Source organism: Dendrobates tinctorius, unplaced genomic scaffold, assembly GCF_039654945.1.
Source record: "Dendrobates tinctorius isolate UK_male_01 unplaced genomic scaffold, ASM3965494v1 ptg000103l, whole genome shotgun sequence".
NCBI lineage: Eukaryota > Metazoa > Chordata > Amphibia > Anura > Dendrobatidae > Dendrobates > Dendrobates tinctorius.
The window spans coordinates 574,431-818,223 of NW_027361771.1; the positions used below are offsets into that span (position 1 = coordinate 574,431).

General features: G+C 44.6%; 2 protein-coding genes across 4 annotated transcripts; one reads left to right on the plus strand and one right to left on the minus strand.

Annotated features, from left to right (window-relative positions):
- Positions 1-115,756: 115,756 nt before the first annotated feature.
- Positions 115,757-165,669, minus strand: GALR2 (galanin receptor 2). Of its 3 annotated transcripts, none has more exons than XR_012234554.1 (3): positions 165,536-165,669; positions 139,092-139,193; positions 117,260-117,301 (listed from the first exon to the last, which is right to left on the minus strand). XR_012234554.1 is itself a non-coding variant. In XM_073587903.1 (2 exons), exons 1-2 carry the CDS (start codon positions 127,990-127,992, stop codon positions 116,524-116,526), a joined length of 1,122 nt encoding a protein of 373 aa, XP_073444004.1. In that variant the 5' UTR covers positions 127,993-128,625; the 3' UTR covers positions 115,757-116,523. The 3 variants fall into 3 exon arrangements, 1 of the variants encoding a protein (XP_073444004.1); XR_012234553.1 differs by lacking the exon at positions 165,536-165,669 and adding an exon at positions 165,412-165,535; XM_073587903.1 differs by lacking the exons at positions 139,092-139,193; positions 165,536-165,669 and adding an exon at positions 127,649-128,625 and having other exon boundaries at positions 115,757-117,301.
- Positions 165,512-234,928, plus strand: SRP68 (signal recognition particle 68). Its single transcript, XM_073587902.1, has 16 exons — positions 165,512-165,769; positions 180,810-180,876; positions 183,513-183,626; positions 184,141-184,336; positions 200,591-200,673; positions 200,754-200,863; positions 200,958-201,040; positions 203,630-203,770; positions 230,064-230,162; positions 230,268-230,332; positions 231,743-231,902; positions 232,296-232,390; positions 232,503-232,632; positions 232,829-232,904; positions 233,653-233,705; positions 234,385-234,928. The coding sequence occupies exons 1-16, from the start codon at positions 165,520-165,522 to the stop codon at positions 234,610-234,612; spliced, it is 1,950 nt and encodes a 649-aa protein (XP_073444003.1). The 5' UTR covers positions 165,512-165,519; the 3' UTR covers positions 234,613-234,928.
- Positions 234,929-243,793: the final 8,865 nt, after the last annotated feature.

Sequence of the window (243,793 nt, forward strand, 5' to 3'; positions counted from 1 at the left end):
TGGATTTGACCAGATAGTACAAAGTTGAGAAAGGGTACATTATCACTGGATAACATATATATGTAGCATAGTTTAAACATTTAAAATCTCCGTGTTCTCAGTATGGATTAGACAACAATCTAAAAAGTAGGAAAAAGGAAATGTATTTGAAGCGTACACCAGTATACACTTTTAGTGGTATTTTTAAATCTTCATATATATTTCTGTCTCAGTAAGACAGTCCAGACTCTCCGCAATAGGAAAATGAGATGCATAAAAGTGCAGACATAAAGTCTAGTGATTGCAGAAATGTAGGAATTACTAATCACGGGAAAAACTTCCGGGAGAATTCTCAGAGGCGATGCTGACCCTCAATTACTTTTTGTGTGTGGAGACAGCGAAAACAGTTCTTTGTGAAGAAAGGGTTGCTGTATCGCAGTACCGTTGATCCCATCACCGTTACTCATCTCCATCAAATTTTGATCACAGGGAGAGATGTAGACATGGTGCTCACTGCCTATCATGATCTGTCACGTAACTTTGGAGTGCAAAAGACAGAAGCCACAGGCCGTAGGCGATTCTAGTGGATTGGCATGAGAGGGCACATTTAAAAATATGCACAGGAATGTCACACGTCTGTGAGTAGGAAAACTGTGAAAGCTGATGATAAACCACCACTGCATCTCATTGTGAGTCAACGTCCATAAGAAATGGAAGTCATTGATCATCTGAAGCTAGAGCCCGGCCAGCAGGACAGGGCATAGCTACGTCTTAACCATCATGTATCAGTTCACCAAATTTGTAGTGGCAGTCCCAGTGAAGGATTTGACAGGCCAGACTACACAGTGGAGGAGCAGGGAGAGGTAAACATTGCAAATGCTGGGGCCCTGCCCAAGCAAGGGGGGCCCACTCGTGGGCATCGGTACTGGCACTGGGCCCCTCATAGTACGGCGGTGTGTCCGACGGCGGGTGTGCACCCCCACCGTCAGAGACACTTGATTGCACTATGAGGGACACTGTGCCAGTGCCCGTGCCCAAGAGTCGGCCCACCCACCTGTCCAGGGCAACGGCACTCGCACGGTTGGGTGTGCTAGGTGGTGACCCCGGCCATGGGGGGGAGGCAGCCCAGTTAGGGAGGTTTACAAAATGGCATATGTTGATGTTGGATATTCAGCTGCTACAAAAGGCGAAATTGGGCAAGTACGAGAAAGAGGAGGACCAAAGCAAGTCATTTTTCTGGCAACCTAGGTGTCATCAGCGGAAGGTGGGACAAAATCCTTGGAAACCCATGCATGGTTCATTTTAATGTAGGTTAGATCATCCACATTTTGGGTCGACAGATGGGTTCTTTTTTCTGTCAGGATTGATCCAGCAGCACTGTGAAGACTCTTTCCGATAGCACACTTGCAGCTGGGCAAGCAAGCTCCTGTAAGGCATATTGTGCCAATTCAGGCCAGGTGTCCAGTTTAGCGGCCCAATAGTCAAAGGGGAATGACCTGTGGGGGAGAACATCGATATGGGAGGAAAAGTAGTTTGTAACCATAGTTGACAACTGCTGTCTCCTGTCACTTTCAATTGATGCAGTATTACCAGTCGTGTGAGCGGGACTTGAAAAATCAGTCCACAACATGGTCATGAAACCCCTGTCTCCAACACCACTTCTGATGTGTGCACCACGAACACCCCGGCCCCTATTGCCCGTGTGAGAACCATCACCGCTGCTGTGTGCTGGGAATGCCTCAACCAACCGGTTTACCAGAGTTGCTTGTTTGTTAGCCAATATTAGGTCAAGGTTCTCCTGTGGCATGATGTTTTGGAATATGCCTTTATAGCGTGAATCCAGGATGCTGGCCAACCAGTAGTCGTCATCATTCATCATTTTGGCAATGCGGGGGTCACTTTTTAGGATCTGCAAGGCATAATCTGACATGTGGGCCAATGTTCCCGGTGTCAATGATGCACTGCGAGTGCTGGGTGGAAGAGCACTTTCTGGCAAATCCACATCCCTCCAGTCACGCACAAAGACTGTACCAGACCTTGCCATGCCAACATTTTCTCTTGCCCCACGAGAAGCATCCTCTCCCCCTAAATAATCATCCCCATCATCATCCTCCTCGTCTTCCTCTTCTTCCTCCACCTCGTCCAGGAGAGGTCCCGGAGCAGACAATGGCTGACTGTCATCAAGGCTTCCCTCCTCCTCTTCCTCATCATCCTCGGCTGCAGATGCCTGCTCCTTAATGTGCGTCAAAGTTTGCATGAGCAGACGCATAAGTGGGATGCTCATGCTTAGGATGGCGTCGTCTGCGCTTACCAGCCGTGTGCATTCCTCAAAACACTGAAGACCTTTACAGAGGTCTTTCAGCTTCGACCACTGCACACCTGACAACTCCATGTCTGCCCTCAAACTGCCTGCCCGTGTATCCTCCAACAAATGCATTACAGCCTGCCTCTGTTCGCACAGCCGCTCAACCATGTGCAGGGTGTAGTTCCACCTTGTTGCAACATCGATAATTAGGCGATGTTTGGGAAGGTGGAGCAATCACTGCAGCTTCTGAATACGATTGGAGTGTACGGGCGACCAGCGGATGTGCGAGCACAGTCTTCGAACCTTCTGGAGCAGCCCTGTTAACTCCAGATAATTATTGAGGAAGCACTTCACCACCAGGTTCAAGGTGTGAGCCAAGCAAGGTATGTGTCTGAGTTTTGAAAGGGCTATGGCTTCCACAAAATTCCGGCCGATATCACTAACTACCTTGCCTGCCTCAAGATGTAGACTGCCCAGCCATGACTCAGTTTGTCGCTGAAAGTAGTCGGCCAGTACCTCCGCGGTGTGTCTGTCACCCAAACACATCATCTTCTACACAGCCTGACGCTTTCCACTAGCTGATCGATAGTGGGACACCTCGTGTGCAACACTGGCAGGTGCGGATGGAGTGCTCATGCAACTGCGCACTGTGGACGAGCTTTCGCTTCTGGAGGAGGAGGAGGGTCGAACGCCTACAGCCAACTGTTTCCTATACCGTGGGATAGGCAGCACTGTCCCTCCACCGCTGTCCCCTGTGGACCCTGCATCCACCACATTAACCCAGTGCGCAGTGATGGACACGTAACGGCCCTGGCCATGCCTACTGGACCATGCATCTGTGGTGAGGTGCACCTTTCCACTCACTGATTGCTTGAGTGTATGGACAATGCGGTCTTTCACATGAAGGTGGAGGGCTGGGATGGCTTTGCGAGAAAAGAAGTGCCGACTGGGTAGGTCATAGCGTGGTACTGCGTAGGCCATGAGTTCGTGGAAAGCTGCGCTTTCAACCAACCGGTAGGGCATCATCTCTAATGAGATTAGTTTGGCAATGTGGGCGTTCAAACCCAGTGTACGCGGATGAGAGGATGAGTACTTTCTTGTCCAACTCATAGTCTCTGGTAGGGTGAGCTGGACTTGAGAGCTGCATATGGTGGAACTAGCGGTGGACATGGCGGACAGAGAGAGGGTTGATGATGGTGATGGAGTTGGTGTTCTTTCGGATGGCCTAGATTCAGTCTTTCGTAGCAATAACATTGTGATACCCTGACTGCTTTGGCCTTGCGAAGACACCTCAAGATTTGCTGCTGGTGGTGTGCTAACTGGTGGGCTTACAGTGTGGGAAACAATGTAGCGTTGCTGACTGCCTTCATTGGGAGCAGTTGCACATGTGGTACGTGAGGTTTGGAAGTCCGTCCACGCTTGCAAGTGCATGGTGGTTAAATGTCTAAGCATGCAACTGGTATTCAAATTTCTCAGATTTTTCCCTAAAGGTCTTTGCGCACTTCTTACAGATAACCTTTGCCTGATCATTAGGATTTTGTTCAAAAAAGTGCCACACTGCACTCTTCCTACTAGGGAAGACATTTTGAGGCCTTGCACGCTGTGCTAATTTGACCATCTGGCCAAGCTGTCCTGCAACTCTTTTGGTTTTTGTAACCAGTTTTTGGACTGCTCTGGGCCTGCCAAATAACAGCTGTTGCGATGTCGATGCCTGCTGCGGATGCTCCTCCTCCTCTTCTGAGCTATTGGCAGCGGCACCCACTTCCCCCAATGGATGCCAATCTGGGTCAACAACTGGGTCATCCATCACCTCCTCTTCAATGTCATGTGCACCTTCCTCTGTGTCACCGTGTATGGTGGTATAGTATGTGGGAAGGGGCACCTGAGTTTCATCTGGGTCAGATTCTGGCTCAGTACACCGCGAGGACAATGTAGTGCTCTGAGTGAATATACCAGCAGAATCATCTAGCAGTGGCTGTGCATCAGAGCACTCCATGTCAGATTAATCTTGGCCTGGGTAATTCACAATTTGACTTGGTAACACAGGCATGGTATGTGAAAACAGCTCCATGGAGTAATCTGTAGTGTGGCCTGCCGCATCCTTCAATTTTGGTACGGGTGAAGGACACAAGGAAAGGTGTGGTTCATGACCATGAGCCTCCAATGACGACTCAGTGCTTTTATTTTTTAAAACTTCATAAGAGGAGACGATAGAGCTGGAGGCTGAGTCAGCAATGTAAGCCAAAACTTGTTCCTGAAGCTCCGGCTTTAAAAGCGGTTTACCTACCCCCAGAAAAGGGAGCCTTCGAGGCCTTGTGGAGCCAGACGATGATGCAGGCTCAACACCTCCTGCCAGTAGCGTAGCTACCGGGGGGGCAGAGGGGGCGGTCGCCCCAGGCCCCGAGCTCTGAGGGGCCCACTGAGCTACGCTACTGTAACTGTATCGGCGTGCACAGCGCGCCCATACAGTTACATTCTGCGGCAGAGCAGGGAGAATCGATCTCCCTACTCTGCCACCCAGCCGCTATGGGCCCCTGAGAAGGCGGTGGGGGGCCCCGGAGCCAGCAGTGCGCCCCCCACCTCACAGCCAGCAATGTCGTCCTGGGCAATTCTGCGCACACAGGACCTGTGATGAGGTCACGGGAGGGGCGGAGTCAGGGGGGTCACATGATCAGGGGCTTCAGCGGCTGCAGGGCTCTGCTGTGCTGGTTGTCATGGTGCTGGATGAGGTAAGTATGTGTGGGGTCAGGATTGGTTTACAGGGTGGATGTAGCAGAGCTGTGTGTATATGAGGTGTACAGAGCGGAGCCATGTGTGTAGAAGGTGTACGGAGCAGAGATATGCATGTATGAGGTGTACAGAGGAGCGGAGCCGCGTGTGTATGGGGTGAGCGGAGCCGTTTGTGTACGGAGCGGAGCCGTGTATGTACGGGGTGTATGGAGCAGAGCCGTGTGTACGGGGTGTACAGAGCAGAGCCGTGTGTGTGCGGCGTGTACGGAGAGATATGCATGTATGAGGTGTACAGAGGAGCGGAGCCGCGTGTGTATGGGGTGAGCGGAGCCGTTTGTGTACGGAGCGGAGCCGTATGTGTACGAGGTGTATGGTGCTGAGCCGCGTGTGTACGGGGTGTACAGAGCGGAGCCAGGTGTGTACAAGGTGTACGGAGCGGAGCCGCATGTGTACAGCGTGTACAGAGCAGAGCCGTGTGTGTAAAGGGGGTGTGGAGCAGAGCCGTGTGTGTATAGAGGGTATCAGGTGCAGTAATAGGGACACATATGGCAGCAGCGGCTCAGTATTGGGGTATCAGGTGCAGTAATAGGGACACATATGGCAGCAGAGGCTCAGTATTGGGGTATCAGGTGCAGTAATAGGGACACATACGGCAGCAGCGGCTCAGCATTGAGGCATCAGGTGCAGTAATAGGGACACATATGGCAGCAGTGGCTCAGCATTGGGTTATCATGTGCAGTAATAGGGGCCCATACAGCAGAGGCTCAGTATTGGGGTATCAGGTGCAGTAATAGGGACACATACGTCAGCAGTGGCTCAGCATTGGGGTATCAGGTGCAGTAATAGGGACACATACGGCAGCAGCGGCTCAGCATTGGGGCATCAGGTGCAGTAATAGGGACACATACGGCAGCAGCGGCTCAGTATTGGGGTATCAGGTGCAGTAATAGGGACACATATGGCAGCAGCGGCTCAGCATTGGGGTATCAGCAGGATGATGGGTTTGTGCAGGTTGGGGATACATGGTGATGGGGCTGGAATATGAGAAGTGAAAGGTGTCGTTGTTGTATTCTCTGTAGCCGAGTCCTGGGTGGAGGAGTTGTCATGTTGGTCTGGGCCAGATGGAAAAGACGTGAAAAGTGACCGATTCCATCAGAAAGAACGTCAGCGGTAAGACACCAACTATACCTGTGCAGTAATCACATATGTTTTGTAGGACTGGTATTTACCACTGACCATATTGCGGTAATATCCATGTTGGTCTTTATATAGGGATTATTTTCAGTAACAGCACAGTCATCTCCTACATCCACTATTAGGGTGCACCACCGAGTTGTAATCAAAGTTACCTAGTTAGGGGCCCACTCAGAAGTTTCGCCCCCTCTGAACCGAAACCCTAGCTACGCCTCTGCCTCCTGCATTAGGTGCTATTTTGCTTTTGCCACTACCAGCAGATCCACCACCACCAACACCATCATTACCAGCTGGCAACCCCCACCCACTTCCACGGCCTCTTCCACCACACTTCCTCATTTTTGGGGAAAATGTACCCAAAATTCCATCAACTATATGGTATTGTAAAACAAGGTACAAGGTGTATATAGTAGTGGGGAGAATTTGAATCTCCTTACACACTTCAGGATACTGAAGTTTTCTCTCAGGCCCAGTGTATATTACACCACAATGTAACAGGCTGATTTTGGATGGTGTAAAAAATGTGTATAGAGGACTGGGGAGAATTTGAATCTCCTTACTCACTTCTGGATACTGAAGGATTCTCTCAGGCCCTGTGTATGTTACAACTCAATGTAACAGGCTGATTTTGGATGGTGTAAAAAATGTGTATAGAGGACTGGGGAGATTTGGAATCTCTCTACAGACTTGAGGACACTGAAGGATTCTCTCATGCCCAGTGTATATTACACCGCAATGTAACAGGCTGATTTTGGTTGGTGTAAAAAATGTGTATAGAGGACTGGGGAGAATTTGAATCTCCTTACACACTTCTGGATACTGAAGGATTCTCTCAGGCCCTGTGTATGTTACACCTCAATGTAACAGGCTGATTTTGGATGGTGTAAAAAATGTCTATAGAGGACTGGGGAGATTTGGAATCTCTCTACAGACGTGAGGACACTGTTGTATTCTCTCAGGCCCTGTGTATATTACACCACAATGTAACAGGCTGATTTTGGATGGTGTAAAAAATATGTATAGCGGACTGGGGAGAATTTGAATCTCCTTACACACTTCTGGATATTGAAGGATTCTCTCAGGCCCTGTGTATGTTACACCTCAATGTAACAGGCTGATTTTGGATGGTGTAAAAAATGTCTATAGAGGACTGGGGAGATTTGGAATCTCTCTACAGACGTGAGGACACTGTTGTATTCTCTCAGGCCCTGTGTATATTACACCACAATGTAACAGGCTGATTTTGGATGGTGTAATAAATGTGTATAGAGGACTGGGGAGATTTGGAATCTCTCTACAGACTTGAGGACACTGAAGGATTCTCTCAGGCCCAGTGTATATTACACCGCAATGTAACAGGCTGATTTTGGATGGTGTAAAAAATGTGTATAGAGGAATGGGGAGAATTTGAATCTCCTTACACACTTCTGGATACTGAAGGATTCTCTCAGGCCCTGTGTATGTTACACCTCAATGTAACAGGCTGATTTTGGATGGTGTAAAAAATGTCTATAGAGGACTGGGGAGATTTGGAATCTCTCTACAGTTTTGAGGACACTGAAGGATTCTCTCAGGCCCTGTGTATATTACACCACAATGTAACAGGCTGATTTTGGATGGTGTAAAAAATGTGTATAGAGGACTGGGGAGAATTTGAATCTCCTTACACACTTCTGGATACTGAAGGATTCTCTCAGGCCCTGTGTATGTTACACCTCAATGTAACAGGCTGATTTTGGATGGTGTAAAAAATGTGTATAGAGGACTGGGGAGAATTTGAATCTCCTTACACACTTCTGGATACTGAAGGATTCTCTCAGGTCCTGTGTATATTACACCGCAATGTAACAGGCAGAAATTGCCTAGTGTATGACAAACTACAAGGTGTATATAGAATTGGGCAGAATTGGAATCTCCCTAGAGTGTAGGTCTGTAAGAACGGACAAACTCCTCGGCTTTTTCTTACAGAGTCACACCCAGATAGCTTCAATTTGGCCATGATACCAGCCGGTACACGGTACTGTGTGAGGAGCGTACACGTATACCGCTGTATGGTGTGTGTATGTAAAATTGTCAAGCTCTGTGTTTTTGTATATGGACTGACACTCACTGTCTCTCTCTAGTTTTGAATGTAATCAAACAGCAGATATACGGAACTGTTTGAAAAACGGACAAAACTCTAAGGTGTAGGTCTATAAGAACGGACAAACTCCTCAGCTTTTCCTTACAGAGTCACACACAGATAGCTTCAATTTGGCCGTGATAACAGCCGGTACACGGTACTGTGTGAGGAGCGTACACCGTTGTATGGTGTGTGAAAAAATGAACGCTCAGTACCTCACCAGGACAAAACAATAAAATTTGGATTGCTTTTAAAAAAGCAGTTTGAACACCATTGTGCACACAGCAATGCAGGTAGCCTTAAAAGGCAGCCTAATCACCACCAGCGCTGCTGCACAAAAGCAAAAATCTTCACCTTTCACTGCACACTAACTACAGTGAAAAGCACTATCAGCAGAAGCATTTTTTTTTTTCTTTTGGCCTTCCTAACGCTCTCCCTACAGAATCAGCAGCAGCAGCTCTCCCTACTGTGAGATCAGCATAAGTAACATGGCGGTCGGTGTGCACGCCCTTTTATAGCCCCTGTGACACCACACAAAGCAAGCTAATCACTTATATGCCCTTCTCAAAGATGGTGGTGACCGCTGCCTATGTCATCACGTTGCCCACAGTGTCCGTTCTTCCTGATTGGCTGAAAAAGGGCGCTAAAGCATCTTTTGAAACGCGACTTTGGCGCGATGGTCGCCGACCTCTTGCTAAGGTCGGGTTTCGTTTCATGAAATCCGACTTTGGCGAAAGTCGACAACGTTTGAATTTTTTCGACCTGTTTCGCTCATCTCTAATTGCACAGGCAATGTTTCAGTGGGTGTGGCGGAACTAAATAGTCAAGGGCTCTAGGTGATTGGTCAGGGACAGATTAGGCAGATGCACCCTCACTGCATAAGAACCAGAGAGTTCTGGCGCCGCCCCCTATACACACATAGCCAGGAAACATACAGGAGAGCAGAGGTACAGAGCACAGGACTGGCAATAGACAGAATTCACAGCATGACCCGGAGCAGTGAGTAAGTTGATGTGTGGGGGATGGGAGGCCATGCAGTGACGCCAGCAGGGTTGTTACACACCTCACTGTTAGGCGTTATGACTTTCCTGCTGCGTGGGATGGATCCTGAGCCTTATCGGATGCTGTGGTCTCCCATTCAGCCCCAGCCACTGGGACTGCTGCTCAGCATGGATGTCGGTCCCAGCATCTTGCTCAGGCTCGCGACACATGTTTGGTTGCTGCTGGCTCTTCAGTCAAATCTATGGTAATCAGTGGATTGCACACGCCTCATTACGTCCTGGAGACTAAGTCCAGAGATCACCAGACTGAGCATGTCCGTGATGTGGTGTATTCCTATTGGAGGTCAGACATCAGCTGCTCTGGTGATGTGGCAGCTCAGGATTGGTCCACGGGCAAGGTCCTGTCCGTATGGACATGAGTTTAATATATAAAAGGCTCTCATGGATACGCTACCACTCTGTATGCATGTGAGTGTGTTTAGATACCTCCTGAGTTTTAGCCAGTTAGGGCTTTTTGTACCCGCTTGGCTTAGTGTCTGTTTCCCACATGTGTGCGGTTAGCACAGTAGACATACAGGGCAAGATCCAACCAAAGAGCTGTGCTCCCCGGTGAAGTCAACAGGGTTTGTACTTAGCGTCAGGCTTTGTGTTTTTTTTTTGACTCAGCATCTGTGTCGGCCACGTGTGCGATTGGCATGAGTCAGTCACAGAGCAAGCTCAACCCCTTAGCTCTACTTCTCTGTGAAGCTAACAGAGCTTAGTATCGTGCGTTCTGTTCAGATTGTGTAGAGCTAACACAATCTTTTTTGGGAGTTCGCTCACTGTCTTTAGTTCATCATTGTTCACATTAGCAGCAGTTTTACATCTCTGCACAGTGGACCCTGGGTTGTGATCGCACTTTATTATTTATTTTATTTAGAGCGATCCGCCAACCCTACAACTCACTGACTTCTTCCATCTGAATGAGTGCTTGGTTTCTTCCCCTTCAGTCCTGTGGGAAGCTCATAATAATAATAATTGTTAGGGGTCAGATTTCGGCAATTGCTAGGCAGGAATCTAGACCCTCACATGCTGCAGTCTCCTGCTCTTTGTCTAATGCAAAGGAGATTGCAGAGGAGATTGCTTTACAGCAACTCTCTCCGGAGGCTAAGTCCTTCGTCCCTTCTTCTGAGCATGCTCATGGGACAATCGCCAATTGGAGCTCAGGAGTCAGGTGCTCAGGTCCTGCTCCAGACTCCATTGGCTCAGCTCAGAGTTTTGGAAGTCTTTGGAAGGTCCCGTTTGCTATAAAAAGCGCGCAAGGCTGTTCCGCCATGCGCTAGTATAGTCATACTTGCTGCAGTGTGTATGTTGATGGATGCATGATGTGGTGAATGACTCATTTGAAACCCCATTCCTTTGATACTACGAATGTGTGAGGGATTGAGTTAGAGAGCCAGTACCAGCGCCAGGGCGCCATTGCTCCAGGCACACTTGCTAGCTTCTGACATCGCGCCTGCGTTTTCCAGTGGTGTCACCTTGCAGCATTATCCACGCCGTGCTGCAGTAGCAGCTTATTTGTTGCGTTTGCGGTTGCAACGCTCTATATGCTACTAACTACGGTAAGTCTAGACGGACGTAGTCCCGCCAATTGGGGCTACTCCTGTGACTGCAATACTGTGTTAGTTACTCTGAGTACCTGTGACACTAACAGGCTCAGAGTTATTGTGTTTATGCTTTGTGTTATAGCTCTGTGATTTAACAGAGCTTTCCCTGTGCACCTGGGTGACGTCAAACCCCGTGCACACTGCCGCCATTGTGCTCTGTCCTCATCTAGCTGCGGTTTCTCCATCTACCGCACGGTGGACCCCGAGTGGCGAAGGCACATTATTTATATTTTTTATTTAGTGCCTTCCGCCACTCCTAACAATAATAATCTTCATAAGGCTGTCATGAGGGGGTATTGCATTAAGGAATGATCTAGATTAAACAGAAATGCAAAGTTTGAATTCAATAGGTTAACCACTCAATTGATTAAGGAGGAGCGAATATTGGCGGCCTCTCCCTCGGTGAGGACCTTGAATAGGGTAGTAGCGACTAGAAATAAACTTAAAGATCTCTCAGTCTGTAAAATGGAAAAACTATTGCGACAAGGGTCATGCTCTCTTGGCTAACTTACTAAGAGATAGATCCCTGAACCCTTTTCCCCAGGCTCTGTATTTATAGTAAATTGAATCATTTACAATCTACTCTTTCCTTAAACAGAACTGATAGAAATGTGTTATTGAAACAGTTTTTATCCAACTTAAAGCTCCCAGATCTTCCCTCGGAGGCTTTAGAGTCCCTCAATCAACAGATAACGCTTGAGGAGGTGGTGTATTTTTGAAAGATCTCCCCATGAGCAAATCTCTGGGCCCGGATGAGCTGACTTATCAATATTACAAAACTTTCAAGGAAGAGCTCTCTCCCCATGTGGGCAGACTATTTAATTTATTTTTAGAGGGCTCATCCTTCCCAGATTCGATACCACATTCTTATCTAATTCTTATTCCAAAACCGGGGAGGGACCCATTGGATTGTTCAAACTATCCCCCAATCGCGCTATTAAACTTGGATTTAAAGATATTCACTCGCATTCTGGCTAAGAGACTAAACTCCTGGTTTCCCCAACTCATTAATAAGGATCAAGTGGGTTTTGTTCCTAACCGTCAGGGGGAGACAATACTAGAAAGGCAATTAACTTAATAGATGTGGCCAATAGAAATAAAATGCAGGCTATTTTACTGAGCCTGGATGCAGAAAAGGTGTTTGATCATCTTAATTGGTTCTTTCTGTTTGAGACATTGAAAGTCTACGGCTTTGAGGGGCCCTTTCCTAACAGCTATCGGCACTCTGTATAGTTCTCCTTATGCCTCTATTAAGCTGCTTTTCAGCACTTCTCCTCTATTAAAAATATCAAACGGTACACGCCAGGGCTGCCCTTTATCGCCCCTATTATATGTCTCGTATATTGAACCCCTAGCAGCAATGATAAGACAAAATGCAAACATATCAGGAATACAGGTCAGGGGCAAAATGTTTAAGATCTCCTTATTTTCAGATGATGTTCTTTTGACCTTAACTAATCTTCATATAACACTGCCTAACCTGATTGAATACCTTAAAAAATATGGAGACTTATTGGGGTATAAACTAAACACCTCAAAAACTGAAGCCCTAACTCAAAGGCTGCGTTCACACGTTGCGGTTTTGGAAAAAACAGCATCCCATGCAATCCTATGGGATTGCGCAATGCTGTGCTAATGCTGCAGATTTTCCTGCAGCGGAATCGCATTGCGGAAAAATACGCAGCATGCTCATTATTTTGCTGAATCGCGGCGATTCCGCCCACATAGGAATGCATTGTTCTGCTTACTTTCCGCATGTGGCTATGCCCACCATACAAAAAGTAAGCAGAACATTTGCGGATGGTACACACGGTCCGGAGGAGAGGAGACTGTCCTCCGGGCTCTGGGTACCATATCCCTGTAAAAAATAGAATTAAAATAAAAAAATTGTCATATTCTCACCTTCCGATGTCCCGTGCAGGGTCACCAGGCTTCAGCGATGCTGCCTTGCGGTCTTGCGAGTCCACGACGTCATCAAAGGTCATTGGCGCAATGCATCACTGGGAACGGGACCTGCCGGCAGCATTGCGATGATCGGGGACGCTGCGCATGACGTCGGAAGGTGAGAAAAACATGATTTTTTATTTTTTTAATTATTTTTAACATTAGATCTTTTTACAACTGATGCTGCATAGGCAGCCTCAATAGTAAAAAGTTGGTCACACTCGTCAAAAAACACTGTGTTTGACGAGTGTGAGAGTGTGACCAACCTGTCAATTAGTTTTCCAAGCAATGCTACAAATCGCTTGGAAAACGCAAGCATTCTGCAAGCTAATTACGCTTGCAAATCGCTAGTTTTTCCATGGGAAAATCGCGGGAATTTAAAATGCAGTTATTCCCACGGAATGGAATTCGGGAATTCCCGCAGTAACTTCCGCGGGAGCTCCGCAACGTGTGCACTTAGGTTAAATATTCCCCCTGATGTATTAGATCATCTTAAACTTAATTTCAAATTTAGATGGGAGTCTGACACCTGGGGGTTAACCTTTCTTCCTCCTATGGTAATCTATATAGCACTAACTTCCTTCCACTTTTGACTGACCTAAAGAAACTAATGGATAAATGGAACCCTCTCTCTCTTTCACTGATTGGCCGCATTACTTCACTTAAGATGTCCTTCCTTCCTAAGTTACTATATTTTTGTGAGACCCTACCCGTCAAAGTCCCAATGTCTGAACTTAAATCCCTCCAGGCAGCCATGTTAAAGTACATATGGAATGATAAGCGTCACAGGATCTCTAGGCGTGTCCTCGTCTCTCATAGGTCACAAGTGGGCCTATCGGTTCCTGACATTATTAAATACTATTGGGCCATTCATTTACATAGAATTCCCTCCTGCACCTCACTATGGGCATATAATAAATAGACAGAAGTTGAAAAACTATGGTTGGAACCAATGCATCGGAACTCATTATTATGGTCAAATAGGACCATTAGAATTCCAGAGGACCTATTAGGTCGCATGCGATTCATGAGGGAGATATGGCTTTCTTGTGGGAGGAGGTTTGGTTTGGCCTTCCCTAATTTGCCAATGATTTCTTTCATATTTCATCACCTCTTACCAAATAGTATGGATCATGCAATGGCACACCCATGATCCTTCGCAGGCTTGTTTAGGTTTGCAGATTTGGTAGACAGCAACACGCTGGAGTTTCTAACTTTCGATGCTGTCAAGTCCTGGTATCCTATTACTAATAAAGAGTTCTACCAATATCTACAGATATCTACAGAAAAAACATTTTGCTTCTTCACTCTATGGCTCTTCTGGGGCAGCGTCGGACTGGAGCACCTTGGACCCACCAAAGAAAATCATTCTTGGGGACCACTATGTAGCTACATAGAAATAAATACAAAACCACCAATTGTGTGGTAAAACACGCTAATATCAGGGTATAATATAAGGTAGTACAAATCTTAATTATGTAGCAGGGGTTGGGGTAGCCTCCTCCTAGAATATAAAGTAGCCCCCTCATAGGGTACAATATAGCCCACTCATAGTCTATAAATTAGCCCCTATCATAGAATATAATGCAGCCCCCCTCATAGAATATAATGCAGCACCCCACAAAATATAATGCAACCCCCTCATAAGGTATAATGAAGTCCCACCATAGAATATAATGTAGCCCCTTAAAAGTATAATGTAACCCCCCATAAGGTATAATGCTGCCCACCTCATAGGGTATAATGCAGCCCCTCTCCACCTCCATCATTGTTCTCGCCCTCCACCCCCATCATTGTCCTCATCACCACCTCAATCATTGCCTTCTTCCCCACCACCATTGTCCTTTCCCCCACAACCATCATTGCTTTCTCCCCCACAACCCCCATAATTGACCAGTCCACCACACCACCTCAATCATTGCCTTCTCCTCCACCACCATTGTCCTTTCCACCACAACCATCATTGCTTTCTCCCTCAGCTCCCTCATCATTGCCCATTTAAACAACCCCATTATTGCCTCCCCCCACCACCACCATCATCATTGTCCTTTCCACCACAACCATCATTGACTTCTCCCCCATCACCCCAAAATTGCCCATTCCACCACCTCCATCATTGCCTCCTTCCCCACCACTCCATCGTCCTTTCCACCACCCCATCACTGCTCATTTCCAATACACACATCTCTGATAAACACACACAGCACCGCACCACTCTCTCTCACACACATACAAAGTACCGCACTACATATACACACACGCACGCAGGCAGACAGACACACAGCACCACTCACCTTTCCGCAGCCGCAGCACATCCCGACAGAATCTTCCTCGCCAGCAGCTTTCTGTCTGAAGCAGCGCGCTGAATGATGACGTCATCTAGCCGCGCTGTGTCAGACAGGAAGCGCCGGGCAGGAAGCAGGACTCCAGGAAGCAGGTGCTTTTTATAATAACGTTTATAGGACTAGAGGTAACTTCCCTCAGTCACAGCCTGATCAACAAAAGGGGTAACAAGGGTTGCCCTCGCAGGGGCTCTACATTATACAAGCAAACACAAACGGGGTAGAACACGACTACAGTGGGGCAAAAAAGTATTTAGTCAGCCAGCAATAGTGCAAGTTCCACCACTTAAAAAGATGAGAGGCGTCTGTAATTTACATCATAGGTAGACCTCAACTATGGGAGACAAACTGAGAAAAAAAAATCCAGAAAATCACATTGTCTGTTTTTTTTCATTTTATTTGCATATTATGGTGGAAAATAAGTATTTGGTCAGAAACAAAATTTCATCTCAATACTTTGTGATATATCCTTTGTTGGCAATGACAGAGGTCAAACGTTTTCTGTAAGTCTTCACAAGGTTGCCACACACTGTTGTTGGTATGTTGGCCCATTCCTCCATGCAGATCTCCTCAAGAGCAGTGATGTTTTTGGCTTTTCGCTTGGCAACACGGACTTTCAACTCCCTCCAAAGGTTTTCTATAGGGTTGAGATCTGGAGACTGGCTAGGCCACTCCAGGACCTTGAAATGCTTCTTACGAAGCCACTCCTTCTTTGCCCTGGTGGTGTGCTTTGGATCATTGTCATGTTGAAAGACCCAGCCACGTTTCATCTTCAATGCCCTTGCTGATGGAAGGAGGTTTGCACTCAAAATCTCAGGATACATGGCCCCATTCATTCTTTCATGTACCCGGATCAGTCGTCCTGGCCCCTTTGCAGAGAAACAGCCCCAAAGCATGATGTTTCCACCACCATGCTTTACAGTAGGTATGGTGTTTGATGGATGCAACTCAGTATTCTTTTTCCTCCAAACACGACAAGTTGTGTTTCTACCAAACAGTTCCAGTTTGGTTTCATCAGACCATAGGACATTCTCCCAAAACTCCTCTGGATCATCCAAATGCTCTCTAGCAAACTTCAGATGGGCCCGGACATGTACAGGCTTAAGCAGTGGGACACGACTGGCACTGCAGGATCTGAGTCCATGGTGGCGTAGTGTGTTACTTATGGTAGGCCTTGTTACATTGGTCCCAGCTCTCTGCAGTTCATTCACTAGGTCCCCCCGCGTGGTTCTGGGATTTTTGCTCACCGTTCTTGTGATCATTCTGACCCCACGGGGTGGGATTTTGCGTGGAGCACCAGATCGAGGGAGATTATCAGTGGTCTTGTATGTCTTCCATTTTCTAATTATTGCTCCCACAGTTGATTTCTTCACTCCAAGCTGGTTGGCTATTGCAGATTCAGTCTTCCCAGCCTGGTGCAGGGCTACAATTTTGTTTCTGGTGTCCTTTGACAGCTCTTTGGTCTTCACCATAGTGGAGTTTGGAGACAGACTGTTTGAGGGTGTGCACAGGTGTCTTTTTATACTGATAACAAGTTTAAACAGGTGCCATTACTACAGGTAATGAGTGGAGGAAAGAGGAGACTCTTAAAGAAGAAGTTACAGGTCTGTGAGAGCCAGAAATCTTGTTTGCTTGTTTCTGACCAAATACTTATTTTCCACCATAATATGCAAATAAAATGAAAAAAAAACAGACAATGTGATTTTCTGGATTTTTTTTTCTCAGTTTGTCTCCCATAGTTGAGGTCTACCTATGATGTAAATTACAGACGCCTCTCATCTTTTTAAGTGGTGGAACTTGCACTATTGCTGACTGACTAAATACTTTTTTGCCCCACTGTACGTCCGGCAATAGCCGGTCACTATAGGGCCGCAGTATGGCCGGCTACGGGTCCTTAATTATATTGTCAACTAAGCCATCCAGACATCTCTCGCCGTTCGGGATGGTGGTCTTTCGGCGCAGCAGTCGCTGGGCCCAGTTGCTGAAGTGTAGACTAAGTCTTTGAGCGCTCCGGCGCTCTGATGACACGGGAGCACCACAGGCCCCGGCGGAGTCCTTGGATGGATGGGCCGCAGCCCCCGGACTGGGGCAAGCAGCAGCGATGTAGGGTGGCGAAGGCCAGGCCACCTGCTCAGCTAACAGCTGCGACGGGGAATCCGCGGCAAGCAGAGGCTCGGCCCCTGCCGCGGACCGGAGCGGGACAGTGGTGGCCGCCGACGGCACTGTACTTGCCACGGCCACTGGTGAGGGCAGGGCGGCCGTGGGCGACCATGGGTAGGCCGCAGCCGCGGGCCGAGGTGAGACGGCAGCGGCCACGGGCTGGACTGGGGCCTCAGTGGCTGCGGGCTGGAGCGGGGCAACAAGTCCCGGATGAGCGTCTTGGCGCCGTCCCTCTGGAGTCCTCAGTGAGCGACTTCCCTGGCACTGGCAAGTCGCTCTAGCTTTCAGTCGCTCCCACGGTCTCCTGCTGCCTCTGTCCCGGTCTGCTGACTCATCGTCCTGGGGATTTCCCGCCCCCTTTATACTGGTCCCTCCCCCAGCCCATCTGTCTGTCACAATGGTCCGTCCCCGAACTCTGTCCCCCGGGAATCGTTTCCCCCGGAATCTAGATGACAGCTCCCTTGGTTCTGGCCCGGAAACTCGGCGGGGGCCGTTACTCCCACACTCCCCCACCCTGTATGCTCGCCAGTCCTCAGGCGAGGGTTTTCGTAGACTCGGGTTAGTTTTTTGGGACGACAGTCCTTGTCGCCATACGAACTGGTCCTGTTCGTAACGTTCAGGAGGTTTGCCAGCTGTTGACCGCTCGGAGCGTCGAAGCTCGGGTGTAGTGGAGTCTTTTGGGGTGGTGGAGGGTGGTCAAATAGTTGGTTCTGGTGGGATTCCTGGGTCTACTGTAGTGCCACTAATGGGGTGACCTGCAGATGCGACGGGGAAGTCCTCTTCATCATCCAGGTCCCAGACCGTGGGCGGGGGGTCAGGGACCTGAGGGGTTGGTTCGAGCCACGAGGGATCAGTAGACGTACAAGGCCGTAACATGTTACGGTGCACAACCCGAGTTGTTTTCTTCAGATTGAATTTCGTACACAGGCCCGTCGGGGCTTATCCGGCGCAGCACACGGTACGGGTTCACCTCTCACCGTGGTTCTAGCTTGTTTTGGGGACGTTGATCAAGTACGAGTACCCGATCACCAGTCTGAAAGTCAATGGGTGGGGGCAGTGCTCCCCCCGGGTGTTCTAGATCCTGGAGCTTTGTATGGACAATTCGGTGGAGGGTCTGCAGCCGGTGCCGGTGGTTTCGGACCCACGAGGTTACTCCGGTCCAGGGTTGGGGTTCCTCCGGGTTCAACTCCACTTCCGTAATCCCTTTGCCTTCCCGTCCAAACAGCAATGAGTAGGGGGTGTAGCCAGTCACTCAATGCACCTGGATATTATATACCCACACCAGCTCAGGGACATATTCAGGCCAGCGGGTCTTGCAGTCGCTCTCCAGGGTGTGCAGCATTTGGATTAGTGTACAATTGAATCGCTCACAGGCTCCGTTTCCCTGCAGGTGGTATGGCGTTGTCCGAGATTTATGGATGCCGTAGAGATGATGTAGCTCTTCCATGACTTTTCCTAAGAAGCGCGCTCCTTGGTCCGAATATATTCATTGCGGACAGCAGTACACTTGGATAAAGTTTTTACAAATCGCATAGGCGGCCGACTCCGCTGATTGGTCTCAGGTGGGGGTGACCACGGCAAACTTGGTGAAATGGTCCACCATAACGAGACAATGTTCATACCCCTGATAGGCAGGACCTATGGTCAGATAGTCCACCATAAGAAGCTCCAGAGGGGCTGATGTTACAATAGTCTGCACCGGGGCTCGTTGCGCGGGGGGTTTAGCGAGCTCGCACGGGCGGCAGGTTCGGCAAACTTCTTCTACAGCAGCGTGCAAGTGTGGATGGTACACTATCTGCTGCAACCATTGTAAAGTCTTTTGAGCACCAAAATGGGCCCCCTTCTCATGGGCTTCCCGGGCCAGTTGGTTGAGATGGGCTCCGGGCACGATCACCTGCAATGTCGTAGCTGACGTGGTTCGTGACATGGCTTTTCGTTATAAAAGTCCCTTTTTGATGATTAGCTTTTCCCACTGGCGCAACATCAGTAACATATCCTGGGTCAAAGTCTGTCTTTGTGAGCCCATGGACAATTTACCGTTGGCCACCCATCGGCGCAGGAGTCCAACTTCTGTATCTTCCTGTTGCTGTTGAATCCATTTGTTGCGAGGTTGTTCCAGCATCCCTCCTAGGAGTCCCGGATGAGGCGCTTCTTGCGCGTTGACTGTAAGCGCGGCGGTGGTGAGGGCGAACGGCGTCTCTTCTGCTTCTAATTCGTCGTCTTGATTTCTCCCTGGGGTGGTGTGTCGGATTCTGGAGAGCGCGTCGGCGTGCACATTTTCATCTCCCCGTTTGTAGATGATCTTATAGTTGAATTTGGCCATCTGAGCCACCCACCGCTGCTCCAGGGCCCCCAGTTTGGCATTCTCCAAATGGGCTAACGGGTTGTTATCGGTTCGCACTATTACTTCGGAGCCCGCCAGGTACTCTGCGAATCGCTCCGTCATTGCCCACACTACCGCGAGGAGCTCGACCTTATAGGAGCTGTAATTGTCCGGGTTTTGTTCTGAGTCGTGCAGCGACCGGCTACCATAGGCGATCAATTTCTCCTGGCCATCCTGCACCTGTGACAACACAGCTCCTAGTCCCTGGGGGCTCGCATCGGTATGCAAGATGAACGATTGTGAGAAATCCGCATATGCCAATACCGGGGCGTCCGAGAGGGCAGCTTTGAAATCTCGAAACCCATCTTTTTGCAGTTGCTGCCACTGGATCTTCCATCCATTCGCCCCGTTGGGAGCCCCCTTCAGCAGGTCTTGCAGTGCTCGGGCTCGGCGTGCAAAATTCTTCGCGAACCGACGGTAGTAGCCGGCCAACCCCAAGAAGGCCCGCACGTCTTTCATCGTCTCGGGGGTAGGCCACCCCTGGACGGCAGCGACCTTTTCCAGGGATGGCCGGACACCCTCCGCTGAGAAGGTATGCCCCAGATATTCGAACTGGGTGCGGAACAGGTGGCATTTCTGGGGCTTTACCTTTAACCCGTACTTCTGCAGCCGGCCAAGCACCTGCCCCAACCGCATCAGTTGGTCCTCGAACGTGGCGGAATAGATGATAATATCATCCAGGTATATCAACATGGCTTCAAAGTTGAGGTCTCCTAGACACCGCTCCATCAACCGCTGGAAGGTTCCAGGGGCATTGGCCAGCCCAAACGGCAACCGATTGAACTCGAACAGTCCCATGGGAAGGATAAATGCCGTCTTGGCTCTGTCTTCCTCCAACATCGGCACCTGCCAGTACCCACTGGCCAGGTCTAGAGTTGAAAAGTACATTGCGTTCCCCAAGGTGGATAGAGACTCTTCTATGCAGGGCAGTGGATACAAATTCTTGATGGTGCAGGCGTTCAACTTCCGATAATCCACGCAAAAACGCAGAGTGACATCTTTTTTCCGAACCAGGACAATAGGGGCCGCCCAAGGGCTCTGGCTTTCTCGTATAACCCCCTTCCGGAGCATTTGGGCTAATAGGGTTTTCACTTCCTGGTATAGCTGCGGTGGTATTTGCCGAAAAACGCTACCGGATGGGGGCCGCTCCTGCCGTGGGGATCCCATGCGTGATGGCCGTGGTACATCCGAAGTCGTCCTCGTGGCTGGCGAAGACACTGTAAAATTGTCCAAGAAGTGTCTCTACCTGGAGAAGCTGGGCTGGCGCTGGCCCGGAAAGTTCGGCCCGCATTCTCTCAGGAGGGCTCGACCTTTCTCTTGGGCCGAGGATGCAGCAGTCTGTTGGGTTCGTACCGTTAATGCCCAGGGATCTTCGGGCTGCACCTTCAACTGGACTGCGGGGTCCGGCAGCATCTCCTCCAAAGGCCTTACTAGTTTGGCCATTTCAGCCCGGGGCTTCAGGGCGATATCTTGATCTTCCAGGTTGACACAACGAACCAAGACGGTCCCTTCCCGCACTGTGGCCAGGGAGCGGGCCACCAGGATGCCAGTGTGCAGACGCTCCGAGTAGCATGGCTCCACCTGCACCTTCACGCCCTCCAGTGGCATCAGGGTGCAGATGACAGAGCCACCACCGCCTGCCCTGGAGGAAGCACGAGCGGGGAGGCCGCCGGCGCGATGACCTTGCCCAGCGCCTCACCCTCCTGACACTCCTGGAGCACTCGCGCCTCCCGCACCAAACGCTGGAAGACGTGCCCCTGGGCCGTGCGAGAAACCCACTGACTTAGGGTTTCCTGCGTGGAATGGTTGAGGAGTAGATTGCCGAACTCCCGCAGTATGTTCATGCCCAAGATGATCGGATGATGGTCGTTAGTCTCTCCTTGGGTTAGGACCACTCCCCGGCGGCCGAGGGATTTACGACACAATGTCATCTGAAGCCACACCACTGCGGCGACAGGTACTGGCAGTTGGTTCGTGGCACTAGTCATATCATGGGCCCCCACTGGGGCCTTGCTGCTTCCAGGAAATGCTACCGGAAGTAAGCTGCCGGCAAGGTCGTTACCTGCGACCCCGCATCCACTAGACACCGCACAGCACGACCCTCGACTTCGGCCCATACTACTGGGCACCTAGCGACCAGTTCTTCAGGACTTCCACCACCCCTTGTTGTGGCTTCTGGCTCCGAGCGGCATCCCCCATGCCCAGAGCCCTCTAGTTTAATGTCCGCCGGGGTGGGTATTTCCCACGCCGCGGACACTCCCATGCGAAGTGGCCCAGTTCTCCACACTCATAACACCGGGGCGGTGAGGCTCAGCCACCCCGGGTATTGCAGGGCCCCCAGGGCCCAGGATTGTAGCCAGGCCGGCCGGGCGCGGGCTCCATTCTCTTCTTCAATTCAGCCAGCTCACCCCGGATACTCTTCAGTTCTTGTCTCATTTCCTCAATCCATTGAGGTTCTTCGACAACGCTTACGGAAGACTCCATGCTCCAGGTCTTTCCCACTGGAGCTGCCATCCCCTGCTCTTGCTCTCATACCCAGGCCTGACTCCACATTGCGGAGAAGGCTATATGTGGGTTCACTCGGACCTGTTCCCGCAGTGCCTGCTTGATTAGCGGGTCCCGGAGTCCGGTCACTAGCAGGTCACGCAGGGTAATGTCGATGGGCCCTACCCCTATTCCGTCCTTCCTTTTTATGGTGGTGTATAGCTCCTGGAGGGCGTTCATATACTGGGTGATGGTCTCTCCCTCCCGCTGCATCTGACTGAACAACCAGGTTCTCAACTCCCCCACGTCTGTTGGATCCCCGTGGGTCTCTTCCAGGATCTGCAAGACCCTGGCAAAGGTGTTGCGGCGTCCCGGGGGACTCAACATTACCGACTTCTGGGCTTCCCCATCTAGCACTGCAAGGGCCACCTCAGCCTCTAAATCGGGGGCCATGGGGTGCATGCGGAAAAGGCCTCGCGTACGTTCTGTCCTGCTCCACAACAGCGTATCGGAGCCAGAAAACTGGGGCAAGTTACTTAGCATAGCCCCCAGGGAGATGCTAGAGCGGGGGCCCCCATCATCAGCAGCGGCCGCGGCCCCACTCTGATCAGGCGCACCGCCGTCTGATCTCGGGGACTGCATCCTGCCGACTACGCCAAATGTGGTACTTGCAGGTACGTAGGATGCAGTGACGAGTCACGAGATGGTTTGGTGCTTTTTATAATAACTTTTATAGGACTAGAGGTAATTTCCCTCAGTCACGGCCTGATCAATAAAAGGGGTAACAAGGGTTGCCCTCGCAGGGGCTCTATACAAGCAAACACAAACGGGGTAGAACACGACTACGTCCGGCAATTGCCGGTCACTATAGGGCTGTGGTATGGCCGACTACGGGTCCTTAATTATATAGTCAACTTAGCCGTCCAGACATCCCTCGCCGTTCGGGACGTTGGTCTTTCGGCGCAGCAGTCGCTGGGCCCATTTGCTGAAGCGTAGACGAAGTCTTCGAGCGCTCCGGCGCTCTGATGACACGGGAGCACCACAGGCCCCGGCGGAGTCCTTGGACGGATGGGCCGCAGCCCCCGGACTGGGGCAAGCGGCAGCGATGTGGGGTGGTGAAGGGCAGACCACCTGCGCAGCTAACAGCAAAACGGTGGTGGCCGCCGACGGGACTGTACTTGCCACGGCCACTGGTGAGGGCAGGCCGGCTGCGGGTGGCGAGGGACAGGCCGCAGCCGCGGGCTGAGGTGAGGTGGCAGCAGCCACGGGCGACCACGGGTAGGCCGCAGCCGCGGGCTGAGGTGAGGCGGCAGTGGCCGCGGGCTGGAGCGGGGCAGCAAGTCCTGGATGAGCGTCTTGGCGCCGTCCCTCTGGAGTCCTCAGTGAGAGTCTTCCCTGGCACTGGCAAGTCGCTCTAGCTCTCAGTCGCTCCCACGGTCTCCTGCTGCCTCTGTCCCAGTCTCCTGACTCATCGTCTCGGAGATTCCCCGCCCCCTTTATACTGGTCCCTCCCCCTGCCCATCTGTCTGTCACAACGGTCCATCCCCGAACTCTGTCCCCCGGGAATCATTTCCCCCGGAACCTAGATGATGGCTCCCTTGGTTCCGGCCCAGAAACTCGACGGGGGCCGTTCCTCCCACACTGGCACTGGAAGGGCCCCCTGAACTCAAGGGCCCCATAGCTGCTGGGTGTACCATTATTAGCGACACGCCACTGACTGGGGGCCCCTGGAGCAGTGGGGGCCCTAGGCAGCTGCTGGCCCATATTCCAGCAGGTGTCAGTGCCTGGAATATATGGAATTCTGGGGGATCAACAGGTTAAACATCCCTATATTTGCAAATGGGAGTCTATCTTAGGAAAGAGGATACCACTCCAGAGTTGGAGCATTATTTGGGAAAAAGCAGCTAAGTCCTCTTTTCGCACTCTGTACAAGGAGAAAAGGTATAAAATACTAATGTTTTGGTATCACACTCCTGATCTCCTTCATAGATTGAATCCTTCAATTTCAGATAGATACTATACTGGAGTATCTGAAGAAGAATAGCCTCATGACCCAATATCAACACGGGTTCACAAGGGACCATTCCTGTCAGACTAATCTGATAAGCTTTTACGAAGAGGTAATTTCCGGGACTGGACCAAGGGAATGCAGTGGACGTGGTGTACATGGACTTTTCAAAAGCTTTTGATACGGTGCCACACAAAAGGTTGATACATAAAATGAGAACAATGGGGATAGGGGAAAATATGTGTAAGTGAGTTAAGAGCTGACTCAGGGATAGGAAACAAAGGGTGGTTATTAATGGAGCACACTCGGACTGGGTCACTGTTAGCAGTGGGGTACCACAGAGGTCAGTATTGGGCCTGCTTCTTTTTAGCATATTTATTAATGACCTTGTAGGGGGCATACAGAGTAGAATTTCAATATTTGTAGATGACACTATACTCTGCAGAATAATCAATACAGAGGAGGACAATTTTATATTACAGGAGAATTTATGTAAACTAGAAGCTTGGGCTGATAAATGGCAAATGAGCTTTAATGGGGATAAATGTAAGGGCATGCACTTGGGTAGAACAAACAAGATGTATAATTATGTGCTTAATTGTAAAACACTGGGCAAAACTGTCACTGAAAAAGACCTGGGTGTATGGGTGGACAACAAACTCACATTTAGTGGCCAGTGTCAGGCAGCTGCTGCAAAGGCAAATAAAATAATGGGATGCATTAAAAGAGGCAAAGATGCTCATGAGGAAAGCATAATTTTACCTCTATATAAGTCACTAGTGCGACCACACTTAGGATACTGCGTACAGTTCTGGTCTCCGGTGTATAAGAAAGACATAGCTGAACTGGAGCGGGTGCAGAGAAGAGCGACCAAGGTTATTAGGGAACTGGGGGGTCTGCAATACCAAGACAGGTTTTTACACTTGGGGTTATTTAGTTTGGAAAATCGAAGGCTTAGGTTTGATCTTATTACAATGTATAAATATATGCAGGGACAGTACAAAGACTTTTCTAATGATCTTTTTACTCTTAGACCTGTGATGGGGACAAGGGGGCATCCTCTACGTCTGGAGGAAAGAAGGTTTAAGCATAATCACAGATGCGGATTCTTTACTGTAAGAGCAGTGAGACTATGGAACTCTCTGCCATATGATGTTGTAATGAGTGATTCCCTACTAAAATTTAAGAAGGGACTGGATGCCTTTCTTGAAAAGTATAATATTACAGGGTATATACACTAGTTTCCTTAATATTGCGTTGATCCAGGGAACTAGTCTGATTGCCGTATGTGGAGTCAGGAAGAAATTTTTTTCCCCAATGTGAAGCTTACTGTTTGCCACATGGGTTTTTTTTCCTTCCTCTGGATCAACCTGTTAGGGCAAGTTAGGATAGGATATGGGTTGAACTAGATGGACTTAAAGTCTTCCTTCAACCTTATTATCTATGTTACTATCAAACTATGTTACTAAGTAAAGTGGATTTTCCTGGGAAATATGTTAAGGAACATCCTTTCCAGGGTAATGACTTGTATATAAGCCAAAATAAATAGCCAAAAACAAAAATGCTCCTCCACACCTTGGGCTATGTTCACATGTAGAGTTTTAATACGTTTTTGAACTTTAGCATTGCTTTCAACCAAGACAAATGCATTCACTGGGAAATGTCATTTTAACATTTTACAACCTTATCTGGCCATGTGTTGTGTGACACATCATCAGACATATATTGTTTCATTTATGAAGGAGGGACTCTGAAAGTCAGAAAGCCTATTTTTATAGGGCCATCCGGAGACCTTTACTATTCTTAAAGGGCCAGCAGTCGGCCCTCACTATTGTTAGAGAGCCACCAGTCGGCTATGCTTTGTTTCTCCCATTATTAAACAGTGGGTCTCCTATACTGTTATTGCGCATGCAGTGAGTGGCAGGGCTGCCCAAAATTTGGACGCACCACAATAACCCTTTGAAGAGACGGCCCCCTGAGGAAGCCAACGCGAAACGCGCGTTGGGGCTGCGTGTTCTGGGATCCTTAGAGAGGAATTATGGGTAAGAACAGTTATTGGTATTTTTGACATCTATTATTTAGATTTCTTTGGTACGGGCAGTCATTGAGGGATGTGGGGAGATGTGTTTGCACAGTGTAGCTGATCTCTGAAAGGCCAGTATCCCCAGTTTACACTAAAGGCACTTGCACTTTAGGCTGCATTGCATGATATTTATCATATTTATCATACTGTCTACCCATCTCTTAATTTTTATTTAAGGCCCAGTTTACATATCTGCTTGCTTGTCTGTTCCCCAAATTGATTTCTGTTTTGTCCTTTGTGCTGTATGGAAATGTGTACTTTATGTGAGGATTTGTTTATATAATAAAATATCAATTTTTTATTAAAAAATTATTTTTGGGTTTGCACTCAGTTTTTGTGTATCCAATGTTTCGGTGAGTGTACCAATTGGGGTACTTCCCTGGTCCTTTTATGGTTTAGTAAAGGACCCTTTGCAATGTGTTGACAATGCATTCTGTTCTAATTTGTATATACCCTTTGAAGAGATGTAGAGGAGGGGCCTCCTGAAAACAATTTCCCAGTATTCGGAAGTGGGTCTCCCATACTGTTTGCCTATGCAGTGAATGCAATGGCTGCCAAAAATTTGGAACTACTCCAATGCCCCTTGGAAGAGACGTAGAGGAGGGCCTCATGAGAAAATGTTCCCATTATTAGGAAGTGGGCCTCCCATATTGTTTGCCTATGCAGTGAATGCAAGGGTTGCCAAAAATTTGGAGGCACTCCAATGCTCCTTTGAAGAAACGTAGAGGAGGGCCTCATGAAAAAATGTTCCCATTATTAGGAAGTGGGTGTGTGGTGCCCCTGAGGCTCAGTTGCCACAGAGGTACTGCACCTTCTCCTAAGGTGTAGTGCCCCACCGTCCAGGTAAGGTGGGAACTCCTTTCCACACTCCAGCACTCGCACCCCACACTACAGGGTAGTTCTGCACAACCACATTGCGGCTCAGTGCTTAGAGAGTGGATGTGCTGGGAGGTGGGTGGAGTTAGGATATATAAAAGAGTGGGAAAGTGTAGGATTAGAGGTCAGTCAGGTCAGTCTGACAGGAGGTGAGCGAGGAAGGAAGCCACTCGGGAGGAGTGGGGATCCCTGGAAGAAGGGATGGAGGAAGGCGTGCTGCAGCTGCCTCAGTTACCTGAGCCAGCTGGCACGGGAAGGGAAAAGAAGGAGAAAGACGTAGAACTGCAATCTAAGCTTCCATAAGAGAGAGAAAGACTAGTATGGAACGAAGGAGTAGGAGAACAGAGAGGACGTGGGTTGGAAGAGGAACCCTGCCTATAGGTTCTCAGCGCAAGGCCGGGGCCTGGTCCCCGAGGTTGTATGGACACTTATGGTTCTGCAGTAGTCACCGGTGGAGTAGTTGGCTGTAAATGCACTACTCCCATCTAAGACTTGGGGCACAACAGCAACTGATTAGAGAGCCGGGGCTCAGGAGAAGGGAGTCCCCGAAGCAGGCTACAGCTGTCTGCCGTACGAGTAGAGTTCTTGGGAACATCTGTAAAGAGGAACTCCAGGGTACCACGGTACTGGAGATCTTCACCCCTTAAGGTGCAATAGAGGAGTCGTTCAGGAAAGGTAAATGTTGGCGGAGTGTTGGAGAGGAGCTTTTCATCTTGCCTGGAGGTTGGCTGAGTCTCAGACCCGGAGGACACGGCCCTGAGGCAGGCACCATTGTGTACCGCAGACTGGGAGTAAAGCTTTGGAACTACAAGCCCCGGTGTCCTCCATTCATTCTTGCGCCAACCCGCTCAGCACCGCTACATCTGGGTACCATCAGTTACACCGCCTGCGCCTCTCCACAACCATTACAGCTACACTGCCCTGGGACATCAGCCCTGCCTGTGGAGGGCTATACCATCACTGCTACACCACACCATCTGTCCCAGCGGAGCTGTCTGCAGCGTCAGCTTAACACCTCCCTTGCCAAACACCACAGGTGGCGTCACGAACTATTCCATTCCACTTAAACTACATATCGCCATTACTTGGGCGCCCAGGGCCGCGGACCGGGTCGCCGCTGCTGTGACACATCCCCCTGACACGGGCCCGGTACCGAGTACCCCACGGCCCTGGGAGGGTGACCCAGGTGTCCCATAGTGTTTACCTATGCAGTGAATGCAAGGGCTGCCAAAAATTTGGAAGCATTCCAATGTCCCTTGGAAGAGACAAGGAGGAGGGCCTCATAAAAGAAAGTTCCCAATAGAAAGGAGCGGGTTTCCTATACTTGAAATGCCCATGCACTAAGTGTATGGGCTGACAAACATTTACCCCTGGGGGGTATACATGAAAATACTGTATAACAATTTTTTTTACTGGCATCATAAACACCCTTTAAAAATTATGTAGATGTTGCATCATGGACGATGGTCACCCTGGGGATATGGTGGAGGAGGACAACAGCAAATAGCCAAAATCAGGAGGCGTATACTCATGTGTGGGTGTGAAGAGGTGAATGGGAATAGACCTCCCAAAAAAAGACTCTGGATTTGAGTTTATGTTACGCTGCCCTTGTTCATTTTTATGAGTCAGCCTTTCAGCATTTTCAGTTGACAGGTGGATGCGCTTATCAGTTATAATTCCATCAGCTGCACTAAAAACCCGCTCTGACAAAACACTAGTGGCTGGGCAGGCCAGGACCTTCAAGGCATAGAGAGCCAGTTCATGCCACATGTCCAGCTTGGATACCCAATAATTATAAGGCACAGAGGAATCACGGAGGACGTTGGTACGGTCAGCATGGTACTCCCTCAGCATCTTCCCAAACTTTGCGCTCCTTGTGAGAGTACCCCGCCCCTCAGGGCTTGTGCAATGGGAGGGTCTGAGAAAAATCTCCCAGAACTTTGACAGTGTTCCCCTGCCTCTGCTCGATTGCAGTTGTGCCTCTCTCGCCAGTACTCCTTGGTTGTCCAATGAACTGTGACCTCTGCCACCAGAGTTTTCAGATGGGAATTTTTTAATAATTCCACAACAAAGGCCTTCTGGTACTGCCCCATTTTAGTAGACTTGCCCTTTCGGGAATAAGAGATAGAAAGTTCTCCTTATAGCAAGGGTCTAGAAGTGCCACCAACCAATAATGACCAAAATTTTGAGAACGTGAGGGTCACGGGAAAGGCAGCGTAACATAAACTCAGCCATGCATGCTAGACTGCAAACAGGCAAGACTTCCGTGTCCTCACCAAGAGGACGACTGACCATGCTCTCCCCCTCCTCCTCCTCCCTGTCCTCAGGCCATCCACGTTGAACAAACTGTATAACAGAAACTAGCTTCTGTTCTTCCTCCTCCTCCCCTTCCTCATTGTCACCCAATCCACGTTGGGATGAGATGAAGCTGGGCTGTGTGTAATCACCCTGTATGTTTCCTTGCTCGATCTCATTGTGCTCCGCCTGCAATGCTTCCTCTTTGATTGTGAGCAGAGAGTATTTCATGCTAATTATGGCGTCATTGCCGCTCACCATCTTGGTGGAGATCTCAAAGTTTTGGAGGATAGTATATATGTATGACATCCACGTCCACTCCAGAGGTGTAGAGTTCCAATGCATGGGGACATCACACACCAGTTAGTGAGCCGGAAGCTGCAAACGCTGCTGAAGCATGGCAAGGGGCGGCGGAAGCTGTAGCTGACTTTGTAAAATGGGCATTCAGGCGGCGTACTTTGACAAGCAGATCTGGCAGCTCCAGGTAGGTTTTGAGAAACGGCTGAACCACGAGGTTAAGCACATGGGCCAGGCATGGTACGCGTGTGAGCTCGCCTCAGAGCCGCCAGCAGCTTCCAGCCATTGTCACATACGACCATTATGCCTGGCTGTAGGTTCAGCGGTTCCAGCCACAGATCTGCCTGCTCTTTCAGAGCCATCCACAACTCTTCAGCATTGTGCGATTTGTCACCTAAGCATACTAGCTTCAGCACAGCCTGTTGCCACTTGGCTGAGGCAGTGCTGCAGTGCTTCCAGCTTGTGACTGATGTGGTCATTTCAGAGATGGAGGCTGAAGAGGAGGAGGAAGAGCAGGTGCCAGAGCTGTAGACTGTGGGGGCAACCCTGCTTCACCTAGAACCCGCATTCCTCAGCGTCGGGAGGATGTGTTCCATCCCAAGGTCTGACTGGGTCCCGAATATGTTAACCCAATGTGCCGTCAGCGAGATATACCGTCCCTGCCCACAAGCACTTGACAACGTGTCCATGGTTGTACCTCAGTGTTGGAAAAATTCCACAATTATCCCTGTCCCCAAGAAAGTGGGATCCTCTGAGTTGAACGACTATAGACCAGTAGCACTCACATCTGTAGCTATGAAAGTCTTCGAAAGAATTATGATGTCCCACCTGATAAAATTCACGCAGAAGCTATGGGACCTGGATCATGCAGATGAACTGCACTCATATGTCCGGATTCTTTTCATGGACTGTAGCTCAGCGTTCAATACCATTGATCCGAATTTACTTCATAAGAAAATGGTAGCTCTTGGAGTCCCTCTCAACTTATGCTTGTGGATTTATAACTTCCTGACAGCCAGGATACAGAGTGTAAAAGTTGGACCATTCACTTCGGACACCTTGGTCACAAACATCGGGGCACCTCAGGGGTATGTTTTCTCCCCGTTACTGTTTTCTCTCTATACGAATGATTGCATCTCTTCAGCAGACTCAGTAAAAATCTTGAAATTTGCCGATGATATGACACTGATTGGTCTCATCAGGGGAAATGCTGAAGACTTGTATCGGAGTGAGGTGGAAAGAATATGTGACTGGTGTAAAGCCAATAATCTTGTACTCAACACTAAAAAAACTGCTGAGATGGTTGTGGATTTTAGGAAAGATCAACATGAGATACTTCCAATCTACATCCATGACGAAGTGGTTCTTAGGGTCACAGAGACCAAATTCCTTGGTGTTATGATCTCTCATGATCTTAAATGGGGGAAAAACATGGATGCTGTTATAAGAAAAGCACAACAGAGGATGTTCTTCCTGCATCAGCTGAAAAGATATGGTTTGTCTAAGAATCTGCTGATCTTATTCTTTAATGCTGTCATCAGATCTGTGATTTGTTCCTCTCTGATAGTCTGGTATGGGGGAGCCACTGCGCATGACAAACTCCGCTTACAAAGGACTTTCAGAACAGCAGAGAGAATTATAGGTTCCCCCCTGCCTAAAATCCGGGATCCTCATTCCAACTACTCCCTTCAGGACGTCGCTTCAGAGTCCCCAAATGCAGCACCAACCGCCATATGAACAGCTTCTATCCACTCTCTGTTCAACAATTAAATCGTCATATGTAGACTATATACTGTACCTGTCTTGTTAGATGTTACTTGTTGTATCTGTTGTTATATATTATGTTGCCTCTTTGCCACAAAGAATTCCTTGTATATATGTAATATGTACTTGGCGATAATAAATTTGATTGATTGATTTGATTGATTGATTGGTTAGGTGGACTTTCCCAGTAACTGTATTGTTGAGGGCACGGCTAATGTTGTGAGACATGTGCTTGTGTAATGCACGGATGGCACACCGGGAGAAATAGTGGAGATTGGGGAAAGAGTACTGAGGGACTGCCGCCGCCATCAGATTGTGGAAAGCTCCCGTCTCCACGAGCCTAAAAGGCAACATTTCGAGCACAAGCAGTCATGAAATGTGTGAATTTTGTGGCCTGTGGGGCGTTGGCTGCGTATTTGCGCTTGCGTTCCAAGGACGGGGGTATGGACAACTGAACGCTGTGCTGGGACAAAGACGTGGACGTACTTGCTGATGGTGTTACCTGAGTGTGTGCAACAACAGGTGCAAGGCAGGAAAAATCTTCACATGCACCATGGACAGGGGATTGGCTTGCATGTACAACAGCTGAAGAAGCAGTGGTGTCACCCGCAGACACTGTTCCTGGAGCCTGGGGTTCGGCCCACAGTCGGGTGCTTTGCTGCCATGTGCCTGATCATGCTGGTGGTGGTCAGGCTGGTAGTTTTGCTACCCCTGCCGATGCTGGCTTGGCAGATGGTGCAAATGGCCATTTTTGGGGGTTATTGACAGAGTCTTTAAAAACAACCAGACTCGAGAAGACCTAACAGTTGTACTGGCAACTTCCGTTGTGTTGGTGTTACGGGGAACGGTCTGTGGCAACCACACTGCTTCTTCCTGCCTGTTGGGGTGCTACACCTCCCTCCCGTGTGCTGCTGTCCTTGCTCTGCATGTCCTCCTGCCAGGTTGGGTCAGTTACTATATCATCCACCACCTCGTCTTCCACTTCCGCACCCTGTCCTCCTGACTTTCTGGCAATTGTGTCTCATCATCGCTCACCTCTTGTAACACCTTCCTATGGTCTTCTTCATGTGACTGTGGCTGCTCAAATATTTGGGCATCGCTACATGCGATCTCCTCTTGCCCCGCTTCAAGTGGACCGGGCGAGAGGCCCGAATCTATGAATGGAAAAGTGAACAGCTCTTCAGAGTGTCCAAGTGTGGGATCAGTTTTTCTCGGGCACTCTGCGTGGTGGGAGGAAGGAGGATCAGGGTGAAGAATATGCAGTCCAGACTCACGGCTACTGAGACTTGACCGTGTGGAAGACAGAATGGTGGTGGTGAAAGCATTATCTGCTATCCAACCAACAGCCTTTTGATACTGCTCTGGGTTCAATAGTGGCGTGCTGTGGTCCCCTAGTAATTCGGACAGGATTGTCAGGCGAGAAGATGTAGGTGTTTGCTGTGGCACAATTTCAGCTTGCCCACGGCCTCGGCTTCTGCATGCACCTACACCATCACCATCACGTCTAGTTCCCTGTCCCTTGCCACGCGCCTTGCCCATTTTAAATGGAGGATGATATTTTCCACGTTCACTTCAAATGGCTGAATTTGGAGCGAATTTATATGTGACCCGTGTGACAGAAAACCACAGTTTTAAATTGCTGGCCTGTAGGTTACTATTTTTACCATTAAACTGGTGTTAATAACTTCGCAAACAGACTGCAACAAAATTTTAGTGGAGGCCATAAATGGCAGGATTTTGAACACAATTATATGTGATCCGTGTGATGGACAAACCACAGTTTTAACCCCTTCATGACCCAGCCTATTTTGACTTAATGTCCTGGCCATTTTTTGCAATTCTGACCAGTGTCCCTTTATGAGGTAATAACTCAGGAATGCTTCAATGGATCCTAGCGATTCTGAGATTGTGCTTTCATGACATATTGGGCTTCATGTTAGTGGTAAATTTAGGTTGATAATTTTTGCGTTTATTTGTGCAAAAAAAAGAAATTTGGCAAAAATTTTGAACATTTCGCAGTTTTCAAACTTTTAATTTTTATTCTCTTAAACCAGAGAGTTATGTGACACAAAAAAGTTAATAAATAATATTTCCCACATGTCTACTTTACATCAGCACAATTTTGGAAACAAAATTTTTTTTTGCTAGGAAGTTATAAGGGTTAAAAGTTGACCAGCGATTTCTCATTTTTACAACAAAATTTACAAAACCATTTTCTTTAGAGACCACCTCACATTTAAGTCACTTTGAGGGGTCTATATGGCAGAAAATACCCAAAAGTGACACCATTCTAAAAACTGCACCCCTCAAGCTACTCAAAACTACATTCAAGAAGATTATTAACCCTTCAGGTGCTTCACAGGAACTAAAGCAACGTGGAAGGAAAAAATGGACATTTTAATTTCTCCAACAAAAATTTTCTTTTCATTTTCACATGGGCAACAGGATAAAATGGATCCTAAAATTTGTTGGGCAATTTCTCCTGAGTGCACCGATACCTCATATGTGGTCTTAAACCACTGTTTGGGCGCATGGCAAGGCCCGGAAGGGAAGGAGCGCCATTTGACTTTTTGAATGGAAATTTAGTTCCAATCGTTAGCGGACACTGTGTCGCGTTTAGAGAGCCCCTGCGTGCCTAAATAGTGAAAAAAACCACAAGTGACACCATTTTGGAAACTAGACCTCTTAAGTAACTTAACTAGATGTGTGGTGAGCACTCTGAACCCCCAACTGCTTCACAGAAGTTTATAAAGCACAGCAGTGAAAATAAAAATATTTTTTTTCCTCAAAAATGATTTTTTAGCTCGCTATTTTTTATTTTCACAAGGCTAACAGGAGAAATTGGACCACAAAAGTTGTTGTGCAATTTGTCCTGAGTACACCGATACCCCATATGTGGGGGGAACCACTGTTTGGGTTTATGGGAGAGCTCAGAAGGGAAGGAGCGCCATTTTGGAACGCAGACTTTGATGGAATGTTCTGCGGGCATCATGTTGTGTTTGCAGAGCCCCTGATGAGCCCCTCCCAAGGAACTTATCTAGATGTCTGGTGAGTACATTGAACCCCCAAGTGCTTCACAGAAGCTTATAACGCAGAGCCGTGAAAATAAAAAATAAAATATTTTTTTAGCCCCCAATTTTTTATTTTCCCAAGGGCAACAGGAGAAATTAGATCCCCAAAGTTGTTGTGCAATTTTTCCTGAGTATGCTGATACCCCATATGTTGGGGTAAACCACTGCTTGGGCACACGTCGGGGCTTGGTAGGGAGGGAGCACCATTTGATTTTTTGAACGCAAAATTGTCTGGAATCAATGGTGGCGCCATATCACGTTTGGAGACCCCCTGATGTGCCTAAACAGTGGAAACCCCTTCTAACTACAACCCTAACCCCAACACACACCTAACCACAATCCTAACTCCAACATACCCCTAACCCTAATCCCAACCCTAACCATAACCCTAACCACAAGCCTAACCCTAATCCCAACCCTAACCCCAACACACCCCTAACCCTAATCTTAACCCTAACCCTAATTCCAACCCTAACCCTAATTCTAACCCTAATTCTAACCCCAACCCTAATAGAAAAATAAAAATAAAAATATTTTATTTATTTTATTATTTGTCTCTACCTATGGGGGTGAAAAGGGGGGGTAATTTACTATTTTTTTTATTTTGATCGCTATGATAGGATCTATCACAGTGATCAAAATGAATGAATGGAATCTGCCATTTGGCAGATTCGACAGGCGCACTGCACATGCGCCTGCCATTTTGGAAGATGGTGGCGCCCATGATTCTGGATGGCGGGACACTGGGAGCCACAGCGGGCCCAAAGGGTACCAGGGGGAGGAGGGTGATCAGAAGGTGGGGGCAGTGGAGGGAAGGGGAGGAGGAGCAGATGCTGATGGCGGTGGCAGATCGCCCCCTTCAGTCGGTTGGGGGGTTGGATCGGTGTCTCCAGCCATGCCCGATGCTTTTGCAGCATGGCTAGATTGCAATATTTCATCAAATTTGATTGATGAAATATTACTATCGCTCTGATTGGCTGTTTCACTTTCAACAGCCAATCAGAGCGATCAGAGCCATGGGGGGGTGAAGCCACCCCCCCTGGGGTGAAGCACAAAGGGTCTTGTATGTGCGGGTCAGGTGACCTTTCAGTGACCCCGGTCACCTGACCCGCAGGTGGGCTATCAATTCATGACGCCACATAGCTGTCATGGGTCGGATTGGCATTGACTTTCATGATGCCTACGTGGCGTCAAAGATCGAGAAGGGGTTAAATAGCTGGCCTGTAGGTAACTATTTTTACCAGCAAACTGGTGTCAATAACTTCGCTAACACACTGCAACAAAATTTAAATGGAGGCCAGAAATGGCAGAATTTTGAGTGCAATTATATGTGATCCGTGTGATGGACAAACCACAGTTTTAAATAGCTGGCCTGTAGGTAACTATGTTTACCAAAAAACTGGTGTCAATAACTTCACTAACACACTGCAACAATATTTAAATGGAGGCCAGAAATGGCAGAATTTTGAGCACAATTATATGTGATCCATGTGACAGAAAAACCACAGTTTTAAATAAATGGATTTTTAGCGCTGTAATATGGAAAAGATCTGGCTGTATTCTGCAGTGCCAACAAGTAAATGGAGCAGAAAAACGGTGTTCTCTGGATTGCTTTTAAAGCAAATAATCAGGATTAAGATCCATAAAAAATTATTCCTGGCCCCTTATACCTTAAGCTATGTCTAGAAATATCTGTCAAAGCAGCAGCAGCAGACAGAACTGTTATGGACCCTCTTGCTATATGCACTGCAGTCTACCACATACACTGCCCGCCTGCCTAGCATTGATATCTATGCAGCTGGATTAGTCCTCAGATGGACTGTTAGCTGACATGTATATGTCTCTAATATATTGTGGTGTACCTATGGAGCACCCATCAGGGCCGTGGGGTACTCAGTACCGGACTGCTTCTTAAAGGGGCAGTTTCACGACGGTGGTGGCCCGGTCTGTGGCCCTGGGCATCCAATAAAAGGGGAGTATTTACAAAGGAATGAAAAATAAAGAGTTTTTGTATTAAGTGTTTGTAACGCCACCTGTGGTATCTGGTCAGGAGTGACCAGCGCTGCAGTGCAGATCCTCTGGGATTGATGGTGTGATGCAGCAGAGTTGGAATAGCTCTCCACAGGCAGAGCTGTTGTCCCAGGGCAGTGGTGGTTAGTTGAAGATGTTATGGTTGCTGATGGTTAGATGTAGCAGTGCTGAGTGAGTGTTGAGGCAAGAATTCAAAGGACACAGTGAGGTGCAGTTCCAAAGTTTTACTCACAGTTCTGGTGCACACAGATGCCCACTTGGTGCCATGTTCTTCAGGTGAGCGGCTCAGTCAACTCCCAGGTAGATGAAGCACACCTTTCCCGCACTTCCTTCAGTATATGCCCTTTCCTGGCCATCTCACTGTGTTGCTTTCTCACCTCTTCCTACATAACACTTCACAGTCAGTGTCCCAGGCCAGCAGCCGCGGACCTTGTCGGATAACGTGCCCAATGCGTTTCCTTGCTCCTTTCTGTCTGCCTTTCCGGCGAAGATAACTGGGGTTAGTGGCTGTGACCCCTAAAGTTGCCACTGCTGTCGGCTTTCTAGCTGAGTCATGTTGTTTACTCTACTAGGCTACGGGCCGAGACCCTTCTGTGACCTGATACCTCCACCTGATGGCCATCAGCGTGGAATGAACCCCATGGGTGGCCTACGTTCTGCCCGTGCCTCTGGGATTCCTTCCCTCTACAGGGAGCTTCCTTCAGTCACTTTCCTTCCCAGCAGCTCCTGCTGACAGGGAGATGCTGAACACACATCCTCTCACTTCTCCCCCTAGGGCGGAATTGATCCTGACTTCCTTTCAGTTCTCCCGCTCTGAAACCAAAAGCTCTACCCACCAACCAACACCGTTTCCTATCCAGCAGGGAAGAGATCCACCTCCCTTAGGCTCCATCCAGGGTGCCCTGCTGTACTAAGTGAGTGCTGGATGCAGGCATAAGAGTGCAGTCAGGTGCCTCCGCCTTACCTGGGTAGTGGGATACTACGCTTCTGGATGAGGTGCAGTACCTCTGTAGCGACTGAACCCTCAGGGGTGCCACATACCCCCCGTTAAACACAGCACATCCAAGGGCTGAAACAAAGTAAGCAGGTGTTAGAGGAACATACAAAATTTTTGAACACACGTGTCAGCAGGTAAAACATTCAAACTCCACTTCCCTTTATGGGAGGCACTTTTTCTTTAACGTTACATCCAATAAAATACCTATATTATTTTCCTATTTAGTACCTAACATTATAAATAATTATTGCTATCATACCATTATACATAACATTCTCCTTCTGTTCATTAAATGTTTTCAAGTCATAATACCATCATTATCCCTCTTTACGGGTTATTGGCAGCAACCGTTATCGCCATCAGGTTTGCCACCACATTTTACAATATCATTCTATCATAATACCTTCTTATATAACAACAATTCTTCATTCCTGTTAAACATTATAGTTTACCCTCATTAAACATTCTTTCTTTCAGTACCAGCTACCTGATATTTTACCTTCAGAAAATACTATTATTTTCTTGTTCCAGACCATTATCCGTCATTATCTATCAATACCTATGAAACATTCATTATAAAAGATCAGCAACATACATTACTCACTTACACATCTTAACAATAGAAACCTATATCCTATATATTACCTAACCCTATCCTGTAAAATACTCAGGACTAGTTACCAGATAAAAATGTAGTGGTTTATTTGGATTCTTCCACCAAAGAAAAGATTATTACAGAAAAATATAAAAATAGGTGAAAGAGAAATTGTCCATTAGTTCATTGCAAAAGCTTCTCACCTTCTTTCTCTGGGATGGCAAATGGTAAAAATGGCGTCTGGCTCTGTTCAGCTTCTCAAATAGCAAGGTTACATACCACCTGTTCAGCTATGTCCGTGAAGAGATGACATCTTGTGTCTGTGTCTCATGATGGTGAGGGAATGATCGAGCGACCTCTACAGTTAGCCATGAATTATATACGTCTCTTGAAGCACGTGATCCTGATGTATATGGAGTTGTCCTGTACCATGAGCCAAGCTTAAAAATAGCCTATGTCGTGTAAGCTAAAGCAATGTACAGAACTGAGTCTTATAAGAAATTAACGGATTATTAATATTTAACAATTCCCCCTTTTGAGGGAGACAGACATTAATTGGAACCCTCAAAATATAATGAGATCTTTTTTTCTTCTTTTCTTCTTCTTTGACAAAATAATTTAATATCAATAATAATAATATTAGATTACTGTTATAAGTACTCAATGACATAATTGATGTGAATTCATGTTATGGTAAGCCGTGAACAATATTCATATAAAATATGTATAATTATACTTCCCTAAGTCTAAATTGAAGCATCTCAGGTCCAGTCATCATCATCTGATGTCATCTGGTCTTCATTTTGATGTCTTCTGTCTTCTTCTTGGTTCTTTTAAAAACACAGTTTTTCTATAGCATATAGATGTTGTAGAAATCGTGTTGTGTGTAAAATCAAAGTCCATACATTGAAATGTTGATAAGAAACAAAGTCTATAGATGAAATGCAGCTTTAATATCTGTGCAGTGTCACCTTTGAAAACCTGGGCTTACATTGGCTCGCCTTGGATATTCTGGAATCCTTCATCGGTACTGGTCTTTGAACAGGTGTGACGTCTTTGGTCAGCAAAGCAAGGGTTAAAATGACTCTTCCTTGCTAAACATAGCACCATAACCAGTCCTTGTCCTAATGCACAGGACACATGTCAGGGTTGTAGCTTCCTGACAATTACCTTATTGTTCACCAGCCTTCATCGAAGCTTTACAGGTGATTGAAAACCTCTGGAACTTGATAAGAATGTGATAATACCGTTCATCTCAGCATCGTAGGAGCTTAGTCCTCTGGTTGTCAGATTAGACACTTTAATTGGGACTGTCAGGGGTGGATACTGCACTTGTGACTGTCAGTGCTGGATACTGCAGTTGTGACTGTCAGTGGTGGATACTGCACTTGTGACTGTCAGTGGAGGATACTGCACTTGTGACTGTCAGTGGTGGATACTGCACTTGTGACTGTCAGTGGTGGATACTGCACTTGTGGCTGTCAGTGGTGGATACTGCACTTGTAATTGACAGTGGTGAATTCTGCATTTGTAAGTAACACAGTCTATTACTCAGTAATCATAGCTTTGTTACCTTCTGGGACTTCTGGATAGCGGCGTTCTTCTTCTTGCAACGGGTAAGAATCAATTTTAATATGAAAAGTCTTTATTAACGTAATTTCAGTATCTTGCTTGAAGTCTTCATTCCCTATTCTATACCAAATCTGGTAATTTTCCTAACCTATATCACAGCGTACCATAGCAATCAGTAATATCCATATAATTATTATCAGTATTTGTACCATATATGGATTTCAATGTTTGAAATAATAAACCAATAATAAGTGATAATACATTATTATCCATATTCTTCATGTGATAGAACATTTTTTTTTTCATAGGTGTAATTACCTTTTTCAACCCATAGGTGTCACTGTGTTTTATGTAACCAGTGTTTTCATCTTTATTAATAAGGAATATATTTATTATACTAATTATATGTAGGAATGTATAGCCATGAACCAAAATAAGAATATATGAGTGAGCGAATGAATGAATAAAAGAATTGTTGCATATAACTCAGAAGTGAAACATTTTCCTTTGTAATAGAACCATATCATCACTATATTTAATGAAGCAATATTCTATAGTAGATATTACTTTACTATTGATGAAAGAAAAAATAAAATTTAAGAATAAAAATAAAAATAGATTAGAAAATTGAAAAGTAAAAATAAGAATAAGAATAAAAATAAAAATAAGAATAAGGACTTTATGTTGATGCAGAGTAGTTATGTCTTCAGTATCATATACCCTTAATATTTCTATGATCTGGATTATTTCATAATTGTCATAAACTTGTGTTACCAAAATATTCAAATTATGCAACTTTGCATATAATATTCCTCTTAGTGTAAAGAAATGACTCTTTATATACTTGTTATTATACCCAATACTTATACCATTGTACCTTATTAATATTTCTTTTTTATTAAAATGTGTGAAGAAGAGGTATTAATCAAATGTGATGATGTAGTCAGGATCAAAAACATATTTCCCCCTTAATACCAAAAAATATTGTTTCATGAAATAATTCATTTATCAAAACCAAAATTAAAATAATTAATTTATAAATTGTGTGAATATTATACTTGCTTATACCATTATTTGTCTGAAGATGTGTGCCCATTAAAATTAATTTGAATATCATAAAATTATCCTTTGGAAAAATTAATTTAAATGTAGATTTTCTTCATAAACCATTTTGATGTGCGATTGCACTTATCCACAATTAACAAAATCAAGAAATAATAATTACTAAAGAAATATAGAAATATATGTTGTGTAGATAATATTTCATTATATATCCTAATATTCTAATAATTTAACTGATCTGCATATTTCTTCTAAAGATAAGCTTTTGGGTTTTTCTCTTTCTCTCTTGCATTCAGATTCCTGAGGCCTCACATACACACGTATCACATCACTCGCTCAGCAGCTGCTCATACACTCAGTCACTGTCACTCAGACTGTGTCACATATTATCCCACATACGAAGGTGTGATGAATACACGTATTTTAACCCAAATTATCAATGCATTGTAAACTATTTAAATTTAGTCTTAATATTTCTTTGAATATTCCCCAAATACACATGACATCAATATATGTTGTATAGCTATACTTGACATTTAGGCCTGAAAAAAAATTCCATTGCTTTGCAAAAGTTGAGACCCCCTTAAAAATTATTTTCCTAAAGAACAGGGACGTAGTATACTGGTATTAGAACAAGGTTCAAATTCCACATGCTGTGGTTGTCATGTCAAGCCATGCAGTAAAGGCACTCACACAGAACACATTTAAAATGCAGTTAATTATTTTTTTTCTAAGTGTTAAATATAAAATCATGCAATTATTGCAACTTCCTGTGTAAATAAAGGCATAAATCCTTGTAAGAGAATTTTTCCGATTAAGTCCTGCTTTGAAATGAAAATTCTAAGGAAAAATAAAAGATAACGTTAATATCATATTCATAATTCTAAATATTACTGGAGTTTCACTAAAAAATACAATTCTACAATCTCTACTTCTACAAACACTATATACTGTATATACTGTATGTATATATATCTATCTACCAAACTATAGAACTACAGATTATACTCTATAAAATAATTACATGTAACTAATACATTGTATAACACTTTTACACAACATATAATTACTTTTTTTTAGCCAATTCCTACACCCATACTTATTTCTCTGCAAAAAATATCCTGAAAGGTTCTTGCCATTTTGAAGCTGATAGATTCTTGGAGCAGAGTATTCAGTTTACAGGCCATGATGTCACTCACCACCTGCTTCTGTCTGTCAAATTCGGCCATCTTTGTTACAGAAAGAAAATCAGAACTTGGAATTTTATAGGGCTTAAACTGTGAAGTTTTTTCGGTGATCCTTTGCATCATTCCATATGGCTTATAACAAACATGTGATTTTCTTCGTTCTTCATAGATTTGATTTTGGGGAAAACTCATTTTAGAAGGCTTTGCTAATACAGGCTTCTGATAAGATTTTACTCTGCCTGTCTTCACAAAATTGGCACAATTTACTTTCCTTTCACGATTCTCGTGTTTTCTGGCAAAATCAAGGGATTGCGCACATTCCAATAAAGAATCTTTTTGTGACGCAATAACACGAGATGCAGGATTTAAAAACCAAAATTTGCTTACAAAACTCCTTATGAGGGACTGTGTTTTGACATTCTCACTCAGCATTTTGTACAGACGTTCATATATGGACATAAACGTAAAAGTGCATTCCTTCCGACCAATCCTTAATTTTTGAAGAATATCAATATCTGGATGATTTTCAATTGATGAACAAAAAATGAGAATTTGTAATCTATCCTTATCAGATAAATTATCATGTTTTTCACCAGATAACTTTAAAGTCAATTTCCTAGCAAAGTTTACAGGGATCCACATTTTGAACAACTGATTCTTCTCCTCGTTAGATAAATCAAATTTGTCAACACAGCTTTCAAAAACCTCAGAGTTTCTACAAACATGGATTTTGTTATCATATGCAGGAACGATTTTGCATATTTTTAGCAAATTTTTTCTTACTTTACTTCGGAGTTGGGCCTGTGAGTCGTCTATTTTTAATGGTACGTCTTTCCCTTGTACGTCATCTACGTCAGTTCTGAAGTCTCCTCCTACTTCTCCATCTTGTTCCACGTCTGCAAGGTCACCTTGAATAGCTGCTGCTACTTGTAACTGTTTCTCCACATTACAGTGAATCTCGGGAACATCACTATTTTCCTTCACACAATCATTTTTGAATTTCTCTGACACAGATCTATGATATATATCTACCATCTGTAGAATATTTTTTAATCTCTCTCTTTCTCTATTGAAAAACTTACAATCTAACTTCTGATTCGCCATTTCGCACTCGGCATATAAGCTGTGCCATAAAACTTCTGGATTAGACTTGTCTACAGACTTAAATTTCAATTTACTCTGCTTAGCATAAGAATTAATGACATCCATTTTATTTCTCTTACCTTGAAATGTCTCAGCTTGTTCCTTTGATGGACAACGCTGGGCTCTGGTATTCACACGTTTGGCTTCAGCACGTCTGGCACTTTGGCACTTGTAGTACTTCTCAATCCATCTGGCAATTCTTAGTCCTCACTTCTAGATTCTGTCTGATTCTTGTGAATAGTGGAGTTCCTGATAACTTGCACATATGACATTAGCAAAGTTCAATCCCCCTTTTGGGCAAGTTGAGGGAAATCCGCAAAAAAAAAACAAAAATTCAGATCTGGCTGGCTCTCCAATGTAAAATAACGCTTATCCTGTAAAATACTCAGGACTAGTTACCAGATAAAAATGTAGTGGTTTATTTGGATTCTTCCATCAAAGAAAAGATTATTACAGAAAAATATAAAAATAGGTGAAAGAGAAATTGTCCATTAGTTCATTGCAAAAGCTTCTCACCTTCTTTCTCTGGGATGGCAAATGGTAAAAATGGCGTCTGGCTTTGTTCAGCTTCTGAAATGGCAAGGTTACATACCAGCTGTTCAGCTATGTCCGTGAAGAGATGACATCTTGTGTCTGTGTCTCATGATGGTGAGGGAATGATCGAGCGACCTCTACAGTTAGCCATGAATTATATACGTCTCTTGAAGCACGTGATCCTGATATATATGGAGTTGTCCTGTACCATGAGCCAAGCTTAAAAATAGCCTATGTCGTGTAAGCTAAAGCAATGTACAGAACTGAGTCTTATAAGAAATTAACGGATTATTAATATTTAACAACTTACTATTTCTGGCTTCCTACTAAGTGCTGCTACTTCTGCAATATTTTCTACAAAAAGGTGCTTTCCAGTCCTACTTAACATTATCACTAACACATATTGAGTCATGCCTACTACAATAAAATATCCTCTATTCCTAGGTCCAATACAGTAATACAAATTCTCTTACTACTATACATTTGCGCAAATGTCAAAACACTATTATTCTTCTCTACTTTCAAGTCCCTATCAAACATTCCTATCTTATAATATACAAATATACATTCTTTGTTATACACAAGCTATACTTTAAGTGCGATTAGACAAGGTAGTGCAAGTATAGTAAGGGTACCGTTACACCTAGCGATGCACCAGCGATCCCGACCAGCGATATGACGCAGTCAGGATCGCTGGTGCATCGCTAGGTGGTTGCTAGTGAGCTGCTACACAGGCAGATCTCACTAGCGACATCGTTGGGGACGGGGGTCGCTACTTACCTGTCACACCAGGCGATCCTGCGTCCTCCCGTCCGGCTCCACGCGTCGCTCGTCTTCACAGCAGGAAGCGCCGCAGGAAGTGACCGACGAGAAATGATCCAGCAGCTTCTCACGCAATCAGCAATAACCAGCGGGGGAGCCGGTCGGAGGTAAGTATCACATGCAGCGATATCGCTAGCAATATCGCTGCAGCGTCACAAAATCGGTGACTTTGCAGCGATATTGCTAGCGATATCGCAGTGTGTAACGGGGGCTTAACACTTTTATTGAATACAATCAAGATTAGTCGAGGTAGTATCCTTGATACTTTCCTACCCGGGGTATCTTCTTGTGTCTTGTAAGCGCAATGTGGAGGACCCGCTCCAAGCCTCCAACGTTGGTCTTGGGTGGGCTGCAAGAAATAGTTGGTCTCCCCCTTGGACCACCTATTTGGCCACACCTAATGGGTTTTTGTTCTGTGGTCATTATTTAAAAGCCAAAGTTTTGTTAGGTTTCTTGTAACACCAAGAAGAAGCACCTTAAGAGATGCTGAACTATTTACAGTGCAGTTTTTGGATCATTCACCGTCCATGATTACATAGTCTTTGTTCCTTATTCCTATTAAAAAGCATAATTAAGTAGAACTTGTAGAAACATTTTCCCCCAAACCCTCCTGGGGTTAACTATGTACAGTCATGCTTGTTCTTTTTACTGCTTCTTTGATGGCTGTGCAAGCACAGGACTATTTCTAGCCACGGGCACATTGCATAGCACCAGGATCATCGATTACACCACTGGTGTCTGTATGGCTGGTGTGTACTGGCTTGGTGGGGGTGTCAGGTGCTCCACCATGGTATCATCGGCTGCAGCAGTGATGTCGTCGCCTGTTACCTGCATTTCTCTGGCACTGGACTCCTTCCATTGCAACACCGCTGTTAGTTGCGTCTGCAGCTCCTCAACCTCTCCTTCCAGGAGTGCCAGATCAGTTGCAGATGACCGGTTGGAGCCTCTATCTTCCTGGCCGAGGAAGCCTTCTGCTTCCACCCCGCATCCAGCAAGCCTCTGCTCACCACTCGCCATGGCTTCTTCCTGCTGCTCTGTCTTCTATTCCGCTCTCTTTCCCGCCGAGTGGCCTTTTTCCACCCCCCGGGGGCGGTGCCTCTTTCCTTTCCCGCCATACCAGGGTAGGATGTGGACCGTTCTGGGTGTCAGCCATGATGCAGTAGCATAGAAATACAGACAGGGGAGGTTCATGCTGCTTTGCACTCTTTCTTGGGTACCGCCCACGATGGTACCCCTCACTATACACCTCGTGGAACCGCCATGGCAGCCATTTTTTACAGTCCAAATCACAATCCAATAAGTTTACTCCTTTACACATGCTGTTAAGTAATTTCTTAGTTCACTCAAATTTTCTGGCACACAGGACCCAGTGATACTGGGCTTCCATATCCTGTTCAGGATGCCAAGTTGGAGCGCCCGCCAGGGCCGTGGGGTACTCAGTGCCAGGCCACTTCTTAAAGGGGCAGTGTTATAACTTTATATACTCTGTGTAATGGAGGTCAGTGACGTGGATCAGAAAAGAGGCCTGCGCTCATAGGTTTTCAGTTCTGTAGTATTTATCAGAATCAAGCAGGTTTACAGATAAGACACAGCAGGGTAAAAGCAGATGAAGATAATAACGCAGTGAGCAAACGTACAGACCGTGGAGACGTATGAAGTCCAAGTTGCCAGATCCAGAGACCTGGAGAGCAGGCCAGGCCTGCTAGCAGGAAACAGTCCTTGAAGTGGAGGTGGGTGCAGAGCTGATCCTGAAGAAACAAGTCTTTACAATGAGACCAAGATTCACAGGCAGGCGGGGTATCCCAAGGTAATGAAGAGACGAGCTAGGTAGCAGTCCTTCCAGCTTGATAACAAGTCCAAGAACAAGTATACTCAAGCAATGAGTAATCATACAGAGCATCCTTATATACAGAGCAGACAGGAACAAGAGAGATCAACACAGGAAATAAGATGGCCCCTGTTGAGGCTCGTGACTCCATCTTGGATGAGGGCAAAAATGAACTAAACTAAGGGCAAAGCAGAAACTGAGCGACAGACATAAGGCAAGGATTTCAGAGAAACGGATATGCAGGCCAAGTCCTTACATTACTCTCCCCTTAAAAGACGTCCTCTGGACGATCTTAAGTCCGGCTTATTGGGATATCTGCTGTGGAACAGTCTGATTAAGTGAGGAGCATAGACATTCTCCACTGGTTCCCAGGAATTCTCTTCAGCCGAATATCCTTGCCATTTTACCAAGTATTGGGGACGTCTCCTATGAACCCGTGAATCCAAGATCCTTTCCACAATGAATTCCTCTTGCCCGTCAACGAGAACTGGGTCAGGAGGAGCAGAGGTGCGTCCGGGAAAAGGGTTAGGCACTGCCGGCTTTAACAAAGAGACATGAAATACAGGATGAATTTTCAATGAGTTAGGCAACTTGAGTCGACAGGCTACAGAATTCAGTATACTGCTGATCTAATATGGGCCGACATATTTTTGCCCCAGTTTAGACGTTGGGATCCTGAGCTTCAAGTTCTTAGTTGAGAGCCAAACCATGTCTCCTACCTTGTACATTGGAGCTGGCTTACGGAATTTGTCTGCTGCCTTCTTGTATCTTTCCTGTGCTGAACCTAAAGTGTCTTTAAGAACTTCCAAATTGCGTTGCAAGGATGAAATGCGGTCAGCTACAGCAGGCACAGACATGTCTATTGGAAGTCGAGGAAGAATACTGGGGTGGTATCCCTTGTTGGCAAAGAATGGAGACAATTTGATGGAAGCATTCTGAGAATTATTATATGTGAATTCAGCCAACGGAAGCAAACTCACCCAATCGTCCTGTAGGTGGCACACATAGCAACGCAGATATTGTTCCAAGGTCTGATTGGTCCGTTCAGTTTGGCCGTTAGACTGTGGATGAAAAGCAGATGACAATTTTACTTTGATGTCCAGAGCAGCACAGAAGCTTTGCCAAAACCGTGAGGTAAATTGAACCCCACGATCCGATATTACTTCATCCGGAGCTCCGTGCAAACGAAAAACATTATGTACAACAAGATCTGCTGTTTGTCTAGCCGTTGGTACACCAGCACAGGGAATGAAATGAGCAGCTTTAGTCAGCCGGTCAACCACTACTAGAATTGTGTTTTTCCCTTGTGACAGAGGCAACTCAACGATAAAGTCCATTGAAATAGGCCCCCAAGGATGAGATGGAACAGGCAGAGGTTGCAAGAGTCCTGTCGGTGAGGAGCGAGGAACTTTTGACCTGGCACATACCTCACATGACGACACATACTGAAGCACATCTTTCCGAAAGGTTGGCCACCAAAAAAAAGAGACAGAAATTCCTGAGTCTTCTGAACTCCCCTATGGCCGGCAAACTTTGAGTCATGCATTAGTTTTAAGACACTCAGTTTTACTGTTTCTGGAACATACAAACGCTGTCCTTGAAACCAAAGTCCATTCTTGAAAGTTAGATTTACCTGGGTGGGGGGTAGCCCCAAAAGCGAATCTGCAGCATAAGCCTCCTTAATCTCCGTTAAAAGATCTTGATTATGTAGGACACTTACAAAGTTCTTCTCAGATAGAATGGTCCTTGGAGGCGAAGCCGGAGTTGCTTCATCTGAATGAATCCTGGACAGTGCATCAGCCTTTCCATTGCGAGAGCCCGGCCTATAGGAGATGACAAAATCAAACTGGTTAAGGAAAAGATTCCACCGAGCCTGTCTGGGTTTTAGACATCTTGCCGACCTCATAAATTCGAGATTCCGGTGATCCGTGAGTATAACTTAGACTTTAATGTGGAAAATGCTGTTTGAGCTTGAGGTGACCAGACAAATGGTGTCTTCTTCCGGGTTAAATGAGTGATGGATTGCTGAAAAATTTTTAATGAATCGTCTGTAGAAATTAGCGAATCCGATGAATCGCTGTACCTCCTTCACTGATTTGGGAGTTGGCCACTCCTGAATGGCTTGCGTCTTGCTTACATCCATGCTGAGACCCTGGGGAGAAATAACATATCCCAAAAATTGAATTTCTGTTTTGTGAAACTCACATTTCTCCAGTTTAATGTATAAATGATTTTGCCGTAGACGATCCAAAACCATTTTCACGTGTCGCTGATGATCCTCGATATTGCTGGAAAAAATTAAAATGTCATCCAAGTAAATCACAACAAAAATATCAAGTATGTCTCTGAAAACATCATTTGCCAAGTGCTGGAACGTAGCTGGTGCATTACGGAGGCCAAAAGACATAACTAGGTACTCAAAATGTCCATACCGTGATCGAAATGCCGTTTTCCACTCGTCGCCAGGACGAATCCGTACTAAATTGTATGCTCCACGAAGATCTAATTTAGTGAAGATTTTGGAGTGTCGAACTCTCTCAAGTAACTCGGGAATTAGTGGAAGTGGGTAAGAGTTCCTGATTGTGATTTTGTTGAGCTCCCGGTAGTCAATGCATGGACGAAGTGAACCATCTTTCTTTTTGACAAAGAAGATTGGGGCACCCGCTGGGGAGGAAGATGGTCGTATAAACCCTTTAGCTAAATTTTCATCAATATACTCTTTAAGAGCTTTTAATTCCGGACCAGACAGTGGATAAATACTCCCGAATGGAATTGCGGCACCAGGCAATAATTCCACGGGGCAATCATATGGCCAATGTGGTGGTAATTTATCCGCATTTTTCTTGTCACACACATCACTAAAATCCCGATACTCTACCGGTAGTGTCGAGTCGACCGCGGCTGCTGTTTTCACTGTAGCCAGCTCTCTGGACGTTGCTGATTCATTTGGAAATTTTAACTCCTTTGTTGTCCAATTGATTGTAGGATTACGCAGCCGTAACCAAGGCAGATCTAAAATAATAGGAAAATTAGGAGAGGAAATCAGTAAAAAAGACATTTTTTCTGAATGATCTGCCCCCATATGGATCTTTAGTGGGACTGTTTCGAGTTTCACAGGCCCAGATATCAATGGAGACCCGTCCACGGTCTCCATAAACAGTGTCCATGAGATTGCTGCAAGCTCCAGAGTCTATCATGGCGGAGCACGTGATCCAGCGGGAATATACCCAGATCTTGATAGAAATGCAACAGAGAGAATCTCTCCTGGCTGTGGTAGAACTTGCAGAAAGTAAGGCGATATCCACAGGTGATGAGGCCTCCGATGAATCATCAGGGAAATCAAAATTTGCAGCCGTTATTTCCTGACTGTGTGAATGAGAACCTACCGAAGAAATATCTGAAAAGTCAAGTTCGGTCACTGCAGCTGCGGACTTGCGATTTTTCCCAGGGCACTCCGATTTATAATGACCCGACTTTCCGCAATAGAAACACAAGTTCTCCTTGAAACGATGTTCCTTACGTGTATCAATGACTTCTCCGTACTGCGTCGACCTGCATAGGTTCAGACTCTGTCTGGGATAAAGTCTTGCTCGACGCCTCCCTGGTGGAGGAAGGGAAAGACATGAGGTTATCACGATTAGCCTCAGCCCATTTTTCCTGTCGACATTCAGTGAGACGAATGTCAATCCGAATACAATGATGTATAAAGTCAGCTAGATTAGTAGGTGATTCTCCTCGAGCCAGTTCGTCCTTAATTGAAGCAGACAAACCTCTCCTGAACACTGCATACTTTGAAGAATCGCACCATGTCGTATCCAGCACCCACCTCCGGAACTCCATTGCATATTCCACCACCGGATGCTTCCCTTGACGAAGTGTCAGTAATGCGGTTTCTGCTGTTAAACTTCGGTTGGGGTCATCAAACATTTGAGACATTGCGGCAGTAAAGTCATTCAAAAAATTCAGGCATACATCATTAGTCTCAATTAATGGATTAGCCCAGGCTAATGCTTTGTTTGTTAGCAACATAATCATAGTCAATACTTTATCTCGATCAGTTAAAAACTGGGCCGCACGTGCAGAGAAATACAGCTGACATTGATTCAAAAATCCCCGAAATTTCTCTCTTTCACCACCAAACCTGAATGGTGGGAGTTTAGGAAAACCCGGACCCGGAGCTGGAATTGGAGCCGGGGCAGCAACCACAGCTGCAGTCTCTACATTTGAAAGTCGAGACGCTAAGGCCTGAATAGACGTATCAGCCACATTCGCGTTATGATTGGTTTGCGATTCTAAGGTCCCCAGCTTTGTTTTAATAGCCTGCAGCTCCCCATGAAGTCCAGAAACAAATGAGCAAAGTTTCTTCATTCGTACCTCCATAGAATCTGACCCAGAGATCTCCATATTTGATGGCTTGAGTATTCTGTTATAACTTTATATACTCTGTGTAATGGAGGTCAGTGACGTGGATCAGAAAAGAGGCCTGAGCTCATAGATTTTCAGTTCTGTAGTATTTATCAGAATCAAGCAGGTTTACAGATAAGACACAGCAGGGTAAAAGCAGATGAAGATAATAACGCAGTGAGCAAACGTACAGACCGTGGAGACGTATGAAGTCCAAGTTGCCAGATCCAGAGACCTGGAGAGCAGGCCAGGCCTGCTAGCAGGAAACAGTCCTTGAAGTGGAGGTGGGTGCAGAGCTGATCCTGAAGAAACAAGTCTTTACAATGAGACCAAGATTCACAGGCAGGCGGGGTATCCCAAGGTAATGAAGAGACGAGCTAGGTAGCAGTCCTTCCAGCTTGATAACAAGTCCAAAAACAAGTATACTCAAGCAATGAGTAATCATACAGAGCATCCTTACATACAGAGCAGACAGGAACAAGAGAGATCAACACAGGAAATAAGATGGCCCCCGTTGAGGCTCGTGACTCCATCTTGGATGAGGGCAAAAATGAACTAAACTAAGGGCAAAGCAGAAACTGAGCGACAGACATAAGGCAAGGATTTCAGAGAAACGGATATGCAGGCCATGTCCTTACAGGCAGTGTCACAATGGCGGTGACCTAGTTTGTGGCCCTGGGCGTCCAATAAAAGGGGAGTATTTACAAGGGAATGAAAAATAAAGAGTTTTCGTATTAAGTGTTCATGACACCACCTGTGGTATTTGGTCAGGAGTGACCAGCGCTGCAGTGCAGATCCTCTGGGATTGATAATGTGAGGTGTTATGAACTCATTTTCTCCTTCACCTTTGATGTCCGATGAACTCCCTCTGCTGGTGAAAGGAGGTAGTGAAATTGATTTGGATGGGAAAAACCTGTCATCTGAACAGGTGGAGTGTGATTGGACATCCGGAATCTCTGAGTGGATATAAAGCCACCGACGCCCTGCTGGGTTGCTGGTGATCCTCTCTGCTCTGAGCTCTGACCTCCAGTTTAGTCCTGTCTACTAAAGCTAAGTTTTTGCTCTGCTATTGTTTCATGAGATTTTGTCTGGTTTACTTAGTGTTTGTGTTCAGCCAGCCCTGGTTGGGACTGGCTGAACTCCATTTTTGTCTCTGATCAGTTGATCTCTTTGCTCTGTTTTCAGAATATACCTGAGTGCTGATATAGTGATTTTGAAGTCTAGTGACTTCAGGGCCTTTTCTATCAGACGTGTTGGACATTATTTTTGGCAGGGTTTTTGCGTGATTGCAGACAGTTGCTTTTCTTTCCTGTCCTATCTAGTTAGTGACGGACCCATCGTTTGCTCAGCCTGTCTTTCTGTCTGTGCTTGTGTTTTCATCTGTTTTCACCGTCAATACATGTTGGGGGCTGTCTATTGCTTTGGGGCAGTTTAGATTTCCCCTTTCTTTCTTTGGGTTTATTTAGTTCTCCGGCTGTGAGCGAGGTGTCTAGGACCACCGTAGGAACACCCCACGGCTACTGTTAGTTGTTGTGAATAGGATCAGGGGTCTGCAATCCGCTAGCTACCAACCTCTCCAGTTTTCTGGACTTAGCTTGTATTTTTGTTTTTTCCTCCTCCGGTGACTCATTCATAACAGAATCACCAGCCATACCGCAGATTCTAGGGTACTCAATAGCAGGAAAGAATTGTGTAAAAAAAAAAAAGTGTCAGAATTTTTTTTTTTTAATGTATATTTTTTCCTCTTTTTCTCTGGGGCCGTAGGAGGAATTTTCTTAATGGAGATTAAGCAATTGTCTGATCGTGTGGAGCAGCTGGCTGCTGAAGTGCAGGGAATTTCCACCTATCTTACTCATTCACACGCTGCTGAACCAAAGATCCCTACTCCTGATGTGTTTTTTTGGATCGGTCTAAATTTCTGAATTTTAAAAATAATTGTAAATTATTTCTTGCCTTGAAACCAAACTCATCGGGGAGCTCTGCGCAGCAGGTTAAAATTGTCATCTCTTTGCTGCGCGGCGATCCCCAGGATTGGGCGTTTTCTTTGACACCTGATGATCCTATTCTAACTAATGTGGATGCATTTTTTCAAGCCTTGTATGATGAACCTAATGATATTGATCAAGCTGAGAAAGCCCTGTTGGCATTGAGCCAGGGTCAGGATTCTGCAGAGTTATGCTGTCAAAAATTCCGAAAGTGGGCGGTCCTTACTACCTGGAATGATGGTGCCTTGGCAACTCTCTTTCGGAAGGGTTTGTCAGAAACCGTAAAAGATACTATGGTGGGATTTCCTGTTCCCTCTGGTCTTGACGATTCTATGTCATTAGCCATTCAGGTTGATCGGCGTTTACGTGAATGTAAAAGTACACAAGAAATGTTGCCACCTGTTGAACAAATGTCTGAACCTATGCAATGTGATAGAGTTTTGTCTAGGGTGCAACGTCAGGAGTTCAGAAGGCGTAATAAGCTGTGTTTTTTCTGTGGAGATGCCTCTCATATGATTTCTGTCTGCCCTAAATGAGAGAAACGTTTTGCACACACATTTGCTGTGGGTGATGTTCAACCTAAGTTTCTTCTGGCAATTACTTTGATCTGCTCCCTGTCCACATTTTCCGCTAAGGCTTTTGTGGATTCGGGAGCGGCTCTGAACCTGATGGACTTGGATTTTGCTAAACGTTGTGGGTTTCCTATGACACCTCTGCGGATGCCTATCCCTTTGAGGGGTATTGATGCTACTCCTTTGAAGAAGAATAAACCTCAGTTTTGGACCCAGGTGGTAATGCGGGTTGCCCCAGACCATCAAGAAAATTGCAGATTTTTGGTGTTGCATAATTTGCATGATACCATTGGTCTGGGATTTCCCTGGTTGCAAATCCATAACCCAGTTTTGGATTGGAAATCTGTGTCTGTGGTGAGTTGGGGTTGTCGGTGTGCTCTTGGTGACGCTCCTGTTTTCTCCACCTCTCCCCAGTCGCATGATGTTCCTGACTATTTGGCTGATTTTTATGATGTATTTAGTGAGAATAAGTCTGCGTCTTTGCCTCTTCATAGGAGTTATGACTGTGCAATTGAGTTGAGCCCTGGGTGTAAATTTCCCAAGGGTCAACTTTTCAATTTATCTGTACCCGAACACGAGGTTATGCGATCTTATATTATGGAGTCGTTTGCTCAGCCTGTCTTTCTGTCTGTGTTTGTGTTTTCATCTGTTTTCACCGTCAATACATGTTGGGGGCTGTCTATTGCTTTGGGGTCTGCTCTGGGGCAGTTTAGATTTCCCCTTTCTTTCTTTGGGTTTATTTAGTTTTCCGGCTGTGAACGAGGTGTCTAGGACCACCGTAGGAACACCCCACGGCTACTGCTAGTTGTTGTGAATAGGATCAGGGGTCTGCAATCCGCTAGCTACCAACCTCTCCGGTTTTCTGGACTTAGCTTGTATTTTTGTTTCTTCCTCCTCCAGTGACTCATTCATAACAGTGAGGCAACAGAGTTGGAATAGCTCTCCACAGGCAGAGCTGTTGTCCCAGGGCAGTGGTGGTTAGTTGAAGATGCTATGGTTGCTGATGGTAGATGTAGCAGTGCTGAGTGAGTGTTGAGGCAAGAATTCAAAGGACACAGTGAGTTGCAGTTCCAAAGCTTTACTCACAGTTCTGGTGCACACAGATGCCAGCTTGGTGCCATGTTCTTCAGGTGAGGGGCTCAGTCAACTCCAAGGCAAATGAAGCACACCTTTCCTGCATTCCCTTCAGTATACGCCCTTTCCTGGCCAACTCACTGTGTTGCTTTCTCGCCTCTTCCTACACAACACCTCACAGTCAGTGTCCCAGGCCAGCAGCCGCGGACCTTGTTGGATAATGTGTTTCCTTGCTCCTTTCTGGCTGCCTTTCCAGCGAAGATAACTTCCTTTCAGTTCTCACGCTCTGAACCCAAAAGCTCCACCCACCAACCAACACCCTTTCCTATCCAGCAGGGATGAGATCCTCCTCCCTTAGAGTCCATCCAGGGTGCCCTGCTGTACTAAGTGAGTGCTGGATGCAGGTGTAAGAGTGTGGTCAGGTGCCTCCGCCTTACCTGGGTAGTGGGATACTACACCTCTGGATGAGGTGCAGTACCTCTGTGGCGACTGAACCCTCAGAGGCGCCACACCTACACTAACTAAGACACAAGCAAATCTCTCAAATAAAAAAATTGTACTAAAAAGGCCCTAGCCAGCTCACCAACCACAGCCACAGCACGGAACCTCGTCTGAACCCAACGATAGTTGATAGTAGACAAAAATATGAGGGGCGTTCCAGCTGATAAAATTTCTTGCTTTATTGAAAAAATTTAAATAGTACAGCAGCTTACTCCTCAAGAGTAGATGGATGTGCTATGAGGCACTGAGATACCAACTACGCGTTTCGACCCTACATGGGTCTTTATCACAGCTAGAGTTAAAGATGACACATTTCAAAGGAATTTTAGGCAAAAAAATATATATAGCCATTTTTTAGTTTAAAAATTGCAAAAATGAAAATGGGCCAATGCTAAAGTTTGAGCACCCTGCTTGGTTACTATCTAGAAGCACCCTCTTTTTGCAAATATCACAGCTTGTAAATGATTTTTTAGAGCCAGACAAGAGTCTTTCAATTCTTTTTTGATGGATTTTCATCCATTCTTGCTTGGAAAATTCGGCCAGTTCTATGAGATTCTGGGGTTTTCTTGCATGTACTGCTATTTTAAGGTCTGGCTACAGTCTTTCAGTGATGTCCAGATCAGGGGACTGTGAGGGCCATTGTAAAACCTTCAGCTTGCGCCCTTTGAGGTAGTCTATTATGGATTTTGACTTGTGTTTAGGATCATTATCCATTTGTAGAAACCGTACTCTTTTCAACTTCAGCTTTTTATTTTACAGATGGTGTTATGTTTTCATCAAGAATTTGTTAAAATTTCATTGAATCCATTCTTCCTTTTACCCTTGAAATGCTCCCCATGACATTGGCTGCACACAGCCTCAAAGCATAATTAATCCACCCCCATGTTTACTGGTTGGTGAGAAGTTCTTTTCCTGAAATTCGGAGCCCTTTTTTCTCCACACAAACCTCTGATCATTGATGCCAAAGAGTTCTATTTTAACTTCTTGTTTCCAAAATGCAGTTGTCTTGTTTGGATGTTCTTTTGCATAATTCAAATGCTAAATTTTATGGTGACTACGCAGGAGAGGTTTTTGTTTGATTACTCTTCCATGAAGGCCATATTTATGCAGGTGTCTCTGAACAGTAGAACAATGCACCACAACTCTAAAGTCTGCTAAATCTCTCTGAGGTCTTTTGTAGTCAAGCGAGGGTTCTGATTTGCTTCTCAAGTTATCCTATGAACAGCTCTCACTGAAATTTTGCTTGATCTTCCAGACCTTATCTTGACCCTCACTGTTCCTGTTAACTGCCATTTCTTAATTACATTTTGAACTCAGGAAATGGCAACTTGAAAACACTTTGCGATCTTCTTATAGCATTCTCCTGCTTTGTGGGCCTCCATCATTTTCAGAGTGCTAGGCAGCTGCTTAGAAGAACCCATGGCTGCTGTTTTTTGGCACAAGGTTAGAGGAGGCTGCGTTTTTATAAAGCTAGGAAATTTGCATCACCTTGCTTTTTCTTACGATAATAGTGAACAAGCAGCAACCCTAACAGCTTAATTAAGTTCTGAAATCTTGGTCAGAGTTATCTGAGCACTCAAATCTCCAAGGGTGTTCAAAGGGTCATTTCCCTTTTTGTAATTTTTACAATTTAAAAATAATATTTTTTTTGTCTAAAATATAATTGAAATGTGTCATCGTTAGCTTTAAGCCTTTTAGAGATATTTCATCTTCAACTTGCTTAACTGGTCACTATGATAGTTATTTTGACCACAGGTGCCCAAACATTTAAACACCACTGTAGCTTCTCCAGGACTGTCCAAAGACTTTAAACATACAGTCACTCCACACTTTCCTATGTACTGGCAATAGAAAACATCAATGCAGTTGATTGATTATGCACAGCAGGAGTGAAGTGCTAACTGTCAGACACAGCCAGACTGTCACGTGGACCTGTCCTGTGTGACACGACCCACAGGCCAGTAAACTAAAACAACAAGACATGGGGAAAGGGGAAACAGTTACAACGATGGGCCCTGCAATAGGGAATGGGGATGTGGAGCCCTCCTGCACTCCCCTGAGTCAGTGTCCCTAACACTCCTAACGTTCCCTATGCCGGTTCCGCACCGGGCGCCGATCAGGATACCTGTCACCCGAGCACACCCTACACCTATCCCTTGCTAGGGAGCTGGGTGGTGCAGCCACTGGCCCCACCGCTGTACTAATACACACCAGGGAAAATACAAACAGGGAAACACCACTTAGCTTTGCTCTGTTGCTCTTGCTCCAGCAACAGAGTCCACCACCAGAATGCAGCTTTCCTCCTGAATAGTTGCCACCAAGCTCTGTCAGAGCTGCAAGGAAATCCCCTCTGACTGTGCTGCAAGGAACGCTCTCCAGCTCCTTCCTCCACCAAGGATGGTTGAAATGAACAATATCACCAACACTGATTGCAACACCTGACACTCGTTTATAGCAGAGCCAGAGCAATCACACCTGCTTTATAATCACATGCACTTAACTTAAGAAACCAGAGTGCAATGACGCTCAACACCATCGGGCGCAAACTAACAAAAGACACCACTGTGTAATAACTGATTGCAACACCTGACACTCTTTTATAGCAGAGCCAGAGCAATCACACCTGCTTTACAATCACATGCACTAAACTAAAGAAACCAGAGTGCAATGACGCTCAGCACCACCGGGGGCAAACTATAACAAAAGACACCACTGTGTAATAATCCTAATGGCCACCGGGGGCAAAACCAAACTTAAGCACATAGCTTAAGGAAAAAAAGGTTACCTGAGCTTTTTATCTGTCATGATCCAGCCTGAATCATGACAGTACCCTTCCCTTAATGAGGGGCCTCTGGACCCTCAATACCACTCCTCATCAGGGACCATCTACAGCGGGGACGCCCAGACCCAGAGTTCACCCCAGCAACTACCTGCACGTCAGGTTGATGACAAACGAGCACCGCTGGTATTGGCAACGTATGTTCTGGAGGCACCACACATCTCCAAAAGCGCTGACCTGGGGAACGAGTAGTGTATGTGTATGTTTGGTATGAGCTGGTAAGACTCCACAACACACTTCCACTGGATGTTTTTTGGTGGTCACCCATACATGCTCGTTCACACACAGGTCCGGACCTGAACGTTTATTGACACTCAATCGTTTGTCACCATTTGGTGAACTCTTTCTGGGATTGACAACAGAGACGTCCCCCTGTGTCATCACACTCACACCTCTGCACTTCACCAAGGGGTACACCAGCCTCCAACCCTTTCCACCACGAGGTCTGCGCCTCCCAAGGTTGGCTAATGGCGAGGGTTGAGCCTTGCCTTTACTCTCCTGCAGCACATTTGCTGCTCTCACTGGAGAGGAAGGGGTCCGTTGAAGAGAGACGGCAGAGACAGTAGTCCCTAGGCAGCAGCCCTCACACGACTGCCCCCAGCTGACCACTTCTCTCGCCCGCCAGTCTATTATCGGGTTGTGTTTTTTCAGCCAAGGGAGGCCCAAAACGATAGGTACTGGCATTCCCTCCAAGACGTAGCATGACAAGGACTCCTCATGATGTCCTATACGTAGATGGATATTTTCTATGACTTGGGTCAAGCTCCCTTGGCTCAGTGGAACAGAGTTTATGGCCTGGACGCTTATAGGTTGGGCTAGCGTCCTACTCCTCAGGCCATGAGTCTGCACAAAGCGAGCATCCACCAGACTGACTCCTGCTCTGCTGTCCACAAGCACCGGTATCACCTCCGGTACCCTGCCAGACAACACCTCTGCTGACATAGTACCTTGGGAGGGCAAAATGGAGGAAATTTACACTCTCTGGTCGCCTCCCTCCAAGCAACCAGGGGAATGCGGCTTCTGAAATGACACAGATGATTTGGCGCGCAATGGGCAAGCCTTAAGAACATGACCAGTCTGCCCACAGTAAAAACATGCCTCCACCACTCCCTGAACCGTAGATAGGCCTGAACACAAACTAGCTCCTCCTACTTGCATAGGTTCGTCTGGAGACTTGGCACGAACTGGGCAGGCTCTCATGAAATGGCCCGGCTTCCCACAGGAAAAGCATACCCCCCACCACAACGAGCCACAGACACCCCCTTTTCTGTATCAACAACACCGGGCTGTCTGGGTTCCTCCGTCCGCACTGGTGGGTCCTCCTCCCTAGCGAGGACATCAGGTGGCACTTTTTGTATATGTCTCTCCCTAAGGCATCTATCCACCCGGATGGCAAGGGACATGGCGGCCTACAGCGACCTGCGGGCTGCGTACTGCACCACAGTATCCTGCAACTTTGGAGACAGACCCTGCACAAATTGACTCCTAAGTGCAGGGTCATTCCACTGAGTGTTAGTTGCCCACCTCCTAAACTCTGAGCAGTACTCCTTATACTCCTTAGCAACCCAGGCTCCCTGTTTACACCTACGGAGTCGGGATTCCGCCAGGGCGATGCCATCAGGATCCCCATACACTAGCGCCAAAGCCGCAAAAAACTCATCTACGGACTCTAATGATGGTGAATCGTCCGGTAGGGAGAAGGCCCAGGATTGGGGGTCCCCTTTAAGAAGGGACATAATGATTCCCACCCGTTGCTCTTCACTGCCTGATGAACGAAGGCGCAGCCTGAAATATAGTTTGCAGGCTTGCTGAAACACCAAGAATTGATCTCTCCCTCCAGAAAATCTGTCAGGGAGGGATATCTAGGGTTCTAGCTGAGCCTGTCTTTGAACCAAGCCCCCAAAGCCTACCAACTGCTGCAGTTGCTGCACCAACTCATCGCGCAGCCCCCTAATCTCATTAGTAAGGAGCTGCAGCATTTGGGAAAAGGGCTGAACTGGGTCCATGGCTCAGCAGAAAAAAAAGTTAGGGTCGGTGATAATGTCACGTGGACCCGTCCTGTGTGACACGACCCTCAGGCCGGTAAACTAAAACAACAAGACACGGGGAAAGGGGAAACAGTTACAATGGTGGGCCCTGCGATAGGGAACGGGGACGTGGAGACCTCCTGCACTCCCCTGAGTCAGTGTCCCTAACACTCCTAATGTTCCCTATGCCGGTTCCGCGCCGGGCACCGATCAGGACACCTGTCACCCTAGCACACCCTACACCTATCCCTTGCTAGGGAGCTGGGTGGTGCAGGCACTGGCCCCACCGCTATACTAATACACACCAGGGAAAATACAAACAGGGAAACACCACTTAGCTTTGCTCTGTTGCTCTTGCTCCAGCAACAGAGTCCACCACCAGAATGCAGCTTTCCTCCTGAACAGCTGCGACCAAGCTCTGTCAGAGCTGCAAAGAAATCCCCTTTGACTGTGCTGCAAGGAACGCTCTCCAGCTCCTTCCTCCACCAAGGATGGTTGAAATGAACAATATCACCAACACTGATTGCAACACCTGACATTCTTTTATAGCAGAGCCAGAGCAATCACACCTGCTTTATAATCACATGCACTTAACTTAAGAAACCAGAGTGCAATGGCGCTCACCACCACCGGGGGCAAACTATAACAAAAGACACCACTGTGTAATAACTGATTGCAACACCTGACACTCTTTTATAGCAGAGCCAAAGCAATCACACCTGCTTTATAATCACATGCACTAACTTAAAGAAACCAGAGTGCAATGACGCTCACCACAACCGGGGGCAAACTATAACAAAAGACACCACTGTGTAATAATCCTAATGGCCACCAGGGGCAAAACCAAACTTAAGCAAACAGCTTAAGGAAAAAAAAGGTTACCTGAGCTTTTTATCTGTCATGATCCAGCCTGGATCATGACACAGATGAAGAGAGAAAGCAGAGAGGGTTTACTACCCACTCTGCCTTCCTAATTGCTGTATTCACAGCATTGAACAACATTGTGTAAACAGTATAGGAAGAGCTGACAGCGCATTCTCCTCTGGACAAGGTGATCATGTGATTGCTGAGTGAAGGGAGAGAGCAGGAGCTGCTGGGTCCTACAACTCAATCAGCTCTGCCATGCAGACAGGAGACTGAATTTCTCCTGTATCTGTGGCTAAAATACCAGCCCCAATTACATGGAAAATCATCAGTAAAAGGAATGTATTAATATGTTAAAATGCCTGCCCAAAATATTTTTTAAGACCTTATGGGGAATATAGTGTGTGAAATAAGTGAAACAAAGAAAAAATTAAATGAAAAGGAAAAAGAAACACTGCAAGAATTTAATTTCGAATGGCTGTTTCTTTTCCCACCCCGTTGGAAAAAAATATGTTTAATATATAATTTCTGGGGATAGTGTAATACAATTTAAAATGTTTTCTGGTGGTCCTTTGTGGTCATAAAATTTTTTTAAAAAATCTGAAAAATAGACATGCATTTCCTTTTTTTCTTTTTTACCCTAATATTAAAAATAAGGAATTCAAATATGACATAAAAATTCAACCCTCTGCAAGAAGAAAAAATTAGGTAAAAATTATTTGAATAACCTAACGAGAATTTTTTTGTGTGCGTTTAGAAAAAAATAAAATGTGCCTTGTCAGGAAGGTGAAAAATTATATGGTTCTGATCTGATAATTTAGAAATTAACACTGTAAGGGCACATTCCGACGTCCGTGCAAATTGGTCCGAGATTGGACTGGAATGCACGGACTGGCTGGTGGGTCTCCCGACCCGAGCGTGATAGTTTCATATAAATATATGAACCTATCACTTGGGTTTGGAGACCCGCAGGCAAGTCAGTGCTTTACAGTCCAATTAGAACAGATGTCTGTGTGCACCCTTAGTGGCATCAACCTAAAAGATGAGATTTACAAAATTAATTTAAATGGTCATGCAGCTGCACAAAAGCCTCAAAGATCTGTATAAACATGGTCAACCATGAGATTTGACATGCCCACATACTTTTGACCCCAAATCAGCATTTTGAAGAATAAATATAGATGTAGATGGAAAGTTGTATTGTGTTCTCTGCTTCTGTTTGCAACATTTGATGTAATGCGCCATGTAGTGTCTGGAAATTAATATATTTTCACGACTGAGTAGGCCATTTACACCAGGAACATAATAAAAAGTGGCAGATTGTAAATCATTATACCCAGTGATAAAACTTGACCACTGTTTTATTGGATATGTTGACAAAGATAGTCCCATCCATATCTGGTGATGTTTGCCTAATGTGGCCCTCAAGGATAACTCTAACAACCCCATTTTATAGCACTGCCACAAATGCCTCACATAGTCACTCACATCATGTGATGGATACCATTATGATTTCAGTAAGTTATTCAATAGTTTAAAATCCTCTGATGCTGGATGGGACCTTGTAGACTTCTCCTGTTTACAGTTGAATCCAATTAAAATTTGACAACTTACACAATCACGGCTTCTCTTGTTTGAGTTAACTTGGGTCGGAGGGAATGGATAAAATTCCAGCTAGGAGTGTAATGACAGGAGAACATTTAAGGGAAGCTTAAAGAGGATTTATGGGTTTGTCTTTTGTGCCATCTAGAACAAGGATTATTCATAAATAAGATCTTCCTGAAGGACCATTCCTTTAACCCCTTACCTACAATTGACATAATATTCCGTCCATGTTACCATGGACCTAATTACCATGGACGGAATATTACGTCATCGCGATCAGCGGCGCCCACGTGGTGAGCGCCGCTGATCGCGGCCGAGTGTCAGCTAATTATCATAGCTGACACCCGGCACAATGTGTCAGGGGCGGTCACGGACCGCCCCCCGACACGTTAACCCCTTGCACACCGCGATCAAACGCGATCGCGGTGTACCGGGGGTTAAAGGGAAGCATCGGCAGGGAGGGGGCTCCCTCCGTGCTTCCCTGAGCCCCCCACGGCAGCGCAATGTGCAGCGCTGCTGCGGGGGGCTCCTTTCCTCCAGGCCCCCGAATCCAAGATGGCGACGGGGCCTTCGGGGGCCTGAGGAAGCTGGCTTCCTCAGTGCCTGCAAAGCGCAGGCATGAGGAAGTCTGCAGCAGTGCCTGTGTCAGATCGCTGATCTGTCACAGTGATCTGTGATGTGACAGATCAGCGATCTGTCACAGGACAGTGATGTCCCACCTGGGACAAGGTAATAAAGTAAAAAAAAAAAAAAAAAAAAGTGTTAAAAATAATAAAAAAAAAAATCGCTAAATAAATTAGTAAAAAAAAAAAAAAAATATTCCCCAATAAATCCATTTTTTCAAAATAAAAAAAAACAAAAACAATAAAAGTACACATATTTGGTATCGCCGTGTCCGTAATGACCTGCCCTATAAAACTGTCCCATTAGTTAACCCCTTTAGCGAACCCCTTAAAAAATAAAAATAAAAAACGAAGCAAAAAATAATGATTTATTATCATACCACCGAACAAAAAGTGCAATAACGCGCGATCAAAAAGATGCATATAAATATGCATGGTACCGCTGAAAACGTCATCTTGTCCCGCAAAAAACGAGCTGCCATACAGCATCATCTGCAAAAAAATAAAAAAGTTATAGCTCGCAGAATAAAGCGATACAAAAATAATTATTTTTTATATAAAATTGTTTTCATTGCAAAAAACCGACAAAAAATAAAAAAAGACCTAAATGAGGTTTCGCTGTAACCGTACTGACCCGAAGAATAAAACCGCTTTATCAATTTTACCGCACGCGGAACGGTGTAAACGCACCCCCCAAAAGAAATTCATGAAACGCTGGTTTTTGTTCATTCTGCGCCCCAAAAATCGGAATAAAAAGCGATCAAAAAATGTCACGTGCCCGAAAATGGTACCAATAAAAACGTCAACTCGTCCCGCAAAAAATAAGACCTCACATGACTCGGTGGGTCAAAATACGGAAAAATTATAGCTCACAATATGTGGTGATGCAAAAACTATTTTTACAATAAAAAGCGTCTTTTAGCGTGCGACAGCCGCCAAACATAAAAACCGCCATAAATCGTAAATCAAACCCCCCGTTATCACCCCCTTAGTTAGGGAAAAATAATAAAACTAAAAGAAAATGTATTTATTTCCATTTTCCCGCTAGGGTTAGGGTTAGGGTAGGGTTAGGGTTAGGGCTAGGGTTAGGGTTAGGGCTAGGGTTAGGGCTAGGGTTAGGGTTAGGGCTAGGGCTAGGGTTAGGGTTACGGCTAGGGTTAGGGCTAGGGCTCAGATTAGGGTTAGGGGTGTGTTGAGGTTAGGGTTGGAGTTATAATTTGGGGTTTCCACTGTTTGGGCACATCAGGTGCTCTCCAAAGGCAACATGGCGTCTGATCTCAATTCCAGCCAATTCTGCGTTGAAAAAGTCAAATGGTGCTCCTTCCCTTCCAAGCTCTGCCATGTGCCCAAACAGTGTTTTACCCCCACATGTAGGGTATCAGCCTACTCAGGACAAATTACAAAACAACTTTTGGGGTCCAATTTCTCCTGTTACCCTTAGGAAAATAAAAAATTGGGGGCAAAAATATAATTTTGCGGAAAAAAATGTTTTTTTTATTTTCACGCCCAGGCGTTATAAACTTCTGTGAAGCACTTGGGGGTTCAAAGTGCTCTCCACACATCTAGATAAGCTCTGTGGGGGGTCTAGTTTCCAAAATGGGGTCACTTGTGGGGAGTTTCAATAGTTTAGGTACATCAGGGGCTCTCCAAACGCACATGACACCCGCATACCAATCCATCAAAGTCTGCATTCCAAAACGTCACTACTTCCCTTCCGAGCCCCGACGTGTGCCCATACAGTAGTTTTCTCCCACATATGAGGTATCAGCGTACTCAGGACAAATTGGACAACAACTTTTGGGGTCCAATTTCTCCTGTTACCCTTGGGAAAATAAAAAAAATGGGGACTAAAAGATGATCTTTGTTGAAAAAATACGATATTTTTATTTTCACGCCCGGTCGTTATAAACTTCTGTGAAGCACTGGGGGGTTCAAAGTGCTCACCACACATCTAGATAAGTTCATTAGGGGGTCTAGTTTCCAAAATGGGGTCACTTGTGGGGGGTTTCCACTGTTTAGGTACATCAGGGGCTCTCCAAACGCATATGACACCCGCAGACCAATCCATCAAAGTCTGCATTCCAAAACGTCACTACTTCCCTTCCGAGCCCCGACGTGTGCCCATACAGTAGTTTTCTCCCACATATGAGGTATCAGCGTACTCAGGACAAATTGGACAACAACTTTTGGGGTCCAATTTCTCCTGTTACCCTTGGGAAAATAAAAAAATGGGGACTAAAAGATCATGTTTGTGGAAAAAATACGATTTTTTTATTTTCACGCCCGGACGTTATAAACTTCAGTGAAGCACTGGGGGGTTCAAAGTGCTCACCACACATCTAGATAAGTTCCTTGGGGGGTCTAGTTTCCAAAATGGTGTCATTTGTGGGGGGTTTCTACTGTTTTGGTACATCAGGGGCTTTCCTAACGCGACATGGTGTCCGATCTCAATTCCAGCCAAAAACGTCAAATGGCGCTGCTTCCCTTCCGAGCTCTGCCATGCGCCCAAATAGAGGTTTACACCCACATGTGGGGTATCAGCGTACTCAGAATAAATTGCACAATATCTTTTGGGTCCTGTTACTTTTGGAAAAATAAGAATTGAGGGTGAAAAGATCATTTTTGTGGAAAAAATATGATTTTTTAATTGTACTGCTGTACGTTATAAACTTCTGTGAAGCCCTTGGGGGTTCAAAGTTCTCACCACACATCTAGATAAGTTCCTTGGGGGGGTCTAGATTCCAAAATGGTGTCATTTGTGGGGGGTTTCCACTGTTTTGGTACATCAGGGGGTTTCCAATCGCGACATGGTGTCCGATCTCAATTCTAGCCAAAAACGTCAAATGGCGCTGCTTCCCTTCCGAGCTGTGCTATGCGCCCAAATAGTCATTTACACCCACATATGGGGTATCAGCGTACTCAGGACAAATTGCACAATAACTTTTAGGGTCCTGTTACCCTTGGAAAAATAAAAATTGGGGGTGAAAAGATCATTTTTGTGGAAAAAATATGATTTTTTAATTGTACCGCTGTACGTTATAAACTTCTGTGAAGCCCTTGTGGGTTCAAAGTTCTCACCACATATCTAGATAAGTTCCTTGGGGGGTCTAGTTTCCAAAATGGGGTCACTTGGGGGGTTTCCACTGTTTAGGTACATCAGGGGCTCTCCAAACGCGACATGGCGTCCGATCTGAATTCCAGCCAATTTTGCATTGAAAAAGTCAAACAGCGCTCCTTCCCTACTGAGGTCTGCCATGCGCCGAAACAGTGGTTCCCCCCCACATATCAGGTATCAGCGTACTCAGGACAAATTGCACAATAACTTTTGCAGTCCAATTTCTCCTGTTACCCTTGGTAAAATAAAGAAAATTGAACCTGAAGTATTTTTTTTGTGAAAAAAAGTTAAATGTTCATTTTTTTTTAATATTCAAAAAATTCCTGTGACGCACCTAAAGGGTTAATAAACTTCTTGAATGTGGTTTTAAGCACCTTAAGGGGTGCAGTTTTTAGAATGGTGTCACTTTTGGGTATTTTCTATCATATAGACCCCTCAAAGTGGCTTCAAATGTGAAGTGGTCCCTAAAAATAAAATGGTGTTGCAAAAATGAGAAATCGCTGGTCAATTTTTAACCCTTATAACTTCCTAACAAAAAAAATTTTGGTTCCAAAATTATGCTGATGTAAAGTAAACATGTGGGAAATGTTATGTATTAAGTTTTTTGTGTGCTGTATCGCTGTGATTTAAGGGCATAAAAATTCAAAGTTGGAAAATTGCAAAATTTTCAAAATTTTCGCCAAATTTCCGTTTTTTTCACAAATAAACGCAAGTTATTTGAATGCAATTTTACCACTACCATGAAGTACAATATGTCACGAGAAAACAATGTCAGAATCACCGGGATCCATGAAAGCGTTCCAGAGTTATGACCTCATAAAGGTACAGTGGTCAGAATTGTAAAAATTGGCCCGGGAGTTAACGTGCAAACCACCCTTGGTAGTGAAGGGGTTAAAGGGGTTTTATCAAGATTAATGTTGAACAGCATACCCCTCTTCTGCCTCCTGGCTTCCTGGTTGCCGGTGTGTACCTGAAGTTTAACAGTTCAGATTTGCTCCACTTGTTCAAACTGAGCGCTCCAGGAGGTTGTTAGAAGAGCCATTGGAGAAGCGATCATGTCATATAAAACAAAAATTTCCATAGTTTTAAAATAGTGCAATGAAGATATTTCTCATGGTATTGTTCTGTGCCACAGGTTCTTCTCACTCCCTTTTGATAAAGCCAACGTGAAACGTGCGTCAGGGGTGACACGTGGCTCCCGGGCACAACAGCAGCACTATCTATGGGTAAGCACTAAAAGCACCTTTCAACTAAAGCTGGAGTCACACATAGCGACTCACTAGCGATCCCGACAACGATATCAACGTGTCAGGATCGTTGGTAAGTCGCTATGTGATCTGGTGAGCTGTGTACCTTAGTTACCAGCGCGCTGATGCAGGGAGCTGGTAACTAAGGTACACATCGGGTATCTAAGGGACGTGCGCGCTGGTAACTAACGTATACATTGGGTATCTAAGGAACGCATTGTGTCAATCACTGTCATTGTAGCAGGCATAGCCCGATGGGACTTGTAGTCCCATCGGACGATGCCTGCACACACACACAACCCCCGGCAGGCCCGTACAGACCCCCGGCAGGCCCGCACAGACCCCCGGCAGCCTGCACAGACCCCCGGCAGGCCCGTACAGACACCCGGCAGGCCCGCACAGACCCCCGACAGCCCGCACAGACCCCCGGCAGGCCCGTACAGACACCCGGCAGGCCCGTACAGACCCCAGGCAGCCCGCACAGACTCTCGGCAGGCCCATAAAGACCCCCGGCAGGCCCGCACAGACCCCCGGCAGGCCCGCACAGACCCCCGGCAGGCCCATACAGACCCCCGGCAGCCCATACAGACCCCCGGCAGGCCCGTACAGACCCCTGGCACAGACCGCGCATCATGATGCGCACAGACCGCGCATCATGATGACATCATTTCAGCAGCCAATCACAGCCACAACACTGGCTCATTGCATTATGGGAACTTCCGATTCCGGTATCCGATATGGTAAAAATATCGGTACTCGGTATCGGAATTCCGATACAGCGGATATCGGCCGATACCCGATATTTGCAGTATCGGAATGCTCAACACTAGTTTACATTTGATATATTATCATGGTTCATGTGCTTTGATACATTAAATTGGTATATGCCCTGGACCCATGTATTAATTTTTTAGGGTCTTTTTATCATCTGTTTGTTACATATGTACAATATTTGGTATAATAAAATTATCTATTTTTTATTATCTTTTGTATGGAACTCCATTTTTTTGGTTATTTGCAGTGAACATGAATGTGCGGCTAGACATATCCTTCAATTTAATTTCAAGGCACAATGAGGAAAGTTCTCCACTCTTTGTCATTTAACCTAAACTTATAGGGAGACTGGGATTACTGCAACTGACAAAGGACTATCAAGTAATTTTGGTGAAATTTAGTTAACTTACACCCAGCATTCAGTGCCACGCTGGGTTTATATGGAATCCACAGCTGTTCCTAATCACAACCTCCAGGGACTCTTTTGGTCCTTTCCAGAACCCCAATATTAGCACCCCTGTTGTCCAATTCTTTCGTGCTATAGGGTTCTCTGGCAAAGATGTATTGCCTTAGGTTGCCCCATACTTGTATTGCCTTGGTAATAAATAATCAAGACTTTTCCCTTGATAAGATTCCAGACGAATTTAGGTGGTGGATGAATAAAGGCCTTTTCTGTATACCAAACTTTGAAGACTGACTCGGTATTAAAGGCATTATATCACATAAAAAGTATATTTAAATCAATGGGTGAGAGAGGGCTGGGAGCTGTCACGCTGCATCCTGAATTATCTGAGGTTGGAATGTCTCTGGAGGGTGCTGATCCTACTGGTGAGCACAGTGGCGGTAGAGGAAGGAAGGATTTGATCCAACACGGCCGTCAAGGTAAAAATAAGAATTTAGTAGTACCTGTTAAAAAGGAGGATAAAAGAAACCTGATGCGTTTCTGGAGCGGTAGTAGTGTCCTTAGGGCTCATACTCATTTAGAGAAAAACGGACAAGTGCAATCCGAGAAAAAAATCGGATTGCACTCTGACCAATGCTATTCAATGGGTGACATCTCATTTGCGATTTTTTTCTAAGCTGAAATAGGACGGAGAAAAAATTGCAGCATGCTGCAATTTGCTGCGTATCTCAGATGAGACGCGCCAATGCAAGTCAATGGGTGCAAGAGAAAAATTGCACAGCATGCGGACCGTTTTTTACAGATGCCGTCCGTTTTTTACAGCTACCTTACCATTCTGTGGCATAGAACACTGTAAGTGGTCCTGAAAATGATTGTAGAAAAATAGTTGCAGAGAAAAAAATGCATTGCATACGCATGTCATACAGATGCTATGTGAGAAAAATCGCATTGTACTCGCATGACACTCGCATGATACTCGTCCGTTTTTTCGGTCCTGATATCGGAACTTTTTTTCCTCACATATGGGTATGAGCCCTTAGTCATAGGATATTGCAAAAGAAATGGGGAAACACATATAAAGGGGAATAATGAACATAATTACATTAGGAAAACACAAGCTGGGCAAGGGATGACAACATACAAACCACAAAGTAGCACAAGGGAAGGAAAGTTTCAGTATAAACAAAACATATCATTCTTGAAATTCATCCCATTAGGATATTTAGTATCTAAACACAGAATCCAGTAAGCTTCCATAAGAGTAAGCTGTTTTTGCCAATTACCGCCACGTTTGGGACATGCAACTTTCTCTAATCCAAAAAACGCAAAATGTGTAAGAACCCCTTTGGGAACGGTGACAAAGGGTTTAGAAGCACCTGAGTATGTGCTGTTTTTGTTATTGATATTAATGACATGCTACGCTATCCTTTTCTTGAGTTTACGGGTCGTACAACCTATATATTTTAATTAGCACGTCAAGCATGCAATACAGTACACAGTGTTAGGAATGGCGGAACGCCACCTGATGTGCGCTGAGCGGACTCTGTTAGCTCACAGAGGCGCTGTAAAATAAACATAAACGCCGAGCCTGTTTGACTCACAGGTCTCAGCTAAATTGCACGCACGGCATATGGTCACAGGACACGGGCCCAAGGCTGAGGTTGGTGTCCGTCTAGACCTACTATGCGTGCGGCGTCGCTACCGCGAACGCAGGCAAGTGCTGCTAACTGCAGCGCAGCGGCAAACACAGCCGCTATACAATAGTGCCGTGAGGCGTGGCACGATCGGACGCTAGTGTAGAGGTGCAGTGTGCACAGTGGCCTGAGGCTTGCCACTGACTGGCGCTGACTCTTTCTCTAGTTCCCTATCCACATGCGTAATATCAGAGGGAGGGGAATCTTAATAAGTCAGTCACCAGAATCATACATCCATCACCATTCACACATCTAACAAGTAAAGTCTATACTAGCGCATGGCCGAGCGGCCATGAGGGCCTTTTATAGCCGTGCGCTGCCGGGACCTTCCAGATCTCTGAGATGGACCAATCAGATCTGGAGAAGGACCTGAGCACGTGACTCCTGAACTCCAATGGGAGATCATCTCGTGAGCATGCTCAGTGGAGCAGCAGAGGGACTTAGCCTCAGGAATGGCTTGCTGCAGAGCAGCATGTGAGGCTCTGGATTCCTGTTGTGTCGCTGCAGGAATTCGACGCCTAACACACAGCATACTTCATCTCACAATTAATAAAAGAAATTACATTGTAATTGTTATTCGGGGGTATTATAAAGGAATAATAATACTTTATTTTTTAATACTTTATTTTTTTTAATAATAATACTTTATTTTTATATAGCGCTAACATATTCCGCAGCGCTTTACAGTTTGCACATATTTTCATCACTGTCCCTGATGGGGCTCACAATCTAAATTCCCTATCAGTATGTTTTGGGGTTTTTTTGGAGTGTGGGAGGAAACCGGAGTGCCCGGAGGAAACCCACGCAAACACGGGGAGAACATACAAACTCCTTGCAGATGTTGTCCTTGGTGGACTGAGCCACCGTGCTGCCCAAAGGAATTTGTTCTGTCCAGTACGAATGCACATACGTTATACTTATTTCCCACATATTTGTGAAAACTAGTGATGAGCGAACGTGCTCGGATAACGTCTTATCCAAGCATACTCGGATGTTATCCAAGCATCTGGGTGTGCTCGAATATTATGTTTGAGTCTCTGCAGCTGCATGTTTTGCGGCTGTTAGGCAGATCTTTGAGTAATAATAAGTTCCATAATTGTATGTGTTAAGAAAAAGTTTGTCCGTTGAGATCTAATAAATGTGCCCCTGCTGTGTACTTTGTGATGTCTGTGTCTTACCGTGCAGTAAGAATGTCTGCACATACCCCAGCTTCAGACTATGGGAGGAAAAAAAAGAAAGTATACAGACAGGACAGTAGAGGATCACAGCTGATATTTTCCGTCAGGTAAAACATTACCCTGTCTTTTTAATCACATGAACAAGTGTTTATGCTACATCTCCAGTACCCTGAGCTCGTCATAAATCAAATCAGTGAGGTAAGAGCGCCAGCTGCCACTGATCTCATATGTCACTGATTTCATTATTTGCTCACAGGACTGGAACAGTGATGTGGCAGAAACACTTGCCCATACAGTGGCTTGTGAAAGTTTTCTTCCCCTTGGCATTTTTTTGTGTTTTGCTACCTCATGACCTGGAATTTCACTAGTTTTTTTAGGGTTTACATCAGTTTATGTAAAGAACATGCCTACAACTGTGAATGGGTCGCCCTCCCAGGGATGTGGGGTACTCGGTACCGGGCCAGTATCAGCGGGATGTGTCACAGCAGCGGGGACCCAGTCCATGCACCTGGGCGCCCAAGTAATGGGGGAATGTAATGATTTGAATGAATGGTTTGTGACGCCACCTGTGGTGTTCGGCAAGTGAGATGTTAGGCAGACGCTGCATGCAGATCCTCTGGGGCTGGTGGTGTGTTGCAGCCAAGATGGTGAAGCGCTCCACAAGTGGAGCTGTAGCCCCAGGGCAGTGTAGAAGCTGGTACCCAGATGTACCGGGGCTGGATGCGTCGGCGCAAGAATGAATGGAGGACACCAGGGCTTGCAGTTCCAAAGCTTTACTCACAGTCTGTAGTACACACAGGTGCTTGCCTCCGCACTGTGTCCTCCGGGTCAGAGGCTCAATCAACCTCCAGGTCAGATGGAATGCTCCCTTCCAACGCTCCGCCAACATGTGCCTTTCTGAACGTTTCCTCTATAGCGCCTTTAAGTGTGAAGAACTCCCAGTACTGAGTTACACTGGAGTGCCTCCTGACAGATGTTTCCAAGAACTCTACTTGTACGGCAGACAGCTGTAGCCTGCTTCGGGGACTCCCTACTCCTGAGTCCCCGAATCTTGTGCCCCCAATCTTAGATGGGAGTAGTGCATTTACAGCCCACTACTCCACCGGTGTCTGCTGCAGAACCATTAGTGTCCATACAACCTCAGGGACCGGGCCCCGACCTTGCGCTTAGAACTTCTAGGCAGGGTTCTTACTCTAACCCACGTCCTCTCTGTTCCCTTTTACTCCTTCGTTCCATCCTAATCTCTCTCTCTTATGGAAGATCAGGTTTCAGTTCAATGTCTTTCTCCTTCTTTCCTTTCCCGTGCCAGCAGACCCAGGTCACTCAGGTCTGCTGCTGTACCCTCTTCCTCCATCCCTCTCTCAGGGATCTTCTTTCCTCACTCCTTTCTGAGTGGCTTCCTCTAATAGACTGACCTGTAATTCTAAACCTTCCCGCTCTTTTATGTATTCTCAACTCCACCCGCCTCCCAGCACGTTTCGTGTTCCAAGCAGGGAGCCTCCAAAGGTGCTCTGCTACTCTCTAAGCAAGGAGCCGCAATGTGGCTTTGCTGAACTACTCTGTTGTGTGGGGTGCGAGTGTTGGAGCGTGGTCAGGAGCCTCCAACCTACCTGGATGGTGGGGTACCACACCTCAGGAGGAGGTGCAGTACCTCTGTGGCGACTGAGCCTCAGGGGCGCCACAAGAACATTTGTTTTTTTCTTTTTATTGTGAAGCAGACAACAAATTAAACAAAATGACTGAAATCATCAAGTATGACCCCAGATTCTCAACTGAATTAAGGTCTGGGCTTTGACAAGACTTTTCAAAAAATTTACATGTTTCCCCTTAAACAACTCGAGTGTTGCTTTAGCAGTATGCTTTGGGCCATTGTCTTGTTGGAAGGTGAATCTCCATCCCAGTTTCAAATTACGGATAAAAAGGTTTTGCTCAAGAATATCCATGTATTTCACACTATCCCTCTTCCCCTCGACTCAGACCATTTTCACTGTCCCTCCTGCCAAAAAGCATGATGTTGCCACCACAATGTTTTACTGTGGGGATGGTGTTCTTTGGGTGATGAGCTGTGTTGGTTTGGCGCCAAACATAGCGTTTAACTTGGGGCCAAAAAGTTAAACTTTGGTATCATGTGACCATAGCACCTTTCTCCATACATTTGGGGAGTCTCCCATGTCTTTTGACAAACTCAAAACGAGCCTTACAATTTGTATGTGTAAGTAAAGGCTTTTGTCTGCCCACTCTTACATAAAGGCCATCTCTTTGGCGTGTACAACTTATTGTGGTCATTTGGACAGATACTCCAGTCTCTGCTTGGGTTCTCCGCAGCTCCGTAAAGATTACCTTTGGTCTCTGTGCTGCCTCTCTGATTAATACCCTCCTTGCCCAGGCTTAAAGTTTTGGTGGGTAGCCCTCTCTTAGCAGGTCTGTCGTGGTACCATGTTCTTTCCATTTGATGATAATGGATTTGATGGTGCTCCGGGAGATCAACAGAGATTGGGATATTTTTTAATAACCCAACCCTGACTTGTACTTCTCAACAACTTTGGGCCTGACTTGTTTGGGCATCTCCTTGGTCTTCATGATGCTGTTTGGTTAATGGGGCCTCTTGCTGAACCCCTTAACAACCAATGGCGGACATAGCACGTCGTGAGCGGGTGTCAGTTCCCATACCATGACATGTTATGTCCGTCACGCATTTAAACTGTCACGCAGTGACAGTTCCATGACGTCAGCTGTCACTGACAGCTGAGTGGCACAGGAAGCAGTGCAGGCCCATGCCATTGGTCCCCACACACAGATGACTGTGATTGGTTAATCAATCTGACTGAGCAATAACAGCAGGATCTCAGCGCTGCTAATAGCCAAGCTTCAAGCTTCTGCAGTAACAAATGGAGGCTGTTTTTTCCTATTAGCCCTTATAAAAATAAAAAATTGGGGCTAAAAGAACCTTTCATTGGTAAAAATGTACGGCAATTGTTCTTTCTTCACCACCCAATGGAATACATTTCTTTGAGGCATATGTGGTGTCAACAAGTTAACTGCACCAGTAAATTAATTAGTTGACTGATGACATCACTTAAGGGGGGTTTCTGCTGTTCTGTCACCCCAGGGGCGCTGCCAATGTGACATGACAACGTGAAACCATTCCAGCAAAATCTGAACTCCAATATGGCGCTTCTCCCCTTCTGAGCTTTGCACTGTGCCTCAAAAGTAGTTTTCAACCACATTTGAGGTATCTGTGCTCAGGAGAAATTGCTTAACATTTTCTCGGTTCATATATATAAACTGTGAAGCACCTGGGGGTTTAAGGTGCTCACATCTAAATACATTCCTTGAGGGGTCTATTTTCCAAAATGGGGTGACTTGTGAGGATTTTCACTGTTTAGGCACATCAAGGGCTCTCCAAATGCAAAATAGCATTCACTCTTGATTCCAGCCATTTTTGCTTTCAAAATGTCAAACAGTGCTACTTCCCTTCTGAGCCCTGCCAGGCACTTAGACAATAGTTTTCCCTCACATATGGTGTATGGGCGTACTCAGGAGAAATTGCACTACAAATTTTGGGGTCCATTTTCTCCTTTTACTTTTGTGAAAATAAAAAAAATTGACTAACATTTTTGTGAAACATTTTTGTACATTTTGTTGTAAAAATGAGAAATTGCTGATCAACTTTTAACCCTTATAACTTCTTAACATAAAAAAAAGTTTAAAAAATATGCAAAGTAGACATGTAGGAAATGTTATTTATTAACTATTTTGTGTGATATAACTATCTAGTTTGAGGGCACAAGAATAAAAAGTTTGAAAATTACGAAATTTGCAAAGTTTTTGAAATTTTTGCTAAATCTCCAATATTTTCACAAATAAATGCAAGTTATTGCGAACAAATTTTACCACCGTCATGAAGTATAATATGTCACGAGAAAAAAAATATCTCAGAATCACTGGGATCCGTTGAAAAGTTCCAGGGTTATTACCTCATAAAGTGACACAGGTCAGACTTAAAAAATTAGGCTTGGTCAATAACATTCAAAGTGGCTCGGTCCTTAAGGAGTTAATTGTGTTGCAGACTATGGCCTTTCAGTAAAGGTGTGTATATACTGACAGACCCTGTGACGCTTAGATTGCACACTGGTGGACTTTCTTTCACTAAGCATGTAACTTATGAAGGTAATTGCTTGCAACAGAAATTTTTAGAGGTGTCATGGCAAAAGGGGTGAATATACAGCTCTGGCAAAAATTAAGAGACCACCACATCAAAACCCTGTCATGGCCAGCCCATTCTCCAGAGGTGAACCCCAATGATAACCTCTGGAATGTAATTAAGAGGATGATGGATAGTCACAAGCCATCAAACAAAGAACAACTGCTTACTTTTTTGATCCAGAAGTAGTGTGAAAGACTGGTGGAATATAATACACTATAGGAACAGAAAAGCGCAAATAGGGTCTTATCCGGGTTATTGTAAAAGATATATAAAAAATCCACTCACCTGTTGCGGGAGAGATCAGGCATGTAAGGTTAGAAGTCAGCTGCTGCACGTCCAAAGGTCAACCAAGTGACCGCTAATATATCAATTCTTATGGAACTAATTTATGGACTTCCATGCGCTGCTTGACAAAATACAGGATTCCAATTATGGTGAAAGATTAATCATTTATTCCCAACGCGTTTTGAAGTAAAGTAAAAAAACATTTGTCATCCCCTGAGGAAGAAGTAGTTCTTACTTCGAAACGCGTTGGGAATAAATGATTAATCTTTCACCATAATTGGAATCCTGTATTTTGTCAAGCAGCGCATGGAAGTCCATAAATTAGTTCCATAAGAATTGAAAGACTGGTGGAAAGCATGCCAAGACGCATGAAAGCTGTGATTAAAAATCATGGTTATTCCACAAAATATTGATTTCAGAACTCTTCCTGAGTTAAAACATTAGTATTGCTGTTTCTAAATGATTATGAACTTGTTTTCTTTGCATTATTTGAGGTCTGAAAGCACTGGTTTGTTTTGTTTTTTAATTTTGACCATTTTTTTTGTCAGAAAAAAATACAAAATTTAGTGCTTGGAAATTCGGAGACATGTTGTCAGGAGTTTATAGACTAAAAGAACAATTTACATTTTACTCAAAAATATACCTATAAAGAGAAAAATCAGACAAACTGAACATTTGAAAGTGGTCTCTTAATTTTTGCCAGAGCTGTAAATACACATGACAACTTTTAGTTGTTTGATCCCATAAATTTAATTTCTGCCTATATTTTTCTCATTTCACCAACTTAGACTGTTTAGTGCTGATGAATCTGACACAAAAAAATGTTTAACCCCTTCCTGACATCCGACGTACTATCCCGTCCATGAGACCCGGGCCCCTATGCCCATGGACGGGATAGTACGTCTACCGCGATCAGCGGCGCCCATGTGGTGAGCGCCGCTGATCGCGGCCGGGTGTCAGCTGATTATCACAGCTGACACCCGGCACAATGTGTCAGGGGCGGTCACGGACCGCCCCCGACACGTTAACCCCTTGCACACCGCAATCAAACATGATCGCGGTGTACCGGGAGTTAAAGGGAAGCATCGGCAGGGAGGGGGCTCCCTCCTTGCTTCCCTGAGCCCCCCACGGCAGCGCAATGTGCAGCGCTGCTGCGGGGGACTCCTTTCCTCCAGGCCCCCGAATCCAAGATGGCGACGGGGGCCTTCGGGGGCCTGCAGGAAGCTGGCTTCCTCAGTGCCTGCAAAGCGCAGGCAAGAGGAAGTCTTCTTCAATGCCTGTGACAGATTGCTGATCTGTCACAGTGATCTGTGATGTGACAGATCAGCGATCTGTCACAGGACAGTGATGTCCCACCTGGGACTATGTAATAAAGTAAAAAAAAAATTAAAAAAAAGTGTAAAAGTAATTTTTAAAAAATCGCCAAATAAATTAGTAAAAAAAAAAAAAAATATTCCCCAATAAATTCATTTTTTGAAAATAAAAAAAAACCAAAACAATAAAAGTACACATATTAGGTATCGCCGCGTCCGTAACGACCCGCCCTATAAAACTGTCCCATTAGTTAACCCCTTTAGTGAACCCCTTAAAAAATAAAAAACGAAGCAAAAAATAATGATTTATTATCATACCACCAAACAAAAAGTGTAATAACGCACGATCAAAAAGACGCATATACATATCCATGGTACTGCTGAAAACGTCATCTTGTCCCGCAAAAAACGAGCCACCACACAGCATCATCAGCGAAAAAATAAAAAAGTTATAGCTCGCAGAATAAAGCGATGCAAAAATAATTATTTTTTATATAAAATAGTTTTCATTGCATAAAACCGACAAAACATAAAAAAAACGACCTAAATGAGGTATCGCTGTAACCGTACTGACCCGAAAAATAAAACCGCTTTATCAATTTTACCGCACGCGGAACGGTGTAAACGCACTCCCCCAAAAGAAATTCATGAAACACTGGTTTTTGTTCATTCTGCGTCCCAAAAATCGGAATAAAAAGCGATCAAAAAATGTCACGTGCCCGAAAATGGTACCAATAAAAACGTCAACTCGTCCCGCAAAAAATAAGACTGCACATGACTCGGTGGGTCAAAATACGGAAAAATTATATCTCTCAATATGTGGTGATGCAAAAACTATTTTTACAATAAAAAGCGTCTTTTAGCGTGCGACAGCCGCCAAACATAAACACCGCCATAAATAGTAAATCAAACCCCCCGTTATCACCCCTTTAGTTAGGGAAAAATAATAAAATTTAAAAAATGTATTTATTTCCATTTTTCCATTAGGGTTAGGGTTAGGGCTAGGGTTAGGGCTAGGGTTAGGGTTAGGGCTAGGGTTAGGGTTAGGGTTAGGGCTAGGGTTAAGGTTAGGGCTAGGGTTAGGGCTTGGGTTAGGGCTAGGGTTAGGGCTGAGATTAGGGTTAGGGGTGTGTTGGGGTTCGGGTTGGAGTTAGAATTGGGGGTTTCCACTGTTTGGGCACATCAGGGGCTCTCCAAATGCAACATTGCGTCTGATCTCAATTCCAGCCAATTCTGAGTTGAAAAAGTCATATGGTGCTCCTTCCCTTCCAAGCTCTGCCATGCGCCCAAACAGTGTTTTACCCCCACATGTAGGGTATCAGCCTACTCAGGACAAATTGCAAAACAATTTTTGGGGTCCAATTTCTCCTGTTACCCTTAGGAAAATAAAAAATTGGGGGCAAAAATATTTTTGTGGAAAAAAATGATTTTTTTATTTTCACGTCCGAGCGTTATAAACTTCTGTGAAGCACTTGGGGGTTCAAAGTGCTCACCACACATCTAGATAAGTTCTGTGGGGGGGTCTAGTGTCCAAAATGGGGTCACTTGTGGGGAGTTTCAATAGTTTAGGTACATCAGGGGCTCTCCAAACGCACATGACACCCGCAGACCATTCCATCAAAGTCTGCATTCCAAAATGGCACTGCTTCCCTTCCGAGACCCGACGTGTGTCCATACAGTAGTTTTCTCCCACATATGGGGTGTCAGCGTACTCAGGACAAATTGGACAACAACTTTTGGGGTTCAATTTCTCCTGTTACCCTTGGGAAAATGAAAAAATTGGGGACTAATTGATCATGTTTGTGGAAAAAATACGATTTTTTTATTTTCATGCCCTGGCATTATAAACTTCTGTGAAGCCCTTGGGGGTTCAAAGTGCTCACCACACATCTAGATAAGTTCCTTAGGGGTTCTCGTTTCCAAAATGGGGTCATTTGTGGGTGTTTCCACTGTTTAGGTACATTAGGGGCTCTCCAAAGGCAACATGACACCCGCAGACCATTCCATCAAAGTCTGCATTCCAAAACGTCACTACTTCCCTTCCGAGCCCTGACGTGAGTCCATACAGTAGTTTTCTCCCACATATGGGGTGTCAGCGTACTCAGGACAAATTGGACAACAACTTTTGGGGTTCAATTTCTCCTGTTACCCTTGGGAAAATAAAAAAATTGGGGAATAATTGATCATGTTTGTGGAAAAAATACGATTTTTTTATTTTCATGCCCTGGCATTATAAACTTCTGTGAAGCCCTTGGGGGTTCAAAGTGCTCACCTCACATCTAGATAAGTTCCTTAGGGGGTCTAGTTTTCAAAATGGGGTCATTTGTGGGGGGTTTCTACTGTTTAGGTACATTAAGGGCTCTCCAAAGGCAACATGACACCCGCAGACCATTCCATCAATGTCTGCATTCCAAAACGTCACTACTTCCCTTCCGAGCCCTGACGTGTGTCCATACAGTAGTTTTCTCCCACATATGGGGTGTCAGCTTACTCAGGACAAATTGGACAACAACTTTTGGGGTTCAATTTCTCCTGCTACCCTTGGGAAAATAAAAAAATTGGGTAATAATTGATCATGTTTGTGGAAAAAATACAATTTTTTTATTTTCATGCCCTGGCATTATAAACTTCTGTGAAGCCCTTGGGGGTTCAAAGTGCTCACCTCACATCTAGATAAGTTCCTTAGGGGGTCTAGTTTTCAAAATGGGGTCATTTGTGGGGGGTTTCCACTGTTTAGGTACATTAGGGGCTCTCCAAAGGCAACATGACACCCGCAGACCATTCCATCAATGTCTGCATTCCAAAACATCACTACTTCCCTTCCGATCCCCGACGTGTGCCCATACAGTAGTTTTCTCCCACATATGGGGTATCAGCATACTCAGGACAAATTGGACAACAACTTTTGGGGTCAAATTTCTCCTGTTACCCTTGGGAAAATAAAAAAAATGGTGACTAAAAGATCATGTTTGTGGAAAAAATACAAATTTTTTATTTTCACGCCCGGGCGTTATAAACTTCTGTGAAGCACTGGGGGGTTCAAAGTGCTCACCACACATCTAGATAAGTTCCTTGGGGGGGTCTAGTTTACAAAATGGTGTCATTTGTGGGGGTTTCCACTGTTTAGGTACATCAGGGGTTTTCCAATCGCGACATGGTGTCCGATCTCAATTCCAGCCAAAAACGTCAAATGGCGCTGCTTCCCTTCCGAGCTCTGCCATGCGCCCAAATAGTGGTTTACCCCCACATGTGGGGTATCAGCATACTCAGGACAAATTGCACAATAACTTTTAGGGTCCTGTTACCCTTGGGAAAATAAAAATTGGGGTGAAAAGATCATTTTTGTGGAAAAAATATGATTTTTTAATTGTACCGCTGTACGTTATAAACTTCTGTAAAGCCCTTGTGGGTTCAAAGTTCTCACCACATATCTAGATAAGTTCCTTGGGGGGTCTAGTTTCCAAAATGGGGTCACTTGTAGGGGGTTTCCACTGTTTAGGTACATCAGGGACTCTCCAAACGTGACATGGCGTCCGATCTGAATTCCAGCCAATTTTGTATTGAAAAAGTCAAACGGCGCTCCTTCCATTCTGAGCTCTGCCATGCGCCGAAACAGTCGTTCCCCCCCACAAATCAGGTATCAGTGTACTCAGGACAAATTGCACAATAACTTTTGCAGTCCAATTTCTCCTGTTACCCTTGGTAAAATAAAAAGAATTGAACCTGAAGTATTTTTTTTGTGAAAAAAAGTTAGATGTTCATTTTTTTTAAATATTCAAAAAAATTCCTGTGACGCACCTAAAGGGTTAATAAACTTCTTGAATGTGGTTTTGAGCACCTTAAGGGGTGCAGTTTTTAGAATGGTGTCACTTTTGGGTATTTTCTATCATATAGACCCCTCAAAGTGGCTTCAAATGTGATGTGGTCCTAAAAATAAAATGGTGTTGTAAAAATGAGAAATCGCTGGTCAACTTTTAACCCTTATAACTTCCTAACAAAAAAAAATTTTGGTTCCAAAATTGTGCTGATGTAAAGTAAACATGTGGGAAATGTTAGTTATCAAGTTTTTTGTGTGCCGTATCTCTGTGATTTAAGGGCATAAAAATTCAAAGTTGGAAAATTGCGAAATTTTCAAAATTTTTGCCAAATTTCCGTTTTTTTCACAAATAAGTTATTTGAATGAAATTTTACCACTAACATGAAGTACAATATGTCACGAGAAAACAGTGTCAGAATCACCGGGATCCATAGAAGCGTTCCAGAGTTATGACCTCATAAAGGTACAGTGGTCAGAATTGTAAAAATTGGCCCGGTCATGAACGTGCAAACCACCCTTGGGGGTGAAGGGGTTAAACACAGGTTGTAATGTAACAAAAGGATATAATACTCAGAAGACATGCCAATATTCTCTGTTCCGTAAACTCATGAACTTAGTTGCCATTAGACTTTACTTGGGAAATGAGGTCTAGAGACTTTTTCCATCCTATTTCTGTTTACTTTGTGACTTTTCTTTGCCCATTTCTATTCTTTCTCTGGCTCTGGTTTTGGGGAAAAACACAGGAGCTCTTCAGACACTACTTAGAGAGCTAAATTACCTTTGACCAACATGTGATGGGGATCTTCCTAGTAAAAGGATAAGCTCATTCACTTAAATGTTTTTCTGTAAGTTATCTTGCGACTAAGGAATTTAATCTCTTCTTTTTTCATCTCATATCCTCTTGCATTATATTAAGTTTATTAACTAATTATAATTAAAAATAAAGTGTAATTATTGATAACTTTTGGGCTGTATACATTATATTTAAGTCTACCTTCAATTTGTAATCTTTTATTACCGTATTTTTCGGACTATAAGACACACTGGACTATAAGACGCACCTAGGTTTTAGATGTGGAAAATAGGGGAAAAAAGTGGTAAAATATTTAATAGCATAAATAACATACTATTATATGTGGTATTAATATATATATAATAGTATGTTATTATGTTGGGAGCTACAGGCAGAAGATGGTGCTGTAGGACTAGTGTGTTGTCTGTAAAGAACTGTATGAAGACGCTGGAGGGTGAGTATAGAATGGGGGCACAGGGCTTATATTTAAAGCACCTCTCCAGCACTGAAAAATAACACTGGAGTGCTGCTTTAAGATCCCATGGGAGAACTATAACTCCCAGCATGTCCTGCAGATCCTATGGCATGCTGGGAGTTATAGTTCACCACAGGATGTCAGAGTGATTTTTATGTGCTGCAATTACTAACCTTATAATTCATTCTTGTACAGGATACTGCTCACTGTGCTCAGTGCAGGTCCTGCAGCTAGGAAGCCATGCTGTGGTGAGGTAATGCAGCATCCCATGGCCTCACAGAGCCCTCCTTCTTATGACCTCACCACAGGTCATGCAAGAGGATGCTGCACTGTTTGTAGTGCGGTGTGTCTGCAGGACCTGTGATGACATCATGAAGAGGCAGGGCTTTGTGCGGTCATGTTATGCTCCAGCCCGCCCTCTTCATGACCTCACCACAGGTCCTCCACAGGAGTTTTCCGCACCGCATCAGTGCTGTGCTGCCTGTCAGGTATGTGATCCCTCCTGCTGCACTCTGCTCCTGCCCCCTCCTCCACCGGACACAAATCTCCACAGCTGCTGCAGGAATCGGCGCTGGGGAAACTATGTGGGTCTTTCCTTTGCTGCTCCCTGCTCACTGCTCAGCTGACAGGAGAGCAGGGGAAGCAGCTCATGAATATTCACTTCACTTTAAGTATCGGGACCACATGGTTTCCCCAGAGGCTGGATTCCTGCAGCAGGCAACATTTTCCTCCTGCATCCCAGTGCGATCCCACTCCACCGCTGCCCCTTCCTACATGCTACATTCCGACCATAAGACGCACCCACGCTTTCCTCCCAAATTTGGAGGAAAAAAAGTGTGTCTTATGGTCAGAAAAATACGGTAAATTATACACTTCTATGATTTTATTGTGATTGTCTTATTAAAACTTTGAATCAAAATGGGGGGCTCAAATTTCTATGCTAGTGATAGGGTAAAGTCCCACTGATATGTGTGTAAGTGATAAATGTTTGTGGGAAAACAACTTTAAAGGCAGTCTGTCATCCCCAAAAAATGTGGGATTTGGATGTTATGCCCCCAGCAGTTCGCCCTCGGGTACATTTTGCCCCCGCACATTTTGTCCCCAGCATTTGGCCCCCAGGATGTTTCACCCCACACATTTCACTCCCAGCAGTTCGCAGTTCGCCCCCGGATGATTGTACCCTGTTTTGCCCTCAGAATTTTGTGTTTGGAAGATTCATCAGTTTGTCCTTGTGCTGGGGGCGTGATGTGCGGGGGCGAATCTTCCTGTGGGTGAAATGATAGGGGCAAAATGTGCCAGGGCGAAAATTGCTGGGGGCGAACTGCTGGGGGCAAAACTTCCTAGAACCCAGCTATGTAGGGGACTTACGCCCCATCAATTTGAATACTGAGCACTTGATTGACAATGTTCAAGCGAATGCTTCCTGAACTCAATCAGCTGCACGGCAAGTTTCATTGCCAGCACTTATTACTGGCTCCTGTCTGAGTACAGTACTGAGCAGCAGCCACAGACACGAGCCATTGAAGAGCGACAGGAATACCACTGTGAGCACAACTGCATTGTCAGTGGGGTGTATCAAGCTGCTGATTGTCATATCTTGTTTGACAGCCCTATGCTCAATCAGAGGCTCTGTACTTACACCCAACCATGTCTTTATGGACCTTGCTCTGTGCACTGGGGATAGTCATGCCGATAAGAATCTTTCCCAAACTGTTCACACAAAGCTGAAGGCATACAATTGTCTAAAATGTTTTGATACACTGAAGCATTAAGATGTCCCTTCACTGGAAATAAGGGGCACTGGAAAACCCTGCAAAGCAATGCCACAGTATTGTCCCTCCTCTAGCAAGCTTTAGGGTATGTGCACATGCTGCGGATTCCAGTGTGGATTTGGTAGCGTGGATTTTGTAAAATCCGCAGGTAAATCTGCAGGTCAAAAGGCCTGCGGTTTTACCTGCGGATTGCTCTGCGGTTTTGCCCTGCGGTTTTTCACCTCCTCAACGGAGGAGATGGCTGACCGCAGCGGAATCCGCAGAAAGAATTGACAAGTCAATTCTTTCTGCGGTTTCAAAACCGCAGAAAAACCGCGTGGAAAAATCCGCACCGTCTGCACTGCGGTTTTTTTATTCCCATAGGGAATAATGGTACTGTACACCGCAGCAAAAACTGCTGCGGACCCGCAGCGGCCAAATCCGCTGCGGAACCACAGCAGAATCCTCAGCGTGTGCACACAACCTTAGCATAATGCAGTCAGACAGTAACGTTCTCCTGACATTGCCCAAAAATCAGTCCAAGGTGAATGGGACAAATTGATACTGCAGAAAGAATGGCAGTAGATATTTTGCCTAGGTACGCTTTACCTCAATGGCGTGAATGAGCAGATGTTGTAAAATTGTTTTATTTACAGTAGATACCTTTTTTGACCCAACCCGTAAAGTTTATGCTTGCTGTCACGGGTGTGTCAGGTGTGACAGTCATCCTGGATCCGGATTTAGAAGGTCTTTGCGTTTAGCTCAAGCACCTTCTTGATTTTTGCATCTCTGTTATGGAGCAATATCCTTCTCCCTCTAAGACCAATAGCTTCCTCCACTTTCTGCTGCTAATCACACACCTGTGCTGAAGGTTTAAATACATTCAATTGCTGCAGCATTGTGCGGGTGTTAGCTCATTTTTGCCTGAGTCTTGTTGGAAGTTCTAGCAGTCGGTAAGTGCTTTTCCCTGAGGACCCTTGGAGGATTGCTGGCGTGACATCTTGGTTGTCTTCCCTCAATGTCTTTAGTTTTAGTGCGTTCTGACTAGTGCAATCCCCATCCCCTCCCTATGTAGAGACTATTGCTAGGGTCAGGCAGGGATTACGTTCCTGATCGGCAATAGGTGCAGAACCTATATAGAGACGTTTAGGGCAGACAGGATGAATTTGGATTTGCCTAGGGTTCTCCACTACCCTCTTCTCTAGTGTTTGATCTCCCCCTTCCCTCTTCCCGTTATTGTGCACTTATCCTTCACCCAGCGTATCACTTTAAGGACAAGATGTGCTGGTTCTGAGTATGAATCCAGTTGGATTAACATGTAGGTGGGCTGCGCTGCTGGAGTAAATCAATTCTTCAGAAATGATGATGAGGAAAAGGCTTTTTATTCACAACATGTTTCAACGACGTACCAAGGGTCTTTTTCAAGTGAAAAAAGCAAATGTGCAAAACATGATAGCAGATGGGTTTTTAAAGACCCAAAATGGATGCCAATTACATAGGGAACACTTAAACCAATAGGGAAATTAGGAAGGAGAGGGAAGTTCAACTGGCAATTTCAAATTAATTAAAGTTAGAGGGAAAATAAAAAAAGACTATACTTACTGATGATAAAATATAATTAGATGACAAATGATTGGAATGTAGGAGAAGTGGGATAAAAACTCAGGAAGGGCCAATTAATAGAAGCCGGAAGGGGAAAATTTAACAGAGGAGCCTCCCAGATAAATGAAGGTAAGGGGACAAAGGAAAGAAGGGAACTATATATAAATGTTAACACATAAATATAGGCCAAATTATTGAGGAGAAATTATGGACTAATAGGATTAGAACCTAGGATGATTCAGTGAATAGACGTCAGAAAGGTAACATTTAAGAGAGGAGCAACCTAGGTAGATGAGGGGAAAGATAATAAAGAAAAGGGAACTAAACATATAACTGGTAAAATATATTTAGATGAATAAAGTGTTAAGAAGAAAGTAGTAATAAGATGAATGAAAGAGAAATGGGATGAGAATACAGGATGAGCCCATGAATAAGTACCAGAGGGAAGACATTAAACAGAAGACCCACCTAGGTAGATGAGGGACAGGTGATCCAGAAAAGAGAACTATACATATAAATAAATGAAAAATGACAAAAAGTGTTGAAGAGAATGGATTGAAATGATTTGAGTTTGGAGAAACATGATTTGAACTCAAGATGAGCCAGAAAGAGAACATTTATTGGAAGAGCTATCTGGGACTATAACTGCACGTTAGAAAAAAGAAGACGGGGATGAAAATTGTGAAAAAAGGAATATATGGAGAATTACAAGTGAAATAGTGTGAGAAAGGCTCAAGAAAAGAGCTTCAGAAATCAGGTGAAGGTGCAGTGAGATGAGCTTACATAGGAAACGAGTACGATAAATATTGGCCTGAGATGGGATTTTGTGCAGTGAGTGGTGAAAAATAAATAGTTCTGGTATAGAGAGGAAGTCATTTTAACAAATAGAAATTATAAGAGTAGAAAGATTGAAAGGCAAAAAAATTAACTAAGCTGTAAGGTTGGTGTATTGTTGTGATTCGGGATGCGAGATTTATAAGAGGAAAATTTAAGCTTCTAACTCTTTCAGTCATTAAAAGCATGGTGTAGTGAGGCTGATGAGTGAAACTAAAAAAGAATGAAAAAATTCTCAAAGAGAATTTCTTTCTTTTTTCATTTTTGCCAGTGGGTGAGATATAATAGGGAAAGGTGGTCTATTTTGCACAGGTATATACATTTGAAACAAAAAAGAGGGTTAAAAAGGGAACAAAAAATGGGGATTACAATCTACATAAATGCAAAATCATGAACAATAATAATAATAAAACAATAAGCAATAGATAGTTTAAAATCAAGAGAATTAAAAGAAGAACTTTCAAGAAGTTATGAATATGACTAACAGTAGGGAAAATATGTATTTGATTCTTCGCTGATTTTGCAAGTTTTCTCACCTACAAAAAATGGGGAGATCTGTAATTTTTATCGTAGGTACACTTAAACTGTGAGAGACAGAATTGTAAAAAAAAATCCAGACATGCAGTGCAGCAGCAAGGCTGACACCAGGTGGCAGCAGAATAGTCAAACAAGCTGAGTCGATATTAGTCTGTAGCGCAGTACCAAAGGAATAAACAAACACAGAGTCAGAAGCAAGCCAAATGGGTCAGTACAGGTCAGATACCAGGGAGTCCTAAAAATGAACGGGAAACAGAGTGGGGACAGGCAGTGGGGGACAAACAGACACGGGCAAAGTCAGCAACAACAGGAGGACAAACCAGAGTCAAATACTCATGCCGTAGGCAGAAAATATAATTGACATGGTCTGCAGGATGCAGCAGGAAGAAATAGCAAACCTGAATCTAAAATGAGGCCAGGAAAAGTTAACCCTTGACATACTCAGCCTGGGAAAAGGGCAGACAGGACTCAAATCCCAGACTGGATCATGACAGTGATTTTCTGGATTTGTTTTCTCATTTTGACTCTGATAGTTGTGGTCTACCTATGACGTCAATTACAGGCCTCTCTCATCTTTTTGGGAGAACTTGCACAACTGGTGGCTGACTAAATACTTTTTTTCCCCACTGTACTTAAAACCTGTCAGCAGTATTTTGCTAATTAAAGTGTCATATTGGCACTACTACACTGATTAAAATAGTACCTGTGGGGCGGACCTGTGGACAGGGTCTTATCTTGGTGCTCTGGCCCTCCTTATTTTCCAGTGTTTGAAAGACAGGTCACTAAACCATCATTGAGATGCCTACTATCTTAAATATGGCTCCTGTGCAGCCAGTCCAATTTTACCCCCCAAAAAATCATTCAGCCTTCAACAAAATGGCGCCAGAGGCGGCGCAGGCATTGTTGCATTTATCATCAAGTCGATGTACTCAATCTGCTCATGCGTCACCCACTGTGTACAGAGAACCAGAGTGAGAGTGCACAGAAGAAGAGATTGTCATTGCCGCTGCACACAGGATAGCTCCAAACACATTGGTATTATTAGTATAGAGAACAAGTTCAGCCCAACTGTGAATATCATTTTTCTGGATGACTACCTAGTTACATAGGGATAGGGTAAGATAGTCTATGTACATAGGAAGAGTAAATAAAAGAATGTCTACATGTATGAAAAATATTTGGAATTGAGAGTCCTCAGTGGTTGATACCTTTTAAATGGCTACCTGAAAAGATGGTAACACATTGCAAGCTTTCGAGACTACTTGTAATTTGTTACAATCTTTTCAGTTAGCCAATAAAAGGTATCAACCACTGAGGACTCTCAATTCTGAATATTTTTCTATCTACTGGCTAACACGGTGCAAAGATATATACAGTATCTTTCCTGTACATCTGTGAAGGAATAAACATGATTGCATGAACGTTAATCTTTTTCCCTTGCTAAAGTGGTATAGCAATTTTATAGTCTGTCTATGCTTAATTTTGTCACAAAGAAAAGCCTGATTTCAATTTTGTTCCATTAAGAGCAATCTTGCAAATTGATGCATGTATGAGAAGAATAAATGAGGAACAATTGAGCTCAAAAGAGGTTGAATCTGGAATATCTAAGAGACAAGACATCGAAGAGACAAACATATTAGGTCAGAGGGACCTTTTTGCAGATGGAGGAACTGATTGATTGAGCTCTTGAATAAAGATTTTTCGTCTTGATTTCAAATAGACCTCATGCCTCTGACGTGTATTTAGCTGTTAGTTTGCAACATAAGTTGTACCATTAAACCATACAGCATTTATGCATGTAATATATATATCATGTATCGTATATACACATTCCTCAACTGTGAAATTGCAACATCAAGACGGAAAAGTCTTGGAACTATGAAAATCACAGAATTGATAGACATGAGTGATATGCAGATGATAAAAATTGGAAACAAAATGTTTGCTGCTGTGATCAACCCGCACAGAATAAATGTGCTTCCATAGAATTCAGTTGTCTCCGGACCTGTCTGTCATCAAGAATATCTCCTATGTAATTGGATCACAATTGCAAATGGAGCTGCCAGCAGAGGATCTTGATGATTTACATACACAAATGCATTCAGCATGGCAGAATATTCCTCAGACGACCAATAACCTCATTGCTGGAAGTTGTATAAGTATTTCTGCACACGGCGCTCATACTTGACACTAAATAAGTCGATTTGTTTTCAAAATTTTGTTTCCACATTTTCTTAATTTGAACATCATTATCATGCCTAATGATCCAATGATTTCCATAATTCCACAACTTTAGAATACCTAACAAGTAAATCAGAGGCAAAATAATAATATTCAGTTACAGATATCTAATAATTGATGACCCCAACTTATATCATGGCTAAGTATTTATACATGAAAGCAAGTTATCCTTTACTGCCATTTCCAACTATAATCAGTGAAATAGGGAAAAACGATTTCCTCTCTGCCAGCATGCCCTCACACATCATGTCAGGCAGAACAGAGGAGGTGTCAAAAACGTGGAGAAAATGAAGCAATGCTTGACACACAGCAATAAGACTTGAGCTTACAATTAAAAGATGGTTACACGTCCCAGCAGGCAGTAGGAGGCTGAACATTACTGTTGAAAAGACTGTGAAATAAACAGCTCGGAAATGATTTGTGACATTGACACACGTGCACTGTTGTTCCCTTGGGCATCTGGAAGTGAGACATATAGATGTGAAGTCTTGGGAACTAAGGAGGGAAGGAATAGAAGATCTAGCAGGGCATATACTATACATGGTGGCATGTTTTTCTGAAAAGAGCAGTGATTTTAAAGGTGAAGATTACTGTCTGTTTGTGGCTCGCAGGTCAAAATTTTGCATTTCCGTGCGGTCGCCGCACATATCAAATCGCCGCATGCGGACGTATCCACATACAACGCATGTCCCTGCGTACCCAATGTTAATGATAGGTACACAGAGAAACGCAGGACGCATACGGCAGTAGGCAGAGCATAGGCGGAGCTTCAGGGAGGAAGTAGATAGCCATCCGCAGCCCTCCTCAACGCAAGTGTGAAACCATCCTTAGTCAGATGTTTCTATGGTTACTGACGTTCAATTATAAGAATTACATATGTTTTTAAGCTTTTATTAACAACTAGCTGACTGCCCGGGCATAGTAACTAACTGTGGTTAGTTATAGCAAATTATAATTATCCTTCATCCCATAGTCCTGTGCCCATATACCCATCATACATATCCACGATCCCATAGGCCCGTGCCCATATACCCATCATACATATCCTCCATCCCATAGTCGAGTGCCCATTTACCCATCACACATCCTCCATCCCATAGTCCCATGCCCATATACCCATCACACATCCTTCATCCCATAGTCCCATGCCCATATACCCATCATACATATTCACCATCCCATAGTCGAGTGCTCATATACCCATCACACATCCTTCATCTCATAGTCCCATGCCCATATACCCATCATACATATCCTCCATCCCATAGTCCCGTGCCCATATACCCATCATACATATCCGCCATCCCATAGTCCCGTGCCCATATACCCATCATACATATCCTCCATCCCATAGTCCAGTGCCCATATACCCATCACATATCCTCATCCCATAGTCCCATGCCCATATACCCATCACACATCCTTCATCCCATAGTCCCATGCCCATATAACCATCATACATATTCACCATCCCATAGTCGAGTACCCATATACCCATCACACATCCTTCATCTCATAGTCCCATGCCCATATACCCATCATACATATCCTCCATCCCATAGTCCCGTGCCCATATACCCATCACACATCCTCCATCCCATAGTCCTATGCCCATATACCCCTCATACATATCCTCCATCCCATAGTGCAGTGCCCATATACCCATCACACATCCTCCATCCTATAGTCCCGTGCCCATATACCCATCATACATATTCGCCATCCCATAGTCGAGTGCCCATATACCCATCACACATCCTTCATCTCATAGTCCCGTGCCCATATACCAATCATACATATCCTCCATCCCATAGTCCCGTGCCCATATACGCATCATACATATCCGCCATCCCATAGTCCCGTGCCCATATACCCGTCATACATATCCTCCATCCCATAGTCCAGTGCCCATATAACCATCACACATCCTCCATCCCATAGTCCCGTGCCCATATACCCATCATACATATCCGCCATACCATAGTCCCATGCCCATATACCCATCATACATATCCGCCATCCCATAGTCCCGTGCCCATATACCCATCATAGATATCCTCCATCCCATAGTCCAGTGCCCATATGCCCATCACACATCCCCAATCCCATAGTCAACCATTATGACATCATAATGAGTGGCAGGGCTTGCAACCTATGATGACATCAGAGTCGCCATGGCAACCATTATGACATCATAATGAGGGGCGGGGCTTGAAACGCACACACTGTTTCCCCATTATGTAGATAGGGGCATTATGACATCATAATGAAGGGCGGGGCTTGACACACACACACTTTTTCCCCATTATGTAGACAGGGGCAAAATTGTTTGGTGAATTGGAACGCACGGGGTTAAAATTTCGCCTCACAGCATAGCCTAGGACGCTCTCGGGGTCCAGACGTGTGACTGTGCCAAATCTTGTGGCTGTAGCTGCGACGGTGCGGATGCCTATCCCGGACATACACACACACATACACACACACATACATACATACACACTTTGAGCTTTATATATTAGACTAACTGAAGAGCCCGGCGCTGCCCAGGGATAGTATCTAACTGTTGTTAGTTATAGCAAATTATAATTATCCTCCATCCCATAGTCCCGTGCCCATATACCCATATATTAGATTACATCATGCTTATGCAGAGTCTCAATATTTACAGTGTTGAGCCTCATTTTTTTCAAGTTTTGTGTATTTTTTCATGACATGCTGAATGTCAGCTTCTGAGCCAAGTCCCAACTGATGGCAAACATTTCTTATCTAATCCATGCTTGGAGTATATTACAATTTCTATGTTTTTGTCCACCTGCTTTTTGAGGATTGACCACAGGTTCTCAATAGGGTTGAAATTTGGAAAGTTTCCTGACCAAGGAACCAAAAATTCAATGTTTTTGTTCACTAAGCCACTAAGTCATCACTTTTTCCTTTTGATATTATGCTTCATCATGCTGAAAAAAAACATTAGTCATCACCAAATTGCTCCTGGATCATTGGGAGAAGTTGCTCTTAAAGGATGTTTAGATCTCATTCTTTATTCAGTACTGTGTTTTTAGGCAAAATTTTGTGTTAGCCCACTGAATTGAATGTAAAGCAGTCCCAAACATGAATGGTCTCCATATGCTATACTGTTGGTATCACAAAGGACTCATGGCACCACTCATCTTTTCCTACTTGACAACCATTCTTAAAGATATCGCCAGCAGTCTAAAGGGGGCATCATCAGGGAAAATGACTTTACTTCTGTCCTCTGTAGACCAATCACTGTACATCCTGCAGAATGTCCGTCTGTTCTTTATATTTTTCTTGGAAACAAGTGGCTTCTTTGCTGCCCTTCCTGACACAAAGCCAAACTGACTGTACATACTGATGCACTTCCTACTGCCTGCTGTCATTCCTGAGCAAGCTCTGCACTGGTGTTAATCTTCATAGCTAAATCCTCTTAAGAAAAAGACAGTCCTGTCATTTGCTGAACTTTCTTGGGGACCTGAAGCCTTCTTCACAAGAAATAAATATTTACTTTTTTAATGATCTGATAAATGGTTGATTTATGGGCAGTATTACAAGCAGCAATGTCTTTGCCGGACAAGCACTGTTGATGCAAAACTGCACACATTAGCTCATAGGTAACCATGGTAAACAGAAGACAATAATTTCAGACACCAGTCCACATTTAAATGAATTAGTCTTCTGTTATAATATAATCAGCATGACAGAGTGATATCTGCTGCCTTTTCTAAAGGTACTGTCACACTTAGCGATGTGCCAGCGATCCCGACCAGCGATATGACGCGGTCAGGATCGCTGGTTCATCGCTAAGTGGTCGCTAGTGAGCTGCCACACAGGCAGATCTCACCAGCGACATCGCAGGGGTCGGGTGTCGCTACTTACCTGTCACACTAGGCGATCCTGCGTCCTCCCGCCCGGCTCCACGCTCGTCGCTCGTCTCTCCGCAGGAAGCTGACGACGAGAAACGGTCCTGAACGTTCTCGCGCGATCAGCGATAAGCAGCGGGGGAGCGGGTCGGAGGTAAGTATCAGACACAGCGATATCGCTAGCAATATCGCTATAACGTCACAAGTTATAGCGATATTGCTAGCGATATCGCTTAGTGTGACAGTACCTTAACACAGTACAAAGATTTACATCTTTTGTTCTCACTAACACTTTCTCCTGAATTACTGAGAAGATCAGTAGAGGGATGGATGGAGAGATGGATGCAGGTCATTTTGTGTCAGGGCTGAAATCAAGAGAAAATGTTTGTTTTTTTGTGACAAAATTAATTTTCATGGCAAGGGATGACTTTGCAATTGTTTGCAGTTCATCTTTAAAACAATCTAGAGTTAATGCAAATTCTCGAAAACTGAAGCAGCAAACTTTGTGAAAAACAAAATTTGTGGCAGTCTAAAAACATGCAGGAAAGAAAGAAAAAACAATGCCAGATTGCATAGTTAAAACATGTTATTTAAGGGCATGTCACACTAAGAGATATCGCTAGCAATATCGCTATAACTTGTGACGTTATAGCGATATTGCTAGCGATATCACTGTGTCTGATACTTACCTACGACCGGCTCCCCCGCTGGTTATCGCTGATCGCGCGAGAACGTTCAGGACCGTTTCTCGTCGTCAGCTTCCTGCGGCGCTTCCTGCTGTGAGGACGAGCGACGTGTGGAGCCGGGTGGGAGGACGCAGGATCGCCTAGTGTGACAGGCAAGTAGCGACCCCCGTCCCCAGCGATGTTGCTGGTGAGATCTGCCTGTGTGGCAGCTCACTAGCGACCACTTAGCGATGTACCAGCGATCCTGACCGCGTCATATCGCTGGTCGGGATCGCTGGTACATCGCTAAGTGTGACAGTACCTTTAGAGAGATTTGTAGTTGAAAAAATCTCTCTTTGCAACATAGACATTAGATTGTTGAATGATTTCAACTTTGCCCTATATTAGTTCCCGAGCATTAGGACTCTTCATAGCAGTTGCACAATTGACGGCCTTCATGGAATCAGTGTCTAAATCGTAGAGTAGCATTACAGCACTGTTAATGATAATTGCTGAAACAAGAGCTCTGGTAATCATCAGCTGCAGTGCTAAAACCCCAACAGACAGGTTTATGAGAAAGATTTCAGAGTTATAGCACTGGCAGTAAATATAAGGTTTATAGTCCAATGGATCAGGTGTGCATGACATAAAAAATGCTTTATGCAGGCTAGTCGTAGATAAATATTATTTCTGATTTAGAAGTAGTTATGGTTATAGTGAGATCTAATGGATAAAGCCAATACCTTTAAACTGAAGGTAAGATAGAGAAAGTGTTGTAACATGCACATAAGCGGTGTTGAAAGGCTGTTTGTTATGGATCTGCAACTCAGGACTAGGACAGAAGGGGGAGAAGCTGACCCTGCACTAGGACTAGGCTGAAGCTCTACGATGGAGTGGGCGACCTATTCCTTGTGAATAGACCCACCGACGTTTCCTAGGCTAAACTGAAACGAAGACCTAAAGGTAGGGGGAAGGGTATCCCTGAAACGAACTAGGGAATGGGAACAAAAAACAGGTAACCTCCTACTAGGAAAATAGAGGAAGCTGCAGAAATAAAAGGAAAACCAAATAAACAAAGCAGGCCAAACTAGAGATCCCAGAACTGCACGACATCAAACACAGAACACGATCAAAGCTCCTAGCCAGAACTCTAGCGGATTAACACTGTTGTCCAGCAAGGACTGGGAGGCAGGTGCTGGGAAATAAAGGGGGAAACAATCACCTAACCTCAGACAAACCCAGCACCAGGGGAAAAAGACCAGCAGCCAGAAAACCACAACAAGATGGCGGATGATCAAAACTAAATAGATTCTTACACTGTTGACATAGATCATTTGATCCATAGACTTATATGGGTAATTTTGATCTGTGACAGATGAAAAACAGACACGTCTGTGATTTTTTTTTTGTGGACAAAGGGTCTGCAAAAAAGCAAGCCCATGAGAACAGCTCTATAGATTATAATTGGTAATATGAAAAATGGACATTTTTTTTCCAAAAACAACACCATGTATTTATACAGGTTGTGCGTGGTACTTCAATTCAGCCTTGTTAGTTTAAATGGAGCTGAACTGCAATATCACACATAGAAGGGCAACCAATGACGAACAGCTGAAAACCCTCCCAAAGCATTTAAAGAAATATCATAATTGTGATGCTATCCAATTACTTATTAAAGCTATAGACCAGATAACTTTGGGGCAAAGGGGTGGTGATCTCATCAAAGCCTTAGCTCAGGCTTAAAGTCGCTGGATTAATAGACTCAATAAGATCGCTCCAGCAGGCCTCAATGAATGCTTTGGGTCTTTTATGTAAATTTAAAATTTATATTAAGGTTAATAATATGTGCATCTATTTTTATGTTTTTGTTTTTAGGGTTGGGGTTTTAACATAGGTTTTTGTTAAGATTCATTATTATTTTTTATGTGATATTAATTATGTTTTTCTTTTTTTTAATAGAATTGTTATACTGGGAGTTGTGTTGGTAGATCATTGTATATCTATCTTTATGGCCAATTTTGTTTCCAAATCATATGGATGAAGCTGCACTGAGTCGTCTGTAGCTACAGAGTCAAGTGGAATCTATCAATTTTTTCATTTTACTTTGTAACAATTATTTTATAAAAATGCATGTATATGGACCAGTCTACCACCCTACCCGTGCCCTCAGTTCTATGAACGACCTGAGGTTAACATCCTCAATAATCACAACCTCCCACTCCCTTCTCCAAGACTTTTCACTTGCCGCGCCAATTTTTTGGAATGCACTACCCAGGGTAATTTGATTAATCCCCAATACCCACAGTTTTTAACGTGCTCTAAAAACACATTTGTTCAGACTTGCCTACCGCCTCAGCGCATTAACCTAACTATCCCTGTGTTTCCCATTCAGAATTTTTTACCATAACCAGGTTCCTCATATCATGTCCTCACATGCTTTATGCATTTAATAGCCCTCTGTGTCTGTATTGCTACATACTTAGGCTCATAAACGGTTCATGCAGCATTACATGAACACCCGATTCTTACATTATGGCTGGTCCAAATAATGAAAGCAAATGTTACCATCCACCTTTTGTGTCTGCCCTAGTTTCTCATACATTGTAAGCTTGCGAGCAGGGCCCTCATTCCTCTCGGTATCTTTTTTGATCTATGTGTTTGTAAGCAGGTTGCAGGATGCAGTGACGCAAGAAAGGCAGAGCAAGGGTTAACAATTTAACAGTCAAAATACTCCTCGCAGGGAGATAAACAGTTAAATGGGCAAATGATAGGGAAATAGACAACCACAATGTGATAACAGTCCACGCAATCAACTTATCGTGTTCGTAGCTTTCTCAGCCACGGATGATCTGATGAGGGCTGTAATCCCAGCAACGGCCGGGGCACTGTCCTCAGAGGAGATTCAACATCTCACGGTATATCTTCTTGCGGCAGTCTATTAACAAGGGGGGGGTCTGCGGCGTGCTGTCTGGCAAAGAGGGCTACAACGAACAGTCCTGAACACGGCTCCCGTTCCTGTGCCCGCGTGCGGCACTCAGCTTAACGGAGCCCACGAACCTTCCTCTGCTGCTGGTCTCAATGGAGCGCTTGCGTGTAGCTGCCTTTGGTACATTGCGGTGCTGTTGTACACTAATCGGAGCACGCTGCGCACACACCCGCACTGTAACCGCCAGCAGGAAACTGCACTTTCCCATGTGCCATGCCCCCTGCTTCCGGGACACAAGGTCTGTCCGGTCTCCTATTCTTCCCCCCGGACAACCTGGGACGCAGCCTCGACAGTTCCGGACGCAGCACAGTACAGGTGCCCGCAGCCCGGTCTTCCTCCTTACATGTTCATAGCTCCCAACCGTCCTGTTTTTGACACTCCCACCCGCATCCCGCCAAGGACGCTATTTTTTCCTGCATTGCACTGAGCCGCCACGCCTCTCCCATGCACCGACCCCATTCTCACCCTCCCAGAGAGCCACCGCAGCCTGCAATGATGTGGCTGGGCTGTTCTGTGGCTGCACACACAGGACCTGTGATGAGGTCACAGGAGGGGAGGAGTCAGGGAGTCACATGATCAGGGGCCTCCGTGTCTGCAGGACCCTGCTGTGCTGGTTGTCATGGTGCTGGATGAGGTGAAGTTTCTGTGTGGGGTCAGGAGGGGTTTACAGGGTGGATGTAGCAGACCTGTGTGTGTTCGAGCTGTACGGAGTGCAGCCATGTGTGTACAAGGTGGACGGAGCAGAGCTGTGTGTGTACGAGGTGTACGGAGCAGAGCCGCGCGTGTATGAGGTGTATGGAGCGGAGCCGCGCATGTACGAGGTGTACGGAGCAGAGCCACGTGTGTACGAGGTGTACGGAGTGGAGCCGTGTGTGTACGAGTTGTACAGAGCGGAGCTGCGCCTGTAGGAGGTGTACGGAGCCACGTGTGTATGAGGTGTACGGAGCGGCGTGTACGATGTGTACGAGGTGTACGGAGTGGAGTCGTGTGTGTACGAGGTGTACGGAGCAGAGCCACGTGTGTATGAGGTGTACAGAGCGGAGCCGCACGTGTACGAGGTGTACGGAGCAACATGTGTACGAGGCATACAAAGTGGGCTTTTCCCACGGACACAGGAGTACACGGCAGAGCCCCGAGGAGCACTTTATAACTCACACATGACGGTCCACTGGAAGTGATGTGCTGGAAGCTGACCGGAAATGAAGTAATTTCATGAGGAGATTGTGACAGAACCAGGAATGCTTCACATCCATCACCATGTCCTCCTCCGACAGCGCAGACAGCAGGATTGCCTTGGAATCAGAGATGCCAGCCATGTGAGCGGATCATGATATGTCCTGCACCGGGAGGCTCAGGTGGGCATTACAATGGGAGCTGGGCTGCTATAGTATATTTATAGAATCTTTCTTTCCCTCTCTCTATTTCTTTCTCTTTTCTTTCTTTCTTTGTTTCTTTCTCATTCTCTGTTCTGTTTTTCCCTCTCTTTTTCTTTCTCTCTGTTCTTTCTTTCTTTCTCTCTCTAATCTTTCTTTTTTCGCTCTCTCTCGCTGTTCTTTCTTTCCCCTCTTTCTTTCTTTCTTTCTTTTTTCCTCTTTCTTTCTTTCTCTCTGTTCTTTCTTTCTTTACTTTTCTTTCTCTCGCTCTGTTCTTTCTCTGTCTCTCTCTGTTCTTTCTTTCCCCTCTTTCTTTCTCTATATCTCTGTTCTTTCTTTCTTTCCCCTCTTTCTTTCTTTCTTTTTTTCTCTTTCTTTCTCTCACTCTCTGTTCTTTCTTTCCCCTCTTTCTCTCTATTGCTCTGTTCTTTCTTTCTTTCCCCTCTTTCTTTTTCTCTCTGTTCTTTCTTTCTTTTTTTCTTTTCTCTTTCTTTCTTTCTCTTTCTTTCTCTCTATGCTTTCTTTTTCCCCTCTTTCTTTCTCTGCTCTTTCTTTTTTCTTTCCCCTCTTTCTTTCTTTCTCTCTGTTCTTTCTTTCTTTCCCCTCTTTCTTTCTCTCTCTCTGTTTTTCCTTTCTCTTTCTCTCTCTTCTTTCTTTCTCTCTGTTTTTCCTTTCTCTTTCTCTCTCTTCTTTCTTTCTATCTGTTCTCTCTCTGTTCTTCCTTTCCCCTTTCTTTTTCTCTCTGTTCTTTCTTTCTGTCCCCTCTTTCTTTCTCTCTCTGTTCTTTCTTTCTTTTTCTCTGTTCTTTCTTTCCCCTCTTTCTTTCTCTCTGTTCTTTCTTTCTTTCCCCTTTTTTCTCTCTCTCTATTCTTTCTTTCGCTCTCTGTTCTTTCTTTCCCCTCTTTCTTTCTCTCTCTCTGTTCTGCCTTTATCTTTCTCTCTCTGTTCTTCTTTCTATCTTTTCTCTCTCTGTTCTTTCTTTCCCCTCTTTCTATCTCTCTCTGTTCTTTCTTTCTCTCTCTGTTCTTTTTTCTGTCACCTCTTTCTTTCTCTCTGTGTTCTTTCTTTCTCTTTCTTTCTTTTTCTCTGTTCTTTCTTTATTTCCCCCCTTTATTTTTCTCTGTTCTTTCTTTTGTTCCCCTTTCTTTCTCTCTCTCTGTTCTTTCACTCTGTTCTTTCTTTCTTTCCCCCTCTCTCTCTCTGTTCTTTCTTATCCTCTTGGTTCTTTCTTTCCCTTCTTTCTTTCTCTCTCTGTTCTTTCTTCTTTCTCTCTCTCTGTGCTTTCTTTCTCTCTCGCTCTCCTTTTTTTCTCTCTCTCTCTGTTTTCTTTTTTCTCTCTCTCTGTTTTCTCTCTTTCTTTTCCTTAGTACCAGTCAGTGTGCCCACAGTACCAGCCACTATGCCCATAATGCCAGCCACTGTGCCCTTAGTACCAATCAGTGTGATCAGCAGTGCTAAATGGGTGCGGTCGGGCGTGGACATGGGTGTGACTGGTTGCAAAATGGGTGTGGTCGGGGCATGGCCTAAAATTTGTTGCAGCATGCTGCACGTGCCACAGCCTTTGTCCCTTCTTCCCGTCTTCAAAAGTTGGGAGGTATGCATGTTTATTGTTATGCTGTAATGTCTATTTTCTGTACAAATCCCATCTTAAATGTAAAGTGCTGCAGAATATGTTGGCACTATAGAAATAAAATTATTATTATTATGCATATGTCTATTATTTTTCACTGTGTTTTTTACACATGATCATTGAAATGCTCTTATTTATTTAGCTTCTGCACTATAATATGCTTGTTCATTTACACTATAACCCTCTAGCAGTTAGATATATTGTTAACTTTTAATATATTTTACATCACTCACTAACTTATCATTTTGTTAAGTGCTATATGAATGATGGTTAATACCATTTTGTTGGTCTGATTATCAATAGGACACTATAAGCTGTGGCTGCTTATTCACTTGCATATTTTGCACATACACTTGTACACACTAATTTTTATTTGTTCATTATTTTATCGTAGGCTTGCTTATGTTTTTATATTCTTAATAATAGTAGCCTAACAAAGATGCTATAAATTGCTGTCTGTGTATTTCATTTGCATATTTTGTGGATTGTCTTGATTTGCACTCTTTATTTTAATAATTATTATTTTATCTTAGGTTTATGGTTTCACACCACTACTGTAATAATAGTGTTTCATGCATTTCTCTCTAAATATAGCTACTGAGACCACTGTATAGGATCCATAAAACATATTGTGTGACCTAGGGTTCTTGACTTAAGATTGTCCCAATTTTTACATTTCTGTGGCTGCTCACGTTGACTTTGAATAAACTTACTTTCACGGTAGCGATAGGTCTTTGGTCCTGGTCCCTGTGCACATGCGCTGGTTCTCCATGTGTTGCGGATGGGCTGACGAGTGGCCAATTCAATCCTCGGCGTCTCTGTCGTCTCTATAACGACACGACGCTCAGGACCTGGGTGATTGCAGGTTGACGACGCATGCGCCATAGGTGGATCAGGTCCTGCAGCTACTCTGCTGAAGTAGGAAGTCATGTGACTATACACGACATGCACACTTCCCAGAAAAAGATATTTAATAGGCTACAAAGCGCCCTTAGTGGATCAGGTCCCTCAGCAATTCTGCTGCCGTAGGATATCATGTGATTATCCACATAATATACACAGGTCGGACCTGCCCACCAGAGAACTGGAGGATTCTCTGGTGAGTCCAGGCACTTACTCCTGCTGGCATACTGGCCAGCAGCTGCCTAGGGCCCCCACTGCTCCATGGGCCCCCAGCCAGTGGTGTGTCACTAATAGCGGCACACCCAGCAGCTATGGTGCCCCCTATGGGCATGGAGCGAAGTGAGCATTCATTTCACTTTAATAGCGGGCAGTGTTAGCCGCTGACTGAGGCTAACGCTGCCCGCATGTAAAGCCGGTACGGCTGCATCATGGCCCTGGAGGTGGGCCCCTGCAGGGCGGCTAACCCTAAGGGCAATCGGCGGGCAGGGAGAGATCCCTGAAGCTTGGCAGCAGAGCGGAGCTGCAGGGATCTGATGCAGTCCGGCTTTCTGCCCGGCGCTTCCTGTCTGACACAGCGTGGCTGGATGATGTTATCATTCAACGCGGCTGTTTCAGAGAGAAAGCTGCCGGCGACGAAGATGCTGGCGGGATGTGCTCCGGCTGCGAAGAAACGTGCGGAGAGGTGAGTAGTGCTGTGTGTCTGGCTGCCTGCATGTGTGTATGTGGTGTGGTGCTGTGTGTGTGTGTATTGGAGATGTGTGTATTGAAGATTGGCAATGATGTGGGTGATGGAGAGAGCAGTGATGGGGGTGGTGGGGGAGAAGGCAATGTTGGTGGTGGTGGAAAGGATGATGGGGTGGTGGGGAGGAGGCAATGATGGAGGTGGTGGGGGAGAAGGCAATTATGGTTGTGGTGGAAAGGACAATGATGGTAGGGGTGGAAAGGACAATAGTGGTTGTGAGGAGGGAGGCAATGATGGAGGTAGTGGAATGGGCAATGAAGGGAGTTATGCGGGAGAAAGCAATGATCTAGGTGACGGAAAATAAAATGATGGCAGTGGTGGAAAGGTCAATGGTGGTGGAGATGAGGCAATGATGAAGGTGGTGGAATGGGCTATGATGGGGTGGTGGGGGAGAAAGCAATGATGGAGGTAGTGATGAGGACAATGATGGAGGTGGAGGGGTACTGCATTATACCCTATGAGAGGGGTTGCTTTATACTTTGAGGGGGCTACATTATATTCTGTGGAGGGCTGCAATATATTCTGTGTGGGGGCTGCATTATTCTCTCTACATCATACTATATGAGAGGGCTGCATTATGCCCTATGAGGGGGCTACAGTATATTCTATGGGGGGGCTGCATTATACCTTATGAGGGGGTTGCATTATACTCTGAGTGGGCTACATTATATTCTGTGGAGGGATTGCATTATACTATATGAGAGGGGCTGCATTATACCCTATGAGGGTGCTACATTATATTCTATGGGGGGAGCTGCATTATACCTTATGAGGGGGTTGTATTACTTTATATTTTGTGGGGTGCTGCATTATACCCTATGAAGGGGGCTGCATTTTATTCCATGAGGAAGGCTACTTTATATTATATTAGGGAGGCTACTTTATATTCTATGAGGGGTCTACATTATATTCTGTGAGGGGGCTACATTATGTTCTATGTGTCACAATTCATTTTTGAATTTGTGTCAGCTCTGGTTCCACTCACATTTAAAACTTTTTTCCTTTCAACAAGGGGTAAAATGCAGTTTTTCCCCGCTGACATGCTGGTGTTACTGCAGTGCTGCTGGGTCAGCTGATGTTGTTGATGACCACTCCCACATCCTTTAAAAGGTCACCTGATGCATCAGCTGACTGTTGGTTATACAGGTCCTTTCTTGAGACCAGTTTAGTAGAAGCAGCTCTCTGGTACCTGCCATGTTGGTGTTAAGAGTCCTGCTGCTGTTGATATCTGCGGTGTGGAGCTTTGCAGTGGTGCATATAAGCTAAGTGTTGTACTTTTGTTACGATGTCCCTTTGGTGTCTGAAACTTCCCCTTGTGTGTTTTATCTGCAGAGGTGAGGCTAGAGCTCCTTGCCAGCCAGTGCACTAGCCAGGGTAGATCTCGGTGACAAACAGGGATGAGACGTGTACTACCTTATATTATACCCTATTATTAGCGTGTTTTACCACACAATTGGAGGTCTGGTATTTATTTCTATGTAGCTACATAGTGGGCCCCAAGAATGATTGTCTTTTGTGGGCCCAAGGTGCTCCAGTCTGATGCTGGACATACACACCTCCAGGAAAAGAGACTTAATTGGCTGCAAAGTGCTGCTTCTGATTATGTGGTTTCTCTGTCTATCACACACACCTCCCTATTGTAATGCTTTGATTGGTGGTTTGTTCTTTAAATACGGCGTCAGCCCCCTCCATACCACACGCCTTGTGATGAAGTCTTGATACAAAATGTCATGATCCAGTCCAGAGTTTGTTTTCTGCTGTCTTCTCTTTGGACTGGTCATGCGGGGGTTAATCCCCTCTGCCTCATTCTGGAGCTGGCTAGCCTATTTCAGTCTTCTGCAGCCTGCGGGCCAGTGTCAGCTATACTGCAAGTTTCCAAGCTAGTGCCTCTGACCTGTATTCCATTAGTGTTCCTTCTGCCCCCCTGTTTACCTGGACTTGTGTATGGCTTGGCTTGATCTCTGGACTCTGCTTCTGGTTAATCCGTTTCTGATACCTCGCTTTCCGACTGACTTTTGACCCTTGGCTTGTACCCTGACAACGGCTTACGGCTTAGGTTTCTGACACCACGTTCCTGGTAAGTCCTGACTTCTCGCTTGTCCCTGACTATGCATTTGCTGTTTCCCTTGGTACTTCTGCGCCTTACTGTTGCTGACTTCGGATAGACTGACCACTCTTTCGTTACCTGTGACACCTATGCTGTTGCTTTGTGTTATTACGCTGTGTGTGTGTGTGAGCAACCTCTCTTCCCTCACCATCCCCTCCTGGTGGAGGTTGCGCTGTACTGCACTGCAGCAGCACATTACACAAAACATGCGTTGGGGTGGTGGGGACTTGCCTTCGTAGTTTATATCTATGTAAGTGTTGCTATCTTGCTTGTTTTAGTATATGGATTCCTAATATGGCCATTGCTCTATATATGTAGAATGTAACCCCTGACGTTTTTATGAATGCAACTATCCTGATAAGGCACAGTGCACTTCTTGATATGGCAAATGAGTTTGTGTCCCCATTCTTTTGTTAATGTCCAGCAGTACCATACTTATGTAATGAATTAAATAATTTTAAAATTTATTGAATGTAATAAAATAATGTTTAAAGGGTTATACTCTTTTTGGTTATTTCTTTAACCATTTTTGTGATAAACGTATTTCATCAGCTAAAGCATCCATTAATGTCAGTGGGCTTCTTTTTGTGTTTAATAGAAGGGCTTAGGAAGGATGTAAAGCAGAGAGCTTAATACACTTAACTGGTTTATAAAAACCCTGCTTTAAGCCCCCTACACACGTCCGCTTAAAAGAAAGGTACGTGTGAGATGATTTGTTTCACTATCCATGTGGTTTTATGTTGGCCATCCGTGTCTATGTATGTACCACCAATGTGCCATCCATGACCATGTGTGTACCATCTGTGGGACGTCCGTGTTCTGTCCGTGTGACAGATATTTATGTGTTAAAGATGTGCAAAGATATACTGTAGATAGATATAGGACAGATACATTGATAGATAGATAGATAGTGTGAGGCAATGACCGGTGTCAGGTGAGGGTCGCTATGTGTCCCCAGGATGCGCTCAGAAGCGTATTAGATCCGCTGGAGTGCCTTGTAGTCACAGGAAGTTGCCTGTGAGTCACAGGGCAGTATAAAAGTGAGTGTGAACTTGGTCAAGTTATTTAACCAAGGAATTGTTCAGGAAAACCAGGTATGGGCTTTTTTTTTTTAAACGGACTGCAGGAAGATAGTGGGTCCAATCCATTTCCTCCAGCCCAGACCTTATAAGTGACCCATGGCCACAGAGTCTGGAGGAAAGGAAAAAAAAACCCTGCAAGAGGGTTTTGGGTGTGTCAGTTTTGGTCGTGCAAGCAGACAGAGCAGTTAGTCTGCAGAGCACTCCCTGTGTGAGGGAACACAGACCAGCGGAGCCAAAAAGTCTGGCACCCCCTGCGTACACGGAGGTGCGGTCGCTCATGGCAACTGGTTCCGGACTGTCTTTGATCTACCGGCTGCAATCCGTGCCGTGCACTGTGTGAGTTTTTTTATTTGGATGTTTTTGTTTTGAACTTGCTTGGGTCACTGACTCATCACTGCACAGTGTGGACATGGCTGCACTACAATAAATAGATAGATAGATAGATAGATAGATTTACCTACTAGATCTCTGATCAGTGTGAAGTTATTACAAAGGATCCTAATACTAAATACTGTTTTTTAAAATGCCACTCAAAAATAACCATCTATTGGGCAAGTCAATCCAAGAGCTAATAAAGCAATACTGTCTCAAACAGCTGAGACAAGTCAACAACGTGAGTTCTGGCTTGCAAGGAAACACATGAGATGGGCTGAATCAAGGGAAGCTGAAACATATGAACACCAAGACTGTTGTCTTAAGGAGAATTGGAAGAGACATGCTGAATCATGGGATGCGACAACATCTGAACAAAAAAATGAATGTTGTCAAAATGACTGCAGTGCACATGACATATGCAACTTATGCAAAGACAAAGGCATGATGGCTGGAGTTTGGAAGCATTTTACTACGACCTAATTCAGGACTATAATTCACATCTGAAAGTCATAATAGGCAAAATGGAACATGCGACCATTGTCAAGCAAAAAGTTTAACTTGTAATCACCTGGCATGTGTTGCTGAAATGGCAAAGTCAGTTTGCCACCTTTACAGTGGGTACAGAAAGTATTGACACCCCTTTAAATTTGTTTCATTGCAACTATTTGGTAAATTCAAAAAAGTTCATTTTTTCTCATTAATGTACATTCTGCAACCCATCTCGACTAAAAAAAAAACTAAAATGTAGAATTTACAAAATGGCTGCAATGAAACAAAGAGTAAAAAATTTAAAGGGGCCTGAATACTTTCCATACCCACTGTAAGTCTTCATTCTGAACCACTTTTTTCATACATGTCAGGAACAACTCTTGAGTCCAAGCTTTTCTGCAAAGTATTATGAGATACAATCCGTCTTTCCAGATGAAATCCTTTGGTATGACAGCAGGACTTGAGGAAGAAGGATTTAAGGCCAAATATATCGCAAAATAGGTTTGATGTTACCTGCAGCAAAATAAAGACCCAAAAGTTTTACAAATGTACTTTTTTGGGATATGAACAGATGCACACTGATTGACGTTGTGAAGTTATACTTGAGACAAAAAAAAGATATTGTATTGAATTTGCAAACATTTTTTCATCAACACAATCAGTTAGTAAACCTTATTAAAATAGCCTTAGAAAGAATGCCAAGTGCCAGACAAGAAAATGTGGAACAAACTAAGAGAACAAATAGAGCACAATAGGGTTTTAACTGATAAACACCATAATATTGCAGAAAAGGAATCTGCTCACCGGACGGAGATGCACTCATGCAACATGTTCAGCACGTATCAGCCAGCCGCTGCAAGACACAGATCCAAAAGGACAGACAAGTATGGAATCCGGGTAAAGGGTCAATGAATGTGCTGCTGATGAATGTAGTCGGATGATCAATATATTTTACAAAGGCTTTATTGGTCAGATTTTAAAGTCTATGAGTTTCGACGTCATATACAGGACCTCTTCATCAGGACAAAACCTTGCCAGACAAGACACTGGTTGGTGAGTACAAAAGGCGATTTAATTCTCCCAGTGTTGTAATAGTTGGGCCAGGACTTTCCAAGCCAAGATTTATTTACTCAGTGATGAAACGAAAATCTTCAAAGCTTTGCAGAAACACATAGGTCATATGATGATCTGCAGTATCCTATAATATTTTGGAATGGCCAAAATGGCTATCGCTTTTATATAATATAGACTGATCCCAATACTGTTAGACCAACCAATAAAAAATATCAGCTATGGACTCGTACGCCTAGCAAATAATGATCAGACATGGTTCATCAAACCACTTTTGCAATTTAGGCAACTTTTTCATCAATTTATAGTAGATATGTATTCCAAGGTGGAAAACGTATGTCTTTTGTACATACGACGGAACCAACAATTTAACATTTAATTTTCCGCGGAAGGTATTTTTGTCTACCCTGGGCTTCTATGGTCGGTTTTTTCATCCTCCTTCCAATTGTTATTATACCAATTGTCCGTTTTTTGCCATCACTGTCCTGTGTATCACCTGGTGCATAATTTTTTATGTATGCATATTCACTGACCATATTATTTATGCTAGACCTACTGTATATGCTAATTTCCTTGCTTTTCCTTGTTTGATATTTGCATAATCATAATGCATAGTGAGCATGGTAAGTAAAAAAACAATTGTGGCATTGCACTTTTTTGTAATTTCAATGCATTTGCAATTTTTTATTCCCGCTTTACAGTGCATTACATGTTAAAATGAATGGTGTCATTCAAAAGTATGATTCTTCTCACAAAAAATCAAGCCCTCATAAGGATATATGGATGGAAAAATAAAAAAAGTTATGGCCCTTGGGAGAAAGGGAGGAAAGAACAGAAACGAAGAAATGGAAATTGTTCGCAGTGGGAAGAGGTTAAGCTTGCTTAAAAATCATCATTCTTGACAGCACATCATCTTGTGTAGAAAGGACAATTGCTGCCGAGAACAATACTATGCACATCTATTACAGATCATTTTGTGGGCATTGGAAGTGCTGTCAGCACCAAATGGCAGACATGTAGCCAATTGGTGGCCGCTCAATGCCACCATTGGCCAGTGTAAGCCCGCCTTAAGTTTACACTATCTCAATATTGCACAGGATGTAGATATCTGCCACATTGTGTTTGTACAGCATTCGTTTAGTGAAGACAAGCAGAGTTGTAAGTGGGGCAGAGAGTTTTCATCTGATGTACTCCTGGTTCTCGGTCATAGAAGGACATCTAACCAGACAGACTGCCTTGACCAGGATGTTTTGATACTAGGATAGGGCACTAAGATGAATCTTTGCTTTGGATGAAAGAAAACCTAATTACAACTGTTTCTAAGCAACACCCAAAAATGAAACTCTGGGATGAATAATTGTGTATTCAGTTTATATAAATAAAGTCCTATTACTTAAAGACAAGCAAACATCCGGACATCAATAAATCAAGAGACAATTACCATCTAATCTCTCTATTCAAAGTGAGATTAGCTTCTTCATGAACATTTGTCATTGTGTTTACAACAAAAGAAAAAATTCAAATAACCTAATATACAGAAAGTGAGTATAATAATATCGTGGCAACTTACCTGTATACACACGTGGTCAAAATTGTTGGTGCCCCTCGTTTAATGACAGAAAAACCCATAATGGTCACAGAAATAACTTGAATCTGACAAAAGTAATAATAAATCACAAATCTATGAAAATTAACAAATGAAAGTCAAACATTGCTTTTCAATCATGCTTCCACAGAATTTAAAAAAAAAAAACTCATTAAATACTGTAGGCCTGGACAGAAATTATGGTAGCCTTAACTTAATATTTTGTTGCACAACCTTTTGAGGCAATCACTGCAATCAAACGATTCTTGTAACTGTCAATGAGACTTCTGCACCTCTTGACAGGTATTTTGGCCCACTCCTCAAGAGCAAACTGCTCCAGTTGTCTCATGTTTGAAGGTTGCTTTTTCCAGACGGCATGTTTCAGCTCTTTCCAAAGATGCTCAATAGGATTTAGGTCAGGGCTCATAGAAGGCCACTGCAGAATAGTCCAGTGTTTCTTCTTAGCCATTCTTGTGTGTTTTAAGCTGTGTGTTTTGTGTCATTATCCTGTTGCAAGACCCATGACCTGCGACTGAGACCAAGCTTTCTGACACTGGGCAGCACATTTCTCTCTAGAATCCCTTGATAGTCTTGAGATTTCATTATACCCTGCACACATTCTAGAGACCCTGTGCCAGATGCAGCAAAGCAGCCCCAGAACATAACAGAGCCCCCTCCATGTTTCACAGTAGGGACAATGTTCTTTTCTTGATATGCTTCATTTTTCCATCTGTGAACATAGAGCTGATGTGCCTAGCCAAAAAGTTCCATTTTTGTCTCATCTGTCCATAAGACATTCTCCCAGAAGCTTTGTGACTTGTCAAAATGTAGTTTGGCAAATTCCAGTCTGGCTTTTTTATGATTTTTTTTTCAACAATGGTGTCCTCCTTGGTCGTCTCCCATGAAGTCCACTTTGGCTAATACAATGAGGGATGGTGCAATCTGACACTGATGTTCCTTGAGCTTGAAGTTCACCTTTAATCTGTTTAGAAGTTTTTCTGAGCTTTTTTGTTACCATTCGTATTATCCGTTTCTTTGATTTGTCATCAGTTTTCCTCCTGCAGCCACGTCCAGGGAGGTTGGCTATAGTCCCATGGAGCTTAAATTTCTGAATAATATGTGCAACTGTAGTCACAGGAACATCAAGCTGCTTGGAGATGTTCTTATAACTTTTACCTTTAACATATTTGTCTATAATTTTCTTTCTACTCTCCTGAGACATCTCTTTCCTTCTCTTCCTCTGGTCCAAGTTTAGTGTGATACACACCATTTGACCAAACTGCACAGTGAGGATCTGTAGCCCTCTATACAGGGTCACTCACTTATTCCAAGATTGTAGACACCTGTGATGCTAATTAGAGGAAACTCCTTGATTTAACATGTCCCTTTTGTCATATTATTTTCAGGGGTACCATCATTTCTGTCCAGGCCTATTTCATGAGTTTTATTTTTATAAAAAAAATTCTGTGGAAGCATGGATGAAAAGGAATTTCTTACTTTCATTTGTTCATTTTCATAGATTTTTGGTTTATTATTACTTTTGTCAGATTTAAGTTTTTTCTGTGACCACTGTGAGTTTTTCTGTCATTAAACGAGGGGTACCAACAATTTTGACCACGTGTATCTAGATAATATATATGTAATGAAATACAGTTCACAAATGTAATATTTTTGGCATAAGATTTGTGGAGACCTCTGGGCAAAAAACTTTGTAGAGTTACTCATCTGGACACCATCTGACTTTCTATCGCAGCCACACCTACAGTATGTATGGCTACATCTCTACCTCCGCTTCACTTTATAGGATCACTAAAATGTTATCATACAACCAACATTTCTCAAGAAATAAAGGGGCTGAACAGATGAGATGTGTCTAAACCATCCATATAAAAACTGGTTGCCAGACGTAGAAAGAAAATGGAGAGAGCAGAAGGCTCCCTGCAACCGCCAAAAAACTTCTCCTCTTGATCTACTTAAAATAAAATACTACTAACAAAGCGGACGAAGGCCCAAGAGCCTATGTGTCCTCCATAAAACTGACCCTAACCACTGTTACTCTTTTTTCTTAAAGGGATGGTGCAGCTATTTTTATTTTTGTATTAATAATTATTGTGTCACGATGACCTGTCCTGTGTGACGCGACCCGCAGGCCGGTAACTGAAACAACAAGGCACGGCTCGTGAAACTGTCCTGTGTGACACGGCCCGCAGGCCGGTAACTAAAACAACAAGACACAGGGAAAGGGGAAACAGTTACAACGGTGGGCCCTGCGATAGGGAGCGGGGTCGTGGAGACTTCCTGCACTCCCCTGAGTCGGTGTCCCTAACGCTCCTAACGTTTCCTATGCCGGTTCCGCACCGGGCGCCGATCAGGAAACTGTCGCCCTAGCACACCCTACACCTATCCCTTACTAGGGAGCTGGGTGGTGCAGGCACTGGCCCCACCGCTGTTCTAATACACACTAAGGAAAAACACAAACAGGGAAACACCACTTAGCTTTACTCTGTTGCTCTTGCTCCCAGCAACAGAGTCCACCACCAGCATGCAGCATTCCTCCTGAATAGCTGCCACCAAGCTCTGTCAGAGCTACAAGGAGATCCCCTCTGACTTCTTCCACACCAGGGCTAAGACAGTGCTGCAAGGAACGCTCTCCAGCTCCTTCCTCCACCAAGGATGGATGAAATGAACACTATCACCAACACTGATTGCGACACCTGTGACTCTTTTATAGCAGAGCCAGAGCAATCATACCTGCATTAATCATGTGCACTTAACTAAAGAAACCAGAGTGCAATGACGCTCACCTCCACCGGGAGCAAACTTAGAACAAAGGACACCACTGTGTAATAATCCTAATCCTTTTTTGTATCAACAACACCGGGCTGTCTGGGTTCCTCCGTCCGCACTGGTGGGTCCACCTCCCTAGCGAGGACATCAGGAGGCACTTTTTGTATAAGTCTTTCCCTAAGGTATCTATCCACCCAGATGGCAAGGGACATGGTGGCCTCCAGCGACCTGGGGACGGCGTACTGCACCAGAGTATCCTGCAACTTTGGAGACAAACCCTGCACAAATTGACTCCTAAGTGCAGGGTCATTCCACTGAGTGTTAGTGGCCCACCTCCTAAACTCTGAGCAGTACTCATCAGCAACTCAGGCTCCCCGTTTACACCTATGGAGTCAGGATTCCGCCAGGGCGACGGCACCAGGATCCCCATACACAAGCGCCAAAGCCGCAAAAAACTCATCCACGGACTCTAATGATGGAGAATCGTCTGGTAGGGAGAAGGCCCAGGATTGGGGATCCCCTTTAAGAAGGGACATAATGATTCCCACCCGTTGCTCTTCACTCCCTGATGAACGAGGGCGCAGCCTGAAATACAATTTACAGGCTTGCTGGAATACCATGAATTGATCTCTCCCCCCAGAAAACCTGTCAGGGAGTGATATCTTGGGTTCTGGCTGAGCCTGTTCCTGAACCCAGCCCCCAGAGCCCACCAACAGCCACAGCTGCCGCACCAACCTTCCGCGCAGCCCCCTAATCTCATTAGTAAGGATCTGCAGCATTTGGGCAAAGGGCTGAACTGGGTCCATGGCTCAGCAGAAAAAAAAAGTTGTAGGTTGGTGATAATGACACGATGACTCGTCCTGTGTGACGCGACCCGCAGGCCGGTAACTGAAACAACAAGACACGGGGAAAGGGGAGACAGTTACAACAGTGGGCCCTGCGATAGGGAGTGGGGACGTGGAGACCTCCTGCACTCCCCTGTTGTGAGTTCATTTTCCCCTTCGTCACTGAGGTCTGGTGAACTCCCTATTCTGGTAAAGGAAGGTAATGAGCCTGATTATCAGGCACCTGAGCCTAATGAGGATGACTGGCTGAGTGGAGTCACTGACTGGATATAAGGCTGCCTTCGCCCTTCTGCCCTGCGGGTGATTTCTCTGTGAACTTCTAGGACACCAGTCTGATTCCTGCTTCCCTAAAGCTAAGTTTTCTGCTTCGCCTGTTTGCATTTATGTTTTGTTTTCGTTTTCCTTGCTTTTCTGGATTCTGCCATTCCCTGCTGGGATGAGCTGAATCTCCTTTTGCCGGTTGCTCTGTCTTCAGAATATTCCTGAGTCCTGACATAGCTTTTTTGAAGCCTAGCGTCTTCAGGGCCTTTTTTACTGTCAGTCTGTTGGCTCTTATTTTCATAGGGTTTTTCACGGATTGCAGACAGCAGCCTTCCTGTCCTTTCCTATCTAGGTAGTTTGGGCCCAGTCTTTGCTCAGTCTATCTTTCTGTCTGTGTTAGTGTTTTCATCTTGCTTCACCGTCATTATATGTTGGGGGCTGCCTTTTGCTTTGGGATCTGCTCTGGGGCAGTTTAGATTTCCCCTTTCTTTCTTTAGGCCTATTTAATTCTCCGGCTGTGATCGAGGGGTCTAGGGCATTGTAGGAACCCCCCACGGCTACTGTTAGTTGTTGTGATAGGATCAGGGGTCTGCAATCCGATAGCTGCCAACCTCTCTGGTTTTCTGGACTTAGCTAGCATTTCTGTTTTTGCCTCCTACGGTGACTCAATCATAACACTCCCCTGAGTCAGTGTCCCTAATTCTCCTAACGTTCCCTATGCCGGTTCTACACCGGGCGCCGATCAGGAACCTGTCGCCCTAGCACACCCTACACCTATCCCTTGCTAGGGAGCTGGGTGGCACAGGCACTGGCCCCACCGCTGTACTAATACACACTAAGGAAAAACACATACAGGGAAACACCACTTAGCTTTACTCTGTTGCTCTTGGTCCCGGCAACAGAGTCCACCACCAGCATGCAGCTTTCCTACTGAATAGCTGCCACCAAGCTCTGTCAGAGCTACAAGGAGATCCCCTCTGACTCCTTCCACACCAGGGCTAAGACAGTGCTGCAAGGAACGCTCTCCAGCTCCTCCCTCCACTAAGGATGGTTGAAATGAACACTATCACCACTGATTGCGACACCTGTGACTCTTTTATAGCAGAGCCAGAGCAATCATACCTGCATTAATCATGTGCAATTAACTAAAGAAACCAGAGTGCAATGACGCTCACCTCCACCGGGAGCAAACTTAGAACAAAGGACACCACTGTGTAATAATCCTAATGGCCACCGGGGGGGCAAAAACCAAACTTAAGCACAGCTTAAGAAAAAAGGTTACCTGTGCTTTTTATCAGTCATGATCCAGCATGGTTCATGACATATTGATTATATAATCAATTATTTTAAATGCAAAATTAAATGTAGTACTTTTTTATGTATTAATTTTTACTTCAGCCACTGGGTGTGCAAGTGGCTGAGTGCGAGCACGACACCTACACACGCCAATATGACAGCCCCTGGTCATAAGGGGAACTGACACCCGCTCATGACATGCTATGTCCGTCATTGGTCGTAAAATGGTTAAAAGAGAATGTGTCAATAGAAAATTACCTTTAATAGATTTTTGGTGATTTTTTTTTTTTAAATTGTATATAATCTTGCAGTCTTCACTGTGACCTCTGAGTCTCACAATAGTCTGACATTTCCTGTTCTGTGTCGATAATTCTTAAGATGATAACTCATTATCACCACAGGTAGGATTACAATGAAAGGTGACACTGATATATTGACATCACAGGAGCCACTAATCACAATAAGTGATGTTCACCCTTCATCTCCTCCTCTCTGTGAGATGACCTCAGCAAAGATCACAGAGCATGTCAAGAACTCTCCCTTTCATATGCTTTATGTGGCTGCAGTAAATCATATCTGTGAATGCTGTGAACAGCAACTCTAGCAAGATGACTAACACCATAAGCATGAACACACAAAAAATGTAACAGAAATCTATAACAAGAAAATAAAAAATTGATGAGAATATATATATATATATATATATATATATATATATATATATACACACACTAGCTGAAGAGCCCGACACTGCCCGGGCATAGTAACTAACTGGTTAGTTATAGCAAATTATAATTATCCTCCATCCCATAGTCCCGTGCCCATATACCCACCATACATATCCACGATCCCATAGGCCCGTGCCCATATACCCATCATACATATCCTCCATCCCATAGTCCAGTGCCCATATACCCTTCACACATCCTCCATCCCATAGTTAACCATTGTGACATCATAATGAGGGGCGGGGCTTGATACGCACACACTTTTTCCCCATTATGTAGATAGGGGCAAAATTGTATGGTGAATTGGAACGTGCGGGGTTAAAATTTCGCCTCTCAACATAGCCTAGGACACTCTCGGGGTCAAGACGTGTGACTGTGCCAAATTTTGTGGCTGTAGCTGCGACGGTGCAGATGCCAATCCCGGACATACACACACACATACATACATACACACACTTGAGCTTTATATATTAGATATACACTCACTGGCCACTTTATTAGGTACACCTGTCCAACTGTGTGTTAAGACTTAATTTCTAATCAGCCAATCACATGGCGGCAACTCAGTGCATTTAGGCATGTAGACATGGTCAAGACAATCTCCTGCAGTTCAAACCGAGCATCAGTATGGGGAAGAAAGGTGATTTGAGTGCCTTTGAACGTGGCATGATTGTTGGTGCCAGAAGGGCTGGTCTGAGAATTTCAGAAACTGCTGATCTACTGGGATTTTCACGCACAACCATCTCTAGGGTTTACAGAGAATGTTCCGAAAAAGAAAAAAAATCCAGTGAGCGGCAGTTCTGTGGCCGGAAATGCCATGTTGATGCCAGAGGTCAGAGGAGAATGGGCAGACTGGTTCGAGCTGATAGAAAGGCAACAGTGACTCAAATTGCCACCCGTTACAACCAAGGTAGGCAGAAGAGCATCTCTGAACGCACAGTGCGTCGAACTTTGAGGCAGATGGGCTACAGCAGCAGAAGACCACACTGGGTACCACTCCTCTCAGCTAAGAACAGGAAACTGAGGCTACAATTTGCACAAGCTCATCGAAATTGGACAGTAGAAGATTGGAAAAACGTTGCCTGGTCTGATGAGTCTCGATTTCTGCTGCGACATTGGGATGGTAGGGTCAGAATTTGGCGTAAACAACATGAAAGCATGGATCCATCCTGCCTTGTATCAACGGTTCAGGCTGGTGGTGGTGGTGTCATGGTGTGGGGAATTTTTTCTGGGCACTCTTTGGGCCCCTTGGTACCAATTGAGCATCGTTGCAACGCCACAGCCTACCTGAGTATTGTTGCTGACCATGTCCATCCCTTTATGACCACAATGTACCCAACATCTGATGGCTACTTTCAGCAGGATAATGCGCCATGTCATAAAGCTCGAATCATCTCAGATTGGTTTCTTGAACATGACAATGAGTTTACTGTACTCAAATGGCCTCCTCAGTCACCAGATCTCAATCCAATAGAGCATCTTTGGGATGTGGTGGAACGGGAGATTCGCATCAGGGATGTGCAGCCGACAAATCTGCGCCAACTGTGTGATGCCATCATGTCAATATGGTCCAAAATCTCTGAGGAATGCTTCCAGCACCTTGTTGAATCTCTGCCACGAAGAATTGAGGCAGTTCTGAAGGCAAAAGGGGGTCCAACCCCTTACTAGCATGGTGTACCTAATAAAGTGGCCAGTGAGTGTATATATAAATCTGCTTTTAAATAGTAAAAAAAATAAGTGATGTGTTAAGGTAGTTTTTTTATTAAAGGTCTGCTTAAACGGTGAATAAGCAATGCTGCATTTTAATATAACATATCAGCAAATTAGCAAAATAATTAATGAACTAATTAATACCATTGCTTTGTACTACTTAAGGCATGCTGGCTTCACAACTCTAAACATAAAGCCTGGATCAGTGCTCAGAAGGGGTTGTCCGAGATCTAAATAGGATCTGGTTGAAATACCCGACAAAACATTTAGACCAATGAGGTGCTGTTTTTAAAAAGAGCAAACAACAGATCCTTTTTAAGATCTCAAACCATCCCTTTATGATACATTTATGTGCATGTTGTTAAATGGCAAAAAAAAATGCAGTTACAGAGTTGTATGTTTTCTCGCACGTTAATGGTTCAAGTGCATTGGACAGTCAAGAAAAAGCAGTTATATGCTGTAGCTTGCAGATGCACATGCTGTCACTCATCTGTCCTGGACTGACACGCAGATCCTCAAGTTATCGCTTTTATAAAAATCCCAAGAAAGGTCGTAAGAATGTTAAGTCAATGCTGATAGATGCCCATAGCTCACATTAATTTGCATTTGTAGTCTTCACAGTGTACATGCATTTTAGACTATCAGGGTCAAAGAGAACATTTGCTACTTTGGTATTAGAAATGTTTATCATTTATATTGGTTATTGGCTGTTCAGCACATCTTCTGGAATGAATAGTTGTGTTGAAGAAGGATGTTGAAGATTTATCTTAATTTCTTCCATCTTGACTCTCACAACTAAGTAACGTTAAATGTGATGAATGCTGAGCCTCTTTTATCACCGTTTCTTTCTGTATCTTCCCATGGGCTTCCGGGATCGTGACAACAGGCGGAGCAGTGCAACGGACCTTCACTTAACTGAGTCACCTCTGTACACGCCACTTCTAATGTGCTGACTCCTGCATGGGCTGCAGGGACCACATGGATCTTGTTGGTTGACCTTTGGCGCAACAACAGGCAACGGAATATCTTGCGAAATCCCTTCCGGAAGTGTTTTGAGACCAGGGCGTAGACCACTGGATTTACACAAGAGTTAGCATAGGACACCAGGTGTGAGAGAATACGTAGGGCATATGTGAAGTTATTAAGGGGAAAGTATCCAAACCACATGCAAAGAATTACAAGGTGGTGAGGAAGCCAACACAAGCAGAACAAGACTGCAACAATGATGATCATGCGAGTCACCCTCCTCTTGGCCCTCTTTGACTCAGACATATCTTCAATCGGGTCTACAGAAGTCCAGAGATATCGTATGGTGCGGGCATAGGTCAGACTAAGAACGAGCACAGGAATGACATAGCTGAAGATAAAAGTACAGAGATCCATAGTCTTACGATGAGAGATTTGCCAAACAGGGTGGCAGACAGTAAGGTTAGCCATCTGAAATTCTTGGTAATAGCTGAGATATGGTCCCGAAAAGATTAATGACAAGCTCCAGATGAGGGTGATAGCCATGAGAGCGTTCTTTGGTGTGCGTAGTTCTCTTGAGCGCAATGGGTAACGTATAGCAAGGTACCTTTAAGGAAAAAACAATAAGGGATTACACTTGTACAGCAGCAATAATCACTGATTTTATATATATATATATATATATATATATATATATAGCATAAACTAACACATAATATAATAAATCACATTGGAAAAAAATACATTCACTACAAAACACTGAAGTAGGGTAGCATGAAGGTAACATAGCGGTCTTCCCCCGACCTCTACCTAAGAGGGATGCTTGCTTACAAAATGACATCTGCCATGATTTGGGATTCATAGGGAAAACAACAGAATATTTTGTATGCCTTGCTTACATATGAACTTGGAGGCACACAGAGATATCGTGAAGACCTTAAAGCAGTAATTTACCGCCAATGGTGGCAGGCCAAGCCACTGCTATGGGGCCCAAGAGCCGGAGGACCTGGTGTCAGCGTCTGCACCAGGCCCAATGTCAGCACAGAATGATAGGGGTGGAAGCGTTTGCTGACGCTCCCACCTCCATCATCGATGCTCATGTTGAAAGCTGGAGAGGGGCTCCGGCCGTCACCACAAGCAATGATAGAAGAGAGAATGTTAGCAGACGTTTCCACCCCCATCATGCTACCTCGGCGTCTGACATGTCAGAGCAGTGGATGCGATGACGTCATTACAGTGTGCACGCTTGTTCTGACATGTCCGGCGCTTCACACAACCATGGGGGGTGAATTATAATGTATGGAGGACCATGGGAGTGAATTATATTGTATGGAGGACCATGGGAGTGAATTATATTGTATGGAGGACCATAAGGGGTGCATTATATTGTATGGAGGACCATGGCGGTGCATCATATTGTATGAAGGACCATGGGAGGGTGCATTATATTGAAAGGAGGACAATAAAGTGCGTGCATTATATTGCATGGAGGACCATGGGGTGCATTATATTGTATGGAGGATGATAGGGGTGCATTATATTCTATGGAGGACCATGGGGAGTGCATTATATTCTATGGGGGACCTTAGGAGGTTCATTATATTGCATGGAGCAACATGAGGGGTGCTTATAGGACCATGAGGGGGGTGCATTATACTGTATAGAGGACCATGTGGGGTGCATTATATTGCATACAGGACCATGGGGATGCATTATATTCTATGGAGGATCACGGGGAGTGTATTATATTCTATGAAGGACCTTAGGAGATTCATTATATTGCATTGGAGGTGCATTACAGAGTATAGAGGACCATGGGGGTTGCATTATATTGCATAGAGTACCATAAAGGGGTGCATTATATTGTATAAAGGACCATGTGCGGTGCATTGAATTGTATAGAAGACCATGGGGGTGCATTATATTCTATGGAGGACCATGGGGAGTGCATTATATTGCATAGCGGACCATGAAGGGAGTGCATTATATTGTATAGAGTACCATGTTGAGTGCATTATATTGTATAGAGGACCATGGGGGGTGCATTATATTCAATGGAAGACCATGAGGAATGCATTATATTCTATGGAGTACATTGGGAGGTTCATTATATTGCATGGAGGACCATGGGGGGTGCATTATAGTGTATAAAGGACCATGGGGGTGCATTATATAGCATAGAGGAACATGGAGGGGGTGCATTATATTGTATAGAGGACCATGTGGGGTGCATTATATTGTAGAGAGGACGATGGGGGGGTGCATTATACTGTACAGAGGACCATGGGGGTGCATTATACTGTACAGAGGACCATGGGGGTGCATTATACTGTACAGAGGACCATGGGGGGTGCATTATATTGCATAGAGGACCATGGAGGGGGTGAATTATATTGTATAGAGGACCATGTGGGGTGCATTATATTGTAGAGGGGACGATGGGGGGGTGCATTATACTGTACAGAGGACCATGGGGGTGCATTATACTGTACAGAGGACCATGGGGTGCATTATACTGTACAGAGGACCATGGGGTGCCTTATACTGTACAGAGGACCATGGGGGGTGCATTATATTGCATAGAGGACCATGAAGGGGATGAATTATATTGTATAGAGGACCATGTGGGGTGCATTATTTTGTACAGAGGACGATAGGGGGTGCATTATACTGTACAGAGGACCATGGGGGTGCATTATACTGTACAGAGGACCATGAAGCGGTGCATTATATTGTATGGAGGACGATGGGGGTCCATTATACAGGGTGGGCCATTTATATGGATACACCTAAATAAAATGACAATGGTTGGTGATATCAACTTCCTGTTTGTGGCACATTAGTATATGGGAGGTGGGAACTTTTCAAGAAGGGTGGTGACCATGGTGGCCATTTTGAAGTCGGTCATTTTGAATCCAACTTTATTTCCAATGGGAAGAGGGTCATGTGACAAATCAAACTTATTGAGAATTTCACAAGAAAAACAATGGTGTGCTTGGTTTTAACGTACCTTTATTCTTTCATGAGTTATTTACAAGTTTATGAACACTTATAAAATGTGTTCAAAGTGCTGCCCATTATGTTGGATTGTCAGTGCAACCCTCTTCTCCCACTCTAGACACACTGATAGCAACAAACCGACCTCATAAGAAAAATCTGTTTTCTCCTTTTGTATAGAAAAGCCAATTTTTTCAGGACACTCGGTTTGTACTAGAGACACCTAAATGCTTTCATAGTAATTTTCAATCCATAACTCATTTATGTTCTCACAAAAAAGCTGCAGCAATGACCTGTTGATGTCAATTATATTAAGAGATGTTTCTAGTGCCAATTACATTAAAAGGTTTTACTAGTAAGCGCCACTGTTGAAAAAGTGTTATGTCCGATTGCTGGTCAATAATAATGTAGAAATATCTCTCCAAGATATGAAGAATGGATTTAGTGTGGCTGGGCAGGCACAAAAGAATAATGAGGTGTTACCTCTACGTCTGCAAGGAGGGTGTCCAAGATACACAAAGCTGATCTGTTTGGGACAGATTTACTAAAACTCTCTTAATATTTAGACTGTCAAAATGTACTAAATTTATCACAGGAATTCATTCTGGTCTTTAGACACTTTTTAACTTTAAAACAAATCTGTCACCAGATTTCACAATACAAACAGTTAGGGGCTTGCGGAATGCACCAAATAAAGATGGTATAAGGTGCATTCACAGCCCGGGGTCCACCGTGCAGAGATGGTAAACTGCTGCTCGGTAATGGTGGAAAACTAAGTGAACACCGACGGGATATCCGCTGACCTGGTGTGCACATGAGCGAACTCTGTTACCTCACAGAGCCGCTAAAACAACTGCCGGAGCATGTTTATACTCACAGAGCTCAGCTGGACGAGCACTAGCTAACAGTCACAGAACTCTTCCCCAGAGACACAGGGATAGAGTCCCTCTAGACCACTAGCGCTCGGCACCACAGCTGCGGTGCCAGCAAGAGAGCAGACTAATATTAATTGCACCGAGTGCGCACTGCACCGCTCCGGCGGACACCACTAACCACCCAGAGCAGGGACGAAAGCGCTTAAGTAGCGCACGGCGCCGCTGTAAGGAATGCTGCTGTCTCCACTCCGAGAAGGCCAACTTCATTGCTAGCAACTTCCTGTCCCCGATGGAATAGTTCCTCTCTGCCGGCGAAAAGGTCTTGGAGAAAAAGAAGCAAGGTTGCTTCCGACCTTGAGCGTCTTTCTGGAAGAGGACCACGCCAGCACCTGTAGGGGGTGGACTGACCTATGGACCTGTCTGAGATGGAAAGAACATGTAAAGGATGATGTTCACTATACTATATTATATATGCATGGTTAACAGCTGGGAATTAGTGCAGGACGATGTAGTACCGGGTCTTGGCCACAAGATGGAGACAGAGCAGTGAGAAAAGGACTTAACAGCAGGCCTTAGGATGGGGAAACTGCATAGTCAAGGTGGGCGGAGCTACAGGACTGAGAAGGGGATTTCCAGAAAGAAGAGATATAAGAGAGAGAGTCCCAGAGGCAGGGCAGTGAGACACCCACGGGGAAGAAAGAAGTGAGAAGAGCACAGGAGAGGGCAGAGAGAGAAGAAGCTCAGGAAGGACAGAGGAGAGCCAGAGACTGTTACTCGGAGAGGGGGGTGGCCTTGAGGAGGCAGCCGCAGGAAGGGACGGCAGCGACTGACAGAAGGTTTTGGTACCGGACGGCTGGGACACCGAAGATTGAGTAGGTGTACAGCGGGCAGACTTAGCCAGGGGGGAGCGCTGTGGCTGTGGGCCTAACGGCAGTCACGGTGACAGAACCCGGAGGGTCTTCACCAATCGAAGCAGAAGGAAGGTGACAGGTACCCAGGCCAGGGAACAGAAGCTGGTGTGTCTGCTGTGGATGTCAAGAGGACACCAAGTAAAGTTTGGACCTGATTGAACGGATTTCTGCCTCTGCCTCCAGTCCGTTCCATGGCCGAAAGGGACCACCCCCAAGTCAGCACACGTACCTACACACCGACAGAAGAGGCATCCACCTCCAAGATAAAGGGTTTGTCCACATAGGGACGATGTAGAATGGGAGCCCTGGCAAAATGAGTTTTGATGGAGAAGGCCTTGGAGACCTGTTCTGACCACACCTGGGGATTGGCTCCCTTCTTGGTGAGGGCGATCAAGGGAGCCACCAAGGTGGAGAAGTGGGGAATGAACTGGTGATAGTAATTTTTTAACCTCAAAAAGCACTGCACCGCTTTAAGGGAATGGGGTTCTTGTTAGTTCATTACCGCCTGCAATTTGGCAGGATCCATAGCCAAACCCTGGGCAGAGATGATATAGGCCAGGAAAGGCAAGGACTCTTGCTCAAACAGGCACTTCTCCAACTTGGCGTAGAGGGAGTTAGCTCATAAGCAGGCGAAGACTTTGCCAACCTCTCTCCGGTGGGAGTCCATATCTGGAGAGAAGATGAGAATGTCATCCAGATAGACAACCACCAAGGTGGAGAGCATATCCCAAAAGATATCGTTGACAAAGTCCTGGAAGATGGCCGGAGCATTACAAAGACCAAAGGGCATGACCAGATACTCATAATGGCCATCCCTGGTGTTAAATGCCATCTTCAATTCATCCCCCTCACAGATGCGTATCAGGTTATAGGCCCACCACAGATCTAATTTGGTGAAAATGCTTGCTCCCCGTAATCTATCGAACAGTTCCGATATCAGGGGCAGAGGATACTTATTCTTAACTGTGATAGCGTTAAGACCCCTGTAATCAATGCAGGGACGTAGTTCTCCATTCTTCTTTTGGACAAAGAAGAATCCCGCCTCTGCTGGTGACACCGACTTCCTAATGAATCCTCTTGCCAGATTTTCCCTGATATACTGAGACATGGCCTCTGTCTCCGGGAGAGATAGGGGATAGACTCGACCCCAGGAGGCTCAGCACCAGGTAAGAGGTCAATAGGACAGTCATAGGGGCGGTGAGGCGGAAGCGTCTCCGCTGCCTTCTTGGAGAACACGTCTGCAAACTGGTGATAGTGTTTGGGGAGAGAGGAAAGATCTGCGGGAACCTTGGTAGAGGCAACCTGAACGCACTCCCTCAGACAACTACCCTCACAGGACTTACTCCATCTGAGAATTCTCCCTGAGGACCACTCTATATGGGGAGAGTGGCAACGCAAACAGGGGACCCCTAGGAGGACCGTATCGATACCCTCGGGCATAATAAGGAGAGATAATGTCTCCCGATGGGATGGAGACAGCGAGAGCCTCAGTGGAGCAGTCTGGTGGGTAATTTGTGAGGGTAGTGTCGCACCGTTCACCACTCTGTTACTGGCTGAGGTAGCAAAACCAAGGGGATTGCGTGCCATTGGGCGAAGGCTGACGACATAAAATTACCCTCCGCCCCGCCCCGGAGTCCATGCAAACCTCCACGGCCAGAGTGGAAGAGCCGAACTCAAGCATCCCCTTAAAGGACAGCTTGGAGGAAAACGTTGCAGTATCTAATAAGCCTCCTCCCATAGCCACTAGATGTGAGCGTTTCCCTGCCGCTTGTGGGCACTTGTTAGCATGGTGACCAGACTGCCGGCAACGGTAACAGACCACAGGTGCTCGAGCGGACCGAGATTTGGACCCCTTGTGAGACACCTCCATGGCCTCTTGGGACTCAGACACCTGATCGGAAGGTTCCAGAGGTCTATGAAAAGTGGGTGCCAACTTAAACCTCTGGCCAGACTGGGACCGCTCCAAAGGTCTATATGGTAAAACAAAGGTCTATATCGGTCGAGACGGTAATGAGGTCTTCCAGTGTGGCGGGAACCTCCCTGGTGGATAGGGCGCCCTTTACATGGTCAGCCTGCCCCCTCCAGAACAGTGGCAAGGAAGACCTTGTCTGGCCACTCCAGTTCAGAAGCCAGTGTCCGGAACTGGATTGCATAATGACTGACCAAGGACGAGCCCTGTGTCAATGCCAGTAGCTGGAGCGCGGTGTCGTGGGTGACCCGTGGTCCCAAAAAGACCTGCTTCAGAGTGCCCAGGAAGTGCGAGGCACTCTGAGCCACGTTATTTCCGCATTCCCACAGCGGTGTGGCCCATTCCAAGGCCCTGCCTGACAGGAGGGGAAATAACAAATCCCACCTTAGCCCGCTCGGAGGGGAATCGTGTAGCCAGCAGCTATAGTTGTATAATACACTCGCTCACGAAACCCCTACAAGACGCACCATCGCCCAAGAAGTTCTTGGGCAGTGGAAGATGAGAGAAAGTCGGGGCAGGGATAGCAGTGGACACACGGGATACAGCCTCTGTGGCTGCCCAAGCAGTGACCGCGGCAACATCCACAGCTGAGGTTGACCCTCCGGCTGCTGGATGTACCTCTGTAGTCGCTGCTCGTCCGCCATTACTAGCCAGACCCTGGTGCTAGTATAATGTTAGGGACTTGCGGAACGCACCGAATAATAAAGATGGTATAAGGTGCTTTCGCAGCCCGGGGTCCACCGTGCAGAGATGGTAAACTGCTGCTCGGTAATGGCGGAAAACTAAGTGAACACCGGCGGGATATCCGCTGACCCGGTGTGCACAGGAGTAGACTCTGTTACCTTACAGAGCCACTAAAACAACTGCCGGAGCCTTATTATACTCACAGAGCTCGGCTGGGCGAGCACTAGCTAACAGTCACAGAACTCTGCCCCAGACACAGGGCTAGAGTCCCTCTAGACCACTAGCACTCGGCGCCGCAGTTGCGGTGCCAGCAAGAGAACAGACTAATATTAATTGCACCGAGTGCGCACTGCACCGCTCTGGCGGACGCCACTACCTACCCAGAGCAGGGAGGAAAGCGCTTAAGTAGCGCACGGCGCCGCTGTAAGGAATGCTGCTGCTTGTGCGGTGGAGAGGTGCCTTGTGTTGGATAGCCCTATTTGACGCTAACGCTCATGTGGAGAGCGGGATGCCCTGTGGCCCATAGATTAAGCTACTACTGGTGCTGACTCCGAATCCGTAACCCCTATAATATACACAACCAAAGGGAGGGGATCATAATGAGTCAGTCACCAGTCTCATGCATCAATCTAAACACACACACACACAACTACCCATAAGAGCCTATACTAGCGCATGGCCGAGAGGCCATGCGACTCTTTTATAGCGGCGTCCTTCCGGGATCTTCCCAGTGGACCAATCAGAGCCGGAAGGGGATCTGTGCATGTGACCTCCGACCTCCAATGATAGGTCGTCCCACGGGCATGCTCAGAAGGCAAAAGAGAGGACTTAGTCCCAGCAGCGTCTGCTTGCTGCTGACTCAAGCATGGTGTTACAGCAGAGCCTGAAGGAGCAACCAGATGCCCAGCATTAGCTTGGGCAAGACGCTGGGACTGATGTCTCTGCTGAGTAGGAATCTCTGCGGCCGCAGAGGAATGGGAGATCGCAGAGGACATGGCTTGAGATTCCCCCTGTGCAGTGGGGGAAACTCGACAACTAACACAAACTGCATACGTTAATTAAAATGTTAAGACCTGAGGAGGCAGATGTATTTACTTTGAATATACATGTCAGAATAGCTGTAAAATTCTGACATTAAGATGAACATTTTATGAACCCAGCTATAGAGCAAAACAGCATACGAGTACAACTATAGCAATCTCCACCCACGTAGCCTGACTGACAGCTACATCTTGTGCTGAGCAGTATGAAATCTCATCATTACGAGGAAGGAAATAGCCAGGCTGATAGATCCTCAGTGCAAGTGGGCAAATGTTTAATTAAAAGGGTTCTCCTCTACTAGACAACTCTTTCTTAAAAGGAATCTGTAAGGTTTTGCTATGTAATCTGCCAGCAGCCTGATGTAGGGGAAGACACCCTGATTCCAGCAACGTATCACTTAGTTTAGTTGGTGCAGCAGCTGTGATAGAATCACAGTATTCTCTGCTGCAGATCTAACAGTGCTCAAATGCTGAGCCCTGTATAACCTCGCCCACACCACTGATTGGCAGCTTTCTGTGTACATTATATAATGACAAAAAGCTATTTATTGGTGGTGGTTGGGGGGGGGAACCCAGAACAAGTTGACCAGGAGGCGTGAAGCACCTTGTCCTGTTGTGATAATCTGCTATTGATAAAAGACTGATTTTATTGAAACAGCAAAATGCAGCCCAGTAAGTGACATATTGCTGGACTCAGGGTCTCTGCTCCTATATCATGCTACTCTCAGACTACATGGCAAAAATTGGCTGACAGATTCGCTATAAAAGCTCCACTGCCCGTCATAAAACGGTAGCTCTGTGCTCCCCAGCAGTCATGTGTCATTATTATGCCTATTGAACACTGCAGCCAATCATTAGTTGCTGACTGGCTACATCAGTCACATGACATAACAGCGTCAGTCTTTTCTGACAGAGTGCATCCCATTAAGGATTATACACAAATTCTGACATGGAAATAGCATCCTTCTCAGGTCTAAAAGATCTTTACTATTGTATGAAATTTGTTTAGTGAAACTTGGTGACAGATCCCCTTTAAAAACTTACTAGTGGCTCATTTTGTGCAAATAATTGGTGCCAACATTTTGGCACACAAAGGCACATTGTAAGCAACACCTTTTTTTTCCGCTAAGCCATTCGCCTTTCCACAAAAGCCATGATGTTTTGTCAAGTGAATCAAAAATTGTTTAAAACACCTAATACATGTGGTGCAAGCTATGTACATCAGATTTTTTTTTTTTTTTTTTAACTAAAATGCACCACAGTTCACATCATGCCCCTGTAGTTAGTAACTGAGTTCAGCGGCTTGTGCCCTGAGCTTAATGGCTGTGCCAAAGTTGAAGGCACGCACCGCTGAACTCAGGACACGAACACTGAGCCGAGTGAGCGTCTAGAGTGATGACGCACGCTCTTGATGTGGCGTCACCGCTGGGACCGGAGTAGCGGCACTTGACCTAGGGAGGGTAAGTACCTGCGGAGTTTCTTGTATTAGGTATTTTACCCAGTTTCCTGAAAATGGACTTTAATATCATAAGAATGGCTGAAAATTTTAATAAGCAAATTGTGAAAGTGTTTGTTTTCACACGACAGTTTGAATTTATATCTAAGTAAAACCAGAATGACAATTTAACAGAATGATGTGGCTCTTTAGATTCATCCTGAATCAGTAGTTTGGGTTGTGTTGTGTTGATTATTGAAAAAGATCTATCAATAGTGCTAGGACACATAAGTTAGGGAGAATAACACTAATGTGTGGCCACAATTTGCCAAATGACTTAGATATTGCTTTTCTCATCCTATCCAAATATCATCTATAATCTAATCTAATCCCATATGCTTACCCCGTCTATGGCACAGTTTATAACTCCTCTAAATTAAATCTTTTTTTCTAGACACTGTCTGGCAGATGCTTGAATCACCCTTTCCATAAAATGATATTTTTATGAACAAGAGCCCAAGGTCCCAGACTTTACCGATGTGCTTTAATTTCAATATGATTATATATAAAGCAATCCTGATATAAATGATAACACTACAGTAAAAAACTGTATATGAGATCATGGTGATTCAGACAACTACCTTGCTGCATCAGTAAATGCCTTGTGTTATCGGACATATTGTATTACAGTCTGACCTTTCCTTACATGTTAGCTTCAGAATTTCAATCTGTTGTAAGTCTGTGAAAATCTCTCTTTTTAATATTTGTTACTCTGGAAATAAACTACATAATTATGGGTAAAATAAGCTACCGCAGATTTTTTCGTACTTTTTTGTAGTGAGACTTCCCTACAAAATGATGAAGTTAAAATGCCAAAGCTGTGCCTGTTCCCTACAATAAAATGTGGTTTGGGCTCTTTTCTGTCTAGCTATAACTGAATGGGTACAAAAGTCTGGGTATAGCTCCTCCAGCCTAGCTGAGCATAAATTAATACATTACTTAAGCAAGAAGCTTCTAAATCCATAATCCCAAGATGTTCTTACCTGTCCAGAGACACAGTGGTCAGGGTGAAGCTGGAGGCATACATGGTGAGGTATATGAAAAAGTGCACAGCTTTGCACATAAATGGGCCAAACACCCAACTGTCCAGGGTGTAAATGGTGGCTTGAAATGGTACACAGAATATGATAAAACAAAGGTCTGCAACTCCTAAGTTCAAAATGAAGAGATTGGTGGTGTTATTTATCTTGCCATTCCTTAACAGGACTGCCAGGACCAGGCTGTTACCCACTGTACCTACTAGGAAAATGAGAGAATATAACACTGGGATAAGCACCGACTCTGGATGATAGCTGTCTGAAGATGACATCTGGATGGAGACATTCATCTTCTCTGCAGTAACCCTAGAAAGGCCACATTACAGTTCACACCTGGTCAAAAAATCCTGACAATCCTTCTGTTGTGATTTGTAGAAAGTGGTGGTCAACTGATAATTACTGCCATCTGTATTACATAAAGTCAATAATGATTATTTCTTAGCAATATAAGCCTGAAGCTCACAGTACAATATTCCTAGTGATGACCAGGGAAGTCCACTACCTGGTTAATCCAAGGGTTAGTTTCATGGAAGGAGTGATGGATCTAGGACCAAGCCAAGTCAATCCGTCTACAGCTGTTTGGCCAAAGGCAATGATCCCATCTGTACATAAAACCTTTCACAATATCTTAATGAATTATATAAAGTTCCAAAAATTGGGTAGATTTGTTCTCTGGTCCGACTACAGGACTTCTAGTTTGTTCCAGATCCTGGAGAAGTTGAGCTGCTGCTTCATTATCTTGGCTCTTGACTTGTGAATTTCATGTTCTGTTCTTGTTAACGTCTGACTGCTCACCACCCATGCTGAGAGGTTTACAAGCTCTCTATAAAAACTTAAGCACTGTCAGCGAGCTCTTCCTAAGTAATCGGATGAGGAACCTCTCCTGCCTGAAGCCCCCTTCCCTGTACGCAGCCTGATTTTGTGTGTGTGTAGTGTCGTGAATAGTTCTCAGAATAAATAGATGAGAAGCATCCCGTTTCCACGGAGATAAAAAGGTACAAAAAATAGTGATGGTGTCCATAGTAACTAACCCCCCTGATCTATTCATTAGGCAGACGTCAGTGGTGTCCAGGGGGAAGCGTGTCATGTCTGTGGGACTACTAAATTAACAAAGTTGGTGAAGTGGCTAGCAGATGTGAGCCAGATCAGCAGGCAAATGCTGTATAGGGTGAATTATTTCATTATATGCTCTTTAAGTGTGTTTCTATTTTTAAATACATATTAACTTATTTAAATAAAGCAACAAAAGAATAGAGAAAGCATGTAAATATTAGCTAGAACGATTTAACAACAAATATGCACATTTTTATTAAAAATCATTAATGTTATGCCTAGATTACTGATGAATCAGAGGCATAAATTAAATTCTCACTGTTTAAACAAGTTTACTGCATAAAAACTTTATAATACATCTTTTCAAGGATGTATACTCCTTTTTATCTATTTATGAGTCACTTCACTCCTTCGCTCCCCTGATTTCATCATTCATTATGAAAACTGCTAAAAATCCATCTGGGTCAAGACAAGATTGATTGTCAGATCACTGTTAGTATAGAGTTCAAAGAGAGCAGGTAAAGGAGAAAGAAGGGGGAGACAGCCATAAGCATACACAGACTAATGCTGCTGCTTTCTAGTGTTTTATAGAGCTGGATTCACAGCTACACTGCTCATTAAAAATGCATACTATACACTATGCTGCTGTTACTTTTGGGGTTATGCCATATACATACAGGAGAGAAGGAATTCTTCATGTCTCTGTACTCTATATGGGAGACATCATAGCACCTAGGCCTTACCTATTAGCTCAAACAACTGATAATTAGACATAGAGACTGTAGAGGCTGGTGAAAAATACACAATACTAGTAATATAAACCTACAAGAGAAATGGAGCTAGACACTCTGAATAAATAATTGTGGCGAGATGAAAATGTAATTAATTCAATATACAAATTTTATTAGCTCACTCACGAACATAGATTTGAGTAATGATAACCCTTAACAAGATATATGGACAGTGTAAAAAGGGGGAAAGATACGGATACATGTCATCCTCATTAATTTCCCTAAACTGCTGTGGCGGTCCCGCCCCACATGCGCTCACATGAGCACAGAGACGTGTATTTACATTTCACTCACTCTTCCTATATAAGGATGGCAGGTTTTGGTAGTCCACACAGCCCCGCAAGGAAGCCCACCACGCGAAATGCGGGTCGGGATTACTGATACATGCGTCCTGGTACATCCTTTTTCCCCCCACATGAGTAAGAATTTTTTGTTTATTGCACTATGAGTGACACTTTAACATGTAGGGGATGGCAGCAATATTTGTCATTGTATACATACTATGCTTTCTCAACTGACAAAGTATATCGCCAATGTTTCCTTTGTGTGCTATATATATATTGATGCATGTAGCACTTTGTACTATCTCTTGACGCATTTAAGGAAATTAATGAGGATGACATGTATCCGTATCTTTCCTCCTTTTTACACTCGTCCATGTATCGTTGAGGGTTATTGTTACCCAAATCTATGTATGTGAGTGAGCTAATAAAATTTGTATATTGAATTGATTACATTTTCATCTCACCACAATTTTTTATTCAGAGTGTTTAGCTCCATTTCTCTTGTAGGCTTATATCATGTTTTGGAGTTGCTCTAATTGCTAATTGCAGGTTCTACTTTTGGAACTAATAATTAATGTGTGTCCGCAATGTCAGTTTTTGTTAACAATACTAGTAATATATTTGCCATAAAAAGTGTTACTTCTGATGTATACATACATGCATGACAACTTATTCTGAAAAGTCACCTAAAACTTCAGGTATGTTTTAAAGAGTGTGTTTTACTTGGAGTCTGATCTGTGGACATCATGGTGTATGGAAGGAGAAGCTGAGCAGAATGATATATAGGATTGCTGTAAAGATTCTATATACAATGGGTACGGAAAGTATTCAGACCCCTTTAACTTTTTTACTCTTTGTTTCATTGTATCCATTTGGTAAATTCAAAAAAGTTCATTATTTTTTTCTCATCAATGTACACTCTGCACTCCATCTTGCCTGAAAAAAAAACAAAAATGTAGAATTTTTTGCAAAGTGCTCAGACCCTTTACTCAGACATTCATATTTAAGTCACATGCTGTCCATTTCCTTGTGATCCTCCTTGAGATGGTTCTACTCCTTCATTGGAGTCCAGCTGTGTTTAATTAAAGTGATAGGACTTGATTTGTAAAGGCACACACCTGTCTATAGACCTCACAGCTCACAGTGCATGTCAGACCGAATGAGAATCATGAGGTCAAAGGAACTGGCCAAGGAGCTCAGAGACTGAATTGTGGCAAGGCACAGGTCTGGCCAAGGATACAAAAGAATTTTTGCAGTACTCAAGGTTCCTAAGAGCACAGTGGCCTCCATAATCCTTAAATGGAAGAAGTTTGGGACCACCAGAAGTCATCCTAGACCTGGACGTCCAGCCAAACTGAGCAATCGTGGGAGAAGAGCCTTGTTGAGAGAGGTAAAGAAGAACCCCAAGATCACTGTAGCTGAGCTCCACAGATGCAGTAGGGAGATGGGAGATAGTTCTACAAAATCAACTATCACTGCAGCCCTCCATCAGTCGGGCCTTTATGGCAGAGTGTCCCGATGGAAGCCTCTCCTTATTGCAAGACATATGAAAGCCCGCAAAGAGTTTGCTAAAAAACACATGAAGGACTCCCAGATTATGCGAAATTTGATTAGCTGGTCTGATGAGACGAAGATTGAACTTTTTGGTGATAATTCTAAGCAGTATGTGTGGAGAAAACCAGGCACTGCCCAATACAATCCCAACAGTGAAACATGGTGGTGGCAGCATCCTGCTATGGGGATGTTTTTTAGCTGCAGGGACAGGACAACTGGTTGCAATTGAAAGAAACATGAATGCGGCCAAGTACAGAGATATCCTGGATGAAAACCTCTTCCAGAATGCTCTGGACCTCAGACTTGGCCGAAGGTTCACCTGCCAACAAGACAATTACCCTAAGCACACAGCTAAAAAAACAAAAGAGCGGCTTCAGAACAACTCTGTGACCATTCTTGACTGGCTCAGCCAGAGCTCTGACCTAAACCCAATTGAGCATCTCTGGAGAGGCCTGAAAATGGCTGTCCACCAACATTCACCATCCAACCTGACGGAACTGGAGAGGATCTGCAAGGAAGAATGGCAGAGGATACCCAAATCCAGGTGTGAAAAACTTGTCGCATCATTCCCAAGAAGACTCATGGCTGTACTAGCTCAAAAGGGTGCTTTACTCCATACTGAGCAAAGGGTCTGAATACTTATGACCATGGGATATTTCAGTTTTTCTTGCAAAAATGTCCACATTTCAGTTTTTTTTCAGTCAACTTGGGGTGCAGAGTGTACATTAATGAGAAAAAAATGAACTTTTTTGAATTTACCAAATGGCTGCAATGAAACAAAGAGTGAAAAATGTAAAGGGGTCTGAATACTTTCCATACCCACTGTAACTTGTATTTTATTCACTGAAATCCCTTGTACTTGTATGTACACAAATCCAGTTGAGAGTCCTACTCAGTGTGACATCTGTATTACTGCTTGCCCTTCGTGCCTTTGCTTCTGTCACCAGTCGACACCACGCTATTATTGCGGGCTATGCAGAGCGACAGTTCTAGTTCTGTGTACTCTGGTACTTGTAGTCCCATTCATACTGGGAGACAGAGTTAACTGCTGTGTGGTTCAGGTGGGTCTGTAAGCTATTTATTGCTGTCCACTGCCATTTATATTCTGACACACTTCTGTGTAACTTGTGCCTGGCTATTCTCACAGTGGACAGTCCTGATTTTTTTTACCTCGGCTTGCTTTTTGACTATTCTGAGTCTTTCCGATTTTGTCCCTATACCAACCTCCCGATTCTGACCCAGATACCTGACTATTCTCTTGCCTATTGATCACTGCTCCAGATAGCAGCTCTTCCATGGAAGCAATCCAGTGGACCCAGTTTCAAGTCAAGATGCCTGTACAGAGGTTAAACTCTGGAATGCTTCAATGGATTCCGCTGATTCTGAGACTGCTTTTTCATGACATATTGTACTTCATGTTAGTGGTAAAATATCTTTGATATGACTTGCATATTTGTAAAAAAAAGTGGAAATATGGCGAAAATTTTGAAAATTTTGCAATTTCCAAACTTTTAATTTTTGTACCTTTAAATCAGAGTGTGATGTCACACAAAATAGTTAATAAATAACATTTCTCACATGTCAACTTTACATCAGCACAATTTTGGAAACATAATTTCTTTTGTTAGGAAGTTATAAGGGTTAAAAGTTGACCAGCAATTTCTCATTTTTCCAACAAAATTTACAAAATCTTTTTTAGGTGGCCACATCACATTTGAAGTGAGTTTGGGGGGGTCAATATAACAGAAAATACCCAAAAGTGACACCATTCTAAAAACTGCACCCCTCAAGGTGTTCAAAACCACATTCAAGAAGTTTATTAACCCTTTAGCTACTTCACAAGAATTGAAGCAATGTAGAAGGAAAAAAATGAACATTTAACTTTTTTCCCCAAAATTTTTCTTTGGACACAATTTTTTTTATTTTGTTAAGGGTATCAGGAGAAAATGAACCACAATATTTGTTGTGCATGTTGTGCAATTTCTCCTGAGTACACTGAAACCCCATTTGTGGAGGAAGACCAATCTTTAGGCGCACGGCAGTGCTCAGAAGGGAAGGAGCATCATTTGAGATTTTGAATGTCAAATTGGCTGGAAATGAGAGCGGACGCCATGTCGCATTTGGAGAGCCCCTGATGTACCTAAACAGTGGAAACCCCCCACAAGTGACCCCATTTTGGAAACTAGTCTCCCCCAAGGAACTTATCTAGATATGTGGTGAGAGCTCTGAACCCCCAAGGGCTTCACAGAAGCTAATAACATAGAGCTGTAAAATTAAAAAATCATATTTTTTCCACAAAAATCATCTTTTCATCCACAATTTTTATTTTCCCAAGGGTAACATAACCGCAAAAGTTATTGTGCAATTTGTCCTGAGTACGCTGATACCCCATATGTGGGGGTAAACTACCGTGTGGGTGCATGACAGCGCTCAGAAGGGATGGAGCACCGTTTGACTTTTTCAACGCAAAATTGGCTGGAATTTAGATCGGACACCATGTCGCATTTGAAGAGCTCCTGATGTTCCTAAACAGTAGAAAACCCCCACAAGTGACCCTTTTTGGAAACTAGACCCCCCCAAGGAGCTTATCTAGATGTGTGGTGAGCACTTTGAAATCCCAAGTGGTTCACTGAAGATTATAACGTAGAGCTGTGAAAATTAAAAAATCATATTTTTTTCCACAAAAATGATCTTCTTGCCCCAAAATCTTTATTTGCACAAGGGTAACAGGAGAAATTAGACCCCAAAAGTTGTTGTGCAATTTGTCCTGAGTACGCTGATACCCCATATGTGTGGGGGAACCACTGTGATCGCCTTACTGCGATCTTTGGGAGGTAGAATGAACAAATCCACAAAAGGTAAAGAAGTGGTTTTATTTTTTACGCTGTTCCTCATGTGGTATTAGTGATTAGGTGACTATTCTTTGGGTCGGTGCGATTACAGAGATACCAGATTTATATGCTTTTTCATGTTTAGCTTCTGTCACACACTAAAAGACGCTTTTTTTTGGAAGAATTTTTTGCAAGAAATTTTTGAGAGCTATAATTTTTCCATATTTTGGCCGACAGTCATGTGAGAGCTTGTTTTGCACATTTTTATTGGTACCATTTTTGGGCACATAACCTTTTTTGATCACTTTCTATTCCAATTTTTGTGGAGGCAGAATGAACAAAAACCAGCAATTCAGGAAATTTTTTTTTCTTTTCTCCCGTTCCATGTGTGGTAAAATTGGTAAGGCAGCTTTATTCTTCGGGTCACTATGATTACAGCGACACCTCATTTTTATCTTTTTTTATGTTTTGGCGTTTTTTTGCACAATAAAAACTTTTATAGAAAAAATAATTATTTTTGTATCACTTTATTTTGACAGCTGTATGGCAGCTTGTTTTTTGCGGGACAAAATGGTGCTTTCAGTGATACTATTTTTATTACCATTCGTTTTTCTGATGGTGCTTTATTCCACTTTTCCCAAGCGGTATGATGATACCGCTTGGAAAAAGTATAATTTGCTACTTTTTTGTGGGTTTTTTTTCACGGCGTTCACTGAAAGGGTTAACTAGGGTGACTCTTTTATAGATGGGATTTTTACGGACGCATCGATAACAAACGTATTTTTTTTTGTTTATTTTATTTATTTTACATAAAAATGTGTATTTTTTAGGGGATTTATTTTATTATTTTTTAATATTTTTTTTAAAAAAATGTTTTTTTTTTACCTTCTCCCTTCATGGGACTCTCACTTTCACTCTGATTTGCAGGTATACTACACTGCACGCTCCAGCATTGTAATGCATTATACCTATGGAGAAAGCTGAGGAGACCATACTGTGAGCATGGTCTCAGAGGCTTTCCATAACTGGATGACCTGGGGGTTGTCATGACAACCCCGGGTCATCATGGCTGAGATCGGGCCCTCGATTATATCACGGGGACGCTGATCTGAAACAGAGGGAACCCCCGATCCTCTGCCTCCCCCTTAACGCTGCAATCGCGCTCAATCGCAGCAATCAGGGGGTTTACAGCCAGGGGCAGCGCGGACGCTGCTCCTGGCTGTTAGTGCAGAAGCTCAGCCACTGGCAGCGCTGAGCTCCTGCACTTACCGGGCGGGAAATGCGGAAATTTCAGCATCTCTTGTGTGGTCATGCTGCGATCGGTCAGTCAGATTGACTGATTGATCGCAGCGTTCTGGGTGCGGGGACTGACTGCAAGGGTTCCTGCACTCCTTGCCGTGCCTCTCAGCAGTCTATGAAAGCTGTCGGCATTGATCTACCACTGTGTGTTTACACGCAATGGTAGTTCAAAGGCATGACGGGCATAGCCCGTCATGATGCGGGAACTGACATCCTGCCTTGACAGCCTATGCTCGTCAATGAACGTTAAGGGGTTAAAGGCAATGTGTCAGCATGAATCAGACAATGGCTGTGTTATTGCAGCCATGCACTGTATGTTTTAGGCTGGAGTCACACTATCGATTTTAAAATCGGTCTGATTTTGATGTAGGAGACTCAGATAAGTGTAATGCAAGTGTCATGTGTTTTTTATGTGAGTACAATCTGATTTTTCATACCTAGCATCTGAGTTACATCCGAATGCAGTGTAATTGCTATCCGACTGCAATGCGATTTTAACATGAGTTTTTACATAGAGAAATTCTCTAAGTCATTTACACATCATTTTCAAAAGGAAATATTCTTCAAAACATAGATTATAGATAGATAGAGAGAGAGATAGATTAAAAGCTGGCAATTCATATGCTGCGAACAGTTAAATCACAGAGTGACAGGTTACAAGACAATAGAATACATACATAGATATATAGATGTCAGTGACATCTATAATATCAGCTCACAACTGTATACTTAGCCTTTACTGGCTACTAAAATGGGGAACCCCCCAAAAAATGACGTGGGGTCTTCCTATAATTAATAACCAGCAAAGGCTATGCAGACAGCTGTGGGCTGATATTAATAGCCGAGGAAGGGACCATGAATACTGCCCCCCCCAGGTTAAAAGCATCAGATCTCAGCGGCCCAGAAAAGGCGCATCTTTAAGATGTGCCAATTCTGGTACTTAGCCTCACTCTTCCCACTTGCCCTGTAGCAGTGGTAAGTGGGGTGATAGTTGGGGGGGTTGATGTCACCTTTGTATTGTCATGTGACATCAAGCCCCGAGGTTAGTAATGGAGAGGCGTCAATAAGACGCCCCCATTACTAACCCAATAGTCACATTGTATGAAAACACAGACACCCAAAAAAAGTCCTTTAATAATGCTCTCTGTGTGCCCCTTTGACAGTCATACAACCCGAAGAAGCTGCTTGAGAGATTTCCAAGGGAGTATTGTTATCTGAGTAAAAATGGGGATACTTTAAGCAATTTAACGTTTAACACATACTTTGGTTTGTGGCACACGTTTCTTTATTCCTTGTTTCCATACGTCCGTTTTTGGATTTGTTCTCTTCAATATGAATCTCCAATGTGCACATTCCAATAAGAACAAGAAAAAAAAAACCATTGCATGAAAATGTGTGTCTGACTGCTACTGTAGGTGCAGTACTTAGTAGTAGAATTTACCATTATTGTAATATCCTAAAGTTGACACCAACAGATGTACCATGTGGAAAGAAATCCAAGGACACCGAGGTTCTAAATGCAACCTCGATGCATAAAGCCATGTGATACCAGCAGATGTTAATAATGAAGCATATTACTCTCCGCATCAATACAGAAGAGGTGAGGTGACTTCGTGTCTTGCAGATGAGAGCTGATTAGTGAGTTAATATGAACCAATTTAAGCTGCTGGCTGTACAAGTGATTGAAATTACTCCAGCCTAGAAAAAGGATATTACTGGCCAGAAGGACACTGATCTCGTTACACAAATCAGCTGCGGCATGAATAAAATCATTTTTTTTCTGTGTCTGAGGGACTTGGTGATGTGACCTAGCGTTGCCTCAGTTAATGTCACTGTGATGAGTATATGCCTTACTATTGCCAGTAATCATTATAAATAATATTAGATGAAAGATTTCGCCGGAAAAACAATTTTAAATCTTGTTTTGGTTGGAAAGAAAAAAACAATTCCACCAATGTTTTCATTATACTACATTTCAAAAGCCTTTCATTATTTTTATAAGTGTAGTTGTATATAGATTTTGCATGATAAAAGTTAACAACATTTTGGGGTACAAATAAGGTATTGATAATATTTAACTCCTTCCCGACATGCGCTGTACATGTACTGCTCTGAGGGAGCTGCATTCCCACAAACAGCAGTACAGGCACGGCACACTGTTTGTGCGGCCTCACACTGAGCGCCGCGGCGATCGAGTGCGGGTGTCAGCTCTGTGTGACAACTGACACCCCGCAGCAATGCCCACGACCAGTGTTAGTGTAAATGTAAGGGTCGGCCAGGACTATAGTCGTGGCCAGAGACACTAAAGCATCAGTGTACAGGCCTTCCCTCACAGAAAACTGCAATCCACTGTTCAGCATACCTGCGTCTCCAGGTTCGGGCCCCCTGGGCACTTCCCAAGCGGCAATGGCCCCTCTCTGAGGCGACCCCCAGTAACTGAGACACAGTCTATGGTAACTTGAATGGTTTCTTTACTGGTAACTTCACACAATAGATCCACAGTTGGCACATCATAGGTAACACATTTATCTTTACTTGCTTCCTCTGCTCTCCCTAGTTTGCTACCGCTTCTATACGGCACGGACCGGACCGTTTTAAATTGCTTCCCGGCTTCTTCCTGGCCTAACCTCACCATGATGACAATTTGACAATTCCTTCTGCCTGTTTCACCCCAGACTTGAAATCATCCTCCTCCTGATTTGGTTGCCTCTGGAATGCATCCGACCAGCCTGTACTGCTCCCTGCAAAGCTACAGCATCCTTCTGTTCCTCACTCCATCTGACTTCCGCTCTAAGAGCGTCCACTCAGGCTACGAGTCACCACACCTTCTTCTCTTGCTTTGGTCCACTAAACAGATGTCCAATGGATGTGGATAAATTGGGCTGTCACTGCTTAACGTTGCGTGGCTGCCACGCCGTCCTGGGCCTATAGCCCATGTGGACACTTCGGGCACCCTCGCCGCGTCTGGACTAACTTCCCTTTTCATGTAACCTTAACTCCCGGCAGCCCATTGCGTGGCTGCTACGCCGTCCTGGGCCTATAGCCCATGTGGACACTTCAGGCACCCTATTCCCGTCTGGACTAACTTCCCTTTTCATCTAACCTTAACTTCCGACAGCCCCTCCTACTTTAACTATGTCCTAACGTTATATCTTAATCTAGGAACTGTGTGTACTAAAATGCTCCCCATCTAGTGGCCAACCAGAATATTACTCTTTCCCTATTACTACTAGGGAAACAGCATATATTTACAGGACTCGGTAATACATTAAAATGTAGCAGTACCATTATAAATAAGAGGTAATACATGAAACATGTAGCAGAACCATACAATAATATTAATTACACATTACAGCAAACGATATCAGAACCTGCTAATGGGGAGGAATAAAGGGAAACACATTCCTTCATCCCCTTACATAGCAAGGGGTGACCATGTGGGAGATTTTTTTAGTCAAAGCAGAGTTCTTAAAGGCACAGCACCCAGACAGAGCTCACCAGAGTAACTGTCAACGAGTTCCACCCCCGTCCCCCTTGCACATAGACGAGACCAACACAGTTCTTCCCCTCAAGTTACCTTCTTCTCCTTGGGTCTAAGCAGTCTAGGATACGTGTTCAGGCGAAACAGAGTCCACATAGGCAACTGTTGTCCAACGAGGATTAACTTTAATAACGGGGACTGTATGGAAGAAGTGCACAAGGATGGGGTGAAAGGAATGAAACAGAGATGAAATTAGGTAAATGCAAGGGTACAGTACTGGTTTTCCTATTCTTTCCCTGTCCTGGTCTCCAACAGCAGTTGCAGCAGTCCAAGTCAAGAGGAATTCCACGCGCCAGGAATAGCTCTACAGAAGCGGGGGTCTTTTGAGCAATTCTAAGGCCAGTATTGCCATCCCTTGCCTGTATGGAGCAGTTCTTGGTTCCAGGGCAACAGACCGCTCCCATCCAGGGGTCTGGCAGTGCCTTGGGTCAGCTATGTCTGCTTTGGTCAGAGTCCCAGGCAGTTCTTCTGGGAAGCTGCAACTTCCCCTCACCTTGTGGCTGCAAGTCCAGCCCATAATTAACGGTTTCTTTCCCTAACTCTATCACAGCCAAACCAGATCTCACACTTTGCACTGACGAGGGGCAGTACCCCGAAACACAGTGCCTGCAAATTGAGATTCTGGCTTGGCTTTTATCCTAAGTCATGTAACAAGGCTCGATAAAGGGTCGACATTGACTTTTAGGATTGCTACTTCCAATAGGTGGCACTAGAGTTCTAGTCCTCTTCCTCTCTGAAGAGACAATTTGCATAATTAGCATATTTCCCTAACTCTCGCACACAGTCAATTAAAGGGAAACATTCACAATACAAATACAGAAGATTACATTACGATAAGGTGAACCAAACACCAAACGAATACAGGTGCAAAACATATCTACATATCGTGCACAGGGGGTCAGCTGGAAGGAGGGAGCACAATTGAGGGGACCTGCCACCCCCTTACACTAGCACCGATCGCGGGCATTTAACCCCTCTGATGCCACTGTCAGTAGTGACAGTGACATACAGGAGAATGGCTCCCTGCACTTCCATTAGGATGTGATGCGATCGCGTTGTCCTGATGGTCTCCATGGCCACCTTGTGGCAGCGGGGTCCTTCAGGTATGGTAGCTTCGCAGTGCCCGCAGAGAGCAGGACCTGAGACGCCTCCTTCCCTGCCACTCAGTTGTTGCCTGGGACAATGTAAAAAAGTTTAAAAAAAAAAAAAAAATTAGAAAGTCTAAAAATATTTTTTTTTAAATCCCCAAATGAAAAAAAGAAACAAATATTTTTCAAATAAATACATTTATTTACGTAAATAAAAAAATAAACAATAAAAGTACACATATTTGGTATCGCCAGGTCCCTAACGACCCACTCTATAAAACTATAAAGTTATCCTCTTCAGTGAACACCGTAAAAAATAAAATAAAAAATGAGGCAAAAAACAATGCTTTATCATCATACCATGGAACAAAAAGTGCAATAAAACGCGATAAAAAAGACGGATATAAATAAACATGGTACCACTGAAATTTCACAGTATTTTCAGTTGGTTCACACTTTTTTGTTAATTATATAATTCCACATGTGTTAATTCACAGTGTTGATGCCTTCAGAGTGAATCTACAATTTTCATAGTCATGAAAATAAAGAAAACTCTTTGAATGAGAAGGTGTGTCCAAACTTTTGGTCTGTACTGTATCCATCTGGGCCCCCCACATGTATCCATCCTGCCCCCCCCGAATGGATATACATCCAGGCCCCTTGTCCTGCCCCTCCTCCCCGTGTGTGTATCCATCCTGGCCCCTTGTCCTACCCCTGGCCCCCATGTGTATCCCTCCTAGCTCCCTCCCGTACGTGTATCCATCCTGGCCTCCCCCCGTACATTCATCCATTCTGGCCCCCCTGTATGTGCATCCATCCAGGGCTCCCCCCTTCCCTGTATGTGCATCCTTCCAGCCCCCCTCCATCCCCTGTATGTGCATCCTTCCACCCCCCTCCATCCCCTGCATGTGCATCCTTCCAGCCCCCTCCATCCCCTGTATGTGCATCCTTCCAGGGCACCCCATCCCCTGTATGTGCATCCTTCCACCCCCCTCCATCCCCTGTAAGTGCATCCTTCCAGCTCCCTCCATCCCCTGTATGTGCATCCTTCCAGGGCACCCCATCCCCTGTATGTGCATCCTTCCAGCCGCCCTCCATCCCCTGTATGTGCATCCTTCCAGCCGCCCTCCATGCCCTGTATGTGCATCCTTCCAGCCGCCCCCCATCCCCTGTATGTGCATCCTTCCAGGGCCCCCCATCCCCTGTATGTGCATCCTTCCAGGGCCCCCCATCCCCTGTATGTGCACCCTTCCAGCCCCCCTCCATCCCCTGTATGTGCATCCTTCCAGCTCCCCTCCATCCCCTGTATGTGCATCCTTCCAGGACCCCCATCCCCTGTATGTGCATCCTTCCAGGGCACCCCATCCCCTGTATGTGCATCCTTCCAGCCGCCCTCCATCCCCTGTATGTGCATCCTTCCAGGGCCCCCCATCCCCTGTATGTGCACCCTTCCAGGGCCCCCCATGCCCTGTATGTGCATCCATCCAGGCCCCCCATCCCCTGTATGTGCATCCCTCCAGGGCCCCACATCCCCTGTATGCGCATCCTTCCAGGCTCCCCCCTGTATGGGCATCCATCCAGCCCCCCCATCCCCTGTATGTGCATCCATCCACCCCCCCATCCCCTGTATGTGCATCCATCCATCCAGACCCCCCCCCGTTATTAGCATCCATCCAGGCACCCCCGTTATTTGCATCCATCCAGGCCCCCCCGTTATGTGCATCCTTCCAGGCCCCCCCCCGTTTTGTGCATCCTTCTAGGCCCTTCTTGTTATTTGCATCCTTCCATGGCCCCCCCTGTTATTTGCATCCATGCAGGCCCCTCCCCTATGTGCATCCTTCCAGGCCCCCCTCCCCCTGTTATGTGCATCCTTCCAGGGCCCCCCCCCCCTTCCGAGAGAGAGAAGAAAAAAAAAATCTTTCACTCTTACCTGCCTGCGCTCCCAGCGGTGGCACTGGCGTCCTCCTACTCCTCTGCAGGTCGGCGGCCGGCACGCTCATTGCAAAACGGCCGCCGACATAGCAGAGGCCAGCGGTGGATGTGTGCGCCCATCGCATGAAACTGACGTCATACGCCGGGCGCACACATGCCACTATCAATCGGGACGTGCGCCGCAGCGGTTCAGGTAATGAACACTGCGTGCGCACCTCCCTGCTCTTTTAAAGGGCCCGTGGCCTTTTTTGTTTTATTTTTCTTCTCCTCCTCCTCTGGCTGGCTCTTTCCCACAGCCAAGGGGAGGGACTACCAGGGGATTTCCCGGTACCCCCGCCAGGCCAGACCGAGCCTGGCTGTGTTGGTTTTCTTGCGAATCCACAGCGATGCTAATAATTTCTGTGGGACCCCCACGACTCAGTAATAATGGACCAAGAACCGTGTCACGCCACCAGTGTCGCCATGTAGCCCCTGCTTAACAGGATTTAGAGCGTTTGTTAGACAAATGCTTAACATCAGCCAAGTGGTCAATACACACAATGGACTGGAGGGGATGCAACTGAATTGCATGGGAAAGTGATCTGTACAAATGTCTGCAGGTAAGCTTTAACAATCACATATTGTGAATAGTGGAGCCTGTGCTATCTGTTCACAATGCTGATATCTTGCATTCTAATCCTACCTATAATATCAGATAAGTGTAGCAAACTGTTTTGTACAGACCAAGAAGTTGTGGCAATTATTAAATATATGTAAACTCTATGATTTATGTAATTTTTTTCACATAAGATAATGAACATCAGCAAAAACACTGACAGAATTTTCATTTTTTCCCTACTTTGCCACACACAAATCAAGCCCTTACACAGCAAACTAGAAACACAAAGTAAGGATGAGTCTCCACGGTCCGGATTGTCGGCGCTTTGGACTGAGCGGAAAACCCCACTCCGCCCAAAGCACCGTCCCCTTCTGCACGCGCAGTGATTTTGGATGTGCTGATTGAACACATCCGGAATCGCTGCATCGTATTCATAGAGTAGGCTATTTACCTTGCGGAGACGCTCGGTCTCCGCAAGGTAAACAGACAAGCTGCGGTCTAAAAAGACACGCCGTATGCCCGGTTTCACGGGTGTGTCACCCGCGTATTAGGACGCATTGTGAAGACGGGATTTCATAAAATCCCCTCCACTATGCTGTAACATCTGCACGCTGCGGATTAAACGCTGCAGCTGTACGCAGTGTTCAATCCGCAGAAAATCCGGATGTTGTCATACCTGTCATGCCGCTTGCGCCACATGATCCCCGGAGCTGGGACCCCTGTACGCCGTAGCAAGTGCGCACGCGCTTCTCACTTTTTGCTGCACACTGTTGCTGGTGCGCACACGCGCTGTCACGCTCGCGCTTTGGCTGAACGGCGCGAGCCGGGGGGTTGTGGCCCCACTGTGCCAGATACCAGACTACCCTGGAAGGGACGTGACTACAACAGCTACCTCAGTCTTCACTGGAGCCTCTGATGGTGAGGTCAGGCTTGTGCGGCAGGTAGCTGTCGGGTGCCACTCCAGGGTGGTGTCTGGCTGTGGCTGCTGATCCCACTCGGGGACAAGTCACTTGGACAGGTTTGACTAACAGGCAGGCTGAGACACTGGGCAAGCAGGCACGGCTTGGTACACTGGCAGGCAGGCACGGCTTGGAGACACAGGGCAAGCAGGCATGGCTTGGAGACACAGGGCAAGCAGGCACGGCTTGGAGACACAGGGCAAGCAGGCACAGCTTGGAGACACAGAGCAAGCAGGCACGGCTCGGAAAGGAACAGGTAGGGACCTGTTCACACAGCAGGGGCAGGTATAGGTTTAGGCAGGAAGAAATGGAGTATGTTGGAACAGGTTAGGAACTGGGCCGCCGGAGTGCGGAGTAGGCGGAGCCGCCGGAGTGCGGAGTAGGCGGAGCCGCAGGAGTGCGGAGTAGGCAGAGCCGCAGGAGTGCGGCGTAGGCCGGGCGGCAAGGGAGCCGGTTGGAGCTGCAAGGTTGCAGATGCACAGACGGAGCAGGCAAGGTTGCAGATGCACAGACGGAGCTGCAAGGTTGCAGATGCACAGATGGAGCTGCAAGGTTGCAGATGCACAGACAGGGAGGACACAAGGAAAGACACAGTAGGGAAGGAAGCCACAGACAAGGAGAAAGGGAGACTAAGGTAGGACAGAGTACAGACAAGGTACTGGGACCAAGACTCGAGGGCCAGGATTTTCAGCCTCCTGGCAGGCAGGCAAAGAACACAAAGCAAGGCTAAGAGTATTCCTACAGAGAAGGAGATACACAGAACAGGGCCTGGCTTCCTCAGCAGCAAGATACTGAGTATAGACATTGCATAGGCCATGTTCCAGTGGGTGTGGCGGAACTAAATAGTCAAGGGCTCTAGGTAATTGGTCAGGGACAGATTAGACAGGTGCACCTTGACTGCATAAGAACCAGAGAGTTCTGGCGCCGCCCCCCTATACACACATAGCCAGGAAACATACAGAAGAGCAGAGGCACAGAGCACAAGGCTGGCAATAGACAGAATTCACAGCATGACCCGGAGCAGTGAGTAAGTTGATGTGCGGGGGGATGGGAGGCCATGCAGTGATGCCAGCAGGGCTGTTACACGCGCCTCCTGTTCTGGATCCTGTGGCTGGCGCCTGTGCCCTTCGCATGTGCGCGCCTGTCTCTGCTCTGCCTGCCGTTCCTCTCTATGGTCCTCGAGGACCCGACTCGGTAGTCCTCTCTATGGTCCTGGAGGACATGACCTAGAAGTCCTCTCTATGGTCCTGGAGGACCTGATCCAGCAGTCCTCTCTATGGTCCTGGAGGACCCGACCTGGAAATCCTCTATGGTCCTGGAGGACCTGACCTAGCAGTCCTCTCTATGGTCTTGGAGGACCTGATCCAGAGGTCCTCTCTGTGATCCTGGAGGACCTGACCCGGAAGTCCACTCTATGGTCCTGGAGGACCTGACCCGGAAGTCCAGGTGCTTATGCCTTATATCAGGCCGCCTCTTCCTATGGGAGGGTCTTGATTATCGTGTTGCTTCCCTGCTAGGCCTGTTTGGTCTCTGCTCGGTCACTCCTTGTATTGTATATGAAACTGTGGTGAAACCCTGTGACCACGCTTTGCACCTGCTTGTATCCTGCTGTTAGACACTCATAATAGTGTCTCCTGTGAGCCGGCCATCTGGTCCCAGCAGTCGTGGTGGCTCATCCCCTTGGGCTTGCCCCTGATACTCCCTGTATAGGGGGTGGTCCTCACTAGGCCAGCTCGCCCTAGTTGGGTGGGTGCCACGACCGAGGGTCCATGCCAAGAGTTTCGTCCACACCACATCTCGTCACGAGACGTTGCAACCCCCTAACAGATGTAATCCTGAACATGGAAACATACCCTTATGTTATGCTAAAGATAGGGTGTGCAGATCGCATGCAGCCGTGTGCGATACTAGGCAGAGATGACCGGAGGGGGCGGGGCTTAGCGGCGGCCGAGCGCTGCGGCCCAAAACGCTAGTGTGAAGCTAGCCTTAGATAGTCATTACAGAGTGATCTATTTTAAAATCCAATAGGTTGGCCTGCTGAAATGTATGTTCAGTAAATGCACTTAATATTTGGTCGGGGCTCCTTTTTCATCAATTACTGCATCAATGTGGAAGTGGCACGGAGGTAATCAGTCTGTGGCACTGCTGAGGTGTTATGGAAGCTCTGGTCACTTTGATAGCAGCCTTCAGATCATCTGCATTGTTGGCTCTGGTGTCACTCGTCTTCCTCTTGGCAATACCCCATAGATTCTCTATGGGGTTAAGGTCAGGCGAGTTTGCTGGCCAATCAAGCTCAGTGATACTATTGTTTTTAAACCAGGTATTGGTACTTCTGGCTTTGTGAACAGGTGCCAAGTCCTGCTGGAGAATGAAATTTCATCTCCAAAAAGCTTGTCGGCAGAGGGAAGCATGAAGTGCTCTAAAATTTCCTGGTAGCCGGCTGCGCTGACTTTGGTCTTGATAAATAATCTGGGTCCTGACTGAAACACATTGTCAGAGCTAGCTTATGCTGCATGGCTTGGAGAAGGTGTTTTTGTGGTTATATGAGGAGTTAAGTTATCTGTGTGTTAGGCGTCGAGTTTCCCCCAGTGTACAGGGGGAATCTCAAGCCATGTCCTCTGTGGTCTCCCATTCCTCTGCGGCCGAGATTTCTGCTCAGCAGGGACGTTGGTCCCGGCGTCTTGCCCAGGCTGACGCTAGGCGTCTGGTTGCTCCTTCAGGCTCTGCTATAACACCATTCTTGAGTCAGCAGCAAGCAGATGCTCCTGGGACTAAGTCCTGTCTTTTGCCTACTGAACATGCCCGTGGGACGACCTCTCATTTGAGGTCGGAGGTCATATCAATCAATCAATCAAATTTATTATCGCCAAGTACATATTACATATATACGAGGAATTCTTTGTGGCAAAGAGGCAACATAATATATAACAACAGATACAACAAGTAACATCTAACAAGACACAGTATATAGTCTACACATGACGATTTAATTGTTGAACAGAGAGTGGATAGAAGCTGTTCATATGGCGGTTGGTACTGCATTTGGGGACTCTGAAGCGACGTCCTGAAGGGAGTAGTTGGAATGAGGAGTGTCCCGGGTGAGAGGGATTGGATGAAATTTTCAATGCGTGGGATCGAATACTCTTATCATAAAGATCCTGGATTTTAGGCAGGGGGGAGCCTATAATTCTCTCTGCTGTTCTGAAAGTCCTTTGTAAGCGGAGTTTGTCATGCGCAGTGACTCCCCCATACCAGACTATCAGAGAGGAACAAATCACAGATCTGATGACAGCATTAAAGAATAAGATCAGCAGATTCTTAGACAAACCATATCTTTTCAGCTGACGCAGGAAGAACATCCTCTGTTGTGCTTTTCTTATAACAGCATCCACGTTTTTCCCCCATTTAAGATCATGAGAGATGATAACACCAAGGAATTTGGTCTCTGTGACCCTAAGAACCACTTCGTCATGGATGTAGATTGGAAGTATCTCATGTTGATCTTTCCTAAAATCCACAACCATCTCAGCAGTTTTTTTAGTGTTGAGTACAAGATTATTGGCTTTACACCAGTCACATATTCTTTCCACCTCACTCCGATACAAGTCTTCAGCATTTCCCCTGATGAGACCAATCAGTGTCATATCATCGGCAAATTTCAAGATTTTTACTGAGTCTGCTGAAGAGATGCAATCATTCGTATAGAGAGAAAACAGTAACGGGGACAAAACACACCCCTGAGGTGCCCCGATGTTTGTGACCAAGGTGTCCGAAGTGAATGGTCCAACTTTTACACTCTGTATCCTGGCTGTCAGGAAGTTATAAATCCACAAGCATAAGTTCAGAGGGACTCCAAGAGCTACCATTTTCTTATGAAGTAAATTCGGATCAATGGTATTGAACGCTGAGCTAATATGCGCAGGTCCCGTTCCTGCTCGGATTGGTCCACTGGGAAGGTCCCGGAAGGACGCCGCTATAAAAGTCGCATGGCTCGGCCATGCGCTAGTATAGACTCTTATGGTTAGTTGTGTGTGTGAACATGGATGCTTGAAATTGCGACTGACTCATTATGATCCCCTCCCTCTGGTTGTGCTTGTGCATAGGGAATTTGGAGTAAAGAGTCAGCACCTACTAGTGGCATTGTCTTGAGCCACTGTGCTATCAAGTCTCCACACCACATTTAGCACCATATTGTGCCATCCAGCACAAGGCACGATTGTTACTGCATCGACACCAGCGTCCACCAGTAGCTGCGCTGTGCGCAAAATAGTGCGCTTTCCTACCCAAAGCTTAGGGCGGTTAGTGGCGTCCGCCTGGACAGCGCTGTATGCACATTAAGTGCTTTATCTTCAGTTTTGTTACTCAGGCACCGCAGCTGCAGTGCCGCATGCTAGGTGATCTAGAAGGTCTCTAACCCCGTGCCATTGGGGTAGGCTCCTGTGACCAAACCCTAGCATTCATCCTGCTGTATTGCGGCCCTGTGAAGCAACAGGGTTCACCTTCTAGTTCACCGGATTAAGTTAACCCGTGTATTTGCTATACCGCCAGTCAGTGTCCGCCATTACCGAATAGCAGTTCTACATCTCTGCATGGTGGACCCCAGGCTGGGAACGCACCTCATTATCATTATTATTTGGTGCGTTCCGCCTGCCTAACACTGTGACTGGTGCGTGTGTTGTAGGTGTGATAATTTCCTTCCCTCTTCTTACTTTGGTTTTTCCCCGTCCTCCAATCCCAGGTGCATTCCTCTGTTATATGTGAGTGAATATTTATATTCCTGGTATTTTAAGTTACCCTTGTTTGTGTTGCCTTGTTCGTCGAGATGATGTACTGCGGCGCCCAGCTGTGCCCCTCTTCCCTGGGTGGGGGGAAGAGAACAGACGGAGGGCTGATTCAGGAGGTAAGGCAAGGGTGGAGGTCCCAGCATCTTCACCTTCAGAATTATCCTGTGGAATAGGGCACCCCCTAGTGTTAGGGACAGGGAAGGAGCCCCTGGTCCTGGGTCACACAACAGCTGTGTTGTGACAGCGATATTCCACCATTCAAACCATAAATAAGCTATCCTTGCAAACCTTTGATTGGTGGGGTTTTGAGTTTCTCTCATCAGCACAACAGGGAGATGTCAGGTTATCAGCAAGTCCTTAAAATGATCTGTCACCAGTATCACTTACTGGCCTGCTTGCTGCTGTTTTGATAAAATCTCTGTTTTCTCTGCTGTAGATCTACTAGTTCTTTGATTGCAGAGCTCTGTACAACTCTTCCCACATCACTGATTAGCAGCTTTCTGTGTACACTGTGCATAAGCAGAAAGCTGCCAATCAGTGGTGGGGGCGTGGTTGGTCTACCTGGCAGCAGGTTTACTAGTCCTCTAGTGTGATCCTATGCTGATAAAACAGTGATTTTATCAAAACTACAGCAAAGCCCAGTAAGTGACAAATCACTGGAATCAGGATCTTTTTCTCTACATTATGCTGCTCTCTGATTAGATGGAAAACAAACACTGACAGATTCCCTTTAATTGTTTACATTTCCACATTTATATCATAGGTCGCTATAAGGAAAGTATGAAGCTATCTCAGGAGTTGAACCTGTGTGATATAGCTGGCACCAGGCAATGACCAGAGCTTTCTCAGATCGATGTCATTTAGCCATTTAACCCCTTTACTCCCAAGGGTGGTTTGCATGTTAATGATCAGGCCAATTTTTACAATTCTGACCACTGTCCCTTTTATGAGGTAATAACTCTGGAACGCTTCCATGGATCCTGGTGATTCTGACAATGTTTTCTCGTTACATATTGTACTTCATGATAGTGGTAACATTTCTTTGATATGACTTGCGTTTACTTGTGAAAAAGCTTAAATTTGGTGAAAATTTTGCAATTTTCCAACTTTGAATTTTCATGCGCTTAAATCACAGAGATACGTCACACAAAATACTTCATAAGTAACATTTCCCACATGTCTACATCAGCAAAATTTTGGAACCAATTTTTTTTTTGTTAGGATGTTATAAGGGTTAAAAACTGACCAGCGATTTCTCATTTTTACAACAAAATTTACAAAACCATTTTTTTAGGGACGACATCACATTTAAAGTCACTTTGAGGGGTCTATATGATAGAAAATACCCAAAAGTGACACCATTCTAAAAAATGCACCCCTCAAGGTGCTCAAAACCACATTTAAGTTTATTAACCCTTCAGGTGCTTCACAGGAATTTTTGGAGTGTTTAAAAAAAAATGAACATTTAACTTTTTTTTCACAAAAAATTTACTTCAGATCCAATTTTGCTTTATTTTACCAAGGGTAACAGGAGAAATTGGACCCCAAAAGTTGTCCTGAGTATGCTAATACCCTATATGTGGGGGTAAACCACTGTTTGGGCGCATGGCAGAGCTCGGAAGGGAAGGAGCGCCTTTTGACTTTTCAATGCAAAATTGGCTGGAATTGAGATCCCCAAATTCTAACCCTAAACCCAACACACCCTTAATCCCAACCCTAACCCTAACACACCCCTAACCCTAATCCTAACCGTAATCCTAACTTTAGCCCCAACCCTAACCTTAACTTTAGCCCCAACCCTAACCCTAAGTTTAGCTCCAACCCTAACCGTAGCCCTAACACTAGCCCTAACCCTAATGGGAAAATGGAAATACATTATTTTTCCCTAACTAAGGGGGTGATAAAAAGGGGTTTGATTTACTATTTATAGCGGGTTTTTATGTTTTGCAGCTGTCACACACAAAAAGATGCTTTTTATTGCAAAAATTTGTTTTTGCATCACCACATTTTGAGAGCTATAAATTTTTCATATTTTGGCTCACAGAGTCATGTGAAGTCTTGTTTTCTGCGGGACGAGATGACATTTTTATTGGTACCATTTTCGGGCACATAACATTTTTTGATCGCTTTTTATCGCGATTCTTGAGAGGCAGAATTATCAAAAACCAACAATTCATGAATTTCTTTTGGGGGGGCGTTTATACCGTTCCACGTGTAGTAAAATTGATAAAGCAGTTTTATTGTTCGGGTCAGTATGATGACAGCGATACCTCATTTATATCTTTTTTTTGTTTTGCCGCTTTTATATAATAAAAACTATTTTATATAAAAAATTATTTTTGCATTGATTTATTCTGAGAGCTATCTTTTTTATTTTTCCGGTGATAGAGCTATATGGTGGCTTGTTTTTTGCGATACAAGATGACGTTTTCAGCGGTACCATGTTTATTTATATCCGTCTTTTTGATCACGTGTTATTCCACTTTTTGTTTGGCGGTATGATGATAAAGCTTTGTTTTTTTGCCTTTTTTAATGGTGTTCATTAACCCCTTCACCCCCAAGGGTGGTTTGCACGTTCATGAACGGGCCAATTTTTACAATTCTGACCACTGTACCTTTATGAGGTCATAACTCCGGAACGCTTCCATGGATCCCGGTGATTCTGACACTGTTTTCTTGTGACATATTGTACTTCATGTTAGTGGTAAAATTTCATTCAAATAACTTGCGTTTATTTGTGAGAAAAACGGAAATTTGGCGAAAATTTCGCAATTTTCCAACTTTGAATTTTTATGCCCTTAAATCACAAAGATACGGCACACAAAAAACTTGATAACTAACATTTCCCACGTTTACTTTACATCAGCACAATTTTGGAACCAAAATTTTTTTTTGTTAGGAAGTTATAAGGGTTAAAAGTTGACCAGCGATTTCTCATTTTTACAACACCATTTTATTTTTAGGACCACATCACATTTGAAGCCACTTTGAGGGGTCTATATGATAGAAAATACCCAAAAGTGACACCATTCTAAAAACTGCACCCCTTAAGGTGCTCAAAACCAAATTCAAGAAGTTTATTAACCCTTTAGGTGCGTCACAGGAATTTTTTTGAATATTTAAAAAAAAATGAACATCTAACTTTTTTTCACAAAAAAAATACTTCAGGTTCAATTTTTTTTATTTTACCAAGGGTAACAGGAGAAATTGGACTGCAAAAGTTATTGTGCAATTTGTCCTGAGTACGCTGATACCTGATATGTGGGGGGGAACGACTGTTTCGGCGCATGGCAGAGCTCAGAATGGAAGGAGCGCCGTTTGACTTTTTCAATGCAAAATTGGCTGGAATTCAGATCGGACGCCATGTCACGTTTGGAGAGTCCCTGATGTACCTAAACAGTGGAAACCCCCTACAAGTGACCCCATTTTGGAAACTAGACCCCCCAAGGAACTTATCTAGATATGTGGTGAGAACTTTGAACCCACAAGGGCTTTACAGAAGTTTATAACGTACAGCGGTACAATTAAAAAATCATATTTTTTCCACAAAAATGATCTTTTCACCCCAATTTTTATTTTCCCAAGGGTAACAGGACCCTAAAAGTTATTGTGCAATTTGTCCTGAGTACGCTGATACCCCACATGTGGGGGTAAACCACTATTTGGGCGCATGGCAGAGCTCGGAAGGGAAGCAGCGCCATTTGACGTTTTTGGCTGGAATTGAGATCGGACGTCATGTCGCGATTGGAAAACCCCTGATGTACCAAAACAGTGGAAACCCCCCCACACATGACACCATTTTGGAAACTAGACCCCCTAAGGAACTTATCTAGATGTGTGGTGAGAACTTTGAACCCCCAAGGGCTTCACAGAAGTTTATAACATAAAGCAGTACAATTAAAAAATCATATTTTTTCCACAAAAATGATCTTTTCACCCTCAATTCTTATTTTTCCAAGGGTAACAGGACCCTAAAAGTTATTGTGCAATTTGTCCTGAGTACGCTGATACCCCACATGTGGGGGTAAACCACTATTTGGGCGCATGGCAGAGCTCGGAAGGGAAGCAGCGCCATTTGATGTTTTTGGCTGGAATTGAGATCGGACACCATGTCGCGATTGGAAAACCCCTGATGTACCTAAACAGTGGAAACCCCCCACAAATGACACCATTTTGTAAACTAGACCCCCCAGGGAACTTATCTAGATGAGTGGTGAGCACTTTGAACCCCCCAGTGCTTCACAGAAGTTTATAACGCCCGGGCGTGAAAATAAAAAAATCGTATTTTTTCCACAAACATGATCAATTAGTCCCCATTTTTTTTATTTTCCCAAGGGTAACAGGAGAAATTGAACCCCAAAAGTTGCTGTCCAATTTGTCCTGAGTACGCTGACACCCCATATGTGGGAGAAAACTACTGTATGGACACACGTGGGGCTCGGAAGGGAAGTAGTGACATTTTGGAATGCAGACTTTGATGGAATGGTCTGCGGGTGTCATGTTGCCTTTGGAGAGCCCCTAATGTACCTAAACAGTGGAAACCCCCCACAAATGACCCCATTTTGGAAACGAGAACCCCTAAGGAACTTATCTAGATGTGTGGTGAGCACTTTGAACCCCCAAGGGCTTCACAGAAGTTTATAATGCCCGGGCATGAAAATAAAAAAAATTGTATTTTTTCCACAAACATGATCAATTAGTCCCCAATTTTTTCATTTTCCCAAGGGTAACAGGAGAAATTGGACCCCAAAAGTTCTTGTCCAATTTGTCATGAGTACGCTGACACCCCATATGTGGGAGAAAACTACTGTATGGACACATGTCGGGGCTCGGAAGGGAAGCAGTGACGTTTTGGAATGCAGACTTTGATGGAATGGTCTGCGGGTGTCATGTGCGTTTGGAGAGCCCCTGATGTACCTAAACTATTGAAACTCCCCACAAGTGACCCCATTTTGGACACTAGACCCCCCACGGAACTTATCTAGATGTGTGGTGAGCACTTTGAACCCCCAAGTGCTTCACAGAAGTTTATAAAGCTCGGACGTGAAAATAAAAAAATCATTTTTTTTCCACAAAAATGATATTTTTGCCCCCAATTTTTTATTTTCCTAAGGGTAACAGGAGAAATTGGACCCCAAAAACTGTTTTGCAATTTGACCTGAGTAGGCTGATACCCTACATGTGGGGGTAAAACACTGTTTGGGCGCATGGCAGAGCTTGGAAGGGAAGGAGCACCATTTGACTTTTTCAACTCAGAATTGGCTGGAATTGAGATCAGACGGAAACCCCCAATTCTAACTCCAACCCGAACCCCAACACACCCCTAACCCTAATGTCAGCCCTAACCCTAGCCCTAACCCTAATGGAAAAATGGAAATACATTTTTTTTATTTTATTATTTTTCCCTAACTAAGGGGGTGATAACGGGGGGTTTGATTTACTATTTATGGCGGTTTTTATATTTGGCAGCTGTCGCACGCTTAAAGACGCTTTTTATTGTAAAAATAGTTTTTGCATCACCACATATTGAGAGCTATAATTTTTCCGTATTTTGACCCACCGAGTCATGTGAGGTCTTATTTTTTGCGGGACGAGTTGACGTTTTTATTGGTACCATTTTCGGGCACGTGACATTTTTTGATCGCTTTTTATTCTGATTTTTGCGACGCAGAATGAACAAAAACCAGCGTTTCATGAATTTCTTTTGAGGGGGGTGCGTTTACACCGTTCTGCGTGCGATAAAATTGATAAAGCGGTTTTATTCTTCGGGTCAGTACGGTTACAGCGATACCTCATTTAGGTCGTTTTTTTATGTTTTGTCGGTTTTATGCAATGAAAACTATTTTATATAAAAAATAATTATTTTTGCATCGCTTTATTGTGCGAGCTATAACTATTTTACTTTTTCGCTGATGATGCTGTGTGGCGGCTCGTTTTTTGCGGGACAAGATGACGTTTTCAGCGGTACCATGGATATTTATATGCGTCTTTTTGATCGCGCGTTATTACACTTTTTGTTTGGCGGTATGATAAATCATTATTTTTTGCTTTGTTTTTTATTTTTATTTTTTAAGGGGTTCGCTAAAGGGGTTAACTAATGGGACAGTTTTATAGGGCGGGTTGTTACGGACGCGGCAATACCTAATATGTGTACTTTTATTGTTTTTTTTTTTATTTCCAAAAAATGGATTTATTGGGGGAATATTTTTTTTTTTTTTCTAATTTATTTGACGATTTTTTTAAATTTATTTTAACACTTTTTTTTATTTGTTTTTTAACTTTATTAAATAGTCCCAGGTGGGACATCACTGTCCTGTGACAGATCGCTGATCTGTCACATCACAGATCACTGTGACAGATCAGCGATCTGTCACAGGCAGTGCAGAAGGCTTCCTCATGCCTGCGCTTTGCAGGCACTGAAGAAGCCAGCTTCCTGCAGGCCCCCGTTGCCATCTTGGATTCGGAGGCCTGCAGGAAAGGAGCCCCCCGCAGCAGCGCTGCACGTTGCGCTGCCGTGGGGGCTCAGGGAAGCACGGAGGGAGCCCCCTCCCTGACGATGCTTCCCTTTAACCCCCGGTACACCGCGATCATGTTTGATCGCGGTGTGCAAGGGGTTAATGTGTCGGGGGCGGTCCGTGACCGCCCCTGACACTTTGTGCCGGGTGTCAGCTGTGATAATCAGCTGACACCCGGCCGCGATCAGCGGCGCTCACCACGTGGGCGCCGCTGATCGCGGTAGACGTACTATCCCGTTCATGGGCATAGGGGCCCGGGTCCCATGGACGGGATAGTACGTCTGATGTCAGGAAGGGGTTAAAGGGGTTAACTAGTGGGACAGTTTTATAGGTCGAGTCATTACGGATGCGGCAATACTAAATATGTGTTCTTTTATTGTTTAGATTTTTTATTTAAATATTTATTGATGGAATAAATATTGATTTTTTATTACTATTTTATTTTTTTTTTTTAACCCCTTTCTGACATATAATGTACTATCCCGTCCAGGTGACCCGGGCCCGTATGACCATGGATGGGATAGTACGTGATCGCGATCAGCTGCGCTCTACCAACGTCAAGGTAATCTTATAATCAGTTGAGATGACCTTGACGTTGGTAGATGGGCTAACAATTTTTGGCCAAATCTTGTGCTAAGCATCTCATGTGTTTTTTCATTTCCTAAAGCCATTATGCTATTCACACTTCATTCATCACGCACTGATTTGCTTTAGTACAATTTATTAAGTTGGTGATTTTTGGTATGCACTAGTTCAGACTAGCTTTTTGTTCGGTCAGTTTCTCATTATTATTATGTACTACTTTTTCTGACTTGGACAAACCCCGCCCTTCACCAAGCTTTGGTTTTAATGACATTCAATCACATTTGGTTCAAACCTTCCTATATATATACATACAGGCTTTACCACTTTAATAGCCAGTGGTAAGTTCACATTAGGCAGTTAGGGACCCATCTGATTATGAGATTACCTTGACATTGATGGATGGGCTCACAATTTTTGGCCAAATCTTGTGCTAAGCATCTCGTGTTTTTTCGTTTCCTAAAGCCATTATGCTATTCACCTTCATTCATCACACACTGATTTGCTTTAGTACAATGTAGTGCAACCTTGGCTTTATTATGTTAGTGATTTTTGGTATGCACTAGTTCAGACTAGCTTTTTGTTCCGTTAATTTCCATTTTCCCATTAGGGTTATGGTCAGGGGTGTGTTGGGGTTAGGGTTTGAGTTAGAATTGGGGGGGGGGTTTCCACTGTTTAGGCACATCAGGGGCACTCCAAATGCGACATGGCATCTGATCTCAATTCCAGCCAATTCTGCATTGAAAAAGTCAAACGGCGCTCCTTCCCTACCAAGCTCTGCCATGCGCCCAAACAGTGGTTTACCCCCACAATATGGGGTATCAGCGTACTCAGGACAAATTGCACAATAACTTTTGGGGTCCAATTTCTCCTGTTACCCTTACCCTTGGGAAAATTAAAAAAAAATGGACCTGAATTAATTTTTTGGTGAAAAAGTAAAATGTTCATTTTTTTTAAACATTCTAAAAATTCCTGTGAAGCACCTGAAGGGTTAATAAACGTCTTGAATGTGGTTTTGAGCACCTTGAGGGGTGCAGTTTTTAGAATGGTGTCACTTTTGGGTATTTTCTATCATATAGACCCCTCAAAGTGAAAAAATGGTGTTGTAAAAATGAGAAATCGCTGGTCAACTTTTAACCCTTATAAATTCCTAACAAAAAAAAAATTTTGGTTCCAAAATTGTGCTGATGTAAAGTAAACATGTGGGAAATGTTACTTATTAAGTATTTTGTATGACATTTCTCTGTGATTTAAGGGCATGAAAATTCAAAGTTGTAAAATTGCGAAATTTTCAAAATTTTCGCCAAATTTCCGTTTTTTTCACAAATAAACGCAAGTCATATCAAATTTTTTTTACCCCTATCATGAAGTACAATATGTCACGAAAAAAACAATGTCAGAATCACCGGGATCCGTTGAAGCGTTCCAGAGTTATTACCTCATAAAGGGACAGTTGGGAGAATTGTAAAAATTGGCCCAGTCATTAATGTGCAAACCACCCTCGGGGGGTAAAGAGGTTAAAAAATTTTACAATTATTTTAAAAAATTTTATTCAATTCTTACTTTTACACTTTGTCTTACTATGGGACACTCATTTTGTGCAGGCTGATCGTTTCTATAGCATGCAGATCTGCATGCTATAGAAGCTGTCAGCGCTGCAGCTTCTATAACACTGACCTGAGAGACTTCCTGACATGCACTGCGCATGACAGGAAGTCACTCAGCTCTGGAGACCCGGATGCTGTCATGACGACAACGAGTCTCCATGGCAGTGATTGGGACCCTGCGTCATGACGCGGGGTCTCCGATCCAAAGGCAGAAAAGAAAAATTTAAATCACCCCCTTTCCACCTGAAAAAAAAAAATTATTTTTTTTTATATATATCTAATATATAAAGCTCAAAGTGTGTGTGTATGTATGTATGTATGTGTGTGTGTGTATGTCCGGGATAGGCATCCGCACCGTCGCAGCTACAGCCACAAAATTTGGCAGTCACACGTCTGGACCCCGAAAGCATCCTAGGCTATGTTGTGAGGCGAAATTTTAACCCCGCGAATTCCAATTCACCAAAAATTTTGCCCCTGTCTACATAATGGGGGAAAAAGTGTGTACGTGTCAAGCCCCACCCCTCATTATGATGTCATAATGCCCCTATCTACATAATGGGGAAACAGTGTGTGCGTATCAAGCCCCGCTCCTCATTATGATGTCATAATGGTTGCCATGGCGACGCTGATGTCATCATAGGTTGCAAGCCCCGCCGCTCATTATGATGTCATAATGGTTGACTATGGGATGGAGGATGTGTGATGGGTATATGGGCACTGGACTATGGGATGGAGGATATGTATGACGGGTATATGGGCATGGGACTATGGGATGGCGGATATGTATGATGGGTATATGGGCACGGGCCTATGGAATCGTGGATATGTATGATGGGTATATGGGCACGGGACTATGGGATGGAGGATATGTATGATGGGTATATGGGCATGGGACTATGGGATGGCGGATATGTATGATGGGTATATGGGCACGGGACTATGGGATGGAGGATATGTATGACGGGTATATGGGCATGGGACTATGGGATAGAGGATGTGTGATGGGTATATGGGCATGGGACTATGAGATGAAGGATGTGTGATGGGTATATGGGCATGGGACTATGAGATGAAGGATGTGTGATGGGTATATGGGCACTCGACTATGGGATGGCGAATATGTATGATGGGTATATGGGCATGGGACTATGGGATGAAGGATGTGTGATGGGTATATGGGCATGGGACTATGGGATGGAGGATGTGTGATGGGTATATGGGCACTCGACTAAGGGATGGAGGATATGTATGATGGGTATATATGGGCACGGGACTATGGGATGGAGGATGTGTATGATGGGTATATGGGCACTCTACTATGGGATAGAGGATATGTATGATGGGTATATATGGACACGGGACTATGGGATGGAGGATGTGTATGATGGGTATATGGGCACGGGCCTATGGGATGGAGGATGTATGATGGGTATATGGGCACTCGACTATGGGATGGAGGATATGTATGATGGGTATATGGACACGGGCCTATGGGATGGTGGATATGTATGATGGGTATAAGGGCATGGGCCTATGGGATGGTGGATATGTATGATGGGTATATGGGCACGGGACTGTGGGATGGAGGATAATTATAATTTGTTGTAACTAACCACAGTTAGTTACTATGCCCGGGCAGCGCCAGGCTCTTCAGCTAGTCTAATATATAAAGCTCAATGTTGGTATGTATGTATGTGTGTATGTATGTGTGTGTGTGTGTGTATGTCCGGGATTGGCATCCGCACCATCGCAGCTACAGCCACAAAATTTGGCACAGTCACACGTCTGGTCCCCGAGAGTGTCCTAAGCTATATTGTGAGGCGAAATTTTAACCCCGCGTGTTCCAATTCACCAAACAATTTTGCCCCTATCTACATAATGGGGAAAAAGTGTGTATCAAGCCCCGCCCCTCATTATGATGTCATAATGGTTGCCATGGCGACGCTGAATTCATCATAGGTTGCAAGCCCCGCCGCTCACTATGATGTCATAATGGTTGACTATGGGATGGAGGATGTGTGATGGGTATATGGGCACTGGACTATGGGATGGAGGATATGTATGACGGGTATATGGGCACGGGACTATGGGATGGCGGATATGTATGATGGGTATATGGGCAAGGGACTATGGGATAGAGGATATGTATGACGGGTATATGGGCATGGGACTATGGGATGGAGGATGTGTGATGGGTATATGGGAACTCGACTATGGGATGGAGGATATGTATGATGGGTATATGGGCACTGGACTATGGGATGGAGGATATGTATGACGGGTATATGGGCACGGGACTATGGGATGGCGGATATGTATGATGGGTATATGGGCACGGGACTATGGGATGGAGGATATGTATGACGGGTATATGGGCATGGGACTATGAGATGAAGGATGTGTGATGGGTATATGGGCACTCGACTATGGGATGACGAATATGTATGATGGGTGTATGGGCATGGGACTATGGGATGGAGGATGTGTGATGGGTATATGGGCATGGGACTATGGGATGGAGGATGTGTGATGGGTATATGGGAACTCGACTATGGGATGGATGATATGTATGATGGGTATATGGGCACGGGCCTATGGGATCGTGGATATGTATGATGGGTATATGGGCACGAAACTATGGGATGGAGGATAATTATAATTTGCTATAACTAACCACAGTTAGTTACTATGCCCGGGCAGCGCCGGGCTCTTCAGCTAGTGTGTGTATATATATATATACATATATATATATATATATATATATATATATATATACACACATACACACACTGCTCAAAAAACTAAAGGGAACACTAAAATACCACATCCTAGATATCTCTGAATGAAATATTCCAGTTGCAAATGTTTATTCATTGCATAGTGGAATGTGTTCAGAACAATAAAACATAACAATTATCAATGTAAATCAAAATGAATGTCCCATGGAGGTCTGGATTTCGAGTGATACTCAAAATCAAAGTGGAAAATCAAATTACAGGCTGATCCAACTTCAGTGGAAATGCCTCATGACAAGGAAAAGATGCTCAGTATTGTGTGTGGCCTTCACGTGCCTGTATGACCTCCCTACAACGCCTGGGCATGCTCCTGATGAGGTGGCGGATGGTCTCCTGAGGGATCTCCTCCCAGACATGGACTAAAACATCCGCCAACTCCTAGTCAGTCTGTGATGCAACGTGGCGTTGGTGGATGGAGCGAGACATGATGTCCCAGATGTGCTCAATCAGATTCAGGTCTGGGGAACAGGCGGGCTAGTCCATAGCTTCAATGCCTTCATCTTGCAGGAACTGCTGACACACTCCAGCCACATGAGGTCTGGCATTGTTCTGCATTAGGAGGAACCCAGGGCCAACCGCACCAGCATATGGTCTCACAAGGGGTCTGAGGATCTCATCTCGGGAACCTAATGGCAGTCAGGCTACCTCTGGCGAGTACATGGAGGGCTGTGCAGCCCTCCAAAGAAATGCCACCCCACACCATTACTTACCCACTGCCAAACTGGTCATGTTGAAGGATGCTGCAGGCAGCAGATCTCCACGGTGTCTCCTGGCTTTATCACATGTGCTCAGTGTGAACCTGCTTTCATCTGTGAAGAGCAAAGGGCGCCAGTGGCGAATTTGCCAATCCTGGTGTTCTGTGGCAAATGCCAAGCGTCCTGCACGGTGTTGGGCTGTGAGCACAACCCCCATCTGTGGAGGTCAGGCACTCAGACCATCCACATGGAGTCGGTTTCTAACCTTTTGTGCAGACACATGCACATTTGTGGCCTGCTGGAGGTCATTTTGCAAGGCTCTGGCAGTGCTCCTCCTGTTCCTCCTTGCACAAAGGCGGAGGTAGCGGTCTTGATGCTGGGTTGTTGCCCTCCTACGGCCCCCTCCACGTCTCCTGGTGTACTGGCCTGTCTCCTGGTAGTGCCTCCAGCCTCTGGACACTACGCTAACAGACACAGTAAACCTTCCCACAGCTCGCATTGATGTGCCATCCTGGATGACCTGCATTGAGTGACTTGTGTGGGTTGTAGAGTCTGTCTCATGCTACCACGAGTGTGAAAGCACAACCAACATTCAAAAGTGACCAAAACATCAGCCAGAAAGCATTGGTACTGAGATGTGGTCTGTGGTCCCCACCTGCAGAACCACTTCTTTATTGAGGGTGTCTTGATAATTGCCAATAATTTCCATTTGTTGTCTATTCCATTTGCACAACAGCATGTGAAATTGATTGTCAATCAGTGTTGCTTCCTAAGGCTACTTTCACATTATTATTTTTTAGCGCTACGCTTCGTGCGCAATAGAAACGCATGCAAAAACACATCATGCGTTTTGCATGCGTGTGCTTTTTTTTAGGCGCATGCGTTTTAACCAGTTTCTAGCCATGTTAACTTTTAAAACGCATGCGATTTTAAAAGCAGGGCGTGCGCACGTCTGCGTTCCCATAGACTGTAATGTGTTATTTTGTTGCATTCCGTGTGCAAGCGTGCGCATGTGTTTTTTTGACAGGTTGGACGGACCAAAAATGCAACAGGTTGCGTCCGGCGCGCACTACAAAAAACGCATGTTAAACATAGGGGCGCATGGCGCATGCATGATGCACTGCGTTAAAATACGCTAATGTGAAACCAGCCTTAGTGGACAGTTTGTTTACACAGAAGTTTGATTTACTCGGAGTTATGCTCTGTTAAGAGTTCCCTTTATTTTTTTGAGCAGTATATATATATATATATTTTTTTTTTTTTTTTTTTTTTTAAATAAGCACATTTTGTATGGTCATGACGGCAAAATATCCAATCTAATAAAATAGTAAATTATTTAAACTACAAGTTAAACGGTCAAAATAAAAGAAAAATTGGACTGCCAGAATTCACGTTTTTCAGTTGCTGCATTTCTCAAAAAAAAATACTAAAATAAATAGGGATCAAGATGTCTTAGGTACATCAAAATTATTTCAATAAAAAAACATAAAACAAAGGGTGCAAAAATTAAAGAACATAGCTCCATCAACAGAAAAATATAAAAGTTACAGTTCTCAGAAAATGGCCACGAAAATGCTTTTTTTTTAATGCAAATTTCACCACTAATAAAATATACATTTGGCATCACCATAATTGTACTGACCTGGAGAATCACGTTTCCAGGTCATTTTTAACACACAATGAACGCCATAAAAATAATGGCCCAAAAAATGGGGGGGGGTTTACCAGACTTGAAATTTAGTACATTGTATGGTGCAAGTCAAAAATGCAGCTCGACCTGCAAAAAATAAGCCTTCATATGGCTGTATAGACATGAAAGTAAAAAAAAGTTGTGGCTCTTGGATCAAGGGGAATTAAAAATATAAGCACAAAAACAAAACATTCCTCGGTCCATAAAGGGGTTGTCCAGACTTGGGGTTCAAGCTCCCGATGTCAGGAAAAATTGGGTGTGTGACCACAAGAATGCAATTTGCATACATGAGATCACATATCGAGACCTGCTATTGCGCAGGAGGGTGATGCCATATTGGAGGATTTTTTCCTCTTCTCCAGCAAGATGGCGCCGCCGGCGCATGCGCAAAAGCAGCTATCGGATCGCCTATATACACACCGATAGCTGCTACTGCGCAGGCACGGCGGGCGCCATTTTAATTTTTTTTTTTCTTAAAAAAACTATGGCATTGCACTTTTTTTGCAATTTTTTTTCCGTTTTCTAGTACACGATATGTTAAAAACAAATGATGTTGTTTAAAAGTACAGCTCGTCCTACAAAAAACAGGCCCTCACATGGCCATATTGAAGAAAAAATTAAAAAAAAGTTATGGCTCTGGGAAGGAGAGGAGCGAAAAACGAAAACGGATTAAGGGAGATGAGCTCCTGTGGGAGGGTGGCAGTGGCACGGTGGCCAAGCTGACCGAAGAATAAAGGCTTGTTTGGCTAACAATTATCTGCAAGTGGAAAGCTCCTGTAAATTAATTCACATCAACTCTAGTGAGAACCATATATGTTTGTGTGTTTCCTCCAGTCATACTGATAGGGAAATCTAGATTGTGAGCCCCGATGGGGACAGTGATGTGTGTAAAAGCACTGGAACTAATGGTGACAAATCACCAGGCCCTGATGGCATTCACCCTCGGGTATTAAGGGAGTTAAGTAATGTGATAGACAGGCCTCTATTCCTTATATTTAAAGACTCTATAGAAACAGGGTCTGTTCCTTTTGATTGGCGGCAAGCAAATGTGGTACCAATATTCAAAAAGGGGTGTAAAAGGGAACCTGGAAACTATAGGCCGGTAAGCTTAACATCTGTTGTGGGTAAAATTTTTGAAGGGTTTCTAAGGGATATCATTATGGAATATCTCAATGTTAATAAATGTTTAACTCCATATCAACATGGATTTATGAAGGATCGCTCCTGTCAAACTAACCTGATCAGCTTCTATGAGGATGTACGCTCTCAAATGGACCAAGGAGAATCATTGGATGTCATTTATCTCGACTTCTCTAAAGCATTTGACACTGTCCCACATAAAAGATTGGTAAGTAAGATGAGAAAGCTTGGGCTAGGGGAAAATGTGTGTAGATGGGTAGGTAGCTGGCTTAGTGATAGAAAACAAAGAGTGGTTATTAATGGTGCATACTCAGATTGGGCCAGGGTTTCTAGTGGGGTACCACAGGGTTCTGTATTGGGCCCCCTACTATTTAATATATTTATTAATGATCTAGTGGATGGCTTACACAGTAAAATATCAGTATTTGCAGATGATACAAAACTATGCAAGGTAGTTAACACAAAGGAGGACAGTCTGCAACTACAGACAGATTTGAGTAAATCTGAGAATTTGGCTGAAAAATGGCAAATGAGGTTTAACACAGACAAGTGTAAGGTTATGCATATGGGAAGGAGAAACAGATGCTACAATTACTTACTAAATGGGAAACTGCTGGGGAAATCAGACTTAGGCATCTTAGGCTATGTGCACACGCTGCGGTTTTGGCCCTGTGGAACCGCAGCAGTTCCGCAGACATGGTACAGTACCATGTAACCCTATGGGTTTTCAAAACCGCTGTGCTCACGCTGCGTTTTTTTCTGCGCGGTTTTGCTGCGTTTTTTTTTCCGCAGCATGTCAAATGTTTCTGCGGATTCTGCTGCGGTTTCACACCTTTAACATAGTAGAGGTGTGAAACCGCAGGCCAAACCGTAGGTCACTTTACCTGCGGTTCCGTGGGAAAAAACCCGCAGGTGAATCTGCAGCGTGCACATAGCCTTAGTCAATAAGAAGCTAAATTGGAGTGCCCAGTGTCAGGCAGCTGCCACCAAAGCAAATAGGGTCATGGGATGCATTAGAAGAGGTCTGGGGACACGAGATGACAACATAATTCTCCCTCTGTACAAATCACTTGTCAGACCACACTTGGAGTATTGTGTGCAATTTTGGACGCCGGTGCTCAAGAAAGACATTACTGAACTTGAAAGGGTTCAAAGGCGGGCTACTAAAATGATAAATGGAGTTGGTTCACTACAATACCCAGAAAGGTTATCAAAATTAGGTCTATTTACTCTAGAAAAGAGAAGACTTAGGGGAGACCTAATATATATGTACAAGTATATCAGAGGGCAATACAGAGATCTCTCCAATGAACTGTTTGTACCAAGGACTGTGACAAGAACAAGGGGGCATTCTCTTCGTTTGGAGGAAAGACAATTTCTGCACCAGCATAGAAGAGGGTTCTTCACGGTAAGAGCAGTGAGGCTCTGGAATTCTCTTCCTGAGGAAGTGGTGATGGCCAACTCACTGAATGAATTTAAGAAAGGAATGGATGCTTTTCTTGTGAGTAACAGTATAGAAGGTTACGAATAACAGATTATAGGTAGATGGTTGACCCAGCTTAGGGGAAGGAATTTTTTCCCTATGGAAAGAATTGGCTGCTATTCTGTGGGTTTTTTGCCTTCCCCAGGATCAACAATGCAGAAGAGCTGCACTAAAAATAGGCTGAACTAGATGGACATAAGGTCTTCCTTCAGCCTTCTAAACTATGTTACTATATAAGACCACGTGCACACTGTGAGTATTTGGTCAGTATTTTACCTCAGTATCTGTAAGCCAAGACCAGGAGTGGGTGATAAATACAGAAGTGGTGACGGGTTTCTATTATACTTTTCCTCTGATTGTCCCACTCCTGGTTTTGGCTTACAAATACTGAGGTAAAAAACTCACCAAATACTGAACGTGTGAACGTGGCCTAAGTGAGAAAAAAAGATGCTGGCAATATGACTGCCGCCATGTTATTTGCCACCCACCTTTCCCAGGAACAAACAAAGCTATTAGCGCTATAATTCTTCTATGTAATCTACTAGCCCAGCCCAGACAGGCAGTTACACACAGAAGGCTGCAGGTCTGAACATGGCATGCGACTGGACTCACTGCTGACGCCGACTGACACTCCCACCTCCAGACCTCCAAGCTCCCAGCAGCCCCCGCTCCCGTATACCGGCATGCTTTGCGTCCCGTCTGCTCTCTCTGGTTTGGGACTCCCTCACTGTAGGAAGATGGCGGCGGAGCGACAGTCTGGAGCAACGATGGAAGAGAATAAGGAGAACGAGCGGCCGGTAGCTGGAGGGAAGACCGCGGCGCTAGGAGACACGCTGGGCCTGGAGAGTATCCTGACCCCGGGATGTGAGAGTGGTCGGGGCTGCGGGAGGGTTGCGGGGAGCGGGGCAGCTGAAGGCTGACGTGTCAGTGGGACAGTGTCCAGCACCGGGGGCACAGGGCTCGTGACCGGCAGAGACCTGCTCCCCGGCCTCTCTGGCCTGGAGTGGTCGCTAGGTGTATCTGTAGTCATTGGTGAAGTGCTGCCATAGAGAGCTGCTGGGCAGAGCGGATAATCCTGTACACGGCTGACTGACATCTGCTCTCAGGTTATCCCATAGGGTTAAAAGTTACCCCTTATGCACATCTTACTGGTTGCTGAAGGTCAAACCCCTGGGACCCCTGAGATCAGGGCTCTGCAGTCGGATGGCGCGGAGTACACGTGCTTGACCTATGAGTACAGCACTTGATGATTTCTGTCAATCTGATAGACAATGAATGAAATGAAGGTCAACCGTGCCCACCTCTGCTCCATCCAAGACAGGAAAGCCTTGTGCTCTGAGGTAAGACGTCCAGCAATCAGCATGCTATCCCTTAAACTCTTGGGTCACACATCCAGCAATCAGCATGCTATCCCCTAAACTCTAGGGTCACACGTCCAGCAATCAGCATGCTATCCCTTAAACTCTTGGGTCACACGTCCAGCAATCAGCATGCTATCCCCTAAACTCTGGGGTCACACATCCAGCAATCAGCATGCTATCCCCTATACTCTGGGGTCACACGTCCAGCAATCAGCATGCTATCCCTTAAACTCTTGGGTCACACGTCCAGCAATCAGCATGCTATCCCCTATACTCTGGGGTCACACGTCCAGCAATCAGCATGCTATCCCCTATACTCTGGGGTCACACGTCCAGCAATCAGCATGCTATCCCCTATACTCTGGGGTCAGACGTCCAGCAATCAGCATGCTATCCCCTATACTCTGGGGTCAGACGTCCAGCAATCAGCATGCTATCCCCTATACTCTGGGGTCACACGTCCAGCAATCAGCATGCTATCCTCTATACTCTGGGGTCACACGTCCAGCAATCAGCATGCTATCCCCTACACTCTGGGGTCACACGTCCAGCAATCAGCATGCTATCCCCTACACTCTGGGGTCACACGTCCAGCAATCAGCATACTATCCCATATACTCTGGGGTCACACATCCAGCAATCAGCATGCTATCCCCTATACTCTGGGGGTCACACGTCCAGCAATCAGCATGCTATCCCTTAAACTCTTGGGTCACACGTCCAGCAATCAGCATGCTATCCCCTAAACTCTGGGGTCACACATCCAGCAATCAGCATGCTATCCCCTATACTCTGGGGTCACACGTCCAGCAATCAGCATGCTATCCCTTAAACTCTTGGGTCACACGTCCAGCAATCAGCATGCTATCCCCTAAACTCTGGGGTCACACATCCAGCAATCAACATGCTATCCCCTATACTCTGGGGTCACACGTCCAGCAATCAGCATGCTATCCCCTAAACTCTGGGGTCACACATCCAGCAAACAGCATGCTATCCCCTAAACTCTGGGGTCAGACTCCAGCAATCAATATGCTATCCCCTAAACTCTAGGGTCACACGTCCAGCAATCAGCATGCTATCCCCTAAACTCTGGGGTCAGACGTAAAGCAATCAATATGCTATCCCCTAAACTCTGGGGTCAGACGTCTAGCAGTCAGCATGCTATCCCCTATACTCTGGGGTCACACGTCCAGCAATCAGCATGCTATCCCCTATACTCTGGGGTCAGACGTCCAGCAATCAGCATGCTATCCCCTACACTCTGGGGTCACACGTCCAGCAATCAGCATGCTATCCCCTACACTCTGGGGTCACACGTCCAGCAATCAGCATACTATCCCATATACTCTGGGGTCACACATCCAGCAATCAGCATGCTATCCCCTATACTCTGGGGTCACACGTCCAGCAATCAGCATGCTATCCCTTAAACTCTTGGGTCACACGTCCAGCAATCAGCATGCTATCCCCTAAACTCTGGGGTCACACATCCAGCAATCAACATGCTATCCCCTATACTCTGGGGTCAGACTCCAGCAATCAATATGCTATCCCCTAAACCCTAGGGTCACACGTCCAGCAATCAGCATGCTATCCCTTTTACTCTTGGGTCACACGTCCAGCAATCAGCATGCTATCCCCTAAACTCTGGGGTCACACATCCAGCAATCAGCATGCTATCCCCTAAACTCTAGGGTCACACGTCCAGCAATCAGCATGCTATCCCTTAAACTCTGGGGTCACACATCCAGCAATCAGCATGCTATCCCCTATACTCTGGGGTCAGACTCCAGCAATCAATATGCTATCCCCTAAACCCTAGGGTCACACGTCCAGCAATCAGCATGCTATCCCTTTTACTCTTGGGTCACACGTCCAGCAATCAGCATGCTATCCCCTAAACTCTGGGGTCACACATCCAGCAATCAACATGCTATCCCCTATACTCTGGGGTCACACGTCCAGCAATCAGCATGCTATCCCCTAAACTCTGGGGTCACACATCCAGCAATCAGCATGCTATCCCCTAAACTCTAGGGTCACACGTCCAGCAATCAGCATGCTATCCCTTAAACTCTTGGGTCACACGTCCAGCAATCAGCATGCTATCCCCTAAACTCTGGGGTCACACATCCAGCAATCAGCATGCTATCCCCTATACTCTGGGGTCACACGTCCAGCAATCAGCATGCTATCCCTTAAACTCTTGGGTCACACGTCCAGCAATCAGCATGCTATCCCCTAAACTCTGGGGTCACACATCCAGCAATCAACATGCTATCCCCTATACTCTGGGGTCAGACTCCAGCAATCAATATGCTATCCCCTAAACCCTAGGGTCACACGTCCAGCAATCAGCATGCTATCCCTTTTACTCTTGGGTCACACGTCCAGCAATCAGCATGCTATCCCCTAAACTCTGGGGTCACACATCCAGCAATCAACATGCTATCCCCTATACTCTGGGGTCACATGTCCAGCAATCAGCATGCTATCCCCTAAACTCTGGGGTCACACATCCAGCAATCAGCATGCTATCCCATAAACTCTAGGGTCACACGTCCAGCAATCAGCATGCTATCCCCTAAACTCTGGGGTCAGACTCCAGCAATCAATATGCTATCCCCTAAACTCTAGGCTCACACGTCCAGCAATCAGCATGCTATCCCCTAAACTCTGGGGTCAGACGTCTAGCAGTCAGCATGCTATCCCCTATACTCTGGGGTCACACATCCAGCAATCAGCATGCTATCCCCTATACTCTGGGGTCACACATCCAGCAATCAACATGCTATCCCCTATACTCTGGGGTCACACGTCCAGCAATCGGCATGCTATCCCCTATACTCTTGGGTCACACGTCCAGCAATCGGCATGCTATCCCCTATACTCTTGGGTCACACTTCCAGCAATCAGCATGCTATCCCCTAAACTCTGGGGTCACACATCCAGCAATCAGCATGCTATCCCCTATACTCTGGGGTCACACGTCCAGCAATCAGCATGCTATCCCTTAAACTCTTGGGTCACACGTCCAGCAATCAGCATGCTATCCCCTAAACTCTGGGGTCACACATCCAGCAATCAACATGCTATCCCCTATACTCTGGGGTCACACGTCCAGCAATCGGCATGCTATCCCTTAAACTCTGGGGTCACACATCCAGCAATCAGCATGCTATCCCCTAAACTCTAGGGTCACACGTCCAGCAATCAGCATGCTATCCCCTAAACTCTGGGGTCAGACTCCAGCAATCAATATGCTATCCCCTAAACTCTAGGGTCACACGTCCAGCAATCAGCATGCTATCCCCTAAACTCTGGGGTCAGACTCCAGCAATCAATATGCTATCCCCTAAACTCTAGAGTCACACGTCCAGCAATCAGCATGCTATCCCCTAAACTCTGGGGTCAGACGTTCAGCAATCAATATGCTATCCCCTAAACTCTGGGGTCAGACGTCTAGCAGTCAGCATGCTATCCCCTATACTCTGGGGTCACACATCCAGCAATCAGCATGCTATCCCCTATACTCTGGGGTCACACATCCAGCAATCAACATGCTATCCCCTATACTCTGGGGTCACACGTCCAGCAATCAGCATGCTATCCCCTAAACTCTGAGGTCACACATCCAGCAATCAGCATGCTATCCCCTATACTCTTTGGTCACACGTCCAGCAATCAGCATGCTATCCCCTATACTCTTGGGTCACACGTCCAGCAATCAGCATGCTATCCCCTAAACTCTTGGGTCACACGTCCAGCAATCAATATGCTATCCCCTAAACTCTGGGGTCAGACGTTCAGCAATCAATATGCTATCCCCTAAACTCTGGGGTCAGACGTCTAGCAGTCAGCATGCTATCCCCTATACTCTGGGGTCACACATCCAGCAATCAGCATGCTATCCCCTATACTCTTTGGTCACACGTCCAGCAATCAGCATGCTATCCCCTATACTCTGGGGTCACACGTCCAGCAATCAGCATGCTATCCCCTATACTCTTGGGTCACACGTCCAGCAATCAATATGCTATCCCCTATACTCTGGGGTCACACGTCCAGCAATCAGCATGCTATCCCCTAAACTCTGGGGTCAGACTCCAGCAATCAATATGCTATCCCCTAAACTCTAGGCTCACACGTCCAGCAATCAGCATGCTATCCCCTAAACTCTGGGGTCAGACGTCTAGCAGTCAGCATGCTATCCCCTATACTCTGGGGTCACACATCCAGCAATCAGCATGCTATCCCCTATACTCTGGGGTCACACATCCAGCAATCAACATGCTATCCCCTATACTCTGGGGTCACACGTCCAGCAATCGGCATGCTATCCCCTATACTCTTGGGTCACACGTCCAGCAATCGGCATGCTATCCCCTATACTCTTGGGTCACACTTCCAGCAATCAGCATGCTATCCCCTAAACTCTGGGGTCACACATCCAGCAATCAGCATGCTATCCCCTATACTCTGGGGTCACACGTCCAGCAATCAGCATGCTATCCCTTAAACTCTTGGGTCACACGTCCAGCAATCAGCATGCTATCCCCTAAACTCTGGGGTCACACATCCAGCAATCAACATGCTATCCCCTATACTCTGGGGTCACACGTCCAGCAATCGGCATGCTATCCCTTAAACTCTGGGGTCACACATCCAGCAATCAGCATGCTATCCCCTAAACTCTAGGGTCACACGTCCAGCAATCAGCATGCTATCCCCTAAACTCTGGGGTCAGACTCCAGCAATCAATATGCTATCCCCTAAACTCTAGGGTCACACGTCCAGCAATCAGCATGCTATCCCCTAAACTCTGGGGTCAGACTCCAGCAATCAATATGCTATCCCCTAAACTCTAGAGTCACACGTCCAGCAATCAGCATGCTATCCCCTAAACTCTGGGGTCAGACGTTCAGCAATCAATATGCTATCCCCTAAACTCTGGGGTCAGACGTCTAGCAGTCAGCATGCTATCCCCTATACTCTGGGGTCACACATCCAGCAATCAGCATGCTATCCCCTATACTCTGGGGTCACACATCCAGCAATCAACATGCTATCCCCTATACTCTGGGGTCACACGTCCAGCAATCAGCATGCTATCCCCTAAACTCTGAGGTCACACATCCAGCAATCAGCATGCTATCCCCTATACTCTTTGGTCACACGTCCAGCAATCAGCATGCTATCCCCTATACTCTTGGGTCACACGTCCAGCAATCAGCATGCTATCCCCTAAACTCTTGGGTCACACGTCCAGCAATCAATATGCTATCCCCTAAACTCTGGGGTCAGACGTTCAGCAATCAATATGCTATCCCCTAAACTCTGGGGTCAGACGTCTAGCAGTCAGCATGCTATCCCCTATACTCTGGGGTCACACATCCAGCAATCAGCATGCTATCCCCTATACTCTTTGGTCACACGTCCAGCAATCAGCATGCTATCCCCTATACTCTGGGGTCACACGTCCAGCAATCAGCATGCTATCCCCTATACTCTTGGGTCACACGTCCAGCAATCAATATGCTATCCCCTATACTCTGGGGTCACACGTCCAGCAATCAGCATGCTATCCCCTAAACTCTTGGGTCAGACGTTCAGCAATCAATATGCTATCCCCTAAACTCTGGGGTCAGACGTCTAGCAGTCAGCATGCTATCCCCTATACTCTGGGGTCAGACGTCCAGCAATCAGCATGCTATCCTCTAAACTCTGGGTCAGACGTCCAGCAATCAGCATGCTATCCCTTATGCTCTGGGGTCAGACGTCCAGCAATTAGCATGCTATCCCCTAAACTCTGGGGTCAGACGTTCAGCAATCAATATGCTATCCCCTAAACTCTGGGGTCAGACGTCTAGCAGTCAGCATGCTATCCCCTATACTCTGGGGTCAGACGTCCAGCAATCAGCATGCTATCCTCTAAACTCTGGGTCAGACGTCCATCAATCAGCATGCTATCCCTTATGCTCTGGGGTTAGACGTCCAGCAATCAGCATGCTATCCCCTAAACTCTGGGGTCAGACGTCCAGCAATCAGCATGCTATCCCCTAAACTCTGGGGTCAGACGTCCAACAATCAGCATGCTATCCCCTATTCTCTGGTGTCACATGTCAAGCAATCAGCATGCTATCCCCTATACTCTAAATAATAATTTAAACCTTATGTGACCAAGATTTCCCAGACCAAAACCATATGCTAACCTGTGTGAGCAATCAGTGGAGATCTTTCAGGGGTACCCGTCTGCTTGATTGGCAGGTTAGTGGCATCATCTCACTGCTTGCCTGATATCTCTGCAGTTTTAGAAGACATGCTGCTGATAACAAATAAAAATAAGTCGTGATTTCTAGATAAATGTAATGTTTGGTCTGTGGAGCATCAGACAGGACCTGCAAATGGTTTCTAAAAAGATCCAGTGAGCTCTCCTGACGGGACTGTTTATGTGAATATTTTGTTCTACTGAATTCTGAGTGCCTTATGTTAGAAGTCTATCTTTGCCGTTCCTCTGTTAGGCTAGGGACACACTGCGTCTATGGCTTCTGTCGGGCAAATGCACTTAGGAGTAGAGGTGGGAGAATTGATTTGTAAAGATGGGGTAAGCTGTGACAGCTGGATGGGAGTTCTGCGAATTTCCTTACGTCTGAGCATTCCCAACTTGATTACCAAGGGTTGGGGTGATATCATCAATGTGGTGAGACGCACACATGCTGTTGTGCCAGCCTGGCCAATCAAGAGTCGGGAATGCCGCCAACTAAGGAGATTTTCAGGGCCCCCATCCATTGGTCACAGATTACTGAACTATCTGAGGGACCAGAGTCCTGGGAATCGATTCTTCTGTCTCTACTTAGAAGCCATACACCCAACACTGGCCACAGCCAGTACGGATGATCTGGGCGCCTTAAGGACACATTGTTTTATTTTAGTGGCATTAGGTCATTAATTGCATTATAGAGTCCAGAAAAAGAAGGCGAGCACCATCACAATAGTCCACACATCCGAACCATCATACGTGTATAAAAGAGACGCAGCCGGCAATACAACTGTAACCTGTGGAAGCGCCTTTGTAGCGCGAAACAATCGTCGTTGCTATCTCCTTTTTGCACCCGTTCTCCCGCTGATATGCTTTTATAATAAAGCCTTGACTACACTACCCGGTGAGTGCCGCTCTTTTCTACTATTTTTGCTATGCTCATTAATTGCATTCCTATCTTAATTTGACCTCATTGAGTGAAGTAATGACTGAGACTGTTTTTTTTTAGATGTAGAAGTACAGTATTATGAAAGCCAAGAAGCACCCAGTATAAACATATGCAATTTACTACAAATTCCAGTTTTGCTTTGCAATTTTCAGTTATGCAACAATTGCAGGTGTTGTATATGGTTTTCATGTGGTAATTAGGGATGAGCGATATTGCCCAATATCGTATCGGAATTCAGATTTCCGATATTGGAAAATATCAGATATCGGAATTTCCGATATCAATGCAAGTCAATGGGAGAAAAAAATCGGAATTACAAAATGACCACTACAGTGCTATATAATGGATAAAATGGAGGGGAACCACCTCAGGATAATGGGGAAGGAGTTTGCAGAGGAGCAAAAAAATCGCTAGAAAAAGGCACAGAGCGAAAGCTGTAGCAGGAAAACTGGTCGCCATTCTTCTTTACAGCGGTGTTTTTTCTTTGGGTTACGATTAGTTGGGTTAGGGTTTATGGTTAGTAGGGTAAGGGTTAGGGTTATGCTTATAGTTAGTAGGGTTAGGGGTTAGTAGAGTTAGGGTTAGGGTTACGATTATGCTTATGGTTAGCAGGGTTAGTGGTTAGGGTTAATGGTAAGGGTTAGGGATAGTTAGGGTTTATAAATAACAAATATACTATATAATAATTTAAAACTAAATAAGTTTATAAAGTATAATTATATTTAATATATAAATTGGAGGGAAAGGGGAGAGAGGAAACGGAAGAAGCAATAATATTAGAAATAATAAATAAAACATAATAAAATACAAAAAAAATAAAACAATAAATAAAGAAAAAATTTTAGTAAAAATTGACATTGGGTAGCGGTGGTCCCTAGCCGGTCACCTCAAAATAACACAACCCTATACACTTCTGTGACATTATCTCCCAGGTTAATTTATTTAATATAAAGTTACTATTCTACTCTTTCTCAGTTCTTGGTTATATCACTTGGCAAAATGAGTCATTTCAACTCAAAATTACCTATGGCTACAACTACAGGTACCTCTAGAGGACAAAAGAAAAATAAAGAACCCAAGTCTCCTCGTGGTTCTTCCAGGGACACGGTTAATCTATTGAGTCCGCTTAAGTCCCGTTCTCCCATTGACAGAGACTGTTCGCAGCTTTCTACCGACAATGTGTCTCTCGTTGTCCACACATGGTGCTTGTTTGACAACGTTAAGTGTAGATCTTCCTTCCTCAAATTCTCATACTGAGACAATGGATCTTTCTTCCTCTTCAAAGAGGAAGGGTCCCTCGGGTGGGGGGAGTACGCGGTCTTCCAGTGCCAATTCCTCGAGGGAGGATTGTAGTTCTTCCCCAACCCTACTCCAAAAAAATACAGACCGAAACCTGAGGAGTTGTCCGGGGCCTTCCCTTGTGCTACAACCCTTGAGGCATATATGAACACATTAGTTGAAAAACTTAGTGCCAGGATGTGTATCGACATGGCTAACCAAACAAAGCTTTTTCAAGACACTCTTGAACACTTTACTGCTCGGTTGGATAACCATGAGTCTAGATTGGGGGAATTGGAAAAAATCACAAACGATATCTCTAAAACACCTTTCGGAGTCCAAGTCTGAGATACACCAGTTGCGACTTAAATTGGAGGACCACTCCCGCCGCAACAATATTAAAATCAGAGGTATATCGGAAGATATTTCACCCGTCAAGCTTTCTGACTATGTTAAGGGAGTTTTTAGGAGGATGATTCCCACTCTTTCGGATACGGATCTTATCATTGATCGTATCCATCGTCTTCCTAAGCCTCCTTCCATCCCTAAAGTCCTACTCAGGGATTTAATTATGAAAATTCATTTCTACCACATAAAAGAGAAAATTCTGAATTTGGTCAGAATTAAGGGAGGCTTCCCGGAACCATATCACCATCTACAGTTGTTTTCTGATCTATCTAAAGCAACTATTGAAGGTCGGAAACACTTTCGATCACTGACCTCCGTGTTGAGGGAGCGAGGCCTTCCTTATAAGTAGGGCTTTCCTCTACGCCTCTTTTCTAATTACAAAGGGAAGAATGCAACTTTTCTTTCACCTGCAGAGGGGTTCCAGTTTCTGAAATCTCAGGGTGTCTTGTCCTCTGTTCCTACAGTTTCTTCTGCTGGTCCAGGACATGTCACCTGAGCCTATTGTGATGTGTGTCTATGGGTTATCTGATATTATATGAATTAATATTGTGCTTAGGTTGTATATTTGTCTATTTGATATAGGTGTTAATGAGGGTTTCCTTAGCCTTGTGCTGCATGGACTTTTCCCCGGCGCAAGTAGGAGAACCATTTTGTGTGGTTTCCCTCTTAGGGTTCTAACACTGTACAATTTTAAGTTGTACTTATTTTTTGGTTATTTAGTTTTGTAGTGTTTTCTTTTTTTGACACTTTCCAGCTGGTGATTGTGTTTTAACGCCAATTTTTCTCTTTTTTTATGGTACTTACATTAGTTACTTATAATGTTAAGGGGCTTAATAGTCCAAATAGGCGTTTTTCCTTTCAGAGAGAAATTAATAAATCTGCAGCAGATGTGTGCCTCCAGGAGACTAAATTTAAAATTAATAATCATCCCACGTTTTCCCTAAAAAATTACCCTCATGTTTTTGAGGCCTCGGGTCCCTCTAAAAAGGCAGGTGTCATGACCCTAGTCAGGGATTCCTTGTCGTTCGAACTGCTGGAGGAATTGGTTGATGTGAACGGTCATTTTCATGTCTTTGTCTGTTCTATAGACCCCCAAATTTATACCATTGTCAATATCTACGCTCCTACTAAAGGTCAAATTAGGTTTTTGAACAAATTACTAAAAAAAACTTGAACCGCTAAAGAGAGGCGTTCTTTTACTCTTAGGTGATTTTAACTTGGTACCCGATAATACGCTTGATGCCTCTTCTTCCAGTAGACTTAATTTCCCTTCTTTAAATAATTGGCTTTTCACTAATGAATTTTTGGACGTTTTTCGTTGTCTCAATTCCACCTCAAAGGAATATACATTTTTTTCTGACTCTCATTTATCTGCCTCTCGTATTGACCTCGTTTTGTCAGACGTATTTTCTCTCCCTAGATTTTCCTCAGTTTCAATTGGAAATAAATCTTTTTCAGATCATGCTCCTGTTATTGCCAAGTTGGTTGAGGGGCACTCTGTTAACAATCAGCAATTGTGGAAGTGTAGTGCTTCTATTTTTAAAAATCCTACTTACCATGAGGAAATATCTAAATCTCTCAATTTTTATTTTTCAGAAAATATATTTGATCCTTCCAAACCATTCCTCCAGTGGAATGCTCACAAGGCGGTTATACGAGGCACTCTTATTCGTATTTCCTCCGGTATAAAAAATTTTAACCGTCAAAAAATTAAAAATTTGCAGGCTTTGATTAAGGAGAAAGAGTTGGAATTGTCCTTATCTAAGAATCCTCCCTCTAGCTCCACATCTCTAGCTGATTTATCCCGTCTTCGAAATGAATTAAGGGCCACAATTTTTTCGTTCTATGATTCAGCAGTAAAGCAATCAAAATTTCATCATTATATGTCCCTTAATAAACCCACCCGTTTTATGTTTAATCGAATAAAGAAGCTAAGAGTACGCAACCGCATTGACAAAATTACTGCTCCTAAGGGATTATCCCTCACCCACCCACAAGACATTGCAAATGAATTTGCGAAATATTTCAATCAACTGTATAATTTGAGGTCTGATCCCTCTCTTCCCGCTCCAGATGCGGACTCTATTAATAATTTTTTATCTTCGGTTAACCTTCCAAATCTCAACTCTGTGGACGCAGATTTTTTTATCTGCTCCTTTTACTGCTGAAGAGATTGGTGACACCATTAGTCAATTAAAGTCATAAAAAGCCCCTTTTCCCGATGGTTATAGTAACAATTATTATAAGTCTTTTCGCGACATTCTTGTCCCCCCATTTAACTAAACTTTTTAATGCCGCTGCGTCCGTTGGTTCCTTCCCTAGAGAAAATTTAGATGCTACAATCGTACTAATTCCCAAACCCAATACTAATCCTGATCAAATTCTTAATTATCGTCCCATTTCATTAATAAATACTGACCTCAAAATTTATTCTAAAGTTTTAGCTAATCGTCTTAATATTATACTGCCTAAATTAATTTCCACGGACCAAATTGGCTTTATCAAACATCGGCAATCCATAGAAGGGACCAGACGGCTGATAAATATTATAAAGTTAATCAATTCCCAAAAACTTCCTTCTGCTCTAATTTCATTAGATGCAGAAAAATCCTTTGATCGCTTCAATTGGACCTTTCTCCGATGCTCCCTACTAAAATTTGGATTTAATTTAGACTTTATCACCAAAATTATGGCCTTATATTCTGACCCTCAAGCAAAAATTTACATTAATAATCACTTTTCCTCCTCATTTCCAATTTCTAATGGTACCCAGAAGGGTTGTCCCTTCTCTCCATTGCTTTTTGCCCTTGCAATAGAACCGCTAGCCCAATTAATCAGAGATCATTCTTCCATAGAGGGTGTTCGAACAGATCGTCAGGAGTTTAAGATCAGTCTATATGCTGATGATGTCCTCCTGTCTCTCACTAATCCCTGCTCCTCTATTCCACATTTACAATCCCTTCTTCAAAAATTTTCCTCCCTTTCCTATATTATGATTGAGTCCAAATCCAAAATTTTCCAATTTAATCTCACCAATTCTCAAATCAGGAGTATAAAGGCTGTCTCTTCTTGGGGTTGGGCGGAGAGGGAAATTGTTTATTTAGGTCTGCGGTTTTCTAGAAACCTTGGATCTCTGATTTCCACTAACCTAGATTCCCTAATTGCCTCCATTTCTAAAGGCTTTAATTTTTACGCGGACAAAGAGTTATCCTGGTGGGGAAAATGTCTAGTAGCCAAATCAATATTCCTTCCCAAAATCCTTTATTTTTTCAGATCCCTTCCCCTGCTTGTTTCCACTTATTTAACTAGTCTGCAGACACGCCTTAATTTATTTCTTTGGGGAAATAAAAAGGCCCATATTGCTTCGAATCAGTTATACAAACATAAGTTACGTGGAGGTATGGGACTGCCTAACATCTCAGCTTATTATTACTCTAATCTTATTAAGCAAAGTCTATGTTGGTGGTCAACTGGCCATATACCTTCATGGGCGGACTTGGAATTTTATTAAAAATTCCCCTCCTTGTTCTCTTATTTTGAATCTATTGACATCGAAGCATTTATCTCAGTCTAATCATCCAATTTTTATGGCTGCTATTGTGGCTTGGAGGAAGTTTTTTAAATTTAAGAGTGGTTTTTCTAGGATTCAACTCCTGTTGAGGCTTCCTCTCTCTTTTCTGTCCTCTGTTTATTCATTCGATTTGCATTCTACTTGGGCTGACTGGGGTATTTCTAAATTAAATGACATCTTTGAAGGTCATAAATTTGTATCTTTTTCTCATCTTAAGAATAGGTTTGGGGTTCCCTCCTCTGCTTTTCTACACTTTACTATGTAGAAAGAATTTTTGACTCCACTGGTGACTCGCTGCCCTCCACTATCGGAGCCAGCGATCAATATTTTATGCAACTCAGGCCATAATATTTTTTGGTCCACTCGTTATATCTACCAGTGGTTCAACAACGATTCTGCATTTATAAAATCCTCATATATGAAAAAATGGGAATCGGTTTTGAATTTTTCTGTTACCCCAGATGTTTGGGAACTGACCATGTCTCTAACCTATTCTGCTACCATGTCTATGGCTCTCCATGAGTCCTACTTTAAAATCATATCGAGATGGTACTATTCGCCATCTCGTCTAGCTTTTATCAACCCTTCCACCTCCCCTCTCTGTTGGAGGGATTGCGGGCATCATGGTAGCCTTTCCCATTTATTTTAGTTTTGTCCACGTCTTCGGCATTTTTGGGATGACATCTCCTCTCTTATTTCTCATATTTTAAATCAATCAGATTTTTCACTGACTCCTCAGTTTGCCCTGCTCTCGTTGGATGCAAGTCGTTTGAATCCTTCTGTTAGGAAATTGGTTATTCATTTACTTTTGGTTTCTAAAAATGAAATTGCGTTTTATTGGAAATCCACTCGAGTGCCCTCTTCACTCGATATTATTGCAAAGCTGACTTTACATAAGTCATATGAGCAAAAGTTGGGGTTGCTGAATGGCTGTCTTCCTTCCTTTATAAAGAAATGGTCTCGATGACTGGAAATGTTTCCATGAGTTCTTATTATTTATAGTTTGGTTGTGTTTTTTTTATTTTTTCTTTCATGTGTCATGAATGCCTCATGATATTGCATTTATGTATGCTCTGTTATAAAATGTTAATAAAAATTTTTGGAAAAGGGATTGTTAGAGTTAGGGTTAGAGGCTCAGAGGCTGAAGGCTTATGGGATTTCCGATTTCCGTTGTGAAAAAAATATCGGAATCGGAATTCCGATATCACAAATATCGGGACGATTTCCGATATTTCAATATTGGAAAGCTCATCCCTAGTGGTAATCTGAATTTTCTATTTTGGATGTACAAAAACTATAGATCTGTAGTTAAAGGAGTATTCCCATTTCAAAGAGCCTATCCCAATATGTAGTAGGCATAATAATCATAATATTAGCAAATACCTATAGTTAGAAATGTAGTGTAGTTCTTCTGATTCGCTATGTTGCATCTCCCATGTGCAGGTCATTAAAGTACCTGAGGTGTCCATGGTTACAACCCCTAAACACTAACTATATGAGTGGTCATAACCATGGCTACCTAACCTACGGCAATGCCCTACATTGGGTAAGCAATATAGCTAATCAGAAGAACTATACTACATTTGTAATTGGGGGAATTTGCTAATATTATTATTACACCTACTGCATATTATGATAGTATCTTGGTGATGGCAATACCCCTTTAATGCTATGTGCAATTATTGGGGCACAATTCTGGCCCCAAAAGCTAAGAACATTAGGAATATTGGCACGTTAACAAGGATTCTTTCTGTCACAGAGAGTACAGCTGGGAACTAAAAGCAGGTCGGCTGAATTATACTCCCAGCAGCCTCTTTGTTGGAATCATTTCTAATTGTAGAAGACCATAATATATAATAATGCAATATATATAGTATATTATTCATTGTCTAATACTTTATGGAAAGGTGAATGTAAAGTAGAGGTATGCATGAAAACGAATGTGTACATAGAGGTAGATCTAACCTCTGATATGGTAGATATACATGGGGGAGACAGATTTAATAATGAGATCTTTGGTTCCTCCTTTATATGTATTCCCTTAACGCAGCCTACAGTCCTCCAAATTATTAAGGAATCCCAGCAGCAGCATGGCATGCGTCATGGAGACTTCCAGAGATACAGGTAAGAACACATCCTTCAAAGTTGTGGGGCAGTGATTTATTTTGCCATCATGATATTTTTCTCTATTGAATTTATTATGCAGAATAATTGCAGTACATCTGTAGAGACAGGTGCTAAATTATGTTGCCAACGTAAGTCGAGTGGTTTCTTTTGCTACATCAGGGGTCCCCAACCTGTAGCTCGGGAGCCACATGTGGTACACGGTCCCATAAATTGTGGCTTGCGACTGTCTGCCAGCTTGGTGCATTAGACCCAGGTCTATCAATCAGGTATGAAGAGTACATCTCAAAATGGTGAATTTCTGAGTAGCCCTGCACAGAAGAGCAGATCTGGTTGCACATATCCTGGTCTTAGGGGTTTAGAGATGTTTTAGGTATGGTACGCTGGAGGATGGTACTACCTGTTAGAGGAGGTGCTCAAAGCTGGATGTGACAGTGTGTTGGGAGCCCTTGATGCGAGAATACTGAATGGGGGTATTGTGGGAACCCCTGGATCTCAGTGTGATGCTTTGGAGTAATTTCTGTGGAAAAGCTTTGGTTATCATTATACCTGTAATGGGGGCTTTGGTTGACACTACATTGAAGTGGGTGGGAGCTGGATGTGGCTCGCGACTCTCTCTGTGCTGAATGTGACTCGCGACCGTTTCTCTAAGCTGAATGTGGCTCTCAAGGTCAGAAAGGTTGGGGACTACTGCGCTACATTATCATCTTTATTTTCTTTGACTATGATAATCTAAATGGTTGACAACTGGTTATGACTCGGGATTCGCAATTAAAGATTACTGTATGTTGCTACTACATTATAGCATTGGGCAATTGCGACCTATAAGCTATTTGAACAACATTAAAGTTGAAACAAGTTAAAAAAAAAAACACATTATTTGCAACCTGTTTTTTGTTGTTTGTTTTTGTTCCCGATATCTTGCAAGTCACAGTTCGACTTCCTCCATTCTCTTACAGTATGCTTCATTGTAGTAGCCAAGGCTGTGGAGTCAGAATAAAATATATAATAAATTGGGTGCAGTAGTACAATGCAGAATGTGCTGTAAATGTTTTCATAAGAAGTTTGGAAAGTTATGAAATGTCCTATAAATGTCTGTTCTGTTCCTGATCTACAGATCTCTGCTTTTAGTGGAGATGAATCTGTGCTGCACTTTCTGCACATGCTCAATATTGAACAGTGTGGTGGAGTCGGAGGTTCGGGCTTACCGACTCCACAGCCCTGGAAGTAGCTGCATACTGTGTTATTTGGCCTTGTGTCCTGTGTCATTGTCAAGGTTGCCATGTGCCTCTAGCCTTATGAGAAAAAAATTAGCGTTTAGGTACCTATTCTGAACTGGTATGTCTGACCTGTCCATGGCTGCTGCTAAGAAATGTCTGGACAAGTGTCTTTGCTCAACCACAATGCTATGTTCGCACTGAGCTCTTAGTGGAATTCAAAAATCATGATTGTTTCAAGCAAAACTGCTTAAGGAAATTCTTGTTTTGGGGAATATTTTGAGAAGTTTTTTTCCTGAAGACATTGTTGCCTTTTGATTGGATGATGTCCAGTTTGGAGAGATTACCTTCAAGATGCACGTTTTTACCCTACCAAGTGTTTTTCAAAACCTCTTCAGGTAAAAAAGACTAAAAAAAAATTTCCTCAACAGTAAAATGGTTTACCGATGAGGATCTGCTTTGAAAATACTCTTCAGGAAAACTCAGAGTAAAGGGGGTTTTACACATAGCGATATCGCTATAACGTCACCGATTTTGTGACGTTGTAGCGATATCGCTATGTGTGATACGTCCGACCAGCTCCCCCCGCTGTCCATCGCTGATCGCGTGAGAATGTCTGGCTCCATTTCTCGTCATCAGCTTCCTGCTGTGGCTTCCTGCTGTGACGACGAGCGATGCGTGGAGGCGGGCGGGAGGATGTCAGGATCGCTGTGTGTGAAAGGTGAGTATCGTGCGATGCATCGCTGCTGCATCGCTGTGAGGTCTGCCTGTGTGACAGCTCACTAGCGATCATTTAGCGATGCACCAGCGATCCTGACCGGGTTGGATTGCTGGTCGGATCGCTGGTGCATCGCTAAATGTAAAAGGGCCTTAAGCATACCCCAACAGTGGATTGCCAGAGATAGTGTACACATATTCATTAGATATCTATCAGAGAAAGGATCGCTCACCTGACCACTCTTTACCAACTCTCCCATCCACAGAAATGCTCAACTTGGCCGAGTACTGTCATGTTCCCTCTGAGAGAGCCGCTGCCAGGGAGAATAGAGGATTGGCCTTTGGAATTCCAATGTGCCGATTCTTCTCTTCCCCCGCCTCATCTGTAGGTGGAAAGTCAGGAGACCCCCCCCCCCATACACATTAGACTGTCAGCTGAAATTGGCAGGTTTGGCTGACTTTAATCTAATGTGTAAATGGGCCTTAGAGAAGTCAAATCAATAGTGACCAGCTGGCTAATACGTCTTTACTTTTGATGGGAAAGCTCCTTTAATAAAACAAGAGTTCACATTAGATAAGTATGGGCCAGTGTCGGCAATGGTAAGAATAATTCAGAAATCAACAGTATTGTTAAGTTGGATTCCGTAAGATTTTATGTCATACAACCGGTGAGTGATGTGAGGTTTTTCTTGTACTTTTTAGGGGCTATTGTTCACGTCGCTTGAGACGTCTGAGGAAAACTCTCAATTTTAAGATGGGAAACAGACATAAATTTACTGGAAAGAAAGTGACTGTGGAGATGCTATCTGATAACAGGTATGTCTCACAGGTACCCTGCTTTATTTGTGTTATGGACAAATGGTGGCTGTACGTTGTCACCTGTTGTTATGCAGCCAGAGATACAATGACACTTTATACACAGACACAATAATTCTATATATTTATTTACCGTATTTATTTTACTCATTTATATAGCACCAATAATTCCACAGCGCTTTACAGACATTATTGGCCCTGATGGGGCTCACAATCTAAATTCCCTATCAGTATGTCTTTGGAATGTGGGAGGAAACCTTAGTACCCGGAGTAAACCCACGCAAACACGGGGAGAACATACAAACTCCTTGCAGATGTTGTACTTGGTGGGATTTGAACCCAGGACCCCAGCGCTGCAAGGCTGCAGCGGTAACCACTGAGCCACCGTGCCATTCTTTACCCAATGGTCTCAGACAAATCCATATACCCCAGAAATCCTTCTTTTAATTTTTGCGTATTACAGTTTGTTCTTCCATTTTTTTTATTCTTCTGTAATATAGTTAGTTTCTTGCAGGTATCTACTGCTCATTTTGATGGATGCGGAGAGAGCTTGGAGCTATGCCATGCAGCTTAAAACGGAGGCCAATACCGAACCTCGTAAACGTTTTCACTTGGTCTCCCGGCTGCGAAAAGCAGTAAAGCATGGCGAGGAGCTGGAGCGGCTGTGTGAAAGTGATCGTGTTGATGCAAAGACAAAGTTGGAAGCTCAGGTACTACCAGATGTTGTAGCAGTGAAGTGAAAGAATAACTGCTCTGTTGGGAAAAGCTTTTGACTTGAAATGAAAATCAGAAGCGCTCTGCCGAGTACACCTCTTGTTCTGGTTGTGGGGTTTTTTGCATCTTAAAAAGTTTTATCTTTGTCTTTAGTTCGTCTTACTTTTTTTTACTTTTATCTTTATTTATTGAATATATAAAGAGAAAAAAAACATACAATCATAAGGCACTAACCGTGCCGAGATGTATACAAATAAACAATTATTTAGGAAATAGAAATATAAATCATAACAATATACTTAGTTTGTCTTAACTTTAGTAATTTTCTTATTGGATTTTACAAAAATATACAAACACAAAATTTTTGCTTTGAATGACAATAAAAGATTACATAATGTTAAATGGATAGCTGCATAAAATAGCAGCAGATTGTTTTATGCTTTCTTTTAATAATGTGAAATGATGCAAATAGAATGAAAAATATAAAATAGAGAGGTGTAAGGGAAACAGAAGGTGCAATGTTATAGTGACAGAACATCTGTCGTCCATGAGAGCATGTTATCGAGTGCAACCAAATTATGGTGAATTTAGTACTTTTATCTGTTAAAATGCTGGTAAGCTTAGTTTTAACCCCTTCCTGACATCCGACGTACTATCCCGTCCACGGTACCCGGGCCCGTATGACCGTGGACGGGATAGTACGTCTACCGCGATCAGCGGCGCCCACGTGGTGAGCCCCGCTGATCGCGGCCGGGTGTCAGCTGATTATCACAGCTGACACCCGGCACAATGTGTCAGGGGCGGTCATGGACCGCCCCCGACACGTTAACCCCTTGCACACCGCGAGCAAACATGATCGCGGTGTACCGGGAGTTAAAGGGAAGCATCGGCAGGGAGGGGGCTCCCTCCGTGCTTCCCTGAGCCCCCCAACGGCAGCGCAATGTGCAGCGCTGCTGCGGGGGGCTCCTTTCCTCCAGGCCCCCGAATCCAAGATGGCGACGGGGGCCTTCGGGGGCCTGCAGGAAGCTGGCTTCCTCAGTGCCTGCAAAGCGCAGGCATGAGGAAGCCTTCGGGACTGCCTGTGACAGATCGCTGATCTGTCACAGTGATCTGTGATGTGACAGATAAGCGATCTGTCACAGGACAGTGATGTCCCACCTGGGACTATGTAATAAAGTAAAAAAAAAAATTAAAAAAAGTGTAAAAATAATTTAAAAAAAAATCGCCAAATAAATTAGTAAAAAAAAAAAAAAAAATATTCCCCAATAAATTCATTTTTTGAAAATAAAAAAACAATAAAAGTACACATATTAGGTATCGCCGCGTCCGTAACGACCTGCCCTATAAAACTGTCCCATTAGTTAACCCCTTTAGCGAACCCCTTAAAAAATAAAAATAAAAAACGAAGCAAAAAATAATGATTTATTATCATACCGCCAAACAAAAAGTGTAATAACACGCGATCAAAAAGACGCATATAAATATCCATGGTAGCGCTGAAAACGTCATCTTGTCCCGCAAAAAACGAGCCGCCACACAGCATCATCAGCGAAAAAATAAAAAAGTTATAGCTCGCAGAATAAAGCGATGCAAAAATAATTATTTTTTATATAAAATAGTTTTCATTGCATAAAACCGACAACACATAAAAAAACGACCTAAATGAGGTATCGCTGTAACCGTACTGACCCGAAGAATAAAACCGCTTTATCAATTTTACCGCACGCGGAACGGTGTAAACACCCCCCCCAAAAGAAATAAATGAAACGCTGGTTTTTGTTCATTCTGCGTCCCAAAAATCGGAATAAAAAGCGATCAAAAAATGTCACGTGCCCGAAAATGGTACCGATAAAAACGTCAACTCGTCCCGCAAAAAATAAGACCTCACATGACTCGGTGGGTCAAAATACAGAAAAATTATAGCTCTCAATATGTGGTGATGCAAAAACTATTTTTACAATAAAAAGCGTCTTTTAGCGTGCGACAGCTGCCAAACATAAAAACCGCCATAAATAGTAAATCAAACCCCCCGTTATCACCCGCTTAGTTAGGGAAAAATAATAAAATAAAATTTTTTTTATTTATTTCCATTTTTCCATTAGGGTTAGGGCTTGGGTTAGGGCTAGGGTTAGGGCTGAGATTAGGGTTAGGGGTGTGTTGGGGTTAGGGTTGGAGTTAGAATTGGGGGTTTCCACTGTTTGGGCACATCAGGGGCTCTCCAAATGCAACATTGCGTCTGATCTCAATTCCAGCCAATTCTGAGTTGAAAAAGTCATATGGTGCTCCTTCCCTTCCAAGCTCTGCCATGCGCCCAAACAGTGTTTTACCCCCACATGTAGGGTATCAGCCTACTCAGGACAAATTGCAAAACCATTTTTGGGGTCCAATTTCTCCTGTTACCCTTAGGAAAATAAAAAATTGGGGGCAAAAATATCATTTTTGTGGGAAAAAAATGATTTTTTTATTTTCACGTCCGAGCGTTATAAACTTCTGTGAAGCACTTGGGGGTTCAAAGTGCTCACCACACATCTAGATAAGTTCCGTGGGGGGTCTAGTGTCCAAAATGGGGTCACTTGTGGGGAGTTTCAATAGTTTAGGTACATCAGGGGCTCTCCAAACGCACATGACACCCGCAGACCATTCCATCAAAGTCTGCATTCCAAAACGTCACTGCTTCCCTTCCGAGCCCCGACGTGTGTCCATACAGTAGTTTTCTCCCACATATGGGGTGTCAGCGTACTCAGGACAAATTGGACAACAACTTTTGGGGTCCAATTTCTCCTGTTACCCTTGGGAAAATAAAAAGGTGACTAAAAGATCATGTTTGTGGAAAAAATACAAATTTTTTTATTTTCACGCCCGGGCGTTATAAACTTCTGTGAAGCACTGGGGGGTTCAAAGTGCTCACCACACATCTAGATAAGTTCCTTGGGGGGTCTAGTTTACAAAATGGTGTCATTTGTGGGGGGTTTCCACTGTTTAGGTACATCAGGGGTTTTCTAATCGCGACATGGTGTCCGATCTCAATTCCAGCCAAAAACGTCAAATGGCGCTGCTTCCCTTCCGAGCTCTGCCATGTGCCCAAATAGTGGTTTACCCCCACATGTGGGGTATCGGCGTACTCAGGACAAATTGCACAATAACTTTTAGGGTGCTGTTACCCTTGGAAAAATAAGAATTGAGGGTGAAAAGATCATTTTTGTGGAAAAAATATGATTTTTTAATTGTACGGCTTTATGTTATAAACTTCTGTGAAGCCCTTGGGGGTTCAAAGTTCTCACCACATATCTAGATAAGTTCCTTGGGGGGTCTAGTTTCCAAAATGGGGTCACTTGTAGGGGGTTTCCACTGTTTAGGTACATCAGGGACTCTCCAAACGTGACATGGCATCCGATCTGAATTCCAGCCAATTTTGCATTGAAAAAGTCAAATGGCGCTCCTTCCATTCTGAGCTCTGCCATGCGCCGAAACAGTCGTTCCCCCCCACAAATCAGGTATCAGCGTACTCAGGACAAATTGCACAATAACTTTTGCAGTCCAATTTCTCCTGTTACCCTTGGTAACATAAAAAAAATTGAACCTGAAGTATTTTTTTTGTGAAAAAAAGTTAGATGTTCATTTCTTTTTAAATATTCAAAAAAATTCCTGTGACGCACCTAATGGGTTAATAAACTTCTTGAATGTGGTTTTGAGCACCTTAAGGGGTTCAGTTTTTAGAATGGTGTCACTTTTGGGTATTTTCTATCATATAGACCCCTCAAAGTGGCTTCAAATGTGATGTGGTCCTAAAAATAAAATGGTGTTGTAAAAATGAGAAATCGCTGGTCAACTTTTAACCCTTATAACTTCCTAACAAAAAAAAAAATTTGGTTCCAAAATTGTGCTGATGTAAAGTAAACATGTGGGAAATGTTAGTTATCAAGTTTTTTGTGTGCCGTATCTCTGATTTAAGGGCATAAAAATTCAAGGAAATTGCGAAATTTTCAACATTTTTGCCAAATTTCCGTTTTTTTCACAAATAAACGCAAGTTATTTGAATGAAATTTTACCACTATCATGAAGTACAATATGTCACGAGAAAACAGTGTCAGAATCACCGGGATCCATGGAAGCGTTCCAGAGTTATGACCTCATAAAGGTACAGTGGTCAGAATTGTAAAAATTGGCCCGGTCATGAACGTGCAAACCACCCTTGGGGGTGAAGGGGTTAAAGGAAATCCTCCATTGTGGGCTTCACTGCTCCAAATCGATAGAAGGTTTTTTTTCCAGGCTTTTGCAATTGTATGACAACAAGGAATGCAGGTGGCAATATTTAGTATTTTGTAGAAGAGCTTCCCTGTGGCTTTCCGGTAGTTGGATATACGAGGGGCGATCCAAAAGTAATGATAATCAATAATAAACACAATGAATTTAGTAAAAAAAAAATATATATTTTTCTACATAGTCTCTTAACAAGTCTATACATTTAATCCATCTCTTTTCTAAACTTAGAATTCCCTTCGAAAAAAATTCTTGATCTTGACCCTCAAAAAAACTCCCCAACAGCGGTTATCACGTCACTATTATCATCAAATTTCTTGCCCCGGAGGTGTTCCTTGAGCCGAGGAAAGAGAAAGAAGTCACTGGGGGCTAGATCTGGCGAATGGGGGGGGTGTTCCACCAGTTCAAAGCCCGCTTCTTGAATGGTAGCCATGGCAACTGCAGCTTTGTGAGCCGGTGCGTTATCTTGGTGAAACAGCACTCCAGCCCGCAGTTTGCCGCGCCTTTTCTCCTTGATAGCCTCCCACAATCTTCTTATTTGTTATGCGTAGTAGGAGCCCGTAATAGTGGCTCCCTTCTCCAAATAGTCCACCATAATAATTCCTTCAGCGTCCCAAAAAACGGACGCCATAACCTTCCCTGCTGAGCTTGACACTTTGAATTTCTTCGGCGTCGGTTCGTCGGCTCGTTTCCATGTCATCGATTGTTGTTTAGTTTCGGGATCAAAGTGGTGGATCCAGGTCTCATCCATGGTCAAAAAACGTGACAAAAAATTCTCCTTGTCTGCTTGGAACTTTTCGAGATTTGCTATTGAAATGTCAACTCGTTTCTTCTTTTGCTCGTCGGTTAACATTTTTGGCACCCAACGCGCGGAGACCTTTCTCATATGCAATTCTTTTGCAAGGATTCTTTGAATACTGCCATATGAGATCCCTGTGACCTCAGCTACATGCCTGATAGTCACTCTTCGATCTGCCAACACAACTTCTTCAACTTTTTTCACGTTTTCTTCATTGAGGGATGTGCATGGGCGTCCTTCGCGATGTTCATCTTCCATCAATGTTCTTCCCAGCTTAAATTCCTTGGCCCAGCGTGCAACTGTGGAATATGGAGGAGAAGAGTCCCCCAATGTTTCCACCAAGTCGCTGTGTATGTCTTTGGTAGACATTTTTTTCAAGCAGAGGTATTCGATGACAGCTCTGAGCTCGTTTTTTTCCATTTTGATGTTCACTCCTTGGCAGTTCATATTCAAATGAATGTAGCTCCCGGGAATCGTGGCCTATTTAAGTGATTTTTTTTTCCTGGACTAGTGGGTACCTAAGAGAGAAGAAAACATTTTATTTTAATTTCTGTGTGCAATAGAAATAACCGATTATCATTACTTTTGGATCGCCCCTCGTAGAAATGGCAAAAATGTAGACAGTACTCTGTAGTATGAGCACTAGTGATGAATGAATATACTCAGATAAGGCGTTATCCAAGCACATTCATACATCACTAATGAGTACCAGATATGTAACATCTTGCCTTGCAAACCTCATCCACGGAAGCGGGGAGGAGAGAAATCTGTTATGGGCTTTGTGGCTGGGGCAGGTAACGTATGCCATCACATTAAAACCGTATAGACTGATTCTATAATTATGGTATTCATAGGACAAGAAGGTATTTAAAACCAGCCCATACCCAATCTGCTTCCTCAGTGGTCGTATACAAGTCAGACTCCTATTTAACTATATAATTGTTTGAAGTATGAGAGGTATTATTAGTGAGAGAGGAGTATAAAAGACTTACCGTATATACTCGTGCATGGAGGGAGGACTTGGAGCTGCCACAAGATGAATCCAAATTAGACGAGCCAATTCACATGTGGAGGGTGCACGTCCAAGCTAGTTAGCATAGCGGAATCACAATAAAATATATATATTTTTTCTTTATTCCTGGAGTGCCGTCAATCTTCCGTATATATTCGTGTATAAGCTGAGATTTTCAGCCCATTTTTTTGGGCTGAAAGTCCCCCCCCCCGGATGATACGCGCGTCATATACCGGGGGAGTGGGGGTGTCAGAGACCATACTCGCCTCTCCTGGCACTTCTCTGCAGCTCCTGTGTCTCCCTCTGCCGTCTGCTTCCAGCATTCAGCGGTTACGTGGTACCGCTCATTAAATGCATGAATATGCACATATTTAATGAGCGGTACCACGTGACCAGCTGAATGCAGGAAGCAGACGGCAGAGGGAGACGCAGGGGCTGCCGCTGCAGAGAAGACCTTGCGCTAGGACGGGTGAGTACGACGGGGGCATTATGATATTCACCTGTCCCCGTTCCAAGCCGTGCACCTCTGTGTCTCCGGGTCCTCCTGCTGTGACGTCAGAGGGTGCGATGACGTAGTCAGTGCGCGCCCTCTGCTGTCAATGCAGAGATCCGGGAGACACAGCGGTGCACAGCTTGGTATGGGGACAGGTGAATATCGGCACTGCAAGGGGCTCAGGACACCGTTAGGCCTCTTTCACACTTCCGTTTTTGACCATCAGTCAAAATCCGCCAGGTTTTGAAAAAAACGGATCCGCCATTTTTTTTTGCGGATCCGTTTCTTTCCCCATTGAGTTGAATTTTTTTCGTCCGCCGCCATGCCTGGACGGACCTTGCATCGTTTTTTTTGTTGTTGGATCTGCATTTTCCATTGCGCATGCCCGGAGAAAGGAAGTCAGGGAGCGCTCTCTCTCTCCCTCTCCCTCCTGTGGCATCCGGTCACATCAGTTATGAACGGAACCGCTTTTCCGCCCTCTTAGCGGATTTTAACTGACACAAAAGACTGAAGTGTGAAAGAGGCCTTACCTGGCCCCCAGCGACGGAGAGGTGAGTATGTCATTTTTTTTTACTCTGTCGCCTAATTGGGGGACACAGAACCTTGGGTGTTATGCTGCTGTCCACTAGGAGGCGACACTATGCATAATCTGAAAAAGATTAACTTTGGCTCCTCCTCTGCAGTATACACCCCTGGACGGCGTCAGCCTTCTCCAGTTTTTGCTTGGTGTCGCAAGGAGGCACACCTTTTTTTCTTCCGTTTTTTTTCACGGAAATACAGATGAAGAAAAGTGGGTCTCCAGCGAGACTCCCGGCATGGCTCCCTCCTCAGTCCCCTATTAGGGGTACCCGGTTGAGGTCGAGGTGGCTATTCCCCATGTCGCTCCCTCCCCAGTCCCTCGGGTCCTGGTTCGAGGTCGAGACCCCCCTCCTTCCCCAACCCCTTTAAGGGGGTCTGGGTTGAGGTTGAGGCGAGGATGAAGACCCCCTGACGGTGACAGACGCACCCTCCCTAATCCCCCGCAGGGGGTATTAGGTTGAGACGCCTCAGGTAGGGTCGGAGATCAGGCAGCATTTCGCAGCTTCCAGGGACCCCAGGCTGGCTGAGGGATCCTGTTGGGGCCGGGGGAGGGTGCGGACTGGATGGCACAGCAGAGACGGTTTTTTCTGCGTCCCTGTCTCTGCAACAGCAGCGGCTCCATAGCGCTTCAGGGGCACCCCATACAAAAACCGCTACCCCTGCTACCCCCACCGCTATCCAGTCGACCATTCTGGGGGGGTCTGGTACAAATCCGCCCCCCCCCCCCCCCCCCCCGGACTACCGCGCCGCTCTGGAGCCCTCCTGGGCATCAGGCTTCTAATTTAGGCCGCGGCTTCAGCTTTTTCAGCTAATTTCCCCGCCCCCCGGATGACCAAAATGACACGCTGGAGTGTCATAGAAGGGGCGGATTGAGGCAGAAAGGGCGCATTTTTACACAGCCCAGCGCGCCCTTTTCAGCTCTTCGCCCCCTCCTCCCTCTCCTCAGAGCCCCGGTGGCCATTTTTTTCTGGATGAGATCCAGGAGAGGAGCATCACAGCGGTCTCCGGGGGGCACAGAACTGGGATCTGTCAGCGCTGGACCTAGGGGCACACCGGTGGGGTAAGCTCACAGCTGGGTTCTCATTACTCAGCTGTGAATCTATACTTCCTATAAGGCTTTCTGTGGGTTCCCTCTGCGTAGCCACCCCTGTACGATCCCTTATAGCCAGCCTCTGTGCACTATGCCGGGCTCAAGGAAGAGAACCAGGCAGGAATGTTTCTATGCATTCTGCACAGCCTGCAAAGCCACGCTCCCTAGTGGCAGCACGTATCCGCACTGCCGGGACTGCATCCAGAACTCTGGGTCAGAACCCCAGGGAGTCCCTACTGACGCTTCAGTGTCACAGGCCACGCCGGAATGGGCAACTCAGATGTCTCAGTCTATGTCACAGTCCATAGACAACCTACCGTATTTTTTGCTTTATAAGACGCTCCGGATTATAAGACGCACCACAATTTTTGAGGAGAAAAATAAGAAAAAAATATTTTTTAATAAAATGGTGGTGCCTCTTATAATCCTTGCATCTTATTGCTTACCGGGGTTGGTGGCTGCGATGTAGCGGGGTCCCAGGCTCGCTGCTGGAGGAGGCAGGCGTGGAGTGATGCTGCAGGCCGCATCCAGGGATGAGGGGGGGGCTCCGATGTGTGCCGTTGCTGCTGCAGAGTCTTGTGCTGGTGTCAGGTTTCTCCACTTGTCCGGCTGTTGCAGGCCGATGCTGCGGGTGCCTCCGGTGCGGCATTGTGTGCCCATCGATGCCCGGGGCTCTGCCGACATTGTTCGACAGACCAGAGCCCCAGCATTTCCTCTGTTCCCTGTATACGTGCGCTGAAGTGCCGGTAAAAAAAAAAGATGGCCGCCGGCGCGTGCGCAGATGGGATCTCGGGACCCAGTTCTCGAGAGATGAGATTTGAAATCTCATCTCTCGAGAGCTGGGTCCCGAGATCCCATCTGCGCACGCGCGGCGGCCATTTTTTTACAGGCACCACCGCGCGCACACAGGGAACCCAGGGAAAATGGCTGCCGGCGCGTGCGCAGATGGGATCTCGGGACCCAGCTCTCGAGAGATGAGATTTCAAATCTCATCTCTCGAGAACTGGGTCCCGAGATCCCATCTGCGCACGCGCCGGCGGCCATCTTTTTACCGGCACACAGGGAACCGAGGAAATGCCGGGGCTCTGGCCTGTCGCACAATGTTGGCAGAGCCCCGGGCATCGACGGGCACACAACGCGGCACCGGACACACCCGCAGCAGCGGCCAGCAACCGCCGGACGCCCCCGATCACAGCCTAGGTAAGGCATGTCCGCTTTGTAAGACGCACCCCTGTTTTCCCCCCAAATTTTGGGGAAAAAAAGTGCGTCTTACAAAGCGGAAAATACGGTAACTGCTACATTTACTGCAAGCTCTGCAGAGTCGGGCCCCGGCTATGGACGGTACACAGCAAACGGACAGCTTGTCTCAGGAACATGCTGCTTCCGACTCTCACAGACGTAAGCGGACCCACAGGTCTCGATCACCTAAGTCACACTATAGCACAAGGTCGTCCCCCTCTAGGGAGAGACAGCGTCATTCCAGGTCTCCTGGGCAGTCCCCTGCCACAGACAGACAGTGCAATTTACCACAGGGATCCCCCACCACAGAAGACCCCCGTCCCAGGTCGCCCTCCAGGGATGACCTTAGCGAGGCACAGGATTCGTAGGGCATCTTTGACTCCGACTCACATAATGAAACGGTCAGGTCCGTGGTACCTTCTCCCCCTAGCAATACAGCACTAGTTGAGGACATAATTTCTGCCATTCATCGGGTGCTAAAAATTCCAGAGTCGCCCCCGGAAGTCCCAGAACATAGGATTTGCTTCGAAAGTGTTCAAAAACCACCTAAGGTCTTCCCTAATCACGATGAGTTTGAGAAAATACTTACCAAACAGTTTGCGCAGCCTGACAAAAAATTCGCTAATCGCAAATATTTGGAAGCGAAGTACCCCTTCCCACAGAAAGACACCAAACAATGGACAGATCCACCTGAAGTGGACCCCCCGGTTTCTAGGCTAGCAGCGCAGACTTTACTCTCTCTGCCGGATAGCTCAACCCTCAGGGACGCAGCAGACCGGCAAGTAGAACGCATGGCTCGTTCTATTTTCGAAGCGGCAGGCGCCTCTCTGGGCCCTGCATTTGCTTCAGTTTGGGCATCCAAGGCCATCCTGGCTTGGGCCAAAAAACTACAGGAGCGTCTTCAGGCTTCAAATCCTGAACTCTCGGACCAAGCGGTCCAGATGGCAGTGGTAGCAGACTACATGATTCATGCAGCCCTGGATTCCGCCAGAGGTGTAGCGGGAATAGCATCAAACGCCATCACGATCCGACGCATCCTCTGGCTGCGAGAATGGAAAGCGGATGCGGCCTCAAAGAAGTCCCTCACGCGACTTCCGTATTTTACTGGAAGACTTTTCGGCGAAAAGTTGGATACCAAGATAGCCAATGCCACTGGGGGCAAGAGTACCTCTCTCCCTCAACTAAAACCGAAACGCACGTTTAAACGAAGAAACCAGACGCGATTCCGATCCTTTCGGAATTCCTCAGGCTGGTCCGTTTCGCTCCCAGTGCAAAACCGCAACCGTTCTCCACGCAGAGACAACCCACGGACTCAGCAGCGACCGGACAGGGCTTGGCAGTCGAAAGCAGGCCAAGCGAAACCCAAGGGAGGAAAACCTCAGAACTTCACTTCATCATGACTCGAGACCTCCGGAAGACACCCCACCAGTAGGCGGCCGACTTTTACTCTTTCAGCAAGTCTGGCTGCCTATTATAGAAGACAGGTGGGTCAGGGAAATAGTGTCTTCCGGATACAAGATAGAGTTCACTTCCGTTCCACTGAACCTGTTCTTCCTTTCTGTTCCTCCAACACCACCAGAAAAGGCTCATGTTTTCCACCAAGCGGTTTCCTCTCTCCTTCAATCAGGAGTTGTGGTGCCGGTTCCCGCGAACGAGAGATTCCGAGGATTCTACTCAAATTTGTTCGTAGTCCCCAAGAAAGGAGGCGGCGTCCGACCCATACTGGACCTAAAACAGCTCAACAATTACGTACGGGTCAGTCATTTCCGCATGGAGTCCCTCCGGTCCATCATTGCATCCATGGAGCAGGGAGAATACCTCGCCTCCATAGACATACAGGATGCGTATCTCCACATACCAATTGCTCCCGCCCACCAAAGGTTTCTCAGGTTCGCGGTCAACCAAAACCACTACCAGTTTGTCGCCCTTCCGTTCGGACTCGCCACGGCTCCAAGAACGTTCACCAAAGTCATGGCGGCCACCATGGACGTCCTGCACTCAAGAGGCATCCTAGTCGTCCCGTACCTGGATGACCTCCTCGTCAAGTCTCCCACTTTCAAAGACTGCGAGGTCAGTGTCTCAATCACTCTAGACACTCTGAGTCACCTGGGATGGCTAGTCAACCTACAGAAATCGTCGACCATCCCAACTCGGACTCTAACATTCCTGGGAATGGTATTCGACACCGCCAGGGGCCTGGTGCTCCTTCCCAAGGACAAGACACTGGCCATCCGTCTGGGAGTTCGCACACTCCTTCGCAGTCCTCCTCGATCTCTCCGTTTTGCCATGAGAGTCCTCGGCCGGATGGCAGCAGCAATAGAGGCAGTGCCATTTGCCCAGTTTCACCTCAGGGTCCTTCAACTAGCCATGCTCAGATCTTGGGACAGGAACCCCTTCTCCCTCGACAGGGAGTTCAGGTTGACGTCATCAACCAGGAGGTCCCTGCATTGGTGGCTCAAACCAACCTCGCTTACACGAGGGAAGCCATTCCTCTCAGGACAATGGAAGATCCTGACTACCGATGCAAGCCTGACAGGCTGGGGGGCGGTGCACCTACATCACAGGGCACAGGGCAAGTGGTCACCGAGGGAAGTGACATTGCCCATCAATGTTCTGGAAATCAGGGCCATTCTCTTGGCACTGAGAGCCTTTCATCACTTGCTTGCAGCCTCGCACATACGGATACAGTCGGACAATGCCACGGCTGTGGCATACGTGAACCACCAAGGCGGGACCCGCAGCGCCAAGGCGATGAGAGAAGTGGCTCATATCCTCCGCTGGGCGGAAGACACAAGGTCGGTACTTTCTGCGGTACACATTCCGGGTGTAGAAAGCTGGGAAGCCGACTTCCTCAGCAGGCAAGGAATGGACTCGGGGGAGTGGTCTCTCCATCCCGAGATTTTTTACCAGATCTGTCAACGCTGGGGAACCCCGGATGTGGACCTAATGGCATCCCATCTCAATACCAAGGTTCCCAATTTCATGGCCAGGACACACGACCCGCGGTCGCTCGGAGTGGATGCCCTGGTCCAGGACTGGTCCCAGTTCCGACTCCTGTACATTTTTCCACCCCTCCCCCTAATCGCCAGGGTCGTGAGGAAGATCAAGCAAGAGGGAGTTCCGACCATCCTCATCGCGCCAGACTGGCCCAGTCGTACTTGGTACGCCGACATCGTCCAACTTACAGCAGACGCCCCCTGGCGTCTACCCGACCGTCACGACCTTCTGTCTCAAGGTCCGTTCTTCCACCAGAATTCAGGGGCTCTCAATTTGACGGCATGGCCCTTGAAACCTGGATTCTAACCCAGGCAGGTTTTTCACCGGCAGTCATTACAACTATGATCAGGGCAAGGAAGCCTGCCTCCGCCAAGCTCTATTATCGTACCTGGAGAGCTTTCTTTTCTTGGTGCGAATCTCATGGACAAGTCCCACTCCCTTATTCCCTCCCGAAGGTACTAGGTTTTCTTCAATCGGGCCTAGATGCCAAGCTATCCTTAAGTTCGCTTAAGAGTCAGGTGTCGGTGCTTTCAGTCCTTTTTCAAAAGCGCATTGCTATTAAACCGCAAGTAAGGACTTTCATCCAGGGAGTTTCCCGATTGGTTCCTCCCTACAAACGTCCGCTGGATACGTGGGACCTCAATCTGGTCCTGACAGCATTGCAAGCTCCACCCTTCGAACCTCTTAGAGGAGTTCCACTCTCCATTCTGTCTCAGAAAGTGGTTTTTCTAGTGGCGATCACCTCGTTACGCAGAGTGTCGGAAGTGTCAGCACTTTCCTGCAGACGGCCTTTCCTAGCCTTTCACCAGGACAAGGTGGTTCTCCGCACGGTACCATCCTTCCTTCCGAAGGTTGTGTCCAACTTTCACCTTAATGAAGAGATTTCACTGCCTTCCCTTTGCCCGGTTCCGGTTCATAGAGTGGAGAAGGCTCTGCATACGCTTGACCTCGTCAGAGCATTGCGAATTTACGTGTCCAGGACTGCACCTTTCCGGAAATCTGATTCCCTCTTCATTCTTCCGGAAGGTAGTCGCAAGGGGTTGCCGGCTTCCAAGGCTACCCTTGCCTGGTGGATCAGGTCCACCATACATGAGGCCTACCGACTTAACAGTTCCCCTCTTCCGGCCGGTATCACGGCACACTCTACACGGGCAGTAGGGGCCTCCTGGGCCATTCGGCATCAGGCTTCGGCACAACAAGTGTGCAAGGCGGCCACTTGGACTAGCCTACACACGTTTACGAAACACTACAGTGTTCATACCCAGTCCTCAGCGGATGCGAGCCTGGGTAGACTGGTTCTGCAGGCGGCAGTACCCCAAGTCTAGGGGACTGTCAGCACAATATTCGTCCACTGCTTCCCACCCAGGGACTGCTTTGGGACGTCCCAAGGTTCTGTGTCCCCCAATTAGGCGACAGAGTAAAGGAGATTTTTGTGTACTCACCGTAAAATCTCTTTCTCTTAGCCTTTAATTGGGGGACACAGCTCCCACCCTGTTGGCCTTACGGGCCGTTGTTTCCTGTTGAGTTCTCATATTGTTCTTTGAGCTCGTACATAGTAGCCTTCTTACAGGCATGGTTATGTTATTTGGTTACGTTCCTCCTTATGCTTTGGCACAAAACTGGAGAAGGCTGACGCCGTCCAGGGGTGTATACTGCAGAGGAGGAGCCAAAGTTAATCTTTTTCAGATTATGCATAGTGTCGCCTCCTAGTGGACAGCAGCATAACACCCAAGGTTCTGTGTCCCCCAATTAAAGGCTAAGAGAAAGAGATTTTACGGTGAGTACACAAAAATCTCCTTTTTTATTGCAGCAGCAAATAAGGGGTATTTATGGGGCAGCATTAACCCTTGTGGAGTAGCATATGGGGGGTATTTATGGGGCAGCATTAACCCTTGTAGAGCAGCATAGGGGGGGTATTTATGGTGCAGCATTAACCCTTGTGCAGCAGCATATGGGGGTATTTATGGAGCATCTTCTTGGGTCAGCATTAACCCTTGTGCAGCAGCATATGGAGAGGTTTTATCTATGGAGCATCTTCTTGGACCACCATTTAACCCTAGGCTTAAACGCGAGTCAATAAGTTTTCCCTGTTTATTGTGGCAAAATTAGGGGGGTCGGCTTATACACGAGGATATAATGTATCTACCCTTTTCAGAGAGAAGTTAAGGCAAATTGATTGAAAGCTGGTCAGTCTATGGAGTGGATTATTTTGTTAAAGGAGACCCTGACCAGTGCTTCAGCTGCAAATATCTGAATATTTCACCACTTCAAGGATTGTATTTAGAGACAATCTCTGCAAAAAGAATTATCACTGAAGCAGAGAGGAGATTATACGTTTTGGAAAAGCCCATATATGTCCCACTAATGTGTGGTCGGACGTTAGAGGATTTTGGAGCAAAGTCCAGGTTAATCCAGAGACTAGACAATTGGAGATCAGTTTTCTGGAATATTTAGCTCTGTCCCAGATGAAGAATGTTTGTGTGGTGGAATAAGGGAGAGTGAACAATGGCTTGGCGGAGGGAGTCTATTGGAAGAGGAGGGGAGCAAATGTGGAGTTTTAGAAAGACCCATAATTGCCTATCAGACAAGGCATGTAAGATGGACAATTGAGATTTAAAAACCACATAATAGTATTTTCTTATGCTTCCTGTGCATAGGTGCTGTTTCATCCACGTGATTGTGACAGAATTGTGCAAAGATTTTGAATTTTTTACCCTTACCAGTTTCACCTATTTCTGGCAAATTGGACATATCTGAGGTGGGACTGGGTTTGAGGCCTTAGATTTTTTAATTAATGATGAGATACGGTGTTCCTTACATCACAAACTTTACTCCAGTCCCTGCCTGTAGTAAGATTTATGACAAGGGGCACACCACTTTTCAGATTTGCACACCTCTTAATGAATCAGGAGCATTGTATCGCTCCCCCTTCTGATGGTTAAAATGGGGCTGAGAGACAACTCCGACTGTCCAAGATGTGGGGGGTCTGATGCCGGAATCCTTCATATGATGTGAAAATGTCCCAGGCTATCCACATTCTGGGTTAGTGTCATTAACAGAATAGAAGGGGCTTACGGATGTGTTATACCCAAAGACCCACTGGTCTGCATACTGGGATATGTGGAGGAAATAGGAATAGTTAATAGTGCAAAACTGGCTATAGCCAGACTACTATATGTAGCAAGGAAACTGATTGCGAGGTACTGGATCAGGGAAGAACCTCCTTCTGGGAGAGAATTTGTGAAACAGGTGACTTATATCATTCAGCTGGAGGAGAGGATATATGTTAAAAGAGGCAATTGTAAAACCTATGAGAAGTTGTGGAACCCCTGGCTACAATACGATACAGTTAACTGACGGGAATGTGCTACATAGTACAACGTTGGTGTTGTGGATAGACCCTTAATACCCGAACATAGGTACATTTCTGTTTTGTATGGTTTGATCGACAATATAGGTAAAGAGAATGACTAATGGTAAATTATGGTGTAAGAGGAATCATATGGAGAAATGTTATATATGCTGTCCACATGGTAGGGAGAGGGGGGAATAGGGATGTTCAATCTATTGTTTATGAAAGATTTACTGCTTATATTGTATTTTGAATTCTGACTAATAAAAGCCTATTTGATCAAAAAAAAAAATGAATCAGGAGCATCTTACTTTATAACTGCCCCTCATCAAGACCGGTGTTGAGGGGGCGTGATGGAAAATAGGAAACATTGTCATTGTTAATGATAAAACTTTGGATATGTCTGAGGTTTCTTTTCTTCATTTGCAGGCCTACAGTGCATATCTTAATGGCATGCTGCAGTTTGAGCTACAACGGTGGCAACAGGCCATGAAAGCCTTCAACAAGTGCAAGTGAGTAACGTTGGGGGTCTGAATGGCATCTTTCTGGTAACACTAATAAATTTCATCTTATTTTTTTGTGTTCTTCACAGAACCATCTATGAGAAATTGGCCAGTGCTTTCACAGAGGAGCAGTCTGTGCTGTACAACCAAAGAGTAGATGAGATATCGCCAAACATCCGCTATTGTGCCTACAACATTGGTAAGTGTAGGAAGCCTCACCGTATCACACACAGGGTGGGATGTGAGAGGCATTAAATCAATTATGACTAACATGATGATCTTAAATGTTTTAGGGGATAAGACAGCTATGAATGAGTTAATGCAAATGAGGCTCCGAGGTGGAGGTGCGGAAGGACTGCTGGCAGAGAAACTGGAGGTGTGTTTTTTGTTTTTGGTTTTTTTTTTTGTATTTTTTTAAGGTCTCTAATAAAGGAAATATTTTATGCATTTTCTTTCACAACACATTGTTAGAAGTCTTTTATTAAAGGGGTTTCCAGGACTTGTATATTAATGACTTCTCCTCAGGCTAGCTAGGTCATCAGTATCTTATCTGCAGGGTTCCGATAACTGGCACCACAACTGATCAGCAGTTGACATTGTTCACTTCATCTGGATGTACAGAGCCAGAACAGCACAGTTCAGACAGCACTTAATCTAGCAACTGATCAGTGGTGTACCTGGTGTCAGATTTCCACCAATTGGATATTGATTACCTAGGTTCTGGACAAACCCTTTAAATTAGATTAAATGTAAAAAAAAAAAAAAAAACTTAGAATAGATTCCAATAGCTGTCAGGTCAGTGGTTTCCTCTTTAAATTGGACTAGAATGACAACTTGAGTGAGATTTCGTGCTGTGAGAACGACATTCATTTTATTTTCAGTAATAGGTTTCTGGCTGCTCCCAATATGCTTTTACTCATTTGCAGACATGTTTTATTTGGATTGTTTGAGGAATACACAGCAAAATGGTGACGTGTGTGTGTTGCCATCTGAGGATCAGTAAAGTATCCACTTTTTTCACATTTAATTTGAGTGCTGCCCATTTTTTTTATATATATATATATATATATATATATATATATATATATATATATATATATATGTGTGTGTGTATATATACATACATATACACACACACTGCTCAAAAAAATAAAGGGAACACTTAAACAGCACGATATAGCTCCAAGTCAATTACACTTCTGTGAAATCAACCTGTCCAGTTATGAAGCAACGCCGATTGTGAATCAATTTTTCCTGCTGTTGTGCAAATGGAACAGAAAAAAAGGTAGAAATGATCGCCAATTAGGGAGACACCCCCTATAAAGGAGTGGTTCTGCAGGTGGGGACCACAGACCATTTCCTTTTTCCTCATCCTTTTTGGCTGTTTCTTTGGTCACTTTTTCATTTTGTCATTGCACTCATCCTTGGAGGTACTGTACAGTAGCATGAGGCAGTGTCTACAACCCACAGAAGTTGCTCAGGTAGTGTAGCTTATCCAGGATGGCACATTAATGCAAGCTGTGACAAGAAGGGTAGCTTTGTCTGTCAGCGTAGTGTCCAGAGGATGGATGCGCTACCAGGAGACAGGCCAGTACACCAGGAGACGTGGAGGGGCCATAGGGCAACAACCCAGCATCAGGACCACTACCTCCGTTTTTGTGCAAGGAGGAACAGAAGGAGCACTGCCAGAGCCTTGCAAAATGACCTCCAGCAGCTGTGGAGACACATACATAATCTAAGAGCACGCCCAAGATACTCAGAGAACACCCGAGCATGCTCAGGAAAACTTGAGTAACGAGCACACTCGCTCATCAATAATAACGGCTGCTTTGGCCAACACTCAAGAGAAAACTGCTAGCCAAACCATCGATCGGCCAACAGCCATCTAATGTGTTTGGTGTTGGGGGGGCTTTACTCATGTTAGGTGAGAACTATGAAGGAGGTGACACAATGTAGTTTGGTTTTAAGATGAAACTTGATTAGATTCACTGGACCTTTCTGTATCCGGGTATAATGTATATTGATCAAGACTGGAGCTGTAGAAGGGAAGCAAGGACTGTATCTTGTGGCACCAAGTAAAATGGAGGTTGTGTAAGATTGGAAAACAACAGTGTGTCCTAAATGTTGTTGTGCCATACATTTGATGTCTACTGAGCAGAGTATCTGGAATTGGAAGGAATGATCTACTGTCAAAGGCAGTGGATTGATCAAGAAGGATTAATGGGTTGTTCTCCAACCCATAGGTCATCAGCATCTGTTGTGATGAAGGTTGGTTGCTATTGTATCTATCCTGCGTAAGGCTGGGATCATACTACGTGGTAACGCAGTCCGTTAACGCTGCCATTAACCCCTATTATTGGTGCACATCGCTAATGCATGCCATAATCTGCATGCACTAGCGATGTGCCGTCATTCTGTGACGGAGCCTCGGACGAGGGCTGCAGGGTCTGAGGCTCCGTCACCGCTAGCGCAGATAAAGCTATGCGTTGAACGGGCTGCCTTAACGCAGTATGAACCTGGCCTTAGACTGAGGGTACAAGAGGAGTGATTTCCTTTATTGCTGTTACTAGATTGTACTATTCACACATGTATTAGGTTATAGATAAATGTCAGGATGTGTAGAGAGTTGAGGCTAAGCTTTTTTGTCAGGTCACTTTTCAGTAATGCTCCTCTAATGTCTGTTGTACACGTAGAACTCTGAAAAATTGAAAATCACAAACCATTGGCTGCAATGCCACATATGACAATAATCGTTTGAGGAATTGCATGTCCAACCAAGGAAATTCCTGCAACAGAGCACTTTGTGTTTGAACTGTGGCTATTCAATTATATAACAGTGACCTAGAGCAATGAATGACTTACCGTGTTCCCTGAGTGTCCTGTTTATGTATGGCAAAATGGAAAATGACAATACATTTGACTGAGTGATCCTGTATTGATGTCTCTTCATACTATTGTTTTACAGGCACTTATCTCACAGACAAGGGCCAAACAAGCTGCTACCATGAGTGAGGTGGAATGGCGAGAGCGCACTATTCCTGTGAAAATTGATAAAGTGCGAATTTTCCTCCTTGGACTGGCAGACACAGAAGCTGCAATTTCACAGGTAAGGACAACAGATGACACTAGAGAAATAGCAAAAGAGGTTTTTTTTGGTACTCTCCGTACAATCTCTTAGTCGGAGCCTTAATTGGGGGACACAAGTAGCTATGGGTGTATGCTGCTGTTGCTAGGAAGCTGACACTTGGCAACAAAAAGTTGGCTCCTCCTCAACAACGTACAACCACCGACGGGTGCAAAGCTCATCAGTTAGTGAAAAAGCAATAGGAGAAGCAACAAATACTATATACAGGCCCAACATGGGCACAAATCGGGGAGGGAGCTATGTGCCCCAATGAAGGCTCCAATAAAGAGATTTTATGTCGTGTACAAAAACCTTCTTTATCGTTTCATTGGGGGACACAGGTAACCATGGGGCATCCTAAAGCAGTCCCAAGTTGGGGAACAGAATAAACATGCCCAGGTCGGGCAACGGATAACTGCCGCTTGCAGCCTCTTTCTACCTAGACCAGCATCAGCCGAGGCATAGGTATGTACCCTGTAGAATCTTGCAAATATATGAAGGGATAACCACGATGCCTCCTTGCAGATTTGGGTTGCAGAGGCCTGGTGGTGAACGGCCCATGAAGCCACTGCATGGCTAGAGTAAGCCTTTACTCCCAAAGAGGTGGTCTATCCTTAACTCCATAAGCCTCCAGTATAGCTGAGTGGATCCAGCGAGCAATAGATTTGGAAGAAGGGAGTACCTTATGATGTCCCTCGGGAATGACAATTTATCTGACCATCTGAAGCATGCTGTCCTTGAGAAATAGAGATGTAAGGCTCTGACTAGGTCCAGCTTGTGGAGAGACATTTCCAGGGGATGGGCAAAAGATTGGCAGAAGGAAGGACAATATCCTCGTTTATATGCAATGGGGAGACTGCCTTGGGAAGGAATGAAGGAACTGTTCGTTGGACCACTTTGTCCTGGTGGAGAATGAGGAAAGGAGAGCGGCAAGAGAGCTGCTAATTCTGAGATGCGTCTGATGGAATTGATCGCAACCTTCCAAGAGAGAGAGGAGGTCACAATGTCCCGCATTGTTTCGAATGGACGTCTTTGAAAAACCCTCAAAACTAGGTTACGGTCCCATGGGTCCACAAGGAGTCGATATGGTGGTGCTATGCAAGCAATTCCCTAAAGGAAGGTCTTGATCTGGGGACGAGAGGCCAAATTCTGTTGAAACAGAATTGAGAGCGCGGAGACCTGGCCCTTGAGGGTACTAAGAGACAACCCGGACTCTAACCCTAATTGTAAGTGCCAGGATTGATGGAAGGTAAAAAGGCATAGGAGCTGTGTGGCTGTCTTCACACCAGCGAAAGAAGGCCTTCCAGATCCGATAATAAATGCGTGAGGACAAGGGTTTCCTTGCCTTGATCATGATCTGTGTAACCTGGGCAGAGAAGCCTGTCTCCCTCAAAACTGCGGCTTTAATGGTCAAGCCATTAAATTGAGACCAAGAATTCTGGTGGAAGAGGGGACTCTGAGAGAAAGTAGGTCTGGTTGGTCCGGGAGTTTCCAGGGTACATCTGTGATTAGGTTGACTAACTATGCATACCAAGCTTTTCTTGGCCAGTCTGGAGTCACTAGAGTGACTGGAACTCCTTCCTCTTTGATCTTGTTGACAAGTTTGGGGTCACCGGCGGAATAGGTGGAAAAAGGTACAGAGGGTGAAACTGAGACCATTGAATGACCATGGCATTGTAGCCGACCGCCAGGGGGTCTCGAGACTTGACCACGAAACGAGAGATCTTGTGATTCATCCGAGAAGCCATCAGATCGACATCTGCAGTACCCCACCTCTGACAGATCTGTTCGAGCACAGAGTGGTTGATTGACCACTCGCCCGAGGAGAGGCCTTACGTCTTAGAAAGTCGGCGGCTCAGTTGTCCACGCCTGGAATGTGCGCCCCTGATATCTCAGGCATGTATCGCTCGGCCCAAGCCAAAATCCTTGAGACATCTACCATGACAAACTTGCTGTCCTGCCCTGATGATTGGATTGAATGCAAACTAGTCGGCCAAAAGGGAGAGGTAGATGGCTCTGCTCTCCAGGCGGGAAGGAGGTTTCCTTAGAGTTCCAGCGACTCTGGACTGTGGACCGTCGTGACAACCTGCCACTGTAGAAGGAGGAATGATCTCCCGTGCCGAATAGAGGAAGAAAGACTCCACCATGCCAGTTGGAGAGGACAGGTATGGAATTGTGCAAAAGGGATGGCTTCCATCCCGGCAATCCTCTTTCCTAGTAGTCTCGTGCAAAGTCGAAGAGAGCAGGGGATGGGCATCTTAGTTAACGAATCCTCAGTTGGAGTACTGATACCTTCTCTGGGAGAATGACTCTGGTGCGGGTGGTGTCGAGCAGCATGGCTGGGAAAACTAGGTGCTGGGTCTGGATCAGAGGCTGCTTCGCCATGTTGATTACCCAACGTAGGTGGCTAAGAATGTCTAGGGTTATCTGGAGACTTTAGCAACAGTCTTTTAAAGACCGAGCCTTGATCAGGAGGTTGTCGAGATAGGGGATGATTACTATCCCCTTGAAGCGAAGAATGGCCATGACGGTCAACATGACTTTCGTAAACACTCTGGGAGCTGAGGCCAGTCCGAAGGGGAGCGCTGTGAACTAGTAGTGGGCCCCCTGGACCACAAAGCGAGGAAACCTCTGATGGGCAACGCAAATTAGAATGTGGTGAAATACATCCTGGATGTCCACTGAGCAGAGGAATTCCTTGGGTTTCGTGGAGGCAATCGCAGAGGGATTTCATCATGAAGAGACAGAGGAGCACACATCAGTTTAGGAGCTTGAGATCCAGGATCGGGCTGGTCTGCATATGTCCTCCCTTAAGCTCTGCCTAATCTCTGCCCACTTCCGCATGCGTCCTGCGTTGTCCTGTGTACCTATCTTTAACATTGAGGGATTCTACCCATTTGCTCAGGAAATCAGATTAGAAAGGCTATAAGATATCCAACTGTTAACTACCCAGGAACCGCTTTTCCGGTTGCTGCCACTGTTTAGTAAATATTCCCTCAAATTCCTTGTGGTTGGAAAACACCAAGGGGAAGGTGTTTTGCCTTTTTGAATGAAACGGTGATCAGGAGGAGGACACCTATCTTCCTCAATATTGAGGGTCTGATTGATGGCATATATGAGGCTATGTCAGGATTGGAGTCTGACTCTGAAGCAAGATTGGACCCTGGGGCCACCTCAGAAGAGGATAAGTGGGATACTGGGAGCATCCTGGAGGTTGGGGAAGGGGAACCAGATGAGGAACTGTGGAGTGCCTGCTTATTGGTTCTTATCCGTGATCTGCCATGCTGAGGGTGGCAGTTGGGTGCCTGCGTTTTATCCTAAGAAACGGTCGAACCACTGCTGGTGGCTGAAATATTAGTTAAACGACCTAGGACTTTTACCAGGGACTGGGACACCTTGGTTAGGTCAGCTACCAATTGAGAATAGCAACAGCCCACTAGGATTGTGGGAGGGGGTGTGCTCTTATCCCAGGTGGCAGGGGCTCCTGTGAGGACTGCATGGTGGGAGGGCTGCAATTTTGGCAGAAGGCCGAGCCGGACCTGTTACCTTCTTTTTTGCAGAAGGCTCAGGCGTGGTGAATGATAGTGGGGTATAGGCGGGAGTGAGACTCCCTGGGTCAGTGCACATGTAGTAGCCTGGGTCGAGGACCTGCTGGTGAGGAGGGCTAAGTCTAGGAGAAAAAAGAAACGGCCTACCCGGTTTTGGAAGGAGAATCTTCGTCTGATAGGAAGAAGACCGATCATGCAAAAGCGTTGCTGTAGAGATGCGACTGGAGCTGCAATAACGCCGGGGCCAGAAAAAGACGTGCTGAAAGCCTGCGCTGTGAAAACAAATGCTCTCCTAGGAGGGAAAGTGTGCGAGTGAGCCCTTGTGCTTTGATTGGATGGTGCACATGAGGGGGGCGTGTTTAGAGGGAATGGAGGCCTCAACAAGCCAGGGACTAAATTTTCAAACCTAGATTCGGGCGCTCCGTGAAACCACAGTGGAGGGAGGAGGAGACCTGGGCCTTTTTATATTCTACTGATGCCCTCCGCCGCCTTGAAGAGGGACTGCGGGGGAAAAAAATGAGTACATGTGCTACCGAGGTCCCGACTCCCTCTTCTCAATCCCAGAGGATGGCATCAGGAGCCACCAGGTGAGGAGGGGGTCACTGGAAAATTAGTCCTCCTTCCCACACCATCATGGTCCCAGATGGTGTAGACCCTGAATGAAGTGGGCAGATCACTGAGGAGTGACAACCGTCTTCTTCCCAGCACCGCTCTGAGGAGAGGAGAGAGATGGGTGGGTGGGGAACAGGCAATGACCGTCTTCCATGAGCCTCCCTGAGACACTCTTGAAGTGTTAGGGGATAAGGTCCTGCCTAGCAGACCAGAGTGTTACACCCTGTTGCCCTGAAAAAAAGAATCTGAAAAACAGGGGGAAAAGATTAATAACACACATCAAGGTGACCTAAGGAAGAAACGGATCTGAGAATTGTTCCGGGTCCACCACCTACTGACACTAAGCTAAAACTGATGAGATTTGTGACAGTTGGTGGGTGTACCTTGCTGAGGAGGAGCTAACTGTTTATTACATAGTGTCAGCCTCCTAGCGACAGCAGCATACACCCATGGTTACCGGTGTCCCCCAATAAAGCAATGAAGAAATATATTTATAATTGTGACTGACCATTTTTAAAAAGAAACAGCAAAAGGGAAGCAATGGTTTGTACTAACTACACAACTCCTGGTAAATTATTGTTCTGTTCATAACAGAGTAAAGATTTATCTTTTATCAGTTTCTTAGAAGCAAAGTGGCAATTAATATGGTAGTCTGTAAAATGGCTCTTTGTCGATGTCTATCACATTCTGTGCATTAATCCCCTGGACCTGATAATGTTTCTGATGTCTAATGTTTATAGCACTGTTCCCCAGCCTGTTCCAAAACTACAACTCCCATCATGACCTGATTAGTTGGACACTGTCAGTGCATGATGGGACATTCCTTTCCTATATCTTATAAAACATATGACTATCATAAACAGGTCTACTTACAGTAGAGTCCAGCTATTATATAACTATGGCTCAGCATGGAGTGACAGCCGAAAGAGTCAGAGTTGTTGTCAAGTATGACTATTATTTCCCTCATCTGCTGTCTGGGGAGACTCCAGACACCTTCATACCATACACTCATATATACTCTTTTTTTCAAATACCCTCATACACCAATGGTTGTCTGGGCCCATTTGAAATCAGCTCTTTCAGAAAACAGTGTGTATGGCTACCTTAATAGTAGCTTCATCGCTGGCATTTTTGTTCATTACATGAATTCATATTTGAAAAGCCAGCATGTTACATTCCATTTATGGCTGCACTGGAAATGTATAGCAAATTTAAGAAATGATGCACACTCTGGTAGGTGAGGTGCTGGCTGAACCTGAGTCAAGTCCAGAAAATAATCATACAAGGAAAACAGCCGCACTCAAAATATACCACAGACATACCACCACAGACGGCGCCTGCCCTGCAAATACTTTAAGCCCCAGCTGGGACTTCTATTCACTCTGCTTTGATTCACTCCTGACTCATCTTAAGGGGCCTTTACACATAGCGATATCGCTAAAGCATCACCGATTTTGTGACGCAGCAGTATTGCTAGCGATATCGCTATGTGTGATACTTACCTCCGACCGGCTCCCCCGCTGTCTGTCGCTGATCGCACAGCTCCATTTCTCGTCGGGCGCTTCCTGCTGGCGCCGATGAGCAACGCGTGGAAGCGGGCGGGGGGACGTCACGATCGCCGCGTCTGAAAGGTAAGCAACGGCCACTGCTACATCGCTGTGAGATCTGCCTGTGTGGCAGCTCACTAGCGACCATTTAGCGATGCACCAGCGATCCTGACCGGGTCGTATCGTGGTCAGGATCGCTGGTGCATCGCTAAATGTAAAGGGGCCTTTAGCCATACTTTTGCCTAAGTAAGGTTTGATAAAGATTCGTAATCGGGTCGAAACGTTACCTCATTATCTCGTCATGATACCTTTCTGTGGTGAATTTAATAAATGTTTTCACTTGCATTCAAGAAAATCACTATTTTGAGTGCGGCTGTTTTCCTTGTATGATTATGCACTGGAAATGTATGGCTGAACACTGCTTCCCTTAGTGATTACTTGCGGTAAGACAAGCTGGTCTGACATCCCTTTCCGACATGTCCAATTTCCGCTTTTTGTGTTTCCATTTTTTCCTCTCAATCTTTCAGGAGCCATAACGTTTTTATTTTTCGGTCTACAAAAATGTATGAGGGCTTGTTTTTTGCGGGACGAGTTGTACTTTTGATTGGCATTATTTCATTTTACCATACAGTGTTCTGGAAAACAGAAAAAAAATTCCAAGTGCATTAAAATTGAAAAAGTATGATAGTTTTTGGCAGTTGTCCTTATGGCAGATATTGTGTGGTACTGTGTTACAAATGAACTTTCAATATGATTCTTCTCATCAGTATGATTATGATACCAAACTTGTCCAGTTTTTTTTTTTTTATATATTTTAATGACTTAAAAAAAAAAAAACTGAAGTTTTGACAGAAAAAAAAATAAAAATTCTGAGACCTAGAGCACTTTCAATTTTTTAGTCAATAGAGCTGTGTGAGGGCCAGATAGTTGTTTTTTTTTTTGTTTTTTTTTGTCACTTTGGTATAAATATCACATTATTATCACCTTTTATTTTTCAATGCGCTTGTCTCAGAGTTCAGTATTAAACACTGTGTGCACAGAAATGAATGAGCCTGCGGCCGGCAAAATACAACTGTCAGCCCAAGCAAGGAATCTGTCGGGGCTGGATAAAAGGTCATTTAGGGCCGTAAACGGCCTATGGGCCTGAGGTTCCCTGCTAGTGATTCCAAGGGATCCTCCCTTGTTTTCACCATCAGATCAGAGTGAGGAGTCTCATCCGGGGGGATGAGGTTGCGATGGTTCTGGTCACTTGGATAGAAGTGCATCGGACAGAAGACACTCTAAGATAGGACCTGTTTTTATGGCTTATGAAGGATTTTTGTTTCTCTCACCATCTGCAGAGCCCAGCGCTAACCCAGTCCCAGTAAGTTTCCTGTCATTGGTATATCTTTTCTCTTTGGTGCAGGTTGTATTTCTTTATCCTTATAGTCTTCCTTCTCCCCTCTCTTTCAGTGGGACATGGATCTTGCACCAAAAAGTAGAGTTAGGCTAAGTGCACACGTACCGGAACTCTCGCGGAAATTACCGCGAGAATTCCGGAATTCCAGTCCGCGGGAAAATCGCATTTTAAATTCCCGCGATTTTCCCGCGGAAAAACTAGCATTTTGCAAGCGTAATTAGCTTGCAGGATGCTAGCGTTTTCCAAGCGATCTGTAGCATCGCTTGGAGAACTGATTGACAGGTTGGTTACACTCGTCAAACATAGTGTTTGGTGAGTGTGACCAACTTTTTACTACTGAGGCCGCCTATGCAGCATCAGTAGTAAAAGATAGAATGTAAAAAAAATAAACGGTGTGAGGCTGGTTTCACATTTGCGTTTTTTTTTCGTGGTATTTTAGCGCTAAATAGCGCATGCGTTTTTTTTTCCTATACTTTGCATGGGATGCGCTTATGTGCGCATACACATGCGTTTGTACGCGTTTTTCCGCGCATGCGTTTTTTTGCGGTATGCGCTCGGGCGCACAAAATGCATCCTTTTGCATTTTTTGGGCGTCCGACTTGCCTCAAAAAAACGCATGCGCGCGCAATGCGTTTTTTTACAGCAAGACACCCATTATAAGTCTATGGGTGCGCATATGTGCGCATTGGCATGCTTATGTATGCGTTTTTTTGCACATGCGTTTTTTTTGTTAACCATGGAATTTAGGGGTTTGGGTTAGAGTTAGGGTTAGTTAAGGGGGTTTAGGGTCAGGGTTAGGGTCAGGGTTAGTTAGGGTTTAGGGTTTGGGTTAGGGTTAAGTATGGTTTGGTTAAGGGTTAGGGTCAGGGATAGGGTCAGGGTTAGGGTCAGGGTTAGTAAAGTCATGGTTTGGGTTAGTGTGAGGGGGCACCTAATATTTGGAAAAAACGCAAACGCGGTAAAAACGCATAAAAACGCTGCGTTTTTTTCATGCATGCTCATAAAAATGCTTGAAAAAAACGCAGCAGTTGTATGCTTTTGTATGCGTTTTTTCAATGCGTTTTTTTGCGGGAAAAACGCGCTGCAAAAAAAAGCAAGTGTGAAATTAGCCTTATTCTTACCCTCCGACGTCCCGCGCATCCGTTCCCAGTAATCCTTTGCGAAAATGCCCGCGATGACGTCAATTCTCGCGGGATCGCGACGTCTCGCGAATGACCGCGAGAACGGACGTCATCGCGAGCATTTTCGCAAAGGACTACTGGGAACGAGAGTGTGAAGAGAAGCGGGAAGGCTGCGCGGGACGTCGGAGGATGAGAATAACAATATTTTTTATTTTAAATTCTTTTTTTAACAGGGATATGGTACCCAAAGCCCGGAGGACAGTCTCCTCTCCTCCGGACCATGGGTACCATCTGCAATTGTTCTGCTTACTTTCCGCATGGTGTGCACAGCCACATGCGGGAAATAAGCGGAACAATGCATTCCTATGGGTGCGGGATCGCCGCGATTCCGCAAATTAATGAGCATGCTGCGGTTTTTACCGCGAAGCGATTCCGCCGCTGTAAAAACCGCAGCATTAGCACAGCATTGCGGAATCCCATAGGAATGCATGGGATGCTTATTTTTCGCATTTTCGCGGTTAAAACCGCCGCGGAAACGCGAAAAAAACGCCACGTGTGAACTCAGCCTTAAAGTGGCAAGCCGTAAATGTGCAATTTGTGCCAGAAAGCTTTCATCCTCCCATAGGAAACTACTTTGCCAGCGATACACTGACAAGATCGTTAAAGAGTAACAGCCTTCCTTAAAGGGAATCTGTCAGCAGGTTTTTACTACCTCATCAGAGAGCAGCCTAATGTAGGCAAAGAGAAGCTGAATCCAACGATGTATCACTTTGTTTACTGGGTGCAGTCATTCTGATACTGTCAGAGCTTTTAGATTTAGCAATGAAGCAGAGCTGAGAAGATGTCCCTGCCAACACCAGGCTCTCTGTGAACAAAGTCCATAGACAGTGAGCTTAGTATTTCTGGAGGGGGAGTTTCAGACCAGGGCACACAGACAAGCTAGTCACAGTAATAAGCTACTGCTGCTATAGCAATCATTTTGGAGCTTGATTAGAGAAGCATCTCTGAAATTTGTATTTTAACCCCTACCTCATGCTGCATTTACAGTGCCTTGGGAAAGTATTCGGCCCCTTGGAACTTTTCAACCTTTTCCCACATATGCTTCAAACAAAGATACCAAATGTAAATTTTTGGTGAAGAATCAACAACAAGTGGGACACAATTGTGAAGTTGAACAAAATTTATTGGTTATTTTAAATTTTGGGGGAAATTCAAAAACTGAAAAGTCGGGCGTGCTGTATTTGGCTCCATCCATCTTCCCATCAATTTTAACCATCTTCCCTGTCCCTGCTGAAGAAAAGCAGGCCCAAACCATGATGCTGCCACCACCATGTTTGACAGTGGGGATGGTGTGTTCAGGGTGATGAGCTGTATTGCCTTTATAAAAATAAATATTATTATTATTATGCCAAACATATCGTGCCAAAACGTTCGATTTTGGTTTCATCTGACCAGAGCACCTTCTTCCACATGTTTAGTGTGTCTCCCAGGTGGCTTGTTGCAAAGTTTAAACGACACTTTTTATGGATATCTTTGAGAAATGGCTTTCTTCTTGCCACTCTTCCATAAAGGCCAGATTTGTACGACTGATTGTTGTCCTATGGACAGACTGTCCCACCTCAGCTGTAGATCTCTGCAGTTCATCCAGAGTGATTATAGGCCTCTTGGCTGCATCTCTGATCAGTCTTCTCCTTGTTTGAGATGAAAGTTTAGAGGGACGGCCGGGTCTTGGTAGATTTGCAGTGGTATGATACTCCTTCCATTTCAATATGATCGCTTGCACAGTGCTCCTTGGGATGTTTAAAGTTTTGGAAATAATTTTGTATCCAAATCCGGCTTTAAACTTCTCCACAACAGTATCACGAACCTGCCTGTTGTGTTGCTTGGTCTTCATGATGCTCTCTGTGCTTCAAACAGAACCCTGAGACTATCACAGAGCAGGTGCATTTATACGGAGACTTTGATTACACACAGGTGGATTATACTGTATTTATCATCATTAGTCATTTAGGACAACATTGGATCATTCAGAGATCCAAAATGAACTGAGTGAGCTTGCTGCACTGAAAGTAAAGGGGCCAAATAATATTGCACGCCCCACTTTTCAGTTTTGTATTTCCACAAAAATTTAAAATAACCAATAAATTTCGTTCAACTTCACAATTGTGTCCCCCTTGTTGATTCTTCACCCAAAATTTACATTTGGTATCTTTATGTTTGAAGCATGATATGTGGGAAAAGGTTGAAAAGTTCCAGGGGGCCGAATACTTTCGCAAGGCACTGTAGATTATATAGCAAAAACCTGCTGACAGATTCCCTTCAGTGGAAGAGATCAATCCTCATTCCGGGCTCCTACGGATGAGGAGGAGGGGGGGGGGGGGGGGGAGAAAAAGTAGTCTAGAAGAGGACTCTGACTCTGAGAGATCGTATGTCTGAACCCTCTGACAATAACAGTGGATGCCAGCAAAAGAGGATATGGAGCTATGATCTGCAAAACTTCTTTCCATGGGATTTGGACATAAAAAAAAAATCGACCATTGATCCGCCAACTTCAGGGAGCTTAATGCAGTAGAGAAAGCCTAGAGGTCGGCAACATCCATAGTACAGGGCACAAATGTAAAGGTTTATTACAACAACATGAACACGTTCGCTCATCTCAGGAGAGCACGAAGTACAAAAATCTAAAGCCAGTCTCAACAACAATTTTGGGTAGAGGAACATCTCTTTCAGTTCTCCACATTAAAGGCTCCACCAATGTGTAAGCCAACTTTCTGAGCAGGAAAGATGCACAAATGGAGTCTAGATTTGGGGACTTTCCAAATGATTACCAAAAGTTGGGCCGTCCAGAAGTAGACCTATTTGTAGGTAGATAGGCACATTTTGGTCTAGCCAAGGACATTACAGAAGATGAGGACCGAGAGTATCAGAACCAGCTTCTTATTACCTCTCTGGCCAAAGATGAAATGGTCTGCTACTTGAAACTTTTCAAAGTTAAAATGTCTTCTGATACTCCCACCAGTCAGCAACCCTCTTCACCAGGGTCCAATCTACCATCCAGATACCGGGAACCTGTGTCTGGCTGCTTTATTTCTGAGTTTGCGATCCTAAAAGTTAGGGGCCTCTCTCGGATAAAGTCATATGGTATAAATATAGAAATGGCCCTTGGCAAAAAAAAAAAAATGGCCCCTGCCTTAGATACATGAAGAGGGGTCCTTCACTATCTTCAATGATTAGAATCCTGGAGGAAGGATCAGGATCTTTTGTTCAGCTTTACAGTCAAAACAAAGGGAAGAAGACATCAAAATGTACCATTGCCAACTGGCTTGAGAAAGCAATTTACTAAACATATCGAAACCAGACTCTCTTGCCCGCAGAAAAATTTACAACTCACTCCACTAGGGCTGTATCTGTCTCCTCTACTGAAAGGGAAAGCGCTTCCAATCTGCAGAGCTGCTCCCTGGTCCTTTGTCCATGCCTTCTTTAAACATTTATAGACTAGACTTTGTCCATGAAAGATTTGGCCTTTGAGAGAAATGTTCTCCCGACTTTTGTCCCTCCCTAACATTATTCATTGGTATTTCACCTTTGGTCCTGTCATGGAGGGTGATTAGAGAAAATAGAAACCGAAGTACAGGCAAGTCAAACTCTAAGAACCCCCCACCCCCCCTTCTGTTTTTTTTTTTTTTCTTGTATTTTTTCAACCCAGTGTTAAATATACCTTGATGGTCACTTAGAAGAACACTGAAGAGAGGCTGTGGGAGGGACTACTAGACCTTTGTGTTTCCTATCTATATTAGGGTGGGGAGTCATCCTCCTATAGTGCGGTCATGGAGGGTTCTTAGAATTAAGCCCCCGACACACATAGCGAGATCGGTGAAGTGTCACCGATTTTGTGACGCAACAGCGACCTCGCCAGCGATCTCGCTACATGTGACCCACCGCGGCGACCGGCCCCCCCTACTGGATATCGCTGATTGCTCGAATGTCCTGGGTCATTTTTTCATCATTGGTGTCCCGCTGGCCAGCACGAATCGCTGTGTTTGACCCGATGAGCGACCTCGTTGGCGAACTCAGGGACGCAGGTTGGAATCGTTCAGAAAAGTTGCTGTGTGACAAGGTGCCAACGACCAAGGATCGCTGGATGGTTGCTTTGTCGCTGAAGAGATCTGCCTGTTTGGCAGCTTACTAGCGACACACCAGCAATCTTACCAGGTCGTATCGTTGTCGGGATCGCTGGTGCGTCGCGAAGTGAAACGGGACCCTTAGACTTGACTTTTTTTCTTTTTATTATTTTTTAATGGGGAAAAGAGGGTTGCATAGTTACATTGGTTGAAAAAAAAAGACTTTGGTCCATCAAGGTCAATCTTTCTCCACCAATTATACATTTTGTCACTAATATATCTATAACGCACAATATCATCCATCCATTTTTAAAAGCTTGATATGAACTTACGTTTTTTTTTTTTTTTTATAGTTTTCATATTTTTTTAAAAACTTTTTCTACCTTTTTCTATCCGTCGGAGTCCCGCAAGGTTCAGTCCTAGGGCCCCTGCTCTTCTCCGTTTACACCTTCGGCCTCGGACAGCTCATAGAATCTCATGGCTTTCAGTATCATCTCTATGCTGATGACACACAGATCTACATCTCTGGACCAGATATCACCTCCCTACTAAACAGAATCCCTCAATATCTGTCTGCTATTTCATCCTTCTCCGTTAGATTTCTAAAACTTAATATGGACAAAACAGAATTAATCATCTTTCGCCCATATCACGTGACCCCCCCCAACAGACCTATCCATTAAAGTAAACAGCTGCCCACTCTCTCCAGTCCCACAAGCTTGCTGCCTCGGGGTTATCCTTGACACTGATCTCTCCTTCAAACCACATATCCAAGCCCTTTCCGCTTCCTGCCGACTTCAACTCCAAAATATTTCACGGATCCGTACATTCCTCAACCAAGAATCTGCAAAAACCCTAGTCCATGCCCTCATCTCCTGCCTTGACTACTGCAACCTCCTGCTCTGTGGCCTCCCCTCTAACTCTCTCGCACCCCTCCAATCTATTCTTAACGCTGCTGCCCGGCTAATCCACCTGTCCCCCCCGCTATTCCCCGGCCTCTCCCCTCTGTCAATCCCTGCACTGGCTCCCCATTACCCAAAGACTCCAGTTCAAAACCCTAACCATGACATACAAAGCCATCCACAACCTGAGTCCTCCGTACATCTGTGACCTAGTCTCCCGGTACTTACCTGCACGAAACCTCCAATCCTCACAAGATCTCCTTCTGTACTCCCCTCTTATCTCCTCTTCCCACAATCGCATACAAGATTTCTCCCCTCTACTCTGGAACTCTCTACCACAACATATCAGACTCTCGCCTACCATGGAAACCTTCAAAAAGAACTTGAAGACCTACCTCTTCCGACAAGCCTACAACTTCCACCAAACCGCTGCACGACCAGCTCTACCCTCGCCTACTGTATCCTCACCCATCCCGTTGTAGATTGTGAGCCCTCGCGGGCAGGGTCCGCTCTCATCCTGTACCAGTCGTGACTTGCATTGTTTAAGATTACTGTACTTGTATGTATTATGTATACCCCTCCTCACATGTAAAGCGCCATTGAATAAATGGCGCTATAATAATAATACCTTTTTCTACCTTTACTGTATTTGTTAGTCCCCTTAAGGAACCAGCAACATGGATGGTCACTAGATGTGTAATGAATCCCAGACAAAATGGTTGAGCATTGCTTGCAAGTGGTTAATATACATTTTATTTCTGTCTATATATTGTAGCCTCCTGAATACTGTGACATCCTTAAAGACTCACAACCACTACGTTAAATAAAATGTCTTGCATAAATCTACTTTTCTACTTTTTCAGACTCCTTAATGGTTTTCTAGCACTCAGCTGCATATTCGCCCATGTGCAATCACAGTAATCATTGCAGAGCGGACCCCGGTTTGTTTACTGACTTGACCATGGCCCCATAGCAGAATAACATAAAATAAAGCAAACATACGATTTAAATAGAAGCACTTTCAGGTCCGTAGCACAATCCATTAACTGTGGAATGCGGCCACTCTTGCATGTTCACTTTTATGAATTAATATCTTCCTGTCTGCTCTGAACAATTCATTACATAGAAGTGCACACATTACGGAAAAGTATAAATCCACTTCAGTACCATAATTCTTTTTTTTTACCTTAGATGGAGGATATATTTTTATAGCTGAGAGCATTAATGACACTCCTGTCTATAAAGTTCACAAGTGGATGTATACAATCCTGCGCAATCAATGAGATTGTACAGGAGTCGAAGCATGAGTAGTAATCATAAGTTTTAGGTTTTTGGATTATATTGCCTAGCGTTAATTTCCTACAGTGGCGTTTACGTAGCTTGATCCTTGTGAGGTATGCAGCGATTGCAGTGCGGCGATGGATTACCATGGTACTGTAGGGTCCTGCTGAAGGCCCCGGTCGCCATTATCTTATCTTGCTAGTTCTGTGGTTCTGATATTACTTCATAGGAGATCAAATTATCAATTGCCAAAAATTAAAAAAGGAAACAAATTCAAAAGTGAAACCATGCATCATTCATTAATATAAGTGCAACCAGAGGGGCCGTATTGATTATACAGGGGTCTGTCTTGTGTCCATTTTTTAGAACAGAACAAAATACTGGCCTCTTTTCCATTAAAAAATGGACACAAAAGTGGATCTCAGATGTACCCTTTGATAATCATTGGGGTCCTCTGCTTCCTTTTGCAAAATTGATGCTTTGGCTGACTTTTACACGTTAATTCCGTGTCTGTTTTGAACAAACAAAATGTGCTAACAGACTAGCTTTGCTTATATAACGCTAACATATTTTGGACTCAAAATCTAAATGTCTCGCCGGGTCCCGCTCTGCCTGCTCCTGCTCCCTGTGTCTCCCCCCAACTCCCCGCTCACCATTCCCGGTGCCGCACTGTGCTCCCAGCCTCCCGTCCTGCAGCCCGGGGAATCCAGCGTGGGGTCTCCTCTTCTTCCTGCTTCCGTCCAGCTCCAGCCCCGGGAATGCGCCTTAGGCCACGGTCGCGCGCTCCCCCTCTTCTTAACCCCTTCTGCACCTTCACTAAGGAGCGATCTCCAATCAAGTGCCAGCACGAGGTGTATCAGGCGGCTCCTCCTTCATGGAGGCGCCTGATTATCGGGTGCCTACCGTATGGTACTCTGGCCCCGTCTGGTCGCTCCTGACTCCTGTCGCTCCTGACTCCTGTCGCTCCTGACCCTCTGCCTTGTTGGTCTCATCCGCACCTGAGCCGCCCCTCTTGGTATCAGCTGTCGCGGTATCCGACTCCTTCGGGCCTGCACCTAACGGTCCCTGTATAGGGGTCGGCACCACCTGGCCAGCTCGCCCCAGGGATCCCGGTACCGTGACCCAGAGGGTCCACTCTTGCTACTCTTTACACTAAATTCCCTATCAGTATCCCCATGCAAAGAACATACAGACTCCTTGCAGCTATTGTCCTTGGTGGGATATGAACTCAGGACCCCAGCACTGCAACCACTGAGACACCATATGGCACTTAGCCTACCAGTCATAGAATGGTAGAGTTGGAAGGGACCTCCTGGGCCATCTGGTCCAACCCCCTGCTCAAAGCAGGATTCACCAAATCATCCCAGACAGATGTCTGTCCAGCCTCTGAAGACTTCCATTGAAGGAGAACTCACCACCTCTCGTGGCAGCCTGTTCCACTCATTGATCACCCTCAATATCAAACAGTTTTTTTCTAATATCTGTTCTGTATCTTCTCCCTTTCAGTTTCATCCCATTGCTTCTAGTCTTTCCTTGTGCAAATGAGAATAAAGATGATCCTTCTACAATGTGACAGCCCTTGAGATATTTGTAGACAGCTATTAAGTCTCCTCTCAGTCTTCTCTTTTGCAAGCTAAACATTCCCAAATCATGCAACCTTTCCTCATAAGACAGGGTTTGCAGACCGGTCACCTTTCTGGTCGCTCTTTTCTGAACTTGCTCCAGTTTGTTGATGTCTTTTTTAAAATGTGGCGCCCACAACTGGACACAGTATTCCAGATGAGGTCTGACCAAAGAGGAGTAGAGGGCAATAATGACTTCACGTGATCTAGACTGTATGCTTCTGTTTATACATCCTAGAATTGCATTTGCCTTTTTTAATACTATAAGAGAATGAGTAGTAATGGAGGGAGAAGAGTTAATCCCTGACAGCAGTATTTAACACGCAATGGCAATGGGCGCCTCATACCATGTGCCTATCGGCGTGCCCGTGACTTGATCGCGAGGCACCGATGAGTTACCATGACAGCCGGGGGTCTGCTGAAGACCCCTGTGCCTGTCATTAGGATTCTCCTGTGAGAAAGTAAAGTGACAATAAAATGTTTTAAAAATATGAAAAAAATAGAAAAGTTCACCCCTCTTTTGCCCCATTTAAGAAAAAAAATACACATTTAGAATCATTTCATTAAGAATGTCCAATCTATTAAAATATAAAATTAATCCGATCAGTAAACTGACCGAAGCCAAAGAAAGTTGAAATACCAGAATGACCTTTTTTGGCTACCACAGTATGGCAATAGAATGCAATAAGAGGCAATCAAAACATCATACAATGAACATCCACTTGGCACCAAAAATAAGCCCTCTCACAGTCCCACATGCATAACCCCTTTCCGACCTTGGACATACTCAGTACTTCATGGTCGGCTGGTACTTACCGACCTTACACGTAGACAGAGGCTCTGTGCGCGCGATCACTGCCGGATGTCAGCTGATTCTGACATCGGGCACTCGGTGCACACGTAAATACTGCTCGCAGCATTTAGCAGGCGTGCAGAGTCAGGGATCACCATCGTGGCAGGGGCCCAATCATTGCCATGGTGACACAATGTTGTCCTCAGGCTACTGTCTCAGGGGCTTGTCAGTGCAGCACTCAGTCACAATCCATTGCAGCTCGTCCATTGCAATGGATTATAACAGTGATCAGGCTGATGAAAGTTACATAGTAGGACAAAGTGCAAAAGTGAAAAAACAGAAAATAATAAAGTGTATGTAGGTGTATATATGTATGTAAATGACAAGATATGTGTCTGTGTGTGTGTATGTGTGTGATAGATGGATATATTAGACTTCTATTTATTTTTTTTTTTTTTTTTGCACAATTTCGGTGCACTTGGAATTCTTTCCCCACTTTCCAGACTATCACGTGACAAATTAGTGGTGTCTTAATCATGCATATTCTAGATGATAACCACCCACACTACTGTTCTTACTTAGCGTGCTTCTAGTTCTTTAACCCCTTTCTGACATCAGACGTACTATCCCGTCCATGGGACCCTATGCCCATGGACGGGATAGTACGTCTATCGCGATCAGCGGCACCCACGTGGTGAGCGCCGCTGATCGCGGCCGGGTGTTAGCTGATTATCACAGCTGACACCTGGCACAATGTGTCAGGGGCAGTCACGGACCGCCCCCGACACGTTAACCCCTTGCACCCTGCGATCAAACATGATCGCGGTGTACCGGGGAATAAAGGGAAGCATCGGCAGGGAGGGGCTCCCTCCGTGCTTCCCTGAACCCCCCACGGCAGCGCAATGTGCAGCGCTGCTGCGGGGGTCTCTTTCCCTACAGGCCCCCGAATCCAAGATGGCGACGGGGGCCTTCGGGGGCCTGCAGGGAGCTGGATTCCTCAGTGCCTGCAAAGCGCAGGCATGAGGAAGTCTGCAGTAGTGCCTGTGACAGATCGCTGATCTGTGACAGTGATCTGTGATGTGACAGATCAGCGATCTGTCACAGGACAGTGAAGTCCCACCTGGGACTATGTAATAAAGTTAAAAAAAAAAAAAAAAAGTGTTAAAATAATTTTAAAAAAAATCGCCAAATAAATTAGAAAATAAAAAATATTCCCCCAATAAATCCATTTTTTGGAAATAAAAATAAAAAAAAAAAACGATAAAAGTACACAAATTAGGTATCGCCGCGTCAGGAACGACCCGCCCGATAAAACTGTCCCATTAGTTAACCCCTTTAGCGAACCCCTTAAAAAATAAAAATAAAAAACTAAGCAAAAAATTAATGATTTATTATCATACCACCAAACAAAAAGTGTAATAACGCGCGATCAAAAAGACGCATATAAATATCCATGGTACCGCTGAAAACGTCATCTTGTCCCGCAAAAAACGAGCCGCCATACAGCATCATCAGTGAAAAAATAAAAAAAGTTATAGCTCGCAGAATAAAGCGATGCAAAAATAATTATTTTTTATATAAAATAGTTTTCATTGCATAAAACCGCCAAAACATAAAAAAAGACCTAAATGAGGTATCGCTGTAACCGTACTGACCCGAAGAATAAAACCGCCTTATCAATTTTACCTCAAGCGGAACGGTGTAAACGCACCCCCCCAAAAGAAATTCATGAAACGCTGGTTTTTGTTCATTCTGCGTACCAAAAATCGGAATAAAAAGCGATCAAAAAATGTCACGTGCCCGAAAATGGTACCAATAAAAACGTCAACTCGTCCCGCAAAAAATAAGACCTCACATGACTCAGTGGGACAAATTACGGAAAAATTATAGCTCTCAATATGTGGTGATGCAAAAACTATTTTTACAATAAAAAGCGTCTTTTAGCGTGCGACAGCTGCCAAACATAAAAACCGCCATAAATAGTAAATCAAACCCCCCGTTATCACCCCCTTAGTAAGGGAAAAATAATAAACTTAAAAGAAAATGTTTTTATTTCCATTTTCCCATTAGGGTTAGGGTTAGGTCGAGGGCAAGGGCTAGGGCTGAGATTAGGGTTAGGGGTGTGTTGGGGTTCGGGTTGGAGTTAGAATTGGCTGGAATTGAGATCAGACGCCATGTTGCATTTGGAGAGCCCCTGATGTGCCCAAACAGTGGAAACCCCCAATTCTAAGTTGAAAAAGTCAAATGGTGCTCCTTCCCTTCCAAGCTCTGCCATGCGCCCAAACAGTGTTTTGCCCCCACATGTAGGGTATCAGCCTACTCGGGACAAATTGCAAAACAACTTTTGGGGTCCAATTTCTCCTGTTACCCTTAGGAAAATAAAAAATTGGGGGCAAAAATATCATTTTTGTGGAAAAAAAATGATTTTTTTATTTTCATGCCCGGGCATTATAAACTTCTGTGAAGCCCTTGGGGGTTCAAAGTGCTCACCACACATCTAGATAAGTTCCTTGGGGGGTCTAGTTTCCAAAATGGTGTCATTTGTGGGGGGTGTCTACTGTTTTGGTACATCAGGGGTTTTCTAATCGGGACATGGTGTCCGATCTCAATTCCAGCCAAAAACGTCAAATGGCGCTGCTTCCCTTCCGAGCTCTGCCATGCGCCCAAATAGTCATTTACACCCACATATGGGGTATCAGCGTACTCAGGACAAATTGCTCAATAACTTTTAGGGTCCTGTTACCCTTGGAAAAATAAAAATTGGGGGTGAAAAGATCATTTTTGTGGAAAAAATGATTTTTTAATTGTACTGCTGTACGTTATAAACTTCTGTGAAGCCCTTGTGGGTTCAAAGTTCTCACCACATATCTAGATAAGTTCCTTGGGGGGTCTAGTTTCCAAAATGGGGTCATTTGTGGGGAGTTTCAATAGTTTAGGTACATCAGGGGCTCTCCAAAGGCAACATGACACCCGCAGACCATTCCATCAAAGTCTGCATTCCAAAACGTCACTACTTCCCTTCCGAGCCCCGACGTGTGCCCATACCGTAGTTTTCTCCCACATATGGGGTATCAGCATACTAAGGACAAATTGGACAACAACTTTTGGGGTTCAATTTCTCCTGTTACCCTTGGGAAAATAAAAAATTGGGGACTAATTGATCATTTTTGTGGAAAAATATGATTTTTTAATTGTACCTCTGTACGTTATAAACTTCTGTGAAGCCCTTGTGGGTTAAAAGTTCTCACCACATATCTAGATAAGTTCCTTGGGGGGTCTAGTTTCCAAAATGGGGTCACTTGTAGGGGATTTCCACTGTTTAGGTACATCAGGGACTCTCCAAAACGTGACATGGCGTCCGATCTGAATTCCAGCCAATTTTGCATTGAAAAAGTCAAACGGCGCTCCTTCCATTCTGAGCTCTGCCCTGCGCCGAAACAGTCGTTCCCCCCCACATATCAGGTATCAGCGTACTCAGGACAAATTACACAATAACTTTTGCAGTCCAATTTCTTCTGTTACCCTTGGTAAAATAAAAAAAAATTGAACCTGAAGTATTTTTTTGTGAAAAAAAGTTAGATGTTCATTTTTTTTTTTAAATATTCAAAAAAATTCCTGTGACGTACCTAAAGGGTTAATAAACTTCTTGAATGTGGTTTTGAGCACCTTGAGGGGTGCAGTTTTTAGAATGGTGTCACTTTTGGGTATTTTCTATCATATAGACCCCTCAAAGTGGCTTCAAATGTGATGTGGTCCTTAAAAATAAAATGGTGTTGAAAAAATGAGAAATCGCTGGTCAATATTTAACCCTTATAACTTCCTAACAAAAGAAAATTTTGGTTCCAAAATTGTGCTGATGTAAAGTAAATATGTGGGAAATGTTAGTTATCAAGTTTTTTGTGTGCCGTATCTCTGTGATTTAAGGGCATAAAAATTCAAAGTTGGAAAATTGCGAAATTTTTCAACATTTTCGCCAAATTTCCGTTTTTTTCACAAATAAACGCACGTTATTTGAATGAAATTTTACCACTATCATGAAGTACAATATGTCACGAGAAAACAGTGTCAGAATCACCGGGATCCATGGAAGCGTTCCAGAGTTATGACCTCATAAAGGGACAGTGGTCAGAATTGTAAAAATTGGCCCGGTCATGAACGTGCAAACCACCCTTGGGGGTGAAGGGGTTAATGGGTACAACTGCAATATGGCTGTAGAAACAAGCAACTTTCAACTTACCTCTTATTAAAAATCCTCTTTTCTCTTGAACAGAGCAAATTTTAATTCCATAGTGTCAAGTTTACCAGCCACCGTGCGATCTCAAAGTATTTGCCACTTGCATGTTTCTATGCTATAGAGCAGGGGTGCATGACTTTTTTGGTTCCAGGAATACATTGCCATACTGAACAAATACAGAGGCCACACTAAAGCTTAAAGGGGTATTATCTTCTGTGACATTTTATGGAATATCAAAAGTTTATACTACAAAAGTCGTTAAGTACAAGTACAACTTTCAGGACTATTATCTCCCCTAATCAGTACTTTAAGGATGTGTGCCCATGGTGAGCTTTTGTTGTTCCGGCTTACAGTTGTTACAGCAAAGTGAGTGGGATTTATAAAAATCTCCTGTACATTTATTTATTTTTTTAACTCCGTGTAAATTAAATTGCGGTGCATATTTCAAATCCACAACATGTACATTTTTCTTAAGTTCACTGAGTTTTATGACGGAATTTCCCCATCACAATCCAATAAGTTTGGAAAATTTGTAGGTAAAAAAAAGTACGGTACATGCAATCCACACGAGTTTATCTCTAAAGTTTTATCAAAGTGAAATACTAGGAAATAAGCTTTATTTAACCCCTTCCCGACCTATGACACAGCGTATGCGTCATGAAAGTCGGTGCCAATCCGACCTATGACGCATACCCTGTGTCATGAATTCAAAGCCCCCCTGTGGGTCGGGTGACCGGGGTCAATGAAAGGTCACCTGACCCGCAGATACAGGGGGCTTTGTAATTCACCACAGGGGGCATGGCTTCGCCCCCACGTGGCTACGATCGCTCTGATTGGCTGTTAAAAGTGAAACAGCCAATCAGAGCGATAGTAATATTTCATCAATGAAAATTGATGAAATATTACAATCCAGCCATGGCGAATGCTGCAGTAGCATCGGACATGACTGGAGAAACCGATTCGCCCCCCCCGCCACTGAATGACAGCGGCGATCGCCCCCCCGCAACTGAATGACAGCGGCGATCGCCCCCCCGCCACTGAATGACAGCGGCGATCTGCCGCCGCTGTCATCATCTGCCCCCCCTCCCATTCCCTTCGCTCCCCGCCAGCTTCCGATCCCCCCTCACCCACTCTCACCGCCCCCGGCACCTTCTAAGTCCCCCCGTCGCTCCCGGTGTCCGGCGGGTCCGGTTCATGGGCGCCGCCATCTTGGAAAATGGCGGGCGCATGCGCAGTGCGCCCGCCCGAATCTGCCGGCTGCAGATTCCATTATTTCATTTTGATCACTCTCAGTGATCAAAATGAAATAAATAGTAACTGAACCCCCCGATTATCACCCCCATAGGTAGGCAGAACTAATAAAATAAAGAAAATATTTTTATTTTTATTTTTCCATCAGGGTTAGGGTTGGAAAGAGGGTTAGGGTTGGAAAGAGGGTTAGGGTTGGAAAGAGGGTTAGTGTTGGAAAGAGGGTTAGGGTTAGGGTGGAAAGAGGGTTTGGGTTGGAATTAGGGTTGGAAAGAGGGTTAGGGTTGGAAAGAGGGTTAGGGTTGGAAAGAGGGTTAGGGTTAGAATTAGGGTTAGGCTTGTGGCTAGTGTTATGGTTAGGGTTGGGATTAGGGTTAGGGATGTGTTGGAGTTAGGGTTGTGGTTAGGGGTGTGTTGGGGTTAGGGTTGGAGTTAGAATTGAGGGGTTTCCACTGTTTAGGCACATCAGGGGGTCTCCAAACGCGACATGGTGCAACCTTTGATTCCAGCCAATTTTGCGTTCAAAAAGTCAAACGGTGCTCACTCCCTTCCAAGCCCCGACGTGTGCCCAAACAGTGGTTTACCCCCACATATGGGGTATCAGCGTACTCAGGAAAAATTGCACAACAACTTTTGGGGTCTAATTTCTCCTGCTACCCTTGGGAAAATAAAAAATTGGGGGCTAAAAAATTATTTTTGTGGAAAAAAAATGTTTTTTTCATTTTCATGTCTCTGCATTATAAACTTCTGTGAACCACTTGGGGGTTGAAAGTGCTCACCATACATCTACATAAGTTCCTTGGAAGGTCTAGTTTCCAAAATGGGGTCACTTGTGGGGGGTTTCCACTGTTTAGGCACATCAGGGGCTCTGCAAACGTAATGACGACTGCAGACTATTCCATCAAAGTCTGCATTTCAAACTGGACAACAAATTTTGGGGTCCAATTTATCCTGTTACCCTTGTGGAAAAAAAAAATTGCGGGCTAAAAATCATTTTTTTTGAGGGAAAAAAAATGATTTTTTATTTTCACGGCTCTGCGTTATAAACTTCTGTGAAGCACTTGGGGGTTCAAGGTGCTCACCACACATCTAGATAAGTTCCCTGGGGGGTCTAGTTTCCAAAATGGGGTCACTTGTGGGAGGTTTCTACTGTTTAGGCACACAGGGGCTCAGCAAATGTAACATGACGCCCGCAGACCATTCCGTCAAAGTCAGCATTTCAAAATGTCACTACTTCCCTGCTGAGACCCAACGTGTGCCCAAACAGCGGTTTCCCCCCACATATGGGGTACCAGCATACTCAGGACAAACTGGACAACAACTTTTGGGGTCCAATTTATCCTGGTACTCTTGTGAAAATAAAAAATTGCAGACTAAAAAATTTTTTTTTAGGAAAAAAAAAAAGATTTTTTATTTTCACTGCTCTGCATTATAAACTTCTGTGAATCACCTGGGGGTTCAAAGTGCTCACTATGCATCTAGATAAGTTCCTTAGGGGGTCTAGTTTCCAAAATGGGGTCATTTGTGGGGGAGCTCCAAAGTTTAGGCACACAGGGGCTCTCCAAACACGACATGGTGTCCGCTAACGATTGGAGCTAATTTTCATTTCAAAAAGTCAAATGGCGCTCATTCCCTTCTGCGCCCTGCCGTGCACCCAAACAATGCCCCCCCCCCCCACATATGGGGTACCAGCATACTCAGGACAATCTGGACAACAACTTTTGTGGTCCAATTTCTCCTGTTACCCTTGTGAAAATAAAAAATAGCGTGCTAAAAAATCATTTTTGAGGAAAAAAAAATGATTTTTTATTTTCACTGCTCTATGTTATAAACTTTTGTGAGGCACTTGGGGGTTCAAAGTGCTCACTACACATCTAGATAAGTTCCTTAAGGGGTCTAGTTTCCAAAATGGTGTCACTTGTGGGGGAGCTCTAATGTTTAGGCACACAGGGGCTCTCCAAACGCGACATGGTGTCCGATAACGATTGGAGCTAATTTTCCATTCAAAAAGTCAAATGGCGCTCCTTCCCTTCCGGGCCCTGCCGTGCACCCAAACAGTGGTTTATGACCACATATGAGGTATTGGTGTGCTCAGGAGAAATTGCCCAACAAATTTTCGGATCCATTTTATCCTGTTGCCCATGTGAAAATGAAAAAACTGAGGCTAAAAGATAATTTTTGTGAAAAAAAAGTACTTTTTTTTTTTTTACGGATCAATTTTGAGAAGCACCTGGGGGTTCAAAGTGATCACTATGCATCTAGATAGTTCCTTGGGGGGTCTAGTTTCTAAAATGGGGTCACTTGTGGGGGAGCTCCAGTGTTTAGGCGCACAGCGACTCTCCAAACGCGACATGGCAAGCGCTAAATATTCCAGCATATTTTCCATTCAAAAAGTCAAATGGCGCTCCTTCCCTTCTGAGCCCTGCCGTGCGCCTAAACAGTGGTTTATGACCACATATGAGGTATTGGTGTACTCAGGGGAAATTGCCCAACAAATTTTAGGATCCATTTTATCCTGTTGCCCATGTGAAAATGAAAAAATTGATGCTGAAAGGAAATTTGTGTTGGAAAAATTAAAATGTCCATTTTTTCCTTCCACATTGCCTTAGCTGCTGTGAAACACCTGAAGGGTTAATAATCTTCTTGAATGTGGTTTTGAGTAGCTTGAGGGGTGCAGTTTTTAGAATGGTGTCACTTTTGGGTATTTTCTGCCATATAGACCCCTCAAAGTGACTTCAAATGTGAGGTGGTCCCTAAAAAAAATGGTTTTGTAAATTTTGTTGTAAAAATGAGAAATTACTGGTCAACTTTTAACCCTTATAACTTCCTAACAAAAAAATATTTTGCTTCCAAAATTGTGCTGATGTAAAGTAGACATGTGGGAAATGTTATTTAGTAACTATTTTGTGTCACATAACTCTCTAGTTTAACAGAATAAAAATTCAAAATTTGAAAATTGCGAAATTTTCAAAATTTTCGCCAAATTTCTGATTTTTTCACAAATAAACGCAAAAATTATCGACCTAAATTTACCACTAACATGAAGCCCAATATGTCACGAAAAAACAATCTCAGAATCGCTAGGATGCGTTGAAGCGTTTCAGAGTTATTACCTCATAAAGGGACACTGGTCAGAATTGCAAAAAATGGCCAGGTCATTAAGGTCAAAATAGGCTGGGTCATGAAGGGGTTAAAGCAGAACATACCAAAAAAGACGACAAATTGCAATGTCAAAACCGTATGTTAAAAAAATAATAATAATTGCATATCAGGGGTAGGAGTGCAGGAGGTAAAGTACCGGATGGTAGATGTCTATAATGTAAGCTATACCAGTAACATTAGATTTTTGGAGTTACCAAAAGAATCTGACTGGGAAAAGTCGATCCTATGATCCAGTCTGGGATTTACACGCCTATTAGCAGCAGCTGGGTTAGCTCAGCAGTGTGGAGTGTGATGAGACTGGAAAAAGGCAGAGCTGTTTTACTCTGCTTTGCAAAGAGAGGTGTGCTGTAGACAAAAACAGGTGTTTATTTTGTGAAAACATTTAATACAAATATGCGCTGCTGCTGGGAATAGTGAGGTTGGTGAGACTGCTACATTTGTGATGTTTCTTTCTGCCTGAAGTAAAGGACTGTGTATGCTATCCATTGATACTGAAGGAAGACTGTTTGGAGCTGTAAAGTTTATGATGGACAATAAACTACATGCTGTTATGATAAAAAAAAAAAAAAAACAACCACCTGTGCCAGGTGTATTCAAGTGGCTACCCAAGAGAGTGAACCCCTAAATAGGCTTAAGATGTAGAATCTTCAGAGATACTCCTTGAATGTTGTTCATTTTCCTTTAGGCTGAAGATGAAGAGGCTAAAGAACGGTTGTTTGAGTCTGTCCTAAGTGAATGTAGAGATGCTATCCAGAGTGTGCGGGAGGAACTGAAAACAGAACAGGTACTGTGCATGACCTTCTTCCGGTCATCTAAGGACAATGAGTTGGTTTTAATATGAATCTTGTATCGTCATAGCTCATACTTTATACACACACTGTGCTTTCAGAGGCAGAGAGATGTTGTAATGGATGGAGATATGAGCAAAGTTTCCAATCTGCAGTACTTGCACAGGTATGTGAGGATAGTTGCGTTTTATACGTGCAACATAGTGATGTAGTTAAGTAATAAATGATGGACACCGGAGGAGCATTTAATATTAGATACTACAAAATCAGTGTATTTGGTTCAGCACCATTCAGGAATGAAGAGTGATTCAGTTGTATTTCTTTTAGATCCAGCTAAAGTATAATTTACAGTCTTTACAGTGAACCAGGCAGCATGTATCACACGCTGGATGCCGTTTTTCAGCCATATATTGTTACCTCTGAAATGCTGTGGCATTTGAGTAAAACTTAGTTTAATGGCTGCCAAGGAAAAGCCGCAATGGGCAGGGAGAAGCTGCCTTGCCAACTAAACTCCAGTGTGGCTCTGTCCCGCCAGCTATTAATCTGTTTTTCTCTGAAACACTGTCGCATTTACACATACCTGGCTGAAATCAGACAGCCAATGACTGTTACATACTGACTGTGGATCGGTCAACATGTATCATCAGCTGTTCTCTTTGATGTGCTGCTAACCTTTCTATCACTCCTTACACACTATCACATTAACTAGTAGGATATAGAAGTGCATTGCATTAATGATATATTGGCACCAGGACGGACTGTCTTGGAATTTAAAGAAACCATTACTGCTAGCGCAATGTCTTCTACCGCCCTAGTAATACTGTCTAGGGTTCTCAGCTTTCGGTACTAATTCTACGTTTGTATAGACCTAAAACCCTCTTCTTTATAAGTAATTTTTTCTTAGACACTTTTTAGAAAGCTGTTACTTTATGAACGTTTTTATATGTACCTTTATAGTCACAGATTTAAGAGAAATAAAAATGGAACTTACAGGGGTTGTCTCATCATAAATGGGTAAAATTGCATTGTGCTTGTAAAAGCAAGAAACTTTACATCTAAATAAAATTCCTCTGTTTTCAAGAACAAGGGATTTTTAATTGTATAGTTTACTGCTCATTGCCTAGGTCACCAGCCACCTCTACATTTAGTCAGCGGTGACCTGTTCCCTATGTAGCAAGTTTGTGTTTGAAAATTCTTTTCTCTAGAGTTTGCGAGAACTGCTCTGAAGTTGATTGGTTGGCTTCAGTGCCCCTGCGCTCCTCTGATGCTGCCTAGGCCATGCTGCCTCTGCTCAGATATGGGCACGTGCACAATAGTGGCGCAAGTCCAAACTGTCAAGGGTTCAGAGGAGCTGTGCAGAACCTGAAGGAGGATCTGGAGCACAACCCTTTTACCTTCATTCATAGACCCATTCTATAAAACCAAGTAGGCATGGATCCTTGATGACAGTTGAACATGGGCTGCAGAAGTCACATTCAAGAGAACAAATAGGACCATAATTTTGGTTCAGTTTTTTTCATTTAAATATAACTTTCGGCCAGATGGGAACTGCAGTCTGAATGTCTTCTCTTCGCAGTTACCTGTCCTACATCAAGCTTTCGACAGCCATCCAGCGCAATGAAAGCATGGCTAGTGCTCTGCAAAAGGCGCTGCTCTGCCAACCTCAGGCTGAAGAGGATGGCAAGAGAACCCCACGTCCTCAAGACCTCATTAGGCTTTATGATATCATCCTGCAGGTAAGTAAATGAGCCTATCACTAATGCCTTTATGTGCTATTAGGCACTGAATGAAAATATGCTATGCTTTCTTGTCTCCAGTTCCTGTACCGATGTAGGAATAGCCATGGTTATGGAGTACAAATGCTGTGTGTAGTTTGATCCTGCAGTCACATTTTAGTCCCTTCTTTCTGTCCAATGCTGTTTAACAGAAGAGGAGGCAGACAATATGAGTGCTGCATCCAACTACAAAGTAACGAGATAGCTAATATCCATATTATGATAGTTGATGTTCCAGAAGAACTGGCCACAAGGAGCTGAAACTTTGCTCTAGGCTGAACATACATTCTACTCTATCTGTGAGCAGTGATGGCAATAAAGCACATGATCTCATTCATGGGCTTTCTATTACAGAATCTGGCTGAGTTGACTCAGCTACCGGGCTTGGAGGAAGACCAAAGCTTCCAAAAGGAGATTGTCCTTAAGACGCTAGTGTACAAAGCATACAGGTATGTGTGCTGAGGTCATGAGGACACATTAACAGTAACTAATACTGAGTCTATGTATAAGTCATTTAGCTATATAATATATAGCTGTAAGTCACTATGGCTCTTCTGGCAGGTGTTTCTTCATTGCTCAGTCCTATGTCCTGGTGAAGAAGTGGAGTGAGGCCCTGGTGCTGTATGACCGAGTGCTGAAATATGCAAAGGAAGTCAAAGTTCAGGCTGGAACAAAGAAAAGTAATTTCAAGGTAATCTGTCTGACCCTTAGGAAAGTCAATCAGAATGAAAGTAATATGTTATAGAACAATGAAAAATGGAAGCATATTTTGGGGGGAATAGACAAATCATTGTTGCACCAACAGATTTTCAGTAAACTGAGGCTGTTGTCTGGTTCATTTCTGCATAGGGATGGCAGCACATGACTTGTAAAGTTTGTGATTGCAGGAACTACCGGATGTTCAGGAGCTGATCAAGCAGGTGAATGCAGAGAAGTACTCACTACAGGCTGCAGCCATTCTTGGTGAGTTTTGGCATTCAGAATGCAGTATTTTTTTATTATTATTTTAAAAGCCATGATTTTTTTCTGGGTTTTTTTTTCTGCTGCAGCAGACGAGTGAGGATTTGGTTTTTTTTTGCAAGTTAGTTGTATGTTTTATGGCAGTGTCAGTCAGACAGCCATGTAGATCCGAATGTTGTGCACGGACTGGCCGGTGGCTTTCTCAGCCAAAGGTTGACAGCTGCATGTATTTCTAAGCAGCTGTCACGCTCAGGAGAGCTGCCGGCCGGTCTGTGCACTGCTTATCGATCCCGTTCCAATATATATGGCCATCTGACTCTGCCCATTGTAGTAGATATAATTTTTTAGTAATAGCTATATTTTTTCTGGGGGTGGATTGCTTTTGTACAAATTTTCTTGTTCTACTGTTGAACAACAGAAACACTTTTTTCCAGAATCTATTTTGTGTTGCACTCAAACACCTCTTTTATATATACTTTTTTTTTTCTGTTAACCAAGCGGTTTGCATTTTTGGCCAGAGTCCCCCCCCCCCCCCTCTGTGAGGCAGAAGAAAGCACCGGTCTGGTTGACTTGAGCCATCCATTTACTGATGACACAACTTCTAATTAATAGTTACAGTGGATCCTCTTTTGCTGTTTGTCTAAGCACTAATCTAATTCTTTTCCTCAAAGCCATTTGAAGTTCCTTTTTCTCAGTGTAGTAGTTGATATATTTCTTTGTTCTTTTTTTTTTTTTTCGTTTTTCTTTCTAGATACAACCAACATTACAGAGGAGGTTTCACCCTCTCAGACTAAAGAAAACAAGGTAAGTGGTTTTATTTCAACTGCCAAGAACTGAATCAAACTTCTAAAAAACCACAAAGTTTGAAGCCAGTCTAAACAACCTCTAGACTTGTAGCCCCTGATCTTGTCTGCTTACTCAAGATTTGCTTGTTTGGAAACATCCCTGCTATTTTATGTCACAGCTAAAGTGTGTCTGATTATGACTAGTGTGACATTGTATTGAACTGCCCAAGAGGCTAATCGGAGACAGTGAGGCTGATTCATCAAAGCTTTTATGCCAGAAAAGTGTCGAAAAAGCTCTAAAAAGTTAAAGAATTGCGCAAAAATATTCTGACTTTTGAAGTGTTAATCAGCAGCGCCAAACTGGGGGAAGTGGCTTCAACCAAGCCCGCCTGTCCAATTTCTCAAAAAATGCCCTCATTTTGCATGGCAGAAATGCTACTCCAGTCTCTGACTGGAGTAGCATTTCTGAAGCAGGGACGTAAGTGCACGCCACTCAGAAGGTATGAAGAATCTGCCACAGTGTTTTAGCGTAGACTCTTGAGCAACCCATTGCACCAACTTTGCACCAAATGTTGTCTTCAGTCGCTGCCTAACATAATTCTGGTAGATCACTGTAATTGTTTTTCTGTACCTACATGTAACAAACTACAGTGTGGGGCTGGCCTAAGTACTGATTCTCATTTCGTTCTCTGTTGCAGCCTCTCTTGGAACGTTTAGACAACTTCTGCCTTGACCCATCTCTTGTGACCAAACATGCCCGCCTAGTGCCCTTCCCCCCAGACTTCCATCCTATACCTTGTAAGCCACTCTTCTTTGATCTAGCCTTAAATCATGTTGCGCTACCATCTCTGGAAGACAAGCTGGAGCAGAAAGCAAAGAGTGGATTGACGGGTTATATCAAAGGCATCTTTGGTTTCCGAACTTAATGAGATGCAGAAAAGTAGAGGGTGGTTACTACTTACATCTCAACGAACGGCATAGTTTGTACTCTGTGAAATACACTTCATGGAGTTGGAGTTTTGCCCTGAGCTGGTTGTAACCTTTACTCTGTGTTCTCTAGAGATCAATAAATTCTTCTTAATTTATTGTGATAATGGTCCTCTCTGTATTAACCAATATTGGAAGAATTGTTTGCAGTTTCACAGAAGCTCTGTTTTTGGAGCAGACAAAATATAATTTACATTGTATAAGAAGTGGACCTGATTCCAAGACCGCAAATAAATGCTCATTTTAGTTAATCTACTTAATGTCTTTGGAGATTTTTACTTTATTGCCGATATTTTCAAATTTGGGCTTCTTCACTAAGTCCTTGTTTTGTGTTCTGGTGTTTTTAAAATACATAAAAAAACACATTTTAAGGGTGCTTTTGGTGGTGTATTTTGTGCATGCAATTTTTTTCCTGTCATTTTTCAATCCCAACAGTGAAACATAGGAAAAAAATATTCAGGTAATTCTGAATTATGAAAATATTGGCACAAACAAAAATGCATTGTAGGTTATGCCTTTTTCGTTGCAGTTTACACTGACATCTGGTTGCACAACCAAAATTGCCTTTGAAAACAAAGGGGTCGTTGTTCACAAATATGCTGCTTATTAATCCAACCTTATACGTTTTGTTTATAAGCATCAGATCGGTTCTCTTACGTGTTTACTTTATTCTTTTACACCCGGGGTAAATTCAGCAAATTTAATTTAGGGTTTTTTGGTGTTTTTTTCCAAGCAAATAAAACATTTGTGATTATTACCAGATGTACACTGCCCACTGCTATCACCCTTAGTACAATTTACAGGAATTAGGGGTAGACTTTGTACTTGTGCAACTGCCCTGATATAATCACAATGCCTAGGGTAAACCCTATTCTCCAAACATCTAACCACGGATATCAGAAGACCCAAGAAAACATTCCCTCTACCATCACTCCATCTGCCCAAACCATTGACGACTGACTGAAATGGGTTAATTGATCCATGCTGCTTGTGCCAAATTCTAACAACCCCCTACCTGGCTCTTACAAGAGAAATCTGGATTGCTTAGACCTGGCAATCGCTTTATTTGCTCATTGATTACATTTTTGCACTTTGTTCATTGGGGTATCGCCTTTTTGTTTCTCTTAGGCTAGGGTTAGGTGAGCAGATAAAAAATTTTGATTTTTATTCAAAAAACCAGCACTGTTTTTAATCATATTGTAATTTGTTCGCTATCTTTGGTTCATTTATTTTTACATGTCTGACATCTGTATTAGACAACAGCATTTAAAAATGTACATGATTGAATACAGTTTCCGAGGTTAATAATGGCAAAATATCCATAAAAAAATCAGATGCTAAACAGATCTGTATGGGATCCATTTTTTTTTTTTCTTTGTTTGTGCAGCCATTGACTTGTATAGGAGATTCTCATCTGAGACTTGGAAGAGACTAGTGCATGCTGCGATTGTCCATGCGATAAAACAGCCCTATTGATTTACATTGACCAGTGTGTTGTCCGGCTTTTAGCTGGATAGCACAAGTCCATATTATATGCTTGTGTGAACGAGTACTTAGTAATTTCCCTCAAACTGCTTGTGTGTTTTATATCCAATCCATGCTAAGGATCGACGAGTTGTACGTTCAGGCACATTAGTTGTAGTTAGCTGCAGTTTACTTACTGCACACCGCCTGTTCTTCTGAACGATTCCTGTCATCCTCCTCGGAGTCCATTCATTGATAACATGTTTACATCTATAGGATCCTATTTTACTGGCTGTTTATTTGTTCTGTGTCTAACATTGACACCACTGCATGACAAAACCCAAAATACACGCTCACATTATTTTATGCTGTACTCCAAGATCTAATGGATTTCCATCCATGGAAGCTCCAATACTGAAAGGTATCATCCAGTCTATGAATACAGGATGAATGACGGTGTGTGTGCACCATATGTCCAATATGTGAGTCTGTGTGATGCTGTTTTGTGTCTTCGCATGCTAAAGGGGTTATCTACTACTCGGACAGTTCCTTCTCAATCACTGTGTTCCTCCATTCTAAACTAATAACACAATTACTCTCCTCCGGTACGGGTGCCGTTCCAGCGGTGTCAGCACTGGTTCTCCCAGGAATCACATGATTAGCGGCTACCTCATTCTCCACTCCTTTAGATGTATTCTCTCTGCTTCTGGATGTCTGTTATGTCTGTAGGAGGGAAGAGTGAAGCAGCCGTTGATTGGTAGCAGGGGGTCGCATGGCATAACAAATATCATGCAAGCCCAGGGAAAGCCACCATTGGAATGGCGCCTGCATTGGGGGAGTATGGGTGTTATTTTAGAGTGAAGGGGACACACGTGATTGAGAAGGGGTGTCCGAGTAGTGGACAGTCCCATTAAGCTGGTGGGAAAAGCTTTTGGAATGAAGGATTATTAATTGGTAATGGATGTTTAAGTAGTGTTCCTTCAACACAAATGACAAAGCGCTAACTCTGTGTATTGTGCACTGGAAAACTGCTTACACAATTTTATGGTAAAATCACCATTGACGAACTGACAATATAGGCAATTATGTCAGGTAAACTTAGCTCTGCTACATCTGTGGCAGTACTGGTAATTGGGTTACTATAGGCAGAAGAATCAGTGTTGAAGAGGCAGAAGGCTTGGCTGCTGACGGAGCGTGCAGGCATTCATTTCTCTCTGAGTCACTGTTTCATCTGGGTTGAACTTTAGGAGTAATTTCATGCTAATGCCATAATGAGAACTAAAATATCTTTTTTTAGCCAAATGCCACACCTGAGGTGCACCCATTGGGCAGACTTTTACATTATGTATTAGTTACACCTTAGTGAACAGGATAATGTTTTGTTTGTTTTCAGACTCTTGTACAAATGCTCAGAAAAGTATATTCTAGGCCTTGTATGTTTACTGACGTGTATAATGACTGGGCAGTATTAGGAGCTTAGTGTAACCAATGTGACAGAATAAGTACACACAGTGCATTTTTTTGTGTCACTAATAACAATTTGCTTTTGCAGCTTGATTTCAGTTACCTGATCCAGTGTATTTCCGATATGCACCTGTAAGACGATTGCCACTTTCCCTTCTCACGTTCTTAGTCTCTTTATGTAAACAGTTGCTTTTTTTAAAAGACCGTAGCTGCTTCTTTTGAGTGCCGCTGTGTCTGGAATTTCAGGTAACTTCCGATATAGAGAATTACCACGTTTTTCCAATTTCATATTTGTATTTAGGGTATATTCACACGGCTGCTTTTTACAGCCTGTGATGGGGCCACAATGCCTGGCCCAAATCCAGATCTAACGTGAACTTGTGGCTTGAAAAATTTTTTGCATACATTTGGTTTAGTAGGGTGAAGATTTTACAAAAAAAACAACTTCCAAAAACTGCATCAATGAATGGACAAGGCACGAGATATGTATGCATTGCTTTAAGCACATGGCTAGTTGTTATGTATGGTAAATGTCCTCATATTAGAAGTACCTGCAACACATAATGAAAGACACTCAAAATATGCAGTTTTTGCATGTTCTAGTAAGTGGGGCATGATGATATATGTAATACTAGGTATTCATTTAATGCTAGGAATGTGTTGTACTAAGCGGCATTTTCTATCAATATGCAGGATGCAGTCAGTGACACACAGGATTGCAGGGAGAGCTTGGTATGTGAGTGTAGAATGTCCTTGTACAACAGACTGAGAATTGTCTTCACCTACACAGGGACTACAGCAATCCGCAACAATCTCAGGGACGCGGTACACAAAGGCACTGTTGAGACTCACATTCTGCACATGCCTAAATAAACAGAAGTCACTCCAGGAAGTCAACTGTTTTCACAATAATTTTTATTATTTCTTGGGACTACGCCCTCACATTGCATAACTCGCCGTACCTGTGAATAAATGTGAGGAGGTTGTTCAAATTGGTTATGTCACACTCTGACACACTGAACGTCCCATTTTTATGGTGCTCTTCGAACATGGGTGATAATTAGATCACATGCGTGCCCAACCTGAAAATCTTTGTGGCTCAAGCTTCTCTTTGAGGGGTCACGTAAAATATGGGGGTGGGTAAATCTGTTCCAGGGTGGCCCATTGGTCGGCACTGTACCTATAGGTGGAGAATCGTTTTTCAGCTTTAAAGGGACTTTATCAGTGCAGACCAACTGTTCAATCTAAGTCCCGCCACTTGATGCATCATAGTGAGGCCAGTCATTCAAATACCTTCCCACCTGCTTGCTTTACCTCAATTTCCACCCCCCTCTTCTTTGATTGACAGCTCTGATTTATGGAGATCAAGAAGGGTGGAGAAAGTTGGAAACCAAGCAGGCGGGAGGGTGCAGTTAAATGATTGGCCACGCCATAGAACACTGAGTGCCTCTACCTGGTTTGGACAGTCATTTTGTGCTAATAAAGTTGCACTGTGTATTTTTTTTTTTAACGCTAAAGCATGAAATATGTGTAATTTGATTTGCATTACTGCTCTAGAAAATAGGAAAAAACGAAGATTCTTACCACATAATTTGGCCAATTCATGCATGCCCAGCAGCCAGCGACAGGGAGATCTTTCTTATGCTGGGGACGGATCCTAATGTGATTCTTCTCCTGGGCTGGAGAGAGGAAGAGGAATCACATGAAAAAAGTTAAATGTTTAGCTACTATTGTTGAGAAGTGTTAAAGTCCTGTACTCAGCATCAGGGCTGTGGAGTCGGAGTCGGTATAAAATGGACTGACTCCGACTCCTAAAATATATAATAAATTGGGTACAGTAGTTCAATGCAGAATGTGCTGAATATTTTTTCATAAGAATTTGTAAAAGTTATGAAATATCCTATAAATGGCTGTTCTATTCCTGATCTAAGGCTACATTCACACTCAGCGTTTTTGCTGCGTTTTTTGAGCATACTTTTTTCAGCTGCAAAAGCAGATCAGCTTTGTAAAAAACCGCATCACCTGAAAGGTTTTTGAGCTCATAGATAATGTTTTCAATAGCAAAAGCAGATTAGAAAAATGCCACACAAACTGACATGCTCATTCAGCCCAAAAACGGATCCTCACAAAACGATGTGTCTGAATGTCATATCTTGAAACCCATTGACTTTGCTGGGATGCCCAGAGTCACTGCATTTTACTGCAAAAAAACGGATTCGCAAAAACGCTGTGTGTGAATCATGGCCGTAGCCAGCGAGGGGCGGGGGAGGCAGCTGCCCGCCCCCCCTAGAAGCAGGGGCACACACCTATCAAAACTCGCTTGTATGCTGCAGTGCTCCCGTCCTGCACAGGCTCCAGACTGCAGGGGGCAATCTCCCCTCCTCTGTCCTGTCTTCTGCCGAGAGAGGAGGGGGAGGGGTGCCTGCGGGCTTTGGAAAAATGCCGGAGGAGCCCCGACGCTCGACAGAGAGCCGCCGCAGCCGCCCCCCAGCACAGTGCCCCTGCGCTGGACAAAGAGACCTACGTCGACCCCCAGCACAGAGCCGCCACACTGCTGAAGGAGGAGCGGCCGCACCGCTGCCACCAATGAGGTAAAAGGGGGATGATAACACCACTTACACCCTCCCTTCTTCATCGTGACCACACCCCCACCATATGCACTCGGCGTATAAGACGACCCCCGACTTTTAAGAAGATTTTCAGTGGTTAAAAAGTCATCTTATACGCAGGAAAATGCAGTATATATGTAATCGATATTACATAGTGTATTACATATTTACAATTTATTAGTTTTTTTGTGTTCTAAAGTTGTATTCCAATAAATATATATTATGTTCTATCTAAATATCTTGATTATTGTATCATAAAAATGAATAAATGTCTGATGTTCACATTGTACTACAATACATTTTTCACTTAAATATAAGCAATATATGTGGGAGTCGGTGTAAGGGAAATTGAGGAGTCGGAGTCGCAGGTTTGGCTTACCGACTCCACAGCCCTGCTCAGCACTGTACTTTAGGCAATCCCATAGAGAATGAAAGGCGCTACAGTGCACATATTCGGCCACGGCTCCAGTCAGACTCCTCTCTTGGAACCATTAAGGCTGTGTGCACACGATGCAGATATGCAGCGGTTCCGCAGCGGATTTTACCGCGCAGAAACTTGGAATTTCTGCATTGTGATGTACAGTAGCCTTAAAATCAATGTAAAAAAAAAAAACGCTGTGCAGACGCTGCGGATTTTTCCGCGCGGTTTTCCCGCGGTACAAAATCCGCAGCATGTTACTTCTTTTGTGCGGTTTTCCATCTCCCCTGTCACCAAATCCGCAGGGGGGAATCCGCGATGGAAAACCGCCAGAAAACCGCAGGAAAAATGTAAGAAATCCGCAGGAAAAATGCAGGTCATTGGACCTGCGGATTTCTTCCATTCTGCGCGGAAAAATCCGCAGGGCCAAAAAGTACGTCTGCACTCAGCCTAAAGGTGCCGGCTGTCGGACACCCTCTGAACAGCAAGTTATGAACTACCCTGTGGATCCATGATTCTTCCTAAATATGGGAATAACCCTAGGCTTATAAGAGTGATTTCACACACTAACTACTACCATATGTGTATTATAGTTTTTGGCTAGAATTGACAAATGCACTTTTTGGGGGAAAGTTGCATGAGTGGCTGTTTTGCTATTATGTTCCAAACATGCAGTCTTATAAAAGGAGAAAGCAAAATAAGCCGATCAAGGATTTGTTCTAGTTATTGTCAGTGATTCCACACTGATTAACTTCTTTATCCAGCCTGAACAATATGAAATTTCACATTTCTGTATGGTTTCTGTCCATGGGGGTATGTGTACGGGACGTCATTTAGACATATGCGAACCCAGAGGGTTTTTCAGGGGAGGTCTCTTCATGCACCAACTCCAATATTTTTTGTCCTGTAGTGTATTTTCAGTAGTTTTTTTTGTAATGTTTTTGGCCACTCACTTTTTTCTGTTACTTTTTTTTAATTGTATTGAATAAACTAGTGTGCAATTTCTGAAAACCTAAAGCCATTCTGGTCAGAGCACTTTTTTTTTTAATTCTTTATTTAAGAATGTTGGCACAAGCAATATAACAACAAAGATACATAGAAAAATCAACATTTGTTTTCTTTAAGGGGGTCCACATTTTTAGGGAACTGGGAGTAGGGGAAACAAACAAGGGCAAGAGGGATGTGGGGGGAGGGTAGAGGTGGTAGTCCTGTTGAGAAATAACCCTTTTTTTTTTTTTTCCTTTAGTGGAGAAACTAAAACATGTAAAGTTTTATATATAGCACAAACATACTTGGTGATTAATTCCAAGATTTAAAGCTTAATCTTGTTTTTGTATTCATTCCATTGTTGCCAGCTTTCTTGAAGTTTGTCTTGATTGGGGTGAATCAGGCAAATTTTTTTCAAATGAATATCGCTACTTTTAACCGTGTTGCATCTTTTGGAAACCTGAAGGTGTTAAAAGAAGCACAAATGACTGAACATGTGGCCAACCAGCAGTGGATATGTTCATTCTTTTAGCTTTTATTTAGAGCTTTCACCCCTGGGTTACAGAGCGGATTCACCAGAAAGAGATGTCATGTGCATAACTGCACATACCCTAAGGTGGCATACTTAAGGTATGTGGACACGTTGCGGATTCGTGTGTGGATCCGCAGCGGATTTTGCCCTGCAGATCTGCAGCAGTTTTCCAGGGGATGTACAGTACCATGTTATCCTATGAAAAATAAAAACCGCTGAGCACATGCTGTGGAAAATTCTGGGGGGAAACGCAGCGGTTTATTTTCCGCAGCATGTCAATTCTTTGTGCAGATTCCGCAGCGTTTTTACACCTATTCCATTATAGGAATCCACAGGCCAAATCCGCTAGAAATCCGCAGGTAAAAACGCAGGCATTTTGACCTGTGGATTCTGCAGATTCCGCGCGGAAAAATCCGACACGAACCGCAACGTGTGCACATACCCTTATTGTGAATTTGAGCTGGAGTTCAGTAACTCTTCTGCAAGGAAGTCTTCAAATTTTGAAAACATTTTTCACAATGCAGTTGTGTCCGTAGGCAGCCAATATACGCCCTCCAACAATGCCAACCACAAAGTTGTGAAACAATAGGGATAACTGTATATAGAAATATTCTAGCCACTAAGCCCCCAGGCAGTCTTCTTCCTTCTACTGAGGGGGCCTATTAAGACATATACAGTAGATGCTAAGTTTGTTTAGTTAAAGCTTGCACTGAGCTTTTCCATGGAGCTCTGTGGTTATTGGTATATTCTTGACAATTGCTGTGCTTAAAAAGATTTTGGAGTTCTGATCAAGGCCTTTAAATCAATTTTGTGGCGTGAAAAAGTTGAATTCTTTCCGCATTACATTTTTATTCAAAAAATTACAGCCCTTTTTCCCTCTTTCCACTTTTCGAAAGTGTTGATGAAGGGTGGGTTGTAGGAGTTCCATCCCATGGTGAAGGTGTGCAATATTTTGGCTTTAATGTGACCTTTTGCTACTTAAAAATATTACGGTAATTCATGAAGTACTAAGTTCAAAGAAGCACTTCGATCAATGTTTTTATCATACTGCAATCATATTATATAGCACTGTGTACTTACAATTGCTCATGTTGTTTTTCTACCCAGTTAATTTTTTTCTGTTTTCTCTGCTCCATGTAGAAACAGGAAGTAATTTTTTCCATGCATGACTCATCCCCCTCATCAACTCCAGAGCCAGCTTCTCCACTCCTGCGGAGGACTTCTGTAATGATGACGCATGCAGGAAAAAGAGACTTCCTGTTTCTACATAGAGCTTAGAAGGATACAGCTAGTCAGTTTTAATCACCTGACATCATAGACCTCATGAAAAAGAGAAGTTAACTAGGGTAGAAGGGCAAAATGAGCAATTGTAAGTAATAAGCTCTATATAATATGATGACTGCAAATTATGAAGAGGATAAAAATGGTGATGGTAGTGTTTCTTTAAAGGGGTTGTCCACTACTAAGACAACCCCTTCTTAAACTAAATGTTCAGCCCTGATGAAATAATAAAAAATATACACGCCTCCCGTGCCGACAGAAGGGGCTGTCCTAGTAGTGGACAAACCCTTTACGTCCTTCTAGACCAGGCGATTTTTGTTTTTTGCATTGTCGTTTTTTTCCTCTTAATACTGAAGCCCTGATGA

Coding starts and splice junctions, on each gene's coding strand:
- GALR2 (XM_073587903.1), bottom strand. CDS start 127,992: ATGAATGTCTCCATCCAGATGTCATCTTCAGACAGCTATCATCCAGAG. Junction 117,302..127,648: donor ACCACTGTGTCTCTGGACAG/GTAAGAACATCT, acceptor TTTTCCTTAAAG/GTACCTTGCTATACGTTACC.
- SRP68 (XM_073587902.1), top strand. CDS start 165,520: ATGCGACTGGACTCACTGCTGACGCCGACTGACACTCCCACCTCCAGA. Junction 183,627..184,140: donor GAGATGCTATCTGATAACAG/GTATGTCTCACA, acceptor AGTTTCTTGCAG/GTATCTACTGCTCATTTTGA. Junction 230,333..231,742: donor AATCTGCAGTACTTGCACAG/GTATGTGAGGAT, acceptor TTCTCTTCGCAG/TTACCTGTCCTACATCAAGC.